This window comes from Echeneis naucrates, chromosome 20 (genome assembly GCF_900963305.1).
Source record: "Echeneis naucrates chromosome 20, fEcheNa1.1, whole genome shotgun sequence".
Lineage (NCBI taxonomy): Eukaryota > Metazoa > Chordata > Actinopteri > Carangiformes > Echeneidae > Echeneis > Echeneis naucrates.
The window spans coordinates 10925118-11180293 of NC_042530.1; the positions used below are offsets into that span (position 1 = coordinate 10925118).

The 255176-nt window shown below is 40.7% G+C and overlaps 2 protein-coding genes and 1 long non-coding RNA gene across 3 annotated transcripts; all 3 read right to left on the bottom strand.

Annotated features, from left to right (window-relative positions):
* Positions 1-3484: 3484 nt before the first annotated feature.
* Positions 3485-231662, bottom strand: ctnnd2a (catenin (cadherin-associated protein), delta 2a). The gene is made up of 25 exons (XM_029528938.1): positions 231370-231662; positions 197536-197666; positions 152700-152812; positions 128540-128574; positions 128086-128190; positions 124009-124181; positions 119659-119713; positions 118753-119038; positions 118299-118416; positions 117119-117251; positions 110712-110905; positions 97926-98281; positions 75013-75145; positions 65604-65817; positions 55578-55764; positions 44896-45013; positions 42047-42229; positions 38309-38482; positions 33973-34123; positions 22620-22869; positions 20390-20474; positions 11942-12068; positions 7868-7999; positions 7253-7329; positions 3485-6241 (listed from the first exon to the last, which is right to left on the bottom strand). The coding sequence occupies exons 2-25, from the start codon at positions 197662-197664 to the stop codon at positions 5822-5824; spliced, it is 3948 nt and encodes a 1315-aa protein (XP_029384798.1). The 5' UTR covers positions 197665-197666; positions 231370-231662; the 3' UTR covers positions 3485-5821.
* Positions 231663-237273: 5611 nt separating this feature from the next.
* LOC115060882 (uncharacterized) lies at positions 237274-243351 on the bottom strand. Its single transcript, XR_003842301.1, has 3 exons — positions 241204-243351; positions 240996-241123; positions 237274-238687 (listed from the first exon to the last, which is right to left on the bottom strand). It is a non-coding gene; the product is annotated as an uncharacterized LOC115060882 (long non-coding RNA).
* A 2957-nt stretch (positions 243352-246308) lies between these two features.
* Positions 246309-254371, bottom strand: zc2hc1a (zinc finger, C2HC-type containing 1A). The gene is made up of 10 exons (XM_029529018.1): positions 254242-254371; positions 253542-253615; positions 251944-252060; positions 251272-251298; positions 249998-250139; positions 249522-249664; positions 248805-248907; positions 248573-248648; positions 248051-248134; positions 246309-247418 (listed from the first exon to the last, which is right to left on the bottom strand). Exons 1-10 carry the CDS (start codon positions 254258-254260, stop codon positions 247286-247288), a joined length of 918 nt encoding a protein of 305 aa, XP_029384878.1. The 5' UTR covers positions 254261-254371; the 3' UTR covers positions 246309-247285.
* Between the last annotated feature and the right edge of the window lie 805 nt (positions 254372-255176).

A 255176-nucleotide genomic window follows, 5' to 3' on the forward strand; every position in this document is an offset into this window, starting at 1 on the left:
TATTTCAATTTTAGATGAGGACAGTAATTTCTTGGGTAGCTTGTGTAGCTTTGTGGAGCCTCACTACTGCTTAAACACAAATTGATTTCAAGCTCAAATACTCTGAGGATAAATCCCAGACCCGACACCTGCTCCCCACAACGTTTCCATATCCTTCTCCCCTAGATCGTCACTATGTGCTTCTACATCCTTCCGCTTCATGTCCTTGCAGCTCTCTGCTGACATGCACCTCCACGCACTGATGTGTGTATGCATACACCTTTGAACTCCAGCCTGAGGTATGTGATGGGTGAATGGATCGGGATGTGGCTGTGAGAGTTAGAGGAAAAGACAGTTGGGGAAAGAGGGAGAGAAACTGTGAAGGCCAGAGGCATCTGCAGGGTGGAACAGGACAGTTTCTAGAAAGGCTGTGCGCAGGAAAATTGAGGAGCTATTTTCATGCCACATTAGGTTATAGCAGCCTTCCACTATGGGAGCGCGCTCAGACAGAGGAGACTCGCCGCTATTGTGAAGGCTAATAATCAATGCAATGAAGTTATTACCCAACACTACATTTCACAGGCCTAACCTAGACAGCATCAAAGAAGGGAAAGGACGAAAGGGAGAGGGAAGGAGGTGGGAAGCATGAATTGTAACAAATGCCGGTACTTCCAGCTCAGCATCATTTTTTAAATATGCTGCAAGTTCGGTACAATGGATTTCTAGATGAATGGGATCAAAGTCATTGGGGCAACATAAAAAGGGAACAAAAAATACAAAATGGCAATCTCCATTACTACATCCTTCATATCTGTCCACTTACCTTAATGTTATAATTGAGGCTGCTGAATGTGGGAGACCTTGCGTTGGCTAAACCCCCCTCCGCATTATGTTTAAACATGCCTGACACTGCGACACCGTGTCAGTAGATTACACTATCTGAAAGTGGAGGAGTGAATAAGGCTGATATCCTAAGCATTACTTTGTAACACATTCCTGCACATCTGTCATTCAAGTCCCCAGCAAATATGTCTGTGTGAGCAGATGATGGCATCAGGATATTAACAGTATCGCTCGACAGCCAGAGGAGACAACAGCGGCAAATTGTCATTGTAAAAGTAATCTGAACTTATTGATAGCTTTTTCTGGGTTGTGTGCCTGATGTCTATACACTACTCACTATAATACTGGAGGATTATTATGACTTCAGAAGATGTTGCCGCATGAGGATGCATACGGAATGGGCTCCCTGCTCAGTGACATGTTCATATTGCAAAAAATTGACCCTGCTTGTTTGTTGTACAGCTCTTTTTCAGTAGATTGGTGGTGGTGCAGCTTTCTCGCTTCACAGGAAGAAGGTTTGAGATTTGATTTCCCAGGCGTGGGGACTTTTTTTTTTTTGAAAAGGGGTTTGTGTGGGTTTTCTCCGTTTACTTCAGCTTTCATCAGCCCAAAGATACGCTGTTTAGATTAACTGATGACTCTAAAGGGCCCGTCGGCCTGAATGTGAGTGTGAAATGTTGTTTGCTTCGGTTTGCCTCTCTATGTAGGCCCAGGACATTTGTCCAGCTCTCATCCAATGTTGGCTGGGATTGGCTCCAGCCCCCCCGTGACCCTGATAATTAAGCTGTATATAAAATAGATGGATGGGCATTTTCATTAAATTCTATAAAAAAAATACACATTTTCAAAATATGAACAGTCAATTAATTGTCAATATCTATGACGGAGATGAATAGTATCAACCAACACAAACAACCCCACATCATGATGTAATTTCATGCAGCAGCACTGGAATAAATATCTCTTCTGTGCCGAGTTAGCATGTCCTCCCTGCGCTTCCTCCCACAGTCCAAAGACATTATTCTAGCTTACTTGCAGGAGCAATGTAAGTGTGAATGGATGCTTGGCTCTACATGTCAGCCCTGTGATAGAGTAACCTGTCCAGGGTGCAGGGTCCTGCCTCTGCCTCTGATTTCAGCTGGGATTGGTCCCAAACTACAGCAGTCCTTTTAATGGTAAAGATAAGGAATGCATGGAATTGATCACAACTACGTTAAAAGTGGTGCTTTTTCACTGCCTTTGGCTTTACTCTTTGTATTTGCAGCCCATAACTGATATTTTGCTTCTATTCTTACTGCTTCATCAAAGCTGTCAGTTGTTTCCAGGGGGGAAAAAAAAAAATAAACAACACTATCTGTCCTGCAGCAAAGCGAGTGAAAATAGGACCACTGGTCTTTTAGCTGCTGGAACATTTAGCTGCTAAAAGGCCAGACAGGTCCTCAAGTTCCAGTTCCTCCTTATGTTCGCAGAGACTGTCACAATAGAGTACAGGACCGCAGGATCCCCGAACACAAGACCAGCAGGTAGGCAGGAGGCTGTGGGTTATATAAAGTGAGGCTTACAGACAGGCAGCTAAGAATGGTAGCAGTTACAGAAACAAAACAGGTACAGGTGCAAAAAAACAAGCATCTTCAGCTTGGAAAACAACCCACAAGCTGACAGGGAGCAGGTGGAACACACAGGTTTAAACAGTGCCTGGCATAATTAGGAAAGTAGAAAGAGGTGTCTGGGTGGGCAGGAAAGATCAGGGGTTACTGCGGGGCGGGTTAATCTGGGAGTCAGCAGTCAGCCACGGGCGGAAGAGAAGAAGGGCATCTGATGCGTGGATGGAGAATGACAGGAGACTCAACGGCCAAAATAAACAGGCTGACAGGAATCGTGACAGGAGACCAAGAGGAGAGCTTAGCATTGTGTGTGGTGATGAAAATGAATTCTAATGCCCATCTAGGTCTGCTAAATGTGAACATGCATAAAGAAGCAACTCTTTGCCCTCAGAACTATGAATGACAAAGGTCATTGTTGTATTTGAAGCTTGTTTCAAAGCGATGATAAAATTGCGTTGTTATTGGGGGACTGCAGGCCACATTGATCTTATTATGTCTTCTTATTTTCTATTTTCTTCAGTGTTGAAACTATACATCAATATTACAGTCAACTAAAAGAAGAGTAGAAATTTATCAAATGAATATTACTGTGACAAGGGATAAGCGACAAGGGTAATATAACTGCAATCATACCTAGGCTTTTATTAAACTTGAGGTCTTTGTTCAAATTAGCTGCATTTGTACATTTCTTCAGAGACTTTCGGGGTTAGATTTTTAGATTTTCAAAACTGGATGAACTGCAATTAATCAGGTATAGTGAATTCAACCTGGCCATGTTCGTGTGTCCAGTATGTATTATAAAAATGTACTCGTGCCCATTGACCATATTTTGTGAACAGCTTTCTTGTCTGTAATTAATATGCTACTTTTTGCAGTTTTTTTTTTTTTTTTTACAGAATATTTATATATATAGAATTTTTTTGGCTCAACAACCTAAGGAGAACTGGGGGAAGGAAATACTGTTAACTCTGATCTCGAAATCTGAGCCCTTTTGAAGCCGTTTTGAAAAACAGAAGGCACATATGGGTGAATTAATCTAAAACACAACAAAGTATGTCAGATTAACCCAAAGTCCACATCACACAACGCGGCCAATTTTTCCTTTTATGAAAAAAACTACCTGTGGGGGAAACATCTGACAGCTGCTCATTCTGGAACAAACCGACAACACATCTATTGAAATGATCAATAGTAGGGGAGGCAATGGTGTTTGATTGCAAAGAGTCTTTTTATTTTTCCTTGTGTTCAAGTACGGTCCTCTCTCAGCACAGTCATCTAAGAAGCATGGACACACAATAACACACAACTCGCACCAGAGCCTGAGCATCCTCAGGTGGGATTTGTCTTTTGTCTCGATTGAAGGGGGGTTAGGGGTGGGCTGTGGGTGGGGGTTCAGCAGTTTCCACGTTTAAGTCAAGTGAACAAGAGTCCTGTTGTATACCACATAATCATTTTTTTCTTTTTAGTGACGATGACATCTGCACATAAAAATTATATATATATTTATATTTATATTCATATATTTATAGATTTTGTCATTCTATATCAACAATTCATTCTAGTGATTTTTACCTTGGTTTTTCATGTTGTAAAACTGGACAAACTGTCAGTAGGAATGCCTTGTTTGGACATTGATTTATACAGGAACGCTCACGTACATACACGCAACAGAGGCATACGCACACCACTACACACATGCATGCATAGATATGCTCGCTCAAGTTTACGTGTACACACGTGGGCCACTCACTCAACCACATACATGCACACGTAAAGAAACACACGCGCACACCCACACGCTCATGTCCACACACATCCACCACGCACACGCCCACACATGCTCAGCCAACACAGAGAGGCAGGTCTGTACATCTATGGAGGGGGCGGTGGGCGGGGGGGGGGGGCGGCGATCCCCACGATCCCTAGCAATACGTATGTTTTCACCTGATCAAAACACAAGAAAGGAAATGTTACAAACAGCAGAGGAAGTCATCCAGTCATTGTACACTTTGACAGAATGTCCCGTTAAGTTCCTCCCAGGGTGGCCCAGGAGGTGTCAAAGTTTGGCACAATGTAATGTCTCTCGCTTTATCTTTGTCTCTAGTGTACACTGAGATGTACTATATTGACCGTAGGTCTTGCTGGATGGACCAGTTTTAATGCTGAACTCATGATGAAAAACCACCGATAGTGGACGTGGTCAAACATATTAGTTCCCCAAAAAGAAAAGACAATCCTTTCCAAAGTGCTTTAAACATACACATATTTTTCTTTAGGCAGTGGAGAAGCACTTTCAGCCTTGAACTTCTTTTGACATTTGGTCTGGTCCACAACAAAATTTTCTTGATGCCGAGAAAAGGCTTCCTCTTGTGCGACGGAAAGAGCGAAAACAAACTGATGTCCATCCTGACGATGTCTGTCTTTTTAGCTTTTTGTGTTTGTATGTCACTTCTTTTTGTTGCTTTTTGTTGTTTCAGTCAATAAACAGTCATGGGAAAAAAAACAAACCAAAAGAAAAAAACACTATCTCATAAGTGGCCCCATCAAAAACATGTGTAATATACACACTATACATATCACCTTTGAACTTTATACAGAAAATAAAATACCTTTTTTGAAATTGAAACTTTAGAAAAGTATAAATTAAAAAAGATGTGAAAGAATGACGGCAAAAAGGAATTCTCTTGAAGATGACATTCCTTGAAAAAAAAAAAAAGAAAAATTCAGAAGCATTTGGATGCAGCAAGGCCATCGCAACAAAAAAGGGGGACAAAAGCAGTGCTACGTCTGTCACTTGAGTCAAATGGTGAACATCCACTTCTTGTCTTGTGCCTGATGTGCTTTCATCTTTCTCTGTGCTTTTGTTCTTCTTGACCTCCTCAAAAACGCTCATTGCCCCTCCTTCCTCGGCTGCCCTAAAGCTCAGGCCATTTCCTGTTTTTCTAAAGTCATCTACTTCCCATTATTTCTCAAGGCCGTCCCTCATCTAATCTGTATGGATAGTTTTCTCTCTATATATCCTGCTGCTCACTCACTCTTTCACACTTTCAAAAACTCTTGTTTAAATCTAAATCCTCCTTATCCAGTCACCATTGCAATGAAGCTGACTTTGAGGAAATTAAGTTGTGTTAAAAAAAATAATAATAATAATAAAAAAAAAAAATGTTGGCATGCACATGCACAGTCTCTCTTACTCACTCGACCTGACTTCCTTTCAAAACCCTATCAGAGTCATCTTATTTTAGAGAACACACTTTTCCTCCCATTGGCTACAAGATATGTTTTCAACATGCCACTTGCTGTCACCCTGTGTTCATCTGCTGCTGATAGTTTGCAAAAATAATCCCCTTCACACACGCATACAGAGATTCCCTCTTGGCCCCCTCATCGTGGAGCTAGACCCAGGAGTCAGGCGAGGCCGGATAGTGGCTGGTCTCATAGTTCAGTTCGCTGTATGGCCGAGAAGCCGAGTAGAAGTCTACATAGTTGCCGGTGGATTTGAGGCCCAGGTGCATGCGCAGGTCTTCCCGTGGATCCCGGGGCGGTCCGGTGGTGCTTGGAGGCTGCTGGGGTTGGGCCTGAGACTGGGCTGGCACCTGTGCCTGTGGCTGTGGCTGGGAGGGGGGAGGTGGTGGTCCCTGGTCCTCGTAGTAGGCCTCCTCAAAGCTTCGGCTCTGGCTATGAGGAGGAGGCTGCGGTGGCTGAGGCTGGGGGAAGGAAGGAGGGGGAGGATAGGGGTCGTAGTCTTTTAGCACGGCTGCTGACGGGCTGTCCTGTTGGGGCTGGGGGGGCACAACGCAGGGCTGGTTTGGAGCCTGGGGAGGAGGGCGGTGGTTGGGGATAAGGGGAGGTAATGGAGAAAGATGGGGAGGTGGTACACCAACCAGGAATGTCATAGAAATGTGGGTAGGGGGAGCAAATTGAAAAGGGGAGCAATATAGATGAGTGGAAAGTGACGGGTAGAGTGAAAACATGGGGGGAAGGGGTTTGAAAGGTAAGCATTATGGGTAAAAAGGCTGAGATAGGAATCAGCTGGGAAACACACTCATGCAGTGAATTTTCTATTGCATGCAGGTAGAGGAGGAATCAATTTGTCTATAAAGCAGTAACTCTCACGGTCTAGGTTTGTGTGCGCCTTTGTAAATGTGTGTATAGAGACACACTTATTCGTATTAAATAGATTTTAAGTCAGTGGTTCTCATACTGGGGTCTGGAGGACCGAACACGATCCTTGAAGGGGTTTGCAGCGAAAAAAAGAAAACCATTTTTCATTTAATGTCCTGTGACAGATTGTATGACCTATTTTTTTATTTTTTTTTTATAAATGCTCTAAAAGCAAGAGTTTCTATTGATCTATCGAAGTTTGGATCAATAGAACAGAAAATGACTTATACAATAATTCCGTATTCAATACGGATGAAATCCAAACGAATTTTTGATGCTCCCCTTGCCAGTCACAGTCTGTGGTTTCTTTTGTTGCTCTTCTCTCTTCACCAGCAGAGCCATTAAACAGGAAAAATATATTAGTGCAGCCAACTGAGGAAATGATGTTAATTCCCAGCAGGGTGTGGTTTCAGGTCACAGTGGTGTGATGCTGCCTCAACTTAGGGCAACGCCATAGCACACACTGCCAGAGCGTCTCTTATCACAGCGAGGCACCTTTGTGTGTGCTTTCCCCATCCTGTTGCTATTTCTTTTACTAACCACCTTGTCATGACAGCACATGCCAATTTATGGGAGCCCCCACTGCACACACACAACGCTAAACTCTGCTGTGCTGTTGTGTGACTGTGAGCACACAATGAAAGGCAGCACTTGTGACTCACCTGGTTTTGCTTGATATCATCATTGGCAGTCAGGTAAGAGTTTCGGAACAACGTAGATGTCCCACATGACACTTGAACTGGATGGATGAAATATCAAAAGAAAAGACAACAGCTTAGTGAATGATGAAGATGGCTAGAACAGCCACTGCTGCATGAGATGATAATTCGAAGTACAGAGGAAAAAAAAAAAAAAAACCCATGGGAAACGCCACAGTTGGCTTCTTCAGAAATCAGCTAATTAGAGTCAGAATCTTCCTGTAGTTTGTCTAAAAGCCTAGCAATTAGTCTGTCCCTTCTGACCTTATGGGAACAGTGTGAGAGAGGCAAAAAGAAGAACGGAGAGAGAATGAAGGAAAAGAAGGGAAACAAAGAGGAAGAGAAGGAAACAAATAGACAGAGGAGGAGCTAGTTAGAAAGCAGATTTTAAAAAGGAAGACAGTCAAAGAAAGTCTGTGAGTCACAGAAAGAAAAATAGTTTGAGTTTGAAAAAAAGAGACAGATAAGAGGAGAGAGCCAGAGGAGGAATGGGGAGTGAAAGTAAAAGAGAAAGAAAGATAAAGAGGAAGATACAATGGAAATATTTAATTCATCTATGTCTCCATCACAAACACACACCTGCCATGCCGTCTTTCCGGGATGTGTGCTCTCCTTTGTTGCTATGGAAACCAGCGTTGGTTGCTGTGGAATCATAGTCCATCTTGCGTTCCTTCAGACTCATCATCTCTCTGGGGGAGGCTGGAGCGCTTGCTACACACGCACGCATGCATAGGCGTGCACACGGACACACACAGGCGCACAATTATAACCAAGCACAGTGTGAGGGCATATGCTGTTGGGCTGCTGGGTTTATTGCTCATTATTTTGTGTGTGTGTGTGTGTATTTCAGTCTTTCAAGGTGCACAGTCATTATTCATCATTTAGCTTGTCAGCATAAAGAGTCACCTTCAGCATGTTAAAGGACATCTGGGAATTCACACACATATGTATATGTCACTTTTTGGGCACATTATTTGAATATCAAATTTCACATCTGGTACAAGTTTTCAGTTGTTTTTTTTTTTTTTTTCAATTACCAGATGACACATCAATTTTCTTCTAGGTGTTTTTGAAGCTTATCCAGTTCTTAAAGGAGCGAACTATCTGCTGGGACAAAAATTTAGCAGCAGCCAGTTCAACTCTGCTTGTGGTGCCATTGGACATGATACCATTGTACAGTCAGGCCTTATTATTTCTTTGTCCTGAGGATAGGTACCTGTTCTTGAATAATGTCACAGTGGGCTGTGTCCACATTGAAAGTAGAAAAATGGTATAATAATAACATGTTTTGTCTGTGTTATCCTGTACAGCTCCACCACCTGAGCTTTAGTACGCCTCCATCTGCACACATGCTACCTGTGTGCTCCTCTGAACAGATGTTAAGCTGGTTGTTATTTAACACTATTAACTGTATGAAAATGGGTATTGGCACAATGGTCTTTAGCCATTGTAATGGCCTGGCCACAATGATAATATTGTAATTGCTCAACCCACAATTACAGACTTTCACCATGTGCAAAACTAACTTCATTCTCATCAGATAAAATAGAAATTACTTTTAAATGACTAACTAGAGAGCATCCATCAGATCAGCTGTGGTCATACGGCACTTCTTTTCAGTTTTATATTCCCATCAGTCATTTGCTAACATGCTAAACTAAGATCAATGGCTCAGAACACGTTATATATGGTTAACATCAGCAGGCTGTCATTTATCACTGTCACTGAGAGTGTGCTGATGTTAGCCTCCAGGTCAGCATAATGCTGAATCTTCTTCACAGAGCTGCTAACATGGATATAGACTCTCAGCTCCCATAGAACATCATAGACGTCTTGAGATTATATCTTTCATCCTGGCCTCTCTTTTTCTTGCAGGTTTGATCAAGGTTGCAGCTGGTAGAGAAGATGCTGGATATGCAGCTTATATGAAGGTGTCATAGTGGGCTCAGGTTGGAGGGAAGCTACCCTGTCTGGCCAGCAAGTTGTAGCTGGTAGTTTGTTTGGCTACTATGTATTATATTTAACACTAGCCTACTCTGAATTGATAATCCTATTTGTGTTGTCTATTCTAAAGGTAATGCCCCAGCTGTGTGGTAGCTGATTTCCTCTCAAACACTTGAAATTTCAAATCTATTTCACTTTAAGCCTTAAAATTTCTATTTCTGTCGCTTTTTCCCATGCTCAGCCATGGATGATAGAGCTGGTGCACAACCTGTACATATAATGTGCCAAACCCGCTCTCCCTCCTTTCCACACACACACTCAGCATGTCACAATGTAATCTCCTTATAGCACAGTTAAAGTGCTTACTCAATAGCTCCCATCTTGACAGACTGAAATTTTACCTACCTGTGTATCAACCCCTTTAGTTCGCTTAGCTAAACCTTCCCAAAACATGCACCCAGTGAATACTAATACATTATATGTAATCTGCACACTCAGAGGAGAAGTACATAAAAATTTGGGCTCATCTAAAACAAGAAACTGTGGATGATTGCAGGACTATAGTCACTGGAGAAAAACAAGTTAAAACACACAGTTTATGGAAAGCACCACTCTTGATTGTGCAAGCACAAACATTTCCCAAGCTTCTAGACAAACAAACAAACGAACAAAAAAAGAAACAGCCATCTAAAAATCTGTGTAAAGAAGCCTCTGTTCTCATTTACCCTGATAATAACCAAGGCAAAATACGATATGACTAGCTAAACAGAAAAGGATTTGAAAGTGATTTTTGAAGAGCTTTGGAGTTTCACTTCATCTATTATATAATACTTAAGGACCACTTTTTTTTTTTAGCCTAACACTTCAACGTTTGACATTAATAGTGAAAAAAACAATGTAACCTCTTGTCACTTTTTCAGCTTTTACTTCATCTAACAGGAGGTTGTATCATACACACACAGGCCCACACTGTGGAGAATTATATTATATTTAATAAAGACAGAAGCTGTGCAGACACTTTTGAAATTTAATTTCTATCATTTGACTCCGTACTAGATCCTATTAAGGTGGATTCTCAAACCTGTCAGACGCCGCCCCCATCCAGTGACAGAGCCATCGCCACTGGTTATGGTTACTGTGGGGACCTGGCTTAGAGCCACTGGATATGAGAGCCTGGGAGACTTGTTCTATTAGTGAAAAACACAGCAACACCCTCTGGGGGCAATGATGGATGCAAAGGTCTTACTCTCCTCTGTCTCTCTGCCGTCGTCGCAGCTCGCAACCCCCTCTGCTCCTCTCTTCATCTCTTTCATAGTTTCCCCCACTCTCTCCTCACACTAAGTCTCTTACTCCTCCTCTCCAAGTGTGCCTGCACACCATCATTACTCCTTCTGCTTTGATCCATCTCTGAGGGGCAGGATTGCAGTCTTGAGCGTATGCAGAGAGGAGATACAAGGGTGGGTGGGTGTGTGTGTGTGTGTGTGTGTGTGTGTGTGTGTGTGTGTGTGTGTGTGTGTGTGTGTATGTGTGTGCACTGACACGACCTGTAAAGAGTGAGGGATCAGAGGGAGAGGTGAGAAGAAAGTAGGATTAATGCGAAGGGGAGGAGGAGGTGAAGTAGGAGATGGGCTAACGAGAAGAGCCAGATGAGTGAAAAGGCAAGGAGGGGGAGGCGTAGAGCAAGAAAAGAGAGGGGGGTAATTTCCAACCATTTTTCTTTTTGCCCGACCACCTGAGATGTACTTCAGACATCCACAAATTTCCTCCTTCACTCGCAAAATTCAATGTCACTGGCCAAAGTCAAATCCTCATCCTTCACCTCCTCTTCTGCATTAACCATCTCACAATCCCTAATTCTTCTTGCCTCCTTGCTTATTCTCTTTATCTCCCTTGCACACACAAATACACGGTTTTTCTCTCCCTCCCTCGCTCCCTCTGTCTCTCTCTTCCTCTCTTAGTAGGGTCCTTGAAGACCTCTCTAAGCCGGGAGGAAGGAAAAGTACTTTTCTGCCTCATCAGCTTGCTAAGCCTGCTGTGGAGAAATCACAGCTGAAGGCTCTTCCACTACTGATGCTAACAGCTAATGCTAATGTGCCCTTTGCAAAGCATGAAGGCCAGTGGGCTCAAGCTAAAGGCTAATGATAATCATACTTTATAGCATGAAAGCCTGAGGGTGCTGAACATTGGTGTGAACAGCTATTTAGACCCAGTGTAAAGACTGATCGACTGGCAAATGTTGATGCTACTGGCTAATGTCTAAATTATTGCTAATTATAATCCATGGTTATCTTGTGCCTCCTAGTTTTCCCAATGCCCCACTTATATGTGCGCACATTCTTGAAGTTGAACCTTTCTACCTTTTTTTGGACTAATTATTCCCCAACATGACTACTTGCTATAAATATAGGATCCCAAGAACTAAACCAAACTAAACAAATCCTTTAATATGAATTAATATGTAATTTCCACTTTTGATATCAGCCCATCATGTCATTTTTTTTTTTTTTTAAATCATTATCATCTATGTTGGTTCTAGTTTTGGGGATTTGAAGTATGATAATAATCCTGTACAGTATATTTCTGTCCCTTGTTAACTAACTTTGGCACATGAACTTCAAATCTTAACTGTAAAACTAAATAAATCATAATAGCACAACAACAGTCCAGGACCTTCTATTACGATCTGTGAACGTGTCTTGTGTTCCTCACCAGAGCGGTTATTTGGGGACGTCCTGACAGGGGAGACGGAGGGAGTTCGTGAGGAGGAGTAGGGCCTCTGTCGGTCTCTCTCTATCGTAGAGGCAGAGCCCACGAAGTGATACTGGGAGTACCCATCCTACAAAACAAACACACATACAAAGAAGAGATTGGCTGACTGTAAAAACACAAAAACTCAGTTGAGGAACTGTTTTTTATAAGTAAATATTACTGACTCCATGGCATACTTAAAAATATGTAGAAGTCAACAGCCACTTCCCTTTCTAGCAAGTATTTGATGTCTGTATTTTTTATTAGTGGTTTGAAGTTGAAGTCCCTGTAGTGACTCTTTGCAGAGGAACTGTTTATGAGTGTTAAAACATTTTGGATTTCTCTGATATACAGTGTAACAATTTTAAAGAAATTAAACAATGAATTAAGTGGTTGGAGTATAGAGGGCACAAAACACCAATTTTGAGAACATCATTTGGATTAAATGACTCTAATGGCTGACAGATGTTAAATTAAACTGGAGATTGAACATTGGGTGCATGTCAAAACTCATTAATGGCTAACTGACATTGTGACATTCAACATACATTGGGTTTGGGTTGGCATACCTGACAACTAGAGTGCTGGATTTTGGTTGCTTGACACCACATTTTAAAACCAGATAAAGTCAGTTTTAAAAAAGTAATGGCTGCCACTTGAGAAATTACAAACATGAGCAGCAAATACAAACAGTGATGATTCCGAATTGCTTATTCACACACAAAATATATTCCTGAAGTGTACAAAATAAAGGATATTTCACCTGCTGGGAGGCTGAATGATTGACAGTTAAAATCAAAGATGTGTGTAAGCTTGAGACAAATCATTGAAAAATGAAATATTTATTTGTTGGTTTTCTTGAGCACATAAATGAGGCAAATCGAAACTTCAGATTCAAGACGCTCAAGGACACTGATAAATATACAACACCCACACATCTGTACAACTGTGAAAAACACCATTAATTAACACAGTTGCATCAAAACGGAATGCACCTCTCACTGTCCTTGCAGGAAAAAAATAATAGAACTAACAAATCCATATGCATAATTACTGCCAAACCAGATGACTTTGTATCTGTATTAGTTTAGCCGTAATTGGAGCAAAGCCCTTTTCATCAAATTGGAATATGAAAGTCAACAACAATCATCAGACCTGAAACCAAATTCAATTTAGCAGTACGTTAATTGGGAACCTCTAAAAGCAAAGCACATGCAGATGATTAAAGATAATGTAGACTTGTTCCATCACGGCTCTGCTTTCTGGGGGCCGTGGCTCAGCAGTGGGAATCTGTGCATGGGCGAGGTGAATCACTTGACTACAGTTGGGGCTTGAGTGGAGGAGAGGAGGGGACGAAATGGAGGAGATGAGGCAGAAAGTGAGGGAGGAAGGACAGACGTGGTAGGAGCCGAGAAAGAAAAAAGATGACAGAAAATAATGAGAGCAACGGGGAGGAGGGAGGCGGAGAGAGAGAAATGACGAGAGAGTCAAGATACTAAGGGGAGGAGAGCAGTAACAAGAAGGAAAGTTATGGGGAGAGAGGTAGAGAGATAACCAGGGTGGAGTGAGAATACTCCTGTGTGTCCTCCAGTGACTCCTATTTCCTGCCATGGCACTGAGGACTAATGGAAAGCTGGCTCCTCTGACACAGCAGCTCAGAGGTAGCCCTACTCATCACTCTCTCTTTTCAATCATCTATTCATTCACTACATTTTCAGGTTCTCACTCATCTGGATTCATATTCTTTTTTTTTTTCATTTTCTCCTCAACTAATCCCTTCACAAGCAATGCAACCTCCACATGGCACAATGAGACACCCGCAGGCTGCTTAAATGAACACGGGCACTGAATCCTGCTGTACTGTCTACAATTGCAGCGAAGACATACAGGTGAAGAATTATTCTACTCATTGTTGCAAAATGTTTTGGCACGAAAACCTCAAGATGGACTACTCCATTACTTGTGTAACAGTATAGATACTCCTGGACAAAAATTAAATATAAATATTAGGCAATACCGGTGACAGTTGATGAGTCACAGTTTTGTTCTTTTTTTATTCTTAAATATTCAAAAGTATAGCTGTTTTATGCCAAATGATGTGATGAGTATTGCATTTCAAACATGGTCATATTTTAAGTCTATGGCGCGCTGGTGAAAAATCTTCTGCCTCATCTTTATCTGAAGTAGTCCTAATGTGTCCACTGACGAGATCAAACACAGTATAGGGTCTGTTGCAATTTCCAAAATGAAAGAAAATTCATTCCACAGACTAAAAGCTCTACTTCAGAGAAATGAGTACTTCACAGAAAGAAGAGAGGAGTTAAAAGTAAAATAAATGTCTTTTAAGTGTATCTGAGCGAAAGTCATAAGTTTTCAAAAAGAATAGTATTCTCGTAAAGATACTCAGATACTCCAAAAATATACTTAAATATGGCACTCAACTTTGTCTCTGTCAGTGATGAAAAAAAAAAATAAATAAATAAAAAATATATATATATATTACATCTGAGAAATCATTTTACGAGTCAATTGCTGAAAGTGCAGCACAGTTGTTGCCTTAAACATAGGCGTTTTGTAATTTCGTGAGATGATTACACGCATGTTACTTGGAAACGTTGGAAATGTTACAACTTGGAAACACCTCAGATGTGACAGCTGGTTAAAATGTCATCCTAATTAGTGATGTTTCAGTCATTGTTTCATACTTGTTAATATACAGCGCTAGTTCCAGCTGTTGTGTCTCAATAATTCAGCCTGACAAAATGAGTATCTTTAGAAACTCTGGAAAACAAAGTTTGTTTTGTGGAGTTGGGCGATGATTAGCTGCACTGCATTGGTTTGTAATGTCTGACCCACAGCCAGGTTTGACTGAATTAATATTAAATCAGCATTAAATTTTCACATGGGTCCAGATCAGAGTCTCCGTCGGGTTTTTTTCCACTCTTTTCCAGTACTTCGAAGGTCGTGTTCTGCTTTTCCGGTGCCACAGTGAACCATAAGCCTTCACCTGCACACATATAGACATCAGCCACATGAGCTCCAGCTCCTAAGTCTTTCTGGTTCTCACCTTTTCTGCACATTCTATCTGTTTTTATAACCACCTTCTCTTTCTCGCACACACTCTCTAGCTCTACTTTCAGTCCTTACTATTAAAATGAGAAAAAAAAAGAAGCGAGGGAACTCTTCTGCCTGTTGCTCCCACCATCACTTGATGGTTCATTGAAGGTCGATGGACTGTGAGGTAAAAATGATTCGCTGCCCCAACAAATGAGGTGTGTGTGTGTGTGTGTGTCATAGCAGACAGCAATTATGGCAGAAACTGGAAAAGGTTACCCATGATGAGTCCGGGTCCCCTCTGGTCCTCAGCGACCACTGAGCATTGCGAGTTTTCTCTGGCTTCTGTCCCTCATTTTGCGCTCAGTGTTTTCACTTTTACAGTAGCTCTTCAGTCACATATGATCCAACCCTTTTGCCAACGCCATTTTATTTTAGCATTGTTTTTTTCACCATCGCCCACATTTGTGGTTATTTAGGAAATTACCTTTAATCTTGCATCTATCACAAAAATAGCCCAGAATACTGTAAGAGTGTGGTGCTGTGTCTCACTAAAATGCTGTTGTTAGCCTTTGCACTGAGACAGAATACGTCTATGCACCTCCATCTTTTCCGTTTCTGTCCAATACAGGTGAGCATCAGACGGATGCCAGGCACAACAAAGAAGCCGCTTCAGAGGCCTGATGTTGGTTTGACGTCTATTGAAGTTGGTCAAACGTTCATCTCCATCTGGCTATCTTTTTTCTGTTTACACTGTACGACAGCAGATGACGGATTATTTTTAGTTCTCTCTCAAAGATGAGCCCCAAGAAAAAAAAAACAAAAACGTACAACTGGGCTCAGGCCCATGCTTAACTACTGATGCGTGAACTGTAAAGATTAAGAATTGAAAAGAAGGAAAAAAAAAAAAAAAAAAAGAACTACTGCCTTGGAGTATCGATTTACTTTAACCGGTTTCATCATTTGTAGCTTATATTTTGTATTTTTACTCCAAATGTCTTCATTTTCTTTGCAGGAACATCCTGAGCATGGTTTAATGATTCTGTGAATGACTAGGCTGTGCAAAGAAATGACCTCAAGACACAAATATCTCACTCACTCATAACACGCAAACACACCCACGTAGCAAATTACGCTTCCCTGAAACATATTGTAAATCTGTCACCCGTGTGACAACCACAGCATCCCTCTGACCCTGAACCCCATCCGTCAAATGTGCCTGCATGCCTTTGTGATTTGTAGTGTTTGTGATGCATGTGCGTATGTGTATGAGATGCGTGCATGCATATGTGTGTGTGTTAGAGAGAGAGAGAGAGCATGTCTGATAATTTATCAAAGAATGAGGGATGGCGGGCCAACAGAAATTATGCACTGAATTGGCATGTGACAAAATGTAATGCTGGGAATATACAGTATGAGATTTATTGTTTAGCTTGTCTAGCTTGCGTGTCATTGCGCATGACAAGGGGAAAGTGCATATTCTTGTGTGAGCCATAGCAAGAGTAAATTGATCTTTCTGGTCCTATTATCAAGAGCTCTATTGGCAATATTTATTCATATTCATATAAATTGTTGTTTTCCACAGAAATCCCCCGTCAAAAAGGACAGCGTTGCTTGTTTACTTAAAAGATGACTTATGACCTTCCTTCCTGGAAATATAGATGAAAGGCTATAATCACACACACAGACACATGAACTGAATGAAGATCCTGTCAGATAATTCAAATAAATGTAGACTCTCACTCCTCTCCAGAGACTATTACATGTGATTTATCCTAAAGTTGGTGCCAGCGTTTGTGCAGACAGATTTTGGCGTTGGTTTATTGATGACTGCTGCAGCGCTGATCTTTCAAATCATCTCAGATGTTATTTTCATACACTGTCTATTTATGGGCCCCTTAACTGTGTGTTTTAGCATGCTGAAAAAACTGGTGGGAAGTACAGCCCCCCGTTCTGTTTCTTCATTTCTTCTGCTCTCTCTCTCAGCCTTGACTGCTCCCATAGCACTGCTGTAAGAAGTGATTAACTCTCCTTACTGCAGTTCGACCAAAAAAAAAACAAACACATTTTCAAATATCTGCACACTCACATAGAAAACAAACATGCACGTGTACTCATGTCAATAACTTCAACATAGCTGGAAATTCTGTTTCAAAAATGCTCTCATTACTTCACAAACTTCAAAGCAGCCAACACAGCTCAAACTGACTCATTATTGACCCTACATGTCTCCCTATTTTCCACAACTAGACCCACAGACATACAACTCGAGTAAGCTCATTTTATAACAGCAAAAATTCCAGAATTCCACTCATTCCCTTTCCTCTTCACTCTTTCCTTCGCCTCTCTTGCTGCTGTCTCCTTTTTTTTCCCCCCTCTTCTCCCTTTTGCACAGACACCCGACTCCACTCGTCTAAATTGTATGCTAATCCATGTTTGGATTGGAGGCTAAAAGGATTCTTGCTGCACCTAACACCCATGACCTAATACGTCATGCAGGGATACTGAGAGTAGAGTCACTTATTTCAAGCTCTGGAATCGTGCGATAAAGTCAAAGTGTTGATCCTCCAAAGCTACAATTTTCAGTTAAAAAATGTGGTTGCTTTGTCACTAACTACACAGGCGTCATGGAATTCAGGAGGTAAATATTTAGGTATGGCTTCTGTCCACCTTTAAAAATCATTTTTAGACTATATGTATATGGCAAGATTCAGCAGCTTAACTGAAGTGACTTGGGAACGTAGACATTTTACTACAGGACAGACTGCAAATGATTTCTTCTTGCACTTTCAGGATGATGAAGGAATATTTAATTTTTTGTTGCCGTGAAAGAACAGATTTCATCTTTCAGTCATGATATTCCAAATTGAATTCAAATTGAATCAAATAAGACATCCAAAAGCACTGTTGCCCCACAGCAAAGGGGTCATGGGTTCGATTCTTGGGTCTGTGTCCAGTTAGTTGGCGATTCTAAATTATGTGTATGTGTGAATGTGAAGAAATGAATGAGCGAGTGAATTAATATGTCTCTGTATGTCCCTAGATGTCAGCCCTACAATAGCCTGGCGACCTGGATGGATAAGAAGTTGAACAAGAAATGAAAAAGAAAGAAAAAAAACAAAAAAACAAAAAAACACAGCAAGCCAAAAAAACAAAACCAAAAAAACCAAAAAACAAAAAATATAATTTATTGCTCCCTTCCTTTAATATTAATCAGTGCATTATCTGGCAGAGGAGGGTCACTTAAGAATGGTTGGGATAATAATAAAAAAAAAAAAAAAAAAAAGAAGTGGCCTTTGTAATGCCAATGACAATGCCATGTCGTCATGCCAGCCAGTGGAGTGTAATGCTATCCAGCGGCAATAATGACAGAAGTATGAAGAGGATGATTCTTCGGGGGCCACATGGGGACACTGTTCTGTGTAATACTGGGAAATGGGCACAGGGGGGTGACGGCGGATGAGGAGCCTGGCGCAGTTCTCAGGACTTAGTGACGCCAAGGGGCGGCCTGTCCTAACGTGACTGCTGCAACAGTAGGGAGTCTTGGACTTGAACAAAGAGCCCGCTGACGTGGACAATGAGTCAGAGAATATGTCAAATTTGTAATTTGGTAAATTATTTTTTCACTTGTTTGTAATGTATTAACTCCATAAATTATATATTTTTTATACACTTTCTTCTCTGAGTACATCCATGTCAATTTTGTTGCAAGATCTTTTGAGGTCGAAAATCATTTTTTAAAAATGTGTAGCCACTTGAAAGAAGGGCACTCCACAATTCACATCCTATCTGAGAAAAATAACACAAGACAAAATGACACGTTGATGTGAATTTTGTTGCAGTGCTCCAACAATCCGTCTTGACGTTCTGTTAACTAGATTTCACACAAATGGCCCAATATGTGTCAGTATTGAGTCATGTAAATAGTTTCCTAAAAGAAACTCAATAAATAGGACAGCAAGAAAGTAGTTGAAGGCAACTGATTATTGTAAGCATCACAAAGATGCCATCCGTCACAGAGCTGTTGCATTGTATGGCATAAAATTATTATCTGTGTGTGTTTTGTGCGGTTGCTCACACAAACATGCAGCTCAAATAAATCAGCGTCATTGTTCACACAGAGATGAAAAAGACACATTCATAAGCAAGGACACTTTTCTACAATGTGTTAGTCAATATTTCTAAATATCTTACTCAAACTAAGTGACTACGTGTTTTAAGGCTTTGCTGCCTTGAATGGCAGATAACCTTGGCAGATATTCACTTAGCAACACTCCCACAAGTGAAAAGGAAAGAACATCTGTCATTACTTTTAATCAAATTGCTAATGTGAGCCAGTTTATGTAATTTGAAAAGAGACAAAAGGGAGACAGAAAAGAGGTTTCATTATTGTTTTTGTGCATGTGTTGCTGCTGAACAAATGGCCCCAAGGTTGCGAAGAAGAAGCTCTACTTTGTCTGTGACAACTTGACTTGACTCTGCACCTGTCGGCATCACAGTGAAATATCATTTACAGTCAGACAGGTCATGTTTAATGTGTATTTAAAACTTTTTCTAATTATAAAGACACTCTTTTAAAACCCAAATATATTTTTACACCAACGATTATTGCTGTTAACCAAATTGATATTTTCTTTCATTTTCGACGGCGTAATCAGCCGATTACAGAGGTTCTGGAGCTCTGTGAGCGCCAACCTGGACCTGGACAAACAACCATTCACGCTCATGAGGGATTCAGAGTCACAGATTATCCTACTGTAGACGTGGCCACAACCTTCTTGCTCTCGGGCAGCAGCGCTTCTTACTACCAGCCTAATTAATATTTGGACTTTCAAATTTTTTTTTTTTCCAAGAGCTTGTTTGTTGATATTTGGACTTTCAATAATTTTTTCAGAGCTTGTTACTTTTCTCCCTTTTTCACAGCATCTTATGTATTAAAACACTTAATTATGTAATGGATAGGCGTCAGTTCTCAGCAATATGGTGCTGGCAAGACATCTGACAGGACAGACAGGATTCATTAGCAGTGACAGAGCAATGTTATCTGTTAATTCCACAACAACCCAAATGGTGGTCAATCCGTTATGTAACATAGTACCAGCAGCCATTTGTGGCCAAATACAACACTGCTAAAGACTAGGTGAGTGTCTTACCTTTGATCTGGTGCTTGTGCATTAAATTAGGGGTGTGAAGGTTAAAAATGCTTGGATAACACAAATTGGAATGACAACTTGGCGTAATTTGATTTTAGGTCAATTGTACACTGCGCAGTAGAGAATGACAGGAAGTATGATAAAAAAAAAAAAGACTAATAATATAAAATCAATTCAAAACTGCTAATGCATGAGCGCTTACCTTCTTGTACAGGGAGCGGAGGTCTCTGTACTGCCACATACTGCTCAGAACCTGAGAGGCTGCCTTTACCACCTTTGGTGAATGTCTGCGGGGAGACAGAGAGAGAGAGAGAGAGAGAGAGAGAGTTAGTCCCTGCTGAATTTCTTTGGATGATGATGTTTTATTTGCTTGTTCTGTTTTGCATTTGTCCACCAAAGTGAACAAAAAGCCCTCCTACAAACAAGCTTTACCCTGGGGTTTATTCTTTAGCAGGAAAAATATGAGAACGTGTTTAGAAGTTTGCCACTTGGGGTATTGGTATACCAAGACAAAGCTCTGATATATATTATGCATTATTATCATGTTACACATGATTACACTGATCCCCAAGGACCATCCCCAAATACCATACAGCTATCCACTGTTCAGAAAAAATAAAACAATTTCAACAATGATTCAAGTGAACAATTTTAAAGTGCACTGATTTTCTGAGTTTCTCTTGTGACTGCCATCAACAAAAGAGTCTAGTTATGACTTTGAATCATAAAAATAATAATAATAATAATAGTAATAAAAATCTTAATACTACTACTTCAACTAACAGTAAAAGTGTATGTAACATTGTAATTTTGGAAAATGGTTAACATTTTCTTCCACTGCCAAACCATTCTGGTGTTTGTATAACTGGATGTGTTACGGTTTCAAAAGTATAGGATCAGAAACTGTGTGTTATATTTCTATTACAGTTTGCTTTATTTCTTGTATTTTTCAGGTCTTACTGTTTCAAAACACTTGGTAAACAGTGATAGCCTGTGATTTTAATAATTTCCCAATTTAAAGGTGTGCAATTGTGTGAATGCAGCAGCAGGGCACTGCTGATAAGGAGCATTTATCCTCGATGTACGTGTCCAGAGAAAATGAAGACGTGTGGGCTATTAGCAGCAGCTACACTCACTGTGAAATTTGTACTTAGGGAGGTTTCTTCCAGCCCTCTGTGTAATGGCGCCCTTGAGCACACTTTCCTAAATAGAATCAGCCTCTCTCCATAACAATAAATCAACATTTGACCTCCATCTGATAACTCAGCGGTGTCATGGCAACACTTGACCTATTGGTTGCCATAGCAGTAGGCAGAACACCCTGCTCTGTCTCCCATGGCGACAGAGTTATATCCCTGCTGCATCTTCCTTGTTGTTCTCCAGCTGCCTTTTGTGGATGAATGGCCGTGAGGAAAGCAGTTGTAGCTGTGAATGATGGATGGATGTTGGGCCATATTCAGGCTCTGGTCACTGCTGACTGATACCTTGAGATAACGCACAATACCTCTGCTTATTTCCCACTCAATTCTTTTTATATTCTACTATATAAACCATCACATTTATTCATAGCGCTTTCCATTTTCTCCTCTTGTTTATTCTTAAATTACTCTGGCAACATAATTTTCTCATTTAACGAATGTGAATAACTTAAACAAACAAATGCTTGTGCGCAGTGTAGCATTAAATACACTTTATCCGCTTCATTTTAACCGTGTAAAAAAAAACAAAAAAAAAAAAACAGTGTTTATGTCGTGAGAGTTATAGTAAGTGCTCTGCATTCATCCCGGGCAGAAAAGCTCCCCTGTTTAAATATGGGAAAAATATTAATCATACATCATCATTATCATCTAATAAATACTTCAGCGCAGGTAAATCTGGCCCTCGGTTATAAATACATGCATATATGGAACACTTTTCCATGAAGTGGTGTAGTAAATCATAATTGTCAGATGTTTAGTAGCATTCGTTGAGGATTTGTGCTGAACAGATTTCAGCAGAGATGTCCCTCCCAGGTAGTTTACTACAGAGCTGAATGATATGCAGAGACAGCTGGGGTCTTTGCTCAATGTTGTGAAAATTACGGCTTTTGATTGTCATCCACAGAATTATCCGACTCCTTCTGAAGATTAAAACTCCTTGAATAAAACTCTTCAACCCCGCAAGAGCCAACAAAGGATCTGAAGAGTTTAAAAAAAAAAATACCAGTTGTGTAATGCTGTAGAAATATCTCTACAATGATGAAATACATGTCTGCAAATTTTCCATGACATTTCACGATGCAGACGTAGAAAATGTCTTCTTAATGGAAGCGTGAAGGACAAACGGGTTCAAGATGAAGGTTAAAGTATCAACAAGGTGAGTCTAGATAAATGTGCTGTGATAATTGTGAAATTTTTGAGGATGACCGTTTGCATTATGAACTCAAAACCTACTTGTCTCCTTTGCTGCGAGCGATGCCGATGAGCTTTTCAATACCGCCGGCATCGCGCAGGGCTTTGGCATTCTCCATGTTCTTCGTAATGACTTCATGCAGTGCACAGCAGATGGCAGTTACCGTGTCGTCTGACATGGCCTTACTGGGAGGGCCTGTGGTTCTGGAGGTCCCAGTGCTGGTGGCATTATTGTTGCTGCTGCTACTGCTGCCTGGTAACCGATGGATCAAATCTCTCATGGCATATTTACCTGGTGTGTGTGGGAAGAAATGAAAGAAAAGGGACAGGATTATTGCCGAGATTTCATTTTCTGCGCTTCCCTCTGTACAGTATATAGCCAAAGACTGTGCTAAAACTTGGATTTTTGTGAACGACAGACGGGACAGATTTAGAGGCTTTTGAACTGAGCTTTTTTTTTTAAGTTAACGATATGATTTCTGGTTTATAGTTTGAGATATAGTGTGTGGGGGAGAGGGCTGGCTGTTATGGATCATTAGCTCACCATAAAAATCCATCCAAATACAACTACATGAATGACATTCCTAGCAGATACTTGAAAGCCTCGAGCAATAAAACAAATTTTGACCTCATACTATAATTTAAAGCAAATTCTGTGTAAAGCCCATTGAGTGGTCAAGATAACTCCATAAAGCTTTAGTTTAGGAGGACACACTGCAAGTCCTTTAACACACACACACACACGATGCAGACAATCTGAGAATACAATAAATGGGACCACTTGTGGTATTTTGTTGAAAGGCTGATTTATGAAGTATACAAAAAAAAAAAAAAAAAAAAAAAAAGACATTCAAAGAAAGTGTTTCCTGTTGAGATTGAAGCACCACAGAGAGGTAGTAATTAGGAAGTGCAGGAGAGGCTGTCAGATGGGAAACCCACAACCTCTCCTGGAGAAACAGTGGAGCAGATGCAAAAATACAGATTGTTTTAGTAAAGATGAGTGTAATTGAGAGTAATTACATAGCAACAAAAGATTACATAGCAATCATATGAGCAGTAATAGGGATACAAATGTTTTTATTCCTGGATATGAAGATGAGGAGCCAATAAAAGAGAAATCAAAGCAAATAGGTGATGGGAGGAAGCGTGATGGACAGGAGGAGGTGTGAGCTAATTTTTCTGCTAACTGCGGTGGCATGTGCAGATGCTTCAAAAGTGAGCAGCAGTGAAAGGATGAAAAATGTCTTTACCGTCATAAAAACCTGTCAATGGCACTTGCATCGGCCCGAGCTCCTCGGAAAAACCCCAAAAGTCACCCCACAGTCTGAGGTGGCTGTTGAAAAAATTTATCTTGCTTGAAATGTGGTTAATTTCTGACAATATGCACTTGATAATGCCACGAGGAGAAACCCTCTTGCACTGGCTCACTTAAATCAATCGAGCATCTCCTTGACAATGAGTCAGCTTACCCTCCCTCACTTGTGTTACTGTGGAAGACAAATCATTTGAAACAGGCTATGCCAGTTCCTGTTTGTATTAAAAAAAAAACAAAAAAACACTGAAGAGCCACTCACTGCGTCCCTATCTCCTAAATTCTACACAGAGGAACTGGATCAGATCAAGCAGATATAAAACAGGATGTGCAACTTTAAGTGTCGACTCCACTGTCATATCATCTTCAAATGGACCATCTCACCCTCTCTGGCAGTGGAGAAAACTGAGGCCAAAATACTCAATTTGTAATGAACGGCAAAGGCTTCAGGATTTCACTGAGAGTGTTCTTTGTTTTTTTTTTTTTTTTTCTCCTTTTCCAATTGTTGTGAATGTTTTTGAACAACTGAGTTTTTGAGCAACTGGGCGATACTGAATACTTATCTAACTGCTGCTCAGCACCACATGTCCAATTTTCCCCAGCCCATGGTACTGTTTCAGATGTATTAAGACTTTGTGAAAAATGAAACAAGGACCAAAAAAAAAAAAAAAAAATCATTTGGGCACTTGTAGAATGTGTGAGCTCAAATATTTCTGTTCCCTATCGCCTTTTTGCACCTCTCTATCGCTCTTTCCTCACTGTCTTTCAGAAATGCCCCGCTTCCACATTACGCTGGATGTTTTTCCCAGACCAATCCATCACTGTGATATCAAAGGAGCCCTTACAGCCTGCTGGTAAATCCCTAGCTCACATTACCTCTAATAAGTCTAAGTGATTTGGGAATGGCTGAGAACAGCAAAGCAACGCATGAAGCAGAGAAATCATATGACGCCATCAACCTTCACAAAGTAAAGGGTGCACACACAAATTAACATGACTCGTGTATAAGACACAAAATGGAAACATGCATACACACAAGGGTGCTCAAAAATATGCACGCACTCTAGCTCTCTATGCTCTGTCATACACATACACACACACATGCACACAAATGCATTACTAGGACTGAGCTCAGATGAGATAATCAGCCGAGTGTTGGCAGCCCGAACAAAGGTTAAAGGCTCTGTCTTTTGGCTGTGACCACAATGTTAGGTGACGTCCAAAAAAAAAAAAAAAGGCTGATTATTTGATTGACTTGAATCAGATTTAATGGCTGATGACTAACTGAATAATTTTCTGACAACTTGCTTTATTAATGATATGACTAATTTCTGAGTGAGCACATGAATTATTCACTGACTGACTGCATGACTAATTTGCTGACTGACTAATTTACTGTCTGACTGCCAGATAATTTACTGCGTGAATGCCAGACAATTTATTGATTGACTGACTGACTGATTGAGTGAGTGACTAATTTATCAAATGAATGACTGTAGGGAATCTGGTGTTAACAAAATAAGTGTTTGGAGGATGCAGAAAAGACGTGGCAAACTGTGTGGGGCATGTGTGTGGTGTGTGCTTCCGTGTGGTAGTATTTTATGCTTAGAGACAGATGCTCTGATAAACTGCTGTCAGCATATCCTTAAAATATGCTTGTGTGTGTGTGTGTGTGTGTGTACACAGGTGTGTGCTTGCACATTCCTATCAGTCTTTGCAACATCATCACATTCATCTCACTGGGGGTATGTGCAAAACGGGGAGGATGATATGGAAGGAGAGAGCCGAAGACTGCTTAAAAGATGAATGAAGAACAGAGCAACAGTCACATATGTTTAAGGAAGATAGGGAAGCGGTGAAACATGAAGAGAAACCGATGGAAAATGGAACAGAGGTTGAGCCAAGTTCACACACAAACACATAAACACACACAGATCAACACCTTCACTGCAGAAGAATCAGACCTTCTTACGTCCAGCTCTTTCAATGGCACACCGTGTTAGAGAAAGACGTTGCCTGCTGATAATCATAGAGTGCTGAGAGACATTACTGAAGAGCTCTCACACACAAACACACCAAGCCACACCTTGACACACATGCACATCAATACGCACTTCATCTAAGCACATATACAGCTCACTGTCCCAATTTCTGTTTCAGTTTTTGGTTTGTTTATTTATTTATTTTTTTTTTCTTGCTGATGTTTCTTAAAGTTAATTTTTTGATATGAGATGTTTTTCCACTTTCACAATGTCAGTGAAGTCTCCTGGGGGGGGGGTGTTATTTATTGTTTCTTTTTCTGTCAGCTCATGCTGTAGCAGTTACTCATTAGAACAAATGATACTCTACAGTAACAAAGAGCAAAGTCCAAACTAAATTTGAGAAGTGGTTAGTTCGACACTTCAGCCAAATAAAATCTGCCCTCTATGTTTTCACAACCATACACTCTGACACCCAGAGGCTCCAAGTAGTATATTGATTAATAATAGATTCATGTAAATGGGAGTTGCTGCACTTTCCCAATGTCAAAGTAAAACCCAACACACTTTTCAAAGCTAATTTATTTGATGTGCTCATTACAGTGATGAAGACATTATTTAATGAAACAGTTGTCTTCAATGACTTCTATATACAATGTATCACTCAGGGGTTTTAGATATTTAGTTGGCAAATAATTAATCTGGCTGAATTAGAATGAGTATAGCTCTTTAAAAAAAAAAAAAGTACAATTAATTACAACAACTCCAAACTGATACCAGGAAATTCATGCAACAACTATTCCGGTAATGTCACAATGTGTGAAGGAAGAAATAGGAAAACTGAGGAGCAAACTGTGATGTATTTTTATGAGTGAGCAGTGATCCTCTCTGTACTCCGACATAAACAACAGCTCCACTGTTGCCGGAGTGCAATCTCCCCCTCTCTTCTTACATCTACTTGCTCTGTCACTGAAATGTGAGCTGCACCTGGAACATGTCCTCGAGGAGAGAAACACGCCCTTTGCTGATCACTGCAAAGTCTAATAAACCTGTATTACACAGCTCCCCCCAATATAGCCATCTTCACCTGGGAGGCAGAGCTGGTAATGTATTCCTGTGCTGCATTCCCTCATGTGTCGCTAACTCCCGCTGAGCAGGGCGTGCTTCATCTGTGCCATAATGGCTGATTTGATTTAAAGAGATCCAATTACCCTCGACAATGGAGTGATTTGATTGTTTACTGACGGAGAAGGGAGAGTGTTATTGAAGCAGAATTGGAGGTAATTGTCTCAGGAAGATGTGGAGAAAGATGAAATGGCTTGATTTGCTGTGGCGTCTGACTGTCTGAAAATAAAGGATGGTTAATACACAGTTATCGGCGGCTGACTGAGGGTCTCTGAGGTGAGCTGCTGGATGCTTACTGGTATCAAAAGGTTTTTGCTTTATTACGTTTCTCAAATATTCTGCACTTCTTTGAGAATGTTCTGAGCTGAATATAATCACACAATACAACAGAAAATTACATCCTAAATAGATGATCCTTAAAGACCCGCTGCAAATGCTTCTAGGGTTGAATTTCAGTCATATATTCATACGTACAACTTGAGCATTCCCTGATTATACTTGAAAATATATTTATTGATGTTGATTTGTAGATTAGATTGAAATGCATAAGAACTACAGGGCTTTGGACCAAGCTATCGTCTCTCAGGATTAATTTAATCAGTAGTGCATTCCACTATTGAAGGGGGGCGCCAGATTCCAAGGAACAGGGCGTTGGTGTCTAATCTGTGGGAATATTCCTTTATTGAAAACATTTAAGTGATGCGTGTATGGTGTTTGGATATCAGTCTCAGAGATCTCAAACTGAATATGAGACAATACAGCAAAAAAAAACAAAAAACAAAAAAACATCTAACACAAACCCTGGAGAGTTCCTCAAACACCAATGTTAGTGAGGAAGGAGGGAGTGAGCGTTTTATTGACATCAATTTCACTTATTTTCCCCTCACGATGATCTATATCTTCAGCAAAAGATGTGGAAATAGAAATCCCCAACAGTATACACACACACACACACACACACACAGAAACAGACAATGAAAGAAGATGTGAATGACCTGCAGTGACATCCTTCTCCCCCACTGCAAAGTGAGGTGTATTCCTTTCAACTTCCATACAAATAAATAAATTAAACGCAAAGGCGAGAGCAGAGAGATGAAACGCCACAGGTTTAAAGAGGTCAGAAATGGAGGTAAATTTGAAAGTGGCATGCTGTCGCTATCCCTGTTATAAAATATTCTGTCTTCCTGCGTTTGGTATTTTTCACACCAGTTATATCTCACCCTCTGTGTCTCTCTTTGATGTCTGCTGCTGACAGGTTTGCAGCATAAACTGCAGAGGAAAGAGAGGGAGGCAGAGCAGTTAAGAGAAAAAGAAGGGAGAGAGAGAGGAGAGGCGGGGAGTTTGGGTCCCCCTATGAGGAACCTGTGGCTTCATTCGACTGACAATGAAGAGATGATGATGAGAGGATGTGGAGCTCCGCACACTCACAGTGGCAGAAAAATGGAGAATTTCCATTGTCATGGTTTGAAAAGGTTCTAATGCATCTTAAATTGCTCCTCAATGATGACTGGTAGGGTTCTTAGAGATATATAAATAGAGCCATTTTCTTAGATCTGATGGACAGGGGTGAACTAATTTAATGGATAGTGTACGTACCAGCCTGTGGAATCACATGAAGGTGAATCCAATCTGGGACAAAGAGCCATAAGACCAAAAGTATCTCATCATGTTATGACAATGCTTTCATCCCCCCTCTCTGTTTCTCTTTTCTGCTCTCTATTCCTTTTTTTCTTTTTCTGTCAGACGTGCTTCCAGTTTGGCACACTGGAGCACAGGACGAAGAATGCCAGGGAGAACAAAGTGTGCTGATAAAAGACATGTCAGACCCTCATACACAAGGGATTCATCCTGAAGGCGACAGAGAAATTTCATAAAGCGCAGCCGCAGCAGGGACAGAGGAATGTGTGTCAGTTTTGTGCGATTCAAGTGGACATGCCTTGTCTTTTGGCCTTACCTTTCCAGAGTTGTTTATTGTTTCCACAGAGAAGTCTGCTGACAGTGGGCATGGCGAAATATAGAAACGTCAGTGCTGGTGAGGACAGCACAAAATGGACAATCTCTGCTGATCTCAAACTTTCTTACTTTCACCATGAAGCTACAGCATGTTGTTTCCCCTGCATGCTTAGTTCACTTTTGGATCACAATGTGTGCGTGAATTTGTCCACGTGAGGATAAAATGTGGCTTATAAACCAGCGAGTTCTCTACGCCTTGTTGACATCAACAGTGTCTGACCACTAATGAACACACACCCTCACACGTACACACACATCTGCAATCATGCAATTAGAGCCATCCCCATGTTGCACTCCTTTGGTTTCCACAGTAACACTCCCTAGCACTGTTACCAATGCAAAGACACAAAGAGAGAGAGAGAGGTGGGGAGAAAGTGAGGCATTATGAGCTCATGTCTGAAACGGCACAGGAGGGAGGAAGAGAGGGAAGTGTGGGTGTGGGGTAAATGGATGACATGAGGAGAAGGAAGGGAAACAAAGGAGAATGAGATGGAAGAAAAGTGGTTTTATATTTGTGTTGAATGAAAGCACAACACTGCAGAGCGAAAATAAGACTTAAGCCAGCAGGAAAACATTTGAAAGAAAGACAAAGGAGCAGCAGTAGAAGGTGAAGAATGCGATTTCTACGTTCTTATTTGATTGATTACTACAGTTCAGCACATTGCATGCACTAATCCGTCATGTGTCTGATGTTCCTAAGGTGCTTTTGATTTTGACAAAAAGAGCAATGACTGAAGTATGTTGTGCTTTTTGTTGTCATGACGAGAGTTCAATGCATTTGAAAATATGCTTTACATTCACGTTACTTTACATTATGGATGTAAAAGGTATGATACAATTCCATATGAGGGAATCAATCTGGAATACAAATTAAACCATACAGCGGTAGAATTAAGAAGCTCATTCAGACTTAGCTTCCAATTCATCAATTCAATGTCTTAAATTAATACAGATTGTTTGCATTAATCACATTTTCCCATTACACATTAACTTTGGCTTGGTGGCAAGCACAGCGTGTATTTATAGGAAACCTGGAGGAGAAAAAAAAAAAAAAAGGCAGTCGTTTTGGCATTCAAGTGCTGCTCCCAATTCATGTGTGTCAAATTACCATCCGCAAGTAAATGGGGAAGAATTGTGGTGACAGACGGTGTATTAGTGAATGCAACTCATTTATTGCTATACAGGCGCACAGTACATTATGCAAATCAAAAACTATGAAGGAGGTGAAATCGGGAGACACAAACATTGACAGATGAGAAGAATGATTCTCAGCGACATCAATATGCCACTAAATCACATCACAGAGGGATTGGAATATAAGCATACATATGCGGTTAGGTTTTTAGCTGTCATCGCTCTCACCTCCGTCTCGGCTTCCACGCTGCTATATTTTGTCTCCCTCATCTGACTTGGCCTCTCTCTGCTCTCTCCCTCCATCCTTCCCTGGCCTTGTGCCTGTCTTGCTCCTTCGCTCTTGCTTGACTCACTGCCGTCCAATTGGGGAGTGCCTTACAGAGGATTTGACACTCTGATGTTATTGTGTGTGAAAGATGACTCTCATCTCTGCTCACTCTGCTGCGGTCTCGTGCAAAACCACCGTTCCCCCACTGTGACGCTGCCAAACCTACCGGCGCTAACACCTTATGACACACTACTGCATGTTTTAAGAGACAAAAATTTGGTCTTTGGTCTTTGCCTCTCAGAAAGAGGCAATTTTCTCGAGATTAGCCACGCGAAAAAAGATATTACAATTTTGTGCATCTTTGATCTTCCAAAGACCCATTAACTGCTCTGTGAATTTGCCTCGCCGCTTCAGTTTAAACCGGAGTCTTATAGAAGTCCGTGATGTAAAGACAAAGGTGTTTGACTCAGGGGTTAGAGTCACTGTGGTGAACAAAGCTCACGAACATGTGCCAAATGGGGCTTGTCACTTAGCAGTGCCAGGCCTCAACCTCTTTTCTGTCGACACATATCATCTCGCACCTTGCCAAGAGGAACGGCTCAACCCTGACTGATCCCTCTCACTTTTCTCTTTCTCTCTCCGCATCAATGTGTCACTGACTGTTGCTCTCAGTCTCATTTACAGTTTGGCTGTTTTAACAGTTTTGAAAAGAAGTTGACTCGACATCTTTTCAACTGTTATCTGGCTATACACAATCAGTCAGTTGGTGAAGTCTCTTAATTTGGCGGCTCTAGAGTATATATACACTTTCGGTCTGCTCATAATAAAATAAAAGTGATGTTTTTCAACATAATCTATTTGTATCACAAAAAAGGTTAAATAAGCAACCGTTAGAACCATAGAAATCTTTCTCAGGATGTCTGTTTTCTCTCATAGGTTTATCTAGTCATATAACCAGTCTGCCAACACATCCCTGATGGTGCCAGTTACTGTTGCCATGGGAGAGTGATCATCTGCAGTGCCCCAAATTTTGTCTGAATTATATATCCACACTAATGTGCCACTGTCACTCTGTCTTGGTTCAGCTGTTTGTCTCTGAAGTACAGGAAATGACAGATTGGATGCTATTCACGCACGCAACTTAAATCTCGCTATCGTGCAACTAAGTGTGTACTCGAAAAATTTCCCAAAAATCTGAATTGATTTTGCTTGTGAATATGCATGCAAATGCATTATTCAGCTTGAGTGTTTAGCCTTTCTCTCAACGATGCACGCATTTATTCCAGCACCTACCTTCTCTCCAAAACTTTCCTCTTGAGCTTTGTCTGCTTGGGGAGCTAATGGTTAGAAAGACTGGAAATTAAAATGTACCAATTACTGTTAATATTTTAATCAATTAGAGAACATTTGAATGATTCCCAGAGAAAAAAAAAAAAAAAAAGTAGTGTTCTCATTTTAAAAGGTCAAATGGAAGAATTAATTAAATAGTGTGAGTATATAGACTGTTTTGTTTTTTTTTTTATTTAATTTAAATCAAATGCTTATTTCAACAATGTAAAAGCAAATAGCTCCATCCATCAGACTTAACGTAAAGACAGCTGAACATGACCTTGGAATACTATATTAATCCAGTGAAACCAGTATATCACCTCAATCTGCCTGGTCGGTGGCAACTGTTTTGTTAGAACTGATATGAATGGCAGTTTGCTGTTTGTTCAGTAAAACAAAAACAAATCTTTCAGTGCCCAAGCGTATTTAAATGATTTCCTCTGGCCCATTTTCATCATGTGAGTTGGAAGCATCACCAGCTGTTTATCTACCAAGGTGAAGAAAGCAAGTTCAGCTTCCCGTGGCATCGAGCAGCACCGGTGTTGGAACAGATCTGTCACACCCCAACCAGCTACCTGTGGCCCATCTCAATGCAGAGCCTCCAGTCTGCCCTGAAGAAAAAGTGCTGCTTAGAAGGTCTATTATTACCTCTTGAATTTTGAAGATAGTTGAAGCGCTTGTTAAGCAATAATATGCGACTTACTGATCTCAGTTAGAAAACAGTCGGGTGTCAGAGAAAAACGTATAAAAACGCCTTTTATCTTTGCTCACATTCTTAAACAAATATGTTCTAAATCTCTTTTATCGAGAGTATAAACTTTACGAACATGATGCGATGTATAAAGATGTGGTGAACTGAAGAATTAAAAAAGGAAAACAGAAAAGATAAGCAAAGGCCGCTGTTGATCCTTGAAAAAGATAATGTTGCGTACCTGCTAGGATTTCTATACCACCTAACTTTACTTTTAGCTGACGCATCTACAGGTGTACACAAGAATAAACAAACCCCATTTGAACAGAAACGATTTAGATCAGAATGATAAATGTCTTGACCGCGCAAACGCATCAGTTCTACAGGAATCTGCTGCCATGTGTTAACCACACCATCTGAGCATGTTTGACAGCAGCAATTCTTGCCGTTCTTTAAACAGGCTGGCAAAACCCAGCGAGGCTCCAGAAGCTCCTCGCCGGAGACGGAGGGTGTTGGGGTTGCTATAGAAACCATAGAGCCAACCTGGAAGCCGAGCTAATCAGCCATACCAGAGACAGGGGTGTGATGTCACACGTGCACATACGCTGCATGTCCAAACATATTATTATTATATATCAGTAAACACATCAAACATATAAATGGATTTCCAGACAGCGAGAGAAACACCCACCACACACACACGCACGCACACACCATCCTGATAGAAGTGTCTCAGTGTGTCAGGTTAACTACTCATCCCTGATCCCCAGATGTGGTGCAGCCTGACTGTGGCTCACTCATTACCACAGCATACTTTTCAAAGCCCTCGCAAACCTTTGAAGTGATCGTCATTCTGCCAAAGTATCTCCCTCCCACACTCTTCTCATTCTTAAGTCTTTTTTTTCTCAAGCACTTATTAATAGGTTTATTTCCCTTATTCACTTCTTACTCTGTATTTCCTAATGAGCTTTATTCTCTAACACACAAACAAACAGACATTAAACAATGGAGAAACAAACCAAACAGTTTGATTCTCCCCGGTTTCACCATTATGATGTGGCCATGTATGAAACAGCCGCGGAACTAAAATTTTAGATTCCATGACCAACTTGGCAGGCCTTACTTCAATTTCAATTGTTACTACCAATTAATGGCCTAAATCACAATGAAGGTCGAAGTCAAAATCACACACCAGAAGTTCTCCACCTGGTTAACATTGGCCGAGCTGAATGAGCCAATGAGCCATTACGCTATGTGACTGCTGAGAGGCAGAGGTGACTACAGGCTACTGTTTGTGTTAAATTACCTCTAATTGATGCAACTGGTTACAGGCTCTTTACCCTGGTGTTACATCACTTCAACACAAGTGCTTGACTTGCGTTTTCAAAATGAGAACAACAGAAGAAGAACAGACCATGGTACAAAGGCTATGAGAGAATATAATTAGAGCTGAAAATGTGCTTTATGTTGCTCTTTACAAAACATCTATCACTCCCCACCTAATTCCACTCTTGGAATTAGGTGGGGTCTTTATTAGTACTCACCGATGAGCTCCTTGTTCCTTATGTCCAGGGCCATATTTCGGAGCGCGGTGGCCACGGCGCACACCACTTTGTCGTTGTCTATTCTCAGTAACTCCACCAGGATGGGAAGGCCTTTCTCCTTACGAACAGCAGCCCGGATGTACACCGACCACTGACAGGGACAGAGCAGGCATAAGGTAGTTAATCAGAAGGAACTGGGCAGAGTAGGGGTGGGGTTTATTTGTCCTGTGTGTGGGTAAGGGCAAACTGTTTAAAACAAACAAACAAAAAAAAAAACAGTCACCATTTTGTTCATGACAAAATCTGTAGGATCTGTAGGTGTTTGAGAGTATTCACAGCAAACCCATAAGAATTATAATTGAAAAAAAACAAAACAAGACATGAGGTTTTTATTTTCTAGTCTTGCTCATCATTCTGAAAGTGATACCATTTTACTTCTTGAATGGGATTATGGGGATGGGAGACATCCACTTGAGCCAACAATGCCTTGTCTCCACAAGGCATGGCTAACAAAAGGAGAGGCCCTGCACCAATTACAAAAGTATTTCCCTCCTTCTACGGACACCATGCACATTTGGCTAACCTTACTATGAACACACTTTGGCCAAATCTAATTTTCAATCAATCTCCTTTCTTTCTTCCACTGTCAGCTCGCTGACCACTCGTTTCTTTTCTTTTCTGCCAGAGACTGGCTGATTCAAATTGGTCGTGGTGGGGAAATGGGAAAAACAGAAAAATTAAGCGCAGTGGGTGAGGTGGAAAGGGAGATTCATTGTATTCAGGGGCAATATGAGAGCAGCTGAGGCATTTCACTGGCTCACAAGTGATATACAGTGAGATGGAGAATTATATGAACCAGAGAGAAAGGTTTTGAGCTTGGAGACCACTCTGTCCTCCCTCAACAACTATCAAGGTACACTTAAACTGTCCACTCGACCTTAAACGGCTCAAGTAGTGCCGCCTTGTGGGTCAACTGTGAAAAACTAAGGAGGTGTTAAACATCATAAAAGCATGGATATCAGTAAGTGAAATGGGAAACACAGCATTCTGTTTTAAGGAATAGTTCATCTTTCCAGGGTATGTTATGGATAAAGAACTGTATTGCTTTCTTTGGGGGGAAAAAAAGGGTAAACTATAGTTCATATAATCATTTTAGGAAATAATTCACCCATAGAGGGAAATGATCACATGCCTTAGCCAAGCGCTTAGTGAGCAGAGTGTAGACGGTGCCAGCAGTCCGCCAACGCAGCTTCTTTGGAAACTGTTAGCAGCCATAAACTCAAAGCCAGGAGAGGGAGCTTGCTTAGAGGAGACACAACAAAGCGCACACACACACTAACACAGACAGACACTCAAACACACACACCAGCAGTCCCAAAATAGAAAATATGATTTCCTCAAGACCACCTGCCCCCATCATTTCCTCCTTCTCCCTTTGTCTCCCAATGCAGCGCTCCCTCTTCCTCTTCGTCTACCAATAGAAGCCCTCATAAAACCAAAATCAGATATGCATCGTCTCCCGCACGCATCAACTCAGAGTCCCTCTCAAAGTGTGGTTGCATGTCAAAATATCTCTCCAGTCCGTTTTCATATACAGGAGCACTTGCATCATCTTTCGACAAATCATTCTGTGATCACATTCACATTTCCAACAACACCAGTGCCAATGTAGTTCATTCATAGCCAGAGATGTCAGATGCAGTGTTATAATTTCAAGATCATTTAAGGTTAAGCCCTCATTCTGTCTCCCTTTCATTCTTCTGTACACTTTCCTCAAGGCTACAGCTGCCCTTGCCGCTTCCAATATGAATATGTGACTCATGCGCTGTTACGTAGGTGCTTCCATCAGTCAGCTGCTGTTGAACTCTTGCTGTGCTCCCTGGAGTGTTCAGCCTTGGAGCCTTTACATCATTACAGTATTTGCATTGCATCAGAATGTTATTTCTGGACATATAAATATATGGACTCGTGCTCAAAATATGCCGAAGTAGGCAGGACGTGACTGTGAGCAGGGAGGTCATTATTCTGACTCTTTGAGCTGTTTATCCTCTGCACGGTGGCATTTAATGGAACAGGAGAAGCTGTTGAATTTGTATAAAGCCTGATCTGAGCTGATCTGGGGTAATGAAAAAAAAAAAAAAATGCTTGCTTGCAAACACCCAGTCTACTTTAATGTGCTTGTCGATATCTAATGCCATTACAATGGATATTTGCCTGCCATGAATGTACATTTATTACTCTGAAAGCTCTTTCAATTTCTGATTTGTGTTTTCCCATCCTGCCAGAGAGGAAGCTTACAAGAGCACCAAAATCTGTGACCCACTCTGGAAAACATCAAGGCCTGACAAATAATTCATAGCACTTTGTAACTTTTCTGGAAAAGTAATAATAATAACAATTTGTCATTTGTATTACTATTATTTACTAATATTAATAAAGTATTTATATTATTAGGCTTTCCAAAGAACAAAACAATAAGGTACCTTGCTCATTTATTTTTTTTTTTACACCAGTAATTGCTCTGTTCAGAGATGAATCTTGACCTACGTAAATCCTGTAGAGCAAGGCTGATCTGGGGCTTTAGTTTTTGACTATAGCGGCTTTTTCGAGGATAGTTTTTTCGGTTTCTCTTTGTCCTCTCTTCTTGGTTTCTTTGCTGTTTGCTTATTCTGTTGTATTGTTTATCTTTGTTTAATCTCCTGTTAATAGCATAAAGAGGCTTTACTGCCTTTTCACTTCTTATGGCTGGTAATCTCGATTTTATTAACCAGAATGTCAGGGGACTGACTCATCTAGTTAAAAAGGAATGAAGGAATGATTTGGCCTTTTCTCAAGCGTTCCCACCTGTGTGAAACTGCTCCGTGGTGTCTTGGCAATTGTTGGCCAGGGCAGCTTTTTCATTTTCAGTAGGAGCCAAGGCTTTGGGTACAGCTCTTCTTATTAATAACATCATTCATTCATTCATCTTCAACTGCTTATCCGTTTCCGGGTTGTGGGGTTGCTGGAGCCAACCCCAGCTCACTCACATTGGGCGAGGGCAGGTTGCCAGTCCATCACAGGTCCAACACACAGAGACAGACAGAGACCAACAACCATTCACATTCAGTCCTATGGACAATTTAGAGTCACCAGTTTCACCAAACGTGATATCTTTGGACGGTGGGAGGACACCCACGCAGGCACGGGGAGAACATCCAAACTCCGCACAGAAAGGCCCCAGGCCTGGGAACTGAACCCGCAACCTTCTTATTGTGGGGCAACAGTGCCAAGCAATGCGCCGCCATGCTGGCATCATTGAATTAACATTCTCAAATACTTTCACTCTTAAAAAGGGTGTCTTATTATGATCTCTTTAAAGCTCTTCAGGAAGCCTGTACCTTTTCTCTCTTAATTCTCAATACTACATTTTCTGATTGGGGGGGGCAGCAATTTATCACCAGCTCTATTTCAGTGCAGTGTGCTGGACATGGAGAGCGGAGGCTGGGACTGACAGGAGAGACACTGGCTTTGGATCAGAAGCCAGGCTTGGACAGTTTATAGGACAGAGGGTCCCAGAAAAACCTGATGTGTGTGGACGCCTGGCACCTGGAGGTTCTTAGGCACAATACATACACAACTGCTTTGAGCTTTGCACCTCCTAGATGCATTCATCTCTGGCACTTCAAGTTTTACATTTTTTTTCAACCTTTATTTTTAGTCCACATTTGGCAAATGGGCTGACAGAAAACAAAGAGAGAGAGGGGGAATGTCCTGCAGCATGATTTGCTGGCTAGATTCAAACCAGGAACAGTGTAATCACATGACACACGACACACACTAAACCACACGACTACCAGCAGGCACTTTTATGTTCAAGCTGGATGTCTGCAAAGTCTAGTGCTTGCAGTCCATTATCATCACCTGTCAGTCTGACCGCAACACCTTTCTTAACTTTGCCTCAGGCGTGCCAAAAGGCCCCAGCGTTGTCAGTCATTCCCTAGAAATTTGGATCTAGCTTCAGAAAAACTCCTGAAGGCTCATGCCAATCTTGACATAATGTATTTGGACAAGGATAAGGGTTAGTTCTTCCATTTTAAATGTACTTCCCCTTGTTTGTCATTAGTGACCTGAAAGGGAACAGGACCTAAGCTTTACCTTTTCAACTGGCCTTTGTAGTTGTGACAATAGGAACATTTTGACTCATGCAAGTTGCTGACTTGTGTTTGTTTATATTACTCATTTGACAAATGAACATTGCAAAACATTGCAAAATTGGACATTGCAAAAACGGATAGAAGAAAAAAGAAAGAAAGAAGAAGATAAACAGTTTGGGAAACTTTTGAAATCTCACTGATACCTTCCAACTCCCTGCGGCCAGGTTCTGCAGAGCCCCAGCTGCTCCCTCCAGGGTGTCGGGGTTTGAGCATTCAGACAGCAGGGTGAGGTAAGGCTTGACGATGGTGGGGTGCCACAGCATCTGAACCCCTTTGGGAGGCTCTGCGGTGTCTGGAAAAGGGCCCACACCATCCCACTGAGCAAGAGGAGACAAAGTGGGACAGATACTATTACTGTGACTCAAGGTGAAACGCCCGAAAAAACATTATTTTCAACAAGACTTTTTTTGAAAAAGCTGAACTTAACACCAGGTTGAGAAGTCATAAGGTTGAGGGTTACACCTGAACATTACTGCAGAAAGGTGAAAAATGGAAGTGGTTACTTGTGAACACTTTTGAAGCAGTAGACAAAAACATACTGCCACACGCACAAACACAATGGCCCTCACTTAAATATTTTGCATAGTCTCTATATTTGGGTGCCTGTTATACTATTGTGCCTCACTTTTGCTGTTCTCGTTGTCACTGCTTTTAAATATATTTTTATATATACAAATATATTTTTTTTTACTTTTGCTGTCAAAATGTTTTTTAATAATCATCGCATGCTGATGAGAAGACATTGTGTGACGGAGTAACAATTTAATTGTGCTGCGTGACAGACGTCTATGTTGTACGACAATAAAATCTGAATTCAAAGTTTTGAAAGATAACGGCATTCATTAATTTACCCCTCTCTTACCATTTGCATATGATGGTGTTCCACACCTGTGGTAATCACAACGGCGAGCTATCTGAATAATGTCGATTCCTGTGTCTAATTGCTGGTGTTGTGTCACACTGATCGCATGTGTGTCAAAAAGCAAACCACAGCTCCACATTGAGCACCCCACGCAATTAAAACATCAGATGATCACTCCCTGTACAACCATGTGTGGCCCAAATGCATGGAGCTAGCCTGAGGACTCTCCAAGTACGGGCTGCTTCCTTCAAATTAGTGAAAGCCTTCGAATATACAACATATATTTGCATGCGGTGGGGGAAAAGAAAATTGAAAATCTCCATGTATGGTGTTACTCATACACGTTCTCTCAATAAAAAATGACCAGAAAAAAGAAAATCACTCCCTGTAAGCCTGTTAATGCAGGAAGGACTGTTGATAGAGAGGAGATGGTGAATGGTAGATAGAAAGGAGATGTGCATGAAAGGATGGACAATATATTTATCTCCTTCGGTAGCTTTGAGTGGTAAGCCTAAAAGTCCCCCGTCATCCTCCTCCTCCTCCATTTGTGATGTTTGACCCCTTTGTTGAAAGACATGTCCACACCTTGTCCACATAGGCACAAACCCATGTCTCTCTTTTCTCTGCTGCTTGTCACGTATCTTTTTTCTCTACCTCCCTTTTGATTTGTCTCTCCTTTCCTTTCCTGTTTGCCCACCTCTCTCCCTGTTTACTTATTCTATTCCTATCCTTCTCTCTTGTCTTTTTTCCCTTCTTCCCTGTCGACCCTCTCATTTTCAGTCTGCTGCTTCCCCTCCTCCTTGCCTTGTCTTAAGGTAAACTAGGGTAGTGTGCGTCTTGAGAGAGGTGCCGAGGAATGTGTGCGCATGTGTGCATGTTTTTATCTATACATAGATTCTCTGATCCTAAAATCAAAGCATTTTTACAGTTTGAAGTCTGCAGAGGTACTTCAACAAGGGGCATCGGCTCTCTCACGACAGAGTACTTTTGGTTTCCAGGAGACATCCTAAATACAAATGCATGAAGTTCATTTGCATATGTGAAATTCTCCAAAGATGAAATAAATCAAACATTTTTATTTTATTTCCTTCATATGCAGCCTTCTAGCATTTCATTCCAATTTCTCGCTTTAGCATGTCTTTTTTTATACTTTAAGAATTGTAAAACACTCAAGCTGACAAATTTTCAATGGTGTAAGCATTATATTTCCTGCTATGAAAAAAATGTATTATCACCGTACTCCTGCTGGGCAAGTAAACAATACAACAATAAGGAGAATTGTTGCTCACCGATATCACCACTGTTGATTTATTTAGACTTCGGCCACAAGGACTTTTGTCAAGTTATCAACATGTAGGGATCTGGTGTCCAAATTGGATGTGTTTGGGTTGTGCCAACAATTGCATCAGCTGACTCCACGAAGATGTCCTCCAGTGTCAAAATATATACAGTACATATACTGTGTATATTAGAGGAAGGATTGAAGGTAGGGGCCTTCCCGGACACTCAGATGAAGCATTGCTGAACTGAAATTACTTCACAACAAAGGAAACCAAGCAAGTGGTGTACATGTTGCCTCCCACTCAACATTAGGAGCTCTGCCATATTTACTGTACCTCTGGGGCTTCTGTAAAACAGAACTTCATTGAATCCCTGATGGAGACAAAACGTGTATGAGCATTTGTGTCTTCCAGTCCATAAAGTGTTTTGGTCCATTCCAGTCCTCTGTTCAATTGGTTGGCCTTGCTGTCTGAACCTTTTATTAATAATTCCTGAATTATAGTCTGTCTGTTTCACTCACTGGCCATCTGTGTCTCTCTCTTTCTTGCCTGGTTTCTGACTTCTGTGTATGCCTGTCTGTGTCTGAACCAGGCTGTTGGCTCCATGGCTTCTATATTTCAGCCTGTCTGGTGGTTACTACCCCTCCTTGCACCTGTATTTGTATTTCTTATTTCATGCTGTCTGGCTGCTGTCTGTCTGTATCCAGCCATGATATGCTGTCTATCCTCCAATCCAGACTAAAGAGAACGCATAATGCAGTTAAGGTGCACATGCTATCTGAAGCTGATGGGTTCTGACAAGCTTTGGGTTTCAGGTCAAATTCAAATCATATTCAAAGGAAGAATTTCTCTATTCTGGCCCAGTCTTTCTCTGACTGGGCCAGTGGTCTGCATCCATGCATGGCAGGTATTACAAGAAAATACACAATGCCCAATGGGAAGCGTAAAAGAGAGATTAAGTCTTGTGGAGCAAAAATGCATCAGTTATTAGTGTGGTAAAGTTGCATCGCGCTGTGTTTGTGTCTCAGTTTCGGGCCCATGGGCAATTCTGAATTACACACTCACACCCCCGAATTGAGCATGCCAGTGAGGTGTGTTTTTGACGTCATGAAGCCATGTGGAGTGTGAATTCTGTCTCCACTCCAAACTTTCAGAAAAAACATGAAAGAATAGAGAACAGGGAGGAGAGAGGAGAAAAAAAACAAAAAAAAAACTACTTTGAATCAAGATACTTTGATGAGCAAAGTTGGTGTTAAAAAGGTATGTGACTGCTTTAAAAAGGTGTCAAAAAATGGCTTATGAGCCAATACACTATAAAACTGTCACGGTGCTCCTGTGATCTGTGAGTTTCATCGCTGTTTTCCATTATTCACCACATGCATGTCCCTTTTGAGGCAGAGCTGCCTGAACCACTCACTCTGTGTTCCTGCTCCATGAAAGCTGTCTTTGCTTTTTGCCCCCATGTGTAAATATACAGATGAGGGATAATGAAGGTAATAATTTGAATAAATGAGTGGAGAAAAATAACAAGTGTGCATAGTGTGAATCTGTGCAGGGGATAAAGGCTTACTAAATAGTTTGCCTATGATATTGTGTGATAACTGCCGCCAAATCGCATTTAGAGAGTTTGAATTGGGAAACATTCGCTCTTCTTGATAAATGGCATTCATCCATGCAGTAGAGCTCACACACAGCCATCCATCCATGGGTTCTACCTCCTCAGTCATCTTCATCCTCACCTGCTCAGCTCCCTTCTTTTTCTTCTTCTTCTTTCCCCAACAACCCGAGCTTTCTCCATCACGACCATTGGCGTCACAAAGCAGACTATCCAGCTCTTCCAATCCCCCCTGCTGGCCATGGGACGTCTCAGCAGCTAAGCGGTACGACAGGTTCCTCAGAATGCAAACACAGTTCTCTACAGTCTGGAAATGAAGTGAGACGGGAGAGATGAAAGTGAGGTAGGTGGAAGGGGGGGGGAGGGGGGGGGGGGGTGGAGGAGGAAGAGGAGATAAGAAAAGGAGATATAAATGAATAAAATCTGAACGCAGAGGCAGGAGATTTGTGTTTGATGCCATTTAATGAAAAGTCTCGCCTGAAAACACAGCACAAAGTCAAAGTCAAAGCATGCTAATGAAAACACCCACTCTCACACTTGTACACTATGAGCCTTCCACCCCCACCCATGAGCCAGACAGATGGAGAGAGCGGAAGATAGAGAAAGAGAATGAGAAGAAGAGAAAGATAATCTCATAGGTAATACGCTTTTGTATTTTGTTAGCGCTGACTTTGAAATGAGATTAGAAGAAGCACAGATAAATGAGGAAAAATGACAAGCCCAATGTATTGTATCACACCTCATTAAACACCAAGTTTAGAGGTGAACCCACCAGCCTACAAAAAAATGCGAGCGCGTATGTTTGTGTGTCTGAATGATCCTTATAGTGCATATTGTCTATTCTTAAATTGTGTGTGCAGTATCACTGAAAAGGGGGAGTCATCGAGTCAACAGAGTGGAAATTAACAAAGACAAATCATCAATCTCTCTGTCTGACCGTTAGTGTACACAAAAACAGCTAAGGAGTGGAATCGAACAGCCTCAACAGTCTCAGCAAACAAAACAATGTCTCACTCCAGCGGGCTGCAGTCATGTTTGAAATTATATTCACGTGCCAGTATAGAATGATGTAGGAGAAGTTACTTTTTATTTACAATTTACAGTGACATTTTGTATTTCGACCTGCTATTTCACACTTATTCCTAACCCATTCTTTCCGGTTGCATGGTGGTTTGGGGAATAAAAAGGTTCTTGGCTTCGGTTTAAAAATGATTATACGGTTCTTCTGAACAGAAAGGTCAGAGGTTGGTGTTAAAGTTACATTAGAGCAGCCCCACAGCGAGAAAGAGATTCAGGGCCTTTATAAGGTACAAAGAAAAAAAAAAAAAAACAAAAAACAAAAACACAACTAGTCACTGAGGGTTTTGGTCGGCATGTCCAGGAATTTCACAACATACTGTACATCACTGGATGAGCAGTGAATGTGTTGCAGCAGCAGGAGCGAACGCCGTTAAATAACGAGGTCATATAATTTATGAAAGGTCAATGCTATATTAGGTATGTGTGTAAAATGATGTGCTGAATCTACTCAGTCCCTGACCATCATTTTAAATGACTGTATCCTTTAATTAGCTGTAAGCTGTGTGGTATTATACACTCTAAAACTTCTGCACATCTCCACATCCCTTACAGAGCAACAGCAGTAATCTGTAGATGGTGTTTAATTGTATCATAGGCTATAAAACATAATTGTAACATTACATATGATGAATATTGCGCCGACATCCTATATTTATGCCTGGGTGTGTGACTGTAACAAGCAGAGGAGAGCAGAGCTGAGATGATGTCAGTGATTAAAACACAAATCTTAAAAGTGATAATGCTTTTGTGAGAGAAAAAACAGAGGCAGAACTAATATTACAATTACATGGGTACATGATGTAATTACCTATCTATAGCTATAATGCTATTTGAACAACTCCAGCTTGTGTTTCTTAATAATTTCTACTTAATTGTTCTTGGAGTCCAATGTCCAAAGAACCCCTTTTAAAACATTCTGCACAACTGTTGAACAAGTGGAACTACTAAATAGGAATCAAGTATTATTTATGAATCAAGATTTATTTTCTTAGTATCTAGTTCCCAGCTTCTTTTGACGATAGACCAGATCAGTCTGCCAACTAAACAGATGAGCACACAATGTAAGGAGGAAGAAGTCTGGGCAAAGTAGAAGAGCCAAAAAAGAAGAAGAGGAAGGAGGCAAAAGGCATACAGAGAATAAAAAGAGCACGTGGCTAATGTGATCACCACCGCTGTGACCACTTGCTGGTACACCTGCCAATCAGTCTTTGTTACTGGAGCACTCCTCTGGTGACTGCAGTCAGATGGTGGAGACGGCCACGCGGTTAAACAGTGATTAAGGACAGCCATTTAGAAAGGCTCGGAGACAGGGGGGACCTTGAGAAGTCAGCCATCCATAACACTGTTTATGTAGTATTGACTGGCCCACATGCACTGTGCCATGAACACACGTGATGCGCACATTACACGGCTACACGAACATGTCCTCGCACGGAGAAGCACAAAGTGAACATAAACCCACTCAACTTTGACTACTAACTGAGCTAAATTGGCAGCAAGAAGTGCCGTAACACTTTAAATTTGAGAGTTTAATTTGCTTCTTAAACGCTTCTTGAAAACTAAAATTCTTCTTTCTTGCTGCTGCTTTTGGCAGTGAGAAAAGGTTCATCCTTTGTTTTTTTTGTTTTTTTTTTTCCACCCTCTGTGCACTGAGGAGATTTAGAGTTTTTCTGAGTCTACAGAAGATGGAAGAAGACACTTTTCTCTCTTGCAGCCTGGCTTCACGATTAAGTGTGAAAATAGAAATTTACTGTACGATAATTTTACCTTGCCGATAAAAAGTAAAGCATGAATGAATTTTGGCAGGCACAGTCATGCAAAATAGATTAAAACAAGCTGGGATGTTTACATTCTCTCTCTCTCTCACTCACACACACACACACACACACACACCTTGCTGTCAATCTCGCTGCTGCCCAGAGATGTCTGGATGACGTAGAGCAGAGCATCTGTCAGGCCGTCACACTCCCGCATCCTTCGCCGTGCCTCCTCACCTGCGGAGCTTACATTCCTGCAACACAGACACGAAAACAAACAAACAAAAAAACTGCAAGTCAATGTGTGTGCGTTTATGTTGTGTGTCTACTTAAGTATGTCTGCATGTTTGCCAAATAGGGAGACAGGAAACAAATAGAGAAAGAAAGAGTGTTGGTGAGTAGAAAAGATAAGACAGAGCAGATGAAAAGAAAAAAAACGAATGCTCGTAATGAGAGATTTAGAGAGACAGAAACAGAAAGAGCGAGAGAGAGAATGAGAGATACTGGCAAACCTGGCAGCTCTCCCTGAACTTAACAATTGAAAAGGGAGCATTAAAATGCTGGATACATCTCAATCTATGCCCGAAGGCTTGCTTCAATTTAAAGCATTTTGACTTGACTCCAAAAAAAACAAACAAATAAATAAAAAGCCGCTTTAGTGAGGCGGTTGGTGCCTGAACTTCATAGCCAACCCTCACACCAACGCTGCTGCTTTGATAATTTGACAATATTGTTCCACTTATTAGTAGCAGCTTTGCCAATATGATGCAAGAAAAGAATTTTAATTGAACTGGAGGTACAGGTGGGCGGCGGTTGGGTTGGATTTGTACGGGTTTCTCCACGGAGCCATCGACAATGCAGATACACCCTGTACTAGAAACTGACTCCTTTGTCTGTGTCAATAAAACTGATATGAAGCTGGGACGTGTAGCATGAGCTAAACTGAATATTGGATTTCTCTTAAGAACTCCCATTGAAATTAAAGAGAAAGCCAGAAAAAAAAAAGGGGAGTGAGGGTGAAAACACATTCTACAAACACACATAAATGAAAATGTATTATTAGAATACTGACTATGAGACATAATGTTTACTGATGCATTATATTACCTTGCATAAGATAGGACTAGACAAATACACCTCAATGTTTATCTAGCTTAGAAAAAAAGGAAGTGATTGAAGTTATCCATTAACCAAAGCATATCAACAATTACACGGCAGTGAGTGAGTCTGCTGGGATACATTTTGATGCCGTATGATTTATGTTAATTAATAGGGGGAGATATAATTTTGACATGAAACGTACTTTGCCTCTCCCTGGTGACAAAACAAGTGCAGCAATTTTTCTGCAAGTTTAAATCCCAAACATGGCTGCAGTTTTCCTGCCAATCTTCTGCTCGACAATAGCATTCAATGAAACATAAAAGCAGAGAAATGTCTGAGAGCACACATGGTTCTTGTGTGCTCTTCATCCTGTGGATAGCCATTACAGAAATCAATGTTGGAGCCATAACAAGCACAGTGGGCTACGTTTGTCCGTCTATTCACAGAGGTGCAATTGCAGACTTAAGAGTTCACTGTCACATGGACTCAATGTGTTATTATTATTATTATTATTATTTTTTGCAACATGGTCACAGTCAGGAGAATCAGTTTTTCCTCCTTTCAGTTGAATTGTGACAATGGAAACAGTCAGCAATGTCCTCTGAAATGCTTGTATCAAATATGGTCGTCAGTGTAGTGAAGTGCTGGTTGGGATATATTTCTCTTCTTTGTGCAGTGTGTAGAGGTTTTACGGTTATTAACTATCTCCTAGAAGACATTAAAAGGCTATAACTATACACACCAGCAGCCCATTGTGATTTTAGCACATACACTTAAATTGTATATTCATGATTTTACCTTTAAAATGTAATTGCTGTCTTTGACTCTATAGCAGTGAAAGTGGTAAAGTTGTTCGTAGTGTGAGTGGTTGTTCGTCTCTGTTTGTCTTTGTGTGTTGGCCCTGTGACAGACTGGTGACCTGTCCAGGGCGTACCCTGCCCCTCCCCTGGAACGTTGGCTGGGATTGGCTCCAGCACCCCCTACACGACCCAGAAACGGAAAAGCGGTAGAAGATGGATGGATGAATGATTAGCAGATGGTTTTAGTGAAAAGGAAAATAAAAATAAAATAAACTGATGAATGTGAAGCAATTCACTTTTTTGGCCAGCGATCTCCAGCATTATTAAGCATGAATGTGAATAAGCTAGTTTTAACTTTTCTTTTTCTTGTGATGTGTGAGCTTGCTGAACAATGAGTTTGAATATTCATGGCTTTTCAAATTCTATTTTATTTCTCTTTATAATTGGCTGGTTGTTCAACATTAAATCAGAACCTCCATTATTCTGTCTCACCGATAAGAGGATGTGGTTTACTCAGATTAAAATGACAAAAACAGAGAGAAGGAAAGCAAAAGAACTGAAAAACCAATCAATGGAAGTTAGAAACTTGCGTTGAAACATCTTTATTTGAAGGTGAAATGTCAAAGAAACTGTTGAGACAGTCAGTGGTGGTTAAACAACGATACGATGGTATTAATGCATACATTCATTCATCACACTGACATAATAAAGATCACAGCTGTGTCAGGAGTCTGTGCAATGAGGTTAACCGTTTATTGTACTGATGAGAAAGAGAGAAAAAGAGACAGAGCGGAAGGCACCAGAACTCAATTAAAACTTCACGTTCACGGCTCCCCACTTACAAGAGAAGGTCAAGTCACTTTCCCCTGCTTTGAATGCTAATGGGCAAACTAGCGTAGATGGGAAACCCGCTTAGCAGAAACATGATTCTCCATCAAGTCAATATGAAACAACAGTGAAAACACTTCACCTTGAGTCATGTTTAAGCAACAAAGACAGGTGTGTTGGCAAGAGAGAGAGGATGGATAATTTTTTTCTTTCACTCAGGCTTGAATAAACTGAATTCTTCTGAGATTTGCATCAAGTTTTTTTTTTTTTGGTCATGGGTCGAGGCAAATACAACTGGCTGTGAAACAGAAATCAAACTGAGCCAAACTTCAATAAAATGAGAAGGTTTGCCTGGATACATGTAGGAACTGTGGAGCTGAATAGAGATTTGACAAATAGATGGAGTTCATTCAAAGTTGTCCAATACTGCTTTGACTAAACAGGAAGGATTTAACTTTCTTTCACATACCGATGCATCACAAAGGTTACAGTGACCAAACCCTTCTGTTTCACTAAAGGAAATATTCCTTCCTGACAAGCACTGTATGACACACACATAGCCTTAATTAAATTCAGCATTACTTCTTTGCTGTATCCTTCTGGGGATAAGGATAAACCCTTATGGAATAGTTGAGGACTTCCAAAGAGCTTTTTTTTATTTTATAATTGGCTGGTTTTGCATAACCATACCTCGTCATGCAAGCTCACTTTTTTAAGACTCGGGTATACTACTGTATGTCCTGGCGAAACTGCTCAAGTACTTGTTTTAATCCTGTCAGACCAGGAGTTGCATTCCTTTCACAATTTAACTGTTGGCATTATTGCAGCAGAGAAATGCAGGAAAAGTGCAATGGGTGCCACTGCTAAAGAGCAAGCCTTATCCCGATTTACGTCAGGATGTTTGGTTAAATAAACTGTGTCTTCAGCCAATAAGAATAAGATCTGACTTTAATGGTTACGTTAAGTAAATTCTGTATTTCTGAAATGTAATAAGCATCATTTGGCTCAAGCTCATGGGAAATTTGGGGAGAGAGTATGGAGAAAAATGTGGCATGATCCCCTTTTCCGGGAAAACAAATTAAAAACCAATTAAAATATTTATTGGAGTGCTGCTGAGCAAGCATCATTAAAAGTACAGAAAGATATTAAAAAAATGTCTTTCAGAACAAATGAAAACAAAAAGAAAGGGAACTAACTACTGTAGTTGGAAAAAGTTGAGTGAATGCAGTTACTATAGTTAATACAGTTAATTAGAAAATATAATAGGAGGTGACACAGATAAAGCAGCCTTGATTAAACCTTCATGCTATTAATTTACTTTTCAACTTATTGATTGAAGTGGACCTGGAAGCAAAAGCAGAGAGCAAATTTGGAATTGCTTTGTTTTTATTATTTGGTATTGCAGAGAAACTGCAGGCACCACCTTACTCAGCGGGAGCACAGTTCCTACAAGCATATTTCCTAACACATAAAAGCACACAATTATTCATTTTTTGCTTTATGGATCTTAATGTGCTGCCAGTGATGGTCTCTACGTGGCTATTTGGTGCATTAACCGGTTCCATTGTTGAGGTTATCCAGAACAGCTAATCTTAGTTTCACTTAAAACAGATTAAAAAAAAAAACAACAAACTAACAAAAAAAAAAAAAACAGCCCAGGTAATTTGGTTTTGTTCAATTAGTCATATTGGGGGATGGAGTGGAGGGATTTTGGGAGAACAATGTACACATACAATTAGCAACTGAACATAATTTATGTGTTATAGACTCGCTGGTGAACTTATGGACACCAGCTAGTCCTTTTCAGTGGTTGATGCTGATGTGTATCTTCCTGCTGGTCAGTTCAGAAAGGGCCATTCCAGTAACAAAATGTATCATGACTTATGTAAAACCATTAACCAAAAGTAGCCTCTGCACTTAACAAGTGCAGTAACGAGCTTCCTTGTATCCTCACTTCCGAAGACACCAGGAGTTGTGAAAACGTGGCAAAGATGTTTTTCATCAGTGATTTGCATAATGAAAATATTCGATGGATTATATACTGTTCATCTGACCTCATAAAAAAAAGCTGAGAGCCACTAATCACACATTTCATTATTAATAACTTCAGGTGTTTGAAGATTTATACAACATGCACAGGAAAGATGTGAACATGAGTGAATCTCAGACAGATGGCTTTCTAATGTTGCTCAAGGAACAAATGACCACTGAGTGACTTTGTCTCAAACAGCTGGTGTGTGCGTGCGTGTGTGTGTGTGTGTGTGTGTGTGTGTGTGTGTCGGCAGGCCGAGGCAGCAGAGGGTCATCACCAGATGGCACTCGCATGCATACAAAGCAATTAATATCAATGGAATAAATATGGAAACAAACTCATTTGTGGCCCTGCACTCCGTTTCTTGATTAGTCTAATAGCTCGTATGATTGCTCAGCCACATCTGTAGGTGTCTGAAAAGAAACAAATGTGATCCTGATGAGTACAGAAAAACCAAAAAAAAAAAACAAACACATTCGCATACAGACAGCACACACAACATCAAGGCAGCGTGCAGCTTTTTGTCTTTGGCGTGGCTGGAAATGAACAACCTGCAGTGAGGCACCTGAGTTGTGGATAAGGAACTGCCTCTATAATAGACAGGAGTCAGGCTGAAAAGCATGAGAAGCATGTATGTGTGTGTAGGTTATATAAAGTGGGGTTGGCCCAGAATCCCCAACACTCGATTAAGCAAAAATATGTTGCATACACACATGCATGAAAAATACACACATTCACACACTCATAATCAAAACAACTGATGTACTGACACCAGTTCATTTTCATTATTATATACAGCTTACCGGCTGTGGCATCAGTTTATTTTCGCTCAGCCACATCTAAAGAGACATAACATTCATGTAGCACACACAAGACAGTCAGAAGGTAGGAAAGGTAGCCGGTTTGAAATTTAACTCAGGTACACTGGGGCCTAAACTCTGTGGCCTCGTGCCATTTTAACCACCCAGAACAGCTAGTGAGATAGAAAACAACCCTGGAGAGCAGCAGACTCCTTCTCTCACCTCCTCTCACGGGGTCTTATCACGCTAAACATTAAGTCCATCCCTTCCAAATAAGTATCCTTATTTGTATGTTTCCAACTTTTTACATTTCCCCCCAGAACAAAAAGGAATGTATCTTATGAAAATGCTCCGCGGGGGTTCACTAATAATGCATGCCCCACTACCCATAAATAAATAAATGAACGAATGAATGTGGTGACTTGAGCATAGTAGGCACGGTTCAGTTCCCAGAGGGGGCACCTGAACATGTCTAGGTTAATTGATGATGAGCGAGGAACGGCTCAGAACAGAGACCGGACCCCTGCAGAGAGTAGAGACTAGCCCAAAGACTGGACCCCGTTCTTTTTTTTGGAATAAAAAGGAATGTATCTGTTGGGAAAATTCTCACAGAGGGTCACTAATAATGCATGCTCCCCAGCAGCGAAGAGGCCGTCTGAGTACTAAGCGCCAAGTCAAACGAGAGTCACTTACGGAGCTTAGCAGGAAGCTGACTTTCTGTAGTGACCCAGAACAGGGAAAAGCCAAAAGAGAGGGGGGAAAAAAAAAAAAAAAAGTCTTTGAATGTACTGATTCAAGAACTCCAGTGCTTTTACGCAACTCATAATTTAACTTAGCTCCTTTCACTTTTATTGGAGTAACATTTGACCGGGAGGATCTGTACTTCGACTCACTGCTGCTCATTTGGCTTTTAAAATACATTTAAGTCAATTAGTCTTTTTTGGATTTTAACAAATCACCTTGCCCATCTAACATAAAAATCCCATTATCAGCAAACTGCTATCTCTTCTAACTGCAAATGAGATTCATTTTCATCAATTTTACACAGAGGAATAACTTCAAAACCACATCTATATTCTGTACACTGTGATTTTAATTATGCACACCAATAACTGTTCCGATACATTTAATGATGATGTTATTAAACATATTTCTGATATGTCAGTGGTAATAAACTATGCTGGACCATGCACTCAATCTCCATCCACACATATGTGGCAGTACAAATAGAATATATTCTAAACAGAAATGCAATAACGCAAAAAAGCCTAAAAAAATAGCAGCATTAAATCAGCATTGCTCTGACACACACACACACACACACACACACACACACACACAGTAACATTATAAAACCCTAAATGTAATATTTGTTGCAAATGCAAAGCTATTAGTGGACTGAATACGATTTGTACAGGTGTTTGTGATGTTGAGTTATTGTGCATAATCATCTTTTCCTGTATCACAAGCTCCATGGAACAGCTGTTCCATTAAGAAAGCCAACAGCAAAAGCAACTGAGGTTTATAAGAAACACAACAACAACAACAACAAAAAAAACAAAACAAAACACCACCACTTTGCATTTTACCAGCGTTGTTTGGGCTGTCTGTAATTGCACACAACCAATATTCCTGGTACTTCCAGCTGTAGTTAAACCTTGAAATTGTAATCAAAGACAGTGTTTTTTGCCATGTGGAGGATTATGCCGGGAGAAGGCGACAACAACAGCGCAGATAAATATATGGGAATGTACACGTTGAGGATATTTTTACTGTTGAAATAAAAAGCATTGGCAGCTTCCCACTGACTGGCTCTATTTTTGCTTCTTCAGCCAGCAGACAGAAAAGTTACATAAAAACTTACATAATGAGAACTATGGTAATTTTGTAGTAAGTTAATATTTGAGTAACACACTTAAGATATTTAGAAAAATCATATTTACGCAAACCAGCATTTATAGTTCAAGCAGTCACAAATGGAACAATGGCTGAAGCCACTGGAGCTTTTGCTTTAGTGATTTAATTACATTCACAATTCAAAACCTTACACACAAAAAGCTGTTTGTGGCATTTTAGGAGTAGCTTTGAAATATGCTAGAGAGACCTTCAATAGCAGGGGATAAACATTCAAAACAAGTCAAGAGGAGCTCTGCAGTGCGACTGGGGTGAGGTTTAATCCAGAGGCTGCTGGTGGTTGATTGAGTACACAGCTCAAAGAAAGATGGCCAAGTGGACAGGGAGTTTCTATTCTTACCCGCTTCAACTCTCTCTGGAGTTGGTTGGTGGGTGTGTGTGTGTGTGTGTGTTTAGGTGAACAAATCCCGTTTATGGGATCAAATACCAGAGCTCCCTTTCTGTGCTACCAAATTACAAATCAAATCCCCACAGCCAGATTTAAAAATCACCAGTGGGAAGATGTGTTTATGTGAGGGATTTTGCTATCATCAGTGCACTTCATCATTATCATCAAATCGTTTTTAAAATTGGAATAAGTTAAATGGCAAATTGTCAAATGTAGCAATTTTACTGCAAACATTATACATAATGAAAGCTGGTATGTGTTGTGAACTTGAAAATGGATCTACCAATGTTACAATGGATGTCGACAAAAAGTTTCTGTGAATCCATGAACAAAGGTTTTGGCTCAAACAGCAGTAGTAGGATATTGAAAACAAGAAGGACTTTTCGCTCTGAGTTTAATTACTTTTGAGACAGCAAATGAACTAGGCAGTAGCTAAACCCTGCTTGTATCATCGAAATGTCAGCTGAGCACAGTGATTTATTGTGATCCAGAATAACATGAGGGTTCCTTCAGATACCTCAGAGAAATCAATCTTAATTGGAAAGAAAAAAAAAGTTCACATCTGTTTATGTTTGCTCAATATATTTTTGCACAACAAGAACAACAATGCTACACGGCCAGTTTACTGTTCACCTGCAGTGTCATTATCAAAAAGTATTCGATCTAGCATTTTTTTCTGCATTTTCAAGGTGACAGAAACAACATGCACTATAACTAAAATGTTACTGTTGTGTGAACACAATGTGCTCTAAGCCAGCAGTAGTGTGATGCTATGGGTTAGCATTTCTACATTGTTGGCAGATAGTTTAAACCAAATCAAATCAGATTTATTCATATAGCGTCAAATCATAATGAGTTTCGCCTAATTGAGGGCTGTTTACATGTGCTATTCATACTTTTTAATGGGTCCATATTTACTGGTCATCAGCAGCTTCTGTTGGGTATTCAAATGTACGGCATATACTAAAGAGGATTTATTGTTTTATTCAAAAAGGTTTGTATAAGGCATCCTGCTGGCGTTCAGGTTGTGCTTGTATACCACTCATTACAATTGTAGTTAATGGAAAAGTATGTCAGAATGCACATGCGTATGAACTACAAGGTGGATGGGCTTCAACTAGAGAGACCACTTCACTTCCACTCCTGTCAGCCAAGATCAGAAAGTTGTTTCAGCTGGTGCAGAGTCATCAACACTGGACAACTGAAGACTGGAAAAACACAGCTTTGCTTTGTGATTCTCAGCTTCCCCTGAGGCAGATGGTTTGGCAAGAATCTGGCATCAACATCATGACCACGCGGGCCCAACGTGCCTGGTGTTAACAGCCCAGGCAGGTGTAATGGCGTGGGGAATGTTTTCTTGGCACAATTTGGGCCCCTTAATAACAATCAATGTTTGCGGTCAAACAGTTTTTGTTGCTTAGGAAGGTACCAAACCAAATTAAATGACCTGGAAGTGTTTAAGTGGCAGCCATGATAAAAGCTGATCGAAGTGTCTAAATGGTGAGGAGAAGGGCCCCAGTGCGACCTCTCTCACCTTCTTTAGCAGAGGATACATCATTTACAAATAAAAAAAAAGGAGATATATGTCACTGTAGCTTCACCACAGCGCACAACCGTTGCAGCAGACATAGCATATATTTTCTGCTCGTGATTAAGGAAATCCTTGCATGATTGGCTGCGCTCCAAATCAATAAATATAGATTTCTTCTTCTTCTGTCAAGGTAGGTCTTGAAAAACCAACACATTCGATTTCTAGTTAACAATATTATTATAACCATCTGTCAATCTGTACTCACAAAGAGTGGTGAAAAGAGAGGTTTAGAGGTCTCTGTCACATTATTAAAAAGTACTTTGGCAGGAATAATGGCCTCAAGCTCTGGAAACAGTTTTTATGAACATAATGTTGTATGAATTTCAATAGTCTCTCTCCTTTTAAAGCATGTATTAGCAGCTGATAAAGCTGCAGAAATTCTATGATAAGTTTATATCAAGCTGGAGCAAGGTTCAGTCCAAATCTATGCTACAGAGGATCGCCAGTTGGAGAGCAAAGGAAGGCTCTACCCAGTTCTAGTACGCTCTTAATGAAACGGCTGGCATCTATTTCTTACGTGTGAATCTATCTGATTATAAAAGCATGTCCAGGATTAGCTTGGGGATATTTCTGTGTGGCTGAAACACACAGGAACTGACGAGCAATCCAATCGTAATTTTGGCATGACTTTAGGAAATGTTGCGTTAGTACCAGCCCACTGTGGGCAGGTACTGAACTCAGTACTCTCATAAAGCAACTTTTCATGAAGGAAAAAAAGCTTTTTTTTTTTCACGGGGTAAATCCAATAGTTTACAAGTTTATCAAGGAAGACAACACTTTTCAGACTTCTGAAAACCAAATAAACGCTGTTATTCACAAAGCTCAAGGTCCTTCATTATTTCAAGCTTTAACATCTAAAGAAAGTATTTTATCAGCACAATGGACCAAAAGAATGCCCTGACACACAATGTCCTCATGCAAGTGAGGGGTTGTTACTATAGTTACGGGCACCATTTAGTAAGTGAATGAGTGAGGGGGAGAGAAAGCGGCAACTCTGCACTTATTGCTCATAATTTCTGAAAATATACATCTACAATCACAGCAGACATTCAACAGACAAGATTCACTGTCACGCACAATGAAATCATCTCATTATGGCAAATTTCAATAGGTAATATGTGAATTATGACACACACAGACACGCACGGCAAATGTTCTCTGTGGCGCTTAATAAATAAGAAAAGTAAGTGATGCATGTTGCATGTCAGCGAAAAAATATCAATAACCTGACCATTTTGATTTATGCTGTATGAAAGACAGCAGAGAAAGATTAGAAATAAAGATTGGCAGAGAAAGAATTAAATAATCAGCCTGGACAGGATTTCCCATTTTAGTAGGCTGATAGATGTGTGTGTTCCATTTACCTGAGGCAGCCCGTGGCATTGCGTAGGACCTGGGAGGTGTGTAGGTGGAGCTTGCGGTCATCATGGTGATTGGGGGAGGAGTCCCAGTTCGAGTGTGGTATGATGACACTATTGGTCAAAACGGCCAGTGCATCCTGGATGATGGGCATCTTTAAAGCATCACATGATGACAGATTCCACAACACGCCTGCACACACAAAGAAACATATGTAAATATCCGCTGAGAAGACAAAAATGGAGTGATTAATAGGAGATGGAATCTTTCACTGCAATTATAAAAAATTCTAAATGATATAATACAGATCATTAATTCTAGAAATCCATCTTTGAAATGTCATGACAGTCATTCTAACAATAAGAGTAAATCAACACTACAACGCTGCCTTTTTTCATCATTATATTAAAGAATGGAAACCTTATAAACAGTTACGATACTTATCTGATCAGCCTGTGTGCTACTTACTTACGATCGGTTAAATACATTATGCCGAATCAAATTATGCAACAACTGTCTTTTCCTACAGTGGCACAGCTTGATTCATGTCTTTTTAACAACCGCTCTGTTAATGGGCCTGTCTGATCTGTGTTCACTGAGTACAGCTACGTGAGGACAGCACTCTTTCCCACTTTTATTTTTATTAGCCTCTTAGAGATGTCACGGGGAACACATTTTCTTGGATTTTTTTTTCAGGCAAAGGCAGGACAGGTCTCGTTCGTCCAAGAAATTAAAACATCAAACATTTTTTAACCTACTAACTGCTGAGGCCAAGCTCAGACACACCTTTAGACGGCACACACTGGCACATCACAGTGAAATATGAGATTACATTTTAGGTTTTGGCAATGCATGTTCACTTCTTCTGTTCATCACTTCTGAGGAAGCAATTCCCGCTTTTATTTTGAAATACAACTATGCAATCTATGTGGTACTTGTAATGTCTGAGGAAATTAATTTGTTTGCTCTTGTGGGAGAAAAGCCAACTGTCAAAAACAGTGTATCGTTTATCAAACTGTGTGGTGTGGAACACAAGCACATAGCTACAGTACATGTACAACATGTACATACACAAATACACTCCAAACATATGCAGTCGCATTCGGTCTATGTACACAATGGTATGCACGCACACCAATACTGGCAGAAATACATGGTTTGCATGTGCACAAATGTGCTCGCAAACGTGCTGTACACAGACATAGAGAGACACACACACAAACACAATCCCCACACAATCAGATGGAATACCAGATGCCTCTTCACAGACTGATGACAGCACTAGTCCTGTTGGTCAGCGAACCAACATGCGAACCATTCACCATTAATGCACTTGAACACAAACACACACACACATGCACAGATTATTCTAAATATGCTAATTAGTCCCTGCTGCTAGCACTGGTCATTCATACAGACAGCAAGAAATAAAAAAAAAACTGTTACAGTGATAAAATAAGACACACGTGTGAAACTGAGTGTCACAGAGAATGCCAGACTCAAAAATAGAAACTAGTCAGACGGGAAGAAAGCACCAGAAGCTGAGTGATGATTTTTTTTTTTTTTTTTTTAAACAGAGGAACAGATTGAGACCAGCGTTTTAACCATTAAAAACCTGCAGCCTAAAAGTTCGCTGTCTCTACCATATTTAGCCTCAGGCTCCAGATGTCAGATGCTATATACTCACCACAAAAATGAAAGATGTCACCTTGACTCCACATTATATTTAACAATTAATTCATTATATTTAACTGTGAATGTAAGTGAAATGTTAGGGCATCGGGAGGTGCAGTTGCTTGGTCTGTCATCTGAAATGATGCAGAATTGATGCTGGGCAAGACACTGAAGCTATGAGAGGACTGCTCTGTATATAAACAACCCAGAAGAGCACATTAAAAATAATGCTGCAGCATTTGCACATATAAAAAAGAAGCCGTAGCTTTAAAAATATGCAGGAGAAGACAAGCGCAAGGGTAAGTTGTGTCACTATTAATAGCTATGAAGTGAGCATCATGATCTTTACTGTCACCATGACAAAGTATTCAAACTGCCACAGAGGTAGAGGGTCTTGAACGGCAGCCAGTTTTGCGTCACCGAGAGCAACAACGGTGTTGATGCCTCACAACGTAGTGCGCAAGTGTCAGTCGTACTGACAATCTGCAAATGACAGACAAAAGGGTGGGAGGAAAACCAGGCTGAGGCAAGTGATGAACAACATTAAAGAACATCAGAAGTTGCAGTGGGAGGAATAAAGGAGGTTACAAAACCAGATGGAGAAGAAAAAAAAAAAATCTGAATTCTAAAAAGCAAAGATGGCTGATTTCTGATGAAATCTGTTACTATCAAATTGATTTAATAATACCCAAGAGAGTATCCAAGATATTGTTTTTTTTTTTTTCATGGGTGCATTTTATGTGGAAACAATCAAAGTGTCATTGTGAATGAGAGTGGAAAACTGTGACAAAGAGAGTAATCGAGAAAGACAAATGCAAGAAAAAAACTGATTGGTGAAGCTGAAACACACAGAACATTTGTGAGAAAAGTTGAAAACAGAAAAACTGAGGAAAAAAAAAAAAAAGAGTCAAGAAACAGTGAAAGTAGCTGACAATTGTGCACCTGAGAGGACAAGAAGAGGAGAGTGATAATGAGGCAATGACCTTGTATGCTGTTCAGTCACAATCAAGTGTTCATTCTCCACACACTGTCTGTGTGTATTTGTGAACATTGAAACATTCACCTTCACTTTCGCTAATCAAACAGCTTGTTTCACATCTAAAATTTGTTTTTCTCTCTCCTCTCAATCTCCTCTTTGCCTCTTGTGGGGTCTCTTCAAACCAAAGAAAAAGCTCAAACATCCATACACACGCGCACACAAACACAGATGTACTTGGTGGCTCAATCAGCAAGAGTAAGGACACACATTTGGCAAAACACTTCACTTATAAACTTCAGTGCTTTCAAATATCTCTTGCTGCCTTTTCCAATGTTCGTTCTTTCTTTCCTATGTTAGTTCTGTCAGTCTGTTTCCAGAGTGGCGAGTGTTGCTGGTGTGATAGCAATCACGTCTAAACAGTGTTGTCTCTGATAAGTCCACAACAAACTGTCTGCTGGTTTACAAAGAAAAATCATTGACCTGCTTGGCTTTGGCTCCTCTCGCCAAAAGGAGAGATAGAAACAAAGATTAACCGTCATGACAAATGAACAATAGAGTCCTGCGTGTTTCTGAAGTGAAAATTGTATGTTTTTTCGCCTGTATAGCAAACACTAAATCCAAGATATGGACACACCTGTCTGCTCTAGGAATATCTATAATGCCTTGCCAAGCACAGTGTCCTTATGGGTATAACATCAGGTGACCACCAATGACATCATACTTGGGCCTTTGTTTGTGAGCCTGTGTGTGTGTGTGTGTGTGTGTGCGCGTGTATGCTCATATTCTCTCCTCCTCACTCCGTCTTCATCTCTTCCTCATTCCCCTCAGATGCCTGACAGACAGCTTCCAAAGAGCACGGTGGTTCGGTGAATCAGGGAGATGATTGCATGAATTCATGAATAAATGAGAGCATGACTTGTAAGGGGAGAGTGAAGCCTGTTCGGGCCTCCAGTGGCGATGTTTTATTAAACAGCCTTCATCTGCGTGACGCGATGTAAATTAGTGAGCTGAGGGGTCAAAACCTGGTGATGAGTGAAGTCAAAGACAACAAATTACTCAGCTCATGTGTCTACAAACATCTGGTGACAGGAAAGCTGCTGATTTTTGGACGACATTATATGTGACAGGAAAAGGTTAACGACTGCTGAATTTGCCCAGAGGCCATGCAGCTTCTCCTCCTGCATTGGGTTTGGTACATACATTTTTCAGCAGGAGGTAAAGCCATGTGTTGTGGGTAAATTTTTACTGCATCTACTGAGGGTTTCATTTCTGCCAGGACCTCCCACTGTGAAAATGCTGCAGTGGATTTTTTTTTTTTTTCAGGAAAATGAAATATTTTATACCACAGAGGCATAAAAAAAAAAAAGTCACCAGGGGAAAGTATCTTGTTTGCTCACTGGAATCCCTGTAATGACTTTGATGGAGTCCTATCCTCAAGCATTTTGGAAAGAATGTTTTGAACTTTGACATAAAATTAATGTGGCTTTGACAAATACTCTAACAGTGGCAGAGACAGGAATTTGGAGCAGTGTCTCATGCCTTGAAGTCAGGGAAAGTGAGGTCATAGATTTTCTAATAAATGATGTTGACAGCATTATTTGACTGTGGTGGGATTGTTGCAAACATCAAGAGCATTCAAAAGCAGACAAGTATCAGTCACATTCAGATGGTTTCTCTTTGTATTTTTTTTTTTTTTGTTTCCCAAAGGTTATTGTATATCAGCCAACCACGTTATATTCATCTGTCAAACGCTCAAAGATCATCAGGCATTTATGTATTCACTACAATAGCAAGTATCCCCAAGATTTCTACACACGACTTGTCGCAGTTGTGGCATCTTTTTTTGGCAAGCATTTTAGCGGGCAGCAGCAGGCACTGCTCTCAGGTTATGTCATGGTCCACTGCCTCAAGGTGAGCTCTCGAGTAGGGATAGCATCTCTTATTGACACCCAAAGCCTCTGCATCGACCTGACTTTGACTGAGAGGCCTCTTTCCTTTTTATCTCACGTTGAGACCCAGGACAGCAATAACACTTGTCTAAATTTAAACTTAAGAACTGACAGGGAGGTAAATTGTTGGGGGAAGGTTTTTGTGGTCACCAAATAAACAAACAAACAAACAAAAAAAAAACAAATAGATATTTTTTTAAGTACAGAAAACCTTCACAAAAGCTGACAGTGGAGAGACAGTAACCAAAGGCTGTTTGGTTATGACTCTAGAGAAACCACTTCTGTTGAGTCGAGCAGTTGGGGATTGTGTCTATTGATGTCAATTGATTATGCACCACTGCCCGGGATGATCTCTGGTGGTCACCAAATGCTATTTGCATGCTTTCAAATCATTTAACTGCCAATTAGCAATGAAGGTCAAGCCTCAAGTAGAATGTGATTTGGCACAGCAATAGATGTTCGCTGCTGTGTTGCTACACATCAGTGCGGAGAAGATAATAAAGATAATAAGGATTTTTCTCTAGTTCTTGTTAACTCCTTTGAAAGACATTGTGATATTTGTAGCAATGACCAGAGAAAGGATTTTGTGCAAATTTAAACACATTTAGTCGTAGCATTCAGGGGTTCAGTACAACGGCACTTGGACTATAGCTGCCAGAGGATGACTTGATTTATTGTTCTTGCTTTAAATATTCCCGGCAGAAGAAAAGATGGAAATTCATCTAGTTTTAATACTGCCAACAGGGACTCTTCTGTTTTTAAAGAAAATGAATTTTGTTGCACATTGGGTGCCCCTTTTCAATAATCATATGCAAAGTAAACGCAAAAAGGTCAAAGGTAGGTCTGTAGTTTGTTACATTAACCACTAATCAAATCCTAACTATCAGAAGATTTGTCTTCATACTTCATATATTCAACCTATAGACATTAGTTAATATAAGTGTGCTATGATAGTGGTAATTTTCAGAATTTCACATGTAATGGTTGTGTTAATTTTAGAATCTGTGCCTCAGTAGTCTAACCACACAACTGTTGCTCTACACTTTTGGGGCAACTGGGTCAATGGCCAATTCAGTGTAGAACATTATGCTAAATTGTTCTACACCCCTTTTCTACTCATAATGAGTTGGAAACACATACCTAATTAAATTACTAAGTAATTATGCAACAGTTTAAAGTGGTGAATCTCAAAGCCAGCACGATGTCCCACAAGGCAAATGAGGATAGACTTCAAGATATAGCTGTGTTGGCATGAAAGAAATTGAAATGTAAAGTTCACCGCGAAGCAGCGGAGGAAACAGACAAGAGGGCAAAGCCATGCCTGACACTGATGGCAGAGAAGGGCAATGACGGGAAGAGTTGGGGAGCAATACGAATTCTGTATGTTTGTGTGCGTGTGTGTAGTTGCGTACATCTGAGATGACAAATGTGATGAGGTATGATGAATTAAATGCATCACAGGATTTGGTAATCTGCTTACAGACTGCAGAAAAACTATACACACTCTTCCAACTCTCCATCTCCAGGCTTTTAATTTTTTAGTCTCTCCAGCTCTGTGGTGATATACCTAAAGGTGCCAGGTTGTCCCTTTAGGCGTGTGGTGAGTGTGATGAATGTCACCACTAATATGTGCAGCTGAGACTTGACAGCAAATGTTGGTTCTGTGAATGTCGATTGGTGCACTTTGCTGCTTCATTATTTTGAGTAAAAGCTTAGTTTATAGAGCAACAGGAGTCTTTATACCGAGGACATGGTAATGATTAGGTAAAATTACTTCCATTTGATTTTAGCCAGAGGTGGAAAGAGTTGCATTTGTTGAATTGTACTCAATTACAAGTAAAAGTACTTAAGTAAAAATTAGTTTGAATAGCCCACTGACTCCACAAGTCACGTCATTCCAGTCAGCCTCAATTTATCCAACTGTAATACTGCTGAAGGACCCCAATAAGAAGAATAATAAAATAGAATAGGCAAAATTACATAAACACCACATGCAAAAGAACCGCATGACTTTTCCACAAAACTGCAAGAGATTAGAGTGAAGTGGATGCATCTGTAAAGGGTTAAACCTGATGCTTATCGTGCAAATATCTTGAACAAAGAGAAAAAGAGACCCCTTGCTCTTTAGTCTATTGTTGCACTATTTACCGACAAGCTAACATGACAACTTTTAAAGGATGCTAGCTCCGTCTCATTTTAATGTCAGGATAACCAGTGGCAGTGACAATATGTTTGCAGACTCGTTTCAGCCAAACCAATAACCTTAACACTCTTTCGAAGTTGACGGGCACGTCTCATTTGTTGCCTCCAAACGGAACAGAGCTGATGTCCAAGTGACGTCCGACACTGCAGGTCGCAAGGGCCAATCAGATATACAGTCAGATTCGGGTGTGGAACCTGTAGAGATTTTATTTCATTTGCTTATTTTTACCCTGTAACGGCAGTTATTTTAAATGTATTCAGAAGAAAGTATACTGCATACTAGTATATTATATACAGAATTTTTTTAAAAGCCCTCAAAAAAAGTACAAATTGCACAGAAATGCTACTCAATTACAGTAACAAGAGTAAATGTAATTCATTACTTTCCACCCCTAATTTTAGCAATCCTATTCTCCCTTTATCATCCTGATAGCTTCCTTTTCACATATTCTTCTTTCCTCCCTCATTTGGTCAGTCAGTCCTCCTTTACCTCCCACTAATCAGACAGATTCTGCTATTTATTTTTTTCTCAGTTCCCCAATTGCATTTCAGTATCTGTGATATCAAAAGGTTGACAAAAGCAATAGGCTGCTTCCTCGCATCTTTCCTGTTTCTGCTCAGCAGTCCCATCCTCTCCATCCACATGCATCCTCTTCTAATTGCCCATCCCATTCCATGTATTTCCTCCACCCAACCTGTTACAGTAGTGCCAGCAATAGTAAAAAGGCCTGGACAGTATAACAATTTGTCTTACTCACTCCAGTGGCCCGTTAGTTGTATTCGAGGGGGTCTGTGAAAGAAAAGACATAATTCCTTGCAGAATTGCTGGCTGTTGTGCTCCTCTTCCGCAAGCAAATAATTGATGGGGATGTGTCTATAGATGGATGTTTGAATGTGCGTGTGCTTGAAGATTAGTTTGTCCTCCTGAGGAACAATTGGATCAAAGGTCAAATTGGACACGATGCGTTACCACTCACTTTGCCTCAGCAATCCAACGCGCGTGTGTGCACAGATGTGATATGTAGTTGGATTTGTGTGTCTTTCTGAAACTATGTAGTGGGTGAATTATGGTGTTTGTACTTTATCTTTAGAGGTGTCCAATCCTCTTGTATGAGCTTGCCATCTCTCTCTTATCTCGGGGGCCAACCTGTCTCCACAAAGAGGCCTTTGGTTTGAGCCAGAAACAAAAATGATACCAGTGCAGTCCAGTCCAGTTCTGGGTAATGCGAGAAAAATAGACCGTATATTGATAAAGCAGAAGGAAAAAAAAAAGTGTGAGGAGAGAGCCTGACATAAGAACATGGGAATAAGAGAGGAAATGTAGCAGACATAAAATGACTAATGAGGAACAAAGAAGAGGTGGGAAATGGAATGACTCTCTTATGTTCTGTCACATGAGCCATAGCACATGTTTCTAGCCTACCAGGGAGAACTGATCATTGGATCTGCTCGACTGCTGCTATTCAGGTCTCCCATCACAGGTCACCGCTCACCCACTTCATAGAAATCGCAGCCAAGACGTACTTCAGCTGTTCTAATTCTATTCTAATGCTTGAGAGACACTGATCATTACTTTCTGAACTTGATTTGTATTACAAACTTTCACCTTTACAGACTGAGTTCTGTGACACACACACACACACACCGCCACCCACCCACCACAGGCACATACAGACACACACAGACTACATATATACTTGAAGTGGTTTATGTGTGTGAATGGGTATCCCTGTGTATGTGTTACAAAGAAAAAAGCGCATGTGTTAGCGTTTTCTGCACCACCGGAGAGCTCTGATACATTATTAAATCCTTAGGGGGAAGCACATTGGAAATATTTCAGTTGAAATGGAGATCAAGTTGTTTCAACTCACCAAATGTAATGTGCATCTGTGATTTATATGTGTGTGGGGGTGCCAAAACTTAACCTATACATCTCTTGCCTACACAGATGTGTGTGTATCTCTTTGTCTAAGTCTTTTTGCATTAGTGTGTTTGTAAGCGTGTGAATTTTTAAATATTATGGGTGTAACAAATAATAAATTTGAGTTTTGACTAAAGCAAGTGGATCGGTCATGAACTGCCCATTATCCCGATTGCAAAGTTATAAATCGGTTTTATGTTGTTCATGTGCTTCTGAATCGTCCTTGTGCTCAGTGTCTGCAGCTCTCTCTTTCTCGCTCGCTCTCACACACACACACCCATAAAACTCTCACAAGACTTGTCAGAGTAATGTCAGATCCTGCAGTTTGTGAAGGAAAGACGAAATGTCCAACACGATTCACGACGCACCGTTAAGTTTGTTTTCATTGTCAGAAGGGCTTTGTGAAGTTCTTAATGTATCCCATTCAATCCTACTGAATTTAAACCCAATCGTTTCATTTCAAAAATGTATTGCCCATGACTATGTGAATTTGGGAAGATGTACAGCCCTGCGAAATCTGTCTGTGGGAGCTTGTGCACTGCTTTGTCTCAATTCCATTGATGAGCTTGCACTGCCTGAGGGGTAAAACAATATTAAACAGCGAAGGAGGCACTCGCTAAGCTCCTGAATACAAGATGGACACGTACCATGCATTTTCCAGGAAAAAACCTTGAATACATGAAAATAAGTGAAGAGAGGAGATATGACATAACACTTTTCAGACCTTATGTTCAATTAATTGTCGGCTGTCATGCTACTTCAGGTTATGATTTCGAGACCTACTACCCTATTACCAGTCCGTAGATCGCATCAAAGCTGAATGTTGAACTAGAATGACTCAACAGCATCCTTGGTTTCTGCAGAATGAAGAGTAACTTCTCTTTGAAGGATATTCTTTCAATTTTTTATCTAAAATGGATCACTTAGATAAAAGCACTACTTAAGACTGTCAAGAGCCATATTCTGTGGTTATGTATGCATAATTTCTATGAATATGCCAGGCCTTGGGTCGGGTCAAGGGTCAACAGCCAATTCAATGTATTTGATTTACGAAATCTATGCAATTCAAAGGGAAAGAGTCAAAGTATTCCACAATCTCTATCAAATAAGATGCTGACATAACAAGAAAGAGGACAAAGAAAGATACATTGTGTTTGAACGTTGCAAATATTCCTCACATATCCATACTGTCAAATTTTACAAATACACGAACACACACCATCGTAACCTCTCCTGAACCCAAAGAAGCAAAGCTATGCTGGAAAATTACTGCAGCTACACCATGCAAGTGTCCCAAACCCTGTACCTGTAACCAGCTCTCTGATTTCCACGTCTGCAGTTTTCCGCAGGAGGCGGACCAAGGCAGGAATGCCACCACAATTCTTCAAAGCCACTTTGTTCTCATCATTGGCTTTGCCGTAAACCAGGTTCCTCAGGGCTCCGCAGGCGCTTCGGTGAACCTCACTCATCCTGTGGTCCAGCAGGTCAACCAGAAGCTGGATGCCTCCCTGTCTACGGATCTGAAAAGACACAGTATCTATTGAAAAAAAATGTGGTCACGTTTTCTGCTTACATGAATTATATAAGACACAACTGACAAAATAAAAATGTTATAAATAAGTCAGTGCTTATTTATAACGTATCACAGATGAACACTGGCATCTTCTATCAGAAAGCATCAGCAGCTGATTGTCTCTTCAGTGTGTGTTTACTTCGTGGCTTACAGTATCAAATAGATTAACAGTCTAATGTTTGTTAATTAAAGATACTACGACAAAGCTAATAACCGTGCTTTCGCAATTACTACTGTACCTACTTCCAATGACGAGTGAATGCCAAAGAGCAGTTACATCATCTCTGCTGTTAATCTAATATTAAATTCCACATTTTTGCACCTCTGCTGTGTGAAGCTTACCTAACTCTCCCCCTGCATCTCAGAAAGTCCTATTTTTACACGTTTCTCCTTCCACTGACCTGTTCTTATAAGTTAAGGCGTTTCCGCATGTCTGTCTCATGCTGTGTCTGCATTTCTGCTTTTTTTTTTTTCGCTTCAGTATATCACAATTATCCCATCACTAATGTAGGAGTCATCACCTCTTCTTAAAATAGAGAGCTGTGATCCAATTTCTTCATATAAAAATCTTGTATGATTTTTTTTTTTCCCATTTCTGATGTGTGCCACATATAAAGAATTGAGTTCATTTGCTTCATTAACTTTTGCAAGTTGAGTTTCCCCCCCACCATGATGTTGGTCTGAGGGTAGGAACAACATTTTTTGGACATTCTCACATGCACATTGTGGATGATCCTGTGATCTTCAATGGGTCACTAGCTAAGGACAAGTGGGCTTGTTAAGTTGCGTTTGACACAGTATCCACTGACATCTGAGAGATATAGAAATTAGCAGTGTGAACATAGTTGTGTGATGTGCACTTATGTGTTCTGACTTCTGCACTGAAGCAAATCATACAGTCTCTTGTAATTAGCTTGTAAAAGTCTGTACACTACATCCTAAATATATGTATGGTAAGTAGGAATATATGTAAAGTACAAGATGATGCTTACAGATCCTGTCTTTTAAGCATTTTCTCACACTGCAGGCAGCAAATTTAATTGTGAACCCACATATTTTTCATCTTATTAAATTGCAGTCCATGACATTTTACTGAGTAATTTAAACATATAATCAAAGATAATGATACACTGTGGACTGCATTTATAAAACATTTCCCTCAGTAGAATTAAGAAACGTGGAATTTACCAGACCTCAAAATCACCAACCACTTCATTGCACTAATATGAATAAATATGTATTGTTCAAAACTCATAAGCAAAGCAGTTGCAGAGGAATTCAATTGAGGAACGGTGCTCTGTAAAGGACAGCAGTGGCTTCCCAAACCCAAACAAATACAAAACAGCCAAGCAGCGGAGATTTATGATTATATAACGATTCAGTGAGAAGACAAGGCCCAGTAGGGCTCTCAACGGGGGCACTCTGGTGTTTCACATTATGTCTTACACCTTTGGCATTTCACATGATGCGACACATATTGCCTTCTGTCTGTGATGGTGCCCCCCCCCCTCCCTTGAACACATCCCACCCACTTTGATTCTCCACGGCAGGGTTTTTCCCATCAGTCCTTGGGGGCCAAGGAGCTTAATGCAGGCCTGGTGTAGTCCAGTCAATGGGGGTGTATTACTAATCACCAGAAGCAGGATGTTGTGATCACCAGGAGACTTGTGGGAACATGGATGGAGCAACAAGATAACTCAAATAAAAGGTGCGTTACTCACAGTTAACTTCATAATCCAGCCAATTCAAACCCTCCAATGTTTTTCTGCATGTTCTCCTCTAGGCCTGGGGCATCAAGCGCTAGAAAATAATTCTGAGTATCTGTTTCATCGTGCGGGACCAGATGGCTGGATTTCAACAAGCAAACAGGTTGTTATGAACTGTAAAGAACAATAAATAGACTTCAGAGCCCTTTTCCAGTGATTATTGTTGGCACTCATTTGTTGCTGTCTCCTGTGGTAACCTCAAACATCTGACATGAGTCAGCCATAAAACACACACACAGACACACCTCGGTATGAATGATAATTAGTGTAAGTAAAGACTTATTTCTTTGTAGTGAATGCAGATTCTGGTCAGGTAGAGAGAAATGGGGGTGAAAGGAGTGAAAGAAATTATAAGAAAGTGATGGAGGGCAGAGAGAGGGTGGAGGAGTTTGATGACACAGCAGAAGTTTATCGAGCAAAAGACTTTGCTTATCTATTCAATTAAAATGGATTAAGGGATGCAATGAATGGCAAACTAACCTTGCTCCATTGGCCACACAATTCCCTCACCCTGATTTGCTGTCCCTCCTATGGCAGTCCTCACCTCAGCTCCCCCTGTTCTCCTTCCCTTCTCCTGTGCTGATCTCTGCTCTTCTCCCCGCTCCCTCTTTATGCTCATGTCACAGTTAATCTGTTATTCTATAAAAGCCATAGTGCTATTACTTTGTATTGCCTCTGAGCTACCTACAAGCCTTGCCAATACCTCCGCTCCTATTCCTCTATTCCATGTAAAGGAGATTAGAAGCGCAGATTGATTTGTCTTTGTCTCCCGCTGTTCCGCGACGGCCACGGCTATTGGTAACCCATAGCGACAGTATTGCCGTGGTAACAGTTAGCAGTGGTGACAGGCCGGGATTGTGTGGTATCAGAGGTGGTGCTGGCGTAAAAGCTGACAGCGGGGATACATGGGTGTTGGGGTCCTGCCCATGTGCTGAGGACAAAGAGGAGGCCTGCAACGATGTCTAAGCCTGACAAGAGTTGAGCCCAAACAAAAGGAACAAAGGACTCAAATACCACGGCAACTCAACCAGCAGGTAAAGGCGTGATCCAGTTCAGGTCGAATGGGAAATGGAGCTCCTCTATTAGTCAACAGCCCCGGAAAGTCTGGTCACATGACCTCAAAAAGGTAACACCAAGCCGCTTTTCCCCAGTGAACCCAGGCACTGCTCCAAGGGAGCATCTTAGACTGTTGATTGTCTGATGTCTTTTCTCGTATGTTGAGCCACAGTCTTCAACTCATGGGATGGGTAAAGAGGGATTTTCTTTTTATGTTTTTTTTCCCACCCATTGTGACTACTGTTTGCATCCACTTAGGAGTAATGGGTTTTATTCTGGATCCGAAGGAGACAGAATCTCAGCCGTGCTGATCTCAAATTAACCTGCAGAAGGACTAAGGATACACTGAGTGGATCGTGGGCCCTTGCGCATTACCCGCCATGAGGGCCTGCTAACAAAGCGTGTGTAAGCGTTCAGACTCAATTGGGTGCCATTATTCACTCCTGAAAGATTCTGTCCACCATTTTGATTTCTGCGATATTGGCTTTGGCTACACACACACGCTTACATTCTCACCAAAACATACTTTACGGTTTATAATTGTCATTGCTTCATAACAATTTCAGGTAGTTTGGAATTATTTTCATCAGCTTGGAGAGGTTACCAGCAGTACCCCCTTGTCAACACGACGTGGGTGACACATCTGTTGTGGGGGCATGTGAAGTCTAACAAGTGTACATAAAACAAGTAAACCCATGAGGGACAGCATAAATCAGCTACACAGTGCAGGCATGACGCCTTCAGTGTTAGAAGGGAACCAGGACGGCGACATCACACCTTTTAGCCTTTGATGCATGCTCATTCTCAAAGAGGTACACACATACAAGGGCTTTCAATTTTTACCTGACACTTAGCCCAGCGCTAACTGCATTTTCAATCCTTTCAACCTTGGGCAAATTGCACGCATTGCCCCGGGCTAACTTCTCCCTCCAGGGGTACTCGGAATTAGGCCAAGCGTGGCATTAACCCATGGCTACCGAATATGTTTCATGTGGCAGAGGGACAGTAAATTTTTCAACTATATCAAAAACCACATTCACAGCTGGTGAGAATCCGCTGTGACGAAAACACTAGAGGCTTTAATCTGTTGTGTGAAGAGAAGGGCAAGCGAGAACAGCACAAACCACTCCTCCATGCGGCAGGGAGTGGGGAGAGTGTTTAAGCATCCCAATTTGCGACTGTGGATGTGTTGTTGAGTGGGTATTCCTCAATAGTTTGATACTAACATAACAAAGGATGGTCAGGCACACATCCCACAGACTTTCACCTGGTCTCTGGGATAAAAAACAACAAGGTTGATACCCAAAATGCATCACTGATATTACTGAACTTTGGTCAGTTGTCTGCGTGAGGTCACACACTCACTCACTATATGCTATAGGGTAAGGAGCAGAATCAATTGTGGACTGCTACTGATGGAAGAGCGTCAGCTATTGCTGCTTTTCCAAGAGAAAGGGCCATTATCGAGCTTCTGAAAAGCATTACGTGTTTGTGGCAGATTGGAGGCTACAGTGAGCTGCCAGTGGAAAGTGACGACATGGGTCAGCTGGTTAGCTCACTTCTCACTACTGCGGACAGCTGCTGGCCAATATGGGAAGGAAGTTTCATGCTGAATTTACCACATTTCTTCCAGACTGATAAATAAACAGCTGTTAATACTAATGCTGGTAACGTCAAGAGCGAATGAACAGACCAGATCTTCCATTCTCAGCAGAGCTCACAGCCTACTGACTGGTTGTTCAGAACCTGTCGACATGTTGTAGGCAGAATCTGCTAACTGTGAGATCTGCAGTGGAGAATAGCAGCTCAGATGACAAATCTGTATCAAATGATACCCCGGGATATCTGTGAAGTTAACCAACTAGTAGAATCAATCTGTCGAAATTTGTATGTCTGGTTAATGCTCATTGTTCAGTATATAACACGACATTAACACAAATGCACACACTGAAAAGAAATCAGTTTGACATAGAAAATGCAAAGGTGCAAAGGCCATTCTGATGTGTCTGTGATGAAACAGGTAAATATATGTAGATGTAAACCCGTTTGCAATACAGAGACAAATGAATGTATAAGTAATCCATAATGACAAACTGCATTAGTGTCGCATAGCGGAGGTTTTTCTTTTCACCTCTCTCAATTTCTCTGTCTCTGTTCATGACATGCCTCTTCCATTTGAACCTGCAGAATCTCTCTTTAGCAGCAAATGACAGTCATATTGTGCTTCTGTTTAGTTGCTTAGTGTGCTTCCTGCCATCTGTATCTGAAAATAAGTCTAAAGTCCAAATCATAATGTAATGTATTTTCTATAAGATGGCCTACCCTGCATACACACTGCATTGTGTTTTTCATGAAAAATCTCTTTATGACAATTCAAGAGGTGAGGTAAAATGATTCTGGAATCTGCCACTAACAATGGTGTTCAGATCCTTAATTCATCACGCTTTGTTCACCAGTTTGGCAGCAATTGAAGCTTCTTTTCTTTTTGAATAAATGTCAAGCACAGTTCACCTGGATCTTGTCAGTTTGCTGGCAGATTGTCTGAAGCATGCCCGGGCTTGATGCAGTGTGTGAATGTGTGGAAATGAATCCTTCCCTCAATTGTGACCGGTCTCCTTGTCCCTGATGCTAAAAAGCCACCCTATAGCATAACGGTGCCAGTGCCATGCATCGCCATAGCGATGGTGTTAGCAAAGGGATGAGCAGTAGTATTTGTCAGACAGATTAATTCTGCCCAAAGAGTTAAATGTTTTGTCTCAGTGCAGAGAAAATGTCTCTTGTGCCCCTTGAAACAACGTAGGCAAACTCTGATAGAGAGCTGTTACCCTTTAACACAAATAGGCTTCCATTAAGCCCCTCCACTCTAAAGGCCTGTTTGATAAAGCTCTGCTGAGGTAGTTATCCTTTCTTTAGAGGATGTGTGTCCCCAAACTTTCAGCTCTGTTAGTGACAGTTGATGTTAGTTTAGTCTGTAGCATTATTCCTTCTTCCATTTCAAAAATGATTTTGGCCACTTTGACCCTGGGAACGCCCAAAGCTTCAGAAATACTGTAGTTCTTTCAACAGGATGTTGTGTTTTGTATTGTTGTTGTTGTTGTTGTCGTTGTTGCTGACGTGTCCTAAGCTACAGTATGTCAAATCAATTTAATTTGCCAGCTGGACTCCAGTTTTAGACACATGAGAAAGATAGTCAAAGCAAACCAAAGCAAACAAAATGCACCTCACCATAATTTGAAGCACCGCAGCAAAAGACCTGAATAATTTCTGAATACTCTTCTTATTTTGTTATTGTAGTCCAAAAGCATCCATTTAATATGAAATCAACACCACAGTAAAACACGAAGGGATCTGAATACTTTCTGAAGGCTGAATGGCACTCTGTATATCTAACAATTAACAAATGCCAAAAGCAATATCAAAGACAGACACAAAGACAGAAAGTGCTATATGCTGAATAAATCTTATTACTCTGTGGCTAAATTGCTACCTTGCTGTGCAGGCTTGAAATATAAATTCCTTCACATAAAATAATATGTTTGAAATTATATTAAAGCACACCCTTCTCCGCTGTTGCATTTCACACGCCCCAGTTGGCAGATTTGAGTAATGTCTGTGCTAAACTAAGTTAAACATAACCTCCTTGCAAAACTATCACGGAAGTCAGTGGGGACACTTCATGGACAAATACTGTGAAGTTGCTTACGGGTTAAAATTATTGCATATTTTATGTGACCAATAAAAATATGATGTATTGATCCTACCATAGACAATTAACTGAAAAAATGTGTTGTTAAAACTGAGGTCCAGGACGGAGAAATCGGTAGGTGGGTCAGGAGAAGGAGGTATCAATGAGTCGTCATACTGCCCGAAGCAGATTTAAAACCTATTTGAAGCTGTCGTCAGAGTAACAAATTCTTAAGCCCAAGGTGAAAGCTTAATGACAATTGTGTGGATGGTGACCAAAAGATTTAAGGTGAATGTTTAAATGCCTTATTTTCTTTGACAAAACAAATGCTGGTATAGTAATTATTACAAAAGAGAGCATGGAAGCTATAGAGAAAGCACTGTGCAACGGTCACAGTGCACACTGTGAATCATAGAATTAAATAAAAGATTGTACACAAAAAATAATAATAAAAAAAAAAAAATCTAGAATTTGTGATACAATGAGCCGAAAAAAAAGACAGAACCTCAACTGATACAGGTTCTCTTTAATCATTGTTGCTTGTCTCTTGTGTGCTCATTCAGTAGAATGTGAGCAGTCATGCTCCAAAGATCACCCACAGTTTAACCATATTCAGTGGTCGTATCTTATCATTCAACAGAGTGTAGAAATAGTCGTCACATAGTGAGGCACAATACAAAACAAAAGACACCAGTCATGAATTTCATGTGGCCTAGTGCGTGCTGGGAAAGCTCCTAACGCACTTCTTTCATTTAACTGCAGTCACATGATTGATCAACTTAATAATAGCGCGTTAGCCTGAATAGATTAGTAACATTCATATTCGTGTATGCATATATGTATGCATGAATGTCAATCAGGATAAATAAATAATTTTCTTTACTGGCTGAGTGTGTCAAAGATTAAGAGACCAATATTGCCTCCATTTTAATTTCCTTGTATGTGTGCTGCTGTAACAGAACAAAAAGTATGCACTCCAACACTGAAGCTTGTTGAATAATTAAGAAAAATATGTCAACAGATCCGCGAAGACACTCGGGCTATGCAGTAAACAAAAAGGACATTTTTATTACATTTAGGACACAGGCTGAGGAAACTTCAACAATGAGTTAACAACCCTTCACTGAGTCTCCCAGGAAAGCCATGAAATGTTTATTTTGTTCTGAAACTTTCTTCAAAATTTCCTTTGATTGAAATTTTATGAATGCTGACAGATATAAAGAAGATCTGAGAAAAAGACATCAGTGAGAGTCAAGATGTTCCAGGATGTCCTCCATCATTAATATGATGGCTCTACAGTGCATACACACGGCTGTGTAACGGCCTCTTGGGGTGATCAAACATAATGTGAAAAATGGTATTGTTGAATTTTCAAACCCAATAGACAGAAGGCGGAGGAAGCTCAAGAATTGTTTTCGCCTTTGAATGAAAACAGAAATGCTGTGATAAGCCCTTTAAAGAAAAGCATTATTATCACAAAGGAAAAACAACGTAAACATATTAGGGGACGGTAAGTGCTCCAGTGCTTTGTTCCATGGGCTAATATTCTTATTTATCATCAGAGAAGAAAAGCACAACAGGACTATTAGTTTCACACTATCTTGCTTCATTCCAACAAAGGGATCTTTAACCATCCTGTATCTGCCTTACTGATCATCTGTCAAGTCGATTTCTCATTAAAAATCATTTATGGTTGGGGTAACATTTGGGTGTATTATTATTGCATCATGACACACAGCCAAAATTTTGCCGTGACATGCGAGTGTGGCAGCGTGTGCATGCACGTGAATGCCTGCCTTTATTTGATGGGATGCAAAGCATCAGTTTTGGCCGGCTGATATCTCATGCCAATTTAATTTGGACAAATTGAGTTTCGCAACACTCTGGGCTCTGACTGCAACAATCAGACAGATTGGTGTTGGCAGACCAAAGAATCTACTGTCAATACACAGTTGCTCCATTGTTGGACATTTCTATTCATACAATAATTACACCCATTACAAAAGACTTGAACGCTCTAGGTTCATTCAGAGCCGCAAGGATGTGGATGTGGTGGTGGATGGAAATGTGATTTTTTTAATATATTTTTTTTCATCAAAGGTTGATTAGATTTTTTTTTTTTTTTAAGTGTGTACATGTGCCTTTTTTGGGGGGTTAAACAAAGACTTTTGGGGGGTTCAGGTGTGATGAGATCTACACGTGCCATTGCCATTGTTTTGGAGAGCTTCTAGCCTTATTAAGGCCTTATTAGAGAGCTCCTCAGGGGTTTCCCTCCAAAATTGCTTTTGAGAGACAAACTTATGACTTTGGATCTAATTGAACTTTATTGCCACAATAGATACAACTCAGTAAAAAGTGCAGTTTAGGGTGGAGATTGCAGCCGATTTTATTATGCTGAACATGAGCTGTTTATTTAATTCAAAAGCAACTACAAGAAAATGCAAAATAACCCGAGTTGCACTCACTGCAATGCATAACAAAGGACACACTTGGTTCTTGGCACAACTTTTTTGGAGGGTATTTCATCAGCCAAGTTAAAATTATTCCTTTTTAAATATTCTGATTCTAATCAGACATTTTCACAAAACTGAAAACACACACACACACACACACACACACACACAGAAATACAAACCTCAGCTTTGATCTTATTGTCTCCAAAGCAAAGATGTTGTAGGTAGGCTGCTGCATTGGACTGCACTGATGGGAACTGGTGCTGTAACATCTGGATTACCTCTGGCAGCTCCGGATCTCTCCACCCAAACTCTCTGCAGAGAGGCAGACAGGCATTTAGTTTAGCTTTAACAAAGCATCTCACTGAAACACAGGAGATCACCTGGAACTAGACCAAACTGTTTCCAACATATTTGGAGCTACAGATATGCAAATGTTCACTTACATGGCCACACAATATGTACAGACTAACAGACAGGTGACAGTGTGAAGAAAAGAGAGATTCAAATTATTTTTATAAGGTAAGCAAGTCAATGAAACAAAGGAAAGCCAACCACATGCTGAATGCCCAGTTTGCTAACACGTGTTGGTTCCATTCATCAAAGACACAGCAAATTAGGGCCAGTAAAGATAAGTCCTTTAAGTTAAGCAGCATCCATGAACGAACAAGTAAATGAGGAGAAATCAAGCTCAAATAGTATTTAAAAGTCACTAAAGAGCAGTTGGTTTTCCTTGGAACAGCATTGTCAGTTGTTCTACTCTTAATAGGCAGATAATTCAACCTACAGTGAGCCAAGTTCTTTTTTTAATGACTCCAATGAGTCAAAAAGAAAAAAAAAAAAGAGATGTGTATTATCTGCATGAGTTGACTAACCATAACCCTGACTGTGATTTAATATAGAATGCAAAGTCAGGCTCAAAAGAGGGTGAAAACGTAAATGCAAATGTAAAACTGATCATATTGGTAAGGGCAACTGTTTACACCTTCATCGTGTCCTTCATCAAAACATAGCAAACAAATGAACTGTGAAATAACACAAACCCAGAAACTGTGCTGACATGCTGTAAAGAAGGGCTTAAGAAGTTTGAAGAATTGCACACTACAGCATTACTGTCTGCAGCTCAAATGCTGCGAGTTATGTTCTATACTCTGTACCATTAGGAGCTCACAAAAAAAGGGGAAAGAAATGATTTGTCCCAGGAAATGCTCCTCTTTATTGTATTATCCCTGCTTGATAATTGGTTTGCTCCATTCCCCAAAATGAGGGAATTCTGTGTGACTCCACAGTCTAGTATGGGGTGATATTGTCTCCAACAACCACTTGGTAAACAGTCTCACTGTTACTTTCACTCCTTCTCAGTCTGTCTGTAGTTAAAAAAAAAATCTGTTGATTCTTAATGTGATCAAGAAAATTTTGCAGCTGTCATCGATCGTGGTGTTTGAATATTGATTTTATTGTTTCTGCCCCCATGCTCATTGTTCTGCGCTAAAATGCGCCCCACTGGAATCCCCATCAAGGTACTTTGAAAAATGTTTATTTATTTTGCCTCCTGGCTCTGTTGTACTTAGCAGGAAAATTTGGTAAATATGGGACAATTGACCAACCTGGGGAGTTAAACTGATGCGGTAAAAGGACTCTCGATGTGTGTGTGAAATATTTACAGCAGAAAATGAAGCCTTGACACCACGCTCTCATCCCTGACAGATCTAGCAAATTCGGTCTATGAAACATCTGTGAAAAGCAGCGCGTTCATGGCGAGTAAACATGGCTCTGAAAGATAAAGCAAGCTCTGGCGTGGACGGCTCTTTATCTCTAGAATGATAAGTGTTCATTCAGCCAGAAAGCAGGACTGAAGGAGGGAGGCAGAGGAGAGATAGAGAGAGGGAGGAAGAGGGAGGGATTCCCAAGGCATTTAGAGGATTTAGGAGGAGAGACCCTCAAACAACGTTCCTTAAATCACACAGCTAGATACCATCAGGGCAGTTTGTTTGTTTATTTGTGTGTGTCTGTATGTGCCTGTGGTGTGTGTGTGTATGTGTGTGTGTGTGTGTGTGTGTGTGTGTGTGTGTGTGTGTGTGGCAAGATCAAGATAGGATCATGACGTGATTTTATATGAACACAATTGCCTCTGTGCCTGTTTGCCTCTGTGTGAGTTTGTGTCTGTCACCCTGCGTGCGCGCACAACAGCCTACATATCCATTGGTGTGTACTTCAATGTACGACTGTGTGAGCTTGCTAATGTCCATGATTGTTTATGTGTATTTAGCATGCTCGCGCATGTGTCATCCATCCCCTGCAGCCTCTCAGCTCTGCCAGTGTAGTTAATAGAAAGCAGAGTGATCTGCTGATAAGATAAGCATCATGGCTCGCCATTAATTAAAAACCCCTGGTTGGGAGAGAGAGACAGAGTGAGAGGAACAGAGCAGGGGGAGAGGGAGAATGAGGGGAAAAAAAAACAGAGTGAAAATGAGGAAGGAGAACAGAGGCAAAAAAAAAAACTGAGTGTTCGAAGGAAACTGTGGCTGTATTGGGCAGGAAGAAGCTGCTAGGGAGTGAAAAAAAGAAATAAATAAATGAATAAATAAAGAGGAAAAAACAAACCCCGAATAAGATGACAGTCATGTCAACACAGGTGCTAATGAGAGCTACGGCTCTGGGAGACGCTCTGCCAGGTGACAAGCCAAAGATTTGAAACAGCGGGATGCACACACAGACAGATACAGCCCATAAACGAAAGAACTGATCAAAGTGGCGGTGCCAGCAAAAATGCAGGATACGCACTAAATGCCCATACAGCGTCTGAGGACAGCTGCTGCTGGCCATATACTATATTCTTTATGTAACTGTATGATTAATTGAACGGGGGGGGAGGGAAGCCACCAACCTGATCTCCACATTTCCTAACACAACATGCCGATGGGTATGAGAATAAATTGGGTGGCACTGCTGCTGCATGGAGCTCTGTTTTCCTGCCTACACTGGTGACTTTTAAAATCTACTTTTTCTTGGGGCATGCAGAAATGTGATACAGTGAAACACTCTCAGCGGAAACACCGGAGAGCAGTTTGACATGCAGTGAATAAAGTTAGGTGGTGACGAAGCCGGTGGAGGACAAAGGGTGGAGGCAAAGTGATATAAATGGGGCAGCGGAACGGACAGCTGAGTGATGGTAGGGCTTTGATGCAGGCACGCACACACACACACACACACATATATATATACAGAAGGGAGTATAACACATGGAAGTAAAAACATTATAAAAAGGGTTTCTTCTCTTTTCACAAGATTCATGGCTGTCTTTCTCACACTCTCTCTTTTCATGTCCAGGCACATCATGGCCACTGATATGTACACACACATATAGCAAGAGAACAAAACAAATCTAATCTGAAGAAAACACTGATTGAAACAACCCAAGAGATACTCTGGTTATAACAATTCTGATTTGTCACAGATTGCAGTGATGAATTCCTGCAGCATTCTTTGCCACGTCTTGTCATATTTGTTGTCAAAGTTTAGGTGCATGTGTTATTTTATGCAGAATGTGGCCTAGAATGATGTCAGTCTAACTGTTCTACTGGAAATTATAGAGGCCGAAAGCTAATGCGTGTGAGCATCTCACATAATGTCATGTAATTAACGTAAAGTTTGTTAAATGGACGTTCTAGAATTTGTTATTTACTCTTAATTGAAATGATGCCGTTCAAAACATTCGTGAGTGGCTCTCATTCTGCTGCATTTCTATAAAAGTTGCCACTAAAAGGCACATTTTCTGCTTTGGTTCACATAACATCTTATCTGTCACGATATTAGTATGGCCCAACCAGTTTTAAAATGCCCGGTGGTGGTATCACTTTTCTGATCTCTTATCTGTCTTCACCACCCCATACAGTGCATGATCTTCGTGACGATTTAAAAAAACTCAAGGATATATGTATTGGATCTCCGCACCCAATGCATCTGGAGTGACAGGTCCACACAGGAAGCCTGTCCCGATGGCTTTAATGTGATTGAACTTCCTCTCTTGTGTCCCTTAACTGGTCAGAGGGTCAATAATGGAAAGACTGGTGGCGGGCATACAAAAGCAGATGCTAATTTTGACCTGAACATCCATCTTCATCATTGTATTAGGATGGGCGGAGGACAGCGAGAAAGAAGACGGGATGGGGACAGTTGGGGGCAGGGCTGTATATTGTGTTGGGGGAGTTCAGAGGAGATAATGAGCCCATAGGTCATCTGTGCAAGCAGGTTATTACTCCCTGTAGTTAAAATTTATTGTTAAGCAACCTCCAGCGGCCAAAGTAATTATGTATTGGGAGCAAAGGAGTAAATTAGGTGACATAGTATTTAAGGTGACAAAGTCCTCATTCGATGGATATTGGGGTGGATGGATGGGGTGATAAACCAAAGGGCTTTTGCAGAGCAGACCACTGTTTCTATCCAGAGTGAAATTAATTGTTCAAATTGTTTCTTTTAGCCATGACTGTTCCACAACGTGAAGTATGTGTTCATTATGAACATGAGCACAAAGGTCCTCCCAATTTAAATGTCTCATACGACTCCTTTACAGGTCTAGGTAGAATATAGGTATTGTATTAAAGAGCTCAACCCATTTGGGCATGTTTATAACTCACGACGACTCATTAGCCTTTCCATGACTTTGTGATGTAACAACAAAGCAGCTACACCCTCAGTACAACTCATTGTCAACCATCAAATGCTGCAACATCGTTTATCGGAGTGTTTACCGGAAAATTGGTTCCTCTCAATCAAGCGACGATATGCACTGGCTACAGCATGAATCTCAGAAAAAAGGACCGTCTGCTTGACAGCTTTATCTCCACAAAGAGACATCTTTTCTCCAGGATACATCCTTACTCACTCGCTCACCGCCCCCCCCTCCCACTGAGGACGATGTGACAAAAATTCTGTGCAAGAGTCATCCTGCCAAATGTGCTCTGGAGCCCATTTCCTAAGACCTCCTTCCTCTCACATCTCCCAACATTTTGGAAGCAATACAGGCCCAGGTAACCACTTTGCTCAAAAACCCCTCATTCAGCCCACTCAAGTGGAGAGCTGTTCACTTGGTACATCCCTTTCATTCTTATTTAAGTTTAAGGATGTTTTGCAGGAAATTTCCTGCTTGATCCTAGTCATTGGCGTTTAAAGAACAGCCACACTGATGTCTGTGACAGAAACCAATTAAGGCAGCAGGCCAATATTTCCTTTGCAATATACACCACCTTTGGTCCAAGCTGTCTGCTAGCATGGCTTCTCAAGTCATAGCTTTGCAGATGACAACCGACTACAGCTGTCCTCCCAGCCAGACAACCTCTGTTCAATCTCAGCTTGTATTTTAGACATTTCTCGGTGGATTCAGAACACCACATTCAACTAAACCTATGTCAGGGAACTGGTGGGCATCCAAGGCCATTATCCAGACCATAACTACTGCCCCATTGTGAAGCTGTCATTCCATTGTAAATAATGTCAAAGCCACCTCTTCATTTCTTGCCCAAGTCAAGGTCCATATGACCCGGCACTGAACAATGTAAGAAAAAGCTGAAAAACCTTGCTTAGGTCTTACCATGAGAACAGCGATGCACTTTTGATGCGCTTCCCTTCACACGTAGTAGTCCATTTGGTCCCGAATACGGCAGCCTGTCTGCCCTTTAATCAGCGTGAAAGGCCACAAGTCACTCTGCTGCTCATTGACCTGCAATGGTTAGCTACGGCTGCCTAAATCAAAATCAAGTCAGTGACCCAACGTACTTGACTTCAGCGTTATCAAATGCTATCAGAACAGGGACATCCTTCTCCTCTAGGAAAGACCTCCTCCCCTCACAAGTAGTGTAAAAGTAAGTGCAAAGCACTTTTAACACAAAGAAGAGACTACTGCAATTCCTCCAAGAAACGGCATCAAAAATAAGTGACACACAAACGTTGCTTCTAAGTGCTGTGCTGGCTCTCTCCAATTAAAAGTGAAACATAATTAAGATGCTATCCTGGAAAGTAGTCAACACTGATGATATGCTAGGCTGACAAATACTTGAAAGAAAGTTTAAGCCTTTCGTCGCTGGCACACATCCAGAGGATTCATCTCACGTGTGGAAAAATACTGCTGATAGACATTTTCTTTGCCATTCAAAGAGCAGCCATTATTGACCAATCTCATGATTCATGGTCAAATGGTCAGATTTCTCAACATTAAATACGACTCTGATACCTCTCTCTTTCTCTCTCCGCACACACACACACACACACACACACTTGTACACTATAGACACACATATATATGTGTTTTTAATTTCTCAAGGGTGAAAAATAAAAATCCTTGACTTCAGCTTATTTAATGGCACAATTTACAAACCCATTTGTTTCAAATTATTTTTAAATATATCTCATTGGGAATGTTTATAAGTTTGACAAGCCATTGCAGAATTTATTATTGACCACACTGGATTTCATGTGTTGTTTTTCTTGGCCCTTAAGACCATTGGCATTATTCCATGTTTTGCACACACCCTTCCCTTCTGTTTAAGATTTTTCTGTGTGGCGCTCTGTTGAGGCTGAATGAATTCACAAATCTCCAGCCAGAGTAAAGGGGATCAATGAAAGGTAGAGAAAGAGAGAAGGTGATGCTTGCCATAGGATGTCAGACAAATTGATAGATAGAGACGGTTGGATGGAGCCTGGGATGAAATGCATGCAGAAATAAACACAAAAAAACCAAACAAACAAAAAAAATCTGCAGTGAGTCACCCGAGACGAAAACACCTCATATTCTGTCATCGTTCTCCTCCCCATTTACCGATGGGCAAATGGAAATGATGCTGAGAGAAGAAAATAAGAAGCCATGAATAAAAGCAACATAATGTGTTGCAGAGATTTCAAAGGAGAAAAATGATGAGTGAAGTAGACAGAGGAAGAGTAGATCATCTCTCCTCTATAGCTCATTTTGTCCGTTTGAGACTGTACAGATGACTTTCTCCCTGTTTTTGTCCACTTCACCCTCTTTTGTTCCTCCTCTGTTCCTCTTTCTTGGATGAGTCTGGAATTTCTTTATCCATGGCCCATGCAACGACCACACAGAAGAGAAAAATCAATATGCTGTCTCAATGGCATCTTCCAGCTGGGAATGGGGAGCTCAGGAGGTTGAAAAGTGAACAAAAAGGACAGTGAGAGAAATGAGACGTATTGAATGGGAGAAATTCTATATCATTATGTGCTATTAAAGATGACATATACTCCTTTAAGTGGTATCGTAATAGCTTATTATGAAATATTGGTCATGTAATAAAAACAGAAGACAAAAATAGAAAGTTACATTTAAAAACGAACAGAGGTCGCAATTAATGCAATTATTTAAATGTATTAATTTATGGAAATGTATTCCAGCAGATTGGCTAAATAATTAACTTAAAATAATGAACTTCATAGAATGGTTCTTAGTTAGACGGCACACCTCACGTTGAGAGTGAGTTGGGAGAGAGATTATGCGAAAAACTCTTGAATTCAGCGAAGGAATTCACATTGTTGCAGGAAAGGAATATTTGGATATCTTTCTTTGGAGTGTTTCTGCTCTTTCACCGCATCAATCTCAATCTTCATTTAAGTGGTCTGCTGTTCAAATACTCAGCAATTTACAGCAATTTACAATCACTCATCCTTTTTACCCTTTGCCCTTTGGTTAATTTGCTTTGGCCATGTGTGCCTACTTAAAATGTGGATAATGTCTTAAGAGTGTGAATGTGTGTGTGTGTGTGTGTGTGTGTGTGTGTGGGGGGGGGGGGGGGGGGGGGGGGTTATGGGCGGGGCTAGTGAAGAGGAACATTAGTGTTCAGGGCCATGAAGCGATTTGCCAGTGTAAGGAAAACAGCAACAGTAGCGTTAGTCTTTGCAATTAGCTGAACACACAAAATCGGAGGCCTAATTGAATACGGTATTAAGCTGACAGACAGGTGTTCATTCAAATGCACACCCAGCAAATGGCATGCAGACATACACATACACAAGTTTACCTATAAAACACACACACACTGCAACATATTGACATCACACAAATATAGCCATACAAGTGCAGACACTTGCACATTGCATATGCATTGAAGACACACAAACATATACTTCCATATCTACAAAGAGGCAAAAACACACACAGCTATTATCCCATATTTGCTGATCAGTAATTTTCAGCCCGGTCGCACTATTCCCCATGTTACACAGTGCAATTACTGGATGTTTACACAGCCAGACAATAGACCAGAGAAACATATAGTCACTCAAACTTTCATTAGATGGGCCAATAGAAGCTGAGGTGACCTAGACCATTACAATGTATCATACATTTCCATGATTAAGATTGAGCTGTGCAAAGCAGGAATAAGTCATTGTCTAGTAGCAGCACAACATCTACCCAACTGTGCAATTTGGTTGAAGTAATATATACAGTGTAATACAAATGATTTAACTCAGTTGCTACCCTCATTAGGAATGATTTGTATACTCTAACCTGGCCCAAAGCAAGAGAGGCTTAGGTTAGAGTTGCTTTCTATGCCCAGGAGAGCTGACGGTTGATTGTGATGTCAGCTTTCTTTATTTTTCTATTTCCACCTCCACATCAAGGGAAAGCGGAAAATAAGTGGACCTCAACGGGGAACTCTAGTTTGTGCTCCACTCATGGAAAATGGTCATGACATAAGTGAACCACTATCAGCAGAATGCCTGTTGATGATGGCCAATAAGACCAAGAAGAACCACTTAGCCACGTCACTACAGAAGCGAACCAATTGACCAATCAAAGTCCCATCTGCGACACTCAATCAAAATGCAGGCAGATGATTAAGTTGCTGGATGAAGGAGAACTTGCTCATAAATTACTGCCCCATTGTCTCTTGATTTGCAATCTGAGATGCAATCATGCCAATGAGACTGCACCGGCAGCCTAAATGACAAACAAGAAAGGTGAGCTATTTTTACTATGATGAAGCTAACGGGGATGCAAGCATATAAGCATATACATGCATGTATGTGTCGGTCATGTCAATGAGTCTGCCCTTACCTCTAAATGACAAACAGAAAGGGTATGCTTGCCTGTGTGTGTGTTTGTTTTGTCCAACGGATGCATCTCCATGCCTCAGTCCTAATGAAGGTGCCACGCTGTCAGTTTGTGTGTCCATGTACATCATGTAACCACAAATTATTCAGCCATCCGAACCTCACACTGATAAGGTCAAACTGGATATTAATGCGCTGTGTGTGTGTGTGTGTGTGTGTTAGTGTATGTGTGTGTGTGTGTGTGTGCGTGCATGCGTGCGTGCGTGTGGGGGGATGTGAATGGGTGCATGTACATACTTGGGAAATGCATTCTTCAACTGTCAGATCCACATTACAGACCGATACATTTACTGTAAAGGTCAGAGACCTGATAAATAAACTTTGCTATATAAATATATGTGTATACACACATCGAGTGAGACAGCGTTGTTCCACTGAAAATCTTCAGTGACAGGTTCCAATTCAAGTTGAGTCTCAGTTACGGGGCTTTGTTGAAACTCTTCAGCTTTATTTCTCTTTTGTCGTTGTAAGGTCAGTCTGTTCTATGGATGTGGTGGATATTAAACACCACATAAAATGGCACCAATAACACGGCGTTGGTGGCTGAGCGGCGAGAGACTGTATAGACAGTGTCTTGGGTTCGAATCCGACTTGGGAACTACGCTCTTTATGCTTCTCCCTCTTTGCCAATATCTGTCTAAAAAGCAACCAAAACTAACCCAAAAAAATAAAAAATTAAAATAAAAAATGTGTACCAATACGAATGAAGTGTTTAAAGGGGCATTTTTCTGTGATGGTCAGCGTAACGTAAAGCACATAACCCCACTGCACGGGACATAAAAGTTAAAAAAAAAAAAGTAACTTTACAAGAGGTTCTGTTTTAGGGCTCCCTTGAACTCGGAAGTGTTCTGTCCCTATTTGGGATTTAAATACCAATCATAAGAGCTGGTTTGCCATTTGTTGCCTTCTAATAATTACCCTGAACTCGTTTTACCTGCATCTACCAAAGAAATTCTTTGAACAGGCGTTTGTGCAGCAGCTCTTACACACGGCTCCATAAGTCATCATGATTTGCTTCTGCTCATTACAGTCATTTTGAACTCAGCTTACAATTCACCTTGAGGTGACTAACTTTCATCGGGCACTGTGTGGATTTGGTTATGGATGCATATTTCAGTATTGCCTCATGAGCAGCCTGTGTTCACAAGAGAAAGTACAATCAGCGAGGTGACGCAAGAGGGAGGAAAAACTAATAAAGCAGCGATTAGCTTACGCACCTGCTTTTCTCATTAGTTTGAACCGGGAAAATAATACAGAGAAATGGAAGCAGTACAGTATTAGCTAAAAGAGAATACAAGGAACGTGTTGATAATGATGCTGAGTATGGATATGATGACATAACGAGCAAGAAGTGTCAGAATATGAATCAAACAACAAAACATGATATAAAATGAAAAGACAATTGAGTGCCATTTGTCTACTCCCTCTACTATGCACAGGACGCTGAAGAGTGTAGAAGCAGGTGATGAAGGAGGAAGTGGAGGGATCACAGTGTGTAATGATGTGATTGGGACACTGATTGTTATGTAGATGGTCATAATATGCGTTTGAATGCACTCTTAGCAGCGTGGTGGCATGGTTGTTAGCACCAATGCCCCACAATGAGACGATTATGAGATTGATTCCCAGGACTGGGGCACTTTTGCGTGGAGTCTCCATGTTCTCCCTGTGCCTGCGTGGGTTTCCGTCCACAGTCCAAAGACGTGCATTTCCTGTAGGTTCATTGGTGACTCCAAATTACCCGTAGGCTTGAGCGCGAGTGATTTTCTGTATGTCGGTCCTGTGATTGGCCAGCGACCTGTCCAGGGTGTACCCCCCCTCGCTCCGGATGTCAGGGATTGGCTCCAGCACCGCCTCCCCTCCAACCCGGAAACAGATGAGTGGTTGAAATGAAACGAAAATGAACGTGGGGGCACACATAATGCAGTCACACATATAAAAACCATCTCCAAAAGCCGATGAAGCGCGACTAAAATCCATACATTTTTGAAATTTCAAAAAAAGACGTGGATGGAAGCACGATGGAAATAAGAAGCGGAGCCGTACAATAGAAACATCACGGCCTGAGTCATAGAATACACAGCAGAGACTGCTTTCAGACAGGATAAAATGAAATCTCTTACAGCATTATGTAAACCACATTAGGCAAATCTATGCGACAGCTCTGATATTTAGCTTTCCACCCTTTTAATCAGTTTGATCTGAGGTTTGAGTGTATTTGCTGTCTGATATTCACTAACAAAAATTCAATGATACAGATGACTGCACTCACTTAAGTGGCGTATTTTTCACCCATCCTTGCGAAATGATTGCCGCCGTGAAAGTTAAAACACATGATGGAGAAGAAGATAAATGACTTCTACCTTGAGCATTGCGGCGCTGATCTTGCCTCATAGGAATCATGGTTCTATACAACTGAACTGTAGCAGCAAGTTGTGGGAAACAGAATCAGTGGCTGGATTATGTTCAAGGATAATCTGTTTTCTGGATCAATAAACTCTAAAATGTATAAACGGCAGCAGAGTTGCCAGGAAGTTGATGGGCTGGATGGCGTTTGTAAAAGCATTTGACCTTAACAACAGAGTTCTGAGGTTTTGAGAACAATTTCACTTCGGAAGAAGTCAGGAAAAGGTGGGCGGTTTTGGTTAAATATAAATAAGCATGATAGAGGGTGTAATATCTATAAAGTTCGCATCAATGTTTCCTTTATTTCAACAGAAGGCAGATAAAGCTGTTATTGAAACCAATTTTGCACTGAAAGATCAGGTAAAAGCGAAGATGCTGTCTATGAACACGTTAATGAAATGTCAGTATCTCCATCGCTTACAAGCTTTTACCACCGTTTCAAAAGAAAAGATAACCCACATATTTGCTGTGGCTGTGTAGCTTCTAATTATTTGGAGACAGGGGTGCTGTGACAGCTATGACCAATTTATCTAAGACATGTAGCTGGAATTGCCCAAAAAAAAAAAAGGTATTTTCCCTGGTGTTTAAGATGTGTTTGCATGTGTCAAATATCTGTGGTTAATACTCTAATTTTTCATTTACATTGGGAGCATAGCAACCGGATTAACGCTCATTTTCCTCAGAAAAATTTGCACACAATATTGATCTAACCTCATGCAAATGCACGGTTTGCATTTCACAAGATTCTTGCTTTGGCACTGACAAATGGAATTTCAAGAGTACAGAACCAGTGAAGCGATTCAGGCAGACACACAAAAGGTACAAAACGTACACAGAGGAAAGGCAAACAATCATGCATGAACGCAGATTGCAGTTGGTGCCACACACTTTCTCTAAGAGGGGTAAGAAAGCCCAACAAACCTTGTCCAATGAGTCATACAAGAGCAAAGGCTGCGTCTATTTCTTGTTCACCATGATCTCTTTCCCTCTCCCTCTCTTTATCATCTTGAGCTCCTTTTCTTCCCGACATCATTCTACCAAGCTTTATGTTTCACTTGATTCACTGTCAGAAGAAGTTGCATTGACTAATGACTTTGTCAGCCTTTATTATGAGTTAAAGTCACATGTACATGCACAGGTGTGAACAGACACATGACGACTGTCAGTGAGGTGTACAGATCCTCAGGAACCATTTTGTACACCTGAGGAGAAAAATGGGCAAAAAGTTTGAAGAATTGAAGCAAGAGACAAATGAAGGATGTGCAAGCGCTGAAAATGGAGAGTAATAGACAGATGTCTTGAATGGGCCCAAGAACAACAGGGGGGAGTGTCAGAACAGCTACTGTGTGTTTCAACTGTACAAGGGAAAGAACGCTTCAGGTACATGCGTGCCTATCATCACGTCATGTGCGCCTACTGAGGTGTGATGTAGCGACAGAGAGCCAGAGAGCGATGGGTGCACAGCAGAGAAGTATCTCAGAACTGAGTCAGCAGCACTGGAAAGCATCTGAGCTGTTTCATCATGACTCCGTGAAAAAAATATGAAAACAGATTGACTCTTCAGATCGCAAGCAGCCAGTCTGCGATCAAAAGGTTCCCGAGATGAAAAGAAATAATGAGACAGGCAAAGAAATATTTTTTTTTTTTTTTGCATAGGAGACAGCAGAGTTTCGCCTCACAGTAAAATAACTACTCTGAGGGGTTTTGACAATGGCAACCATCAGCTACGTCAACGATTTATCTTTATTTAACTGGTGGGTTACACTGAGTGAACATGAGAATGCTGCACATTGCTGCACATACAGGTTAATCTAGTGGTGACTGCAGCAGTCCCCCTGGAGCCGATGATGGGTCAAGGGCTCTTCAGTGATAGTTGGTAAGGAGGGCTGTTTTGCCTCCTCATCCAGATTCATCCTGAGAGTCTGGGGATTGAAACAATGACCTTCCAGCCACCCACCTGCTTGTGGGCTGGTTATAGCACTGCCCCAAACAGCTGACCTGCATTTACGTTAAGGCTCCCATCATCAAGTCAGCTTTGGTGACTTTCTTACAATATATGTTTTATACATTTCTGTTCAACTATACTATTGACAATGACTGTTTGTCCAGAGGAGAATTTGGGTCACACCTTTGAGGCTATTGTACAGACCACTGAAAAAAAGGTTTTTCTTCCAAATCCTTTTTCACCAAGTTAGCTGCTGCATCTTTGTCCAACTGTGTGGCATTTGGCAACACACCTGTCTCCACTGATTAACACATAGGAGGGAATTGTAATTTTATAGCATTTTTATAGTGTGTATGTGAGTGGGCACATAAGGGTTTTATTTTAGGAAGTGTAAAGGGGTGTACTAAGAGAGGTTTATGACATGGACACGGTTTTGTACTTTAGCAGGTGGTGGATATAGAGATGGCAAAATGGCTTAATATGATCACCTACTACAGGAAATGATTATTCTAATTACAAACCTCCGTATAATGCCTCCACTGTCTATTTTTTAACTTCAGCTTTATTTTAGTTCTGTGGTCATTACTGAATCCCACTGGGCCCAATAACAAGCACCTGACACATGATTTCTGGCACAGAACTCAGCTTAAAGGTCAAGATCCCTCTCCTGCACAATAGCTTTAAATTCCACTGACCTTAACAGCAGAATCGAAGATTGTACAAGAACATAGTTGTGGCAGGCAAGACGCTGTTTCACATTAATGTCTGTGAGGAATGGTAAACAAGACGAGGTCAAAATCTATGATACAGCTGGACTGTATATGATCATTGGTTGAGGACACAGTTTACAACTGTAAACGTGACATCATCACGACTCTTTCCCACTTGGAGTCATTCCATCGTCTCTCTTACTCTTGTTGCTCACAATAGACATGATTTTGAAACAGACTAATTTTCTGAAGAAGCTGTTCTCCTTTGGTTTTTTTTGTTCGTTTCTGATGCCAGATGACAAAGCAAGTGTGAAATAGTCACTTAAACATAACTCAAGCTGCAGTACTGGCGACTCTCTTCTGTGGAATGTAACAACAATGGTTTAAAAATTGATAAATCTGCTAACAAATTTGCTAATTTTCAAAAGTGGAAGCTGCAGCCAACCTCTTGATGGAAAGAGTTTGGGCCAATTTATTTGAAAGGGCAACAGCCAATGGGGGAACAGCAACATTTTGTCAGCCAAGCAATGACTCAAGCAGACAAGCAGTCAGTCAGGCCAGACATTTATGTTTGTTAGTCTGGTCCCAATGTTGCTATCAAGTCAAAAAGGTAATTAAAGAAGAGATACACTCATCTAAGTGTAAAGTCAATAGCGCTGAGTTCATGCAAGACTGCACCGGGGAACAAATAGAAGAAATAAATCTTATCAGCAGAGTCTCGTGAGGGTAGTTGCATTGATAGCACTGAGCTGCACACTGTAGCTCAGTACAACTGTAACTGTAACAGTAACTGAATTGTGGTTGCATTCAAGTATGATGTATGCTACCTCGCAGTGAGCACTCCCCAGAGATCCGTATGATGAAAAGTGTAAGACACTCATAATTTACAGATAGTACCCAAAGAATGCTTATTTGGTTTGAAGCCAAAAATTTTTATTAAACAACTTTGATTAAACAAGAACTTTCCTTTAAACCTAGACGGAGAAGTACTATACAACGGAAACACAATCAACGCCGATTGGAAGAACTATAAATGTATAGTCTGAACTGTTTAAAATCTCATTGTGAGAAAAATGTAATAACGTTTTTAGAGTAATTTCAGTAGAAATTAAGATAAAGACTGAGGGTCTGACGATCTTTTGAAACTTATATTCATGGTCTTATATGTGCTTAAGTCTTGATGAAGCACAGCTCAGCTTTGCTGTCGCATACGAGCCAGCGGAGAGGTGAAGTGAGACTTGGGGAGGATACAGGATATACAGTCATTTTGCTGGTGTGACAATCTCCCATAATCCCTCTGAAATGCCGCCAGTGTCAGGAGAAGCAGGGAGGTGGTGGGAGGAGGAGAGATGGGAAGCATATATTATCATACTTTTGTTAAGTATGAAGCAGCTCAAACACCATATATTCTATTTCTCGCAACCCGTAGATCAGCTTTACTGAAAAGGGCTGTCAGTTTGTGTTTATGGCCATCGAATATGTATACAAATGGTTTGATGGACATTAACCAAAGAAACATTAGTGGCAGTAATTACCATTAAAAAAAAAAACAATAATGCAATGATTGGATCAAAAAAAGAACAAACATGAGAAATTCTTTACTGTCTGTCCACATCACATACCCACACAATGAGAAAACCTGGTCGAACCACTGAACAAGTGAACACTGCACGAGTCCATGCACTGTATTGTCATTACATTTTTAAAGCTTTGTAGGCAAATGTGTAATTGTAAGTCTTAACCTCAATGTCTTTATATATGTGAGCCATTCATTTATCTTTGCCTAAATATTTAAATGTTAACGTTTGTGTAAGTTTACATCTATGCAACAGAGCAATGGCCACGTGATTCACATTTATCTGTCCGTCTTTGGTCTATCCTTTTATCGCCCTGGCCTCAGATTTAGGGCGCAGCTCACCATTGCAGAGAAAAAAGCAGATGAGTATTGTTATCATCTCAAGGTCACGCACACATATACACATGCACAAACAGATAGGCCACCTCCGAAAAGGAAAATAACTACAATGGGCAATTTACCCAGAACAGGCAGGGATGATGGCCAGGGCACACGTACGCACACACACACACACACACACACACACACACACACACACACACACACACACACACACACACACACACACACACACACACACACACAGCCTCAGGGCCAAGGCTCTGGCAATGCATCATTACCCTCCCTTGGAGGTGATTCCATATCCCAGCATGCATTTCTCATGCGGAGAGGAAATTACCCCTGGGCCGTGCTGAGAGCCAATAGAGTGTGTCCTCTCTCCTCTGTCTTTCTCGCTCTGTTCCTTCCTCTCTCTTTCTTTAAATCCTTTGCTCATCCCATGACTGTGTATGCCACACCCTCATTGCCTGACCTCTCTTGTCCTCCTGACTCATCCATTTACTAATCCATATTTTGCCTTTCCTCAATACCAATTAATTTTTTTTTCCCTCTTACCTGTTGTTGCCTGATCTAGAGCACAGTTTAATAACAAAGCACAAAACAGTACTGAGCGACACTTCCCCTTTCGGCCCCGCTCTATCAGTCTTTCAGTCAAGCAGTTGTTCATTGAGGTTGAGCATTTGAGTTCCCCTTTTGTTATCCTTCAAAGGCAGAGCACAGACAGAAAACCTCACACTGTCTTACGTATCCCTCAGTATTTCACTCTCTGCCTGATTATACTGACACAATGACTATGAAGAAATAAATACAATATTTACAAAGAACAGGGTGGTAAGATTAATATAGTGACCATATTAAAGAAACCACAAAATTTTCATCTCAGTCATTTTTTTTTTTTTTTTTTTTTTCAGTAGCATTTTAGCTGCTGATTGTCATTTCAGCCATTGTTATGTTTACAAAAAGAGGTTTTAATATGCCCTTTGAGGTGCACTATGTCTTTGGAGCAGATTGGAGGCTAATTTGATTTTCAGAACGGTAACTAGCTGGTTAGCATGCTGCACCTCTGGAGAGAGTGGTCAATAAGTAATGGGATGAATGTTTCTTCTGGGCCAATAGATAAACAGCAGTTAATGCTAATACTGCAATCTGGGGTATAAATACATTCAAGATCCATGTTTTCTATGTACCATATTTTACAAGTTATTCATGATTATTGGAGTTTGGTCCTCCATTTTGTTTAATGTTTAGGAAAGATAAGTAAATATAAGATAGAGTAAGGATAAGTGGGCCCCGCAGCAGCAGTCGTTTTATAGCACTGAGAGACTCTCTCCATGGTGCTTAAACATTCAAATCCTATATAGCTGAGTTGCTCTGTCCATGGTGCTGAAGCACTTAAACTCCCAATGTCTTTTTTCTCTGCTTTGATTACTTTCAAGCGAACTGAACATTCTTTGTATGACAACATAACATTTTATATTTATATTAAATTGCATATAATATTGACTAGATTAAGTAGACATGATCCTTGATCCTGATTCTTTCCTTTTCTTGACACTTGTCACAGAGTAAAAGATGAACTGCACTAACTCATTGACTGTAGATCAATCTGACATAATACTGAGCAAATGTTTCAGATGTTTAGACCACATCACAACGACCCCAAACATACATCAGTGCCTTTAGGAGCTACCTTTGGTAACAGGAAGTCCTGCGATAGAGGAGCTCTAGTAACGACATCGTCAGCCTAAATCCATCAATCGATTGTGGCAAGTTCCTCAAAATATTTGAAACAACCTACCTGAAAAAGCTGCTTGCCAAGACAGACTCAACTGTTCCTCTCTTCCTTACAAGTTGTATGAAGTTAATTAATAGATAGAAATGCTTATGGAATAATTTTTGAAAGTGTTCTAGATTTACTTTTATTGCACAAAACTTTAGCAATGAAATTATATTAATTTCAAAATATTTGATAGACTGCGCAATTTATTTTCCCATAAAATCAATGGAGGGTTGGGTAGAAAAGAATCACAGCTTTCTCATTATCTAAGTTTAAATTTCCTTCAAATTTCAAGCATCACTTGTATAAGAGAATGAGCATCTTCAGTTGTTTTTTTTTTTCCTCCCCACTATTGGCAGATTTTATCTCTCAGTAGACTTCTCGAGAATGCTCAGATTTGTTGAGAGCTCTCCCAAACAGAGCTTTTCTGCCAGATCGCACTTTGAAACCATTTGCAATGAATGGTTACTTTGCTTAAAGTGAACTGGATACAGTATTTTGGGTCGCTGCCAAAAGCAAAAGCACAGGAGCCGACATCGGGCTGCAGATTTTGTCACATGCAATTGATGACAAAACTGCAGCAATCCGGCAAGAAAGTTTCCCAAGAAACAAAGAGTTATATGTAACATAATTGTGTATACTGGCCAGCAAGAACACTAGCGAAAGTAGAGAGTGCTGCATTAAGTGCTGGACTTCCCCAGTGGGCACAGCCGGGACCGACTCCAAGTGAACATAATCTCTGTTTCCAGTTTACAAAATAAAAATCCCCAGGTACACTGTACAGCGAGCTGAATACTGTGGATGTGTTGGGGTCTTACTTTTGCTTCAGTGGTTATAGGAGCCCCTGTCTGAATATAATCCCATTGTCAAATACCACAAACACACAAACACACCACTGACCAACTCGTAATCTAATAACTTTGTTTCTTTAGCATACAAACACAAATCATTGCACGTTGGACAGCGCTACGCTTGGGAATGCCTTGCATCAGCCATGTGCGCTCAGAAACGAGTGTCAGACACACACCTACTGTCTCCATCGCCATGCCTTCAGCACAGGCTTGAAAATGTAAATACACACCCATCCCACATAGACCCAAAAATACACAAATGTGCACACCGCTGACCACCACAGATTTGCAATAAATGCAGCATAATTCAATATTCGCACAACAAATGCTGACAATGACATGTCACACCACATCCCGTCAGATCAAGTTACTGTAAATAGCAATTTCATGTCAGCAGCTCTATTGTATCCAGCAAACACATGGTGGAGGAGGGTGTATTTCTTTTATCAGTCCTCATTCAATCGTTTTTGTTTTGTTTTTTTTAATCAGCCGTGGCAGCGATGGGACTTTAACCCCTGGCTTGCAGATCCTGATTGGTCTGAAATGCCAGGTCTTTGTGCTGAGCTTCCACTGTGTCTCTGCTTAAAGTATAAATGCTGAAACATTTTATTCAGTTGGAACAAAAGACACACACAACACACACAAAAAAAAGTCACACTTTGACTACTATTGTTAGGTGACTAAATATGGGTGTGGTGTAGAACATAAAGAGGGTAGTTTGAGTTATTTTAATAGAGAATTAAATGCTATGTCTCCCTTTCAGACTGATTCAGCAATAAATTGAATACACCCCCACGCTTGTAACAACGCTGCAGTCTAATTGTAGTTTTTGATCACCCCCCCCCACCCCCCTTCTCTTCTTCTCTTCGTGTCTTCCCCTCTGCTCGCTTTGTAACAATAACCCAACTCCTCATTCTCAATCTCCTATCTTCTCTGGGACTGTTTTCATTTTGTCTCCCTTCAGCTCTCACTCACCCGCCTGCACTATGTGACCTCTGCTCCTTTCCCTCCTCTTTCCTATCATGGTATGCCACCCTCACCCCATACAGAAATCTCTCTCTGTGCTTTCTACTCTTGCTTAAGATTCCCCTTATCCCATTTATTTGTTTCCTTTTCATTTGCTTTTTTATTGGCTTTTGTCTTTCTTTCTCACCACTGCCCAACCTCTCACCTCCTTTATTGGCTCTCTAAATCTCAACATTGTTGACGTTCATTTCGCCCCCTGCATTATTTTTGATATTCAATTTAAGAAAGCTGACAGAAAGCTTTGCGGAAAGCACACATCCGACACGATTAAAGGTGACACTCATCATTTTGCCTCGTCCTCCACCAGATTTTTCTTTATTTTTTTTACCTCCTGCCATTTTTTCCTCCATCTTTTACTCATTAAACTGTTTCCTCCTTCCATCCCTCCTCCCTGATTTCCCCCCATCTCCATGGCTCTCTTTCTCCCCTTCATTAGCAGTTATTTAGTTTTCTCTTTGTGTCACTGTCCTCACTTCTGCTCTATCATGCTTACTCTTCTGCAGTTGTGACTGTGTAACAGGCACGCAAACACCCACCCACACACCCACACACCCTCCCACACACTCACACAGTATCGTGATATACTGAAGTTGGGTATAGAATATGCTAATGATTTACATTACAAAAACACAGTCTCCTCCTAAGCTCATATTGCACACACACACACACACACCCCTGCCCCCACTGCTAACTCATTTAGCACTTCATGTTAGCTCGGCTAGATCCAATTACAGCAAGGCAGAGAGAAGTTTGAGTAGGAGGCTATTTGACCTCATGACAAAGACAAATATAATACTCTGAATGTAACAATTCAATGAGATGAAGTAGAGGAAGAGAGACACAAATAAAGAAATGGGAATTGGAGAATGAAATGGAATTTGAGCTTAAGTGTCAACTTCACCCAAAGTTATACTTCAGAATAATCTTTTTGTGCACACCTTTTCATCTAAATGGACATCTTATAACAGTGCAGCGATAAATGGGCAGAATAAAAGCAGGTAATAGCAACATGAAGGAAAGCGATTCCTGCTCTGATCTTCTACATCAATTCTAGTCACTAAAACACAATAATAGTTTGTTGTCAAGAAGTTAGTTATTTTTTAGATTTGATTAGATGTGATGTTTAAAAGAAATTTGGTTCACTCACTTCTCATATCTTCTACACTTTAGCTCTCTGTGGTGTTACATAAACCCTTCAAATCTAAATCTCTTTAACACCATCAGGGCCCAACTGGCACAGTTACCTTAAATCAAATAAGGTTGAATTGAACTCTCCATGGAGCATCCTACACACTAAAAGGCTCTAAAGATGTTGGATGCTGACAACATAAAATATACATTCTGGAAATCTGTGTTCAATTACAAAAGATCCACCCTATAAATTATTAGTGTTTATATAATTATTTTACAGCTTGGAAACATTAGGGATCTCTGGGTCTTGTGTCTTGGGTCCATCAATCGTAGCACATTAGTAATAAACCAACTGGGCCTCATTATCAGTACAACATACTTCTTTGGGAGGCTAAGTGTCATTAGCATGCAATATGCAGTAGGCCCTTGGAGTATTTGATAAAAGTATTCTTTATGTTAAGTCCAGTGACCATTTTCTCCTTTTACATTGATCCAAATGCGTATGTCAGTCCTGCGCTCAACTTTGATCTTTCTTTTTGGAATTTAAATGCCTCCCTTTATGATTATTACCATACCATTCTTTCTCTCTCTCCCAATTCTGTGATTGACAGCTACTGCTGGGACATGATCTACACACTTCTCAGTCCCTCCTGCTCTGTAATTAAAGGAATTATACATCAAGAGTCCTGTGAAATATATATAAATGAAGAGGAGGAGTGAGCTTTGCTTAATTGCAGAGACAAGAGGATGGAAGTGATCACAGCCCAGTAGGACTCTTTTTTTTTTTTTTTTTTTAAACACAGCTTACACAGAGGGAGGTGAAACACACAGCTTCTGAAGCAACTGTGATGTGACTGAAGTAACACTGTCTTATACTTTGGTCTTTACACACATGATGTAAGACTAGTGCTCACTGGAATAAGGCTGTGTTATGTTATGCTCAACCGTGACATTGCAAAAAAAAAAAAAAAAAAAAAAAAGAAAGGCAACCTCATTCCAGCTCATTTCTTTCAGTGAGCCACTGTATTGTGTCAGCAGCGGTGCAAAACAGATGACTCAGACAAAAACAGACAGTCATTGAGCAAAATAGTGGAACCTGGCTCAATTTTTCTCACGAAGCAATAAAACATTATCTGCTTAACTACGAAATTGACCAGCGAAATCTGTGTAGCGTCTGACAACCCCAATTCCAAAAAAAGTTTGGTGGGTGTGTTAAATGTAAATAAAAACCTGATACAGTGATTTGCAAATCTCAAAAAGTCCATATTTTATTCCCAATAGAACAAACAATATCAGATGTTGGAACTGAGACATTGTATCATTTCGTCGAAAATATTGGCTCATTTCGACTTTGATGGTAGCAAACTGTATTCACAGGCAATGATTTCTGGAAGTGCTCCTGAGCCCATGCAGTGATGTCCAGCAGAGAATCAGGCCTGTTTTTAATGCAGTTCTGCCTCAGGGCATGAAGATCACAAGCATTCAATTTTGACCTTCAGCTTTGTCCCTTGCACGCAGAAATCCCTCCTGACTCGCTGAATCTCTTGACAATATTATGTACTGTAGATGCTGCGATCTTCAAAGTCTTTGCAATTTTACATTGAGGAATATTTTTCTAAAATTGTTCTACAAGTTTTAGACACAGTATACCCAGTCGTGTTACTGACCCGTTACCAATTAACCTAATTAGTTGTCAAACACTCCTACAGTTGTTTTGATTTGTTGCCTCTATTCAAACTTTTTTGAGATGTGTTGCCATCAAATTCAAAATATTTTCCATGAAATGGTAAAATGTTTCCGTTTCAACATTTGACATGTTTCTGTTCTATTGGGAATAAAATACAGGTTCATGAAATCTGCAAATCAATGCATTTTTTTTTTTTTTTTTTTTACATTTTACACAGCATTTGATCCTCACACCTGTATACAAAGCAGCAGTCCCAAACCAACGCAGCTGCCTGTTTTCAGCACAGGAGCCTGACAGAAACTGGTAGATGGTGGTGTTGGGTGACTGGTAATCTATAGTATACAGAAATCTCACTATTGGTACTAATGCAGTGTACTCACAAAAACAAGACGTCTGCCTTTGCACATTTGTTCACCAACACATGGATTGTCTCTCATACTTCCTATAGCCTATGATCTTTTACAAATTGTTGTCCAATGAATCCCACAACACTCATGTGCACACACAACACGCACAGTCCTGTTTACCTTGGGTCTTTCTGAATGGAGTCAATAGAGGGTGAACGCTGCAGGCTGCCTTCAGGTGGCAGGGCTGGTCCAGATTTGCTGTAAGGCGATTCAACCACGGAGGGGCAGTACTGCAGGGTGCGGTAGGGATCCGCCACGTAGGGGTCCGAGCCGTACACATCTCCTCCTCCTCCACTGGAGGTGTAGCCTGGCCCCACTGTGGCATAGTTGTTGGTCCCGCCACGGCCGTAGTTCCCTGTCGCTGTGCCGTGACTTCCTGTGCGCTGCAAAGGGGCGGAGTCGACACCAGGGGAGGAGGGAGCTATGGTAGGAAAGTAGGGACAGAGGACATAACTTAGGACCTGGTCATGGAGACACTGGGTCAGGTCTGCAAGGCGGAGGAGTAGAGGAAAGATGGAGGGAGCAGACAAAGGGAAATGGGAAGTGGTGGAGGAGAGGAGAGAAGAAGAGGAGAGGAGAAGAAAGTAAAGGAGAGGCAGAATCAGAGAGGAAAAGGTGGTTGGAAAAAGATGAACATGTCTCCATATGGATGGATAAATATTGGCCGCATGCGCGGGATTAACAGCAGGAAGAATGTTCAACAGGGGGAAGGATAGAAGAGAGAAAAGAGGAAAAAATACTGAAAGTTGTGCAGACACCTTGAGATCACATTAATGGCTACTGAGAAGAGGAACTGGAAATAAAATAAATAGAAACATCTACTGTCAACAACTAACATTGGAAATGTACTGACAATGCAAAAAGTATTATGTATACCTATTGTTGTGATAACACAAAAAAAAAATAAAGGAAAACAAAAGTGTCTTCATGTGAACTGTAGATCTATTTAAACAATAATAAGATTACACAACAAAAAAAGATTTACTTTAACAACACTTGAACTAACCCAGAACGCATGGTGTGTAAACAGCATTAACCCAATGACTCATTAACCTGTCATTCCCCTGCAGTGAGGAAGGGAAACTTTGCTTTTAAACCTATTTGGAGGTAGCCACAAAACAATTGTTTCCGTACAGTCTGTCTAGTAAGCAAGGACGAATGAAAAATAATAATAAAGAAATAAGAGAAAACACCAGGATATTTCCTTTTTGAGTGAGACGGAAATTGAGTGGGGATTTGCTCTTGGATATTAGCAGCCCACAGGGGCACAGTAGCTGTCATCCTCCCTCCCCAACGTGTTTGGAGTGGTAGATCAGTGATATATCAAGATGTTAATGGGAGTCTGGGAGCCCACTTTCTCTCTGGCTGTAAAAACACAGAGAGATGTTGTGTGATATTGGGAGTGGGGGGGGGGTTCATGTGTGTCATTATAACCAAGACATGTGTACACATGTAAACAAAAAAAAACAAACAAAAAAAACGTACACACACACACACACACACACACACACACACACACACACCATAAATGTGTTCTTCAGAGAGTATGCAATAAATCTCAGGGTCTTCAGATCAATATGTGGCCATTTGATTGACTAGGGCTTTAACACAGGCCAGTGAAGCACCTCCTAAAAATAGAATTACCCTTTAAAAATGGTGTCTGGATGGGGAAATGCACAAACACGACAACACACACACAGTACAGGCAAGGATGCAAACACCCCAATATATATATATATATATATATATATATATATATATATATATATATATATATATATAGATAAGCCCCTCCACTATATGAATGAAACCATCAAGGTTGTGTGAATGTAAGTGTGTGTGTGCTGAGGATGAGTCTCTCATTGTTATGTGATCAACAAACTTGCTCTTTAGCATTGTCTTGAGTGGTGGCATTTACTTGACCTTCACAACCCTGTAATCTCTTTTTTCACCTTTCTCCACTCTCACACACATACACACATGCATTTGTGCACTGTATGAGGCATGAAGCTCTTATTGAAATTCTTTTCACCAAGTCTGATAAACTCCATTAGTTGGCCCACCGGAGGCACGACGACCCTTTTGGATGATGTAACCTCATTAGCATATTCTTATTTCCTCTAACTCTCAAATCAGGTTAACAAAAATCCTTTGCCAGACAGACAGTGAAAAATTCAAGATTCAGACTCTGCCATGCAATGCCCATGAGGCGAAAGGCTGTGTGAACTCTTCTGCTGATGCCCCAAATTTGACAAACATCCAAAGAATTAGGCAGGGAAAGAGAAACAGAGAGAAACAGCTGAGGGATGAGGGCCCCGGCTTCAGTTTAGAGAAAAGCCAAACCAAAGAGGAGAAGGAGGGAGAATGTACAGCCATGTAGAACAGAGAGTATGGGAAGGTAATGAAGCAGAGTTACTCTCATCAGAAGCAAATCCAAGTCTTTCCTCTACTCTTTAAATGGTGTCTGTGGTGTGTCTGTCTTTCTGAATGTCTCATTAGCAGCTGAAGCTACAGGCTACTAGTGCACTTCAGTAATATCAGTGAGCACTCACTGAAAGGCACCCAAATAGGATGAACCTTGCTGCAAAGGAGGCGGTGGGAGAAGACTGAATGGTCGAGAAAAGGCAAACCCAAAATTATTTTCCAGCCAGCACTGAGGCGAATGAATAAGCTCTTGAGCAGAGGCTGAAAAGGGGAGGGAAAAGGGATGAAAGAACATGCATGGAGACAGCTGGTCAGAAATATAAAGAAAGAAAAATCCCCAAAGAGTGTCCTGCCAAATAAGTTTTATCCCGTCTATTGTTTTCTGCTTCCCTTGGGTCTCTTTATGCATTGTATTTTCTCCTTCACTCAAGCTTTCTTGGTATTTGTTCTGGTAATGGAAGGCTCTGACTGATGACTTGACCTTTGGGGCAAACATTACCTGGAAAAAAAAAAAATAAATAATCAAAATGTGGATTCCTCTTTATGCAGATACATGCATGTATGCGTGTGTTCCTGTGTTTGGGAGAACTATGTTTCAGACTTTTGGAGCAATGATGAATATCTGAAGGTTAAATTAGTTTGATTACATTAGCTTCATTAGATTACATTCATTACAATAATGTTCTGGGTTTAAATCAACGGCCCAATCTTTTAGGAGTTTCCATGAGCTTGTGTAGATTCCCTCCAGGACCTCCAGCTTTTTTCCACGGTCCAAACACGTGCACCATTAAATGGTGACTTCAAATTGCTTGCAACGTGAATTGTTGTTTGAGTCTGTGCATATTTATATCTCCGGTATATAAGATAAAACATAATTCTCTACCTCTCCTTCTCCCACACCTTTGTAATTTAGATATGTATCTATGTATATTTTGCATTCTTATTTGTTGTTTTTTTTCTTTATTTGCACAGTTGGATCCGTCACCAATCATTTCACTGCCACTGTGCTGGCATATTTGCATGCAAAATAAATTAATCTTGAATTTGGTTTCACAGACAACAAGGTTTAGGGTTTGGGGTTATAGAATATACATGGAAATAAAAGGTCCCCTCAAGTATAGAAAGACAAACTCATGCGGTGTGGGAGGGTGTGTCTTTCATGAATTTTCTAGAGTGCAGCGTGAGACAAACTCACTGTGTTGTTTCATGGAATATTAAACAAATCACAAAATGTGCCATGTGCGAACAAACACACAACATACACACACATACAGACGCACGCTCCACCAACACCTCTCACCTAACGCACGGTTGGCGTGAAATTGTGTTTGGGAGGAAATAAAAGGGGCGGGTGTGTCTTTGTATTCCCTTGCTTCAGCGTAAAGTAAACAAATCACGGCTGTGCTCCTGCTGGCAGATTAGCGACGGGAAAGGAAACTCTATTAGTCATTTGACACAGTGATACCTCTGCAATTAGTCAGCCAGTTCAGGGGCCAGCTAGCTTACAGTGGAGCCGACTTTTCTTTTTTTTCTCTGTGCTGCTGAGGAAAGGAAGCCCCAGCTGAAGGCGCAGTAGGTAGAGGAAAACAGGTAGGGAGGGAAAACTAGAGGGGAATCAAACAATCCTCTGAGCATCACATGTCCATCCGCCAGTTTCATTCTTTCATCTCTGCCCGTCTCACCTAAGCAATAACTTTGCTTTGTCCTCCCTCCCTCATTTCTGCTCCCTTCTTTTCATCAGCCGTCTTTCCTCCATCATCCATTCATTCATTTCATGTTTTCCTCTTCCCCTGACAGCCTCCCTGTCACCCCCCCCCACCCTTCTATCGTGGTTGTAGTAGACTATGTGATCAGAGCTGAGGACATGTCCTTTCCCCCGACATGCTTCAGTGCTCAGAACGATTACACAAAACCCCCCCAGTAAAGTCTATCTCTCACACACACACACACTCACATAGACATGCGCGAGCATAGAAACATGGATTTCTAAATATGCAAGTGATAGACATGGACTAGACATGCATGCCTGTAACGCACATCTTTTTTCTTAATGCTTTAAGGTCAACAGCAAGCACACACAACCTTGCCTAAAGCGGCCATGAATGAGAAACGCATGTACAAACACACAGTCCCACGACACACACACACACAGTTTGGATGTGGAGGAGAGCAAGGATTAGTTTCTCCCTCTGTTTATCCCTGGGAGAGCCTTCTGGCCAACACAGACAGCTCTTGATGTTCCTGAGCTGGAAACTCTCGAGGACACGCACACACGCATGCGCGCACACACACACACACACACACACACACACAAACAAATGCCCCTTTTTACACTTTCAGTATCAAGTCTACAGCATTTTACAATGTGGAAGCTGTAAGACACTCGTTTCAAGGTGTTAAGTCTTCAAGTATACACAGCAGGCCCTGCAGGTCAGTGGCTACTGCTGAATGTTCATGTTGAGAAAAACTAGAGAAAGTCGCAAAAAGATTGACTTCTTCTCATCCTGAAGTAAAGGTGCTCCATTTAATCGAGACCCACTGCACACGACACACTCATGCATGTATGATATGTAGGTCAGCGGTATATGACTGTACAAAATTGAGGACATAGGTGAAAAATGTTGTGTGACATTGTTGCATCATATTTGCATTTTACTTAGTGTCAGCTCATCTGTTTGCCCCACTACAATATAACTGTTTATGTTCTCAGACAACGGAACAAGTATGAAACCCAAGTAACTTTCAAGCTGCAACTCTGCAGTGCTTCACCAAACACATCAGTCAAAGACAAAGACTGTGTTGTGATTTTGGCTATATTTACTTGCAAAATAATCACTCGGAAAGAAAGTTATACATGAAAGAATATTGTTTGTATTTTCTCTTCTACGTAGCGTACAGCCTCCAATTGGGTAACAGTGTTAGATACCATACTCACATTATTATTGAAACTGGCTCCGCTATCTTTCATATCTTATCTTGTTGCTGTCTGACATCTAGAGTCAAACTTTGTTGACTCTTTGTTGTGACATAAACCCTGCAGAATAGAGACCTAATACACTATTCTTTGGTGTTCATTATATCGTCAGATATCCGAGCCTGAGAGGATGAACGAGACAGTATACAATATTTGAGACTCGCAATATCCAGAAGTGGTAGAGTTGTGGAAAACAAAACATGGCGCCTCAGTTCTTAGTACTAAGATCTGAAAGTTAGGTTTCAAAGCTGACAGTGAGAAGTTTTCTCCATGGAGTCTGCATTCCCCATGTGTTTATGTTTGCTCCCCCCAGGATTCCTTTTTTTTTTGGTTTCTTTTTTTATGCGCTTTAGGTGAATTACACTGTTTATTACCCTGAGAAGATGTGAATTTGATTTCCCATGAGCATTCTGCATCTGGCTCACTGTGTGCTGAAATAAGCTCAAGCTCACCACAATCTTGAACAAGATAAGTGGATCAGAAAATGGACGGGTATAACACTTACACTGATCACAAGTTACTGATTTAAATAAACATACAGTGATTTCAATGCAGTCTCAATAATGTAAGAACAGTCAAACATATTAATAAGGAAAACCTCATGATAACATTGCAAAGTCCAGTTATTTGCATGCATTTATGGTATAATAAAACTATGTGGAGATGAGGCGCAAACAGCAGTAATAAATGCGTCAAAGTGGCCATCCGAGATTAATGTCACCACCTCAGAATCTGACAAAATGTGAAATATGGTCACAATCTCAACTCTAATGTTTCTAGATTGGAGATTTATGGCCAAAATGTGTTTGATGAGTGACCTTTGACCTCCTACCAGAAAACTAATTGTTTCATCTTACTTCATCACTTTCATCTGTGCCAGATTTAAAGAAATTCCCTCTCAGTGTTCCTGAGATAGAATGCCCGTGAGAATGGGATGGGCAACCTGAGATTATAATCGTTCCATCCTCGGTTCTCACTAGCACAGAGGAATAAATAAGAGAATAAAGGCATTGTACACAGGAGCTATGGATGTAACTTTTCATTTGAGAAAGAGAGTCAGCCGTGTTCTTTTGTTGAGTTTATGTGCATGCTCTCTCAGGACAAAAACAAATAAACTCTTCTTTCTACAGCTGCGAATTCATTATTGCTGCTAAAACAGATAATATGATAACAACGTAAACACACAGCACAGGACATATGTTTTATGTGTGTGTGTGTGTCTCCGGTTATGTGCATGTATTCACCACACGGGTATGAACAGTGTTTGTGGTCTGTGGTGTGTGTATACCTATGAGCTTTCTCATAAGGTGTACAGTGTATGTTTGTAACAGAGTTGTGTTAGAGACTAACATCTTACAGTAACAAGAAACCATTTAGGAAATGCCATATGGGCTCACGGGGGAAAGAATTTGTGCTGATCTGCAGAGTAAGTCAAATTTTAGCTGGTAATTAAAGATTTCTAGGCCTTCAGCAAAAACTCACTTTAAATACTCTACAGCTCTCAAACCACAATAGAAACCACAATGACTCAACTTGTAAACTAAGTTGCTGTCCACTACATTCAATTGAATAGTGCTACTGGCCGTGGTTGCATTTCATGTAACAGCTCAGCTCTGTTTGACTGCAGTGGCCTGGAGACCTGCAGACTGCAAGTGACTGCAGAAAGTTTTCAAACCGCAAAGAAATGATGAGTTTCTCCTCCCTTTCCTTAGTCTATTGTTGCGTACGTCCCAAATTAAACTGCAAGTAAACATTGTTTCTCAATTGAAAGCTGGATGCTGAATGACAGATATAAACTAGACATTTAATCAGAATAAGTCTTTTCGTAGTGGAGTAAACAACACCGTTTAATTAAGTTTAAATTAATTCTTCATTCTGTCTTGCTGGTTTTTAACAGACAGCAGGTTCATTAAAGGACCAGCAGGATCAGAGGCCAAGCTGAAATTGATCCTGGCCAAACAAACCTAATCTAACCCTGCAACAGAGGGAGTCTGGTGAGTGACACACTAAAGTGACTGGGAGAGATGCAAGCCCAGTCAAAAGTTCTAACAATGCTGTAATGCTTTAAAATCCTTTATTGTGGCGTTTTTTTTTGTTAGTATTTTTTTTTTCCAGAGTACAATTGAAAAACAAATAGGGATTCAGATCTACTGAGCTTAGCCAATTTATAATGATCTATTTTGACTCACACCAGGTGATTTCCAGGCTGAAAACAATCAGCCGATGATAGTGCCATTTTTATGGTTTGTAATTAGGAATTAGAAATGTAATTGTAATTTCCTTCACATTTCCACTCATTTTAATATGTGACTTGTGTGGCCATGAATAGAGAACCTCCTACCATGCCTCTAAGCAAATGTCTTATGCCTTTAATAAGACTGTCTTCTACATCCAAAAACCATGCAACCAAGATAAATCAAACCTGTTATTAACTCACAACTATTTAACAAATTAAAACGAGTAGCACCTGTCTGTTAAATTATTAAAAGCCAAGTAATGTCTGCATGCAAATTCATTTAGACATCAGATAACAGGGGGAATTTAGCAAGTTAATGACAGAGTAACACTGATATTTTTACTGACAGTAAAAAAGTCTGCCAAAACGTCTAAATGTCCTGTGGCACGTTGCAAAAAAAAGCTGCAGAAGAATGGATACATGTTTATATGGATGCAAGAAGACACAAATAAATATAAAAGGTGTTTAACGTTTCATGTTTGAATCGCCATCAATATAGCTGCATGAAATATACACACAGACCAAGTATCTTCGCTTTGCATAATAAACCACATTTGGTCACTTGAAGACATGTGCAAGATGAAAGCGAGTTGTTCCTTTTTCTTTTCTAATTTTCATAGCTCTGTCACTTTCTCTACTTTGGAGGTGCCCTGAACTTTCCCTGCCTTCTGGTTAAAAGACACAGAGCAAGTGCTCTCTCTAGTGCTTCATCTCTACCCATTCCTCACACCTCCGCTGAGCTTGTTTTTGCCCTCATCTCTCTCAGCCATTACTCTCTCTGTTCTGCCCCCCTCATTAGGATATCAGATCTCATTAAAGACGGTGCACAGCAAATTTAAAGGAGAAAGCAGATTGGTTTAATGGTTTGATGCAAAGCCTTCTTCATATTCCTTTCTCTCCTCTTTACTGTGCATGTGTATATGTGCACATTCACACTGGCAAAAGGAAGTCATGCTGTGGAGCTGAAACTTCAATAAACACTTTGGTTTTGAGAAAGCACACGCGCACACACACACACACACGCACACGCACACACACACGTAACAGCGTTTATCCCTTGTCCTGGGAACTCCATCCATCTAATTGCAGAAACCTAATGACAAAGTGTGCATATCAAGGTGTGTCTGATTTTTCTGTGATTCTTATCTAGGCCTTGCTCCACTCTCTTAAAAAGAGATGTTACCCAGACCATAATTTTTTGGAAAAAGTGCAGGAGTCAGTCCAAATATACATCTCCCTGTGAAGACTTTTAAAACATGACATTAAAAATAAAGCCCTTCTCAGGACCCACTTAATGATGTCTGTGTGAGAATGTGCTGCTAGTACTCCACTGTCGTTGGGTTACACCCCGGACAGGTTTCTCTTCTATTGCAGAGCTGACATTTAGAGACAAACAGCTATTCAGACTGACATGCATGCCTATGGGTAGAAATGTCAATTGATCAAATGTTCATGTCTTCAGGCAGTGGAAGGAAGCCACAGAGGGACAGCAGCGCCTCAGATCCACCCAGGTTTGAACGCCCGACCCCAAAACACAACAGTGCTAACCACTTCACTGCGCCTGAGAGGAGAGAAAAAAAAAAACAAAACCAAAAAAAAAAAAAAAACCAAAAAAAAAAAAACAAACAAACCCTTAAGCAACACTCACCTGGTAAAAGATTGGGAAGGCTTAAGATTACCCTGTTTTTTGGCTAAGCTTCTGGAGAAGGTGCAGAGTAAAGTAATGTCCATGATCCTGCCTGGGTGGCAGGTGATAACCCAGAATAATTCCAATAAAACTGCAGGGGTCTATTTTTAATGATGGAAAATGTGTTTTAAAAAAAAAAAAAGCAATTTCAACCTTTTTCTCCATTTTACTATGTTTTGTCACAGGAACGTACCCTTTGATTCTGTTATAGCTCGGTGAAATTATAACCTTGGCTTTGTGACTACCGATTGCTGAAGCATCAGCGGCTGCCTACTCCGAAGATAGCGATGTTAAACTACATAAAAACCCTTATCAGCAGCAACAGCTCAACCAGGTTACCAGATGCACTTCACAAATAGCTGTGGCAGTATGTCCACCCATTCTCACTGTCACCGCCTGAAATACACACAGACCTGAAGTTAAGCTATTAAAGAGAAAAAGTGCCACTTTCATTTAGAGTCAGTGTTATTCCCAGTGGTCAGAGTTATTAATACAGGCAAGATAGCTTTAATGGCATAAAGACAGAAGGTACAAAGGCAAACCGTAAGAACAAAGGTAGAAAGAGAGAGAAGAAAAAAGGGAGAGAACAAGGAGGGGTGGAAAGGTCAGGCAGAAAGCAAAAGACTTCACTGATTTCAAATCCACTACTGAACTACTGGACACTGATGAGATCGGAGTAAAATGAATGAAAACAGCTATAAAATTGAAAATTAAAGAAAAGAGTAAGAAGCAAAGAATCTAGAAGGAATAAAGAGGATGGAAAGAGCAGGAGTTAGGTTAAAAATGGCGAGAAGCACAGTGACTTAAGTATAGGCCAATTTCAAAAACACACAGTCTCGTTTTGGAAAAACAAACAAAATGTGTAAACTACGTCCTGGAGGCTTCTTCTTGCCACAACTCCTCTTTGTACCAGAATGCCTCCATGCTCAGGAGACGTTGTGACCATGTAGAAATTATCGCTTGAAATAGGCCACATTAACCTGCAGTCCTCTGGGGCGCTGGCCTGGTTTAATCCAAGGAAGAAGTGTTGTGTGTCACTGCCTGCACACGCACACACCAGCAAAAAAAAAAAAAAAATGCGCAGCTACAGACTCCTATTTGTATTGTGGATGGATAAGCAGCACGATAGATGCATGGATGTCTCTTTGCCGTGTGGTGACAATGCTGTTAATGTAACGCTCCAATGATGAATTCAGAATTGAACTGAGCTGTGAAGGGGAGGACGTAATGGAAACTGAGCAGCCAGACAGGTTAATCGACTGAAAGCGGTGTGAACTGGACTTGACTGATGCGTATACATTGTCAAATGTGTTGACAAACCGCTGTCCACTGTGCTACAAGAAACTGCCACAGGCTTTTCAAGACCGCAGGTCTGCTTGTTGGTTGGTTGGTTGATTGGTGCCCTGACAAGATGGATAAAGTTTCAATTCACAGTTCCATATATAAAGTGTGAGCCTAGAGCCTAAATCCTCAGCTAAAACCACCACTGTTACCACACAACCAGTGTTGTGAGTATATGTACTTAGTAAATAACTGATTGTGTATTGTCCTGACCTCCTGTGCATGCTTTACATGCTGCCTCCTCATGTCCTGTTCTCTCCCTGTCCCCATTTCTCTGCATTTGACTATCTGGCCTAAAATAGGTCACGAACCAGCCACAATGACTCCAATTCCAGTCACTTAAATTGCTTTTGTTGTATCTTGCTGCCACTTCACATAGTTAAGTGTCCAGTTAAATAATGCAATGGCCCGTACACTCAATGAATACTGGCCTTGAATTAGCCTTTGCATTGTGCTCCATATAATGACCAACTGACTACAACCTTGCAAATTTCTTTGCAATATCTTCCCTTTCTTTCCACCAAATGACTTATAGCATTAATTACATTGATCCATGCGAGCTTAATGAACCAATAATGTGAGCCTGCCATTGCCAAGAAAAGGCACTATGACATAATTAATAACTTATCGCTCACTGTGTCAGCACAGCCCTTATCAGTTCATTATGAGCTATCACTCTGTGCAGTAGGAATCCTTATTACACAGACTCCTGAATGCCCATGCTGCTCACGTGGCTTTTAAAACACGGTGCGCCAAGGCCAGGCCTTACTTTAACGGGCCAGTGACTTCAAGGTGCTGTTCATTTTTGATGTGTTGATTTACCGCCGGAGTCATATGTGCCAAGCACAGTAGGGGTAAATGTGTGTACACGGTGAAAGGGGCTCATGCTGATCTACTCTCACGGCGGATTTAGTTCAAATAACACGAGACAATCTATTAAAATATTGTATCATAGCAGAAGGATATTGTAAACCTCAAGTGTTGCAATTAAATGTACACAGTCTAATCCACAGTCTATTGATTTTTGTAGCTGCAGTACAAATTTCCTTTGTGAGTTTTCCTATACCCATCTATTGAAACTACAAATACAAGGCACAGTAAATTATAGATAACAGTGGATCCTCTCAGCATACATTTGAAGCAGCACTTATTTAATTAATTCCTGGTTGCAAAGACAATCCTATCATGGATTCCTCTGTTCAGAATTTCACTGACGGGAATCAAAGAAATATCTCACAAACATAAAAGCAAAACCGAGCGTCCCCTTTAACACTGAAATGTGCTTCAAATGCTAAAGGCAATTCTCAGTCCTTTCAAGTGAGTCAAACTGATCAACTCAACTGCTAGTCTAGAGCGCCATATTTACTGCTATGATTCTGACCCAAATGCTAATGATAGCTATTAAGGCTAGGCTGGTTAATGACATCGAGGGAGCTGTGAATGTGGCGTGACCAACTTGGGTGTTTTCATGATACGGTAATCGGATTAACATGGCGTACCTAAACCCACATTGAGATAAGCTCAATGAGACCCTATTAAAAACACATTGCTGGCAACAATGGCGTTATGGTGCGAGTGGGTGAGACTGTGGAGCGTTTGATCGAAAGTGTGCCCAACTGTGATTCATTCTCAATTGCGAAAACATGAGAAAATGATCCAACTTTTTTGAGATGTGTTGCCGCCATCAAAGTCAAAATGAGCTAATATTTTTCCATGGAATGGTAAAATGTCTCAGTTTCAACATATATGTTTGTGTTCTATTGGGAATAAAATATGGCGTTTCTGAGATTTGCAAATCAATGTATCCTGATTTTATTTACATTTTACACAGTGTAACAACTTTTTTGGAATTGGGGCTGTACTATGTACATCTCAGCCTGAGAAAATGAGAAGAGAAGATCAGCATCACATGAATGATGCTGTGCGACTGATGATGCAAACCCGTGTAAGTTTAACTTCTAATGAACACTTCTTACTCCTAGCGCTATGTTTAAATCAAGGCAGAGCTGGTGCATACTGGTGTCTGTCCGCACGATAAGCAAGACGAGAGGAGGTCTTTGTCAAAGCTGATGTAAAATATTGAAGGACATTAAGAGTCCACCAAAGTCTTCAAAATAATGAAATGTTGTAAGTTCTACTTTAGCATTACACGTAAAAACACACTGCAATGCAAAATATATGAAGTGGAAAAAAAAAAAGCACAAAAATGCTGAAATCAAAGTACACAGCTGTAAACCATCTTACAAATGCATCAAGTGTCTTACCGGTGTTGTTGCGATAGGGGCCTGTATCTGGCCCTTGGCTCTGGCTGAGGCTCCTCATGGGGCCCTTGTTGTGGTAGACACGTTCTTCATAGATGGGATCTATGTGGTGCTCTGGGGATCCCAAGGGCCGAAGGGCCTCCTGACTATGCTGACTACTGTAGGAGCCACGAGAACCTGGAGGAAAAAAATAAAGGAAGAAAAAAAAAGATGTAGGGAGACTAATATGAGACTAAGCGCAGCTAGGAAGGAAAGGCAGCACAGAGATTAGTCAAGATAGTTTTTAAGCAGGTAAAGACTAAGGAACCAAAAGGAGGGACGGAAGATGGAAAATAATTTCAGGTGCAACTGGAGTGTAAAGGAAGAAATATAGAGAATCTGAAAGGAAGACAGGTTAAATGAATAAACGTGAATATGGTTGGGCTGCCGACGAAAAACCAAAGAAAGGAAGCAGGTGTGGAGATGAAGAGAGAAAGACAGAAAGCAGTTGCAAGAAATGAATTCATTCATTCATTCATGGGTGAATGAACAAATGAAAAGTTGCTGGACCCCATGCCAGCTCACATTGGACACGGGCGGAGTACACCCTGGACAGGTCGCCAGTCCATCACAGGGCCAACACACAGAGATAGAGACCAACAACCACTCACACCTACAGACAAAGTAGACATGATAACATTATGTCTTTGGATGGTGGGAGGAAACCGGAGTACCCGGAGAAAACCCACACAGGCACAAGGAGAACATGCAAACTCACAGAAAGGCCCCAGGCCAGGGAACCAAACCGGCAACCTTCTTATTGTGGGGCAACAGTGCTAAGCACTATGCCGCCATGCCGCCCAGTGACGAGACGTGAAAAGGAAAAAAAGGAAAACCCTTTAAAACAAAAAGCAGGCCTGTCCATTTCTACTGTGGACTGTTTTTTTTAACCTGACATGCTACAGAAGGCCAACTGACAAACAGCACACCCTTTATGTAGTAAAGAGATAAAGGTGATGCTGTGGGTGTGTTTACGTACAGCAGAGGAAAGGGTGAGTTGCACCCAAATCAAAGCTACAGAGGAAAAAAGAAAAAAAATGACAAAAGGATAAAGAGAGACATGAATCGTGTCACATGAGATAGCAGCAGGTTGACAGATCCATAGAGACAAAGAGGAAAAAAAGAAAGCAAGAAATCCTCTGTATTTCATTTCTTTAATCTCTGTGGAACACATTGCTGGTCGTCAGTTATAAAATAATGAGATGCAGTGTCCCCCTTCTTGCTCTGTGTTTGGCAAGCATCCCACAGACAAAGGGCAGGGAAGTCACTGACAGAAGGCATTTGTTCATTACACAGCAGAACGAATGTAAGGCAGGGGCCTCCCTCTGAAAACACAGAGCAACAGTAAAAAAGAAAGAGGAGAAAAGGACGAGATCGAGGGAATATGAAAGCAAGTCAGCGGGGCTTTGATGACATGACAGAAGATAAAGTGATAGGACGTGCTCGCATTCATATATGCAGACTTAGAAAGCTACGAGTGACGGAGAGAAGGAGAGACAGTCCAGTGGAGCTAATGTCGTATCATATCGCGTTAGTTGTGTGCCAAGGATTTGCCGTCGGATGAAAGAATGGGGGGGGAAAAGTCGAGCGCTCAGATCCAGATTCAAGCCTCTATGTGTATCCACCGTGAACTTCATGCAGACAAAGCCCCCAAAGCTTTCAGATCATATCAGAAATCAATGCATGTGTGGCGTTCGTCCATGTCAGCTGAGTCGAGCACACGGTAGCTTGAAGCCATGTAGAAGCAGGTTTTTTTTAACAGTTCAGTATCAGTGTATTTCTCCTCCTACCTGTCCGACACAACATACAAACCAAAGAGAGCATTTTAAAGATGAATTGAAGCGAATGTTCAAACGCCACAGTTGGACGTTATCGTACAGTCTGCAGGCTAGGATGATGCAAGCAGCCGGGGGTATGAAGAAGCGTCTGCCTGCTCTTCCCCAAAGACAGCACAGCATGTGATAAAAAAAAAGAACCCTGATCATGCCGGCTTTTAGCATGACTGTGGCAAAGAGGCTACTGCACTCTGTGCAACTATGTCCTCTTAACAGTGTGGTTGACTGAATGGCCTGTTTACCTACCTCACCAAAAAGGTCAGATACATTCAGTCACAGTCTTTTGACGTTTGGACATCACAGCCCCCCTGCAGTTCAGCCGAAATAAGGTGAATTTAGATGCTGCTAATTACATTCATGGGCACACCCCTTAATGGCATGAGACATCCCAACTCCCTCTCTTCCTCCCATGGCGTTTGTCTTTGAAGTCTTGGAGAGTTGCTTTTATTTAATTTGTTTTTATTTCACTCTGAAAGGGGCCCAGTCGTGGAAACACTGACCTCTTTCTTCAGAAGTGAGAGGACAGTTTAAGAGGGGAAGACGGAATGACACAGAGAGAGAACAAGTGGAGGGAAAAGGCTTTCCCATGAAGTTTCATCCAATAAAATATTTTAAAAGGTTAACAAAATGGTTAAAAAAAAAAAAAAAAAAAAAAAAAAAATCTGGTCCCTTGATGTTACACAGTACTTTGTGTGTAGTTAAAAAAGATAGAAAATGAAAATCAAAAAATTGCTTCCAGCCAACAACTGTTTATTTTGGTGGCTCTCTGATATTTAAACATTCAGCTTCTGTATTTTAATGTCTTGTCAAAATAAAAGTGATTGAATACCAAAATAATCAGGCCAGTCAAATAAAAAAAAAATGGGAAAAGACTAATTATTTAAATGAGATCCGAGGTCTGAGGCTCAACTTAGTGCCAATGCCAATGAAACTCTTCATATACAAGACCTTATCTCCATTGTATATACTAGTAGCATTTAATTATCTCTGTTTGTACATCCAATTCATTTATTTTCTTCAGTTCATTGTTAAGCTATTGTGGCACAATGTTAATATTTATATGCACTGGACTGCACTACTCAGGCCCTTCATGTTGGAAGAGGGGATGTCTTTTTTTAGATGATTTCTGGGTTGTTTTTTTTTTTTACGCAACTTAACTCCACCGTTGAGTAGGTGCTATAGAGCTGCTAAGTACCTCTTCAAACGGGCTACTCACATAAACCCTGCTTTTTCCAGGAGGGTGTCATCTGCTGGGAAAAAGCAAACCTGTAATGAGCAGGATCTAGAAATAATTCTCTGTTGGTCATTTTGGAAACATGGCGAGAATCAGAAATTACGGACAACTACAGGACTACATTTTTAGATGTTTTTAAATTGTCCTGATACAATCAAGTCCAAGCTCATGAAAGGCACTCCTGATAGTCATATGAGCCAGGTCTGCTAATTATGGTGGCAGTCTCATCTCATTTCCATTGGGATTCATTCCTGCTTAGGCCTTTTCTTTTCCTCCTCATGTTACGTCTTCAGAAGAGATGAAACTCCAGGCATTGCTTCAAGATTGCTTCATGCCCTCAGGATGAAGCATGAAGGTTGTATTCTTCATCCATATATTTCCAAGTTTAAAGGGCTGATCAATTAAATTTAACCCAGAGCTTCAAAACACTGCTGTCTGCAATCAATATTAATCTTGTCAAACATTCTGTTTCTGTTGCAGAAAAATATGAAATCGTTCAAGCTGCTCAAAGAGCACCACAACAAAGCCACTAATTTGCCAACTACCAAGGTTCAGCCTAAATGTGTCTATTCATTCATCTTCTACCGCTTAGCTGTTTCAGGGTTACAAGGGGTGCTGGTGCCAATCCCAGCTCACGATGGGTGAGGGCGGGGTACACACTGGACAGGTTGCCAGTCCATTGCAAGGCCAACATACAGAGACAGAGCCCCTCTCAAAATAGTGCTTCAGGGTTTGCAGTGACTTGATGCCACACCTCATGTTCTAAAGAACAGCTCAGGAAAAAAAGTGCATCTGCCCAAAACTACTTTTAGTCCGAATAACCCTGGAAACTGTGCCTATCTGTGGCAGTATTATTTGAACAGAGACAAACAGCCAACCTCAAATAAAATTTTACACTAACTTACTTTGGACCATAAACAGTTGGCAAAACATATTTTCAATCTGGGTTTGACATTCAGCCAACTCAATTTTGTAGAGTCAAGAGAGAAAACCATTAACCAGTCAATGGAACTGCCCGAGCCAACAAAAGCCTCTGTTATCCTGAATGCCGCCACCACGACAACTGGTGTCATTCTGATACATTCAGCTTCCAGACAGAGTGAACAGATCTTATTCAAGGACACCATTCAAATTAGAATAATTTTAATCTCCTTAAAGCAGGTTATTGTGTGATAGTCACAGCAGAACCGTTCATGAACAGCTCATACTTGACAAATAGCTCGTGCCTTCATGTTTAAGCTCTAATTTAGAAAGAGCAACAACGAAAACGTTCTGAGGACAAAGTAAAGAAATATGCGCAATTACTGTGACATACAACAGATAACCCAAAATCACAAACCACAAGACTGATATATTTCATTCAATGGTCTGAGAATGATCAGGCCTGAATGACCTGATCATGATGTGCTCTGAGCAGCTGGTCATGGCACACACAAAGGACAATATACTGTGGGCACCTCTGTAGACCGTGACCAGCACACAGGCAAGAGAAACCATTGACACTGTTGTTCACCAAAGGTTCATCCACCTGGAGGACAGAATCATATGCCACATTCTGTTGTTGGATTCCACCTCAGCATACAACACAATGATCCCACGGACTCATCGATGAACTGGTCACTCTGGGTCGAAGCCCATCCCACGGCAACTGGGCGCTTGACTCTTTAACAGACCCCAGTCAGGGTACACAACCTCCCATCACTCTCAACACCAAGGGATGAACTCTAAGCCACCTTCTGTACGCACTGCCAATGCATAACTGCTCTGCCATTCACCTGAGCGCCACTAAACGACACAGCTGTGGTGGAATTAATCTTTCACAACGACGAGTCAGAGTGCAGGCAGGAGGTGGAGCGCCTGGCTGGTTGGTGAAGACGTAACAACCTTTGCATCCACGTGGAGGAAACGAAAGATATTAGCAGGGTCAAAACTGTCCACCACCCCCCCTCCCTCCCCCTTCCACTGAAAGGGCAGCTGTTGAGGTGGTCTCCAGCTTCAATAGCTGGGAGTCCACATCACTGGCTGCCTTGCTTAGAGCAACAACACTTCCTGTCATCCATGAAGGAGGACCTCCCGCATCATGAGCGACCCCCTTCCCTCAGGTAGAAGGCTGCGCAGCATCAGAGCCACCCGGCTCAGAAACAACTTCTTTCCTGATGCTGTGAGACTGTACAATAAAGAAGTCAGTTAAGTGTCTTCTGTTTTCACGCAGCCATTTCACACTGTAAAACACAAAACAGTGTTGCTGGGATGTAGCTTCACCAGTGTACAATTTTATGATTTACTATATATGTGATTATCTAACATTTGAATGGAGATGCAGTTGCCTGTTAACTATCAAACGCTGACAAAGGGCAAAACCACTGAGCGGCGGCTTAATCCTAGGTCACTTCAAACGTCAGAGACAACACACAAGTGTCAAGTTTACCTGCAATGGCGTGACCATGACTGAGGCTTAAGCACCACTTACTGTCTTGCAGTTGGTGAAGATCAAACCCTGCAGATGGCTGAGGGGATGAGGTGAATGCTTTATTATTTCGAGACCCCTGTCAGTCCCTGGCCTAATCTCACATTGCCCGTTTTGTCACTGATCCCTCCAATACAGTGACATAAAAACATCCATGGTATTTTTCACTGAAGTTTTCACAATACTACTGAAGTAGAGGCCCGATTGGTTTTCAGGATGTTTGGAAGTTAGGTGGCCTGCATGTTTTACTTTAGCGTCTAAGTGGCATTTTGTTCTGAAAAACTCAATTTTACTTCTAAACCACATTTCAACACAACCTTAAAAATAAAAAAGGGAAAAAAAACAATACTAAATGTAGCGTATACAGAAATATACTAGATTTAAAAATGGAAGAAGCACTTCCTACATCCAAGGGCAATAATTTTTTGGAACAGTATCGGCAAAAGCTTTGCCACCTTTAGGTTTTACTGGCACATAAGAGGGATAAGCTTTCAGATCTAAGAGATCTAGAAGCTGAGTGCCAATGGATAAGGGCTGTGATGTAAAGTGGGACCTGGCCATGCAGAGCTATAATCGGCACAGTCTTAAATTTAATACTGAAGAGAATAGTGCACAGAGAAGAGAGGCTAAGACTGGGTTTATGTGGTCACGTTCAACATTGGGCACAGAGACTCTAAGATATACTGATGACTTGAGAGATCCCCTTGTAGCTCTTTACTACTTGTGGCGCAGGTGGTTATTTATATAAGAGTTAAACATCTGTTTGGGTTTATGTTTATGTGCATCTGAAACAGCATGAGTGTGTGAACTCCCACCTGCCAGACTGCCAGGCCGTTGCAGCGTAGCGGTAGCGTAGAGCTCGTGGGAGATCTTGTACTGGTCAGAGGCGTGGTGAGATGCCAGCCTTTTGGGAGACAGAGTGGCATAGCTCCCTATGCCCGAACTCATCTGAAAAGTCAAGAGGTTTTCTTCTCCCGTGATTCAATTATTATACATAATTACAGAAAATGTACCGGTGCATTTACTTGACATTACATTACAATACTTTGGCAGTCAAAAGGACTAGAGTGACTTGGCCAGTAGGATTTCCATCTCTGTCAATCCAAATGAAAAGCTTAAAACTTGTATTATGCAATAAAAGTTAAAAGTATGAGTAAACTATGTCTAAATCACTTAGAGCGCCATGACATCAGGTCACAGTGTGGGATATTGGATTTGAGCTTTCAACAAATTTAATTAAAATGATTTAGATGAGCTGCAGCAACTATCAGGGTATCCAAAAGCCATGTCAGAATCTTATTGTTGTGATACTTCAAACATTTGATCATTCAAAAGATTGAAAACTGACTTGCATTTTTGTTGGGAAACAAATCTCGACTTTCACTCAGACTGCATAATGCCATTCTCTGTCAATCTCTCTCTCTGTCAAAGTTAACACTCAGCCACATGGCATCAATATTAGAGCTATATGATACTAGAAATAGTGTTTTTTATTGGAATGACTTGACTCACGAGTACAGCACTGTTAAAGAACTACTAAGACCGGGGATTTAGCACTGTAAATATTGGACTTTATAGAATAATCCTTGTAGTAATGCAAATTACATAACAGTGTTCAATCACTTTCTACATCTCCAGAATTAAATGTTGACACAGAGAGTGACTTGCTCTGTAATAAAAATGTACAAGTAATGTAAATGTGGCCTGTCCCTAAAACAAATCCATTGTGGTGTAGAAAACAAAACAAAACATGACAATACAAGCCAGGATAATATTTAACAAAGACAAACCAGATGAAAAAAAAAAAAAAAAAAACTCCACTGACTTCATTGAAAAAGGGAGAAGTTTCTCTGATCACACACAATTTTTTCGATCAACAGTTTCATATTGCAATAAATTGTGTTTGTTTCAGTGGTTTGCAACAAATCACATTTCTGATGCCATTTGAGTGCCCGTTTCACATGACAATATCCCTAACACCGTAACAGTCTGTACCTGGTGAAGAGGGGATGATGATGAGCTGGCCCCTCCTCCTGCTGCTGTGGAGTTAGGTGGAGATGCCACCCTCAGGGGGGACCCGCCTCCTCCTGCTGTTGTCACAGCAACTGTGGTGCTGAAAGACATATGGGAAAAGTCAACTATTTTGTCAGAGAAATGACGACAGTAAAACATTAATTCCATTTCACTTTTAAAAACAGTCAAATGCCTCCTCCGTCTTTTGTTTAATTTATATGCACGGCATGTCTGCATGGACTGGAGGACAATCAACCACAATCAACAAGGGCAATTTTCTTGTTCAATTCTACTCTATTCTTTTGTAACCTTACTTTTATAGCAATTCTCTAAAATGTCAGCCCCTTTTATCCACCTTCAGATTCGATTATATATCAGTATCAAACCTTTATGTATCAAAATCAATATCAGTGTCGCAGCCACCAGGGCACTCTACCTGTATGACTTGGCCAGTCGATTAGCAGGGGACTGCTTGGGAGAAGAGGAGGAGGAAGGCAGCCGTTGAGTAGTAGAATACCCTGGTGTGTCGGAGGCAGATCCCAGGCGTTGGAGCTTACTAGGTGAACTGGAACCTGAGCCCCCTCCTCCTCCAGATAGAGGGGAACTGACACGCTGGGCAGGCAAGGTGGAGCTGGAGTAGTAGATACCTAGAAACCGAGGAAAATGAAAGAAAAAAATCAATGAAGATGGGAGGTAGAGGGATGAGTGAGGACATGGCAGGGCTGTTTTTTTTAATGATTGGGAGTACAGATACAGGCAGCTCATGGTGCAAAGGTCTGGTATTTTATGGTGAGCTGATAACAGGAAAGACATACATTTAAAAAGATACAAGGCTTGGACAGACCAGAGGATAAAACACTGGCTCAACAGTGGAGTCAAAATTCAGGGTTTAAATAAAAGCTTGTTTTAATTTCATGGTCTGCTGTTATGGTGTTCAAGTCTAAACTAAAACTCAATAAATGGCATTTGGGAGAAACCAGAAGGACTAAGTTGTATCTTAGATACTTTGGCATTATAAAGTATATGCTGCGCTATGAAATGACGACACATGTATGGCTCATATCTTTGACACCATGGGAGCTGATGTTGCCTGTTCATAAATTATGGAGGAATAATACTAACATACAAGAAAATTATTTATGCTGCAGGCAATGGAAACATTCTAACACTAGAAATGTTTTTATTCCAATTCGTGTGTATGTCTATCAGTGTCTCCAAATGTCATCTTTGTGTGTCCACAGAGCTTCAAGCTATGTCGGATTAATTTATTGTAAAGAAAATGCATCTCCACGAGGAGAGACACAGAAAGAGTGGGGCATATCAGAAGGAGGTGTGTTCTTACCTGACCCTGCCCCAGTTTGTGATTGCTGTTGCTGGGCTGCACGACTAGATGTCACCTGAGGGGATGTCGGGGGAACACGGAGCAAGGGAGGGAAGATGACACGCCATGACAGGATGGAAGGACAAATAGGGAGAGGGAGAGGTTGGGTAGTAGACAGTTAATAAAAAAAAAAAATAAAAAAAAAAGGATAAAAGAGAATTCAAGAGAGTTGTGACCATCAAAAACTGCAAAAACTTATGCACAATGAGATCAGTCAAGCCTTTGAGGATCCCAAATGAACCCAGAGCAGCTAGTAATGAAGTCCCCACAGAAAACAGAAGGGGTGATTCAAACAGACTAATAGAGGCAGAATACAGACCCATAGAACTCAGATGACTGAAATTATTTCTAATAAAGCTGTGTTGCACCTCCCACTCAAAATCATCTGCTGTCACATAAACTTCAATATTCACAGTTATTTGAAATAATTGTTAAGTTACTCACGCTGATCTCTCATGGTAATAAAATCTGAACATCAGGATGATGTTGTCTTCATTTTGAGCCACATGTAAATGGACAGTGTCCTGGTCTCGACACTTGTACAAAAGCGAAATTCCTCACCAACAAACAAAAACACTCATGTGCCATCCAGCGAGGCAAAGCGCGAGAGGCTTTTCTGCCTTGCATTACATGCAGGTATGTTGTAATATATTCTCCTTAGCCTCCAGACACAGTAGGGGGAGCATATGCTAGCGCTCCACTGTGCCTTGTATAGCCTTGTGTTGATGGTTAAAGCTGTAGAGGTGATTCAAATATGTAATTTCTAGACTGACATGGCTGCAATTGTGCGAGACGTACATTATGCAAGCACACAGTCACTGAGTCACCTTGGAAGACTGTGAGTACTTTAACAGTAGCTACACAGCAGCTGCACTCAAAATTTGTATCGTTCTCTGCAATAAAAGTTACTCTCCTTTATATTTGAGATTTTCTATGTTTCCATTACTTGCTCTCCACTTGACATGAGCGTAAAACCATGGCTACAGTACAACCATATTCAGCTGCCATTTAAATACCTGAATCTGTATCTGTGTTTCCAGACTTATCTATAAACACAGAAATATAATGACAACATACATGTAATTATCCAATAACTGGCAGGTCATTATGTGAAACCACACATCTGGGGCTCTATTCATATGCTATATTTGCAAACCATTACTAGATGTGAATATTTTCAGACAATTGTGCAGAGAAACCCTGAACGGAAAAAAAAAAAGGCATGCTAGCTCAGCAAACCCTTCGTTGATAAATACTGCAACACTCACGCACCGTCTCCCATTATGTTCTCAATGGCAGTCTCTCATTAGATTTTCGTGCTTTTGAAATGAGCCAAAGCGTGTCTGCTTAAGACAACAGGCCTTTGATTGTAGCCCTGCTTTGTTTGCACAGGGGTCATGGAAAGAGATTTATCTCTGGCTGAGTGGATTAGTGGAATCTTTCTCCAAAAAAGGCAAATTAGGGGAAAATGCTAAGTCTAAAATGAGGAGCAGGTATATAATAAATTACACGATAGGTAGTAAGCTAGGGTGCTTCCACATATTTTCAAACAAGTTTGTGGCACATGCTCTGATGTGGAAATGTTCCACCCCGATTTGATCCACTCTGATCTCTGCACTGATACAGTAAATTATGGTGGAAGATGCAAATAAACCTGCCTCGACTATGTTTATATAAGTAAGCTGACTGTTGCTGCTGTAATTGGGAAATTTCTAGCTGCAAAAAATAAAAGAATAAACAAGATTGTGTGCATAAAGCCACTATCCTATTACCCATAACTTTACCAAGGTAAGGAAACCTACCCTATCCTATAGCTAAAATTACACTTCAACATGTGTTTCTGCACTTAGTGTAGTTGTTATTTGAGGGGTTCATGCAACCTAAGCTGAGTGCACATTTAAGTATATGATGTGACACGATCTGCTTGTCTGAGTGCACAATGATAAAGAGATTTTCAGAGTGTCTATAAACAGAGAGGGACTCTTAATGGGTAAAAGGAAAAAAACCTTTTACAAGCCCTTTGTGTTAGTGCAGTTGGTTATGAAGCCAAGTGAGCGATCTGAGGCTGATGAAACGAAAGCCACAAAACGGAGTTTAAGCACCCTGTTAATGGTTATGTCAGTTGTTGAACACTTCCGATTTGCTACAGTCAAGACACACATTCAGATAGAAATGATCTTAGGATGAAGGTTTGAGTGGATGGATAAATAGATGGATGTGTGATTCACGAAATAAATAAATCATGGATCAAGAGTATAGATGAATTGCTGGCTGAGTTAACTAATAGACAGAAAGCCTGATGTGCTGTGTGAGGGAGAGCACTTTCTCAGTTGCACTCCGTCTCATCTCGCAAATGCTGCTTCTTTTCTCCTCCAGTAAAACACTGGAATGTTTGAGGTGCCATGTATCCATGCATTATTAAAGCAGGGCCTCTCAGAGTTATAAATACTCTACAGAGGAGCAGCAACATGCGGGACCTTTCACCCCCCCCCCCCCCAACTCTCCCTGAAACAGTCACTTCTAAAAACTTTAAACAGATGCACTCATATATACACACTAGGTCCACGGTGTGCATATAAATCACCTTCATGTTTGTATGCACACATGTATACCCAGGTCTGCAAACACCCCAAACAACATGCTCGCATGCATGTATTGCACATGCATGCAAGCTGCATCTGCCTATCAAGCTGCACTGGCATGTGTAAAGCTATTCATGGGCAACAAGCCTTGCTGACAACACTGGCCCCATTACACTGACAAGCCAAAAACATCAGAGAGGAAAATGCACGCACGCACGCACACGCACACACACACTTCTGCTCACAGAGATGGTGAGCAGAAAGGGAAGGGTAGGAACAGGGGAGGAGGGAAAGGAGGACAGAAACACAGCAACAAGAACACAAAATATCACACCATTCTGAGAGACATAATACAAATAAGGGCTCACTTTGTTTCATCTGTCCATCCATCTAATTCTGTCAGCTGTTCTGTCTTTTTGTCTTTGTCATATTTCTTATTTAATAAGCCGAGGAATGAGCGCTCTGTCTGAAATGAGCTGTGGTATGACTGGAGGCGGGGGGGGAATTAATAAAGGTGTTTACAAAGAAAGATATCAACTCCTTCACCTTCCTCCCACTAAAGATGTACATGTGCAAGGAGACATGCATATATATATATATATATATATATATATATATATATACATACATACATACATACATACATACATACACACACACAACAAATAAGAAACTGACACCGCACAGAACAAACACTCCTTCGCTCAAGGTTAAGAAAAAATGTGCAGGTATTTGCAAAGATAAAACACACAGCCTCAAAGCCCTGACAACATGCTCCCACTTATAATTATTGTATCTTTTTTGGAATCGTTTCTATCTCATCACAAATAGAATATTTTCCCCAGAAACTGGGAATATCTCTGAATGAAACACTGCAGCGGCTAGTGGATGTGTGTGTGTGTGTCTGTCTGAAAGTATGCATGTGCTTGTATGCTGTGTTTAACTACAGGCATGTATCCCAATTTATATGTTAAGGACATGAAAATTAAAAATAATTGGCTCCTACTGCCTCACACTGCTGTGATTAATAATGGACATTTGTCTGACTTTATTCACTGGGATACCTCTGTTTTAATAGTCTCTGTGAAAATCTGATTACTCATCTCTTCCTAAACAGCTTTCGGGAATTTGTCTAACTCCGCCTCTCACCTCCTGCAAAATACAGTTATGTACAGTTGTTATGCTATACTTTACATAAGAAGCCAGCTGAGCAATGGCCAGATATAAAGCACTTCAGTGGTGCTACTGAAGTGTGATTCTGTACAAATTTGCAGTTCCACTCTGATCAACAGACCCCAGTGATGTTGAAAGAAATCCATAGTCAGTAAGAGCAACAAGAGCTGGAGTTACATGTCGGTGAGGAAGCACTGTGTACGGAGGTTGGGGAAAAGGAAGGCTGGTGTTCATTTGTCTGTGATGGAAAAATCTGAGCTGCAAAGAATCTGAAAGCAAGCATATACAGCCCTACGGTGCATCCCCTCAGTGAGCAAAAAAAGGAAAAAAAGTAAATGCAGTTGAGCTTAGACTGTGGGGAGCTCACTTCAGGTGAGTTCACTTCACAGGCAAAATCCTCAGATGTCAATAATTAAAATTCTCTGATGGCTTCTGGCATGTTTTCAAGAAAAGTTAACCCAAACTGCCACTTCTAAGAATCTTTATCCGACCGTCCTTTTCCTCATCATCAGCACCAGAATCCTCTTCGTCATCTGCATACAGCGGCATTTCCTACCTGGTTGTAGCTGTGCACAGCTCCTCCAACCTGCCCACTGCGCTGAGGAGTTGCTGCGGAGATGCTGTCGCTAAGGGCGAGGGTCTGGTTGCTATGGTAGCTGGCAGAGTACTGGAGCGAAGCCTCCGGGGTGGAGTTGAGCTGCAAGGAACTCTGGGAAAGAAGAGCCGGTCCTACCGATAGAGACAGGAGTGGTGTATGGTTGGGTGGGAAGTGAGGGGTCGCATTGAGTTAGTATGTGTCGAGAGAAAGAGAGAGTGAGAGAGTGAGGAGAGAGGGAGATTAAGAGTGAGAAGGAAAGGGGGCATGAAGGGGAGAGATTGAGAGGCATAGAGTGAAATGGGGATGAGAGAGAGCAGCAATTTAGAGCAGATAGTGCAGCAGTGCAGCACTCCGTGAGTTGGAGATGGCATACATAATTTATTAGCAGAGGGAAAGAAAAACAGAGGAACAGAGAGAATGGGAGGAGGAGGAGGAGCAAGGAGATCTGGAGGATGGGAGGAGGAGGTCTGAAAATAAGAAACGACACCTAACAACTTCAAACTTTACCTCCCCAAACATGTTAATTTTTAGCCCGCGCTGTCATTTGACCCCCTGTGTAAGATATAAGGAAGTTCTACTTTGGAAAGAGCCGTATGCTTTACACTCGGCACCACATCAGGGTTGATGGAGAGATCTATATGAAACCGGCTTTAAGTCATTGTTGAGTAAGGCTGCAATAACACACACCACACACACTCTGAATCCCCTGGTTTAGGGCCATATAAAGCTGTTGGTTAGGAATACAAACATCATAAGATTTTTAAAGTGGACTCTAGTCTGCACTCTGTATAGAGTGATGAGTTCAGCTGAAGGGAAATGGAGGAAATGAAGGGAAAAATGACCAATCACTCAATAGAATGTGCTGGTGCGTGAGTGGTTATATAGGTTATCTGCATGTGTGTTTACTTGTGTGGTTTGAATTTATTGAGAGCAGTTAGGCTTTTGACCTCTTAACATTGCAGTTGGTAAATATTTCATTAAGTTGCTATTTTTATGCGCCTCCTCTCTGAATACAAACTTCAAGAGGATAAAATGTATGTAATTAAAGGTTGTAGAGGGAAGTTAAACAAGGATCTCTCTCACTTTCCCTTTTTTCCAGATGTCTAAATATCATGTCCCTATAAAGTGTACAGTAAACACTTTCCCTAAGTTCATTAATGTGTTGGTTTCTTACTCAAAATAACAGAGAGACCCCTAATAATTCTTCCCTCCTAATCTATCTTTGTCAGCCCTTCTCTCATACATTCCCCCAGAATCCCTTTCTCCCTGTGAGTCTGTGTGCTGTGAACTAAGACCAACTCCTCTGCTTCTCCTCTTCACAAAAGAAATGTCTTTTCTCATCTCGATTCATTCTCCGCTTTTTATGAATTATTAAACAGCTCTTTGTGCTACACAGAGTGAGTGGGAGCTCCCAAACTCGTCATCACTCAGCCTTGGTGTTTGCCACATTGTGTGTGTCGTGTGACAAAAACTGCGTACGTTTGTTTTGGTCTTCAAGTGTGTTACGTAAAGTGCGTTGGATAGACTGTAATTCTGCTTGAGTGTTTTTAGGAATTAGTGTGTGTTAGCATGTGACACTAAGTATGCACATGTTAGCGCTGTAAAAAGAAATACAACACACACTGTGTGTGTGTGTGTCGAGAGACCAAGATGAAAAACACTGTCACTTGTAGGGCTTTAAGTCTTTTCATGTCTCTGTAGAGTCTCAGAGTCTCCATGCTTGCATGAAAAATATGAATTTTTCAGCAGCTCTGTAAAATTATGAAAGTAATTTTTACCAGCTTATGAAATGTTCGCAGACTCAGGCACACGCGCCCAGATACAGAGACACCCAATGTTTCTACTTTTTTTTTTTTTTTTATGATGTTTTAAAATAGCACAATAGACAAAAGGCCAAATAATAGTTGGTTTGGGATGTGAATTTCATTAACTTTTTTGAGTCTCTGTAAACTTATTAATGTGTATTGTGCATTTCTGCTTTGATGCCTCACCGTGTGCCCCAAAAAAAAATAAATTAAAAAAAAGGTGCCTCTTTCTCGTCAGTGAAGAGCAACATGCCACTTTTTGCGGATTTAACACACAGCTATTTTCAGTGCTTCTTTTTCCTGGAGGGGGGGCTCACAGCTGCTATGTTGTGTGTAATCTGCACCCCCACATTGTGAGGCTTTTGGTAGAGACCCATTTGCAAAATGGGGAAACACAGTTGCCTATGGAGCACCCTCAATAAGAGTACTTGCAATGAGAGTTCCATCTCATCTCGACACAGCCACAGTGGTTTTGAGGTGAATCATCCAAACAATCTTTCTAAGTTTTAGACTTTTTTATCCTCCATAAATAACTACAAACTGAATAAGACGTCTAAGCCTCTAGTGTGCACCATACATTGTCTGTGTGTGTGTGCACGCTTGCATACATAGATATTACGGTGGTGTCCCACACAGGCCAGCCCATCTTTGTAGTACCAGCAATTATACATGGTGAAAGCCGACTGTATGTGAATAAACTACTAACCAATGCACCAAGCAAGGCATCTTAAAATGCCATCCATTAAAGCAATATCAACTATCAAAAAGGTCACCAGACAATAAGTGAAATGGGAATGCAGTGTTCCAAAACCAATGACCTGAAAAGAAAATGCCAAGCACATTTAGCAAGACCTCCCACATACTCCCCCTCTCTCTATCACTCTTTGAATTTGTTCATCAGAATCCAAGGCTCACGAGATGGAGAAAGCTGCTTGGACCTTGATATTTGTTGGTCTAAATCCAGGAGGGGAACAATGTGTTTGTGTGTCTGCACATCAAAAGAGATTACGTTTTAAATCACTTCCATTAAAAGGACCTCTTGACGCTTTTTTTAGGTGTCAGCTGTGCTCATTAAACTCCTTTTTTAGACTATGGGTGCCAAATACATTGAGTGGAAGGGATGTGTGTTTATTTAAAATATTGAAATATCCAACTACATGTTCAGTATCTAATCTTGAACAAAATTCCCCCTCGACTCAAGTTGCTTACTTTAAGTATAAACCTGATAACTTAATATGAACACAGGGAATAGCTGCACTTAGGCCGGATATCTAATATCCTAAGGGACTAAAACAAGTACATTTTTCCTTCTCCTCTTTCAGGGAAAAAAAAATAAAAATTATTGCTGAACAATACACACCACACTTTTACTTTTATATTTAATCCAGCCATAAGTCTTTGTAAAGGTTGCATGGATATTTTTGCCATCCTAGCTCCAGTTTATTTATTTATTTTGTTGCGGTTTTCTTTTTTTTTGAGTGGTGGCGCATTGAAATTAATTAGATTTGTATTCCATTTTAGTGAGAAACAGGTTTGTTTGTAGTAGGTGAAATGCTACAGTAACCCAGACCTTGGTTTTGTCAAACGTTAGAAAAGTTTGTAAGGGAAAAAAGGTGGATACAAATAAAGAAAAATAATTAACTGAAATTCAATTTGGTCTGCACCTCTATGTTGTTAGTCAAATTGCATTTCATTTGTGTAGCAATTTTGCTTTGCTCTGAGTCAGGTCTCAAAATGGATTGAAATAATTGAAATTTAAATTGACACTCATTTTATAACATTTGTTCTTTTTTTGGGGGGGAGGGTTACTGTGTTTCTGTAAACTTAGTTATGTTTAAGAATGTTTGAATAGCTTTGCTGTGACACCTCACCACCTACAGTATCTTCTGAAAGCAAAACACATTCTTGGTTTTGCAGGTTTTTTCTGAAGACAGCAACATGTCACTTTTCTGTGTTTAACCAGTAGCTACTTGCGCGCGCGCGCGCGCACACACACACACACACACACACACACACACACACACACACACACACACACACACAGCGAGCGATACTGAATTTATCTTCTCCCACGCATATTGATGCTTTTGGTGAAAGCCCATTTGGAAAATAGGAAAACAGCTGGGTGTGGAGCACACAAAATGAGCGCACACAATGAGAGTGCCATCTATTTGGACTCCGATAAGACGGGTGGGACAGGGACTTGAATGAGGTTGATAAGCACACTCACGTTCTCCGCTGTCAAGTATTCCAGATTCCTGAAGGGAACGAATGCAGGAATCCACCAACTCCAAACCTGTGGTCAACTCATCCTCAATATCCTTCTGTCCATCCGCTGTAAGGCAGAAAAGGACAAGGGTCAGAAAACAAGGAGGCAGAGAAATGGACGAGATCTCTGAATTCTAACTGCGGCTATCTACTCCCACGGTCCATAAAGGTCTCAGTTATGAGCTTTTGAACATTTATATTATAAGCTGGAAAGGACCCTGCTTGGTCCTCATCAAGAGCTGAATGTTAAATATGTGTAAGTAAATAGGAGAATTTGTGTATATATAAATATGTATGTAGCCTTTAAAAACAGTATTAAAAAAGGGTTTATGTAGGTCAATTCATGCAATAATGCCTTTACATGCCCAGCCGAGCAGGATCTGTGTGTTTGCACAAATATTCACGGTGAACTTTACCTTGAGCGTTCCAGCGAAACTGCTCATCTGTCGAGCTGCAAAAGAAGAAGGTGTTTACTAATAAAAATAATAGCAAGGGGGAAAGACAGCACTAACACATAAGAAGGCAGTAGAGTAATGGCCACATTTTAAAATGACAGCACAATAAAAACTGTTTGGTAAGTATTTGTACATGTTACAGTGAAGACCAAACCTTGGAATGGAGACATGGTTCAGTCACCCTTGATTTCTTATTTATAGAGGAAAACTTCAGCTACCACTTTTACCTGTGTCCACCATGTTTACCATGTTTAATATATGCGGCACTAAAAGCAACCAAGTCAATAAGTGGCTTTCTTTAATGTTCCATTCTGCTGAAGAGAAGTAAAAACGCACTCCGAAATGTCATTTCAGGCCATTTCCTTAAAAGGCTGTGGACCTCTACATCTACAGCTACGCATGCAAACAGTCCCGCTCATTGGCCCACACAGGTTCTGATCTTCTCCATTCTTTTGATCACTGCCAATTGATCTGTGATTGATGGTGGTGGGGGAATACAGAGAGGAAAATAAAGACAGGTGGAGGTAAACAGACGGGCAGAGAGAGGAACTTAAAGACAGGTTAGAGTTGCCAACTGTGTGATCAATCCACACATGGACAGAATGACTGATGAATGCAGACAGATTCATCTGACTTCATCTACACCATTAAACTAGCTGTTTAGATTACCTGGCTTGTTTCTGCAGTTCTTATATTATGGCTGCTCAGTATTCCTCATGCCCAACTTTCTAATTGAATTTCCGTCAAAGTGTGTGCCTTGGGTGTCATCCTACAATTTGTGTATAAAGTGCTTGCGTGCCTTCTTTTGTGTATACAAGTTTGAAGAGGTATATGAAAATGACTTAATGCATTTATCTGTGTGCATCTGTCTGTGTCTCTGGTTGGCTCAGAAAGCTTTGGACCTCAGAAGAAGGGCATTTTCTGCTCGTATGATTGAACCGGCTGAAACTGCTTTGAATTCAAACAAAGCAGTCAATTGTCATGCACATTGCCTTGTTATAAAGCCTGTGCTTAATACAGACAAGGGGAGAGGCCATTAAGGTCAGCATGAATAAAGAACAAAAGAAGAGAACTGAAAATGTTATTTTGAAGTCTGATCATTTTGGTATTTGAATCTCATTGAATGACTTTCTTTTTTTATTTTCCTTCTCCTTCTAATTCGACAAACTTCTGATATCAGTCAGCCTTGTGAGACAATTTGGCTTCTGTCCTTGCAGAACTTCAGGACCTATGCTGCTGACAGGCCAGCTGGTTCTGAAACGTGATGACCAGACCAGAGGTCAGAGTTCACGTGGACTGAACAGATGGATGCTTCAGTAGTGCTTATTAGCTGCTGAAATCTCACTTCTGGTATAAATGATTAGGTTAGCCTGCAGACAGCGGCACAGCACAACCTCTGGGTCCAGAATGAAACCATAACCATCTGTAAACCTGAATGTATCAATTTGACTAGTGAAACTTGCCGAGACCAAAGATCCGTAGGGCAAAAATATTCATTTACATTTTCTATAATACATAGGAAGACCAGCTGCTTACCATTAAAATGACAGGCTATATGCTATAAGGCTGTACAGCAGATGGCTGGCTCAAAAAAGGAAAGAAAGAAAAACAGGAAAACTATTCTACCAAATAGTTTCAGGAGTCAATATTAACTTTTAGCTTCAAGTCAATTGTTTTTCTGTCTCTGAAGATTTTGTCTGCATCTGCATGATTCTTCTTATTCTGCCCTCCGGATGCAGCTTGTCCTGCTTTTCCTTTTAGTTGAAAGTAATTGTTATGCAACCGCTAACCACTGATAATCACACCGACGGAGCACACATGAATGCAGCGCGAATGCAGGAAGAGTTGGATCCGTTACAAATTAGCTAAGCAAAAATTGAATCACAGCAATGTGGGAGACGGTTGAACTTGGGTTGAATTATCTTTTGACTAGGCTTTTTGAGAAAACTAACTTTTTTAACATCCCAATGGCCAAATTTGCTGATTTGTCTATACTATACATTCCTGTTTATTGTTTAGACTTAACAATTACTGTCCTGACTGACTGATCAGCTCAAACATATTAAAATGAAAAAAATTCATATTTGCAGCTTGCTGGACCTGAAGGTTAGTGAAGTGGGATTATGACCAAAAAGCCTTTGGATCAAATGCTTGCACCGGGGGAGAAATTTTAAATAAGGCAATTACACTCCAGTTGCTATGCAGTTGTTAAGGTAGCAAAAAGTGCGACTTTCTTGAGTGAATCTCTTTAACCGTCTGAATATGAATTAGGATTACTCAGTAAGTCTCTGCCTGGCAGTGGAAGGTTAAAGAACATACTTTTCAGGATGACCATAGCCTTTATGCTCTGCTACATTCAATTCTCCCTGACTGGTCTGTCATGGTCCCTTACATTAAAGATCATTTTTGATTTTGTTTTTTTCTTTAATTATGCCTTTTAATTACAATTTGTTTGGTTTTTGGTTTTACATCTCCTATTTTACACCTGCTTAACACACTGGCCGTAATTGAGAGAGACAAAAATGCAGAAAATGCATCATCAGGTCAGATGGAATTTGGATTTGCTGTATCGCCAATGTCTGTTGCCTGAACAGAATTAAAGCACACATCCGAGGTAGAAAAAAAAAAAACAAAAAACAAAACAAAAAAAAAAAACAAAACACTACATCAGATTAAAAACTAAGTGATGGCACAACTGTGCTTTCATGTGACTGAGAAAAAAAGCCAACAGGGTAACAGTAGCAAACAATGTGTCAGCATGTTACAGTGTAGTTGGGTTCGAGAGGGAGAGGGGGTAAAATAGAGAAAGAAAAATTAGCATGAGGCACGCTGAGAGCTGGTTGACAGGAAAGAGTGATTTAATAAGCATTATTCCACAGCGCTGAACACTCTCACCTACAATGGCACGGCATTACACCCAGCAAGGCAGTGCATCTCTTTTACGAGTGAGTCTATATCAGAGAGACATCTTATATTCACAACTCCGCTCTTAACCTTCACGCAGCTTAAATCAACAGACAGCGTCCTCTACCGTTCCCTGTGCAATCCACACGTGTGCGCACACACTACTTAGCATTCACCAAGCCTGGGAGAAATATATGGTTTGCTCCCATCAGCCTAATTTGTGCTTTGGTGAGGGCTAGTGTGTGTGTGTGTGCGCGCATTTGTCTCACAGGGATACAAAGACTGAGGGACTTAACCCAGGAATCCCAGCAGCCACATCCTTTATGAGTTATTAGTCAACAGCATGGAGAGCATTACTCTGAGAGAGTTACACACTGTCACACAAGGTTCTGCTCAAATCCTCCAGCTGCTTCCTTTCACAGATAGTGGCACTTAAGAACACTTGCCTGCCCCGATAAGGCTGTCAGCCTCAATGTGAGCATGGGTATGTATGCTCAGCAAGCAAACACACATGCTCACGTTCACAGCTTGTTCTCACACGACACAGGGCATCCACAAAAAAGTGCACTGTACAGGCAAAGCATTCAGGAGCAAACTCTGCTGACAACATGCTTAACTGCAACCTAACCAAAAATAATAGCTCTGGTACTTGTAGTTCACTGGTTAATGCTTTTCCTTATATAATTTTAATAACAATTACAATCACTGGCGGGTATTTTTCAACGTTACACTGTATCAACAAGGAAAGCAAACATATATTCAGTTCATCCACCCCCATGCATATCTGATAACACTTATCTCCGCTGCTGAGCATCTGCCCCACAGTTTTCTGACTTTCCTTTACCAGTGAACTCATATTAAAGTATAACCCGGGAATCCCACATCGGAGTTAGTGTCTAGGTCAAAGCTCTATTTTGAAATGCCTCTGCACTTTTGAGTGTCTCCTATGTGTGTTGCTGACAGCGCTCTAAGCCAGACACCGGGTTGAGAGTATCGGGTTAGTCAAGAGAAAAGAGTCGGGTTGCCTTGCAAGTCCAGGGTTCTGCTTCCCTCCCTGACTCCTACTTCCATCTTGGTTACCTCTATGGTTCAGTCATTTTAAGAAAAGATTTGGGGTATGAAGCGTACAGGTGGCACATATATGCACAGATTTACAAATCCATGAACACCTTTTTTTAACAACATATGCAAGGTGTCAAATTTACAAAAACATTTAACTAAAAGCACTTAATGTCTTCAATAATCGCTATCCTGTTGATTTGGGAGAGGAATTAATGGAAGTCTTGGTGTGCAGTCCTGGCTTATTTCATCCACCACTAAAACAGAAGCTTAATGGACCAGAATCCTTGGCGAGACATTTACTAATGCCTTACTAAGACATAGCCAAGAACTCATTTCTGCTGTCTAAAAACTATCTATGCCTAAATCCTTGTTTTATATTTGTGTGTTTTAGGAATTTTAGGTTTGTTTTTTTTTTTTTTGAGCTGAGGTGCTAACTGGGGCCAACTGAATTTTCCGTAATTACCTACCAAGTCTAAATTAGTTAGGAATGTTTTCAAACCACATTTAACCGAATATGACAGACATCTTCCAGTTCCACAATGTTGTGTTTAAAAATATTTAATTTTGCATTGGACTAACAAAAGCAGAAGTAGAGTGAGGAAAAAGGTCTTTTTAATCAAAAACACAATTTCCACAAGTGTGAATTTCTCTCATTTGTAACTACAATGGCCGCATTCATATCATCAGCAAAGAGCATCCGGAGAGGTGCTGCCAAAACTGCAGAAGAGGAGGGCGAAAAAAAAAGCTGCATCTTCCCTCAAGGAATTTCCTCCCAAAGAGCATCTGTTCATTCCCTCCAGAGTTTGTCAGGCACACCCTCATAACACGCAGCGGAGCCTGTTATGAGGGCAGGTGATACAGAACAGACGTCCCTTGATTATTACAGGCAATTAAAAAGGTAATAATTCATGTTACTGAAGAGATGTGCCAAATTTGTCAGGTCTGAAAGTCACCTAGAATCAGCGCAGGTGAGGATCAGGGTTGACAGATGACATTTATGTGATTTTTTTTTATGTGCTCACTTTATATCTATCTTCAAAGACATAGTAAACTACAAACTACTCAGTTTGTGTATTGTGTACAAGTTTAAGACGACGAGAACAAACTATAAAGACCCCTGTGTCAATTGTGTCATATTTAGTGGAAACAAAATGAGTTGTCGACAAAGTTGTGTTTAAAGAAGTGACAATGACCTCAACTTTTGATCATAGGAGCTCATCCTTAATCCAAGTGAAGGTTTGAACCAAACCTGAAGTAATTCCCTCATAACATGGCCGAGCTATCTTATTAAGAAGAGGTGGATGTACAAATGCACACGCACAACTTGAAAACATAATGCCTTTGGCTCTCTGACTGTCCAAAGACAACATGTCACCATAAAGACTGTATAATTGCTTGTCTTTCCTCACTGTTTAATAGACAGATTTTTGGAAGAATGACAAAAGCATACACAATCATTCAAAGTATTTAACAGCAACTTGCTACAAAAATATTTTTTGTAGAGCTGAAAGAAAAAGTATTTCTATTCTTGAATGAGCTGCAGCTTTCAATGAATACTTTGATTTAGTCTTTCATCAAGATCTTTCATCAACATCAAGATGCATAAGGTGGTATTTCCTCCCTTTTATCACTGAACTTTCCAGCTCACTTAACCTCAAATAAAAATGAATATCTCAGTGTCAGATATATATCACATAAAAGTCCAGCAAATTGTAGTGTATGGATTAGATGTATGTGCCAACATGAGCATGAAGTATGAATCGGGAGTAAGAATTGAAAAAGTGCTACTGGATCTCTATGGACCTCCATAACAATACTCCCTGAAAAAAGGTCTGATGTCAAGGTCAGCTGAAGCACTCTGGGAGGGATTCAGTGTCTGTTCAGGGACAGCTGAACCAGCAGGATTGACGGCCTTGGACTTGTCAGCATAATCTCAGGTTTTTCATTGGAGGAGGAGGTGGGGAACTAACTGCCACCATGTTTTTCAACAATTGTAAAATGAGATGCTGTTCACTGGGGTTAAATTTAATCTAATACTGTCCATTTAGTTGTCCATCTACATTATACCATACATAAACCCACAGTACTAATTCTGTCTGAATGACTTTCAATGACTAGATTCCTCCCTAAAACATTTATGCAACAATGTGGCCATTTGAGAAAAAAGTTGGAGAAGGGTGACGGGAGGCTTGATAGAGGACACACTCACCCTGCTGCATTTAAATAAATTCCTCAAAATCACTAAGAGCAATAATAAATGCAACGTCTATAAATAGTGTAGAGGGTTGTTATACATGCATTTGTAGATTTTAATCTAATAATTGTACACATGTTCACCTATTAGTGTTCAATAGATGGCCATTTATAAATTGCAATGAGTGAATCCACATGCTTTGAATGATCTTGAGTGGCATAGTGTTCTGTTAATCTATAATGATTCAGACACATTTTGGATTTATATATCAACTTAAAAATTAATCGAAATATCAATATTTTAATATTCAAGACACCCTGGACTGAATCCTGATTGAATGTAACAGCAGTAGTATGAACATTACATTTTTTTCTTTTTTTGATTATTAAACTGTTGAGAGCGCTGAGAGGCTTTGGTTGACTGTAATCAATCCATCACTGAATTTATCATATTGGCAAAATCTGTCCTGTGGGATTTATCCAAAAGTTCACAAACAATCAACCAAAAACCTTATAGGACATTTGCATCGATGTTGTGATTGATGTGAGTATTTCCAGTTATGGACTGAAAAACAAATAAGTGATCTGAGCCTCAGCCTCACACGGTGTGAGAACATAAGGTATCTCCATGTGGCACAGCTCATTCATTTCAGTGTGAAAATGCCAGCAAATGTAATGAAAAAGTTGTGCGCACACCACTTTTCTGCATGCATATGATTTGGGAACCGCTCCCCTTTTTGAGGATGTGTCTGTTGAATGGATGCAAACTTTCCCGCTGGTAGTTGTCATAACAACCGCATTTTACATCATCATTGTCAGCATTGTGCGACAACATAACGGTAATCTGTCAATCTGGAGTGGGCTTTTAATGCTCTGTATAGGGTGTGGGGGTGGGGTGTGTGCATGTGTGCGTGTTTGACAGAGAATTTAAATTGCCTTTGTGTTGGGAGTGGGCGATATGACAATGTGAGTAAAAGAACGAGATCAACATAAAACTATATCAGTCCCTCAACTCAGACTAACGCAAAATGTTACAAAGTCGAAACACTGAAGCTGAAAAACAAAATGTTTCTTGGGTGCATGTAGGCTTGTCTGCTTTGACTATATGCAGTATGTAAGAGTATGTATGTGCGTGCACATGTGCGAGTATTTATACATCCAAGTGTGAGCTCTCTGATACTCTATTCAAAAACCAAGTCTATTATGCTCACAACAAGGCTAAGGAAGAACCTTTGTGCATCTGACAGCTGACTGACAGTTCAACAGTAGGACTAGAAGAGAATTGTCTAGTCACAGAAATGATTTTTAATGCCTGACTACTGACAGCTGCAACAAAAACTTTCCGCTTTCCCATCTGTCCACATTAAGGTCTTCCACACTCACATGCAGATGTTTAGCTAAGCAGCATGTGTGTCTGCATGTTGTTTGTGTTTAAGTATTTTGCGTTTATTTGTGAGTCAATTATGAGCATGAATGGAAGTAACAAAAGAAGTAATCTGTTGTCATGCAGCCTTACCAGACACGCTCTCCACACAAACAAAGACACACATACCCATACACAAACATGTGCACATGCTCTAAAATACATTCATTCAGTTACTTGAGTGTGCCTACGCATGCACATTTGTAGGTTTGCATTATGAGCAGCACCTGCTAATTGTACTATTTCAGCTCAGGCACATCTGTTGTGTGTGTCTAAATCATCAAGCTATTATAGATATCATGATAGGTGGGCTATCGCTGTTTTGCACCAGCACAGATGATACATCCATGCATAATTCACCAGGGACGGGTGGCCTGACACTGGCTGTGAACTGTATTATACTCAGCATTATACTCATCTAACAGGGCTCACTGCAGCAAGACTGTTATGACATGTTACTCAGCTGGAGTTTAAAAGCTCTACTTTGATAAATTAATGAACAACTGGATAAAATCTGAACATGATCTGTATCATTGATCTGTGGATGCCGTTAAACTTGACTTCAATCAACTACGAGCCTGATATCTGCCTGTCCATCATTATTTGACCAGGAATTATTGACTTTTTTTGTTGTATCACGCAGAACAAAGTTGGTTTGTGCATAACCTATTTACAATGCAGTGCATTGTAGATGCATGCAGACACCCAGGAGAAATGTAATATGTGTAGGACTGTGCACAGCAGACAGTTTAGCAGATAGTAAATAAAATACAAGCTACTCAATGGTAAGTAAAGTAACCATTCAGGCGTTGGAGGCTGCTGCCAGGCATCCAATCGCCAGGAGTAGACTGCTGACTTTCTGATGAAATGGCAACAGCAAGGATTCAAAGAAATGTGATGCTGATTCAGTATCCAACACTTTGCTGCACTATGACTTCTCAAGGTCAGTGGTGATTCACTTACACTCTCTACCTGAAAGCAACTTCTCTGCCTCGAATTGTAGAATGAGCTTCTCATACGATTCCTTTTCGAATTTTTGTATTTGTGTCCAAAATAGTATTCACCTTTTAGTTATAACGTGATGTAAAACAGACCATTAGACAAAACCAGAGGTGATGACTGAAAGATATGCAGTGTTGGCTCAACGCCCCCGTAACTGAATCATGATCGCAAGTGACAGATTTGCAGTAAAACTGGCATAACGACACAAATTTACATATGAATAATAATACCACAGGCTACTAATTACTGCAACAAATTCTAAAGGACCGATGATATATCAACTCATCGCTGGCCCACCGATCTCAGGAAACAGTCAGCTAACAGACAGCAAATCAACTGTACTGAGAGTCTGGTTCCAAATTGTCTGAACCATCAGAATTGTATGACCCCAATCTTTTGATCAAATGCTTACACAAATGGAGCGAGGCTCCACAAACTGGAAGTAGAAGAGAAACACAAAAAAGGCATAGTGAATTACTGGAACAGCACTCAGGTAAAAGGTTGATGCCAGCAAATAACTGCTGTCTTGCTATAAGCACTAGCTTGCAGCCAGGCAGCGCGCTCTGTTTGGTATCAGCCGCTTGCAGGGCTGTTCTGTGACAGTCAGAGTGAAATACAGCTCTTCAATAGCTTTGTTAATGCTACTGGGCAACACTGTATACATACTGTAGGTTGGAAAAGGGAATCTCATAATGTATGAACACACATACATAAAACATCTGCAGGGACATGTCCAAACAATACAGCAATGACTGTGTCTCCCAGCGGGTAATTGCTCTAGACTTAGGCAGAATGGACCGGCATTAACTATTGATTGAATATTTAATTTGAAATGTTAACAACCATGGCATATTCACTACAGTATAAATGTTATAATTTAACATTTATTAAAGGAAGTCTGGAGAAGTTTATTTGCACTGCCCCAACGCAGCCTTTAAAATGAGATAAAGTTGCAGCCACAGGCTATAGGTTTATGGGATAGGTTTACGTTGTATAACTATGGCTAAGTCAGGTGTGACTGTGTGGCAAAAACCTGTGTTGGCCTGCTTTTTTTTTTTTTTTTAAACAGAATTGATGAGGATTTATTAAGGAAGTCAATAAAGAAATAAACTAGATAAGAGGCAGCACTGATAATAGTACTGATGTCAATAAAATTTTAATCAATCCCCATTCCAAGTTTTGAGTGGTGTTATGAAAATTTGGTTTTTCAGCAGAAAAGGCATTTTCTATCTGGGGATGAGTTGATGAAAGCGCAAACACTAAAATCCAATGTGATGTTGACCCCAGTAAGCATGCTCACACACACCACTGTATTACTGATGGAAAATTATTGGCCAAACAGCAAAAGATTAACCAAGATTACAGAAACCAAAGTGAACACTTGGCTGCAACAGTCATCATAATTTGCCAACTGTGTTGCTGGCTCGCAGTCAGAAACAGTTAGGCCTCACCCAGTGAGATTGATTTCACATGAAGAGCTGTCATTGTCACTAACTAAGGTCCGACAGCATGCAAGTCAATCTCTGGAATATTTATCTAAACTATTGACTAGTACTGTTGTCCCACAATAAGTTTTAGTTCTGAGGACTGGGGCCTTTCTGTTTAGACTTTGCATGTTCCCCCGTGCCCGCATGGGTTTCCGTCGGGCTCTCCGGTTTCCTCCCACCATCTGAAGACTTGCAGGTTTAGGTTAAGCGGTGACTGAGTGGTTGTCGGTCTCTGTTTCTGTGTGTTCTCCCACCGATCGACTGGTGGCCTGTCCAGGGTGGACCTCGCCCTCGTCCAATGTAAGCGGGGTTTGGCTCCAGCAACCCCCCCAACCCAGAAACTGGTAAGCGGTAGAAGATGAGTGATTGTGACTGAATAGCTGTGACTTCAATAAAGTGGGTGGTGCCTAAAAATGAATGCATGGCACATGTTGAGTTTCAATCGCAATTTTATACTCCCATATTTCGGTTGACTTGGAGGAAAAAGGTGCCATATATCTGATCCCTCTGTTTGACGTATCATTTGATGCAAGTGGCACAGCCTTTTCTGCAGTTTTGTGGCAATCCCACACTTCCCTCCTCCTATCAACACTAAATCTCTTCCTTGAGATGAGTGGAAGGGGGCACTTCTTGTGCTTTAAGAGTCCATTTATGCTAGTGGACACTCTGTGTTTGCCAAAGTCATATTTCTTTTCGACAACAAGCAAAATCACCCCACTGTCTCTATCTTGTCTGCGGAATAAATTGTAATCTCCCACAGCCCGTCAAGCACTGTGAAACACACACACACACACACACACACACACACACACACACACACAAGGGCAGTAGTGTGATGTCATGGGCGATGAGGACACCTCAGAGCTTTTGGGTGCTGAAGCAGGCGACGGTGTAAATCACTCATCCCTTGGAGGATAATCTAACCAATGATTTAGTGGGAGTCACGGAGTCGCTCTCAGCAGCTTCCACTCCAGTGAGGGGATATATTAGCGCGTGTATGTGTGCTTTTGTGCTTAGCGTAAGGTTTGGAGTTGGGTGTTTAGGTTAGACAGCGTGCATAGGGTATGGGACAAGAGAATGTCATTAAGTGTCCTCCTGACAATGTGTGTATCTGTGTGTCTCTTTAAGGCTCCCAGAAGGCCATTAACCATTACCTTGTGGCCTCAAACACACACACATACACACACACACAGTACACTCCATATGAGCAGCTGCTGCCTGACTCTGATCAACGTAACAGCTCAACAGGCGCTCCATACATCAATGTCTTTCATTATTGAAAGCTGACAGCTTGAAGTTGAAGATTTCACAGCATTCAATGTGGAAAAGGAACGACTGTTAGCCAAGAGTCTGATACCGTTCATGCTGTGTACACTCACAAGGGTCAGTGTGATGAACAAACAAATCAGCTCAAAGCCTCTTGACAGCAGAATAGTCACAAATCTTGTTACACAGAAGCTTTAGATTCTTCTTTGTTACGAAGCTCAGTCTTAAGGGTTTCTTCTGGTCACTTAGAATAACTCTCCAGGGCAACGTTCATTTACTGGTACTTCAGGCTGATTCACTTGTTTAATGCAACATTTGTTCAAAGAAGTTGGGAGTGGACACATTATACTCCCACAACAACAAACATCTTGGATATAACCAATAATTTCCTTTTAATCTGTTCCTACACATTCAGTCAAGTCTTGACAGAAAACAGTGTCTATCAATGCTTTGTTGGACCTGTCAAGTGAATAATATTCATGATCTAATATATAAATAGCAGGATGTAGTTGCATGTGTGTCGGCGTACATGACGATAAAGTTGTTCACGCAGCCTGCATGGATACATAAATACAGCATGGAGGAACTTATGCATATACTGTATATGATTGATTGATAAGAGTGAAGTGATGTGACATGAACTGGAGCCCTGAGCCTGAGGTTTTAATTAACTGGTAGGTGAGGAAGTGGCTTATCCAGCTATCGCAATATATCATATTGACTTGTCTACAGTGACTCCAGGAGCACGCACACACACACGCACACAAAAGCCATCTGGCTATTGCAGGGCATAGGTATCTTGTGAGTGATGTGGTTTGATGTCTGCCTTTGTTTATTTTTATCCTCAAGAGGCACAAATTGGACACAAGTCAACATTGGCTTGAAAATTCAGAGACATTTGATTTAGCAGTTGGGTGTGTGTTTGTTACAGCTTTCAGTACTATACACACAAACAACACAAATCAGCGCTAAGTCCGCTAATCGGTGTTTGGTTGTTTTACTGTTCTGATTGTGATGTTTTTAATTAGAGGTTGAAAAATTTCCCATTCAGTCCACATTTCAGTTGTCAAATATTGTGAAAAGTGCCTCTAATACAAATTTGAATACAATTTTCTGTCTCTAACTTCCATATCCATTTCTTTGTCATAACAAACTGTTCCAATTGAGAAAATGGGAGAATTTCCTTTTTTTTTTTTTTTTTAAAGAATGCGGTAATCACAGTGGTAGGGGAGGACAATAAATGTGTGAATTTATATTCTACCTAGAAGCTTCTGCACTGTGGGTGGGAATGATAAAGAGCAACAACTTCCAGCAAGTGAAGTCACATTCCACTTTAAGCATCCAAACAAACCCATGTTCCATCTTAGTATTTACTGCTTTAGCCTTTCTGCTGCTGTACACTGTGGACATTGGTGATTCAGAGCTTTAATTTTTACTGCTGAAGATAACGTCTGTCTATATTCAGTGATCAAAGTTCTTTCACCAAAAAAATAAAATAAAATAAAAAAGACCTGAAGTGTGAGAGTTCTTAGTACCTCTGCTTCTTTGAAAATATCCTTCATCATTTTACACTACAATCACTGTCATTTGAGCTTGATTCATCTCATCAGGAAAAACACTCTTTTTTGTGTGGAAAATAGCCACTGGAAGTACCCGAGGGCTCCAACCACAGAGTAGAATACAAACTTACCAGATTTAAACTGGCTATGAGACAAGTGGAACAATAATAACAAATGCAGTTTTACAGTACACATCCACATGTTACATAGGAAGTTTAAGTTCAGAAACTTTGTCATGAGCAAGTTTCAACTGAGAAAAAAAAAAAAAAGGAAACTATATTGTTAGTTGCTGCTAATCAATATCTAATCTGTAAAAAACAGTTTGACTTCGTATCACTCGTTCAAAAATTCTTGATTTGTAAACTGTACTCAGCTCACATTCAAGTTGAAACCTGAAAGCTATGACTCTCCACAGAACTTCATCTGAATTATGTTAGTTTTGAGTCATTGGGTGATTCCCAATACCCAGACTGCCGTCTGACTCATTGGGTTACAATGCAAACAAAAATCAATTTGAGAGCATCCAAAGCTGGTGATAAAAGTCACAATGAAAAGTGTAATCACATCATCCAGTTATGGCTCCTGGGAGGATCCTGCCCCCACAACCAACCCCTGGTCTTCTGGAACACACCTACTCACTTCCTCGAGGAAGACTTTGTGGGTATATGATGCTTTGTTCAGCATGGTATGGAACATGCACTGCTTTATGTTTCAATAAATGAATCCAATCAATCATTTGTCCTGCGTGGTTTCTGTGTGGTTTCAGGCTGCAGAAGGCTTAAAAGTCTGCTCACGTAGCCGCCAGAGGTAACATCGCAGAAAAAATCTAAACAGACAGTTTGTCTTTTTGTTAATTTTCGTCCTCTTCGCATTTACGTTCATTCATCTTCCACTGCTTATCTGTGCACAGGTTGCGGGGGTGCTGGAGCCGAACCCAGCTCCCATTGGGCAGGGCGGGGTACAGCAGGTGCTGCCCCGCCACATTTTCATTAGGTATCAATGGAAAGGTGTTGCTGAGGTTTACAAAGATAAACTAACAAACTTCAGCTTGTGAAAACAGGAGGCCAAGCACAGTTTTGTGAATACAGGAAAACTGCGAAACAGTCTGTCCCTAGAACTCATTTGTGTTCTACCATCAGCTCAACCTAACTCCAAGTAAAAAGCTACTCCTCAAACTTCTTTGGTTATTGATATCTTCAGCCTCAGAGTACACTACCTCAAGAGGAAAACTCACTCATTCTTCTCTGCCTCTCTCTTAATGTTCTCTCAGCCTCACTGTGGCGCGCGCACACACACACACACACACACACACGCGCTTTTTGAGGCCTTCAGGCACAGATTCTTTTGAGGACATCGGTAAAGGGACAAAAACTTGAAAGCAGCCAGGCTTCTAAGTCTCGTATGTCCAGCATAAATATTTACTGGCAAAATATATATTTTATTGCCTTTGCATCAATGATGTATATGTAAGGAGGTAGGGATGTAAAGATGGATGGATAGATTAGGAGACAAGAAAGGTTTACTGTTATTGTTTGAACACAGTGCAAAGCAGTTTGGCAGCTCAATCCAGGCAGCAAAATCAAATACAATAACTATTTTTTTATTTTTATTTTTATTTTTTTAAGAATAACAGGTAAAATAGCAGAGGGAGTATATTCAGCAGTATATTCAGTGGATATTCTTTAAGAGTTTCTCTGGGGCACATTAAAACCATTTACCTCACACACATTGCACTTCCTTCTTCACAATAAAAGCATCCAAAAAAAAAAAAAAAAAAAAAAAAACCCTAAAAGCAGCTGTCTGTGGAGAGCTTTTAGTGCAAAGCAGCCTTGGTAGGAAAAGTCTCAGTTTGTAATAGAAATAACTTAACACACCACTGGCTTGACAGAGCTGTGCCCTGCTGTGAGGCTACAGTTGAAACGCATCTCATCGGAGCGATACAGCTGAAGCAAACCAAATGTGGACTAATGTGAGCTGATGTGAGGAAACCCCACCACACTTTGGGCATTACCATTAACAGTATCATCTGCAGAAGTGGATACAAAATATCTTCAGTGGATTTGAGCTGGTGATGGTGAGATGGTGAGTTGAGCTAACCTGAATAAAAGCAAGATATCCTGTGCATGGACATTCCACATCTGGGACAGCAGACTATTCAACTCTGGGCTTAAAAACTATCAAATCGAATTACAATATTGAATGATTTATATGTAACATTACAAGCAATCACTTTCTGCAAGTCATCTCCATTGTGATCACCGCGTTTTGTACTAATTAAGTGTTATAAATTACAGTTGGCATTTTTTTGAAACCGGCTTACTTTAATCCTGTTAGATGGAAACCTTTTCTCCCCAGCACTGAGGGCGCTGTCACCACACACACTAAAACACAGAGGAATACAAACCTTAGAGATGGCAAGCAGTGAAATTAATCACACACATAAAAATGCTGCATATTAAAAGACACGTTAATAGTCTTTCAAGCATTTTGAGCGTGTGATCTATAAAACATCCCAGCACGCGGATGAATGCATACACACTTTTTTTTCCAGCTATTCCTGTCCAATTTGGAGCAAAGCAGATACAGCAGTCTCACATAAATGCATGCTTATAACTGCCTTGACTGACCCAACACACACACACGCTTTCCAAGAACAAGTCCATGCACCAAAGGCAAAAACGATGGCAAATCAAATGTTGCAGTCACACACACTTACAGATTGCATAATGAGCTCGGGGTGAAAAAAAAAAAAAAAAAAAAAAAAAATACGTTGCCCCTTAAGCACTGATCACACACGGCAAGAAAACTTACTGCTGCTTTGGTTTAAAAGGAAACAAACACAAATTAAAACTATTGTTGCCTCATCCCTTGCAGGAAACATGCCTCAGGTAGCAATGAGATCATCATATGCATCATATTTCCATGTTTTGTGAAAATATGATCAGACGTCTATAATAAATTGTGACGTACATAAATAAACCTGTCACACAATCCCACGGGGACCATTGGAGGTGCTTTTATGGCTCTTACTGTCAAAAACAAAGGGGAAACATGACATGTTTCAAACAGCCATCAGGTGTCCTATTATATAACATCTGGTCCAGGATCTTCCTTAATCTCATTTCTCATCCATCTCTTTGTGCCTCTCTCTCCTTTTTGCCCTCACACCTTGCTTTAAAAAAAAAAAAAAAAAAAAAAAAAAAAATCAATCTCTCCCTTTCTGTGCTTTCTCTGTGTTTCTTCCCGTCACACACACACTGTTTTTCCCTCACTGTCTGCCACTCTGGCATGGTTTCGTTGGTTCTTATCTATTCTCCCCACTATCTAGTGTTGAGGGAAGATAAGCATGCATTTGCATGTTTAATGAACCAAACACCCCCGTTTTCCCTCAGTGTGAGGACACACATACGGCTGTACGGACACACACATGCATGCATGCACACACACACTGCTGCTGCTGCTGCTGCTGTTGTTGTTGTTGGCCCTGCAGGCCTCCATCTCCTTGCAACTGACATGGAGTCACCAGCTGCTGACTCCTAAAGGAATAAACATGGCCTATCTCCACCTTCATGATTTCTAGCTGGAATCACAGGCAGTGGGCATTGCTGGGCCTAATTAAAGTTTCAAAAGAAAATAGAAATTATCTCACATATTGGCATGACAACTTAGTTTGCAAATTAAATTGGAAGATTATGGATACTTGACATGACCAATACTAATAATGAGCTAACAAAATCCTGGATAGGGTATAGCTCAAATGTAACAGGCTCTCTAGTGTGCAATAAACAGAAATATCCTCAGTGTCAGTCTCACAGACTAAAAATGTCCCATATCTATGTGCAAGACATGCAATACATGTCTCTAAGCCATAACTTAAACTCTAAATAAACATAACTCTAAAAATAGGTTTCTGAAGTGTCTAAAACCTTTATTGTGTATTCTACACTCTGCAATGATCATGTGGGATCCCCATGAGTCACAAAGATTTAATGCTGTATTGGAGTATATGTGAGAATGGCTATACATACCTAAATACTTGATTTATTACCTTAGTAATGTTTTTCCTAATGCGTTTATAGTCTTAATCACTAGTATGATCCTTCTTCAAAACATTATGCAATTTTTTTAAAACATGTTTCTACTCAAATGATATCAGAGGATGTGCATTAAGGTGTGGCGTCCTGCCAGAGAGAAGTTTAGGTCCACCCCTCACCCTACTTCAGCTCCACTGTGTCCTCCAAATGCATTTTGTTCTGATTTCAAAAATCCAAGATGGCAACAGTCACATTTCCCCACTCAGCAGCGGTTCACGAGTCAAAGGGGTTAAGTCATGGTGGGCTGCCACTCGCACAGTTTGATTATCTGCTTTAATTGAAATACAGTGAAACCTTTGTTGTATAGCAATTAGAGAAAGAGATTAGCAGAAACAGGCACCAGAGATAGAGGAATTCAATAAGCAAAGTTTTGGGAATTAAAAAATCTAAACTATATTTATTCATTTAAGACTTTCTGTCACAATCATTCTATGTGCATCTGTCAAACATATTGTCGCCCGGGGATAAATCGGACAGCTGTCTGCAAGATATGATTTGTCCAAAAAAAAAAAAAAAAAGAAAAAAAAAAAGAGGGGGGTTTATTTCAATATTAGCAAATTCAGACTCTTCCTTCACAATAAATGAGATAAGAGAAAAAAAAGCAGGTTCCGTGTTCACCATCAGGAAGAAGCACCACAGAAATTGGCCACATTGAGCCACCCATTAAAATGACAAACTTTAATGGGCAAAGTCTTGCATAAGCACTCTATTTGTTTTCATGCTGAAGCAGAGTGTTTCTCTGTGGAATGACAGAGCCAGAGCTCAGTCATCAACCGGACAAAAAGGATTTTTCTATACAACGGTCCACATTTCTGGGCGTGGCTTTAAATTGCTTTGACCTCTGACTGCACTGCTAAGTAAGGTGAGATAAAATTTCATTCTTCAATTAGCACATTGATAAAATAAAAGTTTTATAAACATTTTAAGTTTTATGCTTTTCACTGAAATTGAAGCAGTGAACCTGAATTGTATGCATGGTAAGGTTTGTCCCTTTACAGTGATTCGTGTGTTGTCGGACTGAAAAAAAAAAAAACACTCCCTGATGTGAAAAGCCAAGAAGTAATTTAAGGGGAAAGACAGACAGATGGGGGTGGGGGGTGGGTGAAACAACACAGAAGAGGTAGACAGAAAGATAGACAGTCGTGACAAGAGCCGTGTGAGAGATGTTGCCACCTGCCACCATTTTTCTCGTCTCCTCTTGGAAATGCATCATCAGTCATTAGGGGTTGCATGACTCCTGGTATCATCACTCACACACGCCCAAACACAAGGTGTATTTTAAGGTGTAATGCAGGAGCCCTATAATTTGAGTTCCCTCTATGCAGCATTTTGCTGAGCTTATAAAACCGCCTGCGGCTAATGGTGTGATGGATCCCTCTATTATCACTCAACACAGGAGACGAGAGTGGGGTGTAGTGAGATAAAGGAATGTAATTGGACAGTATTTTAGCAGTGGCAAAAACAAGACGGTGGTCAGGAGCAGAACGAGAGCACGTAAAAAGCTGTAAAATCCTATCTGCATGATGAAGTTTAAGAGCTGTCCGAGTGTGATTGTCTGTCTTATAAATTAAAGCAAACAAACATACCTGTAAAGCTGTTTCAGATTCATGTGATGAAACAAACAAGGGCAGAAAAGATTCATAAATATAGAAGAGAAGAAAAGACATACGAAGCAATACCATACGATACATTAGTCAAAGGTAGACTACGTTATAAAAAAATGACAGACATGAGACTTCCTCTAAAGGTGTTCGGCATTCCCCGTGTGCATCGGATCTATTAGTTGCTGTGATCAACTCTAAAGTGTGTGAAGACTAAGCCTATACCAAGGGCGTGAATGCCTGATGCTCGGGGCCGGACAAGTCTGTAGTCTGGTGAGCGCGTTTGCCCCTGAGAACAGTCTTGGCCATAGGCAGGAGGAAATGTGTTGCTTTGTGTGTTCGTTCACACAAACAGCACAAAGAGTGGAGCTGGTCCCCACTGGTGTGGAACTAAATGTCACAGTTTGATTAGAATAAATAGTCTTATACAGGCTTTGGGACCAGGCACCAACAAACAGCAGGGCAAGCATTTGTGTGTGGTGACTTATCGCCTCCCCTGTCCCCGAAACCTCTCCCACTGTCTCCCTCTGCTCTTGGACACTCAAGCTTTACCTTTCTCTGACCTACCCAAGGGGACTTCGGGCAGACGTGCAAGTACAAAAAACACAATCAGAAAGCTGTTACTGCCTCAAGGCCTTTACACCTCATACATTGTCCCTTTTCCTCCGTCTTACACATGCGCATTTACAGCAGGGCATGCAAACATCATTTCAAATGTGCGTGTGTGCCGCAAAACTTTATTAACCAGGGATTTGAGTTCCCTAGCACCCATTTCTCCCTGTGTTGTTATATCCCTGGCAATCACACAAACATAACATGCTCCTGTCCATTTTAAACCACTTGGTTTCCTTCTCTGTGACCCGTGACTCTTAGTTTCAAGCATATTGCAAGCATAAACCACCAACTCACAGGGGAAAAAAATAGTTTGAAGTGATCTGTCTGTTTACCAAATATACACAACCCCCATGCTTCATACTGGTAACACTGAAGTGACTGTGGAGTTTATTAGCACAGTGACAATACAGTAAGATTACTTCTGTAAAACATATGGATGAGGATAGAGAGACAGACATGAAAAGCAAGAGAAATATGAGTGGGGGATAAAAAAAAAAAAAACAATGAGAAGGAGCAAAACGATGAAGAGAAAGAGAACAGAAAAGGAAAATGAAAGATAATAAATCAACGAACCTATTCTCCGGCTGCCACAGGGTAATGAAAGCTATTTATTAGCTATCTCTCGCTTTCGCTGTCTCCCCCCCCCCCCGCCCCTCCCATCTGCACCCTTGTCTCCCTTTCCCCTCACTCCTGCATTGCTTTCCTCACACCTACACCAGTGCAACTCCCATCTCTCACAACTAAATGCTTAATTCCATTACGAACAACAAAAACAGCCACTTCAAGACCACATTCGGTTCAGTCAACTTCCAGTTTCATCTGCATACCAACTGCCTACCTTTGCTTGGATTCCTGTCATCTGATTTGACCTCTGCTTTAAAATATTTGGCTACTTACAGCAGACTTCCACATGCTATGAACCTTTCAACTAATAAAACGGTTTTACAACACATTAGCTCTCTTTCTCACTCTCCATTATTTGCTATGAAGTATAAATGATTGCAATAATGTCCACAATTCATCATTTAGAATATCTTAACAACATTAATACTTTCGCCTTAATACCTTCGCCATTAGACATCAAGCCTCTACTTTGTTCTTTGTAGTCAGTGGATTATGATGACTGCATAATTAATTTTAGCTAGTGAATCCATGAGTTTGCCAGACATCTCATGTGCAGCGCTGATAATCTCCTGCCCTGAGTCATGATTATCTTAGCAGCTACCTAATTCTATTTATTTTCCAAACAAGTTCGTGCACATAAAGTTTCCTAAAATACTCAACAAGGTCATTGCAAGGCGGACAATGGCCAGGGGGACCTAATGATCTGAATCTGTCCATAAACTATCATTTATCTGCCTTATATCTCAGTGGGCTGCAGAAGCAGTCTGGCAAGATTTAAGTTCAGGGGCACCTCAGTAAATCGCTCGGTACCATTAAGGGCTTGATCCTGTGCACAGAAGCCCAGGTTCAAAGCCATCCCAGGCTAGGCTGCAAGTCTTCAAGCCTGCTTCTGCTCTCTCCCCGTCTCTCCCGCCATTAACTTTCCTCTGTCACTGTGAAAAATTGCCCCAACAAATAACTTCTGTGCCAGTATGTGAAACAGAGACGCATTTGGTTTTTATGAACAGTTTACTTCAATATATATTAAATTATCTTAGATTTCTTTAAAATTATGTTAATCTGCATACAAGTAGATTATTGTGCTATGTTATTACCCATTTAGTATCATTTGCTGTTAAAATAGAGAATTTTGTTGTATTAGTGTTTGTTCATCTCTGTCTGTCTCTGTGTGTTGGTCCTGCGATGGACCGGCGGCCTGTCCAGGGTTGTATTCCTGTCTCGCCCAATGTGAGCTGCACCCCCTGCAACCCGGAAATGGATAAGCAGCAGAAGATGAATGAATGAATGAAATCCTTCGACCATAAATTCAGCAGTTTACCACTTTAAAGGAGCACTGAAAGCTTAAACTGCACAGCCAGTCAGGCAGAAAAGACAGCAAGAGCAAACCTTTCCCACTGGTTGCCACTTACCACGATGATGCTAGAAAAATGATAAATTAGTCTCGGCATGGTGTTTGGAGTAAACATGTTTGCACGAGGGTGTGTGTTTGTGCCCGTGTGTGTTTCCTCCTTGTAACGTGTTGTGTGGCATGCCAGCAGTTCACAGTGTGAACAGATGTTAGCCAGTAATGCCCTGGGTTTCTGCACCACAGTCAAGTATTTTTTTAGGGTCCTCAGCTCTGAGAAGTCGTCCATGGAGATGCCTGAATTGCTTTATCGAGCAGAACTCAACTAAGGACATGCAGGCACACAGCGGCTACCCACAGCATACCCCGATAGCAAACACAAACGTAGTGCTCATTCTGACCATGTGCAATACATATCCACAAACCAAGAGGGGGAACAAGATCACGTACATTTGGAATAATGAACACAGACACACACACAAAACTACAGGGTAGCAGGTGGCATGTGCGCTTGAGTTCACTTCCACTCTGACAGGCTTCTAACAGAGTAATAGACCCACTGCTGCATTAACATGCTGGCCTGCGCTTTGAGCCCACAGGAAACCCTGTCTGTGAGAATATGAATTGTCATGTAAGGAGAAATACAACCATTAAAGGATAATGTTAGTTGTTTTTTTTTATATGAAATGTCAAAATAGAGCATGCGATATACATTGTCATTCCAATCCAAGTATGGCATCTGCTTTTCTACATTTTGATTACTACACCTATTCACTCAGAGCCAGCCACTGCACTCTATATTTAGCTGCTGCCTGTCACCGAGACCCTGATGAAGGAGAGGAAAATGAGTGGTGATGTTGGAGACCATGGGAAAGGTTAGTCCTGTCTCTTTGAATAGCATCAGACCGTCTCTGATCATTCACAGTTATATTGCACTATCTATACTTAGACCTTGATTTAAAAAAAAAAGGAAAAAATAGACTGCACCAAATATGTTAATCATAAAGTATTAAAAAGTAAAAAAATATGCATAAACAAATGCACATCACACCTTTCAGTTAGCATTGGCAAATTAGAACGCACAGAGGAATGGATGTGGACTTGGTGCCACAAAGTGAGCTGTCAGCAGATAAATATTAGCTAAGACAATCCTCTCTAGCTGATGTGATAATCATAAGATGATGTAACAGACAGCAGAGACACTATTGGCAGCATAGGCACAAGCAGATACTTGCACCAGCGTGCTGCAGGGTAGCACATGAAGACTTGAAAGTTACAGGCTATGTGTTTGGTTTAAGTGGAAGATCAAGATCTTCTTTGGGTCAAAGATCTATGAAAAGACAAAACTTCTGTGAGTGAATATTTAAGTAGTTGTAGGCTAATCAAGATGGATGAGTCTTGGTTTGTTCCTTTCTTAGCTGCCTTAGCTGTGTTTGCTTAATTAATTTATGAATAATATATTCAGACCTATGTCATTTTGTGTAAGCATGTCAGTGTTTCATGGTGGGATTTGCACAGGGATTATTGAAAACATAAACATACTGCAGTAAACACATCTGCCCGAGGGAGCCGGAGGGCTGCTGAATTTTTATGAACTTGACTCTTCGACATGGTTTGAACACCGAAACATACATGCATGCAAATGTAGGCATGCAAACACGTACACACAGAAAAAAAAAAAATCTCAAACTGCTACACTGTAAATATCTCATCACCACTGGATTTTAATGAAAGGGGAGGCAAAGTCTGAGTATTATCATGTGCAATTAGTAGGCTGGTTTTCACCCCATCTACATTTAAAACTTTTCCATCTCTAGGCTCAGAAATCTGGATAAAGCCTTTATATGCCAAAGTAGCTCAGTTTCTAAGAATTCCAGGAAGTATGCCCACGTTTTTCAAAATCTGGATATGGTCATATCTATCAAACACTGGGATAAGCTGTTTTTTCGGCACAAAACATAACCAGGATTCTCCCAAAACCATTACAATATCTTTGTGCATGTAAATACACTAGCAGAGAAAAAGTGAGGAAACAGTCATTTTGGATGATAAGTTCAAGGTTTGAGCTGTTAACATAAAATGCTAAATTTGCATGCTTGTCACAAGACATCCTTCCTTCATCTTTACTCCCTCTTTCTGTTGAGAGCTCTCTTTCCCTCCTCTGAAAATGCTTTTCGCAGCAGAAAGGTCAGACTTAATAATTGGAGAACATATTGAAGTATTCTGAAGGGTTTCACGGTTATGGCTAATATCCCTAATTAATACTGTAATATGAGGAGAGGGGCTACAGGAAGTGCGACACTACAGCTTGATCTCATTTTGAGTTGCAAAACAAAGGACAATTTGTGACCATGTGCACTGTATGTGCGGGTGGAGGTGTGCATTACCCTCAGCAACACTGCCAATGTCAGTGCTGCTGAATTTGTGATATCAAACACTCCGCAAATGTCATGGCCTATTAGTGTTCAGTCTATCAGCTCAGTATTTGAGAGTGAGCTCACTTCTGCATTTGTGAAGTGTGTCATTCTCCTCTTAACATTAACAATTGTCATTCATCTGTTTGTATAGAATGTGGTAAAGTTTCCACAAGCTTGGCAATGTTTTAAAACCATGTGTGTGTATATTTATCTGGGTGTGCGTTTTTGTCTGCAGCTTCAGTGTTGTCCCAATCCATCCTGCTGATAAATGTACTCCAGAGCAGGGGAAACATTGTTCTTTTCCACTAACATCACTCCACAGATCTGAGGAGAAAACACCCTGGGTGCATTTGTGTGCATGTGTGCGGAGTTAACGTGTATAATGGTGCAGTCAGTCTTAGTGTCATCAAGAACACAGAACCTCTTCCATCATGCTCTAAATGTACACACGTTTTAAAAAAAAAAAAAAAAAAAAAAAAAAAAAACATCACAGAGGGAGAGAGAGAGAGAGAAAGAGTTTGGATGTTACCTGATGCTGCTCATGCTTCCTGCTTCTGATCCCAATTTGCATCTCTCAAGCTGGGTGGCAACAATCTGACGCTCAGCCTCAAGTTCCCTGGTCAGGCGTTCAAACTGAAGCTCCTGGGAGACCGAGTTTAAAAAAAAAAAAAAAAAAAGTGTTAAAGGAGTTTTTCTTTAACATTTGACTGATCATTAGTGAGAGGACAACGGGGATATTAAACATTATATTCTTTTTAAACATTAGATATTAGCCTTTTAAAACCACTCAGCAGCATCGAACCAGTCTTTATTTTTTGTGAATAATAAGCTGGACTGAAGACTACTTGTGGGGGAAGTGAAACATCATCAGCTACAGGTCAGGGAAACAGCTTAGAGCTGAAAGACAGCTGCGCGACAGTCAAATAAACTGTCATCAATAAAACGAATGTGATTGACAGGTCGAGAAGGCGTCAGACAGGGTGAGACTGGTTGAAAGCGTTCAAGCCCTTTAATCCCATCCACCGTGTCAGGGCAGGAGTTCAATCACTCCTCAAACTGGGTCACAGACTGTAACTCTGTCTAACAAAAGATGTTTATGAAATTCTTTTCTTATTTTCAGATAGGTTTTCCTGTTGGATTCAACAAAGATTTCTTTATATTTTAAAGTTGTTCATGTTTTGTTTGGTTTTTTTTTTTTTTTTAATAGAAAAAGACATAATGAGCCCGTCAACAATAATAATAAAAGATATTAGCCACACAAACTGTCCCATTATGCCTGATTGTGGTCTCGACAGCTTCCTCATATGAGTTTGGATCTGAGGCCACAACAGGTTACATATTCTGTCTGATGTTTCACATGTGAGCCCACCACAAACAGGGGCTGAGGGGCTGGATTACTGTTGGACCAACTACTTCTCATTAAATTGGGACTTTTTAAATCGGTGAAATCTGCCTGAGACAATATAAAACTCATGGGGATGATGTTTTATCTATTTCGCAATATCAATGGTTTCCGGGTGGCTTCTGTCATTTTTAGTTTCTTCAGTGGTCAAAAAGAGTGAAGAAAACTTACATCGATACATTGAGCACCATCATGCTTTGTGCCCGTTTTGCTACACAGATCTGATGTCAGGGAAACCTGGTTTGGAGCCACGTTCGTTCTGATCTAACAGCTGAGGATGTGACTCCTAATGAAGGGCGGAGGTAAAAAAGTATGGGGACGCCCCTTACACGGCATCGGAAACCGGAAGTGGCCATCACCATGACAACTGATGGACGCCCTGCTGTGATGGCTTTTGCCGTCATAGACAAGTACAAATCCTCCTAACATATCATGTGGCCCTGATATCCTTAAAAGCAACATTGCATGTAACAGCTGTTACCATTAACCTTATGGAGCAATAGGAAGAAGAAGCAGGAGACCACACACGCACACACACCGGGTTTGGAGAACATGTGTGTGTATCTTCTAAAAGTGCAGATCCTGAGAAAGAGCTCCAAAAAGCTGCTTGAATGTACTGAAAATCAATAAATCAACAATAGCTCAGATCACTCTGCAATGCAAATCCAATTCCATTGTTTACCCTGCAAGGAAACATGACCATGGGTGTGAAAACTTTTCAGAGTTGTAAATTCCCTCTTATTGTGTTACGAACTGCTGTACAGTTATGTGATAAGCACTAAAACTCACGGGAATATTATTATTCAAATTGGTTTTAATAAAAATGTAGATTTTTTTTTTCCCCCCAAACCTGGACTGCTATCAGTCCACACACAGTCTTTTGTGTTTGGCTATAGTCTGGCAAGTTGCATGTTCACAGTTAAAGCCATGCCAACACTTGCTGTGCTGGCATGGCTTTAACTGTGAGCTGCTTCCTTTAAGGCTGCATAGATGGCAACTCTGGGGGAGGTGTGAGTATGAGCCTGTCGCTCTCTCTACCCCTGAATGCACCCTTCTGAACCCAGCCCTGTTTGTGTGCGTACGTGTGTGTGCTGATGCATTAGCAACTTAAGTGGATTACTGACAGTTATAATGAACCAGAGAGATGAGATTTCAAACCAGAAGTCAGCATGCATAAGTATGTGCATGTATGTGTATGTGTTACCGCATGGGAGCAAATCAATAGTGGAGTGAATTCCATCCCTCAGAAGGTATTGTGTAGCGAGTGCATGCGTATGAGGGTCCAAGAAAGAGTGCGCAAGCGAGATGTAAAGAGAGTATGCTGGTTTGATTGGTTTTCTCAAAGCCATTTGAAGCTCTGAATGAGCTGATCCCCAGTCTATCTCAAGTCTCCAACCTCAATCCCCTCTCGTCCCCAAACACAACAGAGCACAATGCAATTCATCTCCTCTTATTCACACACGCCAACAGCTACCATTTACTCCTAACAATGCACACTCATTCCCTCTCTCCCAAATATACATTTATGTGCTCTCTCTCTTTAACAACAACACATACACCAGTAAATAAGCACTTTAAGTGCCCAAAGTAACTCCCCAACAAATACATATGTAGTGCTAATAGAACTGATGTCACTTGGGGAAATCCCTTTATCTGTGATGCATCACCACATATTGTTTGGTACACTCATATGGTGTAAGTTCACATAGATATTGTTAATAAGAAATAACTCATACCATTAGCTTCCGGAATGATTATGCATTGATCTATCTATCTTTTAATCTTGTGTTCATTCACTCTCCTTGCTTCCCTTCATTCGTTGCTCCAGAATCCTTTTGGGATTTTTCATTTCTGTGTGTACATGTGCACAGCAAACTACGCTAGTTCGGACACCTTCATGGTTTGCAAAGTCAGGTGAGGCTCAGAAAATTTGTACGGGGTCCATTAAACCCCCTGGACGTGTAATTTTAAATTACAGCTTTGCTTTACAGAGAGCTGCCTCATTTACAAAAGCCTGCTCAGTTCGCACTGCAGACTCCTTGTTCACCTTGTTTTTGTTATGGCTGCAACTGTTTTAAATCCTCAAGGTGTAAAAATGCAAATCCCTGCACCCATTATGCTAATTGATGATGTATAATGCCTCACCAGTAAAGTCCCTTAAATGCCTTCTAAGGTATGGTAAATGCCTAAATGCCAAAACAGATGGAAAACCTGTTAGCTCAGGTCTACATCAGGGTGAAATTTGTTAAATTATGCATAAACCTTTGTCACACCTTTCCTTCATTCAATCCCATTCCCTTAGGAGGAGCTACGGTGTTGGTGCCTAACAATAAATTATGTCTCTATAGATTACCTGCTACTGACAAAGGCTTTTATACAAGTGTGTTCACAAAGTGGCCAAGGGTTAGTATTAGCATTTCTACCAGACATGAGTTTAACTAACAGTTAAACACCTCTGTGTGTTTATATCCTCTGCAACTACAAGGCCCTAAAAGCTTGCAAGCAAGTCTAGTCAGTTGGTAACACATACATTACCAACAACACCAACAGAAGTCCACTCAAGGTGCTTTTCATAGACGGCAATCTACACCAAGACAAAACAAATCCCACCGTGAGGGAACACTTCGCATTAGTGGCAAGGCAAAGCTTCCTTCTCAAGCCCAACCAGACTCCATTAAACAGCATTTGCCTTGAGTGGTTGGATTCAAACAGAGAAAGAGAAAGGAAGAAGAGAAGCACCGTTGTCAGACCTGACACTTTCCTATGTGTCCATCCTTTTCTCACACTGCTGGACTGTGAGCAGCAGTAAATTCAGATAGATAGGGTTGCTGGAACAGCAAAAGAACAGTTGGCTAAATTTTGTAAGATCATAATGGAGAAGTGAAACAAATGTTAGCAATTTATAGTCAGAACATCTCCCATAGAAGCTGGTGCTTATTATTGTCAAATTAATTTTTAGCACAGAAAATTCAAATTAGAACCTAAAAATGGAAAGTTAGTGGCTTGTACAGTGGCAATGCAAGAAAATACTTCCTCAACAAAGTAATTAAGGTGGGGTGTTTTTTTTTTTTTTTTGCTTTCACATAATCTCAATGAATATAAAAAGAAGCTGAGGTGTCAAAATGAAGGGGAAGACTAAGAAGAGAAAAATAGAAATATAAAAGCGATGGTTAAACTACACAGAGGCTAAAAACATTATTTGGGCAAGAAATCTTGAAGTTTATTCACAGAGATTTAAACTTCAACACAAGCATTATCTTTTTCCCCCCCTGCGGAATGCAACCAAGCTGTCTCTGCACGGCTACAATCACTACATAAACTTCCCAGTCCAATCTCTCCTACATCAGTCAGTCAAAGGATAGGAGGGATGAAAGCAGCTATTCTCATCATTTTCCTAGTTTCAGAGTAATTAAAAATAATCAGTCTTGTATGCAGGGTTACCTTGATGCGTGCATGGACCACAGTCCAGCAGATCCAAAAAGTGATGAGTTGGGAGTTTCGGATGGCGCTCTTTGTGCTTCGCTTGCGTTTCTATCAAAATGCACAAAGTGTATGACTCCACTATGTAGTGCATGTGCCGTGGTGCGCGCATGTCTACTGGCTGCCTCTCAGGAAGGAGCAGGAGACAAAAAGCAGCAGCCGCATTCAGCCACAAAGGTCTCTATGGCAACTGTAGAACTCCATCCACCCCTCAGGATTATAAATTAGGTCCTGACTCCTCCCACACACACTCCCTGCCCTTTTCACATACCTGCAGCGCTTTCACAGAGGTGAATGCGTATGTACTTTCAGTCTCTCCTGCCCCCCCCCCCCCCAAAAAAAAAAAAAAAAAAAAAAAAAAAAGAGGGGGGGGGGGGCTGGGAGTGGGTGTTTCTAGGAGAGAATCAAAAGTATGCTGTACCTAAATATAGGCGTAATGTACTCTGTGTGGAATACTGACAGACCTAACATAGAAAACAATCAATGCCAACAGTGATCATTCAGTAACATAGGCTCAGTACCAGAAATTGTTTTATGCACATATTTGCACCAAATACATTTATTTCATCATCATCTTATACCTATACCCAGCATTGGTGGGACCTGAACAAACTTTGTTTTGAGATAAGTGTGTTGACATACTGGCAGAGACAGCTTTTGGTCTTTATCTTCCAATGGTTTGGTCAGAAAGTGTCTTGCGGTGGTGTGTAGATGTCAAACTCAACATTGGATGCCGCTGTACTAACACCCAGAGAACACTGATCAGTCTTCTTCTGATTTACTTGACTCACCTCCTTTTCAGTTTAGCCTCACCATTAATTTGCCCATTTCATTTTTAAGAACATTTCAGTGGGAAATAAATGGTAATTAGACAGCTGCACAGCAACAAAAACAATGTTACAGCTCTGTGCTTCTTCAACTCTCCCTTTCTGTGATACTAACAACACAGCTGCAAATTTAAACCAGAGAAAGAAATGGAGGAAATGAGCTGTGACTCCCACATGTGCACATTGCGGTGTAGTGTACTTACAAACTCATTGTTCATGCCAACTTGAAGACCTACAGGTATGTTTGTGCACTTGTGTATTGTTTGGCGACAGTCCATTCAAGAAAAAGACGAGACGAATGACCCTTTGCTTCACAGACAAAGGAGGGTCATCTGACCTCAGCTCTCCCACAACAGTCATCTTTTCTCACCTATGTGAGAAGACAACCACAAACTAAGTCCAGCTGCTATTGGTCACTGTAGGACATGTGACCCACGTCAACAAAAACTTCTGTCCTCCTCTCTTCTCCCGAGGCTTTTGTTTCCCTCAGGCCCTCCTGAGCACCTCTCACTTGGTTCCTGGATCTCCTGGGGCCTCCCTTGGATTAGCTGTCCTAACTCTGAGGTTGGCCCTGAACTCCTTAGCAGCTCTTCACTATTCCTATGGTAGCATAACGTTCCTGCCCAAGATTCCTAAGAATGGCTGAATGCCAGCAGTCTTGACCCAAGCAACGAGCCTCAAGTTAGCATCAGCTGCTAACTTAACTGCAACACCAGCAAAGCAATCAATGAGGGATTCAACCACTCAGACCTGGACAAAGCAGGAAGGACAGCTTTTTGTCCAAGAAATGGGTAAAGGTCACTGAGCCAACAAAACCAACAGAGCTAAGGACAGGACTGTTGACCCTTGTACACACAAGTGCAGATTTGTTACTTTCTCTGTTGTATGCGTTTAGGTTGTTGGTTAGCCATACTAGGAGTTGCTGTTGATTGTTGTATGTTCACACGTGCTTTAGCACATCACTTGCCCTGCATGCAACTAAGCCTCCCCCCTTTTTTCCCCTTGGCACTCAGCTGGCCTTAAACGACATGAAACATGTGGCCCCAGAAGCCATCTTGTTCATAGTTTCATCGTCTGCCATTTGGTCACTGTCAGACACACACAAGCATACTTATACATGTATATATAGCCCATTTTAGAATAGTAGGTGTGTATGTTTGCTACTTCCTCATAAATGCTCTTAAACACAAACGTTGGTTTATTTGATGTTGCACAAGAATGAACATTGCCAAACTCTGCAGAACTCTGAATCCTTTTACTTTAATATGGTAATTTGGCTGTAGTTGCTAAATTGATTATAATAACAGATCCCAATAAATAATATTTTATGAGACTATTTTATGGTGCCCTGAGGTTAACTTTGATATGAAGCTATCATTAACATTTTTCACATTAATAGTTTAGTCAGTTTTTGATAGCCAATCACCAACGAACTACCAGGCCCCAAGAAATGGTGCCCAGTGGAAGTTGTACCACAACAGTACACATGTGCATGTATTTTCTATGGTGTCCTTCAGCAAGGAATTAAACCCCAACGGCTCCAGCTACAGCAGGTCACAACTGACCTCCCTGTGAAGGAGGGCAATAGAAAACTACATTCCCCTACTGGGATCCAGAGAGCATAACATTATCCAATAAATAACCCCCTTGAGCCGACCTCCTTCCAAACAAAAACATAACTACATACAGGGAGAGAGGAGACCAGCATTCAGCCTTACGAAGTGCTCTAGTTTTTTTTGTTTTGTTTTGCTTGTTTGTTTGACTCTTCTTTATGTTATGTTGGAATAACACAACTCAATAAGTATAATCTATTTCCAGCAGATTCTGTTTGGAGGGGTTATCCAAAGACCACATGCAATATTCCAAAGAAATAAATATGGAGTTGGAACAGAATGCAGGATAACACAAAGGTGGCTCAGAAAAGCTTTAAATGGGATGAACAGCAGCCACAGCCATATTTTGTTTCACTGCTGTTAGTGTAAGAACTAACATCAATGTAGGTCTTCTTTGGTTAAAGCTAAATGTACCCGCTTAGCCACATAAAGAAAGTGTGTTGTCTCTGTGTGACTGTGCGCCGAGAGATAAGGACCGATCATTATTAAGTGGCCTATGGGAAGCTATTAACAGTGCTGTTTTTGGATGGGAGACAAAAGACTATCAAATAGCGCTATGACCTTCTAGCTGAGAAGTAACGTTGTCGCTCCCTCTTTCATTCTTTCCCCCCCACTTCCTCAATCAGCTAAGAGGAGTGTGAATGAGAGCTGGTAAAAAGGTCAGTCTCCTCTCCTCCGTCACTCCTGTTGCATATTAAAATTCCCCACACAGTAGCAATCACCCCCCCAATTTAAAAAAAAAAAAAAAAGCAGCTGTGGCTCCTGTAATCAAGGCATGGTTTGAATTTAGCTTAGATTCACTTATGCCCATCTTTCTTCTTCCTTTCCTCTTGTCTGTCACTTTAATAAGTTAAAAAAAAAAAATAAAAATCAACCATGATTCAGGGCAGAATGGGAAGGAATGAGCACCGGAGCACAGGAAAGAGAGCGGAGGGGGAGAGAGCAGGGCAAAAAAAAAAAAAAAACAAAAACGACAGAATAGGCTTTGATGTCTCTGTTGATGAAAGTCACATGATATGATGGCCGAGGGAGGGATATCCGATCCGCTGCCTCTGCATCTCTGTGTGTTCGCATCAAAAAGGGGATAAGAAAAAGAGGAAAAAAAGAAGAGGTGGCTTTTGGCCTGAGCACCAGAATGACTTTGTCTCCTCAAACAACGTAGTTATTGTATGTCCAAACACTGGGGTTTATACTGTTGCATGGCATGGGGCATGATCTCGTGCTTATATTTCATAGTTTGGGAGAAGCAGCACTGCAGGTATCTGTAGACGTCAACGCAGGACAGTTTTTTGATGTGAATGCACTTTATTTTGACTACATTTTGCTTGAGGGATGATTCCCATTCATTGACCCCCATGGATCATGCTTAAGGTTTTTGTTCGCTCCTTTCTTATTTTCAGGGGGTGTGCTTGCACTGCAGGCTCACAAATGATTACTGAGATATGCGGTAACAGCAACTTCATAAAAACAACTTTGTGGTACTTGGACAGGAGCAAGAAAGTGCGGTGACACAGAATAAAGTCAACCTAAGAGGCAAGGTGGGGTAGATGGATGTTCAACACACAAGTTTTTTTTTTTGTCTTCTACAGGCCATCATCATATCATTAATTGTGATTCACATAACATCTGGAAACATAGCATTCTATTAGAGTGTGAGGTCAAATGACTCCAGCAGGTATAGTGTGAGATAAATGTCCAAATGAAGATGAATGCTTACCACTGACAGTTTGAGTAACCGATCATTTCATCAAGAAATGTCCTACGAGTTGTAATAAAGAGGAGCTATCCATTGAGATCTGATGCTAGATTATGTCCTTGGCGAGGGTTAATGGTAATGTGAGGAATATATGGAAAGTGTGTACATCTGTGTGTAGGTGTGTACACAGGTGCTCTTGCCATCTGGCACAGGAACATGACTAGTTCTAGACAAAGAAGTATTACACAGATCAGTCTGGGCTCATTCTGCATTCTGCATACTTTCCTTATTAACACCAATCAGACAAGATTCATTGCTGCTGTAGCACGGGAATACAAGTCCTTCCTATCACAATGATGACTGGCACTTTCCACATCAACCTGTGTCTAACCAAATGCAATTTACATTAGCAGCAATACCTGAGGGATGGATTTTAATGTGATTATGGGTACGACTCTAAAGCAATGGACGGCACGTCCGTAATCATAGCAAGTTAAGGCTTCCCCTGAAAGATCTATGATTCATAAAAAACAAATAGAATAAAATATGTACACACATACCTACAATACCACTACAATTACAACCACAAATCATAATAATCATAATAATTGGAGAATTCACAGGCAGTAGAAAATAACATGAATTAAAATTAGAATTCCATGCTATATTTCTAATAAAGTCTCCTGTGAACTAAATTGAAGAGTAAGTTGCTGAAAGCAGACAGTAAAACTAAAAATCCAGCTTTCAAAAATATTTAAAGCATCCAAAGAAATTGACGTAATATTTGAAGACAGCTTCACCAAAAGATGTTTGGCGAGGGTGAAAATTATACAAATTTAATCATTAGGAGAGACATTTAGTCCAACAATAACCTGTGACTAAAGGATCCTTAAGCCAGTGACAGCAGCCACACTTAAAAAAGCAACTGTCCGATTTCAGCTTTGAATTATTTTTAACGCTTTTGGATGACAGGCTTTTGCAAGTAGAACAAACATTAAAGAGCACACTCCAAGACAAACTCGCATCTTATTCCTCAAGTTAACAGTTTATGTCACTGGTAATGAGAGCAGTGAGTACAGCGAGTTCTCTGTGTTGTCTTTAAAGGGGGAGGGAGTCGATGACGTACATAGACACTAAATTAGCTCAAATCATAGAGGCTGTCAATTCTGTTTTGGGGGTGGACAAATTTGATTGTACACGCAGATATATGTGGAGAAGTCTTTTCTCTTATTCAAAGATTGGCTGAGTCATATTCTTTCAGAACTTCAGAGCAAATTATAACCATCTAACTTTTGTGACTTCAACATTGGGAGTGCAGCTGACAGCTACTCTGGCAAAAAATTGTTAAAGCCTATACTTTTCAAAGTAGCTTATACCATAACTGCAACTTTTTCTTTTTTTGTAATTTATGTCAGTTTTCTGTATGAAATGGGCCAAACATTTGCAGACGGGTTTGAAATATTTGAATGTGTAATTTTTTATATTTATAAAAGTCAACGGGTGAATAAATTTGTGATTTTGGTAAAATGTGCTCTGGAGTATTTTAGTTCATTGTGAGACCTCAGAGTTCTTTGTGATATGATAAACGTGAGCCCAAGATTAAAAGATCTCTGGCCCAGGCAAGGAGGAATTCAGAAAAACAGCTTCAAAGGCAGCAAAAGCAAAACTTGCTGTGGCTAATTGTCACTAGTTGAGGAATACTGAAAATATTTTCTGCATTTTTCTCTGTAAAATCTCCAAACTTCGGTCCTGATGCTGTGCTAATAAATCACGAGTGATGACCAGAAGCAGCAGCTGTATCTATTTGAATTTTGGATTCAAATGCTCCTTTGAAAAATTCCACAAACCTGAGACATATGCCTCCCAACAGCCTGCCTATAACAATTTTATATGCATTATAAATATTCAACACACAAACAGCTATACAGATCTTTCCCTCATTAAATTATTTAAGAGCTCAGTGAGCAAAATAAAATCATCTCAGTCTCCAATTTCACTCTGTTCACTCCATCACTGTCACGCTCTCTCTTTCTTGTTCCAGCATGTCTCCTTCTGTTTCCTTTTGTGTGTGTGTGTGTGTGTGTGCGTGTGTGTGTGCGTGTGAGTGTGTGCACGTGAATTTGGGCTCATGCTGCAAATAGAAAACAGTTTGAAAATAGCAGTTTGGATACAAAACAAACTAAGTGGGATGTCAGCCTGGTTAGACATACATACAGACACAACACAGCTCTCTTGGTCCTAATTTTGGCCTGCATAGCTTTGGTCTGTCAAAGTTACATAAGCTCATAACAAAATGAAAGGGAATAGCGGAGAAGAGAAGAAGACGGAACCATTTACAAATAAAAGGAAATGGTTTCTATTTTCAGATTAGAATAACCCCAAAACAATACTTTATATAAGTAAGTAGATACTTTGCTGAATTTATTGCAGTGCTGTCACACCAAATATGTGTTTACTGCCTTAGCTGTGCGCACCTGTTGTTCACTTAGAAAACCTCAAAAAAGGCATGTCTTGAGCCGTTTTGAAAAGCCCCGGGGGTGAAGCGTTCGTTCGGGCCCATCTCCTACACGTCTGCGTGCGCTCACTGGTGCATGTTTGATGGAAGGCTTGTAAAGCTGTTGTTGAAGTGAAACATTGATTAAGTCCTTTGTGATTAACAATGCAGAGTAACTGTCAGTCGCCCAAACCCCAGCCTTCATATGTGGTCTGCAAGCCAACCTCCAACACTTCCTGTATGAACACTTTGTAGAACTTCTACCGAATGTAACTTGTGATGAATTGTCTAATTAGTGTGCGTTATATAAGGGAGTTATTCTACACAGTTCACACTCTCATTCTTCTTCTCTCTTGCTCTTTGTTTAATGGCCAATTCAACAGTAACCATATAGGTAAGCAGACTTAAAACAACATATTTTAGTCCCTTGATAAAACACTATGTATTTGGCCACCCACACATACACAAACATTCCTCCGGGTAGTCCAGTTTCCCACCGTCCAAAGATGTGTGTTTGAGGTAATTGGTGACTACAAATAGTCAGAGCGAGTGTGAGTGGTTGTTGGTCTCTGTGTGTTGGCCCTGTGATGGACTGGTGACCTATCCAGGGTGCACCCCACCCTCACTCAATGGGAGCTGGGATTGGCTCCAGCAACCCCAACGACCCAGAAACGGAAAAGCTGTCAAAGATGGATGGATGGACAGACACCAATATGCAATAAGAATAAGAACACATCTTTTGTTGTTAAAAACGCAGCAGTGTGAAAGTACAAAATATTATTGTCTAGTTACAAATAAATTGGATTATATGAAGCATTTCTTTTTTTATTTGCCTGGAATGTATGAAAACATTCTTATTATGAAGTGAGTCCATTCTGCTAGAGTCAGGATTGATTATATAGCAATGACTGATTAAAAATAACACTTTTATATGTTTGACATTTATTGAGACAACAGTTATTGGTAGAGTGAATGAATGTCAACAGTGAGGGACCAAAAAAAAAAAAAAAAAGCCTTCCACTTTCTCCAAGTTAGCCTCTCAGTCTGACAGCCTGATATTCCTTTTTAATCATGACATTCTTTAATCCGATCAGGATCAGAGAGAAAAAAAAAAATCCAAAGTCAGGACCTAAAAAAAAAAAAAAAAACCTTTTTATGACTAAAACTTAATAGCGTGAAGAGGAAAAAATATTTTTTTGAGAACATCAAAACTTTAGGAAATCTTAGATGAGTCAGTTGAAGACTTTTCCATCCTTTTCCACCAGACCCACCCATAACTGCAGCTTCTACTTGACTGAAATGTGAAACAGCATATATAAGATGTAGTAGTAGTTTGTTAGTTACCTTTAATTTGTAAGGTTGTCAGTTGGCTTGTAGTCTGCACTGCCTGACAAAGTGTTAGAGGCTGCACTAATGGAAACTCTGTACTAACAATGTTTTGGTGACCAGTGAAGCTGTAGCATGCATAAAGATGGTTAGTTTTAGAGGAAATTTAGCAGATATTCAAGGCATGTTAAGTCCTCCAACCCAGACTAACATTTTTGCTAAAATCTGTTTTCTCCTGCTTACACCGAGTTTGTTTTGTGCTGGAAGGCAGCAGGTTGATCATAAACATTTCCATAATAATATCAGTTATTGTTGCACAGTGTTGCCATTGTAGGAATACGAGACAAACACTTCCTTCAAATAACCCTGGAAAGAGTTGGGAAGGCCACATTTTCTCACAGCCGATTTGCACATTGGCACTAAAAATTGATTTTTACATGCAAAATGCTGCACATTCATCTATATATTATCTGTCATTAATGTGAAGGGGTTTATATCATAAAAAGTGATTTAAATGGCAGCCAATGAGAGGAAAAACATTTTTGCTGCGTTTGTTCACATTTACTGTCTGCAATGTCGGTTACATGGGGAACTGCTGGCTCTAAGACAGTGTAGATGATAGCATGATTGGATTCTCACTCACTGACGATGGGGTTTGGCCACAGACAAAATGTCACTTGGAAAATGTCACTGTCTAAATGCCATTGTAGCTCCATGGGCCTGTGCGCCTATGTTTGTGGGGAAATGGGTGGGAATGGTCACACACGGCCTCCTTGCACCAGATGTCTGCAAGGTATCTACAAACTCGGGTGTTCTCAGTTGGCAGCATCAGCTCAGCCAATGCATCAATGTTCTAATGGCAAATTGTTCACCCAACTTCACTGATGAATCTGCTGTGCTATGCATGTTGGCAGAAAAACACAACAGCTGGCTCCATTTGGTGTCTTGTTGAGCTAATGTACTGCATTTTAGTATGCATTTTAAATAAGCACTCAGAAATACTTGGTAATTTGTCTTTGATTATTGTTACAGCACAAGCTCTTTGCAACCTCTCAGACTGAAAAAATATAATAAATGGTATGGTAAGTGTGTAATTAGAAAAAAAATCTTGAAAAAGAGTTTATTCACTCAGCTAAGGCCAGTAGTGGCCTCCACATTTAAGAAATGGCTCGTGACCAGGAAGCTGCAATTTTGAATTGCATAGAACTGCTCTGAAATTCTGGGCAAGTAACGTGATAGTGGAAGAGCTTAGCTTTGTCTCAGCACATACTGGCAGTTTGCTTTTAAACTGGAGACACACACTCTGTTCCAAAGGTGCTGCTCAGTGTATAGTTTGGACTGAGAGACTGTGGCTGCACTGGGCATGAATATGAAGGCGGCAGGGCTGCTGGGAGGGGGGGGGGGGGAAGAAAAAAAAGGAAAAAAAAAAAAAAAGAAAAACATTCTCAGCAAAACCCAAAAAGACAAAAATAAATAAAAAAAATCTCATTCACCTAGCAAGTAGCTTCTTTGTCAGCTCTTTCTGCTCCTGTCCTCTATCTCCAACAAACAATGTGACAGGGGAATCCACAGAAACCCCAAAGGTTATCGATCCACTGGCAATCACAAACACTTGTTTTGATAGATTAGTTGGTGGAAGTGCAAACAAACCTTTGCATGCTCACACAGACCCAGGCCAACATATCCACACACTGACATCTTCTGCTTGCTTCATCCAACACACACACACAAACACTCACACACACACACAACCTTGGGGTTTCTTCAAAAAACACAAAATAAGATCCAGTTGAAATGATGAAATTAACAAAGCATCCAATTCAGCTAAGAAGTCAAGAAGTAAAAGACAGCAGTCAACCATTCTTCTCTTTAAGGGATTTGAAGAGATGAAAAGAAACAACGTAAGCGGTGGCTGCAGCCAAAGACAAGCTTTTTTTTGGCATGTGTATGGAACAAAGACAGATTTTGACCTTCCTGAATAATGGATTTGGCTTCTATGCAATCTTTGTGTATGTAGTGTGCACGTTTGTCTGGTTTCTTCAGTGTGGATTAATAGTTTGCACTGCGCACGTGTGTTCGACCAAGTGTACAGTGCGTTTGGGTGCAGGTACATGTGAGCATTTATGCATGTGGCTGTGTGTATGACAGATACAGTACGCAAGTCCCTAAGCCTAAACCCAAGTGACAAGCATGACAACGATAAAAATCACAGACAGGCCCTTCGGCACAGTTTTCTGTGATGGCTTAACAAGCGTTGCTGCCAGCTCCTTTCTTTGGAGTTCATTCACACCATTAAAATAAATCATTCACACTTCCAACAAGGCACAAATGTGTGGCCCATTTAATATGAAGAGAATTGACAAAGACACAAGCCCACATTCAAACAGAGACATCCAGTGTACTGTGTACAACTTTTGCTTGTGATACGCAGGAAGCAGCTTTAAAAAAAAAAAAAAAAAAAAAAAAACAACCCAGGCTGGTTTGGCACTTCCTCTGATCATTTGCTGTTTTTTTCATACCGCCTGACTCAAACAGATAGCGTGTTAACCACATGCACTCCTAGTCATCATAGTTTAATATTATGTGGCCATTTTCACTTAAAGGCAGCAGCAGTAGTTGCATTAGTCCACCTAAATGTCACTTATATCAAGGTTTAATCCTCTTGAGCATCCATTTGACGAGTTATTTTGCCACCTTTACTAACAGCGGCATGGGGTTAGATCTAGCTTTCATTTCAACTGCAGTCAAAGCATTTGTGATGTTACATATCACATAGTTACAAGATCATTTAGTCCTTGTGAAATTATCCTGAAAAAAAAAAAAAAAAAAATCTAACAAACTGACGATTGATCAACCTGATATATGTACGTCAGAGTTTAAAACCCTACATGAAACATTATCCACACACAGTGTCTGCCTGCAACAGCAGCATTACCATGAAAATTTCAAACTTTTATGAAACGGAAGATGGGGGTGGGGGGGGGCTCAGATTAACTGCTTGTTTTCAGGGAATTGGAAGGAGTGATGATTCATTGCTATGAAAGGTGTTATTTCTCTGCTGGGACACAGCAATAAACAGATTGCCATTTGCCACCACGTGAGCAGGCTCTCATAAATCTGTAACTGCCTGCCCCTGTCCTCACACGTCTCTAAATCAAACAAATTAAATATATCAAGAGATTTATTGTTGTTAGTTCTAGCTCGCAGGCTGTGACGGGCATGTTTTAAGGCCATGTGATATCATAAGCAGGTTGTGGGTGTGAGAAAAATTATACAACTGTCTGAATTCGACTACTTCTGTGCAGTTAAAAGGCTTTTTTATGGGTTGTACAAACAATCCAAATTTTCTTTAGAGGTACAAAAAGCAAATAAATTTCATATAAAAAAAAAAAAAAAAAAGCATATAATTCATTAAGTGTAACTGCCAATTTCATGGGAATCCCAATGATCCAGAATATAAATCAGAAATAGTATTAATCCCTGATTGATGGATAATCTCCTTATAGTTAAGGTGTTGTAAGGTCTGAATGCACTGGGCTTGAATTATTTTCTTTTATCCATCCAACCTGCCTCATAGATGGATTAACCATCCACTGCTGTAGTTTCTCAGATTAACTACTGGAGTGTTATGAAGTCGATCTGTCTGAGTATTTTAAGATGGCTGCTGCCTTCCTCTGAGTGCGTTGCTCATTCTACCAGCTGTGAAGGATTCTGCAATCAGGATCTTGACCTGGCATTTTGAAAATGTAATGCCAACATGAATGTAAAAGCTCATGCATGCAAATAAACTCGTGCTCCATCTGCTTTGCAAGTTCCAATGATATTGCTGTGAAATAGAAGCTGCTAATCACAAGCTCTCTACAAAGTTTGCTCCTACTTCACACAATTATGGCCAAGTGGCAAGTACGCGAGCAAGCCAGCGCCTGTTAGTGCTTTGATATTGAAATAAACCAAAATATATCAGTGCAATAGAGTAGACGAAACCGCTGCACACACTAAATGTGTCACATAACTCTCAAGTCTCTGTTGCACATGTCGGACTACCGTTGGCGGCATATTTACAATTTTAGGCTCTAGTCACCAGCTCTCTGCTTCCCAGCAGAAAGCTGGATCATTAAACCTTGAACCAAAATGTGTCACAGCCGCTGTCTGTGGAGCTGATCCTGCTAGGACTGCTAAGGATGCAGAAATGGAAGGAGGGCAGTAAATTCGGCAGTTTTTGTGTGCATCGTTATAGCCGGACACCACTTCATCTCTGAGGCCATAGCACTGTACGGATGAGAACACCTGGTTAGGCAGTTAGACCGAAGGTTACTAATGCAGGGGATGTGTGGCAAAGGGGAAATATCCTCAGATGCTCAACAATGATTTTATTCTAGGAAGTCTGTCTTTTTTTTTTTTTTGGGCATTTGACAAGTTCTGTTCTACGCAAACTAATAAAATAATTCCATGTAGATATTAACAATGGACAGATGAATGCGCAAACAAAAGAGAGCCGATGAGGTCCTGAGGATACACAAAGACATACTCAAGGTTCAAATCAACTCAGTATTCAGAGTTGTGACAAGTGAAGTGCACTGAACATTGATTATCTCATTACTATGGCACCTGTCTTTACACCAGCTTGACAGACAGGTTTCTTAACTCAAAGCACTTTAACTGACACTAAAGGTGCATACGTTTGCAGGAGGGGAAAATAATCCTCCTCACTTTCTTTACACAACATTAGAGCTACTAAAGGAAAGATGCAGGGAGAGACAGGTGAGGTGTACTGTTTAGCTATTAATGTGTCTTTATGTGTAAGACTGAGATATAGTCTGGTAATAAAATTACTGCTATATTCAACCTTTGGCTGTCCAGATTATATTTTGGCATTAAAATATGAAGTTTAGGGGGGAAAGATTGGCTAATTACAAATTGATGCATCGCTCTAGGAAGACAAAACAAATACGATAACCATTAGTCATCTAAGTTTAACACATTCACACCCATGTGCATCCCACAGAGAATTGGAAGAAGTTTGGTCTTTACAGCACAGGGACAGCCGGGTGTGTGTGCTTTTATCTAAGGAACAAGCACGAACACTACTGGAAGAATGTCAGAAAAACGGAAACACTGAGTTCTGGCATTCCTGCCATGTTGTACCTACCCTAACACTGTTGCAAGTACAAAGTATACTCCTTATTGAAGAGAAGGGAGGGGGAAGAAAAAAATAAAATAAAATAAAAAATATCCTCTGATAGCACTGGCCTCTTTCAGCAGCTTAAACTGATGCACTACAAAAAGTGTTCAGGAATTTCATTGAACATGTCAAAGAGCTCAAAGTGCTGACTTGGTCTCCAAACTCCGCAGAGACCGAGGTATGTTAAAAGAAACAAGTCCAACCCGTGGAGGTCCTAAGCAATTGGGCAAGATCTCTTGCTAACACATTATTGTCAGATAGTGGAGGACACCGTCAGACATCTTGTGGAGTTTATGCTTTGATGGATCGGCTGTATTGCAGAGTCAGGCGGGACCTGCACAACATCCGGCAGATGATTTCAGTGTTGTGGCTTGTTGGTGCGTATTTCAGAGGAGGCCCATCCACAGGGGCAAAATGGGTTGAACAAAACCATTACCAAATCTCAACATAATTTTAAATACAGTACATCAATTAATTCAATTTGGATTATAACACTTCACCTGCACCTGCATGCAGGAAAGGACGGGGCAGCCTCTGAAGTGGTGGTGGGAGGCAGGGGAGGACAGGCTCCTGTTGCTGTCCTGAAGGATTGGAGCTCTTTCATCATTTAATCTACTTCATTTTTTTTTTTTTCTCATGCTAATATGTTTGACCAAGACGACACTGTAGTTGCCAACCAGAATACCATATTTAGCTTCAGGTCTTGATGCCTCAGCCGTTCAAGCTTGGCCAATGGGAGGGCTGCAGTCACATGCACTCCACTCACTGGATCCTGGGACTGGATCCCAGCATGGGCACCAAACTCCTGCACAGACTGCAAATGAGTCAAGGGAGCCTTACAAGATCCAAAGACGACAGCCAGCCTTTACTTGCTGCTTCTTTTGCGGGCTGGATCCAAAAACTAGCCTCACAACAGCTATATGAAGATAATCTCCCACCATGTGAAGTGAACACACTCCCACAGACAGAACGCAGAACACACACACACACGTTTCTCGCTTTGCTTTGATAACTCCAGATTTCTTTGATTTCTCAAAGGTTGATGGCATCCCTCCCTTGACTGACAGGCTTCTAGTGATGCATTACATACACACAATATTAATTCCCGTTCAGGGCCCAGAGTGATGATTCTTGAAAAATATTGTAAACAACTGTTTTACTGCTTAATTTTTCATTGATCATAAGGAAGCAGAGATAAGTAGCCAACTAGAGTAAAATAACAGGGCTTATTTTCTTCCTCTCCAGTCACATTTGTTCCCTACATTTCTGGCCTTAATGTGGAGCGCCTCACTTGTGGGTTATCTGTGTACACTCCAACACTAATTGGCAACAGAGAGGCTGTCATGGAGTGTCAGAACAACACTGTAGCCATGTCTTTTTAGTAGACATAGAAATATAGAGGGGGAGAGGGAGGAAAAAGAAGAAGGAGGGTTAAGCAAGAGCGAGGGAGAGATAGTGCAGAAAGAGGGGGTAGTTAAGCTCCAATGAAAGCTGGGAAAATCTGTATGCAAATTAAAGGCAAACAAACAATCACAAATGCGTAAATATATGCATGCATTCACATAGAAGCCCAGCATATAAAAATATAATTAGGCGGTAAATCAGTGAGTGCTTTTGCATGTGTTTGAGTCAGTCAAAGGAATATGCATCAGCCACCAGTGGCAAGTATTCTTCTTGCTCCATACGGTTTCCAATCCAAATCAGCTCCCTGCATCATACATTAAAGATTTTTATCTCCCAGCTTTTACTCTTGTTTCAGTGATTTAAAAAAAAAAAAAATGTTAAGGTTAAATACTAAAGTATAATGCTAATAAAACCAATATAACATAATCCTTGAGTACCTCAGCACCTGCATGCTGATGTTGTGAGGAAATAAATTTCAGTAAGAGACTACATGCAATGCCAGAGTGAGATATCACATCAAATTTAATATTGCTGTTTGGTGGTCGGGCATAGGCAATGTTTTGTGAGCTCATAATCACCGAGTACATTCTGAGGAAGAACAGCGCACCTTCTTACTCAAGAAGTTATCCAACGTTGCAGCACTGCAACGCATAAAAACCTGCATACATCGTTGAGGCGTTTCAGCTAATACTCCCATCAGACATCAACATGGGCAGAGACATGTGACCTTGGTGGCAGACAGGAAGGTTTTAATGTTTCTGAAAATGCTGATGTCTCACGCGTTTCACGCTCAACAGTCTGTGGTGCAAAACAAAAAAACCATCCAGCAATTGACAGACACATGCCTCAAGATCAGAGAGACATCAGGAGAATGTTGTGACTTTTTGGAGTCTTCAGAAAGGCTTCAGTGACTCAGATAACCACTGTTTGCAAAATGTGGTGAGCAAAAAGCATCTAAAAGTGCACATGTCCAACATTGAGTTGGACGCGCTACAATAGCAGTGCTGGGTTCCTGTCAGCCAAGAGCAGAAGTCTGAGGCGTCAGTAGACACAGGCTCACCAACACTGGACAGCTGAAGACCAGAAAAATGTAGCCCGGTCTGATGAATTTCAATTTCTGCTGAGGCAGCAGATGGTAGGACCCGATTTTGGCATCAACAGTATGAATCCATAGACACCATTTATTCACAATCAGGCATGATTGGAATGAGTGTGGTGACTATTTTTAATTGAGTTCTTAGTGATTATATCTCACCCATGCATGTATGAACTGAAGCCTTGAATCAGCACAGGTGGCAAACTAGGCTGTAACCACAGCTGTCAGGTATTCAAGATAACACAAATCATAATATATCAACATACGATGTATGCTGTAAGCTATACAAAAGCATGGAATAAAGACTACTTTGTAAACTATGAGATATTCAAACACCTTCTGCTTTCCTAAGCCAAGTAACAGTCCAGTTTCCCTCACAAGAAAATATAGGATTGTTGCTGTGTCTCAACCTTGCCTCTATTTTCTCAGCATGATCTCCATGTAAGGTCACTTCAAGAATTTTAATATTAAGATAATCAGACTAATCCCATCGAAAATAAACAGGTGAGAAAGTATATCGTCCACCTGGTCCTTAATCAGAGTCTCTGTCAGAGTTCCAATCAGAATTAATACCAGGTAGAGATAAAAATCATTAAAGTGGGTGATTTCAATATTCATGTAGATGTCGGTGACAGCCTTAGTTCTGCATTTAAGTCAGAACTGGACTCAACTGGATTTTCCCAGTGTGTGAATGAACCTCCTCACTGTTTCAATCACACCCTTGATCTGGTGTTAACATATGGCATTCAAATTGACCAATTAATAATATTTCCCCACAGCCCTCTTCTCACCAACCCTTACTTCATAACATTTGAGTTTACAATAAATGGCTGCAAAGCATCTGGGAATTCATTCAGCTATCGCAGATGTTTATCTGAAAATGCTGTGGCCAAATTTAAGGAGAATATTCAGACATCATTTGCTGAGCTGAGGGGAGAAGTCAATCGAGGACTTCTTCCATACACAAACTGATGACCTTGTGACTGGCACTATGGCCTCACTGTGTTCAAATCTTGATTCTGGGGCTCCTCTGAAAAAGAAAGTAATGAAACAGAGGAGGCTGGCACCTTGGTGTATCTCTCAAATTTGTGCCTTAAAGCAAACGAAAATTGGAAAGGAAGTTGCAGGCCGGTAATGCAGATGAATTCTACTTAGCCTAGAAAGAAAGCTTTAAAAGATTAAAAAAAAAAAGAAACTCCTGCTATTCAGTGGTGATAGAAGAAAACAAGAGGAAGCCCAGGTTTCTTTTCAGTGCTGTATCCAGGCTGACAGAGTCACAGATTCGTCTGGCTCTTTACAGCGATGATTGTATTGGATTTATTTACTAATAAAAAAATTGTAACAATCAGAGCCAAAATTCAACAGGTTTTACCTACAACTGGCAGTCGTCCACTATCAAACTGAGCTCGTTTCGATAGTCTCATCATCTAAACTATCGACTGCTCTTTTAGTCCGCTTTCTGTTTAAAATTCAGAATAGAATTCAAAATCCTAACGTACAAAGCTCTTAATGACCAAACTCCATCATATCTCAGAGCTCATAGTACCTTAATGTCCCAGGAAGTCACTTCACTCTCTGGATGTAGGTTTACTTGTGGTTACTCCAGTTTCCAACAGTAAATTAGGAGGCAGGCCTTTCAGCTATCAGGCTCCTCTTCTATAGAACCAACTCCTAGTATCAGTCCAGCTTTCACAATCAGGCTTAAAGCCTTCCTTTATGAGAAAGCCTGCAGTTACTCTTTCTTTTAGGTGTACTGATATCTTGGTGCGTACATTTCCAACTTTGTTTCTTTCCGTAGTATGTGCTTTGTCCCTCCTGTCCTCTTGCTCCCTCTCTTTCATGCTCGTTCTCACTGCCTCTACTTCTCTCTCTGCCCCCCTCCCCCATCTCCCCCTCTCTCAACCCAACCTATCATGGCAGGTGGCTTGAGGTGTCAAGTTTTTCCTTGACACTGTCACCAAGTGCTTGCTCTCGGAGGGTTATGTTGAGTTTCTTGAACTCCATAAAGAGTTTGGTCTACACCTGCTCTATATGTAAAGTGCCTTGATGTAGCTGATGTTATGATTTGGCGCTATATAAATAAACCTGATTTGAGTCAATTTCTGTGAGTTTACATTCTACAGACAATTTCTGACTGAGAAATTGTGATTGCTTTAAAGTTTCTGCCAAGTACCAAGTTCAAGGGTTCAAAAATACAATATGAACTCATACAATAACCAAGAAGAGCTTTCTAAAGATTTTATTTCCACGTGGAGGCCACTGTTGATGCTGACTTCTGTTCTGATGTACAGAATCTAATAAAGCAGAGAGCCAGGATGTGTTACATAAGCCTCTCTCTTGTCTCAGTGTTTGCCCTGGGTGTTTATGCACCAATGAGAATGTGGTCATGTATGAGTTGTATCTGTAATCATGTTCGTGACCGCATGCTGACACTATCAGCCTCGCATGTCACCTGAAGCTAGCCTTTTAAAAATGGGATTAAATGACTTGCAGAGGCCACCGCTGAGTATGAACCACCCTTGAAGGACATTGTGGAGCTGGTGAGGACTTTGTGGTCGGTGGAAACATAGTAAAGTGTGGCTAAACAACTTCAAAGCTCAGCTTGATGGTGTACACCTGGTTTTATGAATTAAGTTCTTGAAAGCATTGCAAGTGTCCTCATAACTATAGATAGACCAACACTTATGTGTCCATGAGCCTAAGAAAGAGAGAAGATTGCTGGCTGTCAGACTTTTCTCTTCTTCATGAGGATCATTAGGTAGGGACATGGTTCCCAGTCCCCGTCTAAGTGAGATGAGGCCTAGGGGGAAGGAGAACGGCGTGAAAGGACAAAATAAATAGATAAAGACTTGACATAAGCTATCTGTTAACGGTGAGCGATTTTTTTCCTACTCTAATCCACTCCAATAAGCCCTGTTCATAGCTTTACTACCATCTGTTTACAAGATTAGCCAAAAGATTTAGCAGTTTCTAAGTAGTTTGTTTCTTCTCGATTTCACATCAGTCATCAACACTAACACTCTGCCAGTCTTTGCATATATACACACAATTAAACACGCATTTGTACTCTATGTGTTCGTGTGTGTGTGTTGTATCCTTTACTAATGCTGTCACCCACTGAGAGTGATGTTTATGGTGAAGGTTATCCAAAGTAAAATGTCAGTAATCACTGCCGCTTTGATCTACGGCAGCATATTTCTTTTGTCTTTCCATTACAATGGAAAAAGAGTAAAGCTGTGGATAAACAAGGAGAGACAACCAGAGAGAAAAACGGCAAAAAAAAAAAGGTGCAATAAAAATGCTCCACATTTCACTACCCAGCCTGCACAAAGAATTTGAGAGACGAGGACGAGAGAAACAGATGAAGAGAAGGATGAGGGGAGATATTTGGAAGGCGGGGGAAGGACGGACTACAGAGAATGTCTGATTTAGATGCAGTTTGTCCCTTAGATTTGTCATCTGACACAATCCCTCATACTCAGCACTTTTAGTGGAGAGGGACTGCTTTGTGCTTCCCTCCAGAGAGGTGAGGACAACACACACACACACACACACACACACACACACACACACACAGGAACCACCTCCATAATGCTGATGGAAAGAGAGAGATGAGACCAAACTTGTCAGTATAGCAACCCATTAATTACACAATTAAATGCAAATAAAACCCCAAAATGAAATGACTTTCTCATTAAGTATTTAATTATTGATGAGAGGTCAAGTACACCAAAACGAGGCTGGAAAAGTTAGCCAGCCGAAGCAGTCAAGTTAGATTTTTTTTCTGCCCACAACAAAACATCAAGCATCTGCAATCAAACCAGCAGCCATAAATGGCTCCCTAGAGAAGGACAAAAACAAGCAGGGAAGGGGGGGAAAAAAAAAAAAAACACAATCAGCTGGGTAGATACAAGCTGCCAGAGATGGCACAATATATGAAATATTCTAGCAGTTTCATCCCTCATCGCCCCTGTCTGTTAAAACTGTCTACAGCAAATCTGTTTTGAGGGAAAATGAAATTATTTCCACTGAGTAAGGTTTTCCATTAGCATTATGAAGACGTCTTTTTAGCCAAGTTTGACATTTTGTTAATATGTTCATTCTGACCTTTATCCGTAAAATGTTCACAGATAAAATTTTGCCAACAATTAAAAAGAGAGAAAATGTTTTTGACCACAATCCAGTCAGCAAGACAATCACGTGTCCTTCAAAATAATTGCAGTTTCAGGTAAAGAAATATGTCTGCTCCTCCAAGAAATTTACAACTTACAATGTGTCACATGACTGCCTGTTGGTGACTATGTTATTATAGATCAGACCTGTCAAACGCCAACAGGAAAATTTGTGTTTGAACACTTCCTGAATCAGCAGTCCTTTGTGGGCAGGTGAGCTGCAAAAGACACTTAATATCTTTAGTAATCTCTTTGAAATCTCATTTGTTCAAACAGTTCAACCTGTGACGGGAGGAAATATAGTTTCATAAATCCTCTCTAAATTAAAAACATGAAGGAATCGGTATTGATGGGAGAAAGCTAATCCTGCTGAGACAGAAGTGAGCTTTGGAAATATATAAGTAATATTGCAGAATTGAGACGCAGTCCACTGAATACACAGTAAGCCAAAAGCATACAGCGGCTACGAGCATGCATAGAAAAACACGCTTAGCCATCTACATACACAGATGTCAATCAATATGGTGCAGAGACAAAGTAACCTTTGAAATTTGTACGTAGCCATTAGTAATGCGCTTGTTTAAACTTGCATATATAGTGTCTATGCTGTAGATAAACGGTCACACACACACACATGCGCTCTATATCTAAAAAGCTTTCTTATGTGATTTTTTCCTATTGTCTCCCTTATTCTTCTCTTTAAAATGTCATTTCCTAAAGGTCTATAAATGCAGCATAACATTCATGAGCCAATAAATGACTTTCAAGCATATGACAGCTGCATGAGAGAGGAAAAAAAAAAAAAAAAAGTAAGTAAACAAAAGGCAATGCAATAAATCTGTTTTATTCTGAGTGGATGGCTGACTCAGTGCAGGGTTATTGCTTCGCAAACCCATGCAGCTGATATATGGAATAGGTGGAGATAGTTAGAGTGAGGCCGTTGATGGCTTTATTGAAATGTCACTGTGGCTTGTGCATGTGCGCACACACTCCTCACTATCCCTACCACAACTTCAGTGTGTTATATATGTGTGTGTGTCTGCGCTGTATTCCCCCCCCCCCCATTTTGCAGGGTGTGTGCATGTCAGATCTGAATTAGAGAAAATGCAGATGCAAGAAACTGTGCACATAATTGACTAATGGTTTCACAGAATTAGGATATCTGGGCTACGAAAGTGCAGTGTGTGTCAAAGGGTAACTGTATTTTTGCGACACACTCGCACCCTGGTGTGCCAATGGTTTTACAACACAACTGTTTCTGCTGCCCCGGATAAAAGTATCTCCTCTTCCTACTCCTAATGTTTACACTGAACCCCGGTCAGTTCCCCTTAGTTGAAGTGAATATTTCTCGATGGATATCATAAACTTTGTATCTCATAGGTACACCAAGCAAGAAGAATACTCAGCCACATTGTTTTGGAGACAATCACACTTCCTCCTTTTTGTACCGTGTCATACTGTGTGTTGTTTTTTTTTTTTTTTTGTTTGTTTTTTTTTTTAATCTGTAGCCGTTTTGTTTTTGTTAGGAAAAGTAGTTACAGAGATGATAGCTAAATCCTATCCCAGCACAACCTACAGAAGAGGCAAAAACAGGATGAATATTGTTGGTTCAGGGACAACACAACTGGTGAAAATGGTCAATTATATCAGTGGTAGAGCAGCGGGAGGAAACTGATCTCACAGATCACAACATACTTTAACATAAAGCACTCCCAATGTGCTTGAATGAGCAAATGATGTCTGTTCTTTAAACGACTACACACGTCACGAGACATTACAACTCCTGTTTATTATCTACAAGTTATTTTAGAAGACGAAAGTATCTGTGCTCCAAGGGAACAATTATTATCTTGCTTTACACAATGTTTGTTCCATTATGACCGTCTCTTAACTGTGCTTTTGTTCACTAAAGTGATTAAGAAGTTACATTCACTCAGTCTTGCTTGGGTAAATTTAGCTGCACATAATGTTTGCAGTGCAAATGTAAGAAAAGAGACTATTTAAGCTGCATAAATTGACAGCACCGTGTAATGATCCCGCTGCTGTGACATTCTATGATGCTGTGCTAGTATGTACACCTTGGGTGGTTTTACATAGAAATGAGCTGACAAAAGGTATTTAGCCTTTATATCTGACTTGTATTTACATGAATATAGAACCATTGTTTATTACAATCCAGTTTTACATTAACATAACAGTGGAATAAAATTTGATTTCTTGGTCACGTTTTTGTGAAAGTCATATTTGGTGCGAGGGTCAAAAAGCTGCGCTTCCCAGTTAATAGCTGTATGAGGTACAATGAAGAATTAAATGTGATTATAGAGTTGAATGATTAAGGACCTCCAATGGCTCCTGGTTTCATGTTAGGTGGCGTCAGGTGCAAGGTGCAGCCTTTCAGGGCCGCCTTTACCTAACAGAGTTGGATGGAAAGTCCATTAGCTTTTCCATGTGCCCCATTAAGTAAAAAGACCCGAGGAGAAAATACAGGCTGGAGGTGCAGGTAATGGTAACGACACATATGCGCACGTCTTTGTACATAATACAGAAGAAAAACTCTTTTGTCCTAATTTTCCCTCATTTGTGAACCTTAAAAAGTCTTCATTAGGCTGTAGGCACTAAGAACAGCGATATGGAATATATTTAATCCCTCTCTCAGTCACACACATACAGACAAACCAAATGTGCCTAGTAGTGAGGATAGAGAGGCAGAGGGAAATGTCAACAGGGGCATCTGGGAGATACATAGAGATACATATGCATTTCAGCTGAGTGCACCCATTGGCTCAGGTACAAACACACAAGTACAAGTGCAACAACAACAACAAAAAAAAAAGAAAAACTAAATCAAGTCACTAGGGTTGAAGCTCACATCCTCCAGAAATAACTTGCTAAGCTGTTGATAAAAATGTAGAGTGACACATTGTGCACTGTGCTTGCTTACCTTTGGCCAACAAGGCCCCCCCGGGGCAAGCACTCATTCTGCACCTCAGCCCCATCTCTCTGTCTCTGTTTCTGAGTCACATGCCATTGTTCCTCCTCTTCAGTTCCTCCGTCTCTCCCTTAGGACTCATCTATCTTTCCGTGCCATTTCTCTTCAGGTCAGAGTTATCACAACATGCTCTACTGTGTCATTTTCTCAACTTTGTCACAGTGTCACACTTTCATTCTATGAAAAAGGGCGTTAAATTTGGTTCTCTTGTATTCTATCTCCATTTTCTCATATTTTTTTGTTCCAGCACTCTGTCTTTTGTGAGGAAAAAAAAAAAATAGAATACTTCTGTATTTATCTTATATACCAGCGTTGCATTCCTGTCTGTTTGTGCTACAACAAAGGCACAGAGACACTGACAAAAACAGCGACTGGCAGGAAGGGAAGGATATGATAAAGGGAAGAAGGCAAGGGCCGGTTGTGTGAGAGCAAAGGAAAGGAGAAGCAATGGGATCAGAGTGGAGGAAAGGTGAGGACAGGTGAAGGGACGTGAGGAGGTGGTGCTGACATGGAGCTCAGGTGTGACAGTGCTGTTGCACCTCTCCAGAGCTTCAGCTCGATTCAGAAACAACACTTTGTGTAAAATGTCTCTGTTAAGCTGGTCAGGCAGCACTCCCGCACTTTTTCTTCTTTTTGTATCCGAGCATGTGCATTCATGCGTTTTTGCATCTGATGCATGTAGTTGGGGAATGCGGCTTCTATTGGCTGCTCTACTTTCTCAACATGGCCTAATTGGCTGTTTCAAGGAGCAAATGGCAGGGGAAATTGTAGGTTGGAGTTAATTATCATGGACTGATCAGTGACAGACCTCCAATTACAGCTGGTTCGTCAGCGAGCATGCCATCTGACTAAAAGGCTCAACGCTGTAAGGGAAAAAGAAACAATGTGAGAAATGTCTTGAGATGTAGCTTGACCTGTTAACGGACCGTGTTTGACCTGGGGAGCCAGCTGCATGGTTGTGCAGCCATAGTTTTAACAGCTTGTTGAAATCATCAGTCACGGGTGGCGCTGACGCCAATTAACATTCTTCCCGTCCGAACCGGGACCCGTTGTGTGTTTAGCACAGCTGTTGGAGGACACCTGTTGAACCCCACCAACTGCAGGATTCAGGTTTAAAGAAATCTCTCTCTCGTGGATCCTGGTTCTCTGTTTTGTTTAGGTCTATCCTGTCTGTGATTGGCTGGGCGTGGCTGACCTACTTCTCTGCTGCATCTCCTCCTCTGCATCACCGCTGGTTGCCATTCAACTCAGCTGCAACTCGTCGCCAGTTGGTTGATTATCCTCCAGTGGTAACCAGTCGTTTTCATTGGATCCTGTTTGCCTTGCCTCTTGCTAATCTGCAACCTCCACTTTGTCCTCAGTGCCCTGCCATATCCACTGTTTTTTTTTTTGCTGCCGGCCGCCCGTGTTCCTCCCTGGAAGTTTCACCACCCTATAGTTCTCCCCTCTCCTCATGCCCTTAGATTCTTTGGTTTTTTTTTGTAATCTGCATTGTGGATTCAGCTTCATTTATTAAGCTTGGGCTTAACATCTCTGACAAGTGAATCAAAGCAACAGCAAGAATTACTGTAATGTATTATTACGATACTGTCCAGAGACATTGTTCCTCATTTAACTTGTTTATGCAGGCGTCTCCTGTCCTATAATTGACTTTGGCATCACTATCAAGCCTCTCTGGCTCAGCAGTGCTGCAAACGGGCACAATCTTTTGGATTAAAGCAAGACTGTCAAATGGACCACAGTATTTCAGGGATACATTTTTGTCTTTGTCCAGGAAAACAAAGCAACAAGTGGCATCTGGCAGATAACTCTTTGAATGCGTTTTCCACTCGTGGTTATTGAGATGGAAACAGAGGTATTGCCACAGTAGGCAGTCACTCCTGTTTGAAATGGCTTGGCCCAGAGCAGCAATAGAGGGTATTGCCTGCGCTCTGTTTGCCTCTTCTACAGTGATAGTTACTGAGTCTTATGTCTCACTGTCTCTAAGAAAATGACAGGAAACGACAGTTTTTTTTTTTTCTCTCCCCTTATCAGTGTCCCCTGATAGTCCAGCTCTCTCTCTCTCTCTCTCATTCTCTCTTTGCTTCGGCTGCTTCCCTTTGTGGTTTCCAGACTGCTGGCTTCATTGCTATGCTTCAAGTGATCCGCAGACAAAGTTTTAAATGTTTAATGCCGCGTTGACAGAGCCAGTTCCGTGCCATCTATCCAGCAGGCCAAGGCAGGCTGGTGCAGGGTGAACACTCCACCTTTCAGAGGCAGATTACAGATGCGCACAGACCCTGATCAAGAGCTCCAAAAGGTGAGGGAATAAATCTCCCCTGACAGGAAGATTGTGTTAGCCTTTACACTCCATAGCGCAGTGGAGGTGAAGGGGCAAAGTTGGTGTGAGCCAGGCCACCTGAGGGGAGAAGTGCATAGCAACTTGGGAAGGGAAAATGACAACACTGTGGTAGGTTGAGTGAGTGAAGAAAAAGAAACCAGTGAATGGTAAAAGGAAGGCTGAGAGATGAAAGGGCTCCTATGAGGTCGTGGCAAGCACACGCCATAGCAAGCAAGCACACAAAAGTTTCAGAAACAGCAGAGGGGATGAGGTGGCAAATAAAAATGAGACTCAGTTTAGAAGCAACTGAACTGACATGAAAAGTTCTCAACATTATGTGTACAGGTCCACAAAGACACCAATGAGGGGGGGCAACAAGAGAAGGGATGAAAAGGAGCAAGCAGAAAAGGAAGTAAAAGATGGGTAAAGTGGTGACAACACAAAATAGAGTAAGCAAAGAAAAACGGGAATAAAAAAGGTAAATAAGGATCTCAAAGAATATAGAATATAAAGTCCTGAGAGGGTGGAAAACAATGGAGGGATGATAAGATGAAACAGGCAAGAAAGAAACACAAGCAGAGGTTACAACAGGAAGACCAAAAAAAAAAAAAAAAAAAATTACAGAGGAGAGATAAAAAGGAGGAGAAAAAAAAAAAATCTGAGCGTCAAGAGGAAAAGAAGGTAGAAAATGAAATGGAAAAGATCGAAAAGCACATTTTTAGAACATCTCCACTGACATTTACATTTAGGCCAGACTGGGTAGAATTGTTACCATGGGCATATCCCACTGACAATGACATTTCTACCCTAAAGTGGCAGAAAGGAGGGGGAGCGGGGAGCAAATGAGTTTTCAACCCACACCTCCGCTACAATATTCAAGAGCCAGTCCAAACATGGTTTAAAGGGAATTCCTGTAATGTATGATGGCACAGCTTTTTGAAACTAGGTTGATCACTCACAAGGGAAACGAGCCAAGAAATAACCCCCCCCCACCCCACCCCTTGGATCATTCCTACCTTGGCTCTTCTAAAATTGAATGTATTACACAAGATTCAAGATCACTTGATTTTCAGTTCAGTGAATATGTACTTGGTGACACTTTCTGAAACAAGTGAAACTGTGTCACAGTTGTCGCTAACAACACAGACAGGAATAAACGCAGACACACAGTTAGGCTGATGTATTTAGGTTGGGGACTCAGGAACGGTGTTTTTGTCTCCCAGCTCAGGAACCAACTTAGGGACAGACAAGAAGTCAGCAAGGAAGTACTGCTTAAGGTCTTCAGGGCCAGAATCATACAGGATTTACTGACAGGGATGGAAAACGGCAGCTAGCAGGATGAAGGCACGTGCACAAAGGAAGGCTAGTAGCTATCCAACTGGAATCGTCTGCCATCAGATGACTGATTGAATTATGGCATGTGCAAACAAACATCCAGCACCAAGTTTCTTCAAGAACTGTTCATGGAAAAGTGATATAAAAATCAAATTAATCAAATTTTATTCGCTTGCCTGCCTTCAATATACAGGCAATGATAGATTTAAGCACTAAGTAATGATCATCACATTAAGTGGAGAAAATTTCAATGGCAACCACAAATTACTTCACTGTAAACAACAACAGCATCAGGACCAAGTGAGCTCATTAGAAATGGTTTGATGCACATCTCCAACTGTCGCAGAGCACTATGGGTACGGAGGGACGGGTTGGGCGAAGGCGTATGATGCATTTGCAAGACCAAAATCTCATTTATTCCATAGAGAGAGAATCCAGTGAGAGACTGGAACATGGGAATGAATGATGAGTGGAAGAGCAATGGAGCAGTAAGGGGGGAAAAGGAGAAGAGTGAGAAAACAACAGAAAAGACAGAGAAAGGGAGAGTGAAAAGAGAGATGGAGTGATCTACCTTATCACCGAGACAATGCCAATGACAGAGTCATTCTTCATTAGCCAGTCCCTTTACAGTGGATATGTCAACCCTGGCGGCCAGACAACTGCAGAGGAGTGTGATCATAATTTATCTATTTATAATGCTGAGGGGAAGAACGCAACAATGCCGTGCAAAGCTGTTGGCTGAGCATTCCTGCTGTGTTGTGCAGCATAGTGCATTGACATATTACTCTGAATAGGACTACGGAGATGACGGAAGTCAAAAATAAACACTGCAGAACAGCCCATGGAGACATAATGTTGCATAAAGTATGCACGCGGCCATACACCATGTATCAGGGACGTAATGCCAAACAATATGCCAGGAATATGGGCGTGTATATGCCTCATAAAAAGAAATCTACCAGTGGAAGAGTAATACCACTGTGGTGAAAATAACTACGAGTGAAGCTTTAGAACATTTTTTTTAAAGATAGGGCATTATTGTGGGAGAGAGCAAGATTAAAAGAAAGTTAGGGAATGTTAATGCGTTAGCGGAGCTTTTATTCAAGTTTTACGCTTTTGATCAAACTGGAGAGGTAGACAGGAAATAGATAAGCAAAGCTGACAAAAACTGACATGATTCAATATGGAGCTGAATTAAAAACACTACGATAATATGACTCCTAGATAAAAATAACCACTTATTTTTTTGCCTCTGTCATTTGTGTCTGAACTGATCTATTTTATCATTCAATACGGGAAAATGTGACAGACAAGAAAGGCTGATAAACTTAATCTGATCTGGCCCGTAGAACTTGATACAAAAAGGGGTGAGGAAATTTCTGCAAAACTCAGTAGTCAGCATGAAGGTTGTGCAGCAATAACCGCCTGGATGTGTTTCCTTTAGGCTGTGGGGGAACACATCTCTTTACAGTAGGGTTTTAGGACTGAATTTAAAATGGCCAGTCAGTAACATTTTACTGCAGATACACAGGAGGTTAGCGTACATTCCCTCAAGTGTGTCCTTGAGGGGAATGTGTGTGGCAGTAAAAGCAGTCAGTTGAGACCTGGCACAGTAGTCAAAGGGTTAGCGTTATGACCTTGGGTTATTTGCATATTGTTCGGCTTGGGTCCTCCCTGTGTGTGTATGCATGGGGAAGTGTCCCATTTCCAGGTGGGATTGGCTGAAGATGGCTGGTTTCCCCTTTAAAAAGGAAGTTCACCTGAGCTGGGGGTGGCTCCTCCTCCTTCCTACGCCCAACACTGAACCATGCTGCACTTCGCTGCACTTCTGACATGGAACTACACCTGATTTTGGCTTTACAACATATGTAGTTTCATTTAATCTAGGACAGTAGGCCTGGTAGCTGCAGGGAGGGAAGCCATTTCTGTTCATTAACTTTTTCTCTGGCTTCTTGGTTAAAGAGGAAAGCTGGTTGTTTTTATTTTTCCCTTTTTGTTTTTTCATTAGTTGATTATGTATTTTATTATGGCTGTGCCCTCCCTGACACCTTTCTACCCGCTCACTTGTTTAAAAAAATAAATAAATAAATAAATAAAAAATAAACACTTTTTGGACTGCAGCAGCTCTGATGGAGTCACTTTCATGTTTTGCCCTGGTTTCTCCTAAGCTGGGGCGTAAGAGTTAGCAAAAATGAGCATGATGGGAGAAAGCAAATGAGCAGGGCTCTGCGCTCCCTCAACAATTATGGGGGGGGAAATGCCTTAAGCAATATACTTGACCGCAATCTACCCCGATGGAGCTGCTCGGTGTCCAGTAGTAGGGGACTGTTTGTACGGTAGAGCTGTCAGGTGTGATTCGGTGTCCCAGTTCAGTGGCTGTTTTCTCTGAAGGACATGGCCCATAAACTGGGGTCCTTGATAGGACCTCAAATCTTGGCTGCCCAAGTCTGTATAGCTATATTATCCATAAACACTCACCAAAATGGTAACACCATTTGGAAAGTGCAAGAGAATGAATAATGTCCCTGATTACAATATGAGTTGCAATGCTTCATTTAAAAACAGACGATAGGTGACAAATAGCATACAAGGCTAATGGTAAATGTGCCCATATACTGAAACTTCCATCTCTCCGGAGCACCCGGTGATTAACAACATGTTCACGGTATTAACAAGAGCAGTGGCATTTATGCCTGGCCACCATTATTTATGCCCCACAGTGGCTTTTTAATTGATTAAAATGCAGTGGAACATGCACTATGTCTAATCACAATCTGACAGTGAATACCTGGTAAATATAACTATTCAGTTACGTTGTCCAACTCTACACAATAGCTACACAATGCACCATAAGAAAGGTGCTACAAAGTTAGGTAGATCTGCAAACTTCAGGTTTTTTTTCTTGGGTTTTTTTTTTGAGGCCTTGTCAGTTTGTGAGACATATTTAGGCAATAAAATTGCAGTTTTTGTACAGTCCAGTCTCTGAAATCAAAAACAGTGACTATTGTGGAGCCTGTTGAATGGCACATACACAATCAGCAAGCATTCCCTGAATACAAAATGTCAGTCAACTGATAAATACGTGGACATTTTCTGAGCTCTTTGCCTCCCCAGCTCTTTAATGGCTCTTTCCATCACATAGTAATCTTTCCATTTTCAGATCAATATGGAGGCAGGGAGAAGAAAAGGCCTATTTCCGCTCAAATAGGGATAAAGCTTAACCACACGGGGCCATCTCATGTTTTCTAATCATGTCAGCCAGACTACAGGACCAAATGAAGTGACACCAGGTGTAAAGAACAAGTCGATGTTTGAACTTGCACATACAAAAAGTGATAATGATTTCAGCTAGCTTAAGAAAAGAAGAACTTGTTAAATGGATAAAAAATAAAGCTGTATTATAAGTGTAGTGGACTTTTAAAAGCAGAGCGGGAGAGATGGTGCGTTCTGGTGAAGTAGTATCCCACACCAACAATGGAGCTTGAAAAGTGAAAGCATTGTGAAGCCTGTACGGGAACGGTACCTTTCAAACACCCACTCAACAACATCTGCTGTGTCTGCACTAGTTTTTGTGTAATAGGGACTTTGCAGCAATGCTTCGTTATAGCCAACAGGAATATCTCCCCTGGTGTTTGCCTCAAACAAAAGACCTGTAAACAAAGGGCTCTGACAGACACGTTCAATTAATCAGTGCTATTCTCACACATCACCGTGCAGTTTTCCAAGGCATGTTCGTAGCCACAAGGCACAAGCTCGCTCCAACATTACCACAGTGCATGGCTGCACCACTTTACACCTGCTAAGCCCTGGAGAGCTCCTCACAGCACATGCAGGCAGAGCAGTGGCAAAAATAAATGAGAGATGCAGCAGTGAAACTAATCTCCAGTCAATCTTACCACTCACTTTGTTAGTGGAGGGAAAGTTTGACGGAGTCATCCTGGAAAAAAAAAAAAAAAAAAATCTTATCTACTACCTAATATTGGCAGGTAAACGACACATCATTGTTCAAAGGATGAGAATTTAACAAGGCTATCAGCAAATTCCTTTCATTGGCAGTGATGTTACGGTGCCAACAGTAGGTATTCCACTTCAATATGTTATTAGCATTCAGGATGCGCATTAGCCCTTTGGCTATCGCAATATTAGCATTCAAGATTTCGCTAACAAGTTCATCAACATGCACGCAAATGCAAGCCTAAGCTAGATTTGAGGCTAAGGTACCATCAGCATGCAGATGACGGCGGGACTGAGTGAGGTGGGGATGCAGGTGGATGGAGGCTAAGTGATTAGCAGGGAGAGTTCTTACTTCACGTGCAGGATTAGTATTGGGCTCTGCCACGGTGCAAAAGGCTAATGAAACAGAGCCCAAGTGAGCGAGCAGCAATGAGCAGAGGAGGAGGAGGAGGAACACCTGGGAGGGGTCACTGTGATCCCTACAGCAGAGCTCTGATCCCACATTTATGATGTGGACCTCAGTCACGCTCACACAGTAGTAAACACGCTTCTGGGTTTTTGTTTCACGCAGCTACAGGCATATGGACACACAGTTTCCTTCGATTTTGTAAAAAGTAATCACAGATATGCATTCACATCCACACACGCATCTCTGGGGTTTGTGATAGTTTGGCAGAACAAGCAGTCTGTTTACAAGTGGATATTCCAAGGTCCCTGTGATTAAAACGGCTCCAAAGCACTCCTGACACTCCATTACCCAGCATGCTCCGGGTGAGGCAGGATTGTACATATTGATTTCATGCCTCATTAGACTTCCTGTCTAACAATGTCATCGTTCTTCCTGGTTCTACAGGATTTTGCATCTTTCAGAAAATGACCAGGTATAAATCTGGTAAAGGAGGGCGGACACATAACAAATGAACACATTAATACTGAGTCTGGGCTCCTGGGAACATCACAGGGGAAACCTTGGCAGGATGCAGACTTTTGACCCACTTCTCAGTTTTTGCATTTGCTATCGACACTGTCCACGCTCGCAGCAGAACATAATCTTTCAAAGTAGTCAGTGCAGTGGAAGTTCTTCTGCATAAATTGCCTTCGTGGCTGTGTGTCAGAGAGCACAGCATTGATTTTTTTTTTTTTTTTCCCATCTCATTGTTTGTATAAGCCAGTAATGATGCCTTAATTTATATGAAAAATAGAAAAATGTGCCATGCCGCAGCAAGGTCCTTGAATAACATTAGTATTGCATAACAGTGCCTTGTATATAGTGATTGACGTTGGCAGCCTCCTATAACATGAAAATGATGTGTCCATTGACTGCAGTTGTTACTCAGATAATACAGTAAGGGATCAATACTGAGTATATTCATTCAGTTAGGGTGTTCCCACTAGGTTTGTAGGAGTCGTTCTTAACTCCTGACAGCTGACAGCAGCACCTGCAGCTGGTCATTACAGAAGCAAAAATCATATCCAATTTTTAAATTACCGGCTCAATCTATGGCTATAGCACACCCTAATTCTTTTTCCTGAGCTTTGATGTCAAAGTTTTCACTTTCTGCCCATTTAGCAAAGAAAGTTTTTTTTGTTTTTTCCTGTCTTTCCCCCCCCTGTCAGCTTTCCAGCAGTTTTACAGTGTCTGTATTGGACCATTTATCCCTGCCACAGAGAGTATACAAACAGCATTGTACTGTGATTCCACTTTCACTGATTGACCTTCAGACGGTAATTGGCAAGTCTGGATTGGTAGTTGTCTTAGAGTGCTGGGTATTGGAAGGCTGCCACGGACGCTCGGCTCTCTCTCTCCTTTCACTCTCTCCCTCCCTCCCTCCCTCTCCTCTTTTTTACTTGAGTTTTTCATGAAATTTTTTCCTTGACGTTTTAATGTTCTTCAAATTTTCCCGTCCTCTGCAGCTTCCACCTTTGCGCTCCCATCTTCTTACTGTTTCTAAGCCACCTTCTCTCTCTCTCTCACACACACACACAGTTTCCATGTGTCAACTCCTCACTTGCGCACTTTGTGTCTCTTTTTGCTTTCTCTGTCTTTGGCTTAAGGCATGGCAGCTGCAGTAGCATGTAGCCTGCCAGCTGCCAGTTATGTTTGTGGCAGAACAGTGGGGGTTGCTGGCTGGGTGATGTTGACTAAATGGAACATTGCAGAACCACTGACAGACCCAAATTTCAGCACATGCACGCACAACTACACATACACACCAACAGTGCCAAGGAGTACAAGAGCCTTCGGGCCAGCTAATAATTCTTCCCCAGCTGGGGTGATGCAGTTGAACACCACCCTTTTCTGACCCCCGTCTACCACAGATGCTCTGAGTGAGTTAAATGGGAGAGGGATACTGCCATTGGGACATACCTCCAACTCAAGGTTTCATAGGAATCATCACTGCAGTTTCTGTAAGCTTAATTTTAAAGCCACAGGTCCTTGTCACTGGTGGGATTCATGCATTAAAACTGCACGCAGCATTTATGAATGACTTGTGTATTGAGGGCTGCCGAAACACACCATCAGACTAGATAACACATCCAGCTCCATCCTCTGCTCAGTGTAGGACCGAAAAGGCAATGTCTGCCAAAGCGCTTCAATACAGTACAGAACGCTCAGCTCACATATCAGTGTGCGCGTGTGCGTGCGTGCGTGCGTGCATGGGGTGTGTAAAAAGCATCCATGTTGCCTGCTCTTCTCTGCTTAGAGCCTCGACTGGGCAGAGCCAGGAGATTTCCTCTCTTGTTGACTTCTCTCTCCCTGAAAGACACCGTTGCTCTAAGATTACAGCGTACGTGTCCACATGACTTGCACACTTTTACGCAGGCACATGGAGGCAGCATACCCAGCCATTCTGCATGCACAGATGACCATGTGCTGTTCATATACTGCATACATATGCGCAGCTAATCCGACCGCACACAAGCACGCACACGGTGGCATACACACATAGCATGTATGGCCAATGGCTAAAGAAGCCGTTTCCACTCTGGCACAGTGAAAGAGACAAATGCTGAAGGACACTGAGGACACACAGAGCGAGAGAAGCGCCAAACCCAATTTTCAGGCTTGAAACCATTGGCAGGGGCTGCGATATCAGTTCAAAGCATAAAATGCTTTGAACCAGAGCATCCACTCTCTTTATGTTCACGCTGAAGGTGTTACTGCATAGCTAACTTCGGCCAGAGCAGGAATAAATATTGTCAGAGTGACGTCTCCCAGTGTGTTTACATGCGCCTGCCTGCCATAGATTTTGGTTTCAACAAAGCTGAACCCCCTTCAAAAGATAACAAAAAATGTGTTTCCTGAAATTCTAACATGTCATAAATGGAAACAGACAAACAGGGTTTGAAATGTTTAGTTCCCCCCCCCCCCATCCTCAGCTGTTGTATTTGATAGCCATAGGTGTGTGGGGGAATTTTTTTTTTTTTTTTTTTTTCCCCCCTTCATCGTTCTGACAGAGTTAATTTATTCCAGCTACAAAACACAGCTGTCGACACAGGCAATAGACACGGCATCAATAAAGGGGAGAGAATAGCAGAGGCAGAGATGGACGGTGAGGCAGAGGAGCAGGATATGTACACAAATGACGCGCACATACATGCACAAATTTCCGTACAGAAAAACTCATAATGTAAACACACACACACACACACACACACCCCTACAAAAAAAAAACAAAAAAAAAAAAACTCTAAAAAGTAGCTTCTGGATATGGTGACAATATTCCCCGTCAGTAACCTGAGCACTATTCAAGCTCAATGGAGAGCATATTAACAAAAGGAAAGTTTTCAGCTCACTTTAAAGGAAATGCACTCAAACCTGAGGAAAGACTAGCGGTCTGGTAGTCTAAAGGATAGAATATATCTCTCTGGGGGGAAAAAAAAAAAAAAAAAAAAAAGCCTCGCTCATTTCAAATATACAAACTGACGGCACCCAATGATTGTTGAACCCTTGAATGCTTCGGTGGTTAATGGGCACTGTCAGCTAACATGCAACGAACTCGAGCGCAATGTAGTTCAACAACAACAACAGGCAGGAAGAGCAGCTGCTTTTGTTGCGGAAGAGGAAATACACGACACAGATGACAATAAAGATGACAGTGATGGCCACAGTTACAGCTCTGAATATGACAGTAGTGAAAACGCTGCTGACAATGATACGATTACAAATGGCAAAGGAGAGCGCAGCATTGGAGATCGAAGGCAGCAGGGTTTTGCACAAATTGTTACATGATTTACTTTTTCCACAACTATAAAATTTTTATAAGTCTGTGTCTCAAAATTAATCATATTTTTTCCAACATGCCCTTGAGAAATGTGGAAAGATAAAAGATTTGTCTCTACAGATATCAAAACAAAGCTAAACTAGAATCACTGCTGGTCAGTTGTTTTTGCCACAGTGATCATGATGATCTTGCTCCTTAACCTTTGTCAACATAAATATTTGTGTCAGAAAAGGTAATTTCTTCAGCCCATTCCTGACACATTGCACCTACAGGAGCGGGAGGTCATCGTGACTTTGGCTGCCAAAATCCAATTGATCTGTGTCAATGTTTGTGGTGAAGTTGTAGAAGTACCCTTTTTACTGTAACAGACTGCACATTCATGAGAACGGCACAGGAAAACTGATGGACAACCCGAAAACACGACAACTCCTCTGGCTGTTGTCATGTAGCCATAGCAACATTTAAATGGTACTTGTTGGTATCACTGGTGAGTCTTTAATTTCTGTGTTGGAAAAGGTGCAAAATGGATCGACGCAAAGCACTCAAAATGTAACAAACAGTCGGAGCCCTATGCTGCAATAATAAGTACAGACTAATAACATCACAAGATGATTACATAACTGATGTTAAAGGAAGCTCTCATTTCATTTTCATTTTATTTAAAAGAAAGCATCCAGGCATAAAAGCTAGTCCTATGTTAAGTCAGGCATGCAGGGGGATGTAATAGAATTTTTAAACACCCTAAAGTATTCTACCAAAAGTTTTAGTTTTTTCCTGTCAAGGCAATAGCTCAAAATAATTTTTACTCTGCAGCCTTTATCTCATTTTCTTGTGTTTTTCTGTCTTTAACGGGAGCATGCTGACCCATCAAAGTAAATGGCCTTAATTTTTCAGTTATAGAGATTAGTTTGAAAACATTCAAATATCTAGATTCTAATGTGATGATGGGGAACATCCTCTTTTAAGCCAAAATTATGTTTCTCATGAAAGATAACCTGGCCATGCAGAGAGGATAAACCTTCCTTAAACTCATGACTGGAGTAAAAATCAGGGATATACAAGAAAGGGTGCAGATTATATTACTTATGGTTGAATTACTTATGTGATTGAAACCAAAACAGACGCCAGCTGAAAAAAAAAAAAAGCAGAGAAGTGATAGATTCAAGAGCAAATCAACACTAGTTAAATTGGTCTCCATGGAGCTCTCCTGAGGCAAGTCGAGACATGATGCAACGGGGTGCAAAGCGTCTTGAAAAACTCAACTGGCTCCAACTGCAGCAGCAGAGGAGTCATTAACTCAGAAAACTCGAACAGGCGAGATAGCCAGCTGACATCCATCCGAGAGAGTGTGGAGATTTTGTATGCACTATACTACTTTACACTACTACATAATACTACTTTTGCAAGTTTTCAAATCGCAATTCAACTGCATGGACAATGTGAACATCTGTGTGCCTTCCTGGTAAAGGTCCTCACTGACAGCTGCAGGAAAAAAAAAAAAAAGAACACTAGCTGGGAACCTCATGGGCTTTAGAGGGGACACATGGTGCACCTTCGGCAAGCTCAGGGCAACACGGGGAGTTAGCAGTGATAATGACTGCAGTGTACAGAGACTTGGTCATTTTAGAGTTCCAGACCTGGTGTTAAAGGGGGGCCGTGGGTCCCTGGACTGGAGTGCTGTGTACACCTCAACAAAACCAACAGGACTACAGGCTGTATACTTTTCAATGCCATGAATTTCTGTTATATTACAGCGATCTGGGCATTGTAGCACCTCTGCAGCCAATAGCAAGTCACCTCTGTAGCTGTTCTAATGGAGCCCCCTCTCATATGGCCCAAACTGTGATCCAATCCCCCCCCCCAAAAAAAAAAAATAAATAAATAAATAAATAATTTAAAAAAAAAAAAAAAAAAAACCCTAAAACAAACACCAGAAGCTTCTCCTCAAATCAGGGAATGAACAGATACTACGGAGAAAAAATGTCAGCAGTCCCTCAGCTGCACTTCAGGCACTAAATCCTTTTATGTATTCATTTTAATCGAGTGAGTTTTTACTGAAGTTTAATTACTGGTCACTCAAATTATAAAGCTTATAAATGTTACATGTGGGTCAAGTTAATGAAGTGAAACCCAAGATAATCAAGAAAACGTTCAGGTATATGATGAACTATAACCCAGCTCTGGATTTTATGGAAGAATTGATGTTTTTCTGCTGAGGAAGGAGAGAAAACATGCAGGACTAAGGAAGCTTCAACATGCTTTTACCACATCAACTATATTTAGGATGCATCCAGTTTCACAAACGGGCAACGAGAGCAACAGAAAAAAAAAAAAAAAAAAAAATTAAACTGGACTCATGAGCTTACAGTATTTCAGAGCCTTGAAACACTGTAAGCTCATGAGTCCAGTTTATAATTGTGTTCCATTCATCACACCCTTTAAAAATCCCCAGGGCTAACAGCGATGGGAAATCACTTTTTCATGATGAACATGAACGTTCCACATCACTTTTTCCTGAACACCCACACACAAAATGAAGAGCGGCCTACCTGAGGGAATCAGGTTGGCCGAGTCGGTGACATCTTTATAAATCCCTTCCTAAAACATGTTATCGCAGAGCCTTTACTGATTTTATTTGAGTTTTTACTTCATTTTATTTGTCTCTTTGTTCTCCTCCAATTCCCTTAGATTTATTTCACCTTACATCATTCATTCATTCATCTTCCAACTGCTTTATCCATTTCTGGGTTGCAGGGGGTGCTGGAGCCAATCCCAGCTCACACTAGCGAGGGTGGGACCCTGGACAGGTCACCAGCTCATCGCAGGTCCAACACACAGACAGAGACCAACAACCACTCACACTCAGACCTACGGACGATTCAGAGGCAGCAATTCACCCAAACATGATGTCTTTGGATGGTGGGAGGAAACCCACACAGGCACGGGGAGAACATGGAAACGCCACACAGAAAGGCCCCAGGCCAGGAATCAAACCTGTGACCTTATGTAGGGGTGACAATAAGACTGCTATACTGCCGTGCTGCCCCATCTTACATCACTTTATCTTAAATACTGTCATCTTTCTGCTCTGTTGTTACAGGCAGTCACTTGATTTTCCTTTTAATTTGCTGCTCTATGTGAAACAACGTGACTTGAGTGACAAAAAAGTGCCCTACAAATAATGATTATATATCATTACTATCAACATTATTGCTCAGATGCGGGGCCGACCCCGCGTATGTGCACACACACACACACACACAGAGAGGAAGTCTGTATGGCTATATTCAGAGTTAACCCTTTTCCAAACACATTAATCACACAAATCACACGTCTCTTACACAGTCACAGGTCCGTGTGTACCTGCGGTGCACAGAATCAGTGTTCTGTATACAAGATATGCAGGCATGGAGACATAACTATCACATACAGACTCCTGTGTTGTACATACCATAAGTTATTAGCTGCAGACATCAATGTATGCCTGCTGGGGAAATGGATTATTTGTGAAATAGTGTGGTGCTCTGCAAACAGACCTGCTGAAGGCAAGTCTATCACATATATTCACACGAGCTTATCGACAAGTATACACACAGAAAATAAATGTATTTTGGTGAGGTGGGGGAAGAGACCTTATTATAGGTTTGTCGAGAAATAATAACTGCTGATTGAGTAAATGCTATGAAATGAGCGATGGCAGAGAGGTGATTTCTTTGAGTCCACTTCAGTAGTTAGACAACTGTCCACTCCAGCCTCTGTCCTCGAATACTGGCCACCGGTCAGCTCAGTCTTGATCAAAAAAATAAATAAAATAAATAAATAAATAAATAAATCATACTCTATAATGAGGGGATGATTATGGATTTTGATGATACGATTTTATGGAGAGAAATGATCAAAATTTTTATGGATTTTGACGGCCCGATAATCGTCTGTCATTCATGCCTCATGTTTTTATTAGTTTTTAACAGTTAATTCAACACCCGCGCACACAAACACCAGCTGTAAACCAGCCATGCAGTGCTGTAATGTCCTTAAAATGTTGTGTACCTTTGATTGTGAGTAACTCTGTTTGGCGATCACGTAGAAAAAGCCCCCTTCTTATCCTTTAAATACTCCCACATATTGGAAACAGATCTGTTTCAGCTGCAGGTTGCTCCTCAGTAATTTACCATTAATGCTTGTCTTTCTTCTTTTTTTTAAATCTTGGCATCACTCATCCTCCATGATAACTGTGGAGCTTTAAATAGCAGTTAATAGTAAAACCGGTTAATCGTACCATCACTACTTTCTTACGTGGAGGTGATGAGCTCTAAGAGAGATGGAGCTCTTCCTCTCAGTACCATTGCATCACAACTGTCTTCAAAGGGGAAATAAGTGAGAAGAAAATGTCTTTTGTTACTTTTTGTAAACTGTAGATAAAATGTTTGGCTGAGGGGAATCGATGACAGCAATAGAGGAAATTGTACAGCAGTGGTTATTTTTTTTCCCCCCCAACTTGCTACCTTTAATCAGTGTGGCATTAGGGTTAAAACAAAAAATAAAAATCTGGTGTTCTAGCCAATCAGAGAGAGAGAGAAAAAAAAAAAAACTTCAGTCCTGTTTCTTCTGCTGCACTGCTATGTGAAGCTGATTAAGCTTATTGTAACATCCATCTGAGAACATGAATATGAAGCCAGTCTGGTTTCCTCCTGGTGACTGGACAAGAAACTAATTAAAAAATTTCCCCCACCTCAGGGGGAGGAGTTTGAAGAGCTGCGGCTCTGCAGAAGAAAATAAGATTTCAACAGCGGCTACATATGATGCATTTCCATCTGTATGTTTGCTCTCCCAACATGATGGCAGAGTTGTGTGTTTAAATCTGGTCCGGTGCATGGATCTGTTTGCCTCACAGATTCAGTAATGTGAGAGCATTGCAAGATTTTCTAGTGGAAGAAAAACTAATGAATGCCATTTGCAAAAGGTGGGGGGTGGGGCAAAATTGCCATCAGCACTTGCCCTTCACTCTGTAAGGGTGAATGGAATATTTTGTGGTTGACAGAGAGCATTGTAGTCTAGATAGGCAAAATGATAAATCTATAGTGAATTGCACTCGCCACTAAATCCAAATCAAACAGCACCGCATTGCACCAGGGAACAAGTCCTGGGCTAAACACAAAGCGCCAAAGGAAAACTGTATGAACCTGAGGTCTGTTCCAACGGGACTTGGAATGTCTTTTCAGGTCTTTCTTTGTGTTACCGTATACTTTAATACACTTAAATGCTCAATGCAACGTTTTGGTCCCGACGTGCCACTTTCAAGCACAGGCTATATTTATCAAAGCAAAAAACTGCTGTCTTGTTCCTTCTCCTTCCTTTGTTGTGTCTCCTTCTTCTTCTCAGTATCTCAATTACTTCAATTTGAGAGCTCGTCAATTCTTACTGTCCTGCACCCATCGTTCTTCCTTTTCACATTCAACTGTCCTTCAATCTTTCCTGAGTCCTTATGCTTAAATAAAAACTATCCAGCGTACCTAGTTCTGGATAGCGTACACTGTCCAGCGCTGTACTGCTCCCTATCGAGTAATGGCCTTTATTTTAATGACTTCTTGGCTAGAGCCTTCACCCCTTAATCTCCATCATTTCCATCCATTAAACTCTTGCATTCCCATGGCAGCAATCAATCTCTAGTTTCTATTTAAACACTTTAAAAGCAGAGGATCTTTTTCACCTGCATAACTGTGACAACCTCTTGACCTGCCAAAGAAAGCTGTTCAGCGGCTATGACCGGAGACAGGTGGGGGGAAAAAAAAAAACAAAAAAAACAAACACATTTCAGGTTTGACATATGAACGTAGGTGTCTTCCTACCTGCTCTTTCACAGATGCAAGAATGGAAGAGGTCGTCTCTGACTCAGATCTGTCTCCATTGGCTGCCGGCATCACAGGGGGAACCATGGCCCCCTTCTCTTGCTCCGCAGGCTGCTCTGGCACTGGCATTGCTAATATGAATACAAGAAGAAGAAGTGTTCCTGATCCAGTTTCAAAAGTTCAGTGTTGAAAAAAAAATTAAAGTCAAAATAAAATCTATGTCAATCCAGTTTTAAAAGTGACACTAAGCTGAAGACATCTACTTTAAAAAGGAGACCTTCCCCGCAGAATGGCAGGGAAGGTCTCAATTACACAGTATTACAGCCGCAACAGAGAAACTGAATTATTTGGAAACTACTCTATGGAAGATCATAATGTTCTGAACGGAACATCCAAGGTTCATCTATATTTGCGCTGATCTTTGACAAAAAAAAAAAATCTCTTCAAATGATTCAGATAAGGTGTTTCTCATTAAAAATTCAATTTGTTATCTCAATTTAAAAAGAAGTCTGGCATGGAGTCTGTAAACCGGAGGTTTCCAAACTGTGAGCCAGGGGAGGTCCGTGGGGGAAATGGAGAGAGACATGAGAGGAGGAATTGCTGCATGAGATATAAGCGAGAGTGGCATGTGGTTTTGTAAAAACAACAGGATGAGAGCCAATTAGAAGCACTTGGCCATTTGGCATCATTCCTTTTTTTAGGGCTGCATGGTATGCCCCCCCTCAAAAAAAAAAAAAAAAAAAAAATCATTGCAATGTCATTTATCAAAAAATTGCAGCTCCTGCAAACTGTGGTATTGTGTTAGGCCATATTATTTTGAATATTTTTAAATACATTTTTAAACTATGCATCCAAATTTGTTTGCAACATCAGTCAGACATTCTATTCACCTCAGCACAAGCTTGAGACATATTTTTGAATTCAGTTTGAGTAACACCTTACATGTGTATTATTTAAGCCCACAATAATCTTACAGTTAGTCTGTAAAGAACATGTATTCCATTCCAACAGTACCATGTCTCTTAGCGCCCACCAAAGCATTGGGGGAAATGTAGTTTAAAAATTGACCATGACAATTGTAAAATCCTTCTCTTTTTCACCATCCAAAGGACACAAGGACAACTCAAATTTCCCCCCTGAATCATTTTTATTTTCTTTTGGATTTGTTTGCTGTTCAGCAAATTAGGTTTTAAACCTTTGAAGACCGAGAAACAAGTTAACATTTTAATTAGACATGGTCAACCCATTAACAAAACATTTAAATTAACTACTTAAGTCTTTTAAATGGAATAAAGAAAAGTCTAATTTCATGAATTTTAGTAAGGTATTAGCATTTGACATTTTTTACTGTACATTTTCCTTTTGTAGCTTACACTTTTAATTTTTCATACTACTACTACTACTTCTTCTTTCACCTAGTGTTTCATAATGAAATAGCTTAGCATAAACTCAGTCAATGCTGCAATTGGTCCTTAATCAATTTATACAGGCATTAAACATAAACTAAACTACATTAAGCCGTATTGAAAACACCATGAAAGTAAATAAAACATTTTACCGACCATTTGCATCTTTGGATTGAATCTATCGAGTGGACCTGGAGCTTCATCTCTCTGAGGCTTAATTTTTCAAATGGCTGAGAGCCTCCATTCCTCCTCAGGTGTGCTAAATCAGTAACAGCTGGTCAGGTGACAAGCAGCTGGTTTGCAGCTGCTGGTGCACTCTGGGAAGTGTAGTTCTTTGAGGACTATTACTGACTGAACAACCACTACTAAAGTAAGAGATAGAAGAAACAGAAACAGAATTAAATAATATCACCCTATTTTTCATGTTTTACCATCAACATTTGAAATGGAGAGAGCGTTCTATGTTATGTTATGACAAATTGATAGCCATTGTTGTTAGGTAAAACTGATCTGAAATAACCAACAACTTTATTTGTATTCCTTCTACTCCATGCCAGTTGCAATGCTGGTCTGACGTGTTGCTAGAAATGCTCTGAAAACAAGCGCTGTTATAAATCAATGCTCAAACGGTCTAATGAAGTGGTGGATGCAAATTGCCAAGTTATTTTTCCCCATTTACACTCCTCTGACTAAAAAGGGTGCATGACATTTATGACATTGCATATAAGGTCAAAACCGATCTTGTAAACCTGTCGCTGGAGAATGCGGGTGCTTGTGGCACATTAATGACTGCCAAACCCTGGAGTCCATTTGCAAACAGCAATTAGTCTTCAACATCCCCACACGCACACAGAGTCACAACACTCACCTGTGTCACTGCCATTATCAGTATATCACCTCACAAATAGGGATCCTTGTAGACTTGTTCAAATGTGATGCCCCAATCATCATGATTTTAATTAATTTGCTCAGAGTACAGGAAAGTGATGCTCATCTCCACCTGACAGTTCATCTCAAAAAGATGAGTCTAATGATTCACCACAGAGAAAATCCATAATGTTTGGGCAGTCCTGCGTGGATAGATCTGTCATCCGTCTTTTTTTCATTTGAAGGTGTGGATACACCAGGAATGATAATAGATGCGTCATTTGACACATCAAAATCGAGACATCTATACTACTCTGCACCAAATCTTCTGTTGTGTCCCACGGCTGATGTGATGAAGACATGGCAGACATCACATGCTACACACAAACTTGAAACAATCATCTGTCACAATAAATTATTCATTCATACGTAACAAAGTCAATTGTGGTGTGAAATGACATTTCCATACGTGACTCAACTGCCTGTAGGTTAATTCTAGATGAGGCAGCAGTTGAAAACAGCCTAAAATATTCTGCAGGTTTAGGCTGAGCTAAGTTCCACAAACCCCTTTAGTGCTTTCCAACAGCACTAAAGGAAACACTTTTGGCTGAGGACAGGTTGGACTGGTCTGAAATGCCACTTCACACACGATCACTAGTTGAAAGTAAGATGCAGCAAATCTCTTTAAGGACTTTTTGTCTGCATCCAGGGTCCAGTGGTAATCAAGATTTCTTTAAAGGGTCAAAGCAGATGATGCACACTCTTTTATCTGCCTAGATCATTTTACCTCTGCTGCTGTGCCACAAAAAAGGTACGTTGACTGTAATTACATAAACATAAGGGAACACAACTTAATTTTACTTTACTTCTGTAGCATTAATTGGAGTTGCTTTAAATAATTAATAAAAGCCTCTGCGCCTCTTCTCTGCCTGAGCCAAGAGCCAACAGAGAGAGAGGTAAAGAGTCTGAGAAATCAAGAAATTGCTCTGTGGGTTTTAGTAAGACGTCCATAGGGACCGGATTTTGTCAATACAGCAGCCCCAACTACAGTAAAAGTCTAAATAATGAACTGATTGAGTTTAGGATTTCATCACAGCGTCTCTCAGTACAATTTGCTGCTAATCTCAACCCTTCACTTTTAATATTTGATGTAAAGTCCCAAATCCGTTCGTAGCTGGTTAAACTCATTCTATACACACAGGGGTGCATGAGCACTGCTGCAGTGTCAAATCAGCCACAGATTTTGTTAGTGTTCTTAAATTCTTAAGCCGGTTTTGGAGAGCAAATATTTATCTACAGTAATATCATTGAAGGGAGCTAATCAGACAGACATTGAGGGTAAGTGAGCCATTAGCATCAGGCAAGTAGTTCGGCTCACACAGACAGTAAACAAGTCCGCAAGGTTCCAGAGAGCTTAAAATTCAAAATCCAGTCTATCAGCCACTTAGCTAGCCAGCAGACAGACTGCAGGCCACGCAGGGTGGTGTCGGTAAATAAAAGATGCTAGTGAGACGGCCTGCATATGGTTATTTTCACTCTCACTGACAAACACCACTTCTCTGTCTGGCGTCTCCCCTCCTGAGTGAGGATGAGTCACCAGAATTTGGCTCCTGAGCAACCAGAACACCAGCAAAGGCATATTACACCATCTGGCCAACTGCCGCAATACTCTTGAATGGGACGGCCGTATGTGCAAGTGAGTGGGTAGAAGAAAGACTCACAATTGTTTTCTACAGTAAGCAACTCTGGCAATGAACTTGAACCCCGGCCTGCCACAACCAAGTGAACAAATGTTTGCGTGTGAGCTATCGATAATTTAATCTGTGATTCTGTGGCAATGGTTTTGTGCTTCGAGCCCACAAACCACCCAGCCTCACCTGCAACACAACAAAGCCAACTGTGTTTTTTTTGTTTTTTTTTAAGTCGACAAACAGGTGGATCTTTCTAGTGGCAGGAAAATTAAACATGTGACTGATGACATTAATGGCGGCTTCACTCAATTCAACTGTGCCAATAAGTCATGCCAGCACGACAGCCTACACAATACCACAGCCCTGGAATTTGATCACTGGTGTAAAATGCAGCCATTATCAGACCAGTTTTGACAGGTCACAAATCTGAAACCTCCAGGCGTGTGCTTTTTTTCCTTGCAATTCGCCAATGTTATCAGTTTGACTCTGAATGATTGTAGACAAAAATTTTACCTTTTTCATAATATTCTCCAAATATCCTGTGCTGCATTTACTGACACTGAACAGCACTTTGTGACTCTGGCTCATCGGATAACCCTTATTATCCAACTGTTTTCTCATGCAATATTCACAATGTCGAGTAAATTGAGGAATTAAGCAGAAAATAGAATGGCGACAATAGCATTCAGCAAACAAAGCAAAAGTGCATTCTTGTAGACTGGATCATCTGAATCACTTACAAAAAAAACAACCTTAAACCCAAACCCTGCACAAATGCAATTTTGGAGCCCCAAAATACAACAATACACAGCCTTTTATTTTCGGAGGAAACCAGTGATCGTGGATAGAGAAGGCACCAACCCTTTGTGATTAGTGTCCAGGCAGGTGTTGTGCTGAGAAAATTGCAAAATTGGCCCACAGTATATTGGCTCAAAGATAATCCCAGCACCAACACATTCGCCATCAAATGTCACAATAATCCATCACCCCAATATTCTTCTCAGACTGTTTTCAGCAGGCACAGTTAAGCTGCTATTGAATGGATGTGTTATGTCCTGCAGGGTAAAATGTAGCAGGAACCTCAAGTTTACAGAGGCGGCTTTTCGTAGCTCTGGGGATGCATTTAACTGTAGCACAATGTGGCTAATATGAGTTGTGTGCAGTGGTGATGGGAAACCCGATTTCTTTCGCTGACTCGAGTTTATATGAATCCCTCACCAAAGTGAATCGGTCATTTGAGTCATTTAAGTCACTGAGAAGTGCGCACGCAAGCTCCACACAGTCCCGGTCCCCACTGATTTCACAGTGTTAAAGGAGACCAACATAATGTCCTGTTTTAATCTGAGTGTCTGCGTGAGGGGATGTGTGTGTGTGCATGTTTCATGATGTGGCATGGGTGGAGGATATTGTCTTGTTTTTTTATGTGTAAAGCACTTTGTGCAACATTGTTCTTTGTTTGAAAAGTGCTGTATAAATACATTATTTTGATCGGATGATTAATTGGTTGATTGATATAGTGAATAATTTCCTTGCATTGGAGTTCTACCGGAGTGGGCAGTCGACTTTCTACTCGGGTAGGGGAGGGGCTCTCCCAGAGCTGAGTGTGTGAGTTCGACTCTAAACAGGTTACACCCGAATGAGTCATGAATCACGAGTTTGACTCCAAACAAGTTACCAGGAGAGGAGTCATGAATCACGGTGGGAGGAAACCGGAGTACCCAGAGAAAACCCACGCAAAGAGAACACGCAAACTCCGCACAGAAAGGCCCCAGGCTGGGAACCTAAGCCATGACCTTTTTGCTGTGGGGCAACATCTAACCACTACTTTTGTATAACCAATATGAACACGCTTAGAGTCAGCTCCCTCTTGTTCATGTCTCTGAAGTCGGTTGCTGTGAAACAACAGCACCGTCTTTGAGAAATGATCTTTATAGCTATAGTATAATATTATTTCACCAATCACATCCTGATGACAAAAGTAATCTCAAAGGCAACGTAATCGTTAAATGAATGACTTGGATTTGATGTTTATTAATATAAAATGTTGAGACGGACATTGAAATGACGATTAAATATTTAGAAATGTGTCATGTGTCAAATCGCTGTGAAGTTTCTTTCTGGATGAAACAAGATCGCAATCTTTCTCCATCATTAAGGCAAAGTGCTATCCCCGTACGAGATAAAAATCTGCTGAGACAATTCACAAGCTGCCTGGGATCTGCTCCCCGCTTCAATATAAAGCAGCAAGCGATGGAGGAGCAACTTTACAACACCTGGCGGTAGAAAGGAAAAGCAGTATGTTGGATTTTATGAGGCTGGAGCTGAGTCGGAAGAAGCGGCAACTACACCGCAGAGGAGCTGCAACCACACCACAGAGGGAAAGCACTTTGAACCTCTGCCAGTGAAAGTGTCTGAGGATGGCTGAGACTATTGTTGTGATCCGCAGGTCTGCTTCCTTTACGTTCAATCCGCTACACGCCTTGTGCATCAATACTGAAATACAACTGGGTTTGTCTAACTTTCCATTTTATACGCTACATAATTTTTCAAGACAATTGTTTTGCGATTGGGGTTCATTAGATCCTTAGGTTAACAATCAAAATATTAATTTAGCTCTGATCTGCTCATAAAGCAGCAAAACCTAATGGAAACACAAGAGTGCTCACACAAACACATACAGACAAAAGCAGCACACGTGTACATTGTATTTTCCTCTGAGTTTCTATTTTAAGATCTAGTAAAATGGAGACCTAAAGAATCAATCAATACCTTTCCTCTTTGGAACGGAAACTATTCAGGCAAATGTTAAAATAGCTCAAAGAATTATCGCCCAGTCTAAAATGTCCTTATATTGCTCGAATTTTTTGTTTTAGAGAATATACCAGTGACTTTATTTTTATATCACCAACATTGTGATATTCAGAAAATGCAATGAACGGGGATTCAGTCTCCACTTCCATCCCCAGGCAAAGTCCCAAGTATTGCGTGATCAGGAAGAAACTCTACTCTGCATGTTTGACTGGTTGGTTCCTCTAAGAAATATAATCAGAAGCATGCTCTTTCCCTGTCACATGAAATGGCACTGCTGAAATATTTACAGAGATTTGAAATGCAGCCTCAGTGTGATGACCATAAAATAAAAAAAAGGAAGTCGCCGTGAGGAGAGAGTTTAAATCCTCCTGAGGATCTATAGTAGCACACAGTACGTGTTTATCACTGAAAACTCATTGACATAGCTGAGTGGAAGAAACAGGTGGAAGATTTTAAATGAACTCCACTTAGCTGTTTCAGTTTTAGTGTCTTTATATTGCAAATGCTGACACCGTCACACTTTCTTGGCTTGCTGGCACACTTGAGCAAGGTAAAGCCCCTGATAGTGTTATTACTAACACGTTTGCTTTTCCCCACTTAAACATTATAGTCAGAGTAGCTGTGTGGTGTCCTGCCCTTTGACCCTGCTGTTGTCTCCCTCCTACTGTGGCTGGAGTGGGGGTGGGAGGGGGGGGGTAAGAAGGGCAGAGATAGTACAGGTAGGGGGAGGACGCTGACACACATGGACAGGGTGAGGAGATGTTTTTCCTCTTCCTCTTTTCCCAAAACACTTCCCTCATGCTTATATTACAGTTCATTTATTGTTTTAGTTTGGGCTGGAGAGTAGGTGGTCTGGTTATTTTATCTTTTTTTTTTTGCATTAGGTTTTCACTTCCTTTGTAGGTCAGGGGAGCAGTGGGAGCACCCAGCATCCTCTCATCTTTTGTTCTTTATGCCGACTGTCTCCAGTTCTTTTTGGTTTCATCTTTAGTGAGTTGTTGATCTGACCACTAGGTTCTTTAAATAAAGCCTGTGGGTAAATTGCTCTCCCTTGTGTGGTGTCTCTCCCTTAATATGTTGTTGCTTCCTTCCCACGCCCTTTTTTTTTTTCCCCCCACTTAGTTTTTCTTCCTTCTTGCTGAAACCTAAAAGGCTACCAAAACAAAACAAAACAAACAAACAAAACAAAAAATTCATCGCAATCACATCCAGTTGTTCAAGCACACATCACCCATATGTGATAAATCTCTGGAGCAGTACCACACCTCTTTCTACAGATATCCAACCCTGCGCCCGCCTTTGGTCTTCAGCGGCAGCTCCCCCCACCCAATTTTCCGTTTTCCTCTTTCATGAGATATTGTGGGGGTTTGCTGTTGCACAGGCGCTACGATGGCTTCGCGATGAAGCCTCCCTACACCGCCTCCAAAATAACAAGAATCAAAGAACATCCTCCTTCGCCATTTTCCAATAAATCATTCAAAAGAATCCCGGTGATGATGGTGGGAGCCTCGCTGGGGAAATGATGTATGGTGAACTTTGCAGTGCTGCAGTGAAATAATGAAAACAGATACAGAATACAGGTCGGTGCAAGGACCCGATATTATTTAAAAGGAAACTTCAGTGAAGTGCATTGTCAAGGTAGACTCAGGTTGTCGCTATAAGTTGAAATGGCTGATGACACAAAAAATGTGTGATATTGCTAACCTTACATACAATAACACACACACAATGACATTTAAATCTAATTGTGTGAAAGATGTTACATAAATCTGAACCTTCATATAATAATAATAATAATAATAGTATCTGTTTTACACTCTAAAGGGATTGAAAAGGGTTTTTAAAATTGTATCACACAATTTTGGGACATCAAAAATGGTGCCAGTGAACTTATTTGGCTCCATAAAAATACGATGTAGATAATGATTTTAATAATAAACACTCTTTTATTTCTGTTTTTGTCTGTTTGCATTTGATAGAAGCACTCCCTGATTCATAAACATGGCCTGTGGACGGACAGCGTGCGATGAATTTTGTATTAAAGTGTCTGTTGTTAGAAATGTACCAATTCTATTAGAGAGAGAGGGGGGAAGAATAAAGAGAATAAGATGGCTGCAGGGTGACAGTTTTTGGGAGTTTTGATTGTTTCTACTTAATGTAAAATACTCCAAAGTATAAATGTTCTTTATCTTGCCATAAAAAAGTCGTACTACAGTCCTCTGGATACAGTCAGTATTCAGTCACTGCTTCCTTTGACATGGTTTAATTGGCTTAAGAGGCACTAAAGCACTGTATACATTTCAAAGACCAATGTTTCTAAAATGGCTCAGCATGACAGAGCTATTCCTGCATGTTAGACAAAGTTTTTGCTAACTCAAAAGCAGTCTGAAAATGATCTCTTGAACCCACAATGATTTAAGGTAAGACACGCACATTTTAACACACACTGTTAATGACGTACTCCACTGGGCTTAAGTGTAGTGTGTTTCTTGCTGTGATGAAGGTCAGCTTTATTAAAGCTGATGTATGCTATCCTTTTCATTTAATTTGAATTTCAAATACAGTTATCGAATCTTCATAGTTCCATATAATTTATATATATATATATATATATATATTTTATGTTTTTCATTTTCCATACAAAAAAACGAGGAACCTCTATATCAGACTGAGAATAACAGACTAAAAGAATTTGACTTGGGGATTTTTAACATCTTGTGGGTATCAGATAACAATTGTTACCTTATGTATCACTGGCTGTGAGCACTTGAATAGCATGTGAATAGAAATCAGCCTGAGCATACTGCTAACAATGCTAATGTCATCAAAATGAGGCAAACCTGGGGATATTAAGAAAGATGAATTAGAATTCCCACATCCAATTTTGCCTTTCAAAAATGATTCCCAAAGTCTGGTGCACAGTTATATCTTGTATGATTGATGTGTCCAATTTACCTCCATGTGGCATCTAATATGAAACTCTGAATAATGCATAATTCATTTAGCAATGGGGAGAGATGGAGAGTGCACACTACATGCATGTTGACAAAAGCACACGCACAAAACACAAGACAACTCAAAATGCAGGACGCAAATACACCCACAGCTCGAAATAGATTTATGTATCGTTATTAGCTAAAAGGGGCTTAGCCTTTAACAAGCATGCGTTCAATTACTTTTTGGACTTCAGACATGAGTCTATCTCCTGTCTGGTTTTATACAGAACAAAACAACATACAAACAAACAAACACACACACAAAAAAAAACCTACCAGGCAAAATTGATGCATGTTTAGGGTGGAGAGATTAACTGTAACATTTCTGCAATTATTAAAAGCTCAAAAACCCAACACAGAGACCCTCATGTATATAAATGAGGTACACACAATATTTGAAACAAACCTTATTATAACACAGTAAAACTGAGCAGGTCACATTCTGCACAAACTGAAAAATATCAGTGTATATTCTTATGGTGTGACACATCCATATCAAAAAATTTAAAACATCAGAGGAGATTAATTTGTTCAATTTGAAAAAACCTGAAACCTGAAATCCGATCTATAATTCTCATTATGAAACATCGTAATAGTCTTATCTGTGGGGTCACCTTCTCAGGAGGTTGAACATATATTCTCACACGTGCATGTTCAAAAACTTCACACTAAAATGGACAGACAAACGTATTAATGCAAACTGGTGCGTGAAGCATTTTCTGCTTCTGTAGTCCCAGACTCCGAGAGCTATGTGATAATATGCAATAATCTGATGACAAGTGTGAACGTCCATATTATGCGCAGATTGAAAGTGTGTGTTGGTGGTCTGTTAAATTCCTAGTGCACCCAAAGATAAGAGCAGGCTCTGAAAAATGTAGAGCCTGTACCAGAAGGGCACGGGGCACACAGGGCATCACTGGAAATGGGTGTGGCTCACGGCTTCAGCAGCCTCAGTAATTCAGGAGGCTGGTCACAGACATCTGTGATCTGATGCCTGAGGCCTGTTTTGCTCACCATCAAAAGCCCAAGAGCAAGCAGTCAGCAGAGACAGAAACAGTGATTATTCCAATCAATACCCCCAGTGATTGCTACTGTGGCATTTCTATGATACATTCTACTGTCACTCCAATTATTTGGTACTCTACAGCAAAGATGTAGATTTAATGGATGTCTCTTAGAATAAAAAACTGTCAATACTGTATATTTTTAATTGTTGGTGTTATTCTTAGTTTAGCCTTGAGCACTAAAAATACTGTGCACACCCACATGCACGCACAGCTCAGTCAGGCAGCTGGGAGGCAGTGAGATGGTTGACCTAGATTGGGTGCTGGGCTCAAAGACATGCAGGAGAAACCATCTGCATACAAAGTTAGAAATCGCTTCCAAAAATGTCAGAGAAACCCAAAGAGAGAGACAGAAATATATCCAACTTTTACCTTGAATGAACAGAATGATGGAGCAGCACAGCAGCGTAGTGGTTAGCGCTGTTGACCCACATTAAGAAGGTCGCGGGTTTGGTTCCCAGGCCTAGGGCCTCGCTTTGCTGAGTTTGCATGTTCTCCCCGTGCCTGCGTGGGTTTCCTCCCACTGTCCAAAGACATGCATGTTTGGGTTAACTGCTGACTCTAAATTGTCTGTAGGTGTGAGTGGTTGTTGGTCTCTGTCTGCCTCTGTGTGTCGGCCCTGTGATGTACTGGTGACCTGTCCAGGAAGTACCTTGCCCTCACCCAGTGGGAGCTGGGATCAGCCCCAGCAACCCCCTGTGACCCAGAAGCAATTAAGTTGTAGAAGATGAATGAATGAATGAAAGCAGATGATGCCAACTTTTCTCTGTGGATAAAAGACAGACAGGAAGCAGACATGCAGACAGGCAGAGCAGCCCACATAGTGTTATTTGATCCCACATCCTTCTATTAGTAATGAGCTTCTTCAGGGACAAGCAGCAAACATTTAGAGAAAAAAAAAAAAAAACAGTCTGAAAATGATTTTGATATAAAGATAAAAAGTTGGCAAATGTCCTCTCCCAGCTGATATATTAAATAAAAATGATTCTGATTCAAACCTGGACAAAGACTCTCTCTAGTATATAAACTGAGAACTTACTGGAACAAAACAAACTGGTGATCAGATTTTTGGTGATTTCAAATTCTTTTCACCCGACATGTAAAAAATAGTGGCTCATAAACAGCATCAACACCTTTACTGGACTACTAATTGAACATGCGATTCATTAACACATCTAAAACGACATCATTTCATCCCAAAGTCAGAGTCGTCAGCAGCCAACCCACAAGCTATGGTTTCTTCTGTCACCTCAGAAACCAAAGAGCCGAGGCGGATGGGCAATGATGGTAAGACAGCCCTCACAGCAACAAAGATGGAGACGATGCGATGTGCAGAAAGTGATATATAAGCTAAAGAGGCAGAATGAGGAGATAAAAAGTAAAGTCTGGGAGGAAGACTTAAAAGGAAGGGAGGGAGGATGAACGAGAGTGGGAAAGATGGAAGGAAGAAATCAGACATTTTCTTTCCTCAGTCTCAATTCTCTCTTCAGTCTCACACCTCCCCCTGGCTTCCTTCACACCTCTCAGAACAATGAGCACCTGATAATCTCCTTATAACCGGCATAACATCAACTAAACACATGCATGCGCGATCCAAATTAACAGTCTTTTCTGTGTCTGAAAAAAAAAAAAAATCATAATAATTTTACTCAATGAAGTGGAAATCTCACATGAGAAAGAGTTCAAATAAGCAACAGGGTTTGTGGGGGAAGTGGTTTTCTTTCTAGGGAAACACCTTATCCATTTATGTTGCTGTACTTTAGTGGTTGAGTCTTTATGCCAGTGTCCAAAATGAACTCATCCATCAGACCAGATATGAAATCACTTCATCTGTCTTTTCTATCTCACTTTTTCATTTATTTCTTGAGCGTTTTTAAACGATAAAAAATATTGCTTATAACCTACACACATGCGCAAAGCACATTTGTGTAAATATGAATATGTCAATATGAATAGCCTCCTGTCACTCATTCACTCACAGTTATATTTGTCACATATGTCACTTACAGGAACCACAGCATTTTCAGTGACGTACTGCATGAGGAACAATAGCCTACGCATTTCCTGAAGCGTGCAAAGGCATAATACATAATACATATAATTATGTGTATAATACACCCAAAATCCATGTTGGTTTTAGTAAGACAGGCTAACAGCATAGCTGCCTGCTAAGGGAAGGTTACTCACAGCTCTCTCTGTTTTCGTACAGTCATTGAATGCTTCGTGCAAGTCTTAAAAGTGTTGTCCTTGATTTAAACTCCTGAGAGAACACAAGGCACTATGTGTTGACAGCGTTTCAAAACTCTAACTTTTACCCAAGCACAACATATTCTGGAGCTACCTTCAATAGACTTAGCATAGGAGGGGCCATTTGCACTTCAAAAACCATCATTAATTAATAACTATAAGTCAGTTTTGGTTTCACCGCTGGAGGCGGTGGTTTGGAGACTGGTGCCAAAACAAACCTTAATAATTTTGCTACTTAGAAAATTGACTGACACTAATGACAAGTCGGCTTTGTCTGGTCCTCTGAGACTTCTAGTGGAAGTCAATTCTAAACACACAGGTACATGCTGAATCTGTCACGGCTATTTAAACGGTTTCCTTCCCTGTGCTCATGAAATAGACACACCAGAGTGAAAGAAACTGATGGAGCGTCAGCCTTTCATATAGTGACTGAAGAAAACTACACGAGTACACAAGCCCTACGCACAGCTCAAGGTCATACTTCTCAAAAGGGAAGGGAAGGAATCTGCCAATGGTTTCCTGGATCTTCATACATCCATTCATCCTGGACAGGGTCAACAGTCTGTCATATTGTTGACAAATGACCAGAAATGCTCACATTCATCCATGATGTCCAAGTCTTTGAGCCTTGGGAAGAAAATAACAAAAAGGAATCAGCACAGATTCAAAGAGAGCACAAAAGCTCACACAGAGAGAACCCAAGCCAGGGTTTGAACTCTGAACCTCCACTGCAGCGCCTTGCCACGCTTCCCTGGATCACTCCCACGCTAATGCAATCAAATAGAGAGCTTGTAATATTGTAAATAAAATTGTAAAATGCCAATTACTTCCACACTTCTGCTCGTACATTCAAATATACTCTATGAGCATATTATCCCTGCTTGGCGTGGAAGGAAAATGTCAACTTGCATCACTCAACCATGTCTGCACAATTACCATCTGAGCCAGTGACTTCTGTAGAGTGCTAACGTGTTAACGTCGGCGATGACATCCATTCCCTAGCACCTTTGACAGGTGGAGGTGGAGGGATGGCGTGACTGGACTGTAAGAAGTGCCTTTAAAAACAGCACCGCTGTATTCTATCTTAACCACTTTTGAGAGAACAGGGATGCAGAAAGGAAGCACGGGGGAAGCGTGTGACACAGACAGAGAAGGGATAGTGGGTGCGGTTGATAACCTTGACTGGGACTATCATCGAGCGTCTTGTACATGAAGATATGATTGGCATTTAAAGGGGAGAGAGGGCAACATTTACCCAAGTGTTATCTCTGAAACAGCAGGCCGAGTCAGCCTGTAATCTAATGAAAGAGTGCATTCCTCTGTGACAGGACCACGACGGGAAAATGAGACGTGAGACCAAAGAAAAATAGGTTGGCCATTTCATATCTGGCTGTTCCTATTAGTTTTACAAGCTGTAGTAAACATGACAATGTCAGGATAAAAGAATTTGTTTTTTTGTTTTGTTTTTTTTTTTTACAAACAGGGCACTTCAATAAACCTGTCCTATTTACTAATTCCTGCCTCTGTCTGAAATCGCTTTAAGTTGTTTTGTTTTTATTTCTCTGTACCATCTAGTGCGCTCCCCACCACTGCCACACACACACACACACACAAACACACATTGGAGAGGGGTAACAGTTAAGGAGAGGCAGGGAACTGAATCTGAAAGGAAGTAGGAAGGAATGAAGGGGATAAACAAGAAAGGAGCGTGAGGAAGACAGCAGACTTCACACATGCTGCCGCAGGCTGATCATGTGAGCCTCTTACACAAGTTTCACACACAATATGTGAGCACAGGAACATGAAATGCATTTAAAGTTTTTATACAAGTGGTCTTTTGACATGACAGATCCTGCCAAGATAAATAAACTGACTAGGTTACATCCAGTGACCTGCCAGAAAATACTAGATGGGAAAGCAAATTCATGTCATTGACTTGCCCTTGACCTGAGCACTACTGTTTTGGTGAATCTCTATTAGAAAATTCTAAAAAAAATATATATATATTTACAATATAACAAACAAATTAATAAATAAAGCAATTCCCTGATTGACTTTCTAATACAAAACAAAGCACATTAAGCCCTTTATATGAAAGGTCACTGCAGAAAAAGCAGCTTCAGTTGACACAGAAGATGAACATACTGTTACTCCATTCAATCCCACAACCTTCCTTTCATACAGCAGGTTACCGCAGTATAAAATTTTATTATTTCTATCCAAAGGCTTCTGCTGACTGAGGAGCTCACCATGCCACCAAACCTGTAAAGTCACGCTATTGAGGCTGCACTGTGGCACAAGAGGAAGAATATACCCCTGAGAGTCAGATAAGAGGGGTCGGTAGTTGTTGGGAACACGCCTGTATCAACACACACCCTATGCCTCACAGCTTTGACATTTAATACGTATATAATTTACACCAGGTGACAGAACTCACAAACAGCAGCGTGCGCGCATGCAGATGCTGCTATCAACACCGCATGTTGTGAACGCTATTACTGAATTTGCATACAGGAGATATGAACACAGCTGCATGTAAAGATCAGGCAGAGAGGGAATCACTAGCTTTCATATGTTTGAGACCATCTACAAGGCGCACATCAGATGCTGGGGTTTAATCATTTTACAAATGATCAAAATGATTCAGCATCTTAAGTATTTAAAGCTTGACAACAGCCTAATGTAACATTGTTTCTCCTGGTGTTTGCTGAGTAGATCACAACTCAGAGCCATTAAACCTGATCAGGCTTGTGATTAATGCTCTCTCTGGCCAAGTCCAGTGTGCTGTGGAAGAAGTTTCTCACCGTCTACAGTAAACTTTTAGAAATCCATTTTCCTGGCAGCTTTAATTGTTGTTGAACTCATTCCTTTACAGAAGCATTCAGACTGTTGATTCACTACTTTTGCGACAGCCCTACAGCAGCAGTTACATCTTAAGAGGCTTTTTTGGGCATTCCTCTAAAACTTTGGGGAGTTGATCTACTTCAACCCAGCAGATCTTCTCAACTGCCATCAAATTTGATAGGAAATGTCTGTCAGCTTTGATTGGGCAGTGAAGGATGGTGATAGACTCATCCAGAAGCCGCGCCAGTAGAGTTTTATCCTCGTTCTTTGGCCATTGACCAGCTAAAAGGTGAACCATCTCCATTTTTGGCTACCTTTATCCTTCCCTTAGATTTTATAGGAATCTATTATCAAGGTGCCAAGAAATAATGTTTGCCCTTTAAATACAGTACCATTCAAATACCAAAGTACAGTAATAGGATGATTGAAGTGGTGGCGCTGACGGTTGTTGTAGGTGTTAGGATCACTGCTGGGTTCTTGGTAACCTCTGTGACTGCGGGCCTTCTAGTTTGGTTAATCATTTTAACCAGAAAAGAGAGGCCAACTCTCAGGCCTGGAGTTCTGAACTACCTCAATTTCAGAGATATTTTTAGGCCACTTAGCTCCTGGGAACATTCAAAGCTTTGGAAACAGTTTTGACCTGATACAATTTTATCACAGAACGTCCTTGCACTTTTTCAATTTTTCCTCACACACAGAGTGAATTGTAGGACCTTATTAACTTCTCTGAATAATAGATTTCAGAATCAAAAAATCTTTATTAATCCCTGGAGGGAAATTCTGCAGTTAAGGGTCATTTTAAAAAAGCTTGTTTAACCTTTAAGTCTATCAGGAGAAAAATGTGGCAAAAAAAAATCTTAGCATAATTATGGGCAACAAATAGACATCCTATATGGGGAAAAAGGGGAAGTAAACTATCCTGCAACAATCTAATAAGCAACATACACATGAAAATTTCACATATGTGTGCACAAGCACTAACTAGATGAAGGCTGACACAAAAGCCTTGGATGTTATTTTCACACTCTTCCAGCTGCTCTGAGCCAAAAGTCTACCCGCTGGTTGTGTTTGATCCCACTGTGATGCCATACATCAGAGAGAGGAAGGGAGATCCCACTGGGACTCTGCCGCCTCAGTCCTATCAGCATGATGTCATCCTCTCACTCATGCACCTCTCCCTCTTTTGTGCGTTCCCTCTCAGTGTTACTCCCACTATTCCTGCCCGTTTACCAGCCTGCGTCACTCCTCTGCCTCTCCTCGCTCTTTGTTCATTTATTTTCTGTGCACTTGTCATGTGCTCTGTTCAATAGCAATCATCAGTCCAGCTGCAAATGCAGTGTTTGAACGCCTTTTGCTATTTTGCCTTGTAAATAAATGGGCATCAGTTACAATTCATTTTGTAGGTATAAAACATAATTTGTACACTGCTGCACCACCGTCATCATCATATCTGTCCAATTATTAGCAGTTACACTGGGTCCTATACATCTGATATCTGATTGTGTGCGCGCAGTGCTTAAATGAGTGGAGCAGGTGTGTGCGAGTGTGTAAGAATTGTCATGTTGGCAGTTCTGTTTTAGTGTTATTGTCCTATTCTCCTCCTTATCAGCCACCAAACACATTCCTCCTGACGAATGCATCAGCACAGCGTGCGTGTGCGTGTGTGTGTGTGTGGACACCATGTTTAGCCATAATTGCAACTGTATGCTGGAATAAATGCATAGCATCATGTGCAAGTATGTGTGTGGCAGAGAAATTATGAACTACAGGGAGATAGGACAAGTGACAGAGACAGACAGCGGGAGGGGGTGGGTGTTGGGTGGTAGAGATAAAGGCATTCGGTGCCCACTCTCTCCGGGTCCGAAGCCCTTGGGTGTCACAGAAGAGTTCCACCGTGTTAATCTCTGTGTAATAACTGAATCACAGGGAAAACAAGCGCGCGCTCTGTCCCTTTATACAAGCCAAAGGCCTTGGGGCAGCTGGTTAGTGTGTCTGACTGTGTGAGTACAGAAAGGGTGCGCGCATGTATGCCTGAAAATTGAACGGCAGACACCACATGCCCCATGTGATCTGAATAAAGCGACTGATGCTAAGAGATGCTTGTATCCTGAATCCTGACTCATGCTTTCTAAATAAGCTTCGGCGAAAACAAAGGCGCACAAACACAGACAGGGCGTTCAAAACAGACAATTCATTCTAAATCAAACGCGCTGTGTAGACAACGAGAGATCAGAGCACACTGTCTGCAACGCAACTTTTGAGGCTGTCTCGAGTCCAATCAACACAACTCTTTAAATGCATTCAGGATGTTTTTGTTTTTTTCCCCTCCCGTCCTCCCATCCATGCGATCAGGCTCCTCGTCTCTTGCTGTAGCTGAAGGACCTAAGTGAGCTGTTAATGTCCTGCCTTGACTGTGCCCCCCTGACAATGTGTGTGCACGCGCGTGGGTTTGTGTGTGGGTGATAGATAGAGAGAGACAGACAAAATGAAACGCTGCTTGATTTGGCGAGAGGGCAGTAAAGGTAGTGCATCATTATCTTCTGCTTCACTGAAGTAATTCACCTATAAGCTATTCTGCAGCTTGGCCTCCTACCTAAACAAGAGAACCGAGCTATCAGGGTGATGTGAGGGTTGGTTAAGTCTAAAACATCAGCTCTCTTCAACTGTTGTTAAAAGAAGGCACTTAACACAAAGTCAGAGAAAACAAGTAATGGCCTTGGTAGACTGTACAGATTAGTGAGTCTGGTCACATTTGATGAACAATGGTTGCTAGGGAAACGCTCAATGAATCCAACTTGGAAGTGAACGAAGTAATGTGCTACCAAAGCTATAAAAATTAAATAACCCAGAAAGAAGAAGCATAAAACAATAATGGTTATAAATGGCTGACATCGTTGCTGCCTTTTTGGATGTGAGGTCACATGAACACATAATGTCAAGTATAGGAGAAATGGTTGGAGTCATCAAGTGGCAGTCAAATAAATAAAGCAGAAACAAAGAGGTCCTTTTAGTAAACTGAAAACAGCAATAATAATAAGTGACTGCAAAGTTTATCAAAATATAGTTGAAATGGCAATATTCAAATCACAACAGCTTAAAAAAATATTTTTTTAATTAATTGTTCTGCAATTTTTTGTTAACTGTACAATGTCTCACAAAATTTGTATGCATCATTAGCACAAAACGCATCGTGATACATGACACACAGAGAGTGAAAAGGCAAGTGACAATGAAATGCCGAAACATAAGTATTTGCAAATCATGCAGCCCTAATCTGAAGCTACTCGAAGCGGTTATTTGTCCAGCTGTGTGTTTGCCTTGTTTAAAGTCCGTATCCTGAACTAACCCAGTCGGCCTGTTGGGGGTGATATTTGGCCACCATCAGTGAACTGTCTGGTTGATGGGAGAAGATCCAGATGAAGATATCCAGATTGGCAGACTACCTCTCAGCTGTCAGTCTTTTGCTTTCTTCCCAACAGCTCTGTACTGCGGTTGCAAAACATCTTTGCACGAGGAGAGGAAGAGAGATTCACAGGTGTAGCAGCTAATCTTCAGAGTATCACGCTGGAAGTGAATTATACCAAGCCACAACAGAAAACATCTGCCAGCCTTGACGCGGGAAGCAGGAATAATCAATGGTCAAAATTAGCAACATGATGAATTTTATACTCGTAATAATTTAATTTTAATCATATAACCTTTACCAAATTCTTCTTCATATTTGTGGCGATAAATATTAGTATTTACCCTGGTCTGAAATCGATTGTGATTGGCTGGAGGGCGTTTGTTATGTTTATTTAACATCCAGTTAAATTAACACTGACTGAATACACATGCTAGATGTACACTAAGAAGCAAATGGATTTTCTGTCCACCCTGTTGTGGTTTATTAGCAACGCACAATAGCTATGAGAGCAGCAGAAAACTCATCTGAATAACCTTCTATAACGCCCTCAACATCTGTGCCCTGGCATTTAATGATAATTTATTAATATTGATTTGGCTTTGCCCATAGGCTTTCCTCTGAGAGATTCAAGGAAAAAAATAACTGCGGATCATGCTGTTATATTTTCAGGCTTCTGTCATCCCCTCACCGGCTTTACATGACAAGCTGTTACAATGAAAACTTGAATTTTAAATGTCTTTTCCCCTCCAACAGGTCGTAATGATTTCACTTTAATGATAGATCAGTTTCCTACTCACTAGGCTATTGTTAATAAGCTCCAGCCTACTCTGGGTATTGCTAAAAACATTTCTGTCATATGACTGAATAAATAAAATAGAAATAAATAAATATAAATGACTATGAAAAATTGATAGAGCCAGCACAGATGCACACACAGTATAAACAGATTAAAAGGAATTCGTAAAGATGAGGAATAAATCTGTGATATTGGAAACATGCTCTTCTGTGAAGTCACTTCAGCACGCTGCACAGGAACTAAACACATCATCTCCAGATATATTCGTTCACTATCGATAACACAATCAGAACTCCTTGCTGTACTCCTCATGAAGTTAAATCCCTTCTCTCTAATTGACCATTATACCACTCCATCTCTGCAGTGGGTGGACGATATATGCTGCCATAGCAACCAAACGAACAGTTACCATGGTTTCGACAACTGGACATTCATTGGACACCCTGAACTCAAGCTGGTAGCCCGCTGACCCTCAATTTACCCAGTGGTGTATGTGACAAGGACAGGAGACAAGGCAGTGGGCGTATGTTTTCTTTCTTCTCGAATTACAGTGTGTCCTCAGTGCATGTGTGAATGTGCGTGTCTGTGTGTGCGAGATCACATGTGCACCTCCGGTACAGTATGTGCATGAGTCAGTCGCAGTGTTGAGCCGTCTCCACTCAGCCTCTGCCAGTCAGCAAACAAAGAGCAACCCCCGTTGGGCATTAAACGGAGGCTGCTGAGCGTCTGCTGGAGAAACTAGTGGAGACCTCTGAACCAGCCCCCTGCTGGCTCAGTAAATGTTCCAGAGAGAGAGTAACACTGGCAGGCTAACCATATGAGAACTCAAATTCAATTCGCTCCATAGTGCAACTACAGAAAGTTCCAAACTGTATAGAAAAATACGAACAGCCGATGATTAATCAGCTCACAAACCTGTGTGCTGACCGTATGACTCCCTCACTAACCCATTAAAACCTCACTATGGGGGGAAACAAGTAATCACCTCCTTCCAAACCAGAGCTGGCTGAAATACTCTCCTGGTGGAAGACATGCAAATGATGTAACACTTTGAAACACTTGATGGGATCTAAAAAACTTCCGCTCCTGGCTCACCCTTCCTGTCATAACAGTTTAAAGCTTTGGCGCACCAGAGGGGTAAAAACCACCATAAGATCAGACACCTCACTGTGCCTCTCGTTTCATCAGCCTTTGTGATCCCTGATTATGCAGTTCAGCAAACTTGTCAGGCATCAGCAAGTTTAAATCGGGGTTCCACCTGCTTTTAACTCAGACAGAAAAAAAAACTTCAACCTTTAGTTCTTATTTTTGGAAAGAAAAATAAATTTTCCTTAAAATGTATAGACTTTGTAAACTGCGAGAGGAGAAAAGGGACAAGACAAATGGGTCCAGGTGAAACAAGAGGCACTTGCAGCTGAAGGAAAGCACCCAGGAAATGGAGAATCCACACCCATAAAGTGTGTTTTATGAAGACAGTGCCTGCCTCTCGGCTCATGGGATATTTTTTTTGTAGCTAAGTCTGACCCCTGACCTTTTTGTACGAGCAGCGCAGTAAAAATACTGCTAAAGAAAGAGTACAATCTTAAAACCCAGCACATACTGTGACTCATAAATGCTAAATGACATTCAGTAAAAATTACAACTGTGTCTTTTAAATTTGACCCCATGAATTAGGAAAAAGCTAATGTTGACCATCCCTTAAGAGTAACAGCGCAAATAAGATACCTGCAATAAATGTAATCTGTCGCTTTGTTTGAGTAATATCTTTTTATTTCATCCGTTACAGAAGTTTATATAGTCTATGTCAGTCTGAATGAGTACTTGGCAGAGACACACTGAGATGCCATTTTGCATTCCTCCATGTCTGCAGTGCAAATCAAATTATATGAATTAATATCACATAGAAGAGTGATCACAGTGCAGCAGGGAGTTGCAAATCAGCCTCCACAGTTTTCTGTGTCCACAGAGAGAGGGCGAAGCAAGAAAAGAGAGATGAGTATGACAGAAATCGTGCAAGTGGAACTGTGTGCGTGTCTGCAAGTTACGCAATTTCTGTGCATGTCTGTGAAAAGACTTTTTTTTTTTTTTTTTTTTGCCTTCTCAATCCCTTTTATCAGCCTCTCCCTGAGACCTAAAGACTTCCACTCCCAATCTCTGGCACAAACCCAAAGCCAGCAGATTTCGAGCCTAATTGGCCTAAACAACAGCGAGGGGTATCTTGTCTTTACAAATGACTGTAACGTTTTGTAAAGAATGAGCAGCATTTGTTTGGTTTGCGTAAGGCCAAAAACCTTCTGCAAATAAAGCTGAGCATCAAAATTAGTGAGGTTTCAAGGTAAGCCAAAAATGAATTGACCATAAATATAAAATAAATGACACAATGAGTTAAAGACCAGATGGTGTTCAAAAATACCAAATCGCCACCACTTTGGTACAGCGTCTCTAAAATTAAGCATTGTCAGTTATTTGCACATGATGAGGTGAGTTGTTGGTTAAAACTACCGAACCTCCTCCACATCTCTGTTGGCTCGGTCAGTGCGGCTTCTGTGTGCTGTCCAGGAAGCGATGCAGACACGCTCACACACAGTCACCGCTATTTGCTCGACTTTCAACCAATTCGCGATCCCCTAAAATGCAGGTGCTTCTCCCTGCGTTTCTCACAAGCAAGAGAAAACAGTGCTGCTGTTCTACTGCGGCGCCACAGTGCACACAGTTGTTAGATATTCATGAGCTGCACAATATCGAAGATCATTTATATGCAGATATCAACATGGAGTTGCTTGATGAATTATACATTGCAGATGCAAACCACAGAAGACAGATGAGAGAAATTAATGTGTACTTGCGCTTCTTGAGCATGGCCACAGGTGGGATCTATACAGTGTGCAGGTGGCTTCACAGAGAATGAAGAAGTCAGAAGTTATGAGGCAATTTGACGCCAAACGACTAACCACAGCATTCCCTTTGCTAACCAGGATGCCATAATTCTGTAAATTCGCTCTTCAGTGAAGGAAAGTGGGGGAAACAGGGTTTCACAGTGAATTTTACACAGTGACGTCTGATCTCGTATGTAGAGCACTGAGCATCCAATCAAGTGAAGCGTCCTTAAGGAGGACACCTTCAGGAGAACTGGAGGAATCCGACACATGGTTGTCTTCTGAATAGCTCACTGCTGTTGGCCTGTAAAACATTTAAACCCCCGCCACCCAACTCCACTACTCTGAATTAGAGGGGATGTTTTGAATAATAATAGCAATCATTTTATTTGTGTATAACCCCCTCAAATTACTAATTACGGTGTTCAATTATCATTTAATTCATTCAATTTTAGAATTTATACCCATAATTTCTTCCTTCCTTCCGTGGCTCAAATTAATACTCTTAAATTGTCCTTCTCTCCAACAATCAGACTAGGATCTGTTTACGCAAAATACTAATTTATTTTGATTTAAGACTGAAATAGATTGACATAGGTTGGTTACAAACAGCATTCTTTAATATTTGCCATCTCTTAGACGAAAAGCTGTTTTTTTTTTTTTTTTTTAAAGACTGAAATGAATGGTAATTTTAGAGAATAAATCTGAGGGGTAGTTGCCCTGGCTTAAGCAGAACGGTTTCTTTGTCCGAGGTAATAAGAAACAATCGTACAGTGAAAGCAGTGAACCTGTTTGCTGTTTGAGCCACCAGCTCATTACAATCCCCACTTTTGTTTTATCGCAACACACCATCTCGTCATTAGGAAAGAAACAAAGGAGGATATTAGATCACATACACGATAAAGCCTTAAGTCTGCATAAGGAGGAGGAACTCCTAAACATTATGTGCATGTTTGTGCTTGTAACTATGGCAACCTGTCCTCTGACCTAAAGGAAGCAAACAATAACCAAAGTCTAGGCCTTACGTTTAAGTATAAACTAGTTTTTGTGTTTGTTTGTTTTTTTTAACTAAACCATAACTGTTACACAAGTTTTAAGAAAAATAAGTATCCTTCAGTATTCCCCTCCCTTTCTTGTTATATAACTTGTTTAGCATTTAAAAGCTGCAGAATGTGCAAGGCTCAACATAAACTCCGAATGCAGGGTAAAAACTACTTTTCCTATTAGCATGAGATGCCTGGCTGGGGGTCCAGTCAATATGTCACACAATGCCTCCCACCTGAAAACTAGACACTGTGCAAACTTGAAATGAAGGCCAGGAAAAGTTTTTGCTTTTGTTTATTTACTTGTTTTGTTTTTTTGCTCTGTCTTTTTTTTTTTTTTTTACTTTTGCAGCCATATTGAAAAAGACACTGTTCACAATTGCCTAGAGAATCTACTTTGAAAGGTCTGTCAAAGTCAGAACCACACTGAACTCAGTAGCTCGGTTTTTTTCTAAGGTTTCCTCCATTGTTGAAAGAAAAGCTTGTCTGTGAACTCGCCACAGAAGGACTGCCAGAAAGACTGCACAGTTTGACGCTGGATTTCCATAACAGCATTTATTTATGGACATGGCAGTTCACGCCTAATGTTGCTGACAGTAGCCATGAACATACAAGTATAATTAACTCAGATTTATTATTGTTGTAAATGTCAGCGTTGAAATATCTGAAGCATGTTTCCTGGATTATTTAGAGTCCTTCCTCAATAAGTTACACATAAAATACGTTCATTCTAAATGATGACTGTTGTCAGGTGAAGTCCAATGTAACTACTGTAAAAGAAAATTTGTCTTACGGGGTTATTGAACCATGTTAACCTGTTTCAGAGTACAATAATTAATATTTACCAATATATATATTGCCATTCAAATGAATAGGAAAGTGTGTCCAAACTTTTGACTGGTAGTGTACATATTTATAATATTAGTGGTGGCAGTAAATTGTACCATCTACTGACAGTCTGCTTATAAGACATTTAAGGACATCTGCCAGTTAGAGCTTCACAAAATAACTTATGTTCCTCTTTCTCCTCTAAACTTAAGTCTCTGCATGCACGTTTGTCAAACACCACACCAGCTGTCACTGTAAGTAAATTCCCAACCTGCTGGAAACTCGTGTCTGTTAGAAGCAAAAGCAAACTGGTTCCAGCACCTGAAACAAAAGCATCCCGTGGAATGGGAGCAACGTGTGTCTCAGGATTGTGACGTTAGATCCCATCTGGTTTCTAAAGCCACTCCGAAGGAAGCAGCAAACTGTCCAATTTTCCACTGCCAGCAGGGCTATTGTTGATGTTATTTGTTTGTTTGTTTGTTTTTTGCAGATATTGCACACAGTGCATGGTTTTGATAAAGAAAAATATTTCTATTTCCGGTCTTGGGAGAAGAAAAAATTCTATTAAGTGCAGTCAAAAGACAGCATTCTGTGGAGGAAAGAATGCCTCAGAGGAAGCGGGCAAAAATGCTAACTATCAGGAAAGAGGGTATACAGTTTGTCCTGAAATTAGCTTTACTCAGAATAAGCACAATGTGTAGCTGTGGCTTTGTTAGCTCAGGGACTGTGAAACGAAATTGAATAATATGGATAGCGGAAGCTGAGGCTCAATTGTGGATGTAGCTCTCCAGTGTCGAGACACATCAATAAACAACCTAATAAAACGCCGCCTGGTCAAAACACGATTTGAGCTGCCTTTCTTCGAAATGTGTGGGGGGAACAAAAAAACAAAAACTTGCTGATAAATCTTCAAATCTACAAATCATTCTGTTTTCTGCATCTTACAGGTGGTTCTGCAGGTTCACAGTAAGTAATGCTGCACTCCCATGGTTTTTCCAAAGACATTTCTCATCACCGCGCCTCTTTCTCTCGCTGCGTCTGCTGCCTGATTTACTCTTTCTCAATACTTCCTTTCTTTCTCTCTGCATTGACTGATGTAAACACGAATCCACACACACGCATGTACCTTACACGCCGGCGAAATAAATAAATCAACCCATTCATGGGTCATGTTGGTGTGATCCCCATCCTCCTGTGTCGCTGTCTTTCCCATCATTTTCATGAAATCCTTTTTTACAGATGTGAGAGAGAATTTGAGTGACAGCTGGAAGTAGCCACAGCAATACATGGCTGATAAGGATCAGTGTGCAATGATGGGCTGTCTGCTGATCCTACCGCAGGCATCGGGCATGGCATTTACACCACTTGGCTGGCCTCGAGCTTTCAAGATAGAAATGCCATGTGTGTGTGTGTGTGTGTGTGTGTGCATGTGTGCGTGTGTGCGTGTGTGTGTGTGTGTGTGTGTGTGTGTGTGTGTTTGTGTGTGTTTGTGTGTCTGTTGGATGGGGATCAGGGATTACTCAATATCTATTGCATAAGGAAAGCAGGGAAATGCAATATGAGTTTTGAAAAGCAACTGATATTTGGAGGGATAAGATTATGTGTTTATAAAATATATAAATAAAATATATTTATTTAATTTGAGGAGCAACGTGCCACATTTCACAAAATGTTTTGGAGTCACACTGAGCCAATATTCCACTACTATGTACCATATTTTGTGTCATCAACAAATTTATTCAATGTTTTAAGGAAGCTATTTGCATATTAAGTTATCAAAAACTGATGGAATAACACGAAATGAAGTTAAGGGACCTCGCTGGTACTAATAATATGACATTCAGTTTGTAGACGTTACAGTTGATAGTTCGGATTGCAATGTGAAGATAAAAGTAGTTCATTGCTGGATTTCATGTTAACATTACACACACATTGCACAAGCTGTGTTATGAAATGAACTTGGGTTAATTATCATTTATTCCTCACTGTGGGGTAATGCAAACATCTTGACTCTTCCAATTGTTTATCAGTGCAAAGATGATTTTAAGTCAGCCATATCGTTCATGCTCATTATGAGTCACAACCAGTACGTGTTTAAACTTTGAGCAAGCAGTTTATCAATAGACATTAAATTCAGCTCTCCTTTTGATAAGTGAAAAATGTCTTTCTACATTGGCATGAAACATTATTTTTGAATTTTTTTTACATTTATATAGAAAAATAACACAATTACAAATGCATGATTATGCAGAGATTCGGACAGGATCGAAGAGCATTGAGCACATTTTATCTAAATGTTTATTTCAGATGTCTGCTTTGATGTGTTGATGCTAAAAGATTCGGTTTCTCATTCCTTGCAGGAATAAAAGTTCAGAGCAGCTATGTCTTTCCCGGAGTGTAGATTGTGTGCCCGAGGAGGAGGGGCAGGTCGAAAAAATGCTGGCTCTACAATTGGATGGCATTGACAGGGCTTGAAGTGCTTCATCATCAGTGACACTGTGCATTCTTATGTAGACAGAGAATAGCAATGATGCGCGCTTTAAAAGACAGCACATAAACACACACGCAAACTCACACTCACACCAAGGCGCAGGTGTTCATATCCCAACAAACACATTATTTCCCACTTGACCAGCCAGATAGATAATGCTATGTTGCTGTGTAAAGAGACTATAGATGAGGCCAACAACAATATACCTCTCAGCATCCTGCTGCATAACGTGTCATCATGCCAATTTTTTTTTTCTTTTTTCACTTCAGCTGTAACGATTTCTCCAGCACTCGGTAAGGTTCTACTGGCAGTACAAATCCCTCTTGAACATCATCAGAAACGAGTTGGCAACACTGTGGAAAGTCACACATAGATTCCACCTTAAGTGCGTGAGTTCAGCTAGGATTGCCCTGCAAAACTTGCTGTTGGTCAAAAAAATGCAAAGCTAGGTATTGAAGGAATAACTCAAACAATACTATCAATATAATGTCAAAGAAGCAGCCACTTCCTGTTGAGAAATGCATTGTATTCGGCGCACTCACATGCTGAGATCCCAACCTTTAGCTATGTAGGAATTCTAACGACGATCAAAGGTCATAATCGCAAAAATGCGCACCTCATCACTTAGTCATACATGCCAAAGTCAAGCCTGGGTGCATCTTCACTAGGGGAAATCAAGATTATCTGTGCTCCTGCTATGATTCCTCTTTGATGCTCAATTAACTCTGCCAGACCTGGCCAGCCGAGCCAATTATTAATTTAGCTTAGGACAGGTGCAGACGTAATATCACGACTTGGCAACCGCAGATATATTGCTCTTACCGTACTGTGGGGCCTTGTGCTGAAAACACAGCATTAGTTTTTAACTAATTTCACTCTGGCACTGTTAAACATAGCATGGTGCAATAACTGCGGTTTCCCACGATCACATTCTGCCGTGTTGGTGTTTTTACTTCACACTTTTCTACCACTTCTTGTATTCAATGATTCCCAGTCTTTCACTCAACCTGTTCATAACGCTCCCCAACTAGCTCCTTTCACCGGCTTTTCATTTTCTACCTCTCTGTCCTTCACTTTACCGTCTCTCCCATTTCTTCCACCATTTACCCATCCCTGTGAATTCCTTCCCCTCTCCCCTGCCTCCTCCACCCCTCCCCTCCCCTCACTCTCTCTCTCAATGCTGTCTGTCACATCACATATTCCCTTTTCACCTCCTTTTTCCGTCTTTATTTTAATTCTTCCTCTCTTTCTTTGTTTATCCCTGTCCTAAAAATTGAAGGGATGGAGGGAGGATAATGGAGTGGAGAGGGAGGGGGGGAGGCCAGTGAGCTGACATAGGGAGTCCCATCTGCAGCGAGCTCATTAGAAGATGGGAGGAGAATTGGCAGCAGAAAGACAGTAGTAGGCATCCACACACACACCTCTCTTTCTGTCTGCCTTTCTTTCCCTCATACACACATACTGCTACCTTTCTGGACTCATTCCAACACTGACACCACACTTCCTCCCCTCCTCTCTTTTTCTCCTTCTCTTCTTATTCCGAGGCTTCTCATAGTCCTGCTCTCATTAATCACAACAATATACAATGCACAGCAATTGCTGAATGGTTTTACCTTTTATCACCTTCCAGTAGCATGAGGCAATATATTTTTACTGCATGTAGCATCAATGGAAATCTGGTCATAAATCCAAAGCACTGTTAAAGTTAGACAACATATTTTTTTTCGTCTCTTTCCTGCAGAGCAAAAGAAAGAAGTGTGTCATGAAACACTGACAGGACAACTTCGAAGCCCACGCACACCTTCGAAGGTTAAATAACGAAGTAGCTGCCCGAGCTTGACCCTGTTTTTGTAAATAATGTCATTGAGCTACCTGATAGACAACTAGATGAATTTTCAACACAACCACTCACGTATGTTATAGTTACGATCACCATATTTGTCATAATTAACCAACTCTGCCATTTGGAGCCACTGAAATTGTAAACAGGACATCGCTGTCTAAGCTGCAGTAAGATAATGACATTGTCTGCTTCTCTGACCTCTGCGCCACAAAAAATTCTCTGTATTTTCTGGATTTTTTAATGTGAAGGTCAGCAGATGGTGAGGATACAATTATGGGGCTCGGTAGCATGAAAAAAGATGGCTGTCACATCAGCAGAAGGGCTACGGTTTCCTAAAAAGTTTGCTGTGATGCAGTCCCAGTGCTACTAACAGGTTGGAAGTGTATTAAACCTGCTTTTCTTACCAAAGGGAAATTTTGTTTGCTTCCCATCACTACACAGAAGCGGGTGAAGGAAATGAGAGACAAACCAAAATCCTCTGAGCTGTGAGGGATTGTCCTGCTCAAGGACACTGCAGTGATATACATGTAAATGGGGCCTTGACTCCAGACTTTCTGGTGACAAATGGGCTCTTGTAAACCAACTTGTCTAATAAATCTACCAAATTACATCCAACAAAGGATTCCAAAAGGTTGCATTTATTTCATATTAGGTTCTGTATTGGGCATAAAGGCATTACTTGCATAACACTGATGTCTTTACTTTTCAGTAGTGGAGTAGATTAATCCTATATAACATTGGGTGGTGTTGGTGGGAGGGGGGAGATGCAGCTTTGGATTACTCCAAAGTTGTCTAAATTACATGTTGAATCTTCTTAGCAGGTTTTGTTGATGTTAGTTGGCAGCTGGCAGTTCACTGTTTAGACCTGCACACATCTGCGCTGAAACATCAAATCAAATGTTTTGGTTTTCACACAGATTGTGATTGAGTGTGAAGGTTTTGGGGTTGTTTAAATGTACCTTTGATGGAGCTATAATAAGTAATGCAATAAGAAACATAACTATTTTGAATTAGTAATGTAGTGTAGATAGATTTTAACTAAATCAATGAGTAAATGATTACATTTCGAAGTGACTTGTCCGACATTAGAGTTTCACTGGACGGTAGACATTGCAAATGTTTTAACCAAAGATTTAACTTCTCATTCCTTTAAAACATTTAATTTCACAATTATTTTGCTTTGTTAGAAATATGTTGCTCTTGTTGTACGTCAGCACAGAATCACTGGCAGGGGGAATATATTCCTAATGGTACACGATGCTAATGTATTTCATTTTAACTCTAATTGATAATAACGCTAACACACACATTTTATCACTGCTATCATAAGGCCAGACTGACTGACTCCCATGAACAAATCTGAGGACACTGTATGACATCTAGGACATTACCTGGCAATGTCCCCATAACATAACCACGTTGGGTGCTCTACATTGCACCCTTAAGGGAAAGGAGAGTGATATTAGAGGTTAAATGGTGTGTAACATGTATGCAATCTTATAACAACTCCACTGAAATGAGAATATTGCAAAGTTGTTCGTTAGCAGAGGCACATCAGTGTTTTTTATATCATTCAAGCATCTAGCCACCAACACAAGAATCAAATCAGATTGATGAGCACGCTGAGCCTGTCAAATAGCGCATCCCTCATGTCCATGAATATGCAATCAATGCAATCAGCAAGTATGGATCAAATGTCAGCCAGTTTCCTGAGGCCCACTGACATCCAACTTCAGCAACTGTATACAGAAAACCTGTAAAACATATAGAAGGTAGCAGAGCTCAAAGGCACTAACGTGAAATCAAATGGTGCTTCATGTTCTCCAGTTGGTTTGTCCCTTTTTATTGTACAGACGCTATGAGGTAGATAAAATATACTTATATATCTCACAAGCAGGGTTTCTTTTCACATCACCAAAACTGAAGCAAAAAGATAGAGTCTATTTTTATATGAATAAAAACAGGGTTGTATTCACTGCAGGTACTGTTCTTGCCACTGGGGTTCATAGATGCTCTGGAGCAAAGCCAGTTGTGGAGTTTATTGTCTTAAAACAAAAAAATGTGCATGGACTTTTTGGTCTTGGCCTTAGGGTCACATTTAAGTGCACAGCAGCATCCCTGGACATGGTAAAAACTTATTGTCTTGCAGACTGACAGGTATTCCAGGTACTGCTGGTGTGGGACACTCTCCAGCCTCGCTGTGCTGTATTGCATGTCACATGAATTATGAAAACTCCCAGAACAGGTGAAAGGAGAAGATAGAAACAGTATCATTCCAACAGGAGATTTCCTTCTCGCTATGAATTATGGATGAAATGAAATTATGAGATGAAATTTTACCTAAATTGAGCCGAGCTCGAAATCCTTACTACTCTGTATCCTTGGCCAAAATTCAAACGAAGCAGACATTTGTCAGGGGAGTTCCTGCCTCTCTTGATCTCAGTCATGGTCACATGTCAAGAACTGACCTCGCTTACAGCATGATTTTGCTCAGTTTCTCATAGAGTACAATGAATGAGATTATATGAAGGAGACAAGATGATCTACAAAGAGCCCCATCCCTCAGGCATGAGGAGGGCACTCAATGGTTTGATGAATATGAAATGGGGTAAATCATGCACTACGGCCTTCACAGTCACCAGTTCCCCACCCAACTGAATACTTAGTGAAGACTTTGGACCAAAAGTGTTATGACAGCACTCTCCAACCCCATCATGGAATATCTTTTGGAGGATGTTGCTCATCCCTCCAGCTAAGTTGAGATACGTGAGGACATAAAGTCAAAGAGCACTGAGAATGTTCTGATGTCACACAACAGCTTAAGAAAACACTGTATTTTGCTTTTTTTTTTCTTTTGTCAAGCATCTTTATATTGGCATAATCCCCTTTAAGACACGCCAATCTTTTACCCTGATTAGTAAAAAGCTACATCTTAAGACTTTTCAAAGCATTTTCAAACCCTCCCTGTCCCAGCCTTGCTTCAGGGGGGATAACTATAATTCAGCGTCTTCCCTTCTCATCAGCACTACTCTATGAGGCTGCTGGACCAGCTCATCCTGGCAACTCTTCGGTCTGTCGTCAGCACTCCATCCTGTGAATGCCTGCCAGCGGTCCCTCCATTCGATCAATAGGCACCGGCGGCTAGCACCCCCCCCCCCCCTTTCCCTCTCCTCCTCTCAGCCACGGTATAAAGACTGTTCTGTTCTGCCGGTCCAGCAAAGTGATTAGGCATTAGGCCTGTGCTGCTGTGTGAATTAGCTTAATCTGTGTCCATGATGAAGGACAAGGCGTTTCATGCCCACTGGAGACATTCAGTGCACATAAAAGAAGCTAATCTTTAGAAAATATGGAGAGGGGATGAGTGTGTGTGTGTGTGTGTGAGACAAAGAGACAAAAATAGTTGACATAGTTCCCACAGTGATTGGTCTTTGGTAACACTGCTTATCCTTCAACGAAAAAAAGAAAATCTATTGAAGCTTTGAAGATGTGTGTCTTGTGAGCAAGGAGAGTGTTGTCCTGTAAAGCACTGGAAAAGTGGATAACATTCTGACTTAAACAGACTGAGTTGTCGCCTGTGTAGGACATGGGAGGCAGGAAAAAAAATCTATACCCTTCATCAGAGGTCAGTTTAAGGAGAATTTGAGGGAACTGTATTTTCCTTGTTATCCGGTTGCCTACCTGGCCAAAGAGGATGCTGCTTGAACTGCAAACGCCACCCCAAAGTTTTTCTATTTTCAAATCAACATGGAGCAAAAGACAAAGGCTTCAGAGTGAGCTCACACTTACACCTTGAATCTGTGTCCCTGAGGTCCATCATGCACCTGTGCTGACATGCAGTGGCTTGAACATGAACTCACGGTGTGCCTGGCCCAGCCTTCCTCTTCCCCCTCCCCCTGCTCTCCCCATCATCTACTGGATATATTTTAGACCTTGACAAACTGCCAGCACACAGCCCCCCCCCTGCAAATGTCTATTGATCAAAGCACAAGCACTGGTGTGGGAAAGGTATGGAGTCTAACCCATACTGTCATCCTTGTATCCCCTATGACGCTCCAGACACAGACACACAGGAGATCCCATGAAACTTAATGATTACCTGCAGTAGTTTCATAAGCAAATTATAACTATATTATACCATAACTCAGGCTCAGTACTTGGGCTCCTAAATTTCTCATAACCAATGTAAGAATTCATCATATTTGTTAAAACTGTATTTTCGTCATTTGGTGTGCAAGAAGGAACTACACTGTCTTTGTTTACATGGTGCCTTTCGCACATTTTCACGAGTTTTACGCGCAACCAATGATGAATTTGGGTCAGCAGTCAGCTGGAGCCAAATATCTCTTGTACTGTGTAATGTGAACACAGCCGGACGCTTGTTCCTGAGAGGAGCTGCGCAGCAAGCTTTCTTAACAAAAGCAAGACATCATTTTGAAATAGCACAATTCCCTCAAAAATCACTCAGCATGCGTGATCCAGGAGTCCGGCTCAGATTTCCCACATTCTGTGGTGAATTACAAAGGGCGTTTAGAGACGTGTCACCTTCTCCATCTCTGCCCAGTTATATGAAGTATTAAGCAGGTAAAAAAAAAAAAAAAAAACACATTAATAACGCGATGACTTACCGGAATGAGATCCTGTCCACTGTCAGCGACCGGCGTCCCCTCGGTTCCCTCGTGGTCCTGGTCCGCTGCTCTCTCCGGTCAATCCGCAGTGAGCTCAGATCGGAGCGGAGCGGTGCGCCTTCTCGCTGCGTCCTGCGTCCAGAGTTGCCGGGGATGGAGCGACCATTTGCCGGGATGCTGTGACTGGGGTGCGAGGCTGAGCATCCGCAGGGACCGGCAGAAGGAGACGGAGGAGGAGGAGGAGGAGGAAGTGGAAGATGAGGATGGGGAGGAGGAGGAGGAGGAGGAGTTGGAGGAAGAGGGTACCAACGTGCGAAAGGCAGAAAGAAAGAAAGGCAGAGAGAGAGAGAGAGAGAGAGGGTGGGGGGCGGGAGAGCAGCAAAGCTCTGCAACGACAGGGAGGCAAGACGGTGGCGCTGTCTGGCCCGTGCACGCGTACGGACACGCGCGCAGGAACACCATCATACCAGGATACAGAGCGCCATCTTCAGGGGGTCGTGTGTGACAAGAGAACAAGCGGAAGGTTGGGTGTTGTCCCCCTGCATGTGATTTCGTTAGATGTTTATCATCACCTTGAGATTTCTTGGCTGTTTTGGACAGAAGGATTTGGTGCTTACTGAGCCTTCAAATTTTCACTGTGATTCTGCTAAATAAGTGCCGCTGTGCGCTGAGCAGGAGAGCATGGAGTGTCCGGTAGAAAGTCACCAAGGGCACCAATCAGTCCATCTCCATCACACGGAAGCCTTCTATTCCTTTGAGCTCTCCCTTCATCTTACAGTGAATATACCTATACTTTCTGTATGCCCAAATCTCTATGTGGCTATGATGATAAACTGTATTACTCTAACTCCGCAATCTTCTCTCTCCAATTTACATTTCAGCGACTAAGAAAAGCTGTTTCGACCAAACTTTCCTTGCAAGTACTGCCATATATACCTGCATATATTCTAGTACGAGTATGAAAGCGTATGTGCATGCAGATGAATGTCAGCCTGCTTGTGTCAGTGTTGCATTTAGATCTCCAGGTGGATCCAGAAGATGGATCTTCGCTGTGTTACATATGAAGGCATATATGTCTTTTTCTGTTTAATATGTTGCATTGTACCTGGAGGGCAACATATTCTAGAGAAGTTGCACAAATCACGAAGTGACACACCAACCAACAATAAGCATAAAACTAAGAAGTAAAGGTGTTCAAAGTGTTTCTTTTCTGTGTCTGCAGTCACTAGAGTCAGTTCATTCATGAGGACAGTGGAATGCTAATTTCAGATATCTCACAGAAGAGTTCACAAAGTTTCAACATCAGCAGATGACCAGAAGAGTGACGTCTTTTTTTAAAGTGTTGCCTTGGATAAGAACAGATCAACCAACCCTACCCCAACAATGTGCTTGGCATATTTTAACTAAATCTGGAGCTGCTAAATTTAGCTATAGAATATAATTCTGTCGCTCCAAGGTTTCTGACATACTAAGCAGACCAGTTTGTGATCTGGGATGAAGTCGGTGACTGGAGGGGCTTCGCTGTTGATGAATAAGATGTTGGAGGTCAAACGTACACCATGTCCTATGGATGTGAACGGCCGATTTAGCTCACATTAGCACATTAAAGAGAACACACCAGTCAAAGCTGTTCAAGCATCGTTATAGAGGCAGTAAACAAGCAAGACCAGCAGCCAAGTCGCACCAGTGTTGACCCAAACAGTACGGCATCTATATATTTACATATTTATTGGCACACATCCATACAAAGCAAACACATATACATACTTAAACTCAAACAGCTGTACAACCATTTGGAAACACATAAAAAGATGCTTGCTACAACTTATACTCTCTCACACAAACTGAAATCCCCACATACATTCATTTATGAGTGTATGTGTGTGTTCGCATAGCCAATGTGCCTCTAAATTGACTAGCATGCCTGTCTGTATATATATATATGGACATATGGTGTATGCATGTACTGCATATGCATGACAGCATCAATGTGTGTGCAAGTACTTCGTATTGCATCAGTAAGTGCAAGTGAAAGGCTGGCTCTTATAGATTCTGAAGGTCAAGAACTGTTAGGTATTTCAAAGGTGTGTGTCCATGTCAAATGTTCTGTACAGTCGTCAGTCCTGCATATATTACCCAGTCTGTGCGCCTGATTATAATATTTATTTCAAAATCTCAAAGTGCAAGTTGTTTTGATGTGCCACCATAATACCATCAATCATAAGAAAAGTAATCATTCATCTTTTAGAAAAATCATCCTATTTCAAACACATAAGTGTAGTATACTGTATGTGAATGCATTTGTCTGTTTGTCATGCATGCATGTACACAGACTTTCTATTACATAATTCTGTTTGCCACATACTCTTCTGTTCTTTGAATAATAATATTGGGAGGGGTGGGCATGATATGCTCCTGTATCTCTTACTTTTAGAGTTGATAAAAACGTTTTGTCCAGGTTACATTTGTTGCCATAGTAAATGGTAATTTTCGTTTTGAGATTCAATTTTCTTGGCACAATCCAGGAAATCTGCCCAAAGAAAAGAATTAATGTTTTCAATATGTTCATAAAATCAAATCAGCTTGAAAATGGATGGCTGATAGAAAAATGTAACTCACTTTTACTTGATTTCAAATATTTTAACAAAGTTTATATTATATTAAGTATGGAAGGATTGACGCTTTACTTTCTTGGTAAAGTCCGGTATTGATTTTACATATACAGTATACATAACAGTTCCAAAGATATTGCACAATGAAAGGTTTGGATTTTATCAGCTCTGGTTTTGTATGCTGGATCCTTCAGCAGACAGTAGGTTGTGTACTGCAAATAACACTTGTACCAGCTGTGGGCTTTTCTCTCAACAATACTACTTTTAAAGGCTTCTTGGTTGCTCTATAAACCTTAGAAAAAAAAGAGGAGCAGGATGAAACTGGGTTGGGACAGTGACATCCCATAACAACTGTTGGGGTGCCTTTTGAAGAAATGGAGTGAAAGCCAGCACTGTAGTGTTACCTATACTCAACAGCATCAGCAGATGTTGTTGCAGCATCAAAATGTGAATGGAGTTTGCACTTGAAAATCATGTGATTATCATTTGTGCAATATTTTCTCAGACAAACATTGGCAATCGATCAGGCAATCTCAGTGATGTTACTGATCTCACAAGCAGCAGCTATGGCTGATTAGTTTGTTGGTTTTGGAGCTATACTATATTATCTGTTGCCAGAGCAATACTGACAGTGTTGCAGCTTGAGTGCTGGAGAATGCCCAGAAATCAATATTTTCATTAATTATCATTATTCGGCTCTATTTCACTTTCATTTACAGCAGCAGGTTTGTTGCCGGCTTCCCATTGTTTGCGTTATTTTTCTGTACTATAGCATCAAATGGAAGTGTTCACTGTTTTCATATTGAATGTGTAAACAAAACAATATATTTCCCTTTATTTTTCCATCACCTAATACAGTATATCAGGCAGCCAAATGGGAATTTGAATGAAAAATACGAAAATCTCTTTCCAATAGTGCAAATGAATTCAGTTAATCCTCCGCGTATTGCTGCCTACTGTTAATCAGCTTCTTTGGAGACCGCGAACAGATTTTCAATCAACTTTATGAGGGTCATTGAAAGTGAAGTGTGGTGGCATCGATTTCAGTTTGATCAAATGAAAACAGCAGTTCAATGCATGTAAGGACGTATAGGTACAAATCCAGCTCAAGCTAATGCTCACAACAAATGATAACACAACAGGGAAGAAGTGATATGACTGACCTTAAGCATGACTTAATTGTCAGCTGGTTCGAGTATTCGTGAAACTGATGATGTCCTGGGATTCTCAGTGTCTTCGGAGTTCGCGCAGAGGTGTGAAAAATGAAGTCCATCCATCAAGAGGTACTTTGGCAGACAGAAATTTCCTGTTGATGCGAGAGGTCAGTGGAGAGTGGACAGACTGGTTTGAGATGGCAGGCGGGCTATAGTAACACAGATAACCACTCTTTACAACTGTGGATAGCAGAAGATTATTTCAGAGTGAACAATGTGTCAAACCTTGAGGTGGATGAGCTCCAGCAGCAGCAGGCCACGTTAGGTTCCACTCCAGTAATAACAGTAATCTGAGCCTGTGCAGTGGACACACGCTCACCAACACCGGACAGCTGAAGGCTCAAAAACCCGCTCTGATGGACCTCAGCTTCAGAGGCACTCAGTTGGTTGGGTCAGAATTTGGCATAAACAGCACAAATCAGTGCAGGCTGCTGGAGGTGAACTAAATCCGTCTGAATATTGCTTGTGCCCATCTGCATCCCATAATGGCTATAGTTTACCATCCTCTAATTGCTACTTCCAGCAGGATACTGCACCATGTCACCAAGCAAAAGGTTTAGTGGAGCATCTTTGAGATGTGGGATAACAGGAGATTCACATGAATGTACATCTGACAAATAATTTGACAATAATGCAATCACGTCAGCAAGGAGCAGAATTACAAGGGCACGTTTTCAACATTATGTGAAATTTAAACTACGCATAAAAGAGGCTGTTTTAACATTAAATTAAAAGTTATGTGTGATGTGTCTGCTGTATGAGGGCAGGTGTATATGAATGTTTTAGGAATAGCCACTAGATGGAGTCACTAAACTGAGAGACAGTCCAAATCAGGTGAGGGAGCACATATTTCATTACAGAGAGAGCAGGCGATCTTTATTTTTTTTCCCCAAAGAAAATGTAGACGATGTGAAAGCTGCAGAAATCACAGAAGCTGATAAAATTTTCTTTTTCATTGGAATAGCATAAAACACATTTATGACTGCATTTATTCACCTTTCCTTTCTCCACATGGGCTGAAAATCATAGCCTACACACATTAAAAAAAAAAAAAAAGTCACCATTGTTTAAAAATGTCTTTGTTTGCATGCTTACGGGAGGTTTTCTGGACAGAGATTAAATATATATAAAAGGGTTACTGCATGCTTTATGCCCACCAGACAAACAGGATAGGCTGTGGCACACACTTCATTTGACACTACTTTGTGAAAACAAATCACAGTGCATTACTGTCTTTTATTTATGTTACAGCATCTGGTGAGGAAAACAAAGTCTCCTTTTAGATGTAACTAGTTTAGTATTTGTGGACGGAAAGTTTACAGACCAGACAGCAACAGCATAATGCGCAGAGAGAGCATGAGAGTGTATGAGTACACATGAACCAGCTCATTAGGGAAGCCTTTATCTGAAGAGGGAAATACGCAGGCCACGATGCCACTGGGCTGTCTCACAGATATCACTTCCTTTAATGAGTGTGAATCAGCAAACAGCAAGGACAAGCCCAGAGAATGCTCTGACGGCGAAACCTTGAAGTAGGAGATCAGCTAAATGAAGCGGGGCAAATGTAATGTTACACCCGCATGTGACTGTTGAATATCTCCATTCAAAACTTCTGGCAATAATCAACCTTTAAGCTCACATTTTCCACCAGATTTTGGAGTCGTGCTGCAGAGATTTCATGCTGTCCCGTCATGAGTGAGGGTGTAATCCAGGTTTTCCCAAACGTGATGGATGGCATTGAGGTTAGGCCTCTGTTCCAGCTGGCTAAGGTTTACCACTTTTTCTTTACAGACCTTGAAAGACTTTTTGCAATGAGGCATCGTTAAGATGCAAGAGCAAGGAACTTTCTGTATGAAATGTAATTTTATACTGCAACACATATGTGTATGACTGTACTTTCTTTTTACAGTGTATATTATGTCATAAGAGAAAGCTAACGGCAATGACGCACATTTAAGTTCCCCATACATGTAATATACAGTATGGTAAAGAAAACAAAGCAGCCATACTTGCTAGCAGCATAAGCACACTTTCAATGGACATGCGATTTCGGCAAATTAAAGCAAATTCCTGTTTTTACTCTCGTTTTTGTCACCCGAAAGCCAGTTGAAAACCTTCCCATTCATAAAATATGTTGCAACCCAAATTACGGTAAATGTAGTTTTCGACTCGAGAAGATTGAGCAACAGCGTATTCCAGGATGTGTCACACCCTCCCGTCACACAGTATGTGAGTACGTGCACAAACCAAAACATATTTTGACAGCAAAATTTACCAAATCATTAAATGTCATGCTTTTGCTGCCTTTCAGACTAATCACTGTGTTTATTTTGCTCTTTATACAAGATTTCTGGCCAAAAGGCTTCATCAGTAGTTGTCAGAAGCAACAGAGGAAGTGAAACATAAAGAGAGTCTGTCAGTAATACTGTGACATGCATGTAAATCAGTGAATGAATACTGTGGAACTCCCACGCACTAATGACAGGTCATGTGATCATCAGCTGTTAAAAATACATAAATATGTAGTCTTATTATAATTAGAGGTGTGTGCAATAAGTAGCTTTCCGGTTCACAAGGAAGGAACACACACCTAAAATTGGCACGAATTAATTGATATTTATTTTTAATAGGAACAACAAATGCATAGTTACCATGACTCTGATTCGTATCAGACAGTGTCTGTAGGTTCAGTTTAATGAATTGAGGTTTTTTTGTGGCCAGTTTATGCCTGTGTTTGATAGAGAAAGTGACTGACATGAGGTAAACTGTCCATCCAGTCAGGAATCAGACCAGTGACCTCCTGCTCCCAGCTGAGTATGCCTTTATAGTGCACATGCTGACCACTGAGGCCAGAATGAGAACCAGAGCACTGCAAATTTAGGATTGCTCTTAATATTAATGTTTACAGTGAATAACCACACCGACTGACGAGTGGGAAGGTTGGTATTGCGAAGATGAATTATTGCCCTGGTGAGTGGGATGATCAAAGTAAGTTACTTTCTCTGTGTTACACAGCCGTGGCTTGTCTGAATTCAAACAAGCTACAACTCTGGTGTTATCACTCAAGCATGTGTGAAGGGACACATTGTCCTTGAAAACATTGCAAGTTCTTCAAGGGCATAGCGAGGAAAGTGAAAAAAATTAATTATAAGAATAAAGAACATTTAATCTTAACTGACACATCATACACACAACAAAAATCAAAGATTACTAGCATTGTGCATTTTGTCCATTATCCATTATTTCATATTTTACATCAGCATTTTAGACAGTGAAAATAAAACGATGAAAATGTTAAAACACCTCTAATGTTCTCACTACATCCCGTGAATAGTTTTTACTTGAATCACAACATACCAGCTCTAAAACATCTGTGTGTTTGATTGCTATTGTCATTGGTTACCCTGGTCTCCCACGATGCAATTCTTCCTGGTATCACTGTCATATTTTGATGGATGTGTTTAATTACTGCCGATTCCCAACAGCAAAAAACTGTAATACAAGCACACACACACAAACACACAGACACAAGTGAATACTTTTACCCTGCTCATTAAAAAAAAAAAAAAAGCCAGCACCACTCCAAAATGTCACACATAAACTATGCAGTTGTGTCACATGAGTATATATGCCTTTTTTTTTTTTTTTTTTTTTTAAATGACACAGGTGGCAACAATTTGAATACAACAGCAGCCAACCATAACCTGCAGACCAAGCAAGTCAGCTGTTTCCCAGGTACACAAGGCAACATTTCCTTGGTAAACGGTTACTGCAGCGACATTTGAATAAAGACAAAATCCAGAAAGGTACATAGATCATTCTTTCTCACTAACCCAGTAACAGCACAGATGTCATGCTTGGCTATTAAAAGTGATCTTTTTCCATGCAAGGTATTTATATGCCAGATTTGCAAATGCAGGAAGAAAAGTTTAGAGGCAGCCAAGCACTCTGGTCCTACAAGTTCAACATACATGACTGAATTACTGAAGAATGCCATGACTATTTTTCCCCTTCGATTTATGCCACTGATGTACACTTACATTCACATATCCGTTGCAACCCACACGGCAGAGCAGACATCCCCTGTACTCAGCTATGGACCAGATGGACTCAACTGAACTCGGGCATGGAACTGAAACCTATGTTGTTATATTTCCCTGGAAAAGCTGATAAATTCCTGAATCAAACATTAACATTTCCTGCTCACTGAATGCGTAGCCTGACCCTCTGCCATAGAGAGTGTCATAGTATAATCCCTTTTACAGTTTAATTGATTTATTTTTTTTGTTCTTTTTTAAGGGCAGACAAATGACGGACATACAAAGTAAAGACCTGAGTGAACTCTTCAGCATTAATTCGACTAACATTGAAACAATTTATCTAAAAGGAGACTGCACATTCGTGTCCAGTACTTCAGCAACTGCATTGTGACTTCACTACCTGTATGAAAGCTATAAAGTCATAACGACTGTCTTATAAAAGGCGGATGCATTAAAAAGCCCATTTAAGATATGATGATATGGCCCTAACATGTGCTGAAAGGATCTTTAAGTTTGTCTGTGCTCCTGAAAGTGAGCATGTATTTCCAAAGCTAGTGAATTACACAGGAGATCGGCCTCTTTCAAAAGCTTCTCAGTGTCAGACTTTCTCCTTTGAAGTGAAGATTAAGCTCCGAGAGCACAGTGAGCAGTAAAGCGGCGGGCATGGTTTTAAAGATGACTGTACACTGTGCACAGAGATAACAAATGCTGTTCATGAGACACATCACCTACTGTTTCGTAACTTGCTCATTTCCAATATTCTTAAAGTCGTGAGATGTGATGTGTGATTTTCTGTAAATGCAATACGGTCTAAAGGTCCCTAAACCGCAACACTGTGGTGAACCGAAACCTCAACTTCCCGTGATGTTAAACCAGCTACCTCTGCTCGCCCTCAAGCATTGAAATCTGATGTTTAGCAGACAAAACATGCCGTAATGAGCGATGAGAATGAACAGATGAGTAAATATGTGAATTCACCAGTGAATGAATGAGGGCGCTTTAGGAACAAGGGGACCTCTGAACACTGAATCCAGCCCAGAGCTTTGGTAATGCAGGACATCCTCAGGGCATTTCAATGAATGAACAGATTAATGTGTGAAAGGCTGAGACCGCTCATACACACACACACACACACACACACACACACACACACACAAAGGCCTATCGCGTTCTGCAAAACGGCTCAGCGACAATAACCCAACAACGCGTAAAGGCTGCAGCGGAGTTTGCTTCCTATCTGGCACCAATTCCTTCGCCTTAACCTGAGCAAAGTGAAACTAGCGGCTGGCGAGGACGGAAGTCAAATCACATGCTGTAGTTAGAGAAGGGAGCTACGCAGCAGGACGCGAGAAAGGGTTGTATGCCCCTGCGCTCCAAAAAAAAAAAAAAAAAAAAAAAAAAAAGCCAACGGAGCCGCGTCGGGCTAATTTCAACTGTGTGAATCTGGGCGTCCAAAGCCGCCATGAAGACACACGTGAGAGTGTGCGTTTCCAACTGTAGCACGCGGTGATTATGAATGAAGAATGACCAATGGTGAGTAAAGAAAGACAAAAAAAAAAAAAAAACACGTCAACTCCGGTGGCCTAAAGCGGTGACGCACTAAAGTAAACTGATGTTAAACACATCAGATAGGAGCCGAAGGGAACTGTTGGGTATGTTGACGTTAACACGGAGCGAATGAAAAAGCACAGAATGAAAAAAAAAAACAGTGTTTAGCGTGTTAAATGTTTAAGGTGGGAAAAAGGAGAGTCGAAACTTACCGGGAGAGCCGACAGATACGCGCGTCCGTCTCCCTGCCGGTCCAGCAGCGCGACTGGCTGACGTGCCGCCCGCTGTGCCGCTCCGGGGCTTTTCCACTCAGGGGAATTCCGTGTGAATTACTTCCCATCTGCCGTTCAGAAGGAAAGTGAAATGATGGAGGGATTTACGGGAATTGTCCCGAGGACTTCCAGGAATAGGCAGACTCACCATGTGTGCCTCCGTTAAAGTCCAGCTCGGACCATGTTTGAAGTGCGGGTGCCGGCCTGACAGTCATTTATTCATGGAAAACAGCAAGACCAAAAAAATGTAATGCCATTGCAATAGAAGACAATATTTTTCTGGGGTGAACGTACAGAAGTGGCTTTAAAAGGGCCAAACGGCTGAGGGCATTCAGCGTTGGTGTCACGGTCGTCCTGTGGTTGGTCAAGGTGCATCTTTTACCAATGACTTAATAGAAACTGCAGGCCTGATCGTCTATTATCATGCAAAACGTTTTCTGAATATTATACATTAAGTTACTGTAACTACCAAATACATGTGCTGAAGTTAAAAGTGGAATTTAGTGCAGTTTAAAGGAGCATTGAATGAAAAAACTGAAACAAAGTAAGAGGAAGGCAGTGGATTGTAGCAATGACATGAGTCCGAAGTATTAATACGTTTACTTCCTTTTGGAAACTCATTTAGTACAGCTGCTGAAAAGTATGCACATGTAGTATCAGCATGTCTTTGATTGGATGACTGACCCTGTTGTCTCCCTCTCTTTCTCTAACCAATGTCAAACCTCAGCCTCTTCTCTGCATCAGTCTTCTTGCTCTTCTCCTTCTACCTCTATCTCTATCCTGCAGCAGCACAAGGCCTCTTGAAGAAGTTCAGAGGGATTACATGGAAATCGTGCGAATTGAGCTGGATAACACAGTAAGACACTCATTCTATTTAGTTACACATCTGTTTTCCCATACTACACTCGAGGTGAATTTTACTTTTAACATTATTCAGTAAATACCAAGCATCAAAGCAGAGCAATGAAAGCTTACTTTAATGAAATATGCCCTTAATGAATTGAGCTGTTGAGTTGAATGCAGGTTATTTTCGCCTAAGTTATAAACACTCGAAAACAAAGCAGGCAAGCTCAGTACTATATTTAAATAGTACTGAGACTCCTGCAAATGCTTGATTGCAACCTACTATATTAATATATATTGAATTTCATGTGCATTCACTCTTTATGCTAATTGAAATGCCCAAATATGAAACATGCAGTCAGTCATAAAAGGAAAGTGGAGCAAGGAAGGGAGTTTTTTTTTTGTTTGTTTTGTTTTTTTTTCCAGGTTCAAGAATTGACTGAAAAATAGATATTTCAGCAAAAAGCCCACAACTGGTAGCTCACATTTAAAAATAGCATGTTATATATAAATAAATACATATATATATATAAAACTAACAATATAGCCATAACTGTGTTGAAGGCAATAGGATGTTTCACCAGTAACTCACCCCAGCTGTAAAGCTAAAATGTATCTGTCATAATCTCATTCATCCAAGAGAGGAAGTATCACGGCCTTGCTGAACAACTCACCCTGCCCAGTGCTCAAACAAAAGCTACGCCATTGCACAGCAAATATTTCGGTGAGTAGTTCATTAAAATGTTGTTGTCTGCTAACCTGACCGTACAAATTGCTGTTCATTGTTCGGGGTTTTTCTGTATGTAGATTTTACTGTCTGCTGCTCTTCATTTGCTATCTGACCTGAGTAATTGAGGCATCAGTTAAACTCTTAAATGTTAAGTTATGGCCATGACAGGTAATGGACATTTCAACAAGCTCCAGCAAGAACCATTCACACCTTTTCCCTACTACTCCATGCTACTACTTTCACACATTGGCTGTTACATTACAATTGTGCTGCATATCACCAGGCCGAAGGAAGTTGATTATAGCACATTTTCTGGTCATTGAGGGCATTTAATGTTTAATTCAAATGGCTTAACAATAATCAAAAGTCTCCATTTTGCAGACTATTGTGAGCATCCTGCACTCACTTGCCTGCAAAATGAAGAACTTAAGTGTTTCCCAGACAGATGGACTGGCCATGTCTCTCCTAAACTCTATACGCTGCCCTTGTCCTGGAAAACTGGCAAGTATAACCTCATTAATTAGTTGAAACAGTTGATGCAAGTCATAAAAATGGCATGTATACTTATCTAATGAAACTTGTCTTCAGCATCTGCAAGGTGACAAACTTGAGAAACTGATTCTTTTCTTCGTGTGGGATTTTGGCACACAGGCAGCAAAGACAGAAGAATGTTGACAGGCTGTAGTGTTTTCCTTTGCCACATAGTGGGTGACTCACTGACATCTTACATAGAGAGTACTGTGACTCCAAACATGAGCGTGTTTGTTTTTGGACTGCTTTTGTTACAATCAGTGCGCGATTATCTGTGGCACAAAATGAAACTGTAAAAGGTGTTTTGTTTTTTGTTTTGTAGTTATTGTGGTTACCTTGGTCGCAAGGTTCTTTGTTCGGTTTTCTAATGGTTTTAACAGAGTTCAGAAATATATATTTCTATTCATCATCGAGCCGTTTGTGTGTTCGTTTTTGTTTATTTTAAGAGAAAAGATGCTGAACAACCCCCTTCCAAAGAAGACGGGGTGGGGGGGTGGGACTCACACCCATTTTGTCTTCAAACCAGTTCTCAGCTTCGTTGTTCAACTGAACTTCATTTTGAACATTTTTGGGTCAGAATCAAATCTGATGATTCAGTGTGAGTCATACAGTGAAGTAAACTAAAGCCTTAGGCTTAACAAAACTGGCACAGGTTTAAAAATCCTTATACGCACTGTAACTTAGTGTAGCTGTAATTGCTTTTAAGATGGTTTTTACTTGTGAGAAAACATACCAGAACTGCACTTTAATCATTTATACTGATTATTATTCTGTGGTTAATGTCTTTACGGGACTTTACAGTGATAAGGAGTGCATTGGAGTGACCAACCAAAATGAACACCATCGTTAACTGTCAAAGCTACAAGGTGTTCATGGAATATGTTCAAATGTGAATCAAATACAGGACTTAATTTTATCAATAAGGCTTGACACTAATTAGCACATTGTGTTTGTGTGTCAACTTCTCTCAACTAGACTAATGAACCTAACACAAGGTTGGGGACAGCAACAAGAAAAAGGCGGAACAACCCAAGAAAAAGCAAGGAGGCTAAAAATCTTTGCAAAACAAAGGCAATCCTGTCTGCCATCACTGATTGCTATGAGATGCTCAATTCACGATTAATGGACACCTGACGTTGTGAACCCAAAGCAAAAAGCCCTGCAGCTCTTTCATCCTTGACAGTCCTTTCATGGATTATGTAAGAGGAAATTCCCACTTCATTTAAGCTATCCTGCCAAGTATTAGTATATATATATATCTAACAGCTGAGTTGCGTGTTCTGTAACTACTGACTCTTCAGATATGTTTCCTAGCAATACAGAATCTAATTAAGCCAAGTGGAAAAGAACTCTGGAGAAGTACAACCTACTAGACCTTCACATGCAATGCTTGGGACCAACTGGGGGCTTTATTTACATGAATAACTCTTTTTAAGGTGCATCTGATACACCAAACAAAAAAGCTCTTAGAGGGACAAAGGTGTGAACAAAAGTGAAACTGTTTTGTAAGGTCAAGTTACAAAGAATCTTTCAAAGCAAATTGACTGTAAAGAATATGCTGTGACATTTACTTGCACTTAACGATGAGTACTCATGGGTGACTTGGAAATATTAAGGTGCTCAAACAGTTTTGCTCTCACTTTAAATTAGAAAGACGAGTCCTGGCACATCTTTGTGATCTCAGTTCTCTAAAGTGTCTGCTTTTTTTTTTTTTTTCGCTCCATGCAATGACTTTAGACTTTGTCTGCTGAAAGATTGGTACTCCTCAAGGTGACATAGTGTTGATTGTGATCATGATATTATTGACATGTTAAAAGCACCTTCAGCAACAGATGGTTGAGTTTGTCTCAGGGCTGACTGGGATGCACAGAAAGAAGCTATTGTCACATTCAATTGGTGCTGTAATAGATCTGATTAAAGAGAAGAAATTAAAAAAAAAAAAAAAAAAAACTTACCAACAACATGCTCCAGTTTGTGGGGGTGGGGTGGGCACAATGCGCAACTGCCACATACATTGTTTTTCATAGCTGTTGTATATGCCATTTATCAGTTCATGTATGAGAAATCTTAAAATGCAAAAATAAAACCATTAGCATGTAGTCTTTGTCAATAGTTCCACTCCCACTTTCAATGCAGCAATTTTCTCTTTCTGTCAGGGACCATATATAATGAGGCGTCATGTAGCTAATTTCTGTTTTTATCTGTGTTTTAGAGCAACTATTAATGTATATGACACTGGAATGTGTATTACAAATATATTTATATCTATGCAACAACACAAAGGCTCATGTGTTACTCTGTACTCACTGGTTTAAAGAATTACAAATTACAGCACTAAAACGTTCTCTACTTCCTCTCTCTTCAACAGACACTCTCAGCACTCAGAGCTGTCTTAATGTTAGTTTATTGATGGTGGATATACATGGAATAATATGCACAACCGGGTATTCAGGCTGAATAAAGTAACCAGTTTGGAAAAAAAGCACCTGTCCAGTCTGTTTAAATATAATGTGTCATGTAAGGTAATATCGGTTGCTGTGACTTCAGCATTCCTAATCACTGCTTGATGGCCAATAGGAGTTGGTGGATGAACAATAACTATGCACCTCAAGCAGAGGCCTTTCACGCTGACTGTCCCATTGATAAACGAACTGTCTGGGGTCAGAAACTGCCTGTTAAATTAAGTGGGGATCAACCTCACAAAGCAAGTACCAACCGAGTACTTTTGATCCTAAATACCTTCATGCATTAAAAACTGATTCAGCAGGTACACTTTCAAGGAAAAAAGACTATTGCAACATATCCGGGTTTCATTCTAATAATAATAAAAAAACAAAAAAAAAAAAAAAAACAAATTTTAAATTCTGTAGAATTTAAGAGCATTTTCCATTTAGTGAAAAGTAAAGGGAACAAGAAAATAAATAAATAATTTCATTGTGTAAAATGAGAGGGAATAAAAGAGAGTAAGTAAATGCTACATTTAGAGACACCAGGCCTATGATGGTAACACAGAGAGTAGATAACAAACCCTGCCTGTGAAGTGGTGCGGAAGGAACACCGAACAAGGAACCCTGACTTTGACTGTTCGTCATTTTTAGACTGACCCCCGTCAAATCAAGGTATACTCTTCTCTAAATTTTAAAGAATACTTTTGAGAGAAATGTTTTTTTGTTTTTTTTTCAGTAGTCAATCATATTGCACTTCAATGGTAGCATACTGTGTTTATGAGGAATTGGGAACAGATGAGACTGAGGGCTGTATCACAGGTGTCAGGGAAAGGAGATTCAAGGGCAATCACACTGACATGTATCATAATAAAATAATTAATCCAACACTCCTCACTTACCTCCTTTTTTCACATTTTACAACCCACCTCTCAGGTTGGATCTACCCTCTTACCCATCTTCCCTCTACTGTCTTTTCATGACTAACCAATGTCTTTTAATTGCTGAAATGACTATATCCCCCTCCTGGGTACTCTTATTCCTTACTCTAAAATTAAGATATTGTAATAACAACAGGTCAAAACATTATTTCCAATGGCCAAAAAAAAAAAACAACAAAAAAATAATAATAATATATATATGTATATATATATATATTTTTTGTTGTTGTTGTTGTTGTTGTTTCCTAATCCCTCCAAGTCCTTTACTTTCATGGCATTAATGTTTAAGAGCTGCTGGGAACAGCAGTGATCTGGGGGGAAATCCTGCAGTCTTAATGGACTGTCAGGTTATTCCTGTGTCAGTCATATCAGCTACGGAAAATGAACAGCTTATCACTGCTTCAAATCACTTAGTCATTATATTTGTGTAACAAAAAATGAATTTGTACTCCCTGGAATTTGTACAATTTTTAGCAAGGTTGGAAGATGTAATACATGCCAACTGTTTTTTATAACTTTAACCCAAGGCTTACCAGGTTTATTAAGATTCACTTCTATAAGCAATTATAAAAGAATATAGCACGGTACTGGCTGCCAGCCAATAACACCACTCTAATGTGAACCTGGACCCAAATGTGAAAACACTGGATTTAATAGAAGGATGTATAATTCTCATGAATGCTATCTTGAGTACTGATGTATTTCTACTTTCCTCTACATCCTTCTTCCTTCTCACAGCCATTAGATGCACATCCTCCTGACCCCACACTCACAGCAGAATTTGGCGGACTCAACAGGGTACTTGGTCCCACAAGCATGACAGAACTTGCTCTTCATTCCACCATTGTTGACTTCATGTCTGCCATCGTCATTCCTGAGAAAGTTAACAAAGGCAGTCAACCAGCAAAGTTAGAGAATTACTCATTATATGGCTACTGATAATTTGAAGATATTCAACAAACAGCAACAAAATGTATATTCCATATGGCAGATACACCATACAAACGAAACATAACTTGAAATCCCTTCAAGTGGGTGAAATAAACATTTGAGTGTTGTGACAAAAACACCACTTGGATGGCAAGATGCTTTTCAATAAGATGAATTAGTTAGCATTTTATTCATATTGACCATGCTATCAAATATTTCATTTTAAATAACTTGAATCTCTTTTCACAAAGGTGCTATTCCTTAATAGCCTTCTATAACTATTTGTAAAAGACCACAAGCTGTATAAATTTCTTAGCTCAAAGTACCATAGTGTCAGAATATGAAAATAAAAACCAGTAACCAAGAAAACCTGAAAAACTAGAGCACAATACATTTATTGAATAGCAATTTAACCAAACTGTAAGAAGATAATTTTGTCAAGTTACAAAAACGGATGTAAAGGTAAATTAATGATACCAGGACACTCACAAGCTTTGTGCAATATTATTTATGCAAGACTAAATGATCGGCCTTTACTCATTCTCACTGACTCTTTCTATTTGAGAATTGGCTCACCTTGATATGTAGGTATCTACTTTCTTCTTGTTTCCAGAGAGAGAGCCATAGCTAGAGCTTGCTGCTCGTGGCTTACTTCCATAACTGACACAGGAATCACAGATAAACAAAAGAGAGGTAAGACAAGGAAGAATCACAGGCAGATCATCTGTAGTGCTGGGTTTTCTTTTTTATAGATGTCAAGCTCAAACAGCTCATTTGTGCCTATACTGTGGCAAGAAAACATACAGGATACCTTTGGAGTGACCGAATTTCTGCATTAATTTCCTATAAAATGTAAACAGCATGGGCTTATACGATTCACACACAACTGATAATATCTTTTTATCGTAATGCACCCAGTAAGAATTCACAGTGCTGTATCATCTTCAGCAGAACTCATCTCATTTTTTGATGATGTTAATGCATTTAAATGATCCTTGCTAAATACTACCATTAGTACATTTTAAACAATGGCAGAATGTCTTTGACATGTCTAGGCAGACACCCATTATTAAGCATGACGTATTTCAGTGCACTGACCCTGATGGAGGGCTTGTGAGGCCAGAGGGATTATTCCTCACTGAACCTGCAGAGGAGACCTTACCAGAGGGGATTCCTGGCGTGAGAGAGTCGGGTTAGGGAAATAATGAGAGTAATGCACAACAGTGAGTGTTACTGTAGTTCAAAAACCTAGCTTGAAAAACTTGCTATCTTAACTCATTTCCTTTAAAAATGTTATAAACAAGTAGAAAGAGAAATAAAGTTGTGTTACCAGTCGGTTGCCCAAGGCCAGATCTCTGGGGTAAACGAGAAGAGGCTGAGGGGATGGTTGATACAGCAGGGGTGTTGGCCTTCCTTACGGGAGCAGGCTTGTGCTGAGGAAAAGAATACCAAGTGAATACAGAAGTAAATACACACAGTACAAACTTTACTTCTGCATGTTATGGGATGAAAAGTATTCCCTTCACCTATGCTTCTGCAGGTACAGTGATGCGGTACCTGGAGACGGATAGGTCATGACTAATATCGAAAAAGGGTCACAAATCAGTAAAATTTGTTGAACTTCTTGGCAACAGAGGTAAATGTACAAAAACTACGGGGTTGTGAAGGAGTGTAAATGTTGATTATTGTTCTTATCTGACTCTCAAAATGTGTGCAATAACACTCAGAGGAAGAAGAGATTTATAAAATAAAATATAAAACACAGTAGCACATTGGGAAATCTACGTCACAAATGGATCAATGTCCACAGCTGAGTACTGATGCTCGGTAAAAGTTGGGGGTCTTTGAACTTTGTTACTCAATGCAGGACATAGTTGAATACATCCAGTTTAAAAATATAGTCAGCCAAGTATTCTGAGGTTAACACCCCTATATACATTTTTAATTCAATAAGAGTAATAAATAACATTTTTCAGTAAAAACATATGGTCCATGTACACACGCGGTCATCAGTGTGGTCTAAGCATGTGTGTGTATGTGTGTGTACCTGTGTGCGTCCAGGAGGTTTCTTGGTATCTCCTAACTTGCCCTTGTTGGGCATTCGGGCTGCCTGCTCCTGGCAGAACTTGATGTGTCTGTCAGCTGCACTCTCATTGAACCTCCGCTGACAGTAAGGGCACTGGATATAGTCTAAGGACAAAACAGGATGTGAGGAAATATATTTGCGATACTCCCTTCTATAAATCCAGTACAAAGATATTTAATTATTTTCTTTGGTAAGTGCAAGTTAATAAAGTAATTTACGATTTCACATGGAATTGCTAATTTCGAACCCATATTTATAGTTTGGTCATAATACCACCACCTAACTACTGCCATTATATTTACCATCTAAAAGGAAATTATTGTCCTCACTGAGTAGCTGTTTTGTTTCATCGTAAATATTATCACAGCTATACAATGATTCATTGTTTAACTGCAAATCTTTCAGTGTCTTCACTCCTAGCAGGAACTATGTGTTACCTGGGTCATAAGTAGGAGGAGGTGGAGGGGGTAATGGTCCCCCATCCTTGATGACCTGAGTGAGGGCCTTAGCAGCCCGGATGGTTGCAATGAAGTCCTCATGTTTCTTGCGCCAGTTGGAAGGCTTCTTAGGCGGCTCTGCCTGGCAAGACGCAACAAAGAGGTGACGCCTTAAACGGCTTGTCTGAACCACAAGCGATCCACAAATTCTAAAGTACCACCATTACTGAGTCATGATAAATGTGTCATTACTGACTGAACTGACTGGATGGTTAGAAAAGAAGGTCACCTTATTTTCTTAGTAAGTGTCTCTAGTTTGTGTGTTTAACATTCGGAAAGTAGGAAAATGTTAATGAGCCAGCAAGATGTTTCAGTTCAAACCTGAAATGTTATCTATGCCAAACTATTGTGCTAGAATTCCTCTTATTCAGATGTTTAATGGATTCAGGAAAGCAGCGCTTTATAACATGCTTATAGTAATGATTGAACTGTGTTTCTATTCAGCCTTGAAATATAAACAGGAGGGCATCCCCTTTCTTAACACAGTGGCCATTATCTACAGCTGATTTCTCATAGCAGCAGTTCACTGGGAAACCACTGAGCTGCCTCTGTGGCGAGATGGCCAAACACTTCTTCCTATAAAGTGACTGGGTGTTTGTCTCCTGCCTCAAGATCTTGACTACATGCTACATTTCAATATATTATATTTGAAAAAGTCAACAGACGTATTTAATATTTTGAGCTTCTTTTAAGGACTTTCACATTTCCAATGATGTCATAAGTCAATGCCAACTAGAGATATGTTCCGTTCATGCAAAAAAGTTGAGAATAAGGTTATTGTAGTGGGGGTACAGAGTGAGTATGCAGCAATAAGTTGATGTCAAGACAACAGAGATGTTTTTACAGACAGGAGTAACACAACAGCCTCTGTGGAGTCTGAGCTATACACCGAGCTTTGCAGTTTTAAGGTGAGTTGGCAAACATTAAATTTAAACACAACTAAAAAGAATTCCAACAGAACAGCCAAAAGAGAAAGAATTAAGGCAGCCAATGTAAAAGAAAATATAATGGAATACGCTTAAATATTATCAGTTGAGAAATATAACTAATAAAGCAATTTGGCATTTTAAATCAATACTAACACAAGTAGACATCCCCTGTGAATATTCAAACAAAGGCTTCAAAGTAGGAAAAACCCTTAATGCTAGAAAGTGTGTGTTAAAACAAATCAGATAAACAAAAAGAAAACACAAATGAAAGGCAAATCAACTTACTTTCTCAGTAGCAGATGAACTTTGTGACTGAAATACAATTGAAAGTTGTTTACATTTGAAAGTAGTCTGCCATCACAATATACTGAGTGTCCTACATCGGAGAGCAATGATTCAAAGCAGCTGCACCACAGTGACGAACATCATGCTGGGCATTTTGGACCAGCTAACTACTTCTTGGTTCCAGTGACCTACTTTGTCTCCTCAAAGTATCCAGACCCCTTTCATACTTCAATATACGGCCGCTTTTAATTTAAATAGGTGACATTTCACCTCTTAATTCTTAAACCGGCCCCTTTAAACTCCAAACTGTAGTCGGAGGTATCTTGTTTCCCTCAATTCAAATGAAGTGCGCACTGGACCAAGTGACCATTGGACCAAAAACCAATCCATGACCTCTCTATAGACCTTTGCACCAAAAGTGTGGCTGAAGATACATTGCAGCAAATTTATTCAATGCTTTCTTAAGATTTTAAGAATCTCAAGAAAGCTCACTGTGGCCTGGGATTAGCTACAGCACCCCCCGCAACCCGGAAAAGGAAACACAGTACAAGTTGAACAAACTAAGGCTGTGACTTTCGTAAATAAGGAATTTCAGTGTTTTATTTTAAAGCTTTATCACAGTCAAGTCATTTTGTGTTGGATACCCATCCCCATCCTCAGGTTTAGCCTTACCTTTGGTTTGATAGGTTTAAGTGCGGGGATGTCTGTGCCCTCAGCTCTCTGTCGACTGGAGTCAAAAACTTTCCTCCTTTTTACCACTGACTTTTGGCAGATTTTAGCATGCCTTTCCTGTGGGAAAAAAATGGACAATGGACAATAATGGCACACTGTAAAGGTTACAACCATTTCAATGCTTTGGAAAGACTTGATGTTTTACATTTGCAGCTTTCTGATGTGGTCCAAAAAGTTCATCACAACATCACAACTTCTGGTGAATAATGCAAAGTATTTTTTCAGTTCTTCTACTGCGTTTCAGTCAAGTTAACATTGTAAAATAACAATAAACGTAAATAATTTTGGTGTTATTTAGATGATGAACAACAACTATACCTATATGTATAAGTACATAAATCCTTACTCTCATACTGTAACAATTAAAGATTGAAAAGATAAATTAATAAAATATACTAATAAATAAATACTTTTTGATTGAATCCTTGGTAGAACAAATAACAACCAACATCAGCAATCTGCACAGTGTGCAGACATAATTTGATCAGAGGTGAGTCAAAGTACAACAGATCATCCGGTCAAATGTTACTCCAATAAAAGTGAAAGTAGCTAAGTTAAGTTGTGGCTTGAGTAAAAGCACTTGAGAACTTGTTTTTATAAATACTTAAGTATCCAAAGCACTTTTCATTGCAAAGCAATGCGTCCTGAATCAGTACGTTCAAATACTCCCCCCCCCCTCTCTTTCGGCCTTTCCCTGTTCGGGGTCACCACAGAAAGTCAGCTTCCTGCGACGTGCATGATTGATTTGGCTCCAGTTTTACTCGGACTTGGGACCGCTCCAGGAGTACCACTAGCGGGCGCCTTGTGGCAGGAGTTCCTCATCGGGGAATCGAACCCCGACATCCAGCATACCAAGCGGGTATACTAATCACTATGCTCACAAGGCAGTACAGTCAAAGAATCTCACTCTAAAATAATGTGACTATAGTGATTTGAACGGAAAATTGCTGAATAGGCAAATCCTAAAAATAATAATAATAAAAAAAACTAAACTTAAGACTGACAAAAGGACCAACACTCTAATTGTCTTGTTCTTCTTTTTATTAAACGAAAACCACAAAAATGCAAAATAAAAATAAATAAATAAATAAAATAAACAAGCTATAATAAGAGTCTTGGCTCAGTGATAAAACCTCTGTGAACTGAACTTAAACACTGCCTGCCCCAGACATGACTAAATACAGCAGTTAAGTAAATCCATCGTCAGGGTTTGACATTGTGTAGTCTTAGCTTCCACTTGTTTGCTTAACAAACAAATTAATTGGCTTTTAAAATATGTTATTTCCCTGATAAAGAGCTCTCCAAAGGCCCGTGCTGGCTATTTGGATTGTTGTCAATGGCACAACTTCCAACCCGCTGACTTCCTGTCGGCTGATAATGACTGCGGGAAAATACTCTCACCACAACAACCTCATAATGAACTCCATCTTATTAGCACATGGCACTGAGCGATGAGCGGTCCAGTGCATTTTGATTTGGCGGCTGCTCTCACAGGACTGTGTTTCAGACCAGGTGATTTTTTTGTTTGTTTGTTTTACCAGGACTTTGGGGAAGAAGCATCTTTTACAGCTGTTGCACTGAACCAGATCCTCAGCAGGGAGAGCTTCATTATCTGCAAAAATAACAGCATGATGTGAGGAATGTAAAACAGAGGAGGACCACATCTGACCCCGCTCCCCCTGATTTATTCAGTCAATGATTTGACGATCATGTGTCAGACCACATACACACTTAACATTAGGCACATGCTAAACGCCTATCTCACCGATTGTGGTACAGGCATTGTTGTCCCTGCTATTACCATATAGCCTATTGTTGCCTTGGTGTGTTTAATTTACACGGTTCCTATCAATAGACGAGAGTCACACAGCAGCAGCAGCTAGTGTTACAGACCCTTCAAAATTAAACATAAATATTCCCAACCAACAATAACAATGGCGGGCGTCATCCAGATACCTAGCAGCAGATGGTTCATTGCTAAAAAGGTGGTTTAATTCATTTACAGGCTCATTAGTTAGCAGCGTGCTAACAGTGGCTAACGCAGGGATCACACCCAGACCAGAGACAGGCAGCAGCTAGTCTCATCTCTGGCCCTGGCGTTTCTTAGCATTACATGGGCTAAATACCAAACAAAAAAACGAAAGCCTGGTCGAGTCTCTGGGGATACAATCTGAGAGGATTAGAGCTCGACTTCATGAGTGAAGAGGTAAAATGGTCCTGGGGGGGGGGTTGTCTCACCTTCCAGGTCTTCCATCATTAGGTAATCCCTCTCTCTGATGCTGCTCCTGTTGTTACGGACGGACTACACGAGCAGGAGGAAGTGAGAGGATTCACTCCCGCGTACATCCGGTTTCATTAAAAAAAAAAACAGAAAAACACAGTGGACATTTTGGCATTACCTTTTACTTATCTGAAAAAAATGTGAAATGTAAAAAGGAACTGTGTTTAGGATCGTTTTGACCTGTTCGTGGTGCTATGGAACCTGTACTTGGAATGAATTAACGTCATTTATATGTATTTAAACTAATCTGTATGAGATCATTAATTCAAATATTTATTAACATACACGTCGGCTCATTAACACCGCGGAGTATTATGAGTCAGTAATGATTATCACTGATGATAATGAGTATGTTGTAACAACATTTTAACGGCTGGGGGTTGAAAAAGAACTATCTTGATATAATTGATCTTTGGCAACCCATAGCAACTGGCCTGTCTAAAGCCACCGTACGTCCTAACACCCGATGATCTGATTGGTTGTTACTGAACGCTTCGTGTTGATGCAAGTGTGTACTTTGAACAGCAGGTGGGGCCTGGGAGGCAACCTCTGTTTTTATGTTCTCAGTATTATTCCCAAATATGGCATTAAAGCATTTTACATAATAATTTTGATGAAGGAAAAGAAACTGAAATCTACTCGTTGGGGAGAACAGAAATACTCGCTCACCTTTTGTTGCGCACCCCCCCCCCCCCCCCCCGCACCACCACCACCAATCCAGTTCGGCATATTGAACAAATGTGCCAGCTGAATGGAGTAATTCACAACCAGATGCTATGAGACCGCAGAAAATGTGACACTGATTTGCCTCTGTGCATTCATCACAACTAGAACACTAACTCTCTGTCTCTCGCCCTTCATCTTTCACACACAGAGACTTACAGCAAACACG

Bases quoted from the DNA above. Each gene is read 5' to 3' on its own strand.
- ctnnd2a (XM_029528938.1), bottom strand. From the start codon at position 197,664: ATGCCAGTGCCAGAGCAGCCTGCGGAGCAAGAGAAGGGGGCCATGGTT. The intron at 117,252-118,298 runs GTACAGACTGTT...TTGACTTTTCAG, and splicing joins CATCATCCCCTCTTCACCAG to ATGAGTTCGGGCATAGGGAG. The intron at 12,069-20,389 runs GTAAGCGCTCAT...TTTGTTTTGTAG, and splicing joins TCCGCTCCCTGTACAAGAAG to GATGGGTACTCCCAGTATCA.
- zc2hc1a (XM_029529018.1), bottom strand. The intron at 250,140-251,271 runs GTAAGTTGATTT...GCGTCTTGCCAG, and splicing joins GTTCATCTGCTACTGAGAAA to GCAGAGCCGCCTAAGAAGCC. The intron at 249,665-249,997 runs GTAACACATAGT...TTTTGTCCTTAG, and splicing joins TCCTCCTACTTATGACCCAG to ACTATATCCAGTGCCCTTAC.